The 280,805-nt window shown below is 39.8% G+C and overlaps 3 protein-coding genes, 4 non-coding genes and 1 pseudogene across 10 annotated transcripts; 2 read left to right on the top strand and 6 right to left on the bottom strand.

The window, feature by feature from the left end:
• Positions 1-22,920: 22,920 nt before the first annotated feature.
• LOC124507529 (ubiquitin-associated protein 1-like) lies at positions 22,921-45,771 on the bottom strand (annotated as a pseudogene).
• A 41,031-nt stretch (positions 45,772-86,802) lies between these two features.
• CRH (corticotropin releasing hormone) lies at positions 86,803-215,337 on the top strand. 2 transcript variants are annotated; one of them, XM_047073989.1, is made up of 4 exons: positions 86,803-86,983; positions 102,109-102,253; positions 213,076-213,376; positions 214,155-215,337. In XM_047073989.1, the coding sequence occupies exon 4, from the start codon at positions 214,169-214,171 to the stop codon at positions 214,763-214,765; it is 597 nt and encodes a 198-aa protein (XP_046929945.1). In that variant the 5' UTR covers positions 86,803-86,983; positions 102,109-102,253; positions 213,076-213,376; positions 214,155-214,168; the 3' UTR covers positions 214,766-215,337. The 2 variants fall into 2 exon arrangements, with proteins under 2 accessions (XP_046929945.1, XP_046929944.1); XM_047073988.1 differs by having other exon boundaries at positions 86,803-87,038.
• Positions 178,548-179,265, bottom strand: LOC124507691 (proteasome maturation protein). The gene has a single exon (XM_047073990.1). The coding sequence runs from the start codon at positions 179,217-179,219 to the stop codon at positions 178,794-178,796; it is 426 nt and encodes a 141-aa protein (XP_046929946.1). The 5' UTR covers positions 179,220-179,265; the 3' UTR covers positions 178,548-178,793.
• A 1,731-nt stretch (positions 215,338-217,068) lies between the features above and the next one.
• On the bottom strand, positions 217,069-259,867 carry TRIM55 (tripartite motif containing 55). 3 transcript variants are annotated; one of them, XM_047073736.1, is made up of 10 exons: positions 259,700-259,867; positions 258,958-259,130; positions 252,659-252,824; positions 250,363-250,458; positions 238,595-238,828; positions 238,227-238,249; positions 237,999-238,123; positions 236,451-236,719; positions 234,814-235,101; positions 217,069-217,191 (listed from the first exon to the last, which is right to left on the bottom strand). In XM_047073736.1, the coding sequence occupies exons 1-10, from the start codon at positions 259,865-259,867 to the stop codon at positions 217,069-217,071; spliced, it is 1,665 nt and encodes a 554-aa protein (XP_046929692.1). The 3 variants fall into 3 exon arrangements, with proteins under 3 accessions (XP_046929692.1, XP_046929693.1, XP_046929694.1); XM_047073737.1 differs by lacking the exon at positions 234,814-235,101; XM_047073738.1 differs by lacking the exons at positions 234,814-235,101; positions 236,451-236,719; positions 237,999-238,123; positions 238,227-238,249; positions 238,595-238,828.
• A 9,742-nt stretch (positions 259,868-269,609) lies between these two features.
• On the bottom strand, positions 269,610-269,682 carry TRNAA-AGC (transfer RNA alanine (anticodon AGC)). The gene has a single exon. It is a non-coding gene; the product is annotated as a tRNA-Ala (tRNA).
• Positions 269,683-269,819: 137 nt separating this feature from the next.
• Positions 269,820-269,910, bottom strand: TRNAY-GUA (transfer RNA tyrosine (anticodon GUA)). Its single transcript is given in 2 exon segments — positions 269,820-269,855; positions 269,874-269,910. It is a non-coding gene; the product is annotated as a tRNA-Tyr (tRNA).
• Positions 269,911-270,438: 528 nt separating this feature from the next.
• TRNAY-GUA (transfer RNA tyrosine (anticodon GUA)) lies at positions 270,439-270,531 on the bottom strand. Its single transcript has 2 exons — positions 270,495-270,531; positions 270,439-270,474 (listed from the first exon to the last, which is right to left on the bottom strand). It is a non-coding gene; the product is annotated as a tRNA-Tyr (tRNA).
• A 358-nt stretch (positions 270,532-270,889) lies between these two features.
• TRNAR-ACG (transfer RNA arginine (anticodon ACG)) lies at positions 270,890-270,962 on the top strand. The gene has a single exon. It is a non-coding gene; the product is annotated as a tRNA-Arg (tRNA).
• The last annotated feature ends 9,843 nt before the right edge of the window (positions 270,963-280,805 follow it).

Genomic DNA, 280,805 nt, shown 5'->3' with positions numbered 1-280,805 from the left:
CACTGTCTGCTTCTGGAGAACCCAACCTGCATAACTTCCCTCTTCTCTATGGCTTCATTTAAGGTCTTCTCATTGTCTTTGGGTTCTGCAGTTTCCCCATGATGTCTCTAAGTTTCAGATTTTGTATTTATTTATCACATTTAGGATTTTTTTCCTGAATCAAAGGGTTCATGTCTTTTATTAGCTGTGAAATATTCCTAATCATTATAATTTTGAATATTACATTTGCCATTTTCTGTTTTTCCTTTCTGGAACTACAGATAAATAAATTGGAACTTGTTCTGTCCTCCAAGTTTTAATCCTTCTTTCTTATTGTCTATTGCTTTGTTTCTGTGTGTTGCCTTTAGGGTAATTCCTGAGATTTATTTTCAGTTCACTGCTTCTCCTTTCAGCTGTATCTAAACTAACTTTTAAAAATTATCTATTGACTTTTAATGAACACGTTATACTTTTGATTTTGGTTAGAAAGCCTAATTGTTTTGTTTTCAAGTCTTTTCACATAGTATCTTGTTCTTTTCATACTTCAAGTTTGTTTTTTGCTTCTTTAATAATTTAGGATATTTATTTTATAGTCCTTTATCTGTTCTAATATTTGAAGTTGTTGAGAGTGTAATAGTGCTTTGGTTGTGTCTGCTGATTGGTTTTTCACATGTTTGTTAGTTTTGAATTGTGTGTTTGTTTTCAGCAGGGCTTTCTTTATCTGTGTAGGCATCCTATGTGGTTTGGATGCAGGGTATGTCCTCCCAGTGAAGTTTTGAGTTTGCTTCATTATCAGCCTGGAACCCTTTTTATATTAATAACTTGGTTTGTGGGCTTCTAATCATTTGGGTTGTATAAATCCAAATCCCAAGCCTACATGAGGAGTTCATAGCAAAGTTCTAGGTAACACTTTTTTTCCCCCACAGCTGATCCAGGCCAGGTCAGATAAGATTCTTTATTATAGGGGTGCCTGGGTGGCTCAGTCGATTAAGTGTCCGACTTTGGCTCAGGTCATGGTCTCATGGTTCGTGAGTTCAAGCCCTGCATCCGGCTCTGTGCTGACAACTCAGGGCCTGGAGCCTGCTTCAATTCTGTGTCTCCTTCTCTCTCTCCTCACACTATATGTCTCTCATAAGTGAATAAATGTTAAAAAAAAAAAGATTCTTTTTTTTTTTTTTTTTTTTTTAAATTTTTTTTTTTTTTTCAATGTTTATTTATTTTTGGGACAGAGAGAGACAGAGCATGAACGGGGGAGGGGCAGAGAGAGAGGGAGACATAGAATCGGAAACAGGCTCCAGGCTCCGAGCCATCAGCCCGGAGCCTGACGCGGGGCTCGAACTCACGGACCGCGAGATCGTGACCTGGCTGAAGTCGGACGCTTAACCGACTGCGCCACCCAGGCGCCCAAAAAAAAAAAGATTCTTTATTGTAATTTACTTGTACTAGTAGTTAGATTTGTTTTCTAGTTTACTCTTTCATCTAAGTTCCTCATAAATCCTGGCTTCTTTGGGCATCTTGGTTTTAACTTCCCACCTCATGTTGCTCGAGACTTTATTCCTTGTGAGCGGTAAAACCAAATCCTTAGTAGGTTATGGAGAAGAGTGCTACATCATTTTCACCTCCCAGGGCTGCTATCACATCTGCTTTTTAAACTACTCTGGTTCCAGTTCTTTATTTGCTTTTGACCCCTGAGATGATCTTTTCCTTTCCATATCCTTTCCACTATGAATTTAAGATTATGTTTTCCTATTTTAGCCAATCATTTTGAATGTTTTGTAGCAGGAAGATTTCAAGCTATCTAGTCTATAGTATTGTTGGAAATGGAAGTGTGGTGTTTGCCACTTGAAATTCGCAGTGGCATAATGTGTGGTATTTGTAAGAATTTTGAAGTATGAAATGTGATGGGCCAAATATCAACTCAGCAACTTTGGATATCAGCAGTATTTTTATTTTTTGCTAGTATTGTGATAAAAAATGGTATTACTTTTTAATTTGCATTTTTCTGATTAGTAGTGAAGTTAACATCTCATGATATATTTATTATCTGTATTTCTGTATCTTTTGACTATTTTTCCATGGATTTTTTTCTTTTCCCTGTTTTGAAGAAGTTTCTATTAATGTATATGTGTGTCTGTGTGTTTAGGTGTGTGTATATGTGTATGTGTGTGTGTGTAGTCTAGCTTGTGGATTATGTTTTAACTTTCTTTTTTTGTAATTCTTTTTAACATTTATTTATTTTTGAGAGACAGAGAGAGACACAGCATGAGTGGGGAAGAGGCACACAGAGAGAGAGACACATACACACACACACATACACACACATACACACACACATACACACACACACACACACAGAATCCGAAGCAGGCTCCAGGCTCTGAGTTGTCAGCACAGAGCCCGATGTGGGGCTTGAACCTGCAAACGGTGAGATCATGACCTGAGCCGAAGTCAGATGCTCAACCAACTGAGTCACGGCGCCCCTGTTTTAACTTTCTTTATAGTGAACTTTATGGGCCATTCTTCATTACTGTATAGTCATATTTATCATTCTTTATGTTTTATTAGTGATTTTTGTGTCTGGTATAATAAATCTCTACTCTGAGGTCATAGATTTACTATATTTTCTTTGAAATGTTTAAAGTTTTGCCTTTTATACGTGAATATGTCTAGAAGTGATTTTTGTGTTTGGTGTGAAATAGGAATCCAATTTTATTGTTTCCTTATAATCAGTTGTTCTAGCACTATTTAATTAAAAGTCCATTCTTTCCCCTTATAACCAACAGTGCCATCTCTGTCTTTATCATTGTAATGTATACAGAGTTGTGTTTCTTAGTTTTCTACTGTTTCGTTGTTTATTTTATCTCTCCCTGTGTCAATAGCAATACTATCTTAATTAGTATAACTTCCAAAAAAAAAAAAAAATCTAACCACTAGGAAAAATCCCATTTCATTCTTGTTAGCAATGCCTTGTCTAATTTTGGGTTTTGCTCTCTGATATATATTTTAGAATTGGTTTTTATAAAAAAGCATTGTTGAAATTTTTATTGTAATATCTGCATCAGTTTGGGAAGAAGTCATGATATTTCAACATTTTTGAATCTTTCTGTGTAGTAACATGACACATCTCTCCATTTACTTAGGCTTTCTTTAATGTGTCAATAATTCTTCATAAATGTCTTATTCAGCTTTTTTCAGATCTGTTTTTAGGTACCGTATCTATTTGTTTCTATTATAAATGATATTAATAAGCTATGTTTGAAAGTTGCTGTTGTGTAGAAGTACAGTTGATTTTTGAATATTTTATATCCAGCAACCTTGCTAAATTCTTTATTAATTCTAATAATTTATTTTTATTTATTATGTATAAAGTAATATCTTCTGTGAAAATGATTATTTTTATTTCTTCCTTTACAAACTTAAACTTTTTATTGTTTCTTATTTTACTGCTGTTGTTAGGACCTTCAGTAAAATGTTTAGTAGATGGATAATTGTAGGTCTGCTTGTCTTCTTCCTGATTTTCAGAGGAATTCTTCCATAATGTTTTACCATAAATAATCATGCCCTGTACAGGGTGAGGAAATTCTACTCCTAGCTTACAGTACCTTTCTTGATGAGTTAGTGTTGAATTTTATCAAAACTTTTCTGTATTAATTAAAACTTTCATATAGTTTTTCTTCTTTTAATCTGTTAATGTGGTGAATTATATATATATATATATATATATATATATTTGATAGATTTTGCATTCTGATAGATATATATAGAAATATATATATATATATTTGATAGATTTTGCATTCTGGGATAAACCCAGCTTTCTCATGATATACTATCTTTTTATACTGCTAGTTTGGGTTTGCTTACATTTTGTTTACATTTCTACATCTATGTTCATGGGTGAGGTGGGCCTGTAATTTTTCTTCTTTGTATATCCTTGTTTTCTTTGGATATGACTATTATATAGTAACTTCACTGGCTAAATTGGGGAGTAGTCCTCTTTTTCTGATCTCTGGTGGAGTTTGTGTAAGATTGGAACATCTGATTATTTGGAAGTTTGGTAGAATTCACCTATGAACTTAGCCACCAAGGTGCCTCTTAAAACAGTTTTAGTAGGATATATATTTCTAGAAATTTGGATATTCTTACATCTCAAATTTATTGGCATAAAATTTTTATAATAGTCCCTTTAAAAAAATTCTTCTCTTTATCTGAAGTTACAGCCATCATCTCACTCCTAATATTATTTTATTTATTCTCTTTTTTTCTTGATCAATCTTACTAGAGGATTTTCTATTTTATAAGTTTTTACAAAGATCTACTTTTCAGCTTAATTGATACTCTCCACTGTATCTTCATTTTCCATTTTATTAATCTTCATTCAACTTAGATTTTATTTTGTTATTTTTTTAATTTAATTTTTTTTTTTTTAATTTTGAGAGAGACAGAGACAGCATGAGGGGAGGAAGGGCAGAGAGAGAGGGAGAGAGAGGATCTTAAGCAGGCTCCACGCTGCCAGCACAGAGCCCAGTATGGGGCTCAAACCCACAAACTGTGAGATCATGACCAGAGCTGGAACCAGGAGTTGGACATGTAACCAACTGAGCCACCCAGGCGCCCCTTGTTAATCCTTTTTTTTTTAAACTTCTAAAGTTCAACTTAAGTTCTTTAGTTTTCACACTTTATTTTTTAATATGTAAGTATTTGAAAGCTGTATCTTTCCCTTCAAGTAATGCTTTCACTGCTTCTTATAGCATTTTGATTTATGATACTTTGAATTTCATTTATTGCTCTGTATTTTCCTGGAATATATTTTTGTTCCTTTTATATTCAGTTTTTCTATGTCTTTATGATTTAGGTATGTTTCTGGTGAGTAGTATATAGCTGGAATTTTAAAATCCACCTGACAGTCTTCATCTTTTAACTGGGAAATTTAAGCCATTAACATTCAATGGAATTTAGTATATATTTGCATTTGTCTTAATCTGCCTTTTAAAAATTTGTCCTATTTTTCTCCTTTCTTATCTCCTCTTGCTCTTCATTTTGAATGATATTGTATTTGTTTTCATTTTTCCATTTTTTCTCTAATTATTTAGAAGTTAGGCATTGTTTTTCTTTTCAAGGTTTTATTTGGATTTTTTCCATTTATATGTATTAATGAAGTGTGAGGTTAATCAATGTCTTAACACTCCTGACTGAATAGTAGAAGGTTCTGAACTTTGATCACCCTCCATCAAATTATTTACTATTCTTGGCCAGTATTTTTGCTTGCTTGCTTGATTTATTTATTTATATGTTTATTTATTTTGAGAGACAGAGAGAGAACACATGTGAGCGGGGGAGGGGAAGAGAGAGAAGGAGGGAGAGAGGATCCCAAGTAGGCTCTGCGCTGTCAGTATGGAGCCCAACATGGAGCTCAAACCCATGAACTATGAGATCATGACCTGAGCTGTAACCAAGAGTAAGACGCTCAACCAATTGATCCACCCAGGCACCCCTTAGTTTTATTTTTTTTAAACTCCTAAATTAGAGATTATTGTATTAAAGATGATATGTTTAAATTTATCAGTTTGTTTAGATGTTTACCAATATCTTTGCTCATTTTTTTTCCTTTTGTCTCTTAGAACTTCTTTTGGGTCCATTTTCTTTCTTCCTGAGTACATTTTTAAAAATTCCTTCATTAAGTTTTTCTAATGGCAAACTCTTATATTTTTTTAATCTGAGAATGTCTTTAGTTTACCCTAGCTAGTAAAAGATAGTTTAGTTGAATATGCAAGTCTCAATTGACAGTTACTTTCAGCTCTTTGAAGATATTGTTCACTTTGACTTTTGGTTTCATTCTTGTTCTTGAGAAGTGTGCTTTCTTATACAAACATAATACCACCATGTATTTTGACATAACTATATATTTTGCTAGGTTCATGGACCCCATTATTTCTTCTACTTTAGACCCCTACAATGAATTTATTATTTAGTTTTAATTGTCTTTAAATTGAGGTATTCTGTCATTAATGATTTCCTCAAAAAGTATACTTATGTGGTATAAATTCTGAATCCTTTTATGTTTGAAAATGCCTTTCTTCAACTTCTTATGGTTTGGCACTGCCCACTGCTAGGCCCTCTCTTCCCTCATTTAAAGGGATTCATGTCAAGACATACCCCACCAGAGCCACAACAGCAAGTAATTCAAAGGTTTATTACTCACTCAGGCATAGGCAGGTTGAGGGAGGCCCCAGGGAGAGGGGACCCACCAGTGAGAACTCTCTCCAACTTCCATATAAATGATATTCTGGGGGCGCCTGGGTGGCGCAGTCGGTTAAGCGTCCGACTTCAGCCAGGTCATGATCTCGCGGTCCGTGAGTTCGAGCCCCGCGTCGGGCTCTGGGCTGATGGCTCAGAGCCTGGAGCCTGTTTCCGATTCTGTGTCTCCCTCTCTCTCTGCCCCTCCCCCGTTCATGCTCTGTCTCTCTCTGTCCCAAAAATAAATAAACGTTGAAAAAAAAAAATTTAAATGATATTCTGGCCAGGCATAGAATTCTTGGATTACATTCACTTCTTTCAAAAGTCTCTAAACAGTATTCCTTTTCTTTTTATTCTCCTGGACTCTAGTACTATCAATGAGGATTGTGATAGCAGTTCTGATTCTCTTTCCTTTTTAAGTAACCTGATCTCTCTTTGAAAGTTTATATAATTTTTTAAAAAAATCTTTAAAGTTAGGAAATGTCACCAGAATGTGCCTACATGTGTCATTTTTCATCAATCCTGTCTGGTACTTGGTGTGCTCCTGCTATTTGAAAAGTCGTTTTTTTTTCAGCTCAGGAAAACTCTCATTTTTCCTTTTTATTTGATTGTAGTTTCTTTTCTATTCCTTTTCTTCCTTCTGGAATGCCTTTATTTTCTTAAAAAACTTTTTTTAATGTTTACTTTTGAGAGAAAGAGAGTGTGAGTGGGGGAGGGGCAGAGAGAGAGGGAGACACAGAATGTGAAGCAGGCTCCAGGCTCTGAGCTGCCAGCACAGGCTTGAACTCAAGAGCTGTGAGATCACGACCTGAGCCGAAGTCGGATGCTTAACCAACTAGGACACCCAGGAGCCCTGGAACGCATATCAGGCTTCTTGAAACTGTCTTCCATGTTTGTTTTCATGCATGATTTCCTTTTATTTGTATTTTTCTTTTTGTCATATTTTTTCCATTTGATCTCATAGATCTTCTGGCTTACTACTCATGATGACTACTTTGTATTTCAGCAGTACTAGTTTTTGGATTATTTTTGTAGGTGTTAAATTCAAAAGTGATGTTTATTTTTTAACTTGCGCAGACATGTTTCTTTCCTTGGAATAAATCTACTCAGGAGTTGTCTTCATCAAAATAAAAATCTTCTGTACAGTGAAGGAAACAGTCACCAAAACTAAAAGACATGGAATGGGAGAAGATATTTGCAAATGACATATCTGATAAAGGGTTAGTATCCAAATTATATAAAGAACTTACAAAACTCAACACCCAAAAAACAAATAATCCAGTTAAAAAATGGGCAGACATTTTTCCAAAGAAGGCATCCAGATCGCCAACAGACACACAAAAAGATGCTCAACATCACTCATCATCAGGGAAATACAAATCAAAACTACAATGAGATATCACCTCACATGAGTCAGAATGGCTAAAATTAACAATACAGGAAACAACAGTTGTTGGCGAGGGTGTGGAGAAAAGGGAACTCTCTTACACTGTTGGTGGGAATGCAAACTGGTGCAGCCACTCTGGAGAACAGTACGGAAGAGTTGTCATTATGTTTTTATTAAAATTCTTCTTAGGTTTCTTCTGCCATTAAATCTGCCTCAATAGGAGCCACCTATTCAGGTATGGTCCACAAACTCTGCTCATATCAGCTGTGGAGGGAGATGGAGTTGAATCCAGTGTGGGTCAGGATTTGAAGTCTCTTTAAGCAGTGTGGTTCTCAATGGTGGAGAGGTTCAGTGGGTTCCAGCTCTGGTTCTTCCTTAGGCATCCTAGCATTGCCCCATGCTTGGTCAGAAAAGCCAATTTCCTCTGCAGTAGCTGGGTCCTCCTGGAGTTATAAACAAGATGTGTCCTACACTGGCTGCTCTGCTCAGTTTCCTTGGGAGCTAAATATCTCAGATGAAGGTAGGATTGCCTCTGTCTTTAGCACATAATCACATACACACACCCTCTTCCCCCATTGGCTGTTTTGCTTATTAAATGATACTGAATGAAGCATGACACTTGGATGTATTTATAAGCCACCCCAAACCTACCTTTCTGGTCTCTTTTTCTGCTTCTCTTTTTATGATACAAAGTGTTTCGTAAGTACTGATTTATCCTTCTGTTTCCTGAACACATGGTATAGTTTATCAAAAGTGGGAGAGATAACCATGAGAGTGTTAGAAACATACACCCAGGCTGAAATTATCCCAGAATCTATTTTTCCAAGCACATTTTTACAAAACATAAGGAAACATAGTCTTGTTCAGGATCACATCGCTAATTTTAGTTAATATTAAGTGGTGGAATGTGAATCTTGACAGGAAGGAGACTGGGGGAACAGTGTTCATAGAATATTCCTGCCAGTGAGATGCAGAAATAAAGGCAAGGTATTTTGTGAGGGTTGTTTGTTACGCATTCATTTAATATGTATCAGTCAGAAGAACTTCACACATGAATTAGGAGGTGACAGTAGAAATGGGTGAGAAATATTTTAAACAGGGTAGCTCCATTAAAGACCAGAAATGTGAAACGCATTGTGTGTTTGAGAAAACAACAGTTTTGCTGAAACACTTGAGGGGATAGCAGAAAGTGAGGCTGCGAAGGTTAGATGGAGCTAGATTGTAAAGGGGTTTTCATGTTAAACGTTGTGCTACATTTATTCGGTCATTTACTGAAAACTTGTGTGCCAGGGGCCATGACAGCAATGGGGATACAGGAGTGAGAGAGACAGTGTTTCTGTTCTCTGGGAGCTGTAGGCATTAGGGAGTTGATGCAGTGAGGTGATTTAAGGTCTTGCTGCATCTCAGGTCTTGTTTCTGCTTCTGATGGGCTTTTGGAGAAAGAGAGACAGAGAGAGAGAGAGAGAGAGGGAGAGAGAGAGAGTCTGTGTGTGTGTCTAACTACCTATCTTGCCTCCCATTGCTTGAAGCATTGCATCAGTATTTCCAGTAAACACAGGATGTTGTTAGCTAGGTTAGAGTTCACATTCAACTAGTTAATCATAATTGACTTATTGGAAATGGTCCTGTGGAGAAATTAAATTATTTTCAAAGTTTCTACTAGAGCAGTTGGAGATTCCTTTGAGGTAGTTCTGTGAATTATTTCACATAGCTGTTGTAAAAAGAATTGCTAAGTAAGGCAATATTGTGTAATTGTATGTATAAATATATATAGTCTGAAATTTTTAATGACTACTAGTTTTTGTTGTCTCTGTTGTCTTTTAACAGCTATAAAAATAAAGGGGAAATGGCAACTGCCATTTTAACAAAGTATATTTTACCAAATATCCTTTCTTCTTTCCTTCCTCTCGGAATCTTGTATAAATCTGTTTTCTTATAATATGCAACAAACGGATATATTTCTTGACAATATATTTAATAACAAGATGATTTAGCAGACACTATGGATACCTTCTAAATCGTAATTTTTCAATTTCTTGTAAGCAAGTAAGTGTTGAGAACATTTTGTTACATTCTATTTTTCTTCCTGTTTATAGCTCCCAGATTAGCCGTGTATGTAAACTGCGCACCACAGCTTTTCCATTTAACATTCATGATAGCATCCCATGCTACTTGCAGCTTTGAAAATGGACACATGATAGGTGGGATATCTTTATTTTTTACACTTTCTAGTTTGCATCAGTCATGAATCAACAAATACTTGGTGAATGTCCAATGCAACAGAATACCAAGTGCCATAGAAAGATAATAAGATGCCTATATTGCAGGGATTGTTAATCCAATAGAAAAAACAAAATGCCATTATGGGAAGGCATATAAAAAGTGTGGCAGTAACTCCCAAATAATGTAGTGTACCGTGGTGCATGTATTTGCTCCGTTCCTTACATACCCCCTTACTGGTCCCAGTACTCTTCATGGCCACGTGCTTCCTACTTATCATTTGTGGAAAGAAGGGAAGTCACGTACCTCACTATTTTGGAAATAAGACCCAGTACCTACCAGGAGGAAACAAGATCTGAATGAAGTACCATCTAAATAAAGTGGAGGATAGAAGTTTGAAAGGCTATCTCAATATTTATGAAGTCCTTTCTGATCTGTTCAGTAGTAGCCAGTGCAAAATAAAAAATGATATAACTTATAAATTTACTGCCTGCTAAGAGTGATAAACTTGTAAGTTTAAGTAGAAAAAGTCAGTGTTTCCTTATTTGATGCTGCTGCCCCTTCTGGTTACGTTCAGAGAAGAGGAATGACTTCCCCAGGGAACCTTGTCCTCTAACTATTGTCTTTGGCCTGGAGCCTCCACTGTGCTCTCCTCTCACCTGCATCAGGGCCCAGGCAAGAGCAGGTGCTTAGGATGCTGCCAGAGAGTCATCAGCACTTTCTGACTCTGCAACATTTGCCCCCCCCCTTCCTGGGTCCTGTTCTCTTTGGGTACAAAGGTCAAGTCTGAGCCCATTTGGGAGATGCTCTGGGCCTGCAGTCTGGGACTCATATACCACATGGTCATACATTCTTAGGAACTCTAATTTCTGTTTTGGACTTTCAGTCTTTGTATACTCTTGCTGCATTTAGGTGCAACCTATCAAACTTACTAATGTTTTCTGTAATGAAATTATAAAAATTTAATGTGATATCATTTTAGAATTGAGATAAATGAAAGTGACAACTGTAATTTAAAATGTAAACTGTACTCGGGGCGCCTGGGTGGCGCAGTCGGTTAAGCGTCCGACTTCAGCCAGGTCACGATCTCGCGGTCCGTGAGTTCGAGCCCCGCGTCGGGCTCTGGGCTGATGGCTCAGAGCCTGGACCCTGTTTCCGATTCTGTGTCTCCCTCTCTCTCTGCCCCTCCCCCGTTCATGCTCTGTCTCTCTCTGTCCCAAAAATAAATAAACATTGAAAAAAAAAATTAAAATGTAAACTGTCCAGTAGAACTGAAATCAGAGATACACAGAATTTTAGAAAATAAAACCTTGAGATACCACAAATACGGGTTTTATAATTTAAAAATGGTCTAAGACCTTTTGTAGCAACGTGGATGGAACTGGAGAGTGTTATGCTACGTGAAATAAGTCCTACAGAGAAAGACAGATACCATATGTTTATGTGGATCCTGAGAAATTTAACAGAAGACCATGGGGGAGGGGAAGGAAAAAAAAAGTTAGGGAGAGAGCCAAACCATAAGAGACTCTTAAAAACTGAGAATAAACTGAGGGTTGATGGGGGGGTGGGAGGGAGGGGAGGGTGGGTGATTGGCACTGAGGAGGGCACCTGTTGGGATGAGCACTAGGTGTTTTATGGAAACCAATTTGACAATAAATTTCATATTAAAAAAAATAAAAATAAAAATAAAAATGGCCTAAGAACTTTCTAAAGATTCTCTGATACCAGATTCTCCATAGCATAGCATACTTAGTGTTTTTTTGTTTTTATTTTTGTTTTTTGATACAGTGTATTGAAAATATAGCTCCAAAATCTTGAACCTATGAGAACAATTGATGTAGGTTAGGAATGGTAACTCTAGTAACCACAGGGCCATTCAGCAATGGACCTGAATGAAGCCCATAGCTCACACATTATTACAATCTATTTGAAGTGATCTTTGGTTTATGGCTTTCTTGGTCTAGAAATTTTGAAAATATTACTTAGTTACTATAGGTTAATCTGGGCCTGGAAATGATTACTCAAGAAACCTCTTAAGTGTGTTAGCACAATCTCCTAGAACTAGCATTTCTGTGAAAGGGTACCTGGGTAGGCCTTCCAAGTGTCTCGTGTGTTTTTTTCTCTGAGTAACCAATCACTTTGAAAGGACCTTTCCAGTTTCTGAGACTATAATATAGTCTCATGTACTCTTAAACTTTATCAGCAAGTAAAAAATAATTAAAAAAAAATCAAGATTACAAAGAACTGAAAAACTGTCATGGGAATACAGGTTGTTGAATGTTGACACCAGAAAATCAGATATGGTGAGAAACAGCAGCATCTTTCCTGAAACAATGCTCATATGAACCAAAGTTGTTAGAACTTAGAGCAAGAGAGATCTTTTTTTTTTTTTTTGATGTTTATTTTTGAGAGAGAGAGAGAGAGAGAGACAACCCACGAGCAGAGGAGGGGCAGAGAGAGAGGGAGACACAGAGTGCAAAGCAGGATCCAGGCTCTGAGCTGTCAGCACAGAGCCCAACGTGGGGCTTGAACTCAGACAGAGAGATCATGTTCTGAGCCAAAGTTGAATGCTTAACCAATAGAGCCACCCAGGTGCCCCTCAAGAGAGGTCTTTTTTTTTTTTTGTAAATGTACAAATGTATCACTATTTTTATTTGCATTTAAGCCAAATTTCTGTGAGCTAGAAAGTTAGACAATGTATAATCCATATTTTATACATTAACACAAATTTCAAAACATAAAGTATAGCAATATTCTCTATTATTCAAATCCACATTTTTTAAAATCTAGAATACAATATTTATAAAACTTAACACCTCCTGCAACAAAGCCAACATTATTAGGAGAGTTGTTTGAGGAGGTTTTAGTGGTTGCAGCGGAGACAATTTTCCTCATTAAGTAACTGTATAGGGATTTAACACATTCTTTTTTTTTTTTTTTTTTGGATTTAACACATTCTTTAAGTTGCTTGAATGCAACCTAGAATGTGGTAATGGTAACAAAATACATATCAATTCAAACATTCAAGACAAAAAGACTTATTTTTTACTTAAGCCAATAATGAATTTTGAAAATACGTTAAAAAACACCCTCCCAACCACTGTTAACACACTCCTTTATGCTTTCACAGCATGTTCCAGGAGTTACCATTTTCTGTGCCTCCACAGGTCTTTCTATTGGGACAGTTATCAATCACCTTTCTCATCTTTGCATTAACCTGTCCGTCTGCCTAGCTCGGTACCTATCTCTAGCCAACATTACAGTTTCTTCATTATTTTGCCTTGCAGACTTGTTCCTCACCTCGTGTGGTCCCTCTTGTTCTTTGCCCATCTCTTGGCATTCCTCTGTGAATCTATGTTTTGCTGCCAGTGATGTTTCAGAACTGGAGGGTTTCTCTGACTTTCTTTCTTTGTCTCTGTTTCTCATTTTATTGGATCTTTCCCAGTCAAGAAACCCAACCTTTGCCCTAGAATTCGGGCTGCTTTCTTTTTTGTCTCGGTTTCTTTCTGGACTGAACACTTATTTCTTGTTGTTCTCTATGTCTGTACTTATCACTGTTTTCGTATCTTTCTTTCCTTGCTTTCGCATGCTCTTCTTTGCTTTTCTCAAGAGAGATCTTAAAGGCAAACAATCAAGGTTTCAGGAAATGATTCAGAATATTACCCATGAATATATTTCCTTGAATATTGATAAATTCCATGCAACATGAATCAGTCTATGGCTATTACAAAATGAATTGGATATCAGGGATTCCTGGTGCCTCTGTCTTTAGGTTCTTTCCATCATGTGTAGCCTACACTTATTGCCATTAAAGTGGAAACTACCAGATAACACTATGCCACACACACAAAGTGTTTGAGTTACATACACAATGTGGGTGTTTTTCAGACTTGCATATGTGTGAGAATCACTAAGAGTGTTTGTTACAAAGGTTGGTTTTATTCTGATTCAGGGGATCTGCAGACCACGTTTTGAGACACATTGCTTTAAAATGAAAGAATGAGAAACAGCATAGAGGTTTTGGTTTGTTTTTTTGGTTAAAGGTCTTGTTCACACTCTTTGGAAGTCATTCTTGTAGTTGCAAAATGTTAGTATTCGTTCAGGAAGGGAATATAGGTTTTATCATTGTTCAGAGCCCATTTTTCATATATACATGATGAAGTTTATACTCCTAATCGAGAACTTTTCTTTGAACTCTAGGTGTGTATATCTAGCTGTCTGCTGGAACACCTCTACCCAAATGTCTAATAGACTCCCACCTCACTCAGCCACACTAAAATCCTCCTTTCAGGCCTGGTTCACATGCAGTTTTCCCAATTTTGTTTAATGGCAAAATCAGTCTTCCAACTGTCGAGGCCAAAATACTTGGAATTATTCAAAGAATTATTTTTTTAAATTTTATTTATTTTGAGAAAGAGAGAGAGCAAGTGAGGGAGGTGTAGAGAGAGAGGAAGAGAGAATCCCAAGCACACAGCCAGCACAGAGCCCAGCGTGGGGCTCAGTCTCACAAACCATGAGATTATGACTTGAGCCGAAATCAAGAGTTGGACGCTTAACTGACTGAGCCACTCAGGCACCCCCCCCCCCTTTTTTTTTATACTCCACATCCAGTTGACTGACAAATGCTTTTGCTTCTACCTTCAGAATATATCTAGAGTATGGTCATTTTATCCCTACCTCTTGCTACATCCTGGCTCAAGCTTTTAACTATCTTTTATCTGAATTATTGCAAGTCTCCTTACTATTGTTGCTTCCATTCTGATTCCTTTATAATCTGTTCTCAACCCAGCAGCCAGAGTGTTCTAAAATTAAAACCACATCATGAACTCTGCAGTGGCTTCCTGCGTAACAGCCAAAAAACTGAGACCAACCTACAAAGTTTGAGATCTCTCTGATCTTTTCTTACATCTCTCTCTTTCCTGCTTACTTTCTTGTAGGTCCACTCTGTTCCACATTATTTCTTGAAGCCACAGGGCCTTTGTACTAGCTGTTCCCTCATTGTACTAGTTGCCTGGAATGATCTTCCCCTGGGATATCTGAATGGCTCCCTTCCTCACCTCCTTCAAGTCTTTGCTTTAATGTTGCCTTCTCCAAGGACCAACTCTTACTCCTTTATTTATTTAAAACTGTGATCCCTTTTTCCTCCTGCCCATCTTTTCTACCATGAGTCCCCTAATCCCCTTTGTCCTGCTCTGGTTTTCCAAAGCACCTCTCCCCTGGTAAAATTCTAGATTAGCTTTTTTTTTTTTTTTTTAATTGATTGATTGATTATTTTTCTTTCTCCCACACTGGAATGTAAGAGCCACAAGGAAGCAATTTTTAGCTATTTTGTTCACTGAGGTGTCCCAGTTCTTAGAAAGGTACTCAATAAATATTTGCTGAGTAAACTCAATGAAATGTTTATGGAATAGTTACTGAAAGTCAAGTGCTGCTCTGAGTTCGAGGAGCACCACTGTGAATAGACAGGACAGTTCTGCCTTCTTGGAGCTTACATTCCTAGTGGGAACTAACTGCACAATAGCAGAACTGCAGAATGTGCAGCATTTTGTGTGGAGACCAGCACAGTGGGGCTGATAAAGTAGCCACAGCAGTCAGAGATGGAGGAGAATACCTAGTAGCGCCCTCTGCAAAATACAGAGTGGACCGCAAAAGCTGTGGTATGCAGGGTAGTGAAAACTTCCAAAAAACAGAGAGTGAATTACAGTATGCGAAAGCATAAGAATTACAGGAAAAAAAAAAAAAGTGAACACAAACAAGAAAGCATTTGTGGGGGAAAAAGAAAGAAAGCTATGTAAACAGCATATAATAGAAACTCCAATAATAGTGGCTTAACCACACAATGGTTTATTTTATCACATAAAAGAAATCCACATGAGGGAGCCAGGTGCCGGGTGGAAGCTTCAGGATTCCACCAGTGACTGAGTGTCCCATCTCTTCCACTACCCTCAGCACATGCCTCTGTCCTCAAAATCACTTCCTGGAAGGAGGCAAAAGGAAAGGCCAAAGGAACCTTCCAGAAAATGACATAGTTCTTATGGGCTAGAACTTGATCACCTGGCCACACCTAGCTGCAAAGGAGTCTAAGGAAACTAGTCTTTTATTTTTTTATTTTTTATTTTTAATTTTTTTTCTCTTTTTATTTATTTTTTTAATTTTTTTCCAATATATGAAATTTATTGTCAAATTGGTTTCCATACAACACCCAGTGCTCATCCCAAAAGGTGCCCTCCTGAATACCCATCACCCACCCTCCTCCCCCCACCCCCCACCAACCCTCAGTTTGTTCTCAGTTTTTAACAGTCTCTTATGCTTTTTTTTATTTTTATTTTTTATATGAAGTTTATTGACAAATTGGTTTCCATACAACACCCAGTGCTCATCCCAAAAGGTGCCCTCCTCAATACCCATCACCCACCCGCCCCTCCCTCCCACCCCCCATCAACCCTCAGTTTGTTCTCAGTTTTTAACAGTCTCTTATGCTTTGGCTCTCTCCCACTCTAACGTCCTTTTTTTTTTTTTTTTTTTTTTTTTTCCTTCCCCTCCCCCATGGGTTCCTGTTAAGTTTCTCAGGATCCACATAAGAGTGAAACCATATGGTATCTGTCTTTCTCTGTATGGCTTATTTCACTTAGCATCACACTCTCCAGTTCCATCCACGTTGCTACAGAAGGCCATATTTCGTTCTTTCTCATTGCCACGTAGTACTCCATTGTGTATATAAACCACAATTTCTTTATCCATTCATCAGTTGATGGACATTTAGGCTCTTTCCATAATTTGGCTATTGTTGAGAGTGCTGCTATAAACATTGGGGTACAAGTGCCCCTATGCATCAGTACTCCTGTATCCCTTGGGTAAATTCCTAGCAGTGCTATTGCTGGGTCATAGGGTAGGTCTATTTTTAATTTTCTGAGGAACCTCCACACTGTTTTCCAGAGTGGCTGCACCAATTTGCATTCCCACCAACAGTGCAAGAGGAAAACTATTCTTTTAATCCAGAGCATCGTCACCACAACTATCTTTGCCATAGTAATAAATGGGTAAATTGCAATTTATTTGAAGAGAATTCAAGATTAAAATACAGCACATACAAGAGCTGGAACCAAGACCTTGATTAAATCATATCTGGTAGGAAGGGTTGGTAGTTAGAATTGTACTGTGTGCATAACTTGATATGCATAACTTGATATATCACTAGTTCTTTGTATTTGAGTGTTGAGGGTGATTAACAAGGAGGGAGATTTAAAAGTTACGAAACTGATGTCCCTTGAACAGATGGTGAGAATTTCAAATTGAAATGGTGCTTTTGTAGTTATAGGCTTTATGCCACTGACATGCAACATTGACTGTTTTTATGTCCTTTGAATAAAGGAGTATAGAAACCTAAGAATTGGTGTATCTTTTGGATCACATTTAGGGAATGTTTGTAAAGAGTATCAGAAGTCCTTTGTTTTAAAATTTAATATTAGTATTTTTTAAAAAAGGAATGAATGTACAGTGAAAAGTACATCATTTCCTACCCCAGATCATTATATCCCTAACCCTCCAGACTTTCAGTGTCTCTCCCCAGAAGCAACTACTCTCACCAGTTTCTTGTATAAGAAGTCACATAAAACTCATGAACCTTGAGAAAATGAATGCTTGGTTCTTACTGGTAACAGTGATGACTCTGATATGTAGGCATTAAGAGGAAGAGCAACCTGAAATGATACCAGCTCTAAGAAACCCATCCTTGGTTAGGCCAGGCAGATGTTATCACTGCCTCTGAAACTCCTTCGTGTCTTTTTATAATTATCATAATTTTTTGCTGTGGTAAAATATAACAAAGTTTGCCATTTTAACTGTTCTTAAGCATACAGGTCAGTGGCATTGAGTGAATTCACGTTGTTGTGCAACCATCACTGCTATCCATTGCCAGAACTTTATCCTCTCCCTCCCTCCCAAGCCCCCACCCCCACCTGCTGAGCCCCTGGTAACTACCACTCTATTTCATTTCCTGTCTCTATCAAGTTTCCTATTCTGGGTATTCATATAATTGGAATTGTACAGTATTTGTCCTTTTGTGTCTGGCTTATCTTAGTTGGCCTAATGCTTCAAGGCTCATCTGTGTTGTAGCATGTGTCAGCATTATCTTCTTTTTAATTCCATTGTATTGATATTCCGTGTTTTGTTTATCTGTTCATCTGTTGATGAACATGTGGGTTGTTTTCACCTTTATACTGTTGTGAAAATTGTTGCTATGAACATTGCTGTACTAGATTTGTTTTGAGTTCCTGCTTTTAATTCGTTTGTATCCTTTATGTCTTTTTATAACGTACTGTGGTTTATTGTAGTTGATACACAGATGCTTTAAGTTACCCATTAGATTCCAATCCCTTGAGAGCGGGGCCCATAATTTTTTTCCACTCGCAAATGTACTCATTTGGTCATTCAGCAGTTATATATTGGGTACCTGCTGAGTACCAGGCATTGGGGTAGACTCTGGGGACACAGAGTGCTATGACAAATATGACCTCTATCTTTTTGCAGCAAAAATCTAACGAGGGACATTTTTTTTTCTCATTGCATAGAAAAATGACATTGTAAATATTCAACAAATATTTGTTGACTTGGTTAACTTACTGACTTCACATGTCCTCAGTGATTCTTGAGGGTATCATATCAGTGACTGGATAGCAGTAAACATTTGGAACAAATGTAAGCTCTGTGAGATTAGGAATCATGCCTTTCTTGTTCACTGTTGTATTTCTAGCAAATAGGATGGTGTCTAATACACAGTATGGTCTCAATAATTTTTAAACAAATACTGATGACATAATTTGTTCTAATGAACTCTGCCAAGTTCTAATGAACTCTGCCCATGTATTATGGTTGGAAAAAAGTGAGGCATTTAAGAAAGCCATAAGAGTAGTGACCAAGTCAGGAATAGAACCTGGGTGTCCTGACCTTCAATTGATGCTTTATGCCCTTGATCACACTAGTATATAAAATTAGAACTGATGTTCCACCTTTCTGCGAAAGATGTGAACTTTAATTAGCTATACTCACAGTATGGAGGTTTAAGGTCTTTACATTTCCTAAAAATGATAATGAATCAGATTCCAAAATAGGCTTGTTAAATGCTATTCTTAAATAAAAAAGATAGTAGCATATGACGATGAATTGCTATTTCTGCTATGAAGGATGAGGTGTTACTGTGCCGTCTGCTTGGGAAGGCCTCACCAAGCCATGTCTAACTTGATATGTCATTTCTTTGCTCATCCAGCTCAACCCCATTTTGGGGGTTTGGAAATGATACCCAATTCCTGGCTGTCAATTAATTATTTAGGCCTTTTGGATCTTTTGAGCAACCTGGTTTGGAAATATTTAATCCTATGTTATAATGAGTTAAAGTTTATCTCGTTAGGAATTCTTGTTACATTTTTCATGAATGAGAAGGCTGAGTCCTTTGATTATTTTTAAGTTTTTGGATTTTTGGTGGATCATAAAGCCAAGCTATTTTTAAAATTTCAGATATTTCCATTTCCAAGAAGCCTCCATTATTTGAAATGTGCAAATTCATTTCATAATAAAATCTAAGAAGAGTATAGACTAAATTTACACCCAGCGTTAGCTGATCGAGCTGTGAGACCCTCAGAATCTGCTGATAGTACAAGAAATAGAGGACCTTAATTCATAAGGTAAACAATTTTGTGTAAATATGTAAAGAGTTTGACAATTTAATAAGAATGAATTGAGTAGAAATTCTCCAGAAGAACTTGAAGAGAGTAGGAATTTGTCCATTTCTTCCAGGTTGTCCAGTTTGTTGGCATATCATTTTTTCATAGTATTCCCTGATAATTGCTTGTATTTCTTAGGGGTTGGTTGTAATAATTCCATTTTTGTTTGTGATTTTATCTATTTGGGCCCTCTCCCTTTTCTTTTTGAGAAGCCTGGCTAAAGGTTTATCAATTTTGTTTATTTTTTCAAAAAAACAGCTCTTGGTTTCATTGATTGGCTCTACTGTTTTTTTAGATTCTATATTGTTTATTTCTGCTCTGATATTTATTATTTCTCTTCTTCTGCTGGGTTTGGGGTGTCTTTGCTGTTCTGTTTCTAGTTTCTTTAGGTGTGCTGTTAGATTTTGTATTTGGGATTTTTCTTGTTTCTTGAGATAGGCCTGGATCGCAATGTATTTTCCCCTCAAGACTGCCTCTAGTCTTGAGGGGACCCTTTGCTGCATCCCACAGGGTTTGGATTGTTGTATTTTCATTTTCATTTGTTTCCATATATCTTTTAACTTCTTCTCTGATTGCCTGGTTGCCCCATTCATTCTTTAGTAGGATGTTCTTTAACCTCCATGCTTTTAGAGGTTTTCCAGACTTTTTCCTGTGGTTGATTTAAAGTTTCATAGCATTGTGATCTGGAAGAGTGCATGGTATGATCTCAATTCTTGTATACTTATGAAGGGCTGTTTTGTGACCCAGTATGTGATCTATCTTGGAAAATGTTCCATGTGCACTCGAGAAGAAAGTATATTCTGTTGCTTTGGGATGCAGAGTTCTAAACATATCTGTCAAGTCCATCTGATCCAATGTATCATTCAGGGCCCTTGTTTCTTTATTGATTCTCTGCCTAGATGATTTGTCCATTGCTGTAAGTCGAGTATTAAAGTCTCCTGCAATTACCACATTCTTATCAACAAGGTTGCTTATGTTTGTGATTAATTGTTTTATATATTTGGGGGCTCCTGAGTTCGGCGCATAGACATTTATAATTGTTAGCTCTTCCTGATGGATAGACCCTGTGATTATTATATAATGCCCTTCTTCATCTCTTGTTACAGCCTTTAATTTAAAGTCTAGTTTGTCTGATATAAGTATGACTACTCCAGCTTTCTTTTGACTTCCAGTAGCATGATAGTTCTTCATCCCCTCACTTTCAATCTGAAGGTGTCCTCAGGTCCAAAATGAGTCTCTTGTAGACAGCAAATAGATGGGTCTTGTGTTTTTATCCATTCTGATACCCTATGTATTTTGGTTGGAGCATTTAGTTCCTTTACATTCAGTGTTATTATTGAAAGATATGGGTTTAGTGTCATTGTGATGTCTGTAGGTTTCATGCTTGTAGTGATGTCTCTGGTTCTTTGTGGTCCTTGCAACATTTCACTCACAGAGTCCCCCTTAGGATCTCTTGTAGGGCTGGTTTAGTGGTGATGAATTCCTTCAGTTTTTGTTTGTTTGGGAACGCCTTTATCTCTCCTTCTATTCTGAATGACAGACTTGCTAGGTAAAGGATTCTTGGCTGCATATTTTTCCACTCATCATATTGAAGATTTCCTGCCATTCCTTTCTGGCCTGCCAAGTTTCAGTAGATAGGTCTGCTACTATCCTTATGTGTCTGCCTTTGTATTTTAAGGCCCGTTTATCCCTAGCTGCTTTCAGAATTCTCTCTTTATCCTTGTATTTTTTTCCAGTTTCACTATGATATGTCGTACAGAAGATCAATTCAAGTTACGTCTGAAGGGAGTTCTCTGTGCTCTTGGATTTCAGTGCCTATTTCCTTCACCAGATCAGGGAAGTTCTCAGCTCTTATTTGTTCAAGTACACCTTCAGCCCCTTTCTTTCTCTCTTCTTCTTCTGGAATTCCTATGTTACGGATATTGTTCCCTTTGATTGAATCACTTAGTTCTCTAATTCTCCCCTCAGCCTCCTGGGTTTTTTTATCTCTCTTTTTCTCAGTTTCCTCTTTTTCCAAAATTTTATCTTCTAATTCAGCTATTCTCCCCACAGCCTCTTCAATCTGTGCTGTGGCTGTCTCCATTTTATTTTGCACCTCATTTATAGCATTTTTTAGCTCCTCATGACTATTTCTTGGTCCCTCAATCTCTGTAGCAATAGATTCTCTGCTGTTGTCTATGCTTTTTTCAAGCCCAGCAATTAATTTTATGACTATTATTCTAAATTATTGTTCAGTTATGTTGCTTAAATCGGTTTTGATCAATTCGTTAGCTGTTGCTACTTCCTGGAGTTTCTTTTGAGGAGAATTCTTCCATTTCATCATTTTGGCTAGTTCTCTGTCCCTTATGCATTTTAAAAACTTGTTGTGTGCTCTACACCTGGGAGCATTGCTCTATTAAAGGACGGTCATACACCATCCAGGGCCTGGCCCTTCAGGAGGTGTTTTTTCAGAGATTGTTACTTGCTCTCTGTTGTTGTGACTTTGGTTTTTTTATTACCCTACTCGTAGTGATATTTTGGACCCTCCAACAGGTGTGCTTTGATTTGTTCCTTGGAGTAGCCCTGTAAAGGAAAACAGACAAACAGGAGACAAAAACACGCAAACACACAAACAAATAACACAATAAACAATAGACAAAAACAAAAAACTAAAGACTAAAAACAAAGAACCCAAAACACCAACTACAAGTAAAGAGGAGGGTGGAGGTGGTGCTGATGGAAGAGCACATACAGGGAAATGAGGGTGCGGGGGAGAGAAAAAATAAACATCGATTAGGCTGAGAGACTGAAAGGCTTAATCCAGAGAGAGAGAAAGGATAATAAGAAAGGGGGCAGGGAAAACGAAAGGAAGATAAAGTTACCCAGACAGAGAAACTCTATGGCTTGATTATTCTAGAGAGAGAGAAAGGAGGGTAAAGAAGGAGGTGTAGAACACTATCAAGACAATGGATTAAATATGTCTGTTTAGACAGACCAATAACCAGAGTAACCAGCCTAGGGATGGGAAGAGATAAGGAGGAGAAGTGGGGGCGGGGGGAGGATATATGTATACATCCAGAATTGATCCAGAGTCAGTCCAGGCCATGCTGCAGAGTTTGTCGGGAGTAGCTGTCTGCAGGGTCTGTGCCGCTCTGGTGGATGCGCAGTTACCCAGTGTGAAGGGGCATGGTGTGGTGTAATCTGGACCCACCTCCACTGTGGGCCCTGGGAGTGATCCCTGAGGCCTCGCCTTCGTTGGGGGGGGGGGGAATGGTGACCCCCCAGTCTCTTCTCCATGGAGCCGACCCGGAGGACTCCGTTTGAGTCATCCTCCCTGTGCCAGGGGCGCAGACAGGGCAGTCCTTCTCGCTCCGCCAACTGCCCTGACCCTAGGCTTGGCTAGGATTCAAAGTCCCGCTCCGTGTGTTCTGGCACTGGGGAAGCGCCTCTCAGTGTGGCCGATGTGTGGTCCCGGCTGGCTTTGTCTGTGCCACCGCACTTCAGGGAGGACCGCCTTCTCCTGCGGAGTGAGAGCTGCCACCCTTGCCGTGAGCCCCTGGGGTTGGTGGTTGTGTTTTCCCACAGCACTCCAGGGAGACGGCTGCCTTTTCCTACTGCAGGCTGTGCCCTTGGCCCAGCCACTGAGGACGCAGGCAGGCTTTGTACTATCACGCAGCCCTCCAGGGAGGGAACTGCTTTTTCCAACTGTGGTCTGAGCCCCTGACCTACAACTACACCCAGGCCCCTGGCTCCCCTCCTCCCCAGGTGCGCGAAAAAGGAGCCGGCCCCAGTCGGAAGAAAGCCCCGCAGTTAGAGATCGGATCCCTCTCAGTCTCAGTCCGAGGTCTCTCTCCTGTCCAGATATGGTCCTACACTGCCCTAGCCGCTCTTTCTCTTCCCCTTGTCTCTCCCCAGAAGGGGGTCCCTCCCCTCCGTGCCCATGCGGCCTTTTTTTTTTTTTATCTCCCCCGGTTTGGAGTTACCCACCCATCTTTTTTCCAGCTTTCCCATTTTCTTCCTAGTAGATTCAGTCTCTTTTACTCCCAGGCTCTGGTGTTCAAAGTCCTTTGGCTTCTGCACTTCTTTGAGAGACGAGGCAAGTATGGATCCCCCAACTTCTCTGCCATGTTGGCCCCTGCTTTCATCTCCGGGCCCTGCTCGAAGCTCTTGGGGCATCCTCCTCTGACACCCACACCTGCACCTAGGGCAGTGCAGGATCCAAGTGGTACTTGAAGATGATAGAGTACTACCAGTGCTCACCCCAAAGTTAAAAAGGACTGGGATGATGTTGGAAAGAGAATAAGCCTAAATATCAGACTTGTTGTCCTTGCTTGTAATATTTTTTTTGCTTAAAAAAATTGAGATATAATTGACATATAACATTGTGTAAATTTAAGATTACAGTATGTTGATTGGTACATTTATATATTGCAGTATTATTACCACTGTAGCATTAATGAACACCTTCATCATGTCACATAATAATCATTTCCTTTTTGTGGTGAGAACAATTAAGATGTAGTCTTTTAGCAACTTTAAGTTTATAAAAAGTCAACAATATTGTTGGCTAGAATCACTATATTGTGCTTTAGATCTCCACGACTTGGTTATTAGTTGCAAGTTCATATCCTTAAACAGTATCTCCCCAATCCTGCCCTTCCCCTCCCCCCACCAAGCCCTCACCCGTGTGGTCTCTGTTTTTATGAGTTCAGCTTTTTTAGATTACAGGTCTAAGTGGTATCATGGACTATTTGTCTTTCTCTGTATGTCTTATCTCACTTAGCATAGTGCCTTAAAGGTCTATCCATATTGTTGCAAGTGTCAGGATCTCCCTCTTTTTCATGATTGAATAATGTTCTGTTTTGTATACATATCACATCTTCTTTATCCATTCATCTGTTGATGGACACTTAGGTTGTTTCCATGTCTTGGCTGTTGTGAATAATGCTGTAATAAACATGGGAGTGCAGATATTTCCTTAATTTCCTGTTTTATAACTCCTAGAAGAAAACATAGGGAAGAAGCTCCTCGACATTGGTCTTTGCAATGATTTTTTGACCATAATACCGAAAGCATAAGTAACAAAAGAAAAAAATGAACAAATAGGACTACATCAAACTAAAAAGCTTTTGCACAACAAAGGAAACCATAAAAAAAAAATGAAAAGGTAGCCTATGAAATGGGACAAAATATTTGTAGCTGTATATTGGATAAGGGGTTGTTGTCCATGTTGATGTTCAGACTTTTCAGATAATGAAATTTGTTTTTGCCTTTATGACAACAGGAAATGCCTAAAACCTTCAGACTTGCTATCATTGTCATAAGAATGCAGGTATTCCATCAGTTTTGTTTTTGTTCTTATTGTTGCTTAAGAATTTCCATTCATACACTTTTTTAGAGTCAAGAGTAGAAAGATAAAATGACCAAATGGTAGCTCATGATGTTTGGTCCTTTACTACCAACCTTACATGATTTGGAAGAAATATGTACAAGTATTGTTATAGGGAGGGCCAGAGCAATAACTAGAAGCCATAAGGTAAAATCAAGGAACTGAAAATGGATTTTGATCAAGTTGTCTTTGTAACTTACTCAGTATTGGTGTATTGGTTTTCTTGGTACTGTCCCTGTTTGTGTTCCAAGAAGGATGGGGGATCTTCCTCTAGTAGGCCACCTTTCTCCCTGCCCAACTATGTGTAATGAAAGCAGGAGTTGAAGTGGAGAGCCTTCTTGCCAATAAGCTCCTCTCCTGATCCTGCCAGACAACTATCAGAGTCCTTGAGAAGAGATATCAGTAGTTCCCTTTCTTTCTTTTCAGTAGTTCCCATTATTTTGGTCACTTACATATATCCTTCAGAAGAAGGTTTGACTTTTTTTAATACAGGTGGAGAGAAGCTGTCAGGATAGGGTGAATTGCAGCTGGAGGTGGGAGGAACATATGGGATTACAAATCTAGGGTGGAGTATTTTCACCAACATCTAAGACAGTGAACAGAGTCTAGACTAGTAAACAGAAAATTAATGCTTTGGCAGTCCTAGCCTCTACTAACACGAATAACTTATTGAGGGCTTGTATACTATGCTAAGTGCTTTGCAGCTAGCACCTCACCTCATTAAATTCTTATAGTACCCCACAAAGTAGGCATTATCCTGTATCTTTACTTTATAGATAAGAAAATTAAGATCTGCAGAGACTTACTCTGCTAAGATTATGCAGCAAGAAAGAGTAGGAACCCAGAATTCATACTCAGTTATGGTCTGTCTATAAAACCACTCTGTCATTTTGCATCTTCCAGAATAAAATCTGTCCTTTCCTCAACCTGTACAGCTTCACAAAAAAAGGCCACTTATGGTCTGAAGACTGCCTCCCTAAGATTAGTCAACTGGCCAGCTGGAGCCCCAGGCCAATCTTGTGCCTCCAAAGGAGTTTGGTAAGTATGGATGACTAGGTTTGGATTCTGAATATATGAATTTTCTTCACATTGTGAGAATTGATTTTTAGAAGATCTAGGCTCCTACTGTCCAGCAGAGATTGTGCTCCTGTTAGAAGAGAGAAGTTTGCCAGACCTCTATTTCACAGTTTCACATATTCTTGTGCAGTTGTCATCAAGTTGTTATTTTAATACCACAGTCAGTCATACATAATGTTACAGCAAAACACACCTGACATGCTCATTAAAACAAATATCACATTTGCATAATCGCTGTTGATGGAAAGATACACACACAGAGGCAGCTGGAAAACTAATGAGGTTTGTTTAAGCAGCAGCCGCCCTCCTCATGCACACACATTCTAGGAACTTTCATGGGACTTCCTAGTCTCCTCCTACCTTCCTACCCTCAATTCTCTTAGAAGAGTCTGAACTAGTATCATTACTTGGAAAATTGTAGCAGAGAATGGAGGGGAGTAATCTGATAGAAACTGAAGCTAGTAGTGAGAGGAAGTGACATTGGAAAAAAGGGGTAATTCAGAGCCGACACTAAATAGGAGTGAGGCCAAAGGAGGGTTTTCAGATAGGGCAGTCTTCTGATATGATGATACGATGGTTTCATATATTTGAAGAAGGGGGTGATTTATTTATTGTAGCTCCCAAGAGCAGAAATGAGCCTGTCATACCAGGGCTCATCCACGGTGGAATGGGCTGGAAGGTCTAGGGCCTGCCATATGATTACTAGAAATGGAGAATGCAAGGAGGCCTAGGATATGCAGAATGATTTCCAAAGTGCTTTTAATAGGTCATCTCATTTGATCATCCTGACCACACTGTGAGATAGTTATTACCCTACTTTTTGGATGAAGACTCTAAGGCTGCAAGCAGTAAGCAAACCGCCCAAGCTCACATAACCAGGAAGTATCAAAATGAGGACTGGAACTTAAGACTTCTGGCTTCAAGACCAAACTGATGGACATTCTAACAGTGTGCAAGCCTTACCTGACTTTGGGAGGAGGGCGGAGCTCTATCAGCAGGAAATAAAGGGTGAGTTATGGAAGTAGGATTTGGTGGTAGGTTTTGAGTCTCTAGAAGGGTCCCAGGTGGCAAGTAAGTATTCCAAAATCCCATAACCATATCCTGGGACCAAGGTGGGAAGAATGGAGAACGTGACAGCTGTCAGTTTGATAAAGCGCTGTGCTGGCTTTTTAACAATCTTGTGAAGGCAGGATTATGATCTCTGTCTAAAAGAGTAGTTCAGCATTGAGGCAGGGCTAGATTTATTTGGGTAGTAGTAAAGTGGACTCTGCCACAGTGGCAGGAACATAAGCAGATCATCCCAAGTCTACTGAAGTAGTTTCTTGACTGGGCTCCATGTCTCTGATTTGATCTCTAGTCCAGTCTCCACAGTGAGCTTTCCAAAATACATCTCTGATCACATCACCCCCTTGCTTAAATCTTCAGTGGATTATATCCTACTGCTCTGAGGGTAAATATCAGAATCTTTGAGGAGACCCACAAGCCATGGTCTGGCCCTTTCCTACAGGGCCAAACCTCATATTTTACTTCTTCCTCTGTGTTCCAGCTATGCTGATAGGAGCCACGTGCTCTCCTATTCAGTTCAGTCTCCAGATATTATAGATGAGACAACAGAATGAGGGATATTAAATGGTTTGCTTAAGGTCAAAGCAGACTCTTGTTTTCCAGGTCAGTGCTCTTTCTACCACACAGCCTTCACTGCTTTAGTTCATGAGTGTTATCCTATTCTAATGTGACCAACAGAGCCCCACAGAAAAGAAGGAAACAAATAGTGTGTGACTGCTTATTCAACTCTAGTGGAACCATTAATTTTACTTAATTAAGTTCTTTTTAAAAATTCAGGGTAGAGTCAGAGTCTGGTAAAGCTAATAATAGTGTCTTTCTTTGGATGAAAAGTCTTTAGAACACCTTCAGTCCATCAAATCATATTTGAAAAATGCTCGTGTATTATCCTTGGCTAATGATAGGATGATAATGTGAAGTAAAGATTAAAGGTCAGTTGTCAAATGTAGCTATTAGCCAGAAAAAAAGTCTTCCAGACAGTGTTTCCTGAAACCTTTTGAGCCCTGACATGGTTGATGAACAGAGCGGGTCAGAGCTGTGAATCATCAGAGCCTCCTGTCCGACAGTGTTTCCTTGGGTAGCAGCCTGGATCTGTTCAAGTCCTGAGTTATCTGACGTTCCTTTGTTAAACTGCTTCAGAGTGTACTTTGTCACCCTATTATTGATGGAAGACCAAAAATGACACTGCTCAATTGTGAAAAGCTTTGGAGACTATTATAGGAAGTGCTTATTTCATGATTTAATTCCCTTTGCTGCCACGGAGAACTGAGTTAATACTTTCACTCAGTTGGGAAGATATGGATAGTCTATAAGAATGATCTTGAGGTAGGAAATGATGAAGTGATCATTGTCAGAAGTGTAATGCATGTCATATTGTGAATAGCTGTGCTCTATTCGATTGAGTCCACGGTAAGGCATTGAACAGAAAAGCATTTTCAGCTCCTTTATCCTCTACAACTTGTAAAAGTTCTAGAATTTTAAAAATAAGCTTTGGAAATGACCCCTCCAAAGTACATTTCAAGTTTACTAAAGATTACCATGGCAACTAAATTACTGAATGACTAAAGGAAGTGTGTTTAATGATGTTTTCTCAGCTCATGTACGAGTTCCCTGTTTATTAAAGAGGAAATGCCAGGTATTGATACCACCATGCTCTTTGTAAAGGCAGAGAATGAACATTCTCTGGGGGAGGTATATTGCTTAGCAATATGAAGGAAGTGTGTCAAAAGCCTCCGTATTCATTTTTACAAAAGTACCTGATGAAGTTGTTCAGTGGGACACCATTGCTTCTTACATGAGAGTCACAAAGGCAGAGTTTTTACTTTTTAATTGAATTAATTATTATTATTATTATTTTTTTTTTTGAGAGAGAGGCAGAGAGAGAGGAAGAGAGATCATCTGAAGCAGGCTCCATACTCAGTACAGAGCTCAACACAGACTCTGTGGCACCTGAGATTGTGACCTGAGCCAAAGTCAAGAGTCAGATGCTCAACCAACTGAGCCACCTAGGTGCCCCAGATAGGCAGTTTTAACTATAGGAATAGCTTTGAGATGATCTGGTGGTAGCTTCTTTCTTACATGCATTTTTGTGTTCACCTATGCTCACTGCATTGAATTTCATACGTTACTGGGTGATTTCTTTCATGGTCTGAAGGTGAAAGGAGGAACCAAAATCAAGCCCCCCCCCTTTTTTTTAATTTAAACTTCCAGTATAGTTAACATACAGTGTTATATTACTTTCAGGTGTACAACGCAGTTATTCACACAAAGTCAAGCCTTGTTACACGTTTTCAGAGGACATTATATAATTGCTGTTCTGGGATTTCACTTAAGCTTTTATAGACCCAGTCTTTTGTTTGTTATTTATGTATATATTCTTAGAAAACTTGTTTCTTTGTAATATACTGTAAGCATTTATCATTAAAATATTCTGCTCTATTACTTAAAAAAATGAAATCTTTAAAAGATTTCATAAAATCTTCATAAAAGAGCATGCAACTCTTGATGTCAGGGTCATGAATTCAAGCCCCACGTTGGGTGTAGAGATTACTTAAAAAGAATCTTTAGGGGTGCCAGGGTGTCTGGGATTTATTAAGTGTCTGACTTCTGCTCAGGTCATGGTCTCACAGTTCATGAGTTCAAGTCCTGCATCGGGCTCTGGGTTGACAGCTCAGAGCCTGGAGCCTTCTTCAGATTCTGTGTCTCCCTCTCTCTTTGCCCATCCCCTGCTCGTGCTCTGTCTCTCTCTTAAAAATATATAAACATTAAAAATTTTTAAAATAATCTTCAAAATACAATACCTTGGTGAAGAAAATAGCAACAAAACCATTTGAAATGGATGTTTTCATTTTACTTTCTAAATTAAAGTGTTTATAGTAAGTACACATGTGTATCATTTCAACCTGGGTTCATTTATTTATATACTCAAGTGATGTTTCTTCCTTGACTCCATTTGAAATTACCATACCATCGTATAGATAGAAGTATAGATTCTTGTGGTTGGCAGGGACTTTAAAAATAATCTAGTTTAACTGCCCACACCCACCTAACTTCAGTTCTGATACTTCCACTGACAGGGCCATTGCTATCCCCGAAGACACCCCACCCCATTACTAAACAGCAATAATGGCTAAAAAATTCTTTCTCTTATTAAACTAAAAATGGATACCATAAAACTTCACTCTGCTGAACTTGCTTCATTCTCTGGACAAATGAAAATACAATATGTCCCAAACAGCAAAAATGAGAAGACTCCCTTTGGGTTATTTAGCTGCCAGTGGGACAGAACTTTTTAAAGCCTTATGTAAAAAGAAGTGAGATTCCCCTAGAAGAAAATTGGGCTGCCTTTGGGCTAGACATTGAAGGAGGTGATAACCTTGTTTTGTGCTCATAGCTTCCTCTTACTCTTTCCCCAAATGAGAAACATCTTTGGCTGTTTCCGTTTTATGAGAGGAGAGAAGGGCAGTTGGCATAGGGAATATAGGGCAAAAGTTGAAAGCTCCGATGATCCTGGAATTTGGAGATACAGGATTTTGGTCTTTAGATTTTTGCAGCCTTGAAGTAAACTTAACTAGTGAGACATTCAGAGAGAGACTCCACAGAGTGGAGGGGGCATTAGAGGATTTTCAGTGATTCACAAGAGTGTCAGAGTAGTTATGGAACTTCCCACCACTAAAAGATTCACCACTTTCCGTGGCAACAGCATAACTTTTGAACTGCTTATTGAGCATTCTACCTATGTTGAGTTAAAACCATTTATCCTCTTGTAACTTAGAGTTATTGGTCCTCGGTCCTTCATCTTTGTGACAACCTTCAAATGTTTGAACATAGCAACCCCATGTTCTTTTCAAGATGACTCTTCTCCCAGCTAAATCTTCCTGGTTTTATTAATAATTTTTATATGAAATGAAATCAGGGAAAATTCACTGTCTTATATCCTTCATTGCATTTAAAAGTGTTTAAACTATTTTTTGGGAATCTCACCTTGGCTAAACATTGTGTTCAACGTTTTACCTTTAGATTACAGTAAATATTACTGGGTATTTTCTGATTTAATTTTCACAACACTCTCATGAGATACACATTACTAGTATCAGCACTTAGCCAGTAAGGAAACTGAAGCCCAGAGTGGTGAACCAACATGCCTGAGGTGCTGGAGCTGACATTCTAATCCCTATCTTTTGAACTTAGGATTCCATGTTATTAGTCACCACAATAGATCGGTTCTGATTTACCAATGAACCTATTAAAGGGCCATATCTGGTCCCAAATACATGACTTTTGGTATGATCTCACTTGCATGGAGCAGAGCAGAACTCACTTTATTTTGGAGACTTTGCTTCTGATATTGTAGTCAAGATCTTATGAGTTCTTTGGCAAACACATATCATGCTATTGACAAACAATTCTTTGGTTCTTAAAATATGTGCTCTTATCAGGGTATGTCTTCCTAGTTATACTTGTGTGGTTTATCTTTTGGACATAAGTGTAGGAATTTGCATTTATATTAACTTTAATTTTATTTAAATTCTGACATCTAGCACCATTGGTTTTTTTCTTGGCTTCCCACAATAGGTCAGGGTGCCCCTGTAAGTTTCGGTGGTATGTTCTTTATTATATTTTTATTTTGATGATAATTTAACAAACAGGAATACACATTTTCTGGCTAATGCCATTGACCATCTTTTTGCCAAAAACAGATAAGTAATCTCAGAGCCCGCCTTTGTGTAATACTTTGTTATAAACTGATGGGCATAGAATAGAGGAAGACAATGGACAAATGATGCATTTCACCTCAGGAAAAGGTCATAGCCGTCCTGGTGGACTGGGCAAATGCAGTTTTCCCCGTAGTCAGAATATGATGGGTAATCTGAGTCATCATACAGATAGTAGTATAGGTATGTGAGACTCAGCCTGTCATGGCTCAGTACCATATTCATGTTGGTTATTTGGTTTCAGCAAAATATCATGTGTCACATTATATTCATTCAATTTGCATTTTATCTGATTTCATAATAAAAGTTATTGATTTTGTAATAACATGAATCATTAATACTTTACATGGATTATTTAATTTAATCCGGAAGCAACCTATATAATAGGAATTATTGCTCCTATTTTACAGTTGAGGAGACTAAAGCCTGAAGAATTTAAATAACACTCAAAAGATATAATTTATAACAGGTAGAATTAGAGTTTGAACTTAGACATTCTGATTTTAAGTGCCCAGTCTCTTAGCTGTTCTGTTTTATTTCATGAATTTATTTTGTTTTTATAGTTGTACAGGAGATAGAATATAATATACTTATAACTAGTTTTGTATTTGTATATATTTAAGTAATGTATAATCAAAATAGTTTAATTCAGCTTTAAGTATTTACAAGCACTTTTTTTTCCCCACACAGGAGAAGTCATTATATATATTTGATAAACTCTGTCAAGTGCATGTTTCACCAGAATTCTCTCTATGACAAGCAGAGCTCAGAGTATGAGACTTGGGTGGGGATTGGAAGTCAGGGCCATGCATTGGAGAGACAAGGGACTGGCCATGGCCACAGACTGTGCTTTCCAGGGAGATGGTTCATTAGGCCATACTAGGCCATACTAGGTCCTGAGCCTCCTGAAGTCAGGACCATAAGGACAAAAAAGGACTGGAATGAAGGTGGGAATTCTTTGCTGATTAAATGATCAATCAGAATCAACAAGGAGAGGTTTACTCTATATAATTTGTGAAGGCATAAAATATATTTTAGAGGGATTTAATAGGGACTAAAACATTAAACATTTTATTAATAAAATAAAATTCACATACATAAAACAACTTGATCCACCTTTGGTCCACCAAAATTTGTGTCCTACACAAGTTGTAGCATTCTTTCTTTGGAAGGAACCTTGTAGCTATTCTAGTGGTGTGAATCTCAGGTACACAGTTTTGGATAGGTTTCAGGCTGCCTGCAAGGGGTGTTCTGTATTCCCAGCCTCCACTGTGGACATTACTATTTTGTAGATATGGGGTGGGATCTGGGAATTTGTACTAAAAACCAAAACTCCTCAGGTAATCAAGATGTGTAGCCAACCTTGGGAGCCCTTGACCTTGCCTATCCTTCACTAGCTATGACTGAGATTCGTACAATTCATCAAATATTTTCATTTCTTCCTCCTTCCTGATTACATGGTGGGATTGCCATTTCTGGCCTTTTTGTGATTCTGGTGAGTAAACTATGAGTAGAAATGATCTGTGCCACTTTAAAATGGGAACGTTTAATATGTGGTACTAGACCTTCAAGGGTCTCTCTTTGCCTTTGGATTGAGAATCATAAGCATTCAAGAGGATGACTGTCTCATCAGTCTGGGTTCCTGAGAGACCACAGTGAACAAAGCCACCCTAACACCTGCAGAGAACATGTATCATGGGCAAGAAATTCATCTTTGCAGTGTTTAGCTGCAAAGCATAAAATAAATCCATTCTGATGATATCATAGTATTTATTTGAATAATGTTAGAATTTTTTATTAAAGCAATCCATACATAATTAAAACATCAAATGGTGCTAAAAAACATATTTTTTAAAAAAAAAAACCTTTCTTTTGGGGTGGCTGGGTGACTGTCGGTTGAGTGTCTGACTTCAGCTCAGGCCATGATCTCACGGTTCGTGAGTTTGAGCCCATGCATCAGACTCATTTGCTGTCAGCGCAGAGCTTCAGATCCTCTGTCCCCTTTTCTCTCTGTCCCTCCTCCGCTCTTTTTCTCTCTCTCAAAAATAAACATTAAAAAAAAACACAAACAACTCCTTTTTTCTTCCCTTCTCAATCTCCTAGTCTGCTTCTGAGAAACAGCCATTTTAATCTTTCACCTTGTTATATCTGTTTTTTTCTTTGCTTTCATCTATCTAAACAATGTTTATCATGTCGTTTCTTGATTTGCCCTGTGTAGATGTTAATCTTTTGTTTCAGTTGTTGAATACTTAGCTCTCTTATATCATGATCACCTCATTTTTTTTTGTGCCCCTAAGCTCCTATATTATAGATTTTGATTAAAGAATCAGTTTTTCATTATAAGATTAGGAGCTAAGAAGTGTTGAGCTAAGAAGTGTTCTTCAATTGTATTTCCTTTCTTAAACAATGGTATCTTTTTCTCTCTGGAGTTGATAACTACCTAAGTTTTTTTGTTTTTCATTTGCTTAGTTTTCTATATATCAATGTCTATTCCTGCCTTCTCCCTTTTTACAATACTCCATGTATCTGGCTTAGCAGTAGTTTTTCCAAAATCTCTAGCATATTAAACAATATTTTAGTTTCATCCCTGCTCAAGGTCCCTCTCCCACAGTCATTTGGCCTCTTGCTCTGATTAGGACTGATGTTCTCTAGACCTCATCTACCACAGTCAGCCTGGGACTTCCTTTGCCATTTTCTTGTGTTGGATATGGTATCTTCATTTTTCTTGGAGCTCTCTTAAATTGCAGAAGACCCTACTTGAGTTGCTTCCCAAGAAGAGGTGCATGAGAAGTAATTTTTTGAGTGCTTCTTTGAAAATGTCTTTATTCTGCCCTTACATTTGTATAATAATTTGGCTGGGTATATAAGTTTAGGTTAGATTTGGTTTTCTTTCAGAACTCTAAAGGTACTTTACCTTCTAGAATACAATGTTGCTGTTGAGACTTTAATGAGTTTTGATGATTCCATTCCTTTGAATATGATTTTATAAGGAACTTTACCCATGATATTCTGAAATTTCATGATGATGAGCTGTAGATTGGATTTTTTTGAAAAATGCATTGTGCTGTGTACTCTCTGGTAGACTTCTGCCTAATTCTGGAAATTTTTCTTGTATTCTTTCTTTGATAATCTCCTCCTCATTGTTTTCTTTTTGGGGAACTTCTATTGGTTGCAGAGTTTCTGAACTGATCCTCTGAGTTTTATTTTTTCACTTTTTATTTCCAATGACTTCTCTTTTGGCCCCAGTTTTAATTTTCTGAGTGATTTTCTTCCTTCAACACTTCAATTAAAATTTTCACCTGGTTATAATTTTTAATTTCTAGCGGTGCTTTCTTATTTTCTGATGCTTCCTTTTCACAGCCCAGTTTTACTTTATAAATATGATGGATTCTCTTATTCTTTGAAGATATAGATTTTTAAGGTTTGTTTCATTTTCCTCTATTGCTGTGTGGTTTTTTTTTCCAGTCTTCTTTTCCCTTTTGTTTGTTTTGAGTTTTCTTTCCTTAAGTGTTTTAAATCTTTGGCTGTTCATTTTTACTTAAAAGGGAAGCAATGAAACGATGATTAAATGCTCTGGGTGCTTGTTGGGGGCTTGTCAACTGGTGAGTTTCATTTCAAGAGTGAGTTCCAAATGGCAGCATATTAAAGTATTTCAGGAGGAGACCTTCAGTTCCCTCACAGAATGTTACAATATCTTCCTTTCTTGATTGTGTGTGTATGTGCATGTGTTGTGCATGCATGCGTGTGTATGTATACCTGTCTAAAGATATTCTGGGAATGGGGCGGGGGAAGGGGACTTTCATTATTTTCCTTCCCTCTCACGGTGTTTCTTCTGTCATAGCAGTGTGGCAGGTATACCCAAGATTAGAGCTTCTCAGGTTGTTTCTCTGGAGAATAATCTTCCTGTTTTCTTTGGGGGAAGGATTGTCACTGATAGGGCTGTTAGTGAAGGAAGCTAGAGATCAGCTAATTAGCACAGGTTTTTAAGGTATATACTTGTTTTTAACCATACCTCCAACTCTTACTTAAAAAAATTTTTTTTCTAATCTTTTTTTATTTTTGAGAGAGAGAGAGAGACACAGAGTGTGAGTGGGGAAGGGTCAGAGAGAGAGGGAGACACAAAATCTGAAGTGGGCTCCAGACTGTTAGCATACAGCCTGGTGCAGGACTCAAACTCACAGTGAGATCAGACCTGAGCTGAAGTCAGACACTTAACTGACTGAGCCACCCGGGCATCTTCTTCCCCCAACTCTTACTTTTAAGTGCTGAACTTTGCAGGGGCTATGCAAGGCACATGGCTCATTTCTGGCCATATTCCCTTTCTGTGGGTTCTAAGGTTGGAATAGCATCCACTCTTTAACATAGTTTTAGACAGTTGCTTTCCTCCTGATTTCCATCTTCCAAAAATATGTTGAAATCTCTCATCTGCTGTTGTTTTCTCTCATTCTCTTTTTTTTTTTTTTTTTATGATCGGATATCATTTTATTTTTTTTTAAAGAATTACTTTATGGGCTTTGGAAGGAGCAAAGATCAATGCCAGTCCTCCAGGTTTAATGGGAAGTCTACCACTCCCTCACTTTTCAGAGGAAAAGGAAGCCCCGGGAGGTTGAGGGACTTTCACAAGGTTATGCACTCACTGTAGCAGAGAGGAGAGCACAGACTTGAATCAGAAAGCCTGATTTTGAATCCTGTATCTGTGGAATACTACTTATTTGATTACTCAAAAATTTAGTTTCTCATCTATAAAATAAGGATAATAATAGTGCCTGCCTTTTAGGGTTGTTGTGAGAATTAAATGAACTATGTCATATAAAGAGTTCAAAACAGTGCCTGACTGAGTAATTTGTGCCTAATATATGTTAGCTATTGTTATTATTACTATATCTTTGTAATTATTATTTACCCCTGCCTTCCCAAAGCTCGAAAACTACCGACAGGAATGTAAAATTCATTGGACATCGTTAGTCCTTTTTCTACTGATAGTGTGGGCCATCTTTTTTATTTTAGTGCATTTTCTTTTTTACTCATTTTAACAGAGCCAGAGTCATTCCCTTTTGTTGAGCCAGTCATAATTAGTTTTAGACTGCTGTTTTGTGAATGTATATGGGTACTAATGGATAAAATTACCTTCAGAGTGCAACTAAAATTAAGTGTGATAGAAGAACACACAAGGCATGTAAGGATTTGGGCTTAAACTGTCCCTGGCTAATAGGTGACTGTAAGCAAACTGGGCTGGTCTGCTTGATGTGCTGATCTGGCCTGCCCTCCTTACAAGGTGCTGAGGGAAAGAAGGTGTTTCCTGTGCAAGCTGTCTGCAGAGGTGGAGGGACTTCTTTTCTTACCGAAAGGTCTGAGGGTGCTGTCGTACTTCTTGGAAGGCATGCTCTGGCACTGAGTGCTTGGTCTCTATGGTGAGTCTAGCTGAGGCCAGAGGAGATCCTGGATGCCTGACTGGGAGAATTAATCCAGTATTGGTCAAAAATGTTTGCCCTTAGTAGTGAAGTCCTGAGGTATTCAATGAAATACTAAAAAAAACCCTAGCCTGCTAGGGAATGGAAGTTCCTGGGAAAGGCAGTAAAGGAGAGATAGGATTAGAAAAATCAGAGAATCCCCCAGGGAAAAAAACGGAGCAGGAGTGGGATGCTTTTTGCTTCTTGTTCTTTTTACATTTGCTCCCACAGCCTGGGCTTCATTCCCCTCCCCTGGTAAGGAAACATAGGAAGAAAAAGCTGAAGACTCATGATGAGTTTGGAAGAGCCAGGAAATGGTCCTTGTGTCATCTGCTACTTGAAGAGATTATTGCTTTCACTTCGTTTGTTGGTTTTAACCTCATGGTTTTGGCATGACTGACCATCTTAATGTAGGAATGATTCCGTACTCTAATATCTAATTCCCCTTTCCTTTACCAGCACATTTCCTAAAAACCAATGATAATATTCTGACAAAATCAGAACCCATATGTTATTCATATTCTGTATCGTGGTATATTATCTGTAGTGCTAATATTTGATTCTTGACCCTTGAGGTCATGGCATGAAGTATTGGTCTGTTTCTCATCAAAGAACCTCTCTGGATGTAGAATTATTCTTCCCTGACAGCAAAGCCACATGTGGGCTCCTTGTCAGTGAGGAAACAGAAATCATAAGTGCCTTATTTGTGCTCTCCTGGTGAACCATCAAGAATAGATACCAGGACCACTAGCATTTATTTTCCTATTTGAATTATTAGTATAAATATTAGAAATATGGAATCCAAAAAAATTCATGTGTATTGAAGAATAAGTTTTTTTTTAAGATTCTCATCAATATGCTACACTTTATTTATTTATTATTTTTCTATGTAAATATGGTACACTTTAAACATGTATCAGTGCTGAACTGACAGTTCCATTAGAAGTTGGGGGAGGTCGTGTTTGTGTGCCACCTAGGAGCTTGTGTACTGAGAAAACTCTCTCAGAACTTCTGGGTCTGCACTGTTCTTACTAGCTTTTGTTTCTAATTTGCCCCACTGATACATTGTAAGAAAGCCAAGAGAAGGAGAAGGACAAGTGAGAGGGAGAAATGGAGGGAAGGAAAGAGAGATACTGATTCATTGTTATTTTCCTTTGTGTGCTGTAATTTTCCCATAGAAAAGTTAAAAGTTCTGAGTTACTTGAATAAGGACATTGAGTGTACAGTCAGCCATTTAGAGTGAATGGAAACCTTCAAATTTGTCAGCATGCCTACATTCAGCCCACACTTAAGCAGTGAGTGATGGAAGATGAACAGGAGAGAAAAGCATATGGATTGGTGAGTTAGTTATGGAATTATGAATAATGAATAGGTATATCTCAGGGTATTCAAAGTACAGAAAGCTGTATTTTGGGGCCTAATGTTAGTGTATCTACAGATATTAGCCAAAGTTTTAATTTTTTTTTCTCCTTCCAAAATTTGGGCAAAAGCATGGCACAATGTTACTTATGCTTAACAACAGTTCTTCTTCTTCTTCTTCTTCTTCTTCTTCTTCTTCTTCTTCTTCTTTTAAGTTTATTTATTTATTTTGAGAGAGAGTGCAAGCTGAGGAGGGGCAGAGAGAGAGTCCCAAGCAGGCTCCATGCTTCATCATGGAGCCTGACACAGGGCTCAATCCCATGAACTGTGAGATCATCCCATGAACTGTGAGAACAGGGCTTGATCCCATGAACTGTGAGATCCTGTGAACTGTGAGATCCCATGAACTGTGAGCTGAATTCAAGAGCTGGATGCTTAACTGACTGGGAAACCCAGGCGCTTCTATGCTTAACAGTTCTAACAAATGTTTGGTGTAAGTGGAAGCAGAAATAAGTAGCTAAGATGAGACTATAGAGTGATTTGCAGCTTTCTTTCTGTCTGTTGTTCTTCCTGGGAAGACAGTAGAGAGTCCAGAGTAAGAGCTTGGAGTCAGACAACTTGGTCCAATCCTGGTGTTGTGGGTGGAGGGGTCTCTGGATACTGTTTGGTGTGCAGAGTATTTATTGCTACCAACTCTTGTGGACAGGAGAGGGAGGAAGCAGGATTGGGTAGAGGGAGGAGTGGAACTATAGCGTAGGTCCAGCATAGCATCAGTACCCGCTGGCCCGTTGGGGAGTCCTTGAGTGTGTATGAGCCATTACACCTGTCCCTCAGAGATCCCAAAAGGTCAGACCTTTATACCTCAGTGGTACTCAGCCATCGGGCTTGGGCTGCCCTGGGAAGGGTGTGGTTTTGAGTGAGGTACTGTCTGCAGCTGAGGAGTATCCTGAAGGAACTGACAGCTTGAGGCTGTCACTGATAGCACTCTCAGGAGCTGGGAGAAGTCCTTCCTTGAAGGGAAGGGGTGGGGGGTGTCTGGGTGGCACAGCTCCATGTCTGCTACACATCTCCCTTTTTTTTTTTTTTTTAAATCTTTTTTTTTTCAACGTTTATTTATTTTTGGGACAGAGAGAGACAGAGCATGAACGGGGGAGGGGCAGAGAGAGAGGGAGACACAGAATCGGAAACAGGCTCCAGGCTCCGAGCCATCAGCCCAGAGCCCGACGCGGGGCTCGAACTCCCGGACCGCGAGATCGTGACCTGGCTGAAGTCGGACGCTTAACCGACTGCGCCACCCAGGCGCCCCCACATCTCCCTTTTTAAAAGGTATACAATCTTGGACATGTTACTTAAAACCTCACTGGGGACTTAGTTTCCTTATCTGTTAAATAGGGATAATAACTACCTCTCAAAGTTTTTGTGAGGATTTAGTGAATTATTGAAAAGCCCTTAGAACTGTGACTGGCACATAATAAATGTTAGCTATTATTCTATTTAAGTAATCTTCCCCTCCCCTAATGGTGTCCCATTTAATGGAGAAAGGTTGTAGCATTTTTCAGACTTTGTAAGATATAGTTCACACTCTGGGGAGAAGGTCACAGCAGCCCTTTTTAAAAGAAATCATAATTGGGATACTTCATGTTCTCTCCTTGTCACTTGATGTTATGTGATCTATACTGCTAGCAGAATGTGCTAATGACCTCTGAGTAATAGAATATTAACAATTCCTAATAAGCTGAACATCATAGAGAGCTATTTAAAAATGATTTGTAAATTACATGATTCTGTTCTTAATACTTGTGCATTCCCCTCATAAAATAATATTTTAGGATTGATAATTAAAGGATTTGGTCTTTAACCCTCTAATGATTCATAAATGCTCATTTTTACTGTTTTGTTAAAGTCTAAATGGAAATTTAAGGCCTATTGGAGTTTTTTAAGGTCCTATAGTTTTGAATTTTTCAAATTTTCTTTGAAAAGCACTGAATATGAAAAAAAAGAAAAGCACTGAATATATCAAATAAAGCCCTTTAAATTCCATTCATGACTGAATTTGAAAGGATTATGCTCTCATCTGAGAAGTGGCAAATTACCAATGATGATGATGCTATTGAATTATCAACTAGGGAGAACTACTGAAGAAAATGGGTGGGGGATAAGGCGATGGGGAAAGGAGAATCTGCTAGAAATAAAGACCAGTTACTTCTTTCCATCTATTTGTTCACTGAAAAGATATTAATCTAGCACCCAGTGTACCCTAGGTAGGATGCTGGGTGCTGAGGTAAATAGAAAACAAATCCTTCTTTCGAGGAGTTTATGGCCTATTAGGGATTACAGTTGGTGGGGGTGCAGCAGGGAGATGTGCACAGTGTTATAAATGTCGTAATAAAGATACAAGGTGACATTGAGGTGGGAGACCTGCATTTAGGGTCTCACCTGGGGAATGGCAAAGAAGGAAGTGATGTCAGAGATACCATGGATGAAAAACAAGAGGTACTTGACCATCAATCTGCTGATGGAATAAGACAAGGAACTGACTAGTTAATAAGAGTTAGACTTTCAAGCCCAGGTGGTAGGAAGAATGGGAATATCCTTGGAAAAATAGGATATTTGGGGAAGATGACAGATTTGGTTTTAGACATGTTAGTTTTAAGCACATTGGAACATCCAGGTAGAAATACCTATCAGGCAGGTATATCGGCTTGTGAGGGAATTCATGGATCAGAAAAGAAAAGAAAACAAAGTTTGCATTGATGAGTCAAAAACAAAGTATATATTCAGTCGAACAGTTTGAGATCAAATGTGTATTGTGCATCCCAAAGTAAAATTTTCATAATTCTATTTTTTATTACATTGAATTTTATTCAGTTGAAATGCCTGAAATGAAGCACAATGATTATATGCTTAATGCTTCATTTGCTAGTATGTCTGTATCTGATTTGCTTCATTATTCTGTGAGTGGCTAAGCTGAAAAGTATGAGGCCTGCTAATCTTTCAAAAAATATAAAATATTACTTGCTTGTCAAATTCAACTAATGGAGAACTATATAAAGAGTGAAAGTCTGCTTTCTTCAGGCCCCAGCCCATCTTGCTCCCCAGAGCTACTGACTGCTAGTGTTTGGTTTATATCATTATGGTCTTTTAAATGCAAATATAAATATGTGTCTGAATATTTTATATAAGTGGGTTCATACAGTATATGCTTCCTTGCATCCTTTTTTTTTTTTTCACAGAATAGTATATCGTGGATCTGTTACCTTTTTGAAACATATGTATCTTATTCTTCTTACTGCATAATATGTACCTGTGTACAGATGAATTCTAACTCATTTGACCATTCCTCTATGGATGTATGTTTACTTTGCTGTTTTTCCAGTTACATAGTATATCTGCAAACATCTTTGTGTATACATCTGTATACTTGTTCCAGTGTCTTAGAAATGGAATCACTAGTTCAAAGGGAATCCACATTTTTTTAAAGTAAGCTCTATGCCCAACGTGGGGTTCAAACTTACAATCCCAAGATCAGGAGTTGCAAGTTCTATCATTTAAGTCAGCCAGGTGCCCCAGAAATCTACCTTTTAAATTTTGATATATTCAGCAAATTGAATCTAAAGAGGTTATACCAATTTATATTCCCTTAAAAGTTTCTTTTTTTTCCTCTCAGTAATTACAGCTGATTTTCATTGTGTACAAAGGAATTTGTATACATTATTTCATTTAATCCTTGAAAGAGTCCTTTGAGGTAGGTGCTATTATAATCTTCATTTTGAGGCATAGGGAACTGAGGCTCAGAGAAATTAAATATGATGCCCAAAATCACATAGCTTGTAAGCAGTAGAGCCAGTATTTGAAACCAGTTTGATATGGGAACTCATGCCCTTAACTACTTCCTGCCCTGCTTCTCCAAAGGAAAAAAAGACCACAAATTGCAGACAATAGGGACCTCTAGAATACTGTGCTTGAGCCTCAAATTCGGTTGATTTTCTTGGGTGCCAAAAAGAAAGGAAAACAGTTCTTTAGAACTAATGTTAAAGACTTCTTTTGAGTCAGATTGTCATTTCCCTGTACCTGTACCTTTCCAGTCATCTTGTCTTGCATCCTGCTCTAGAAAAGCTCAAAGATTCTTTATCTAATCTCATCCCCAAAGATTTAAGTTACTGAGGGACTAGAGGGCTCAGGCCAATGTTGGCTGTATTCACTGCAACTGTCTTCAGCATCTGCTGACAGTGGCATAGTTTGTGTTCATTATTCTGATGCAGTGGGGTATCTGAGCAAGGGGCACAGAGGAGAGGAACATGGCCAAGACCCAGTGGCTCTCCTTGTGAATATTTAAAAGCCATTTAAATAGATTTCTTTTTATCTCCTAATTTCCTATTGATGACAGCACTGAAACTACTTGTCTCATTTTTCAAATTAAAGCTTCCTAGAGCAAAATGGCCTGGAGACTGAGCAGCTCTTGAGGCTCTATTAATCACACGGGTGAGGGTGGGGAGCCCAATAAATTGTTCAGGGAGTGGAAAAGTACTTGAGACTTATTAAGACCACCTTTCCCTTCAGCCAACCTCTTCACACTTGCTTCTTTGAGGCTGGTTTCTTGTGAAGGGTCTTTTCGTTTTTTTCTTCAGACATGATTTCATAAGTACCTTTTTTTCAACATACACCTACTGATTTCTCTCAAAGACCTTTGCTGGAGTCAGGCAGCTGGCCCTGGGCCCTTCTGATGCATCTGCTCTCAGAAGACATGACTCTGAGAAGGCATCATGAAGTCCTAAGCTGTAGTCTGCTCTGGGCCATTGTCTCCCTTGGGTTTAGGAACCAGAGTGATGTGGGATGGAATCCTGACTCAACCACTGTTAGTTATATGACACTGGACAAGCAACTTAACTTATATTTGCTCATCTGTAAAGCCTTGGTGTGTCCCTATTGGGATAATATCTGTCTCCCAGGGTTATTTTTAGGATGAGTTATAAGTTGTCTCTCTTTTGTCTGTAACTGGAAAATCAAGTACCAGCTTTGTCCTTCATCTATTGTGTAGCTATAGAATTTCCAGAGCAGTTGAGCTAGGTTGGTAAGTGTTGGGGCTTTGAGGCTACTTTTCAGAGCTCTATACATAAGATCCCGAGAAAGCACCATTTACTCATTTCAAATCTAGGATTGGGGTGCCGGTAGAGATATCAGTGGGTAACAGTGGTTATCCACTGTTTATCAATGTTAGCTCCATAAAATTTGTGCAAGTTACTTAACCTCTCTCAACCTCTTTCCTTTGTATTTAGATTTTTTCCTTTGTATTTAGATATTTAATGATGTACAACATAATACCAAAAAAAAAAAAAAAAAGAAGGAGACTAATTTCTATGACTTGATGTTGCTTATTGCATCATCCTAGAGCAGGGAGCTGGAGGGAGAGGCTGTTCTTCAAGTAGAACTGAGGTGGAGTTAGTGCTGGACTACTGAAATCACAGCCTGTTTCTCCCCCACTCAATGTACTGGGAAAGGGCCAATGATTTCTTAAACTGATGACTGTTTCCTAAATCAGAGGGCTCCAGAATCTTAGTAGCAGAGGATTGTGGTCCAAACCAAGCCAAAAGAAAGACTGAGGCGTGGAAGCATAGTAACTGACTGGCAGAGAGGCAAACTCAATACCCCATGGGCAAAAGGACATTCTTTGCATCACAGAGACGTTGCAGGACCAGTGTAGCACTAAGAGACTTTGTTAAAAGGAGAAAAAAACAAAAACAAAAAAATGCTGGGAGAACCTTTCACTAGCACTAAACTTAGGTTAGAGCTCAGTCCATCAGTGCAGGGGAGGGAAACATCTAGCCCTAAAGCAGCACTGAGTCTGGCCCTCCCACCCCTTCTCCCTGACTCCTTTTAACAGCTGGGCCAGGTTTCTGTTCAGGATGTACAGACCCCAGAAGGACCAGGAAATCTCTCTGAAGGGCCGAGGTGGCGAGGACACTTCTCAAAATACAAATACCTTTAATATGGAAGGAGCCAGAGCAGTTCTGGAGGCTTTCATATATCCAAATCTTTCCTACTTTCTCCCCAGCTCAGAGACAGGCAAGCACAGTCTCCATACCTTACCCTCCACCCTCAAAAGAAAATGGTAAGTGTGCTCCTTCCTCCTTGTACATTCTGTGCACCTAGACAAGACAGAGAGGGAAGGCATCCGGGAGATCAGGTCTGAGGGAGTCAGGGTTGGCACCTCTGTGCCACTGTCTGTGTTGAAAGCTGAAAGCCTAAGAGTATAATGCCAACTGAACTCACTGGCACTACTTTGGGTGCAAGGCTTTAGGGAATTCCAGAAGGTGCCATTATGGAGATTGGATGTGTTATGGAAAGTGCTTGTCAGCTTGGCTGTCTTCTGTGTGCTATCATCAGAGTCAAGTTTGGGGAAGAACAGGGATTTGATATTGCTTACTGCAGGAATTGGGGGGAGGGATACTTTGAAAGATAGTGACATCTCATAGTTGCCCAACTGTGTTAAGGTTATAAAGCCACTGGATGTGTGAAGAGGCTTGATATCTAGGGTTGCCTGCTCCAGGGATGCCAGGACTTCCTCATCCTCTAACACCGACCCAGAGCCTCCTCTGGGCAAGTTATTGTCCAATAACTGAGCCATAACGGGTTCAGTGGTTCCTACTAGAATGTTTCTCAGCTCTTCCCTTCTCAGTAGTTTTAAACTCCAGATTGTCCAAAGGGTCTTCTTCACACTTAAAGTCAGCAGGATTGAAATCTGTCTTTATGTGAGGTGGGCTGACAACTTTTTGTTTCGTGATATTGCTGCTGACCCAAGGCAGGGTGAGGATGCTATGTTGTAAGCTGTCAAGGAAGGGGGTAGATAGGAGACGGCAGTGTGGCTGTACTGTATGTCTCGGAGAAGCTCGTTTTGCTGTCACCCGCTGGGCCACTCTTAGAATTCACTTTAGCTACTATTTCCTCAGTCTTGTATACTCTGCTTCCTGCTGGTCTTCTTGGATTTTCTTAATATCTTCAGCCCATTCAATAGTTTTCTTTTACGAGGAGAAGTCATATACTGTACTTCTCCAACAATGTGTAAACAATCAGGCAAGGAGGAGCCAATAGGTAGACCAACTTTAGCTGGTGTTTTGAATTTGTCTCCTGTCTTAAATGGGACATCATCGAGGTAACTGAAAATCTCATGAAAATCTGTGCCCAACTTCTTAGAAGCCATTTAGAACCTGAACGCCGCTGCCATCCCACAAGCTGAAAGGTGCTGGCACTGGCTGGCCTCCCAGGCTCAGTCCCCACTGAGCTCCTGATGGAGGTGGGAGAATGACCACCACCACCTCCAACTCTGTCCACCCTGGGCTAGGCCATCACCATTGCCAGTTCTGCAGCCACCATGTCGAAGTCCTCTCAATTTTTTCTTTTTTCTTTTTTCTTGGAAAAAAGGATATAGTACAAGTCTCTATTGGATATAGTTGCTGTGAGGTTTAATGAGAACTTCATATCCCAATTGCCTGCTTTATTTTTCCATTTAGGTACCTTTCATGATTTTACGTCACAGTTTCCTTGTTTATCTTCCTTGTTTATCTTCACGACTGTCTCTCTTTTCCAGTGTAAGTTCCATAAAGCCAGAGATTTTGTCTGTTCTTCTTTACTCCTCATTTTGCCTTACAAAGTGCCTGGCACATAACAGATACTAAAATATTTTGTTGAATGAATGAGTATGTAATGCATGGAATAGTGCCTGAAACATAGTAGGCACTCCATTAATGTGAACTTTAAAAAAAATCAGTAGCTACTATCTATAAATTGAGGGTAATAAAATACCTATCTCATAGAATAAAATAGAATAGAAGAGCAGAGCACACAGTAAGCCTTCAATTAGTGGCAACTGGATTATGTATGAATAAGTTTTAGTCATTTTCAGCTAAAATATTTTGTGAAGAAAGCACTCCTACTACTCTGTGTTTCAGCTTACAGCTTTTTAAAAGCTTGACTTCATCCTTGTGTGAGGGATGAAGAAGGGTTCAGGAAGAGGCTTGTACAGGCAGTGGGTGTTAGGCAATTTTATTTTATTTTTTTAAGTTTTTATCGAAATTCCAGTTAGTTAACATACAGTGTAGTATTAGTTTCAGGTGTAGAATTTAGTGATTCTTCACTTACATACAACACCTGGTGCTCATCACAACAATCTTTAATCCCCACCACCTATTTAACCCATGGCCCCCACCTACCTCCCCTCCAGTAACCTTCAGTTTGTTCTCTATAGATAAGAGTCTGTTTCTTGGTTTGCCTCTCTTTTTTTCCCCCCATGTTCATTTGTTTTGTTTCTTGAATTCCACATATGAGTGAAATCAAATGGTATCTGTCTTTCTCTGATCAACTTATTTTGCTTGGCATAATACTCTCTGGCTCCATCTATGTCATTGCAAATGGCAAGATTTCATTCTTTTTGATGGCTGAGTAATATTCCATTATATATATGTACACCACATCTTCTTTATCCATTCCCCAGTCAATGGACATTTGGGCTCTTTCCATAATTTGGCTATTGTTGATAATGCTGCATGAACATTGGGGTGCGTGTAATCCTTCAAATCAGTATTTTGTATTATTTGGGTAAATACCTAGTAGTGCAAATGCTGGATCATCAGGTAGTTCTATTTTTAACTTTTTGAGGAACCTCCATACTGAGTGGCTGCACCAGTTTGCATTCCCACCAACACTGTAAGAGGGTTCCCCTTTCTCCACATCTTTATGTTAGGCTATTTTATTTTATTTTTTTTCAACTTTTTTATTTATTTTTGGGACAGAGAGAGACAGAGCATGAACGGGGGAGGGGCAGAGAGAGAGGGAGACACAGAATCGGAAACAGGCTCCAGGCTCTGAGCCATCAGCCCAGAGCCCGACGCGGGGCTTGAACTCACGGACCGCAAGATCGTGACCTGGCTGAAGTCGGACGCTTAACCGACTGCGCCACCCAGGCGCCCCTATGTTAGGCTATTTTAAAGTGAATTCATTCATCCAAAAAATATTTAGTGAGTTTTTAATTATATTCTTAACACTGTACTGGGTATGGAGATTGTGACAAAGAAAGATGACAATGGCTTTCTTTCACAGCTAATCAGGAATCAGCAGCTTTTCAGAGCTGCAGTGCCGGTTCTCAAGGGCAGCTGTTGGAGGTATTGTTTCTGGAAGGCTTAAAGTAACCTAGCAGTTCTTACATAGGAATTTATACTCTAGATATCATCAGTGATACATACAAAGGTACATACTCACCTACCTACTCATGAATATTCATCACAAGATTAAAAAAATTTAAACCAATCTAAATATCCTGCAAGAGGGGGTTGTATAAATAATGTGTTCAAATGATGGGATATTATTTGGCCATTAAGATAATATGTGGGGGGCACCTGGATGGCTCAGTCTGGTTGAGTGTCTAACTTTTGATTTCAGCTTAGGTGTGATTCTAGGGATGTGGGATCAAGCCCTATGTTGGGCTCTGCACTGAGTGCAGAGCCTGCTTAAGATTCTCTCTCTCTCTCTCTCTCTCTCTCTCTCTCTCTCTGTCTCTCTCTCTCTCCCCCCGCCCCCTGCTTCTCTCCCTTGTTTGTGTGCTCTCTCTGAAAAAGGGGGATAATATGTGGAAGTATCTATTACTATGGAAATATGTTCACAATATATTTATTTAAAAAGGTTATAGTATGATCTGAATTTTGAAAGAGTGTTTGCAGAAATAATTGATTTTTATAGATACTAAAATTTTTATCATTTTATTTATCTTATTCTAATATTTAAGGTATACATAACTATTAATGTAGGCACATAGAAATCTGGTATGACACACCTCATGCCAGTCAGAGTGGCTAAAATGAACAAATCAGGAGACTATAGATGCTGGCGAGGATGTGGGGAAACGGGAACCCTCTTGCACTGTTGGTGGGAAGGCAAACTGATGCAGCCACTCTGGAAAACAGTGTGGAAGTTCCTCAAAAAATTAAAAATAGAACTACCCTATGACCCAGCAATAGCACTACTAGGAATTTACCCAAGGGATACAGGAGTGCTGATGCATAGGGGCACTTGCACCCCAATGTTTATAGCAGGACTTTCAATGATCGCCAAATTATGGAAAGCGCCTAAATGTCCATCAACTGAAGAATGGATAAAGAAGATGTGGTTCATATATACAATGGAATACTACTTGGCAATGAGAAAGAATGAAATCTGGCCATTTGCAGCAACATGGATGAAACTGGAGGGTATTATGCTAAGTGAAATAAGTCAGGCAGAGAAAGACAGATACTGTATGTTTTCACTCATGTGTGGATCTTGAGAAACTTAACAGAAGACCATGGGGGAGGGGAAGGGGAAAAAATAGTTACAGAGAGGGAGGGAGGCAAACCATAAAAGACTCTTGGATACTGAGAACAAACTGAGGGTTGATGAGGGGGTGGAGGAGAGGGGAAAGTGGGCGATGGGCATTGAGGAGGGCACCTGTTGGGATGAGCACTGGGTGTTGTATGGAAACCAATTTGACAATAAATTATATTAAAAAAAATAAGGAAATGTGGTATGACATACATCCAAAAGTCAGTAGTGTCAGAGGGATGATTCTATTGTCTTCTTATTTGTTGCTCTTGGTTATTTGTATTTTCTAAACTAAATTTTTCTTCATTATGTATTACGTTTTAAAAATTATTGCTCCATCCATAATTGATCTCTAGGTGGTTACGTAAGAAATTGTTAACATTTGTTTCCCCCAGGGGAGGGGGCTGGGTGTGGGGACAGGGGTTTGAGGAGTTTTCATTATATACTGTCTGTACTTCGGAATTTTAAAATACATGAATTCAGTACTTATTGAAAAAAAGAACAAAATAAAAAAGATTATAAATAGTGGCCTGAGAAATTGTGGTGGGTCCCTTGGCTGGACTTTCTGTATGGGTAAAGGAACTCTCTTAGGCAAGTGGCAGCTCCCACAGGTGGGAATGGTGGTTGGGACCATAGAGACTGGCTTGGGAAAGACGTATATGCTCCTTGTGGCAGGAGAGACAAGGCAAACAGGCAAACCAAATGTCTTGAATAAAACTATGCTGCTGACTCTGCTAGTCTCTTCTTCCCTTTGAAGAATCATCCAGAACTTTGGGTATGTCTGAGAGCCCAAGATATGTATCTAATAAATTTATTAGTTTTTTTCTTAATACAAAAATAGTACACGTTCGTTGAAGAAGTTTTATAAAGTAAAGACAATGAAAAAATACTTGTAATCCAGTTATAAATATACTATTATGTTTTAATGACAGCCCTTGATTATCAGTATGTATAAAATATGTGTGTATACACACATGTGCATATAGGAGGTTATACAATGAATACTGCTTTGTAACCTTCCTTTTTCCAGTGAAGATTTCTTTTTTGAGGGGCTGGATAGAGAACAATGACAAAAAGTATTCTAGGATTTCTTCTTTTAATGTTGCTTCTGAAAGATATAAATATTAGGATAGAGAATTTTAGTCATTGAACAGATTCATTCATTCATTCACACATGTATAACCTAGTCTTCCTCCATCTTGATTAGCCAGCGTCCATGGTCTCAGTTCTCATTTACTTAATAAAACGGAGCCCTCCAACACCAGAGTTTGTGACCCTTGGGCCCCTGAAGACTGATTCTTTTTTTGCCTTGTATCTTCTATCACTTCCTCTCCACTGAATCATTTCCATCAATATTCAAATATGTTCAAACTTCTCTCATCTACCAGTCATCCTCCTAAACCTGCTCTGCCTCAAACATTTTCCATATCAGTCAATGCAATATGCCCAGTTGCTCAGGTCAGAAAGCTAGGAGTCATCCTTAATGCCTCTTTTTCTTTCTCCTTACATGTAATCCCTTGACAGGTCCTATGGACTTTATCTCCAGAATGTACCCCAGATTCATCTACTTTTCTCTATCTTCACTCTCATTGTTTGACTAGATATGGGAACAGCCTCCTTATCTGGTCTTCCTGTAATACATTCTCTACACAGTAGCCAGTGAAAACCTTTGGAGACAAATCCGAATCCAACTATCCCTTTCCTCTGCATAAAGCCCATTGATGGCTTCTTCACATTTAAAAGAATATCCCCTTTCTTATGATGGCCTACAAGGCCCCTGGCCCTGTCTGCCTCATCTACTTTCCCCCTTTAGCCACTCTGGCTTTTTCCTGTTTCTTGAACACTCTTGTATCTCTTGCTGCAGAGGAAGCTTCATGAAGGCAGAGACTATGACTATCTTGTTTATTGCTGACTTTTCAGTCTGTCTTGGTTCCTTGAACATAGTAGTAGGTATTGCATACTTATATTGAGCAAGTAGGTGAATTTATGAGCTAATGAGGATGATGAAGACAAATACGCTTTAAATGAAAGCCAACTGTGGTAAGAGAGGCTTGAACTAGGTGCCTGGAGTTCATGGAGGGGATACTTACTATAGTCAAGGAGGTCACGGAGGTCATATAGATGAGGAAATGTTCAAGATGGACATCAAGCTTAGACGTAAAGATTTTCTAGGTTTAAGAAAAGGAGTAGGGTCTGAAGAGAATGATGAGTAGTAATTCTGTTGAATTGGGACATAAGGTATATGTAATAGACCTACACAAGTTAGGGATGCAAAAGTAATTCTGGATCTGATCATGGGGAATCTAGAATGCCAGGTTAAAGTGTTTAGATAGTTTATCTGACAGGAGACCTACCCCTACATTCCAGGGAACAAAATAATCAGAGTCTTCGGAAGGTAAATTGGTCCATGGTCTTAGGTGGTCAACAGTGGAGATGAATGAAAAAAAGAGGGAACAGATGTGAGGAATACCCTAAATAAACTGTTGATACAAATTGATAACTGATAACTGAATATGAGATGAGGAAATCAATGCAGATTTGAACTTGAGTGATTCAAAGAATAGTGGGACCAATAATAGAAATAGAAAATCATAAAAAGAAGATATTTTTTGAGGGGATAGATAATGAGTTTGGTTTGTAACCTGTTGAATTTAAGGTACTAATGGAACAGGAACATGCAGTTTGTGATGGAATTTGGGACTAAAGACAGGATTAGAGATGTAGTTTTCACTTATTCATTTGTCCAGTAAATATTTATTGAGTACCTAGCATATGCCAGACACTGTTTCAGACATTGGGAATACAAAGATGAAAAGCATAAACCGTGACTCTGCGATTTCCTTTTTCCCATACCCAGCTTTTTAACCCAAGACCAAGAGAAGACACTCCTCTATTGATAATTATAAATTATCAAGATTGACAGTATAACTGTTGTAATATGCATGATTGTTTATATGTTTAACCTCTTTTATGATTATAAGCTTGTATTAGAAGGGGTTTCATCATGCAAACACAATTGCTTATAATTTATAACCTAGGGTTCAAGGAAATGCTGACATGATGATTAGAGGAAACAGTTTAAGGATGTATAGGTGTCTTTGATTTTGACCAATGATTAGGTCATTTCATCTGCATATCTAACACAGTAAACTGGCACTGGGAGAAGAGCTAAAAATACCAACTCCAATATGCTGGAATTTGGAAGAATTCTGTGTCTCAAAGGGGTAAATTCTGTGGATAGTTTTAGGAGGAGTGTCAGTCTGAAGCCATCTTCAAAGGGGAAACAGTAGTACCTACATTCAACCTTGGATGAAGCAGGGACGACTATTTAATGAGGTTCTTGTTACTATTTTTCTGTTGGGTGAGGATGGGGTATTGAAAGCAAGGTGAGGAAAACTGTAGGGAGAAATGCAGAGCAAACAGGGAGAAAAGTCTTAAGAAAAGGGGATACAAGTTATTTACAATCATGCACTTTAACTGCTTTATTATCCTATTTTATTTCCACAACGGCATGCAAGTTTGAAAAAGAATTATCTTTTCCACTTTATAGAAGGGTTAAAAGGACAGGACTAAAAGCCAGCAAAGCTGGGGCTTGACCCAATGGTTTTGAGTCCAAATCTACGATTCTTTGCACTGTACTGAACTGTTGGGAGATGCTGTATGCTCTGGTGTTCTGTCCCACTGCTGTATTTGCTCAGGCTAGTGGTTGAGCTTAAATGTCCTTCACTCCTTCTCTGAGGTCTAAACCCTACTTATCCGCATATGTCAGCACATGTCACCTTCTCTGTGAAGCTTTGTCAGATTCTGTCAGCCTTCCAACAGCTCTTTGTCTTTACCTCTCTTATGGAGTCTTTCTTTCTCTATGGATTGCCTCACATTCTTTCTTGGCATTATAATGTTTATTTATATGCATGTTTTATCTCTGCTTGTAGACCTTAAACGCCTTCAGGATAAGCCCTGGATCTGAATCATCTTTATTTTCTAACAGTACTTAGCACAATGCCTCACAGGCATTTAGTAAATATACATTGAATGAGTGGATGAGTGAGCGAAAGAGTCTTCAGGTCTCCTGAAGCAAGTGTGAATCAGCTGGATAACTGCCAGGAGTCTCTTTGCCTCTCCAGCTGGAGGCAGGACTGATGTCTCCTGCGTATTTTGGAGGGGGATAGCCAGATGAAAAAAAGAAGGTAAAGTTTGATTTGCTTTATGCAGGTGAAAATAGGAAGATGTAAAAGTAGTGAATGGATAAGTTGAGAACTGAGATGTAATCTGTATGATTGTCTGAAGGTTTTAGGAAGAAACTTCCAGTCCCTTAGTTCATGTAAATTGGAATAATTGGTACTCTCGGCTGTGTAGATGTGCTACTTGGCACAAAGAGAATAAACATGTATTAAGTGTGTTATAGGGAGATGAAAAAAGACTGAGAATAAATCAGGATTGTAGTCTTTTCCAGTCATTTTCACTTTGGGCTGAGGTCTGAATTATCCATTTTGGAGTCACATGTTTCTGTCCGCTGCTAGACTGCCCGGTATGCTTGGAGCAAAGTCAATTAATTCAGCGGCTCCATGGCTCACTTCTAACAGACTGTAGTGGAGAAGTTTAGCATTATCAGTGAGAGAGAACTGAAGATTAAGGATGAGGAAACAAATGGAACTATTGCCACATCCCTGGATGAAATCATCCTTGTGCCAAAAAGGTATTACTCTCTCAGCTGTCAAGGGGAGATGCCCAGGGGAGCAACTCAACTTTAGCCTCTGCTATAACAGTTTTGAAGAAGAATGAAAGACTACTACTTAACTTTAAAGCATGGGACCAAGTAATGTGGGCTTGAAGTATGAGAACATGGTAGCCATGCTTTTAAGGAATCCATAAATGTGTTGTGAGATACTTTGTAAGACTTAAAATATTACATAAATTCTATTATTAAACATGGAAATAAGGGTATATTAATTTGAGTGTTCTATAAAGCCTATACAAAATAGAAGTTTGTTATGTTAAAAATTTGAATTATAGTTAATATGCTACTTAGAATAAACAATATTAAATATCTAATTAGTGATCATTTTTCTTGAAATTCTAAGCTTGCTTTGTTATATTTTCTTTTCTTTGAAAAAGGGGATAATTTGGGGCACCTGGGTGGCTCAGTTGGTTAAGTGTCTGACTTTGGCTGAGGTCATGATCTCTTAGTTTGTGGGTTGGAACCCCGCACTGGGCCTTGTGCCGACAGCTCAGAGCCTGGAGTCTGCTCAGATTCTGTATCTCCCTCTGTCCCTGCTCTTCCCCACTTGTGCACTCTCTCTCAAAAATAATAAACATTAAAAAAAATTTTTTAAGGGGGGATAATTTGAATGATTTATTTCATTTTTTAAGTAATTGTTTTTATTTTAATGTTTATTTATTTTTGAGAGAGAGAGATATCACAAGCTGACTGAGCCCTCCAGGCGTTCCTAGGTCATTTCTAAAAACTAGAATTACTGTTTCCTTTTTTTCTTAATTTCTGATGGTAAAGTTGATAACTTAAAATAATTTGGTTAGGACTATAGTTTAAGTAGCATATGTTCAGTTTATATGGCTACTTTTAATGGTCCCCCCCCCCCCATTTTCTGAAGTAGAAGGACTTTCACTCCTTACTACCTGCAGTCTTTTCAAATGTACAGGTGTTATCTAGGCTAGTGTATTGAGAGGACATTCATTCATTCAGCAAGTGTTTTATTGAACATCTACTATATGCCAGACACTGTAGCTAATGGCATGTAAGAGTGAACAAGATAGACAAGGTGCCTACTTTATTAAAGTTTATGTGTCAAGAAGGAAAAAATGTCAATGAGATAGAGTGACTGGGTTAGGGAAAGATGTGTGTGTTGGGAGCCATGCAGATTAGGAGACCAGAGAATGATTCCTGAGGAGGTGGTATTTACTCTGTTATTTGAAAGACAAAGAAAGGTCAGTCATATGACAATGATCTGGTAGTAAGGGACTCCAGGAAAGGGAACAACAGCGAGTACAAAGGCATTAGGACAAGGATGAGCCTTGCCAGATAAAATACAGGATGCCTAGTTAAATTTGAATTTCAGATAAATAATGAGTATATACTATCTTAGTATAAGTATGTCCCAAATATTGTATGGGTCACACTTATACAAAAAATAATTCATTTTTACCTGAAATTCAAATTTAACTAGGCATCCTGTATTTTTATTTGCTAAATTTGACAACTGTAGCTTGAGGTATTTAAGCAACAGAAAGAAGTCCAGTTTTGTTGAAAAAGAGTAAGTGGGTGGTAAGTTTGGAGATTTTGGTAGCAGCTGGATTGTTCAGAGCTTTATCAGCTAAAGTAAAGAGTCTGGATTTATCCTAAGTGGAAAGAGAAGCCACTGGAGTATTTTAAGCAGGGGAGTAACAGTCTATTAAATACATGGATAGATAAGAAAAGGATGGCCACATATTAATTATATCTTAAGTTTTTCTCTTCTTGGTATATGTAGGGGGATACCTTTACAAATGAATTTCTTTTATGAAAGGGAAATTTATGCCCTGCTTTTAGTCAAATAGGAGTGCAGAGAACTCCTCCCGTGTCTACTGCTTCTCAGTTACCTTCAGCTCAAAATAATCCTTACGCCAAAGTGGCATATTTTGAGGTGGCATATTCTGATCCCCTTCAGTACATGTACATTTTATAATCAGTAAGTCCCTGTGCATCTTAAGGTGTTTTCTTGGTAAGAACTCTTTCAGGTTTGAGATCCTGGCCCTTTTTAAATTCAAGGCAATCTGTTGTTTGAGGCTAGCTAGTCCCTCTGTGCCCTCCCCACCCATACCAGTTCTCCTAAAGAGTCCTTATTAAAAGCAAAAGAATTAAGTTATCAGAAAAGGATTTTAGTAGTCTGGGGAACCTAATTATATAGAGTCAGTCTGTCTTTTTGGAGAGTTACTGAGTTATCTTAAATGACATAAAAATAAGTTTCTAAATCAAAGTCACATTCACTGCCCATTGTCATCACTCTCTCCCCTCTCCAATGCTTCCTCTTCTGATTAGATTGTATCATAGGCACTGAGTCAGGACACTGTCCCTGTAATCTTAATTCCTGTTGAATACTTGCACTTGATTCACTGCAAGGGGGAAAAGCCATGGTTCTCTTTGACACTTTGAGTCCCTGAGCTCTTTCATCAACTAATTATCAGCAAAGGACCTGAGGAAGGAAACGCAGTTCATTGGTTCATTAACTCGCACCCTGTAGATCTGTGGGGCAGATGGGGAAAGCTCCAATTAAAGCCTGGGGATTTAGGAAGGCTTTCCTGTCAGTCATGAGCTGGAGCAGCAATTGTGATGGGGAGTGGGACTGCTCAGTGTGCCTGGGCTGAGGCTTTCTCCTTAATGAGGGTGAGGTTCCCCGGCCTCCCACAGTGCAGGAAGGAGGCAGAGCCCAGCAGCTCTACACACCCACTTCCTTTCTGTCCTTAAAACTTGGTTCAGTGTTTCTTTGTGATATATACATCACTTCTCCTACCAGCTGTGAGGGCAGGAGCAAGAGCAATTAAGGGCATTATTAATCACCAAGTTCTCAGTGAAAGGGGTCAAACTGCAGCAGGATTTGACAAAGCAACAATTCTATCAGCAGCGGAGTTATAAAAGTAGATAGCTCAACATTTTAGAGCTATATTTGGGCTTGTTCTTTCTTGGCCCTAAAAAATCTTATTGAAAGTGAACATCCCAGAGGTGATTAAAAACTTGCCTTCCTTTGAGTTTTGGAATTGTTTGAGTTCTAACAATATTTGAGTTTGGCAAGCTTTGAGTCTCCTTTGGGAGGTTGCAGCAAAGTGAATTGGAAAATGTATCTGTGCTTTTACAGAAGAGAAAGGGTCTCTGCCTTTTATTGTAACATGTGTACTAGAATTTCTTCTTCACTAAAAATCCGTGGAAAATGAGAAAAACATTTTATGGAATTTGTTTTGTAAATGCATTTAAAATATCTATTGAAATTTTGTTGATTTTATAGGATTAATACTATTCAACATTTTTGAAGCAGGCAGTGTTTTTCTTGGTGACAACCCTTCACCCAAAAACAACACTCACAGAGGGGTCCGCTGATGACTGCCTCTGGGTGATCAGACTGTTCTTTGTGCTGCACTTTGTGTGGTTCTTTCATATTAATTTTCTCATTTAATCAGTCAAGAAATGTTTATTGAGCATCTATTATGGGCCAGGGATACAGTAGAGAATAAAGTAGACATATTCTCCTTCCTAGTAAAGTTTATAATCCAGCAGGGAAGACAAATACTAAATGATTAGACTTATTTAAACATAAATTATAGCTATCACATTATTTTATCTTTAAAACTGTGAGTATGTACATCTAAAAAATAATCTCACATTTTCTTACCTGGGCTTCTAATTATATATTATCTGTGATACAGGCAACAAATAGGTGGTTGGCTTATATGCAAAAGACCAGTCACTTCTCAATTATATCAGTGGCTCTGATATGCTTGCCTCAACTGGGGTGAAAGCCTTGGCAATATATGTTTTGCCATGTGAGAACACTGGTTAAGGTTTTTTAAAGAGTATTTTTGGGAATTGTTTCTTTTTTTTTAAATTTTTTTTAACGTTTATTTATTTTTGAGACAGAGAGAGACAGAGCATGAACAGGGGAGGGGCAGAGAGAGAGGGAGACACAGAATCTGAAACAGGCTCCAGGCTCTGAGCTGTCAGCACAGAGCCCGACGCGGGGCTCGAACTCACGGACTGTGAGATCATGACCTGAGCCGAAGTCGGATGCTTAACCGACCGAGCCACCCAGGCGCCCCGGGAATTGTTTCTGTTGAGATGGTGGAATGGGGAGTGGGGAAGAAGGAAGAAAACTAAGTATGAAGAACTTTAATTTTATAGCCTCAACCCAAATACCCTAAAAGCAGATGGACTTGAGGAAACATGAGAAGGGAAATCCCAGGGAGAGTCAAACAAGTGTTCACTGGAGCAGCAATTACAGCCCTAGGCAGGAGGAGGCTCAAATTTCCCCATTACTAGGGCTTTTTCTTTAATTTATACCCTAAATGACTCTTTTCTGGTCTCAGAGGGGACTTCACAGGGGACTATGAGAAGTAATTAAGTGTTTCAGTAGCCCCTTGAGATCTACCTAGGGAATGTACAAGGTAAAATATAATAGTTTAAGGTTGAGATCAGCCAACAATTTAGCTGGGGCAACCTTTGAAAAGCAACTTACCCAATAAGGAAAAAGTGTTAGCAGAATGCCTAGAGAGAAGCTCAAAAGACAAAGGGTTGAATGGACATTGTTAAGTCCTAGGCTACATCTGGATTAATACTTCCTTTCCATGGTGCCCCAAACCACCTCCTTTGCACAGTGTGCAAAAAGAAAACCACAGGCTCAAAATGGAGTCACTTATGCTAGGCAAAATCACCAAACCAGGGCTTAATACCTAACCTAATTGCAGTTTCAGTCTGCAGAAATAGATCTGGTCAGCAGCAATGAGTAATCTATTGCATGAACCTTTCCATCCTTCAAAGGAAGATGAGGTCGTCTACCTAATAAGACCCCTGTTTTTCCCCCTAAGGGAAAGTGACCTTGCCTGGAACAATCCTTTATTTTCTTTTACTAATAACTTCCTTATACCATCCTCCTTCCCATAAAAATCTTCCATTTTATACAACTCCTTGGTGTATCTCTCCATTTGCTAGATAGTATGCTGTTGGATTCATGAATCATTGAATAGAGCCAATTAGATCTTCAAATTTACTCAGTTGAATTTTTGTTCTTTAACAAGGGCCAAACAGACTAACTCAGCCAAAAAGTACTTCTCTTGTTTCTCCTAAAATAATAGTAATTTTGCTCAAATCTTAACCATTGCACAACGTTTAACCAGAAGTGTTAAGATCAGTTAAGCCTGTCCCAAACCCTGGTATTGAAAAAGTTACCAAGAAACCTTTAACTCTTTGGTAACATTGGCTCCTTTAGATCATTAGTGACCAATCAATACTTGCTTATTTCTTTGTGAGGAGGATCAGTACTTTTGACATGGGATTTGTCAGTTTATATTTCATATTATGGCTTGATTCAAAGACATTATGTTATGATGTAGTGGTTAAAGGCATGGTCCTCAGAGCAGACTGATTGGGCTCACTATTTCTCAGCTGTGTAACTTTGGGAAAATTGCAAGATGGGATTAGCTATAGTACTATGGTATAGGGTTATTTTGGAGACTGCATGTGCGTGTGTGTGCGTGTGTGTGCACGCGCATGCCTGCGCTTAGAACAGCACTTGGCGCGTGGCCAGTCCCCAAAAGGGTTAATTAAATATTATCATTTGAATTGTTTAGAGTAACTTTTCTGCTCTTTGGAACAGACATGGTCCAACTTTAATTTGGCTGGTAGTTGTGACTTCTGTCAGTTGCACTGATGGGAGAGGTGTGGTCGTGTGGATGAATCTTTCCTTAAGGACCATTTGTTTGGTTTGTAATAGAGTAAATGTATCCTTTGGGTTTCTTGAAGGACCCACCCAGGCTACATGATAATAAAAACACTTACGTGTCAGGCACTTTATTTGCATCATTTTATTAAATCTTTACAGTGGGCTCCAAGAGGAAGTACTATAATTATTCCCCAGTTTACAGTTAAGGGAACTGAGACATAGAGAGGTTAATGAAGAAAGTGCACAAGATCAAACAGCTGGTAAGTGGTAAATGAATTTTCACGCCAAAGCCATCTGATTCCAAAGATTGCTCTTAACAGTGATGCCATGCTGCCTTGACCTCTTCTGAGCAAGCCCTTGCCCAGAAATATGAGAGAACACCTTCTCTGGGACTCTTGGAAGCCAACAGCAAGGCCTCCACTTGCAAATAAAATGCACATAATGTCACAAAAAGAACTTGTGCCATTTAATGGAGGAGAATCATAAGTTGAGGACATGCAAGGACTAGAGATAGTTCCTCAGGTAACTTTAAAAATTAAGTCCTTGGGGCACCTGGGTGGCTTCGTTGGGTAAGCATCCAGTGTAGCCGACTTCAGCTCAGGTCATGATCTCATGGTTTGTGAGTTCGAGCCCCACCCACATTGGGCTGTCTGCTGTCAGCGCAGAACTTGCTTCAGATCCTTTGTCTCCCTCTCTCTCTGCCCCTCCTTTGCTGTCTCTCTCTCTCTCTCAAAAATAAATAAACATTAAAAAAATTAAATCCTGAGATGGTATGCAACAGATTTCAGTAATCCCAGTCTTTCAAGTAGTCATCAAGGTCACTTGCTGCTGGGCCTGGGGGTGACCTACCACAGGACTGTCCAGGTCTCCTGCTGCTTGGGATTCCCTTCTGAGCTTCTCTAGCAGTGTTCATTCACTCTGTGCTCAGCTGGTCCCTTCCAGCTCTTGCCATACAATTCTGAAGCTAGTGTCTTATGAGAGTTTAGGAATTCTCTTTGAGCAAGGCCCTTATTAGTAATTGTTTCCAGTGCTGCTGTGATAAATTTTCACAAACTCGATAGCTTAAACCACATAAATGGATTATCTATAGTTCTGGAGGTTATAATTTCCAACATGGGCCTGCCCTAGGCTAAAATCAGGGTGGTGGCTAAAAACAAAAAAAAAACAAAAAAAAAGAAGAAAAAAAAAAAAAAGAAGAATAAAATCAGGGTGGTGGTAGAACTACATTCAGTTCTGAAGGCCCTAGGGGCAAAATCTGTTTCCATACCTTTTTCAGTGTCCTTGGCACGTAGCCTCCTTCCTCTGTCTTCAAAGCCAGCAATGGCCTGTGGAGCCTTCCTCATATAGCCTCTCTCTGCAACTGTTGTACCATCCGTCTCTGACCATAGGAGGAATGATGCTCTGCTTTGAGGATTTGTGCAATTAGATTGGGCCTGCCTGGATAATCCAGGACAATTTCCTGAGTTTAAGGTCCTTAACTTTAATCACATCTGCAAGTGACCTTTGCTATGCAAGGTACCACATTCACAGGTGCTAGGGACTAGGACATGGACATCTTTGGGAGGTCATTATTATGCCTACCACAGGAATGAAATTGAAACTGGGGTGTATAATGCCATCAGTTTAGAATACGAAAAATGTCACCCTGTACTGGTTCCCCAACTGCTGCCCTTGAACCCCCACCAGCCTTTTTAGCCAGAGATCCTGGGTGAGGTGAGGCTGGGAGTGGGCCCTCCTGTGATCAGTCCATGAACACCAGGAATTTAATCCAGGGGGTCAGCCTCAGTTAATATACATGTATTTTATTCAGAGAGAGTGTGCATATGCGTGCAAGCAGGGAAGGGGCAGAGAGAGAGAGAGAATCTTAAGCAGGCTCCATGCTCAGTGCGGAGCCTGCAGTGGGGCTCTATCTCAATACCCTGAGATCATGACCTGAGAGGAAATCAAGAGTCTGATGTTTAACTGACTGAGCAACCCAAGCACCCCAGTCTTAGTTAGTATTGCCTTGCAGGGAGGAGGGTGGTCAGTACTATAAGAGTACTGTTCTAGCCTGCTGCTACTCCTACCCACTGGTGGTGTCACTGCCCTGTCCTGGGCATCCGTTCTGCTTATTCAGGGGCTCTGCCACAGAATGCGTGGCAGTATTGAAGTTGCCAAATACAGAGCTTGCTGCCATGGCCATTGCTGCACTGGCCAGAACTGACTAGCACAGGATGGGGAAGGAATTCTTCCCTCACCCATGGGTGCCCCATGCCCAGGCAGCCCAGGTTCTCAATAATTTCCTTTAATGAAATGGTCTTTTCCATCTGTACTTGTATCAATAGGATTAGTTGGGGTTAGCTGCCTTCAATACCTGGTGAGATCCCTTTACCTGAGCCCTGACCTCAGGGCGATCTTGAGGAGTATTGTTGAGCTGGTGACAATTAAGGTTCTCATTTCCTTCCTAATGACTCCCACCTGAAGCCTTCAGGCTTCTTACACAAATTCACTACCCCTCATCTTGGGCAGTGTTTAAGCTTAGTCTCTCAATGGGGTGACGGTGAGGGAGTTGGACCATGTTGCCAGCACAATGTCTATTAGTAATTCAAGGGCATTTTGGTGACTTGGCCAGGAATGTGAAGGCTTCAAGGCAACTCCTTGTGGCTACCATCAGAAACCAAAGAACAACTAGCAATTTCCAAATGGCAATTTTTTTAATAAAAAAATATTTAAAATTCCATTTCACTGGGCATAATGCCAGGGTTATCAGTCTTCAAACATTTTTGTTTCAGGACCCCATTACACTCTTAAAAATGATTGAGTCTCCCAGTTTTGGTTGATGTGTGTTGGATCTATTGATAGTTTCCACAGTAGAAATTAAAACAATTATATATCAATTCATTAAAAAAAAACCCATTAGGTTAATATAATTAACACATTTTTATGAAAACTAGCTATGTTGTCCAAGACAAAAACATTTTTTTTATTAAAAAAAATTTTTTTAAGGTTTATTCATTTTTAGAGACAGAGAGCATGAGTGGGGAGGGGTAGTGGGAGAGGGACACATAGAATCCGAAGCAGGCTCCAGGCTCTGAGCTGTCAGCACGGTGCCCAATGTGGGGCTTGAACCCATGAACTGTGAGATCATGACCTGAGCTGAAGTTGGACGCTCAACCAACTGAGCCACCCAGGTGCCCCAAGACAAAAAAAAATTTGAGAGAAGAATCGCCTTGTTTTACTTTTTTTTGCCAATTCCTTTTGTTTGACTTAATAGAAAACAGTTGAGTTTTTTATATCTGCTTCTGCCTTCAGTCTGTTCTGATATCACAGTTTGGACCAGCTATCCTGGGGTGATTTCAAATCCTATGTGCAAAAACGCTTTGGAGATGGTAAAGCACCATAAAAAATGCTAGGTGTTTGCTGTTTCTATACAGGGCTGCTAAAAGAGGGAGTAACAGGAAATTCCTTCTCTGAGGCTCATCACACCTCTTTGATTAAACACAGGAGAACTCAGCCCACCCAGAGATGAGGTGTTTCTTTTTACAGAGTTTCAGAAATAACATTCTCACAGAAACTTACATGGAAAAAGTCCATCAGTTTACCAGATACTAAAGTAAATCTGACTCCATACTAGACAAACTGTAGTTCCAAGAACTCCAAGAGATACAGTTGGGAAAATTGACATGACTCTATACTACATTTAAAAAAGAGTTTTTACATACTTTCTTTTTCCCTCCCAAATATGTATACCTTTGAGAAGTAGGCATTCTGAGGCCAGAGAGATTAATGGCAAAATGACTTACCAAAATGTCACACAGTTCTGATAAACGGTAAAACTGGGAATCCAGTCTAGGTTTTCTGATTCCAAAATCAGTAACTTTATTCCATTGCATTACAATGCCTCTGGGTAGTTTATCTCATGCTTATGGGGCCCTAAAGAAGAGGAAAGTAGGAAAGACATGTCTACTTTGGAGGGAAGAACATAGGGAACATTTTTAACCATGGCTGCAGCACACACAGCTATGGGAACTATTGCTTTCAGGGATAATAGTGTCTTGGGAGATGGAATGGGAAATTGTAGGACACTAGATCATTGGTAGCGGGTAGGATAAGGATACCTGAGTCAGATTTTCTCCTTCACAATTATATCAAACTCTGTCTCTGATTGTAATGTGGTTTCTTCAGCAATCTCTGACAAAAAAATAACCTGAAGATAGAAAATTAGCTCAGCATTAGGTATTATTATCTGAATGCCCCCAAATAGAGTTGAAGATGCTGTTCTTTTGCTGCAAGTGGCCCCCAAAGATCTTGAGTGGTTTATCCATCCAGCTACCAGCCAGGCCTACAATAGTGAAGGACAAGAAATGATTGTTTGTTGAGTTTTTTATTTCTCTTCAGATGGCTCTCTTTTGTCTTCCTCAACAACCCTTAGAAACAAGTATTTTACTTTTCCAGTATGGCATAATCAGATGGATACTTCCTAGTCATTGTCTTAACTGACTTATCTACAGCAGAAAATCATGTGAAAAGACTGTCTTTAGTTTCCTTTGAGTTCTCTGATGCCTGTGTGCCTTAGCTCCTTCTTACCTCTTTAATGAATCATTTCAGCTTTTTCTGCAGGCTTCTCTTCTAGGCTAGCACTTAAATGATGATGTCACATGAGACCCTCTGCTGTTTTCTTTGATTCACTGTTCCTAGTCAATGCGTTTAGTCTTTTGGCTTCTGTATCCATCTATTTACTGGTAATTTACAAAGCTCTATCTCGGGGTGCCTGGTTGGCTCAGTTGGTTAAGCATCTGATTTTTGGTTTCAGTATGGGTCATGATGTCACAGTTTGTGAGTTTGAGCTCTGCATCGGGCTCTGTGCTGACAGAATGGAGCCTGCCTGAGATTCTCTCTCTCTCCCTCTCTCTCTGTCTGTCCTCCTCTGCTTGTACTCTTGCTGTCTCTTTCAAAATAGAATAGAATAGAATAGAATAGAATAGAATAGAATAGAATAGAATAGAATAGAAACTCTATGTCATGTCCAGATTTCTTTCTAGCTTCAGATCTATTTATTCATTTGCGTTTAGGAAGACCTACATTCTCTTAAAACCAAACATGTCCAAAATGGAACTTATTACTGCTGTCCTTCAACTTGTTTCTACTCTGGTGTTCTCTACCCAGCAAATGGCACTACCATTTATCTAATTGTGTAAATCAGTGGCTTAGAGTTACGTTGGACACTCCTCTCTCTTTCACCCTGTAAGGGTAAACTATTTTTCTCCTCTGTTCTCAATACTTCTGATACTAGATGTGTGAGAGTTTCACACCATGCAGTTCTCTAATTCTCAATGATACTGACAGGGTGTCCTACAAATTTAATTCTGACACTATTATCTGAAGATAGATTTTGGACTCTGTTTCACAAGATTTTCCACACTTGCCATGGAAAGTATTTTTCCATACTTTCCATACATGCCAACCTCAAGTCTAGGTTGCTACCTGTACCTCTGGCTGATTGGCTATAAATTAGGGTTCCTAGTGGAGCCTGGGTGGCTCAGTTGGTTAAGCATCTGACATTTATTTATTTATTTATTTAATTTAATTTAATTTAATTTAATTTTATTTTATTTCATTTCATTTCATTTTATTTTGAAAGGATGGAGGGGCAGAGACAGAATCCCAAGCAGGCTGTGCCCTGAAGCATGGAGCCCAATGCAGAGCTGACAGCACAGAGCCTGCTTGGGATTCTCTCTGTCCTCCCCTCCGCCCACCTTCTCTGTTTGTCTCTCTTGCGTGTGCGTGCTCTCCCTCTCATAAATAATAAAAAAATCAGGGTTCCTATGGGTGCCACCCCCCAGCACCTCCATATGTTCACTAACCCAGAAGCTCACCAAATCTTGTTCAAGAATAATCTACAGCTCCTCCTTCCCAGCATTGGTGGGTGGAGCTGAAAGTTTTAAACCTCTTATCACTTGGTCTTTCTGGTGACCAGTCCCATCCTCAGACTATCTAAATAGGTCCTAGCCTAAATCACTCATAAGCATAAATCTGGTGTGAATAACAAAAAGACACTCCTGTCACTAAGGAGGTTCCAAGGGTTCTATGAGTTCTGCCAGAAACTGGACACAAAGACTAAATATATTTTTTATTATACCACACACCCTATATACACAATTAATCACTAAGCTTAATTCTGACATAATATTAAGCTGGGATTATTGCAGTGATTCCTAGAGTGGAGAGAGAGAACTCTGAGACTCTGGTCTTCTTCCCACCAATCCGTGCTCTATGGCCTTGTGTTCTGAATGTAGACCTGATCATGCTACTTTACCTTCTAAAACTCAGTGGGTCCTCTTTCTTAGGGCATAAGAATGAGGACATAATGTTATTTTCCCATTTCTTTTCTTGCCACTCTATTTCCTTGCATTCTTCACACCAAACCATACTAAATTTCCTTTAACTCCTAGAATGAACTGTGCCCTTTGTCTTGCTTCCTGATTTTACAAGTGCGGTTTACTCTCTCTTGGAACAGTTTCCCCTTTTCTCTACCTCTGTGCGTGTCTAACTTGATCTTCAGGTTAAGCCAAAATATCAGTCCTTCAGGAAATCTTTTCAGCATCCCAAGGGAAAGCTAATTACTCCCTCTATGTGCTTGCATAGCACACACAACTTTACCTTGGCTCTTATGACAGTGTGTTGCAATTGCCTATTTCCTTGTTTGTGTCCCTATCTGTGGTATAAGTTCAGTTAAGGCAGGAACCATGGTTACGTCATTCAAGGTTATATCTCCAGCATTTGGCATTATTTTTGAGATACATTATAAGTGATTTTAGGCAAATTTTTCAACCTTTTTTTGTCTTTCAGCTTATCAGACTGTAAAATGGGAATAGAAATAGTACCTGTTTTACAAGGTTGCTCTGAGCAATGTCCATATATTTAGAGCTTAGAGTGAAATAATACTCAGGGGCTGTCTCAGTATTCAAGTTTGAACAAATTCTGTCATCTAACTTTGGAAACCTCCCACCTTGGCTCACAAAATCAATGTAGAGACAGCAGAGCCTAATAGTTAAAATATGGATTCTGAAGCCAGGTTGCCTGGTTCAAATGCGGGTTCTTCTGTTTACTAGCTTTGTGACCTTGGGTGAGTTATGCCTTCAGTGCCTTCTGATTTACTCATCTGTAAAATGGGAATAGAAATTGTATCTACCTCATAGGGTTGTTGTGTCCCTGGCACAGAGTAAGGACATTGTAAATTTTTAAGTGAAGTAAAAAATAGTAGTAAAAGTACACAGACATTTGGCATCATGTGATTATCAGTGACAGTTGATATGGAATGACTTCTCCCTGGGTCATTGAGCTCCTGCTCGAACACCAAAGCAGGCCAACATCAGTGGCTCATTTATTGGCTATCCACACCTGCCATTGAATAGGTTCCAAGACCCAAACTTTGTCATGGAATGCAGCCAGTTCTCTAGGGGAGTACAATGTCTGTGAAGCGGGTGGATGAGTACTGATGACTCTCAGGTCAGGATTCACATAATTGCAACAATTTGCAATGCCATTTAATGGCAGCAGGTGTAGGGGATAGAATAGGTTTGAAGGGGCCACCACAGGTGGGCTCTCCACAGATGTGAACTTTGTGTCTGGGGCTTGACAGACTTCAGGATTATTTCTGACAGTGGGAAGAACAACTGCCCTTTGCCTAAACTCTTGTCACACTAAGTCTGAAGACAAATGCTGACATATTTGTGATAGCTCAGTTCATTTACCTTGGAAAGCACAAATGTTCATAATTAGCTCCCAGTTATTCAACATGTGGCCTCTCTTCTGTTCTCCCTCCTACTGTCTAGCTTTTGACAGTTTCTGTATGAAGCAACTCATGCATAAGAAGGCCTTAAATTAAATATGTCCCTCTTACTGTTCACTGATAGCTTTGGTGAGAGGATTTTAGGCCAGAAAACTAAAACCATTGGCCAGAACAGAGTTTGAACTAGCCTTGTGTTTTAGGTTGAATTGTATGCACCTCAAAAAGATATGTTGGAGTCCTAACCCCCGTTACTTCAGAATGTGATCTTATTTGGAGATAGGATCTTTACAGAGGTAATGAAATTAAAATGAGGTTATTAAGGGCATCTGGGTGGCTTGGTTGGTTAAGTATCCGACTTCAGCTCAGGTCATGATCTCACGGTCCATGAGTTTGAGCCCCACATCAGTCTCTGTGCTGACAGCTCAGAGCCTGGAACCTACTTTGGATTCTGTGTCTCCCTCTCTCTCTGCCCCTCCCCCACTCACACTCTGTCTCTGTCTCTGTCTCTCTCTCTCCCTCAAAAATAAACATCAAAAAATTTTTTAAAAAATAAAATAAGTTTAAAGTAAATAATAAATGAATTAATGAATTAATAAATTAATTAAAAATTAGGTTATTAGAGTGGACCCTCATCCAATGACTGGTGTTATTTAGGAAAAAAAGGGGAAATTTGGGCACAGAGATAGACATACATAGAGGGAATACAATGTAAGGAGATACAGGGAGAAAACAGCTGTATGTAAGCCAAGTAGAGGAGCCCAGATCAGATCCTTCCCTCTCAGCCCTCAGAAAGAATCAACCTTGGCAAAACCTGACCTTGAAAAATGTAGTTTCCAGAACTGTGAGACAGTACATTTCTGTTTGGTACTTTGTAATGGTAGCCCTAGGAAACTAATACTGGATTTAAATTGTTACTTAGGTAAGTTCTGTATAAAAGGAACCTATATATCTGTTGGGCCAAACATTTATGAAAGGTGTTTCACCACAGAACAATTTTGTCATATAACACATGGAACATCCTTTGGGAATTACTACCCATAGTGTTTTTGATGTTCTAGGAAAAGATCAAGGAGACTGTTCAAGTGGAAATCAGGATTAAGACAGTGGGGTGGGAGACAGAGTCCTTAGAATTTCCTTAGGATGGACATTATAGTCATTAATCTAAGGCAGGTGATGTCAGACTAGATAATTCTTTGCTGTGGGGGGCTATCTTATCCATTATAGGATATGTAGCAGCATCCTTAGCCTGTACCTGGTAGATGCTAGTAGTGGCTACCTCCCACTCATGACAATATAAGTGTGCCTAGGCATTGCCAAGTGTTCCATTGGGGAGCAAAATTTCTCCTGGTTGAGAACAGGTGATCTAAGGTTACTTAAAAAGTTGGCAAATTAACACTTATTTTCCATATTAAAAGCACCAAGATTTAGAAGTGAGTCAGGAGGTTGAATTGAGTGTGTGTGTGTGTTTGCATGTGTCTTGGGGAGGGATAAGGTAGAAAGATGGGAACCTTCATGGAGTCATTTGCAAAGAGATGCAGAAAAGAGGTACAAGACAAATCTAGGCCCCTTTTACTTTGAGATCTCTGTGAGTTTACTGGTATCTTAGTGACTTTCTCATTTTTGTTGATTTTGTTATTGATTGGGTATGCCTCATTATAGCAAGTGTTAGTAAAACTCTTATGACAAAAAGAATATGTGTGTTTTAAGGAACAAAAACGATGAACAAAGGTACACACATAAATAATCTAGACTTGGTAAAAGACTTGAACCAAACCAAGCTCCTTTTTGCCTCAGAATCTTTGCATGGGCTACTCACCTACCTGGAATGCATTTATCTTAGGATCTTCTCAAACATTGCTTTCAAGGAAAGACTTTTCCTGACCCTTCTCTCTAAAGTAATGCTCCCTGAGGCATAAATTTATTTTCTTAACCTCAGTGGTTAATTTTATTCCAATCAAGGGACAAAGATTTTTTTTTGAATTTTATTTTATGTACTTTCCTGAAAATATTTTCTTGTCTGTTGTGTGTATGTTAATTTCACCCATGTTACTAAAAAAATTGGTATCATAAAGTTATGTATGAAATAAAGAAAATCCTCTTAAACACATCTCGGGGGAAAATATCAAGTGGGCCATTTAGTAATTTATATATTTTTAATAGACTATAATACAATTTCTGGTTTGAATCAAACATACACACATTTTGCCATTAGTGTGTTTTTCATAAATTAACAATCAGTTATTAGGTATAAAACATTGTGTTTTTTAGAACCAGGCTCAGTGATTTGTTAAAATTATAACCATGTCAGTTTATATTTTTTTTGTGTATCATTTTATATAATTTTCATAGTAGTTGCACTGAGTGTGTCAGTATGCAAATGTGACTTACCACCATCTAATGGTATCAGCATTTACCACTTCCCAGTGAAGTGTCGAACCCTCACTTCTGTTTAGGTCCCTTTCCCTTTTCCCCTTTTAAATATCATCGTCTTGAGTATCAGATAGTGTTATCATTTTTGTCTTAATTACCAAATATAACTTAGAAAACTTGTAAGAAGGGTAATCTATTCTGTTTGCCCATATTTCTGTTCTTTATGTTGTTTCTTCTTCCTTCCTGATGCCACAAGTTTCCTTCTTCTGTCATTTCCTTTCTGTTTGAAGAACCTGCTTTAGCTGTTCTTTAAGGGTAGGTCTTCCAGCAACAATTTTTTGTTGTTGTTTTCTTTCATCTGAGGTCTTTATTTCCCTTTTTATTCCTGAAGGATAGTTTTTCCAGATATAAAATTCATGGTTGACAGTTCTTTTTCTTTCTCAGCTCTTGAAATATGTTCTCCTTCCTTCTTGCCTCCATGGTTTTAGATGAGAAATCTGAGAGATATTCTGCCATTTAAGTTGGTGTCCTCTATAGGTAATATAAATTCCCTCTGCTTTTGGTTTTTCTTTGGCTTTCAGTTTTCAGAAATTTGGCTTCAGTTTGCATTTATTTTATTTAGGATTCACTCACCTTTTTGACTATGTGGCTTTATTTATTTACTTTAATTACCAAATTTGGGATTTTTTAGCCATTATTTCTTGGAATACCCTTTTTAAAATTTTTTTTTAATGTTTATTATTTTTGAGAGAGAGACAGAGCATGAGTTGGGGAGGAGCAAAGAGAGAGAGGGAGACACAAAAACAGAAGCACACTCCAGGCTCTGAGCTGTCAGCACAGAGCCTGACGTGGGGCTTGAACCCACAAACTGTGAGATCATGACCTGATCTGAAGTCGGACACTTAACCGACTGAGCCACCCAGGTGCCCCTTGGAATACTCTTTTAGCTATTCTCTTTATTGTCTCCTAGGACTCCATATATTGGATCTTTTGTTGTTGACCCACAAGTTCTTGAGACTATTTTTTGTTTGTTTTTGTTTTGCTTTATTTTTATTCTATTTTCTGTTCATATCGGGTAATTTCTATTAATCTAGTCTCAAGTTCACTGATTCTGTCCTGTTGTCTCCACTTTGCTACTAAATCTATCCAGTCAGATTTTAAACATTTGGTTATTGTATTTATTAGTTCTATAATTGCCATTTGGTTCTTTCCTTTAACTTCTAGTTTTTTGCTGAGATTTAAAATTTTTTTATTTGTTTAAAGAGCATTTTTAATTGCTTACCGAGGCATATTTAAGGATGGCTGCTTTAAAATCCTTGTCGGATATTTCCAACATCTGATTCATCTAGGTGTTGGTGTCAGTTGATTGTCTTTTCTCAAGTTGTGATTTTCTTATTTCTTGGTATGATGGTTTGTATCCTGGATATCTTGGTTATTACATTAGGAGACTTTGAATCTTATTTAGTATTTTATTTTAGTGAGTAGTCACCCTTTTTAGGTTTAGCATGAAAGTCCTGGCCTACTTTTGTAGGCTGTGATTTCAATGAAAATCTAATTTTCAGAGCCTTTGTTGTACTATTTTTGGTCTGATTGGTGCACTTGTAGTTTTAACAGAGCCCTGCTGGTGCTGCCTGAGTGGGTTGAAGAAGCTTCCCCAGGCTGCAAGGATTCCTGGTAAAGACAAAAAGCACTTCCTGGGTTGACCACTTGTGTCAGAATCCTGTCTCCTTCAGAGAAGGTTGTCTTAGGCCCAAGGAGGAAGAAAAGCCCTTGCCATTAATGCCAGTATAGCTCCAGATAGATTCTTCTTGCTGGTTCTGTAGGTTTGCTCAACCCAGAAATTTTGTATCATAACACCCTATTTCCTTCATTGCACTTGCTGTCTGAAATTGTATTTATCTATTATTTTGCTTTTAGTGTCTGTTTCCCATACTAGAAATAGCTCAGTGAAAGCAGAGTTTTTATTTTTATTTTTTAAAAATTTATTGCTGTTTCTCAGAACCCAGACAAAATAAGTTCTCAATAAATATTTATTGAAGGAAAGAAGAAATCCTAAGAGGTAGAGAAGATAATGACAGCTATAAGGAGGAGGGAGAGCATACTGAAATCTTAAAATATATTGTCCATTTGGACAAGAGGGCTGAGATTTTTTTTTAAAATTGTTTTTATTTTATTTTGTTTTTTTTTTTTGAGTAGGGATTTAAATTTTTATTCTATTTATTTCTTGATTAGCTCAATAAATACTTATTGAGTACCTATTAGGTACCAAGCACTGTGCTGGGGATTTAAAGGTGAGAAAAGAATTCTGTGCTCTGTTGGGCACCACAGACTATGGAGGAAAGACAGGAACTGAAAAATAAATGACAATGCAGTGTAGGTTATGAAGGAGAAATGCAAGTTGTGGGGCAGCAGGTCTTATCAGGCTCCTGTGGGTGGGGAGGGGTCTCCAGTCTTTGACATCCGCATAGTGGATGGAACACTGGGAACTCCATAATCTTAGAATCCTCACCATCACTAACGCTGTTTGAATACTTTTTAGGTGCCAGGCACCCAGCCATTGTTTTCCAAGTCCTGGCATCTTCTCTCTCTCTCTCCCTCTTTTTTTTTTTTTTTTTTTTCCTTTTTTTAAGTAGGTTTCACACCTGGCATGGAGGTGAACATGGGGCTTGAACTCATGACCCTGAGATCAAGACCTGAGCTGAGATCAAGAGTCACATGCTTAACCGATGTAGCCACCCAGGTGTCCCTTTAAGCCCTGGGTTCTTTAACCCCCACACCAATCTTTTATCAAGGGTTCTCTTATTGTTACTCCCCTATTTTATAAACAAGGAAACTTGTCCCTTGCTCCCTTGTTCAGGGAGGTCACCTAACTGGTAAGGAGTGGAGCCCAGTGGCTGCTTCCAGGGCCCATGCTCTTAAACCCCACCACTCCCCCCCACCCATGGGGGAGAGCTCATCTCTACCTCTCCTCAGCCTTGTGCCCTTAGGTCAGATTCCCCCTGCCTCCTTGGTGTGCTGGTTGCCTGAATTGCCTTTCTGTAGCTTCATTTGTACAGAAAGAGTGACATGAACAGGTTCTCCTGACCCAGGATGGTTTTGATGGAAAACAAAATGCTGTTCATAGTCAATGCTGGGATCAAGAGGATCCTCTTCTCTAGGAACTGAGCCCTGGATAATGGTCCATCTGAATTGCCTGAGGTTCTTTACCCCTCTAATGTCCATAGGTGTGGAGTTAGTACTGGGTGTTCCCAACCTAATGGGCTATTCATTTCACTGATGGCTACTCCCTTCCTTCCTCGGGTTCTTAGATTCATCTTTGAGACAACCATTCCAAAAGAGGGATTTGATGATGTAGAGATTAAGAGGGCAGACTCTGGAGCCACATAGATGGGCTCAAAACCTGGCTCTGTCACTTATTGGTGATGTGACCTTCTGTGGCCATGTGATTACACAGCTCACCTGCAGGTGATACTCTATGTGGTTCCTGTGGCACAGGTGGAAAGTGAAAGGACCATTTCAATACTAATACAAAAATACCTATAGCTGTTGTTTATTGAGCACTTACCATGTGCCAGGCACTGGGCTAAGTAAGTACTTTCTATCACTGTTTCATTTTATATGCATAGTCATCCTAGGTAGGTGGCAATTTTCAAAGATAACTACCCAGTGTTTTCCATCCCACATGCTGTTCTCACAGGGTGGTAGTATCCCTTCTCCCTGAAATTGGGTGGACCTTTGTGATTTGCCTTGACCAATAGAGTACAGCAGAAATGATACTATGTGACATCCAAAACTAGATCATAAAAATGCCATGTACTTACTTTGCTCTCTTGGGTCACTTATTCTTGAAACCTGACCACTTCATTGTGAGGAAGCCCAGGTCACATGCAAAGGCCCCGTGTAGGGTATTCCAGCTGATAGCCCAGATTATATCCCACTAAAATGCCAGCATTAATTGCCAGATTTGTGAATGAGGATGCCTTCAAGGTGTTTCCAGCCCAGTCACTATCTGATTGCAATTGCATAAAAGACTTTGAGTGAGAACTACCTAGCTGAGGAAACTGAGGGGGTCAGCAAGGTGAAGAAGCTATGGTCACGTGGCCAGTAAGTGGCAGAGCTGGGATAAGAACCCAGGATCCTTAAAGTCTTGACTGGAGAAATGATGCAAGGGGATGATTTATGCACAGACGCAGACTTCACCTGTTGTTCCAGAGTGATCCAGCTGGGACCCCAACCTCAGGGGCTATTGACAGATTTATTTCTACACATTTATTGAGTTTCTCTTCTAAACCAGACACTCTGTTATGACCTGTGAATTCAAATTCAAAGTGAATAAACAACGGCTTTTGTCCTCAAGGGGCCTATGATCTAGGTGAAGAGACAGACTGTTGATTTCTTCATTCTTGTGTATTTTCCAACATTGGCAAAGACCAACGGGTGGCTATATAAAACATCGAAAAGATTACCTGGCCCAAGACAGTCTGTTCTACCTCCTCAACTTTGAATTTCTACAAAGATATCAAAATGAAATAGGAGTAGCTGGTTATTTCCATATTTAAACAAAGGTTCTTCTTGCATGACTGCTCTGAAAAGGAGTTCTAAAGACCTTAAGCCTTTTTACTTGAGTGGAAGAAATGGTGTCTAGTATACCAGTAGCCATCAGAAGAAGGAGGTAGGTGGATTCCTTCCTCTCTGCTGTATTTTCACATATATTTGTTGGGTAGCAATCATATGTACTAGGCTAGAGATACAAAAATAAGACAAGATCCTTGCTCTGAGTCTAATGTGGAGGGAGATGTGAAAAGTGTTATAAGACCGTAAGATGGTCACTTCAGTGGAGGTAAGGATAGGTGTTGGGGAAAGACAGAGGAAGAAGCTCCTCCATCTGCAGTGGAGTCAGGAAAGGCTTTCCAGGGAAGTTAGGCTTTGAGCTGGCCATAAAGAATGACAACTTGCCAGATATCCAACCAGGAGAAGGGCAGCCTCCTGGAGGCTGGAGGAAGGAGGAGCCTGTGTAAATAGTCAGGGAGGCATGACATGTTTGAATATCTATAAGAAATTTAGTATTGTTGGTTTAAAAAAATGTAAGAGGGCCAAGAGGTGGAAAAATAAGTGGAAAGTGAAGTCTGGGACCAGAATACAAGGTCCACTGTGTAGGTACAAGTATTTGTCTTTTATGGTTTGGTGTGCTGGTTCTCTAGCTGCAATTAATCTGGGAGCCTTTTAGAAAAGACGAGTGCCTGGTCTCAGTTACAAAGATTTTTATTTAGTAGGTGTAGGGTGAGGCCTGAACATTAGTATTATTTTCAAACATTTTATTGGAATGAATTATACATGTTTGTCTCCATTGTGCTGTTCTTGTTTCTCCCCATGTATCTTTTCTTTTGTGCATTATTTTTGACCCTGTTTCCCTAACTCTTGATTGGCCATCATGACTCCAATCTAGCATCACTTACTTCAGGAAGCCTTTCCTGATCTTTCCTGGCTGAGTTATGAATCCTTTTTTGTTGTTCCATAGCACCTTGTACATAATTTTCAGTGAGATTGGTGTCCAGTTGACTTAGTTTGGTTTTGGACATAATACCATGACTGAATTATTACATCCAGACTGGCTCCAGTGGAGGAGGCAAAATTGGATGCTAATATCAGAAGGGTGGTGGCTACTAGGCATCAAAATAGCAAATATATTTTTCAGTCTTATATAAACCTGCATTGTTCCTGAAAATACTTAAAATGGTTGTCTTTCTACTGGAGTAGGAGTTCCCTAAGCACAAATACTATGTAGTACTGACCTTTGTAATTTTTTAAATGTTTATTTATTTTTGAAAGAGAGAGAGAGAGAGAGAGAGAGAGAGAGAAAGCATGCAAGCAGGGGAGGGGCAGAGAGAGGGAGACACAGAATCCCAAGCAGGCTCCAGGCTCTGAGCTGTCAGCATAGAGTCCAACGTGAGGCTCAAACTCGTAGAACCATGAGATCATGACCTGAGCTGAAGTCGGACACTTAACCAACTGAGCCACCCGGGCAGTCCTGTGGTATCGACCTTTGAATACTTAGCTCCAAGTCAGGTTCCTGGCCCAATAAATGTTGAATAAATGGTTCCTGCTCTCAGATTCAAAAATGTAGTTTATTCTGAAGTCTGCTCTGAATACCATTCATCCTTTCTAAAAGTTAGTTTCCACTTTATTCTTTCATGCCCCCAGGACTTCAAGGATGGGGGAAAAATTTGCACAATGGCTTTTGAAATTATCATCAACCAGAAAACATCTCTGAGAATTTTATTAGCTCCTTTCCGTTTGGCCTCCTGAGAAATGCGAGGATCAATGATAGGAGAGAGGCAGACAGGCCCAACAGTTGGCATCCAAACCCAATAATTCCATGGACAAGTACCCTTTGTCCTGGCCAGAATTCATGTGATGATAAGCAGGAAAGTAGAAGTTCCTGGACTCAGGTTGAGAGGTGCCCAGCACAAATTAAATTGATTGGGTCAGCTGGCACTGTGGAGGTAGAAAATGTTGTTTTACTTCTGCCTTATCTGCTGAACTTTCTCTAAGGGTCTCTTTTAACTTATATTTTAAAATTGGAGGGAGAAAAAAGCTGGCAGGCAAGGAAGTTTACATTTAATTGCTAGTTTGTAAGCAATTTTCCTAAGTCCTAGGTCATTTCAAAGTTGCCATTTAATGGGTATCGTAGTGTTTCCCTGGAAAAAGCAATGTATTCCATCAAACTCACTCTCCTTCAGGGGCTGATTGGATTTGGTTTTATGAATATAATGAGTTTTCCATAAGGTTTACTTTGCTTTCCACATAGGGTAGTATGATTCATAAAATAAACTTTTTATGCTTTCATTATTCTTTCCAGAATAAACCCTATTTCCTACAGCTATAATTCCCATTGTAAATCAGCTAGGTCCTTGTGCATAATACTGTGCATTGGATTGTTATCTTGTGTAGCCACATTAAATGTCACAACATGCATTGGAATAAGATGAAAGGGAAGAAGGGAGAGGAGTAGGAGGAGAGAATAGATGGCAGAGTAGCACCTGGGGGACTGAATCTCCCCCTGCTCCACAAAGACAATGTCTCCAACACCCAGATATCCACTGGAGCTCTGGCAAGGAAGATGGAACAGATGGTTGAACTTTTTTATTGAACTGACCATCTCCAGAGACGTTTCCTCCGAGTGATCAAATCACTCTTTCCAGTGCTGAAGAATGAAGGGTTTACCTCAGAGCTACTGTCTCCTTTCCTCCTCTGTCCCTCATTGGCCAAAATTTATCTGGGCAGATTGGATTGCTGGACTGCTTATTTAATTTGATAGAAATTATGAGTGCTTTAGTGGCCTACCTATCATTCATTCTTCATGTGCCCTCTCACCCCCATGGTAGCAGCACCTTTATTTTCCCTTGGAGTAAGGGAGGGAGGCAGGTAACCAAGAAAACTGCTTACCTGCATTTCTCCCATCTGAGACCTCACAGCTGGCTTACAGGAAAGAGTCCAAATTCTTTGGCATGGGTTACAAATAGGCAGCATAATAAAAGGATATTTTGGGAATAATAATTTGGCAGCCAAAACCAGAGACAGGGAGTAAATTAGTACTCAATTAGAACAGTTTGGCAGGATATGGGCCTCAACCAGGAAAATGTTGTGCCAGAACTATTATTTATTATTTAGAGAGAATTTGGCCAAAGAATATACATACACTGAGAGCCCGTTAGGAACCAGGCCCTATGCTAAGTGCTTTACGTATATTATCTCATTTATGACAAAAGTAATTCCCTCTTTAAGAGCACCCACACTTTTTTGCTGTGGCACCTTTTACAACTGGTAACTATATATTTATTTGTGTGCTTAGTTTTAATGTCTCGCTCACTCACTAAGTTTCTTTTTTCTTTTTTTTAATATAATTCATTGTCAAATTGGCTTATCTACAGCACCCGGTGCTCATCCCAACAAGTGCCCTCCTCGATGCCCATCACGCACTTTCCCCTCTCCTCCATCCCCCATTAATCCTCAGTTTGTTCTCTGTATTTAAGAGTCTCTTATGGTTTGATCCCTCCCTCTCTGTAACTATTTTTTTTCCCCTTCCCTTCCCCTATGGTCTTCTGTTAAGTTTCTCAGGATCCACATATGAGTGAAAACATACGGTATCTGTCTTTCTCTGACTGACGTATTTCACTTAGCATAATACCCTCCAGTTCCATCCACGTTGCTGCAAATGGAATGATTTTATTTTTTCTCATTGCCAAGTAGTATTCCATTGTATATATAAACCACATGTCCTTTATCCATTCATCAGTTGATGGACATTTAGGCTCTTTCCATAAAAGCACTGCTATAAACATTGGGGTACATGTGCCTCTATGTGTCAGCACTCCTGTATCCCTTGGATAAATTCCTAGCAGTGCTATTGCTGGGTCGTAGGGTAGTTCTATTTTTAATTTTTTGAGGAACTTCCACACTGTTTTCCAGAGCAGCTGCACCAGTTTGCCTTCCCACCAACAGTGCAAGAGGGTTCCCATTTCTCCATATCCTCTCCAGCATCTATAGTTTCCTGATTTGTTCATTTTAGCCTCTCTGACTGGTGTGATGTCGTATCTCAGTGTGGCTTTGGTTTGTGTTTCCCTGATGATGAGTAATGTTGAGCATCGTTTCATGTGTCTGTTGGTCATCTGGAAGTCTTCTTTAGAAGACTGTCTATTCATGTCTTCTGCCCATTTCTTCACTGGATTATTTGTTTTTTGGGTGTGGAATTTGGTGAGTTCTTTATAGATTTTGGATACTAACCCTTTATCCGATATGTCATTTGCAAATATCTTTTCCTGTTCTGTCGGTTGACTTTTAGTTTTGTTGATTGTTTCCTTTGCCGTGCCAATGCTTTTTATGTTGATGAGGTCCCAATAGTTCATTTTTGCTTTTATTTCCCTTGCCTTCAGACAAATGTCGAGTAAGAAGTTTCTGCGGCTGAGGTCAAAGAGGTTGTTGTTGTTTTCTCTCCTAGGGATTTGATGGTTTCCTGTCTCACATTTAGGTCTTTCATCCATTTTGAGTTTATTTTTGTGTATGAAAGTGGTCCAATTTTATTCTTCTGTGTGTTGCTGTCCAGTTCTCCACCATTTGCCAAAGAGACTGTCTTTTTTCCATTTGTCCTGCTTTGTCAAAGAGTAGTTGGCCATACATTTGTGGGTCCAATCCCGGGTTCCCTATTCTATTACATTGATCAATGTGTCTATTTTTGTGCCAATACTATACTATCTTGATTATTACAGCTTTGTAGTAGAGGCTAAGTCTGGGATTGTGATGCCTCCCGCTTTGGTTTTCTTCTTCAGTATTACTTTGGTTATTTGGGGTCTTTTATGGTTCCATACAACCTTTAAGATAATTTGTTCTAGCTTTGAGAAGAATGCTGGTGAAATTTTGATTGGGATTGCATTGAATGTTTTAGATTGCTTTGGGTAGTACTGACATTTTAACAATATTTAGTCTTCCAATCCATGAGCGTGGAATATTTTTCTATTTCTTTGTGTTCTTCTTCAATTCCTTCATATTCCTTCTTCAATTTCCTTCATAAGCTTTCTATAGTTTTCAGCATACAGATCTTTTACATCTTTGGTTAGGTTTATTCCTAGGTATTTTATGGCTCTTGGTGCAATTGTAAATGGGATCAGTTTATTTCTCTTTCTGTTGCTTGATTATTTCCACCCACTAAGTTTCTATCTATGTGCCTGTCACATAGTAGATGCTTGAAAATGACTATGTCTTAGTTACCACTCTTGTGCAACCTAGATTCATGAGAAGAAACTTCATGGAATTCTAGGAAAACTGAATAAGGACACAGAAAGGGGCTAAGCCAGGCAGCTCTGGGAACCTCACCAACTTGATCACTAGAGAATTTGGCCATTAACTTGACAGCTCCTAATGCTTCCACACTAGCGCTTTCAGTTTGAATTCTTGAGAGAAAGATTCTGACTGGCCCAACCTAGGTCAGGTGTCCACTCATGATTCAATCAGCTCTGATAAAAAAGGTGAAGTAACATAGTAGGTGCGTGTTGGCAAGATTCTGCCTGTGTGTGTGTGTGTGTGTGTGTGTGTAGGCAGTTCTCAGAAGAAGAGGGTTACTGGGGCTGTGAAGGTAACCTAAATGGTGTTTACTATGATACAGTACTGGAAGGAAGAATGTGACAACAATGTATAGAGATGTTTTTGAAAAGAAATGCATTGCAGCACTGTGTCTGGATTCCAGGGTTCCATTCCTAGACCCGGTACTTCCTATGTGATCCTGGGCAAATTACTTATCTCTCAGTCCTTCATGTCCTTATCCACAAAGTGAGGATCATGACAGTATTAGCTACTTGGACTTGTTACAAGTTTTAAAAGAAATAATGCATGTAAACCATTTAACAGTGCCTAGCGCTGTGAGCACTCAGCAGATGTTAGTGAGCATCATTCTTGCAACGGAAGATTAGGAATATCTTTTTTCCTCTTAATGAAATAAAGAATCCCATCAGGACTCTTCTAGGGTAGTTGACTTCTGGGACAGAGTAGGGCTTAGTGTGCTGAAGAATTTCAAATTTGGAGAGAGAGGATTTCAACAAGTCCCAAATGTTCATAAGATCATTTGCTCTTCAATTTTAACTGTTTATTAAAACTGCAGAGCAGATTTAACATCAGTCTCCACAAAAGCCCTTAAAAAAATCGGTTTTCTTACTTGCTGGATGCACTGGCAGCAGAGGACAGAGATTGCAGTTCAAAAGCATAAGCTCTTCACCCAGACGCAAAATTGAAGGCCAGGACCCATAGACCTGTGCTAATAGGGAAGTGATTGAGTTAACCATTTTGGCTGTTCGAGGCTCCTGACCTAATCACCTACTAATGCTTTTTTTTTTGTTTAATGTTTATTCATTTTTGAGAGACACAGGGGGCGGGGAGGGGCAGAGAGACAGGGAGACACTAAACCCGAAGCAGCCTCCAGACTCTGAGCCGCCAGCACAGAGCCCCCAGCACAGAGCCCTACGCAGGGCTCAGTCTCACAAACTGTGAAATCATGACCTGAGCCACCCAGGCGCCCCTCACCTACTAATGCTTTATGTACAAGGTGAAAAATCTCGTAATCTTGTAGCTGTTATAGCAGGCAAAACAGGCAATTGGATATGCTTATGGATCTATTTGAATTAAAGATCATTGCTTTTATTTTTTCACATTTAGCAACATATTATAACCTGAAACACATATTACAAATGTCAACCTGCACTTCTCAAAGCCTAATGAATTACTTTATGAAGGTCACAAGGGGCAGTGAGAAACAGCTTGGATAAGGGCCCTTCAGAAACTTTGTGGAGTGACTGTACTATCAAATGTGTGGTTTTCTTTCAATTTAATCATGTCCTGCTTTTTGTTCCCTAAGGTCTGAGTTCTTGTTTTACATGCTGAGGGATTTATTGATAACAACCTGCATTTTAGGTCAATTTACATAAGGGAGATTAAAATTATGATAATTCCTTTGCAATTCTGATTGTTGGTTTTTTTTTTTTTTTTTTTTTAAAGTAGGCTTCATGCCTAGTGCAGAGCCCAGTGCAGGGCTTGAACTGACAACCTGAGATCAAGACCTGATCTGAAATCAAGAGTCACAAGCTTAACCCACTGACACCCAGGTGCCCCCGATTGCCTTTTGATTATATTATTTTCTTTGGTTGTCAGGTCATTTATCATTTAAATGCAGGTCAACGCAGGTTGAGCATTAAGGTGAAGGATTCTCCTTTAAAAACATTTCACTCGAGGGGCGCCTGGGTGGCTCAGTCAGTTACGCATTCCACTTCAGCTCACATCATGATCTCTTAGTTCCTGGGTTCAAGCCCTGTGTCGGGCTGTGTGCTGACAGCTCAGAGCCTGGAGCCTGCGTCTGGCTCTGTGTCTCCCTGTATCTCTGCCAGTCCCCTGCTCATGCTCTGTCTCTCTCTAAAAAATAAACATTAAAAAAAACCCTAAAAAAAAAACCAAAATAAAAACATTTCATTCCAAGTTTCAGTGTTAGTACTGGAAAGCAATTTAGAGATTGCTGGCCCACACCCTATGTACTGAAGATGAGAAAACTAGACACCTGAGAAGTTACATGATTAATTCAAGGTCACTCATCTGTGTAGGGCAAGTGATGGACTCTGGATTAATAGATGAAAGGTGAATCCGCTGAATGTCATGATCAAAAAAGAAGTTATACATCCTATAGAAAAGTTGGTTACTGTGACGATTATTTTGTTTTACACTTTGTGGCTTTGATGTTGTGTAGACAATTCAACTTTTTGTATTTGTTCTCCAAGGTGCTTAGAGATCTCACGAGTACACTTCTATGTAGAAGGTTCTAGATACTTCTACCAGATACAATTTTATGCATTAACTTTTGTGGCTCAGATATGGTTTTGTCTAACTTCATGATTCCCATCTGCTAGTTTAAACCAAAAAACTCAGTATTAGTTACTGGATTGACCAATATAATCTCATTTGGTTACTTCCATTTCATGGATGGGTGTAAATACATTGTATTCATTACAGCTTTTGCTTATTTAATTGTGAGATAAATAAAGCCCTCCAACTCAAATATAATATTAAGAAAAAGCAAATGAATTGATGTATGCTCTTATTAAAGTGGTAATCATTGGGAAAAGCTAAAAAGCCTCTTTGCAGATAGGTCTTGCTTGCCTTCCTTTGCCCATTTCATATAGAAATCTTACTTGGGGAGCATTCTGACCCTTCTAAAAAACATTAAAATTTTCTTTTTATTATAAAGTATACCATATACGCAGAACAATGTATATAAACCTATGTGCATAGTTCAAATAATTGTAGTAGTTTTGCCTTTTTAAAAATGTGTTTAAAAGATTTTTTTAATGTTATGGGGTGCCTGGGTGGCTCAGTCGGTTAAGCGTCTGCCTTTGGCTCAGGTCATGATCTTGTGGCTCATGAGTTCAAGCCCCATGTCAGGCTCTGTACTGACAGCTCAGAGCCTGGAGCCTGCTTCGGATTCTGTGTGTGTGTCTCTCTCTACCCCTCCCTGGCCCTCACTTTCTTTCTCTCTCTCAAAAATAAATAAACATTAAAAAAATTAAAAAAAAATTTTAATGTTTATTTATTTTTGAGAGAATTTTTTTTAATGTTTATTTATTTTTGAGAGACAGCGCCGTGTGTGCGTGTAAGTGGGGTAGGGGCAGAGAGAGAGACACAGAATCTGACACAGGCTCCAGGCTCCAAGCTGTCAGCACAGAGCCTGACACCAGGCTCCAACTCAGAACTGTGAGATCATGACCTGAGCTGAAGTCAGACACTTAACTGACTGAACCACGCAGGCACCCCCAAAAATGTTTTTCTTTTTAATTTATTTTGAGAGAGAAAGAGAGTGCACACATGCAAGCGAACACACATGGGGAGAGGGAGAGAGAAAGAAACCCAAGGAGGCTCCATGCTCTCAGCGAAAAGCTCAGTGTGGGGCTCCTTCTCGCTAACCATGAGATCATGAGCTGAGCTGAATGAAGAGGTGGACACTTAACCGACTGAAGCCACCCAGGTGCCCCATTTGGCTTTTCTTTATAGAATCACACCTGTTTGTATTCTTCAACAAAAAATGAAGTATTAAAAACTCTGTGTTTTATAAAATGGGATCATGCAGTGAGTATTCTTTCATTCTACACTACATTTGCATGTTATCTTTCATTCTACACTAGTGACAGTCATTTGTATTGTTGCATGCAATTGTAGTTTAAAAAAAATTGCTGTATGGTATTGCAGTTATGTAACTGTTCTACAATATATTTACCCATTCTACTACGGATGGGTATTTAGGTTGCTTTCAGTTTGTGTCTATTATGAATGATGTATTACAAATAAATCTGTATATATCTTCTGCTGAACACTTACAAGGATTTCTTTTATTTTTTAATTTTAATTTATGAAAAAAAATTTAATGTTTATTTATCTTTAAGAGGAGAGAGAGAGTGAGCAGGGGAGGGACAGAGAGAGAGGGAGACACAGAATCCAAAGCAGGTTCCAGCTTCTGAGCTGTCGGCACAGACAGAGCCCAATGTGGGGCTCGAACCCACGAACTATGAGATCATGACCTGAGTCAAACTCAGATGCCCAACTGACTGAGCCACCCAGGTGCCTTTACACGATTTCTATAATGTTTACATCTAGGAGGGAATTGCTGGGTTACAGTGCATGCTCATAATTAAATTGATTTATAATAATTATTATAAATGCTCTTTTCCAAAGTACAGTTTATCTTATTTGCAAAGTCTGCATTTATGATTTCTCCTACTTGACAGAATTCATCTGTAACTCCAAAGTCTATACTCATGCTGTTTTCATGGTGAATTACAGACAGGTGCAGGGTGGTAAAATATTTTGAGTTGCCAGTGTGCACACTCCCAGCTGAGGCTAAATAAGGTGACACTGCCTTCTTGTTTCAGCCCTCTTACTATAAACAAATATCCTTTATATGTCTGTTAGTGCCAAGTTTTTCATATTTTTGTGCTTTTCATTGATTTCACCATTTAAAATGGCCCCCAAGTGTATGCAGTGCTGAAGTACTGTCTAGTATTCCTAAGCACAAGAAAGCTATAATATGCCTTACAGAGAAAATATGTGTTTTAGATGTTTCCTTTAGGCATTAGTTATAGTGCTATTAGCCATGAATTCAATGTTGGTGAATCAACAATATATATTAAATAAGGTGTCTTTGAACAGAAACACACATAAAACAAGTTTATGTATTGATTGGTTGACAAAAACATTGTGACTAGAGACTTGCAGGGAACTATTCCTTTCCTTCCCCCAGGAGCAGTGGGTTCACCATTTGCTAATTCAGTGTTTGTGGCAACTTTATAGAACATAACTACTCCCGATAATGAGAATCAACTGTAGCTGGATATATTTGCACTTCTACCAGCAATGGATGAGAGTTCCCAGTGAGCCACATTCTTTTATTTTTTCCAATGGGCCACATTCTTGAAAACATTTCTTAATGTCAGATTTTTAAAAATTTTTCCCATCTTGTACATGTGCAATAATATTCCATATATATGTCCTTTTAAGCCTTTTAAGTTTATTTATTAATTTTGAGAGAGAGCATGAACAGGGGAGAGGGGCAGAGGGAGGGAGGGAGGGAGGGAGAGAGAGAGAGAGAGAGAGAGAGAGAGAGAATCCCAAGTAGGGATTCTCTCAGCAGGAATGTCAGTGGGAGCCTGACATGTGGCTCAATTTCAAAAACTGTGAGCTATGTCCTGAGCTGATATCAAGAGTCAGACCCTCAACCAACTGAGGCACCCAGGGGCCCCTCCATATATATATGTTTTGTGATAATTTCTCCCAATCTGTGACATGCCTGTTCATTCTTACTAATTATGTGTGTGATTCTCTTCCTTTTCCTTCCTCTTCTAATGGTAGCAGTTATTCCCTTATGAGGCTGCCATAAAACAGAAAATAGAGGGTATAGAAATCAGAGACTATGCATGATTCACTTCCTGTAGGTTTCTGTACTCCTTCAAAATAAAGATTCTTATATGTCACAAATTCACTTTATAGACAGTAAATTCAGATTACATATTAGAGTTATACTGATCCACAGCCTCAGTGTTTTTTGTTGTTTTTTAATGAGCTAGTCAGGGGCCAGGCACAGATCTCTAGTGAAATTAACAGTGAGCATTATCCATTTTTGGATTCGTGGGTTTGATCTCTTTATTCATGGATCTTGTCAGTAGCACCTGTGCTTTAATTTATTTCTATGACCAACCAGGTAGTAACTGAAATCCTGCTGTTCTACCTATGCTAGGTGACATGGGGTAGGCAAAAGACGTATAGGATTTGGCTTTTGCCTGCTGTAATCTGATAGCACACTTGAACAGACAGGACCTGTGTGACTGCAACATACTATAGAATATCAAAGTGCATAGTACAGACATTTAGAAGAGAATTTAGATTTAAACATGTGTCAACCATTGATACACAACAAGTGCACAATAAGTAAAAAGGGAGATTCTTATTCCTTATTTGGAGATTGCATTATCCACCTTTTTTCAGCTTTTATCTGAAAGTACTATTTATGTATTTATTTGCTTTCTTACATTTTTTTCTGTCTACCCATATGAATGTAAATTTCATGAGCTGCTCAGGTTTGCTATGAGGAGAACACGTTGTAAACAAATAGTTACACGTTTGTGGGATAAACGATATATGAAAGGGGTATTCTTTGTGCTATTGAAACATGGGCGAGCCTGTGGCCTGGCCTCAGCGTACAGAAAGAACTCTCTAGATGAGCTAACGTTTGCCCTGTGCAGGAAAACCTCAAGCATACATTTACTGAAGTGGGTAGATGGATCAAAAGGAGTGCATATTTAACATTTTGTTAGATATTGCTAACTTGCTACATTGTGTTTTGAAGAAAGAGTAGGAGTTTATCTGGCAGAGAAAGGTACAAGAAGGATGCTATTCTAGGTGAAGGGAACAGCAGGGGCGAAGACATGGCGTGTACAAACAATTGTGCAGTTTGGTGGGATGTGTGGTGGGGAATGGCCAGACACAGGACTGTAAAAGAATTTAGGGCCAAGTTAAGACTTGGGTGCGCTAAAGGCAGTAGGGGCAGATCTCTCAGTGGAAGTAATTTACATCAAACTTTAAAATGTGAATAGGATGTGAGGTAAAGATGAGCAGGGACATGGATTCATTTCTGTGGATTGTATCTTACCTCCCCCCCTCCTTATTTCCTGGATGCCTGCCTTACCTTCCCACCATTTATTGAGTACCTGTTACATGCCAGTCACTATTCTAGGCACTGAAGAGAACGAGGCAAAGTTCTGCTTTCATGGAACTTGCATTCTAGCGGAGGAGATACAGAATGAACAGGTGAAAGAAGGAGAGGAAGGAAAGAAGGAAATCCAGATGATGCCATGGAGGAAATTGTAAAGTGAAGTTTGAGTGCAGGGTGAGAGGAGGGGAGGGTGGCTCAGACGGCCTGGAGGGCAGATGTGGCACTTACCTCCTGCCACAGCCCTGCCCTGCCCCAGATGGTTGCAACCTCACTGATCGGCCAGGATATGATTTCTCTCCTCTCTGAACTCACCTTCTGATCTCATGATACCATCTCTTGCTGCCTTCTACTTTTCATTTTTCATCTCCTGTTCCTTGTAAACTCCTTGAGGACAGGCTGAGCTTTTCCATGTTTGATCCCACACTAGAGCACAGTGCCTTGAAGCACAGAACTCTAATTTTAAAACCATTGCCGAGAAACTTAGCAAATTACATTTGTGGTTTTTTTCTCTTCTCTTGATTTTCAGGTCATTGCATGAAACATGGTCACTGTTGCATCCTTTTGCTCCAGCTGAGTCGTGCCCACCTGCGTCTTCAATCTTTGCGTTGACAGCTACATTGTTCCACTCTCCAAAAGACGAAGGACCTCTCAGATTGTGCTCCTTACCTCATAATGAGAATTAGCAGCAGGCCTGGATGGATTCGTAAGCAATGTGAGCCTGCTCTCCTGCAAATGTCTTTAATAATAGATGATGAGAAAGGCAGAAGGTGCGATATGTTCATTTCTTTATTATAGAATGTCCCTGTGGGTTTTCAGTGCCTAAATTTAAACTAAAAAAGAAAGAAAGCTACAATTTTGGGCACTTTGTTTGCAAGGAAACACTTTCAGTGTGGAGTGCAATAATGGCTCTTTTGGTTTCAGATGGATTTCCAGAGTTTATGGAGGCAACTTGTTTCTTGGTTTAATTGGAGATATTTTTAATAAGGGTGATGTGAGATTATTTGTGACCAGCTGATTTAAGCAGGAAATGGATTATTATTAGAAATACGGGTTAGATCCATCTTGAAACCTTCAGAAAATTATAACTCTAGGCCTTTGTAGGAGAAGTTATTTTTTTCTAATATGGCGGTAAAGATGTGGTGGTACCAGCTTTTAGAAACGTGGGGTGTTAGAACTGGAGAAAGCATTACTGATCCAGCCTCTTCATCCAGTAGATGTGAAAATGAGATCCAGAGCCATAAAAGGACTTACTGAGGATCGCTTGTCCCAGGCAGTGATTGAGGCATGCTGACAACTTAGGTCTTTTAACTTGTGCACATTTCCCTCCATCTTTGATATGTGATAAGTAAAAGAGCTTGGTGGACTGTAAGATGTTATACATATGTGAACTGCTATCATCCCATCATCTCAGGGTGCTGCCTCTTATCCTCATTTGACCACTGTGGGCCTTAGCTTACTTGTGTATAAAATAGGTGACCTTAGTTGATATCCCACTTCTCTTCTATGCCTAGAATTCCATTCTTTCATGAGTCTTTTTTAAGAAAATAGAGATTGTGATTGGGAGAACCTTGGAATTCACCAAGAACCTCTAGACTTTTGCCTCCATCGACTCTTCTTCTGCAGTCTCACCTCTTGCCACATCATGCCTATCTCATTCCCTGACCTACTGGCTGAACTAAAAGTACAGCTCCCCAAGTGTCCCAGGTTTTCTCATTATCTCAGACCATCTGCACATGATGTGCCCTCTGCTGTCTCTGCCCTGCTGACTCCTGTTTGTTCTTTAAGGCTCGGTTTGAGCATCAGCTTCTCAGGAAGCCTTTTCCGATGTCCTCTTATAAGCTTCTCCAGAACCCAGTGCTTCCTGTAGTAACTGTCTACTTAGATGTCTCATTCTCTCTCCTTCCAACCTGTGAACTCTTTGGTCTGAATACCAGTGTCTGCACTGTGTCTGGAATATAGGAGAGGCTCAATAATTGTTTGTTTTTAATAATACGTAGATAGATTGCTGATTGGTTTTCTCCAGGACATGACGAGCAGTTCCACACTAATGCCCATGTCTTGTTTTTCAGCAGAGTTTGATTTCTGGGTACTGGATGGTGGGCATAGCCCATCTATGTCTTGGATGGAATAATGAGGGTATTACGATTCTTTTTCATGAGCCACCTCTGAACATTGCCCCTGTGAAGTCCTTTGGTGCGATTTATTGGTGGAAGAAGCTCAAGGTGAATGAATTCTGAACCTTCATCACTGAGGATAGCATGAAGCTAGTCACTTGCCATCTGGCATGGCCTAAGCCCATGTTTCATGGAGGGGGCTCCGGAAAGATATGTTGCAGACCCAAAAAATGAATGGCTCCTTGTGAGTTTACAAGATCTAGTGTACATTAGCAGTCTCTTTAGAATGCTGAGGAGATAGGTGTAAGGCTTCTCTCTGCAGCTGGAGGATGGGGAAAGGTCAGCCATTCTCCAAAATTCTGAGATTTCTCCGTCTGAGTTTGCTGAGTTGCTTCTAAAGTATGTTAACTCAGGCTGCTGCTAATTGCTGCTAGTTACTGGTAAATTGCTGGCAGTAGCAAATGGCTGTCCTGGAAGAAGCAAAGGCATATCTTAAGACAGCAGGAGTGGGGATAGAACACTGTAAATGGCACTAAGGTGCTAGAAGACCCAGAAGCCTAGTCCTAGGCAGCCCAACAGGCCCATTAGCAGGGAAGCCTAGAAGGAAAAGCCCAAGGCCACTGAGATTATGGGAATGGTGTGATTCTGGGAGGAACGGGGATTCTGGTGTGTTAATTTTCACACAATGAATGAAAGCTGGCCACTAAGCTTGAGGAAAGTTGTTTCTCAACACCTTAGTGTGTCTGAATTCTGAAGGAATCTAGAATAAAATAAGATAAATAATACCAGATGGAAATAAGGAAATTCAAGATTGTGAAAATTAATGGAGGATATGTACACAACATGCAATATAAAAGTAATTCCAGACTGTTGAAATTACTTAATTGTTGGCTTTCTCCTCCTCTCTCCAGCATAGTTGTGAGGGAAGCTTTTCCCCTTCATCTCTTCTTTTCTAGGCTGGGGTGGGAATGTGGATGTGGGCATTCCTTTCTATTAACAGAGGGAGAGAGAGGGAGAGAGAGAGAGAGAAGACAAATGAACATTGCTAACCCAGAATTCAAGCAGTGAGGCTCTTCTACCCTATCTGTACCCTATCTAAATGTGTTAAATTACCCTGATCACTTTTCTCTTCTTTCTCTCTGTGTGTTATAAATGGATTTTTAACAAACCATTCCACGACCTCCTCATAGTATTTTTGGCATTTTTGGTAGCCTGAAATGGCATCAAGATAATTTTCTATAGGACACTGGTAGATATTGGCTATCAGAACCTCAGTGGGACCCTTGACAATTGTGCATGAGATCCTTGTGGGCAGAGATAAGCTGGGAGGTACTATAAACAAAGAGACTTCTGTTTGCTGTTGGAGCAGTAATCTGTGACTGGTGCTCCAGGTAGGAGGTTTCTGGTCATGCTCCATCTCTATGGTCTATTCTGGTGATTAGGTGAAGACACACAAGATAAGCTAATCAAATTTAAAGATGTGGTAAATATTGAAAGGTTTTCATGTTGGAGAGAGATTTCATCTGTTCTGATTCTGAGTTGAGTTGTGGGAAATCAATTCCATTTTGGGCCCAATGATGGGATGTAATGGGGAGGGGCAGTGTGGGGACTGGTCATGGAATAGAACAAGGTGCTGTCGAGTCCACAGAACTCTGAGTGAGGTGAGGTGGGGAAGAATGAGAACAAGGCTCAGTCCTAAAAGGTGTGTATGGCAGAAGGGAGGTAAGAAAACAAGTCCCAGATGAGGAGTTCCACAGAGCAGGTGAACAAAACCCAAGGTACCCTAGTAGAGAGGATCAGTGATTTCCCTGGAGAATATGAAGGAAACTGCTAACCCCCAGCATACTGGGAACCAGATCTTTCTAGTATTTAGGGTCTTCTATGCCTGTGATAAGTCAGCCTGGCTCACTACATACTATTCATAGATATAGGGAGTATGGATACCCTAAACCTGTTCCAGCAATCACTAGAGATTCTGCCCTCATACTGTTCCTAATCAGTTCCCATCCTGATTCCTTCAAACGCTGAATCACTGTGATGTGAACCTTTGGGCTGAGATTTTGAAACTTCGCTTTTTTAAAGAAGTGTTTTTCAAAGTTGTTTGACCTTGACCCTCAGTAATATATATTTTCACATCACAATCCAACATACATACATTAACATATACATATATATGAAACCAAACCAAGAGTTTAATGAAACTAACCCTTATCACATTAGATGAACTCTAATGTAGTCGATTCCATTTCACTTAAAAAACTGCTAATCACAGCACAGTAAATTGATGTGCATCCCACTAATAGGTTGTGACCCATAGTTGGGAAAAAAATAGTGTTAAAAGATTCAGGCTTGACTTTTGCTCTTTTTGCTGTGAGGCTACTGTGCGGGCTTGGGTAGCAACCTCTGACCTTTATCTCATGGAACCCAATCCCTGACACCAACCAAATGCCTAAATTTCTTCCTCACAGATGACCACAGATGAATGGGAACTTGCTAGGGAACCCAAACACTTATGACCCAAATAATTTGCATGTATTTCTTCATGTGATTCTCTTAATCATCTATCCATTTGAATATTTTTTATTTTTCAAATTGTTTTCATTTATTTATTTATTTTTAATATTAAATTTATTGTCACATTGGTTTCCATACACCACCCAGTGCTCATCCCAACAGGCGCCCTCCTCAATGCCCATCACCCACCCTTCCCTACCTCCCACCCCCCATCAACCCTCAGTTTATTCTCAGTTTTTAAGAGTCTCTTATGGTTTGGCTCTCTCCCTCTCTAACTTTTTTTTTTACCTTCCCCTCCCCCATGGTCTTCTGTTAAGTTTCTCAGGATCCACGTAAGAGTGAAAACATATGGTATCTGTCTTTCTCTGTATGACTTATTTCATTTAGCATAACACTCCAGTTCTATCCATGTTGCTACAAAAGACCATATTTCATTCTTTCTCATTGCCAAGTGGTATTCCATTGTGTATATAAACCACAACTTCTTTATCCATTCGTCAATTGATGGACATTTAGTAAGTGTAGGGAACCCAAACACTTACGACCCAAATAATTTGCATATATTTCTTCCTGTGATTCTCTTAATCATCTTATCCATTTGAATATTTTAATTCTTCTTTCACAAATGAGGAAAATGAGGAGCAAAGATGTTGTGTGATTCATCAGTGGTTACAAAGGTAGTAAGTGGGATAATTGGGACCCATAATTGTTCAACTATAGTTTCATAATGTGCCTCTCCTTGTACCAATGAGACTCGTACCCACTAATCTCTCTTATAGAGCAACTCTGGAGCTTGAATTCCTTTTCTCTTTTCCCTCTTGAATCTCAAACCCTCTCTTTGCTATATATGCCACTGGAGTAACTCAAGAATGAAGATATTATGTAGCAAATTTTTTTTGTCTTGTACACATATGTTTGGTGACTGTCCTCAGTCCTGTGGGTAACAGTATATACAACCTTGTCTTATCCTGACAAGTATTTCCTAAGCAATATTTTGACTAATGCAAAAGGTGGCATCACAGAAGCAGCTGTCTGTTATGTTGTCTCCAATGACATATGCCAATCTTCTTCCTTATATTAGGAACAGGAGGTATATATGATTTATATCCTCAAGCCATGCCTGTCCAACAGGTGAAGTCTCTGTTGTTAGTATTTGACATATCCTTTATAAAGCCTAATGTAAGTACAGCAGAATGTGAATGGTAAAATGGCAGACAAACCAGGATCTGGTAAAATTACTTATTATCCTATATCTTCTTTTTTGTTTTAATGTTTTTATTGATTTTTGAGAGAGAGAGACAGACAGACAGACAGACACAGTGTGAACTGGGGCGGAACAGAGAGAGAGGGAGACACAGAATCTGAAGTAGGCTCCAGGCTCTGATTTGTCAGCACAGAGCCGCATGTGGGGCCCAAACTCATGAACTGTGAGATCATGAACTGAGCCGAAGTTGGAAGCTTAACTGACTGAGCCACCCAGGTGCCCCCCTATATCTTCTTTATGGATGAAATAAATGTGCCAATACGTGGAATATGGAGAGATCTAGAATTTTAGAGCTTCAATGATTTGTGTTCAAATTTGGGGTCAATGTCTTTGTGCTTTAAGGATATGTGGTGGTTGGGAATGGTTTTATTGCTAAAAAGGACATGAATAAGTAGACAAGATTGTAGAATTATTTCAAGAGAATGGAAGCTTGGTCACTTAGAAAAAGACAACCTTTTTTTCTAATAGAATGAATAGACATTTATTATAGACAATTTTGAAACAAAAAAATATAAAGTAGAAAATAATATACCCTTAACACCCAAAGTTGAAATAAATGTATTGGCACATTTATTTCATCCATGAGTCTTTTTTTCAGTTAGCAGAGAAAGACATGTATCATATGACTTCACTCATATGTGGAATTTAAGATACAGAATAGATGAACATAAGAGAAGGGAAGCAAAAATAATATAAAAACAGGGAAGGGGCAAAACATAAGGGACTGTTTTTTTAGAGAGAGAGGGAGCAACTGAGGGTTGATGGAGGGGTTTTGGGTTGGGGGGATGGGCTAAATGGACAAGGGACATTGAGGATGGCACTTGTTGGGATGAACACAGGGCGTTATATGTAGAGAATGAATCATTGGATTCTACTCCTGAAATTACCATTGCACTATATGCTAACTAACTTGGATATAAATTTCAAAAAATAAAAAAATAAAAAATAAAAATAAAAAATATATACACATATGTTTGCAAAATTGGATCAAACTCATCATTATACTGAAATATAGTTCTGTACCTCTGCTTTTTAAAAAAAATTAACATCCTATAAAGAACTTTCCCCTATGCCACTATATATTCTTTGGAAATAAATATTTTAAAATTTATTCCTTCTTGGACATTCTGGCTTCTTTTTAGGACACTGAAAGTATAGTCAATATTGCTATGCTTTTACACACAAAATTGTGAAATCCCTACCTATAGGAAAAGCAATATGAGAAGCTGGAAAACGTTAAAAGCATAAACAGTTCATGTAAAAGCAGTGTTAACATTAACATTGCCTGCTTCCCGTGGTTTGACTTACGAGGGCTCTATAGGTACACTGTTTTGTTTTGCTTTTTGACAGCATAGGTGTTTGTTTACTGTACATATATTTGACTTTGTGCAGCACACTTCCTCCAAAACCTTTCCTTCTGTTCTCTGATTGGAATGCTACCCAGTACCCTCAGTGATTGATGCTAGCTGATGATGCTGGTCAATTAAACTATTGGTGTCAACTTTAGAAAGTGCACCTTTCATTAATTAGCATTTGTTGACTAATAGATTTCTCTTTAAATGTCATGTTTCCATAGTAAGATGTTTAAGTAAGATATAAAATGTTTCAATAAATTACTCTTTTTAAGAAAGTTTATTTCATAAAAAAGGGAATTTCCCCTACCTTTTCCTATACTGTATTACCATTCGCCTTATGACTCAGTGAAGCAGACACAATAGAAATCACCCTGGGCCTGGGCTTAGTCTTTGGCATCCTAAAGACTGACACTCATGCTCTGGATCCCAGGACCGCCTGTGGTGGCTGCCCTTTAATTGTTTACTATGCCTGGAGACTTTTGTGCTTCTGTTTCCACCTAGTATTCCCCATAGAGATCTGATTTTCTCTCTGTGTTATGCTGTTAATCTAACCATAGCACAGTGATTTTCAAACTATGTTCCACAAAGTACGAAGGCAGAGATCTCCCAAGCTACTACAAGTTTGTTAAATATGCTAGTCCTGGACCTTAATTCTAGAGATTCTGATGTAGTAAGTCTGGTATGGGGTCCACATTTTGAGAACCACATTTTGAGGGGACTAGGTCATGGTAGGCAGATGAGTGGGCTTTAACAATCCTTCCCTATTTTCTACCAGGATATAAGTTTTTTAAAAAGCCTGAAAACAGCCTTTGTAAAGAATGCTGTGTTTATCCCACCCTAATATGACTTTCAGAAACTCAAAGAGACTTGAAGAAGTGACTCTATACTATAACACACGGTAGTTACCAGCTGCTCCACTTCTGGAAAAACTGTAAAATGCTTTGTCCACTACTTCTTTCTTCCCCCTGTCCTTTATTTCTCAATGGTTGAATTCTCTGTGATGTGTAGGGGGATGCTAATGGGTATTTTCATGAAATGATTGATTAAAAAATTTTGGAGACACTCTCCCACTCTTGCATGAAAGGGGTATCAGAAGCCTTCCCCCTCACATATGGGGTTGGTACCTGAGACTTAAATACAATAATTGTGTTCCTACAATTTAGAAGATTCTGGTCACTTGAGGCTGATTGAGAGATTAACTGAATTTTGCCTCTAGAATTCATATGTTACTGGAAAAAAAATACAAGGTATGGTTAGAGCATTGAGGAAGACAGAGGCTGGGGCTTCATCCAGCTAGAAAACAGGTTGCTTTCTTGCTATCTGCTATTAGATGCTTGTATTTTTATCAGAAGGTAATCTGAAAACTTTATCTATAACCTGCCACAAATTAAAGGATTTATTAACAAGCTGATACAAAAGTACTTTCATATAAGAACATTTATATTATCAAGATTACAATTGATCAATCTTTTGAATTATTAAAATGAATCATTTCACATTACAAGAAAACTCCTTTTTGTCTTAAAGATAAACCAAATTTTCTGATAATAATCAGAATAAATAAAGGCTCAATTTAAACTTTATGATAACTAATATATATTTATCTAACAATAAATATATTTATTTGATAATGAATATATTTATATGACAGTGTAATGGCTAGCTGGTGCTTTGTCTTTTCAAAACATCCATGCCAATAGTCCTTCAGTTCTTTTAAGTGTTCTTTATTAAACAGCTAAGGAAGAAGCACTTAGCACTTCTGGGAAGATGGAATAGACATACTTTCCCCTATTTCTTTGATTAAATATAATACAAACCCTGGACAGTATATAGAAAATGCACATAAGGAGATTATGAAAGGTAGAAGGAAGAAGGCAGAACAGTTAGGAACCTTAGTACTCAAGGACAGTGTAATGGTAAATTCCCTGGCTCTTCTTTTTGTCTCGTAAGTCTCATACTTGGAGCTTGATAAGCCAGTAACCTAGAAACACCAAATGCAGACAAAGAAATCTCCAGTAGAAGCTTGCTGTCTGTAGCCAGAAGACTAGGAGAGGGACAGTTTAGGAAGACAGAAAATTCTTAATTATTTATTTAAGAAGAAAAGTTTTAGATAATAATTGCTCTACTCTAGTCAAACATCACAGAAAAACTATGGCCCTACCTTAACCCATACTGGAAAAGACTCTGACCTTCTTCACATTTTAACAAGGAAACCCCTTTGCTGGAGTGCTGTCAGAGGAGACCTAGTGGAGAGTTAGGATTTTCATCACTCCTCAGTGGTAAGGAGACCACCTCCCTGCCCCCATGGTATCAGTAGAGGTATAAATTATCTATATATAATGTAATACCTTGAGCAACCACTAAAAAACTCTATAACACTAAAAAATGTTTAAGACAGTCAAGAAAACAAATGGAAAAAGAAGAACAAAGAGAAACAAAAGATATAATGGCAGCTTTAAGCCACAACATATCAATAATTACATTAAATGTCAATGGTTTAAATATACCAACTATAAGTCAGAGATTGACAGAGTATATTAAAAAACAGCCCAACTATATGATGTCTGTAAGAAACTCATTTCAAATATAATAAAATAGAAACATTGAAATTAAAAAGATGTATTATGCAGACATTAACCAAAATAAATCAGGAGTGGCTATACTCATGTCACAAAGTAGAAAGAAAAGAAAATATGGATCAGAAAGGAACATTATATAATTACAAAAGGTCAGTCTCCCAAGAAAAGATAGTAATCCTAAAAGGGTATGCACTATGTGACAATAGAGCTGTAAAATATGTGATGTAAAAATTGATAGAACTATAAGGAGAAATTGTCAAATCCACAATTATAGTTGGAGATTTCAGGACTCCTCTATCGATGTTGATAGAATAACTAAATAGAAAAATTAGCAAGAATATAGAAGAATTCAACATCATCATCCAAGAAAATCTAATTGACATTTATAGAAAGCTTTGCCCAACCACTGCAGTATATACATTCTTTCCAAGTGTCCATGGAACATATACCAAAATAGAACATATTTTAGGCCATAAAACAAACCTCAACAAATTTAAGAGAATAGAAGTCATAAGTATGTGCTCTGTACACACAATGGAATTATCTAGAAATCATTAGCAGAGGAATGACAGCAAAATTTTCAAGCATTTGGAAATTAAGCAGTGCAATTCTAAGTAATCCATGGGTCAAAGATTATATTGAAGTAAAAAGAAATTGAATTGATGAAAATGAAGATAGAACATAATAAAAATTTGTGGGGCATAGCTAAAACAGTACTTAAAGGGAAATTTATAGTACTTAATGCTTTCTTTCATTAGAAAAGAGGAAAAGCATCTCAAAAAATTAAAAATAGAGCTACCTTATCACCCAGCAATTGTACTACTGGGTATTTATCCAAAGGACACAAAAATGCTAATTTGAAGGGGCAAATGCACCCCAATGTTTATAGCAGCACTGTCAACAATAGCCAAATTATGGAAAGAGCCCAAACGTCCATTGACTGATGAAAGGATAAAGAAGAAGAAGATGTGTGTGTGTGTGTGTATCTATATGTATATAAGTATACATATATATGTATGCATACCACATCTTCATATATATATGTATACATATATATGTATATATACACACACACATGAAAGAATATTACTTGGTGATAAAAAAGAATGAAATCTTGCCATTTGCAACAACATGGATGGAACTAGAGTGTATTATGCTAAGGGAAATAAGTCAGAGAAAGATACCAAATGATTTCACTCATGTGGAATTTAAGAAACAAAAGAGATGAACATAGGGGAAGGGAAGGAAAAATAAGACACAAACAGAGAGGGAGGCAAACCTTAAGAGATTCTTGAATACAGAGAACAAACTAAGGGTTGCTGGAGGGGTGTTGGATGGGGGGATGTTGGCTAAATGGATGATAGGCATTAAGGAAGGCACTTGTTGGGATGAGCACTGGGTGCTATATGTAAGGGATGAATCACTAAATTCTGCTCCTGAAACCATTATTACACTATATGTTAACTAACTTGGATTTAAATAAAATGAAAAACAAACAAAATTAAAATAAAATACTAACAATGATTCTAAGAAAAAAAAAAAGAGGAAAAGTCTCAAATCAACAATATAAGTTCTCAACCTCATGAACCCAGAAAAAAAGCAAAATAAGTCCAAAGCAAGCATAGGGAGTGGATAACAAAGATAAGAATAGAGAAATCAATGAGATTAAAAACAAAAGAAGAGAAAACTAATGGAACAAAAAGTTAAAATTGACAAATGTCCAGCAAGATTAATAAAGAAAAAACAGAAGATGCAAATTACCAAGAGCAGGAATGAAACCAAAAATATTTTTTTAAGTTTTTACATTTTACTTATTGTATTTATTTATTTTGAGAGATATAGACAGAGGGAGAGAGTGAGCAGGGGAGAGGCAGAGAGAGGGAAAGAGAGAATCCCAAGCAGGCTCCATGCTGTCAGCGCAGAGCCAGATGTGGGGCTCGATCTCACGAATTGTGAGATCATGACCTGAGCCAAAATCAAGAGTTGGTATGCTTAACTGACTGAGCCACCCAGGTGCCCTGAAACAAGAAATATTACTAAAGGTCCTGCAAAAATTAAAAGGATAATAAAGGACTAATAACAAGTCTACATACATACATTTGACAATTTAGGTGAAATAGACCAATTCCTTGAAAAATACAAACTACCACAACTCACCCAATATGAAATAGACAAGGCCCAATATGAAGGTCCCTATAACTATTCAGGAATTTTAATTCATAATTAATAACCTCCTAAAATAAATCTCCAGATCCAGAAGTTTTCACTAGAGAATACTAACAAGTGTTTAAAGAATTAATGCCAATTCTACAAATCTTTTCAAAAATAGAAGAGAAGGGAACACTTGCAATTTATTTTGTGAAGCCAATATACCTGATACTAAAATCAGACAAAGATTGTGCAAAAAAGAAAAAGAAAACTATGGACCTATTTGCACTATGAATATAGACATAAAAGTCTTTAATAGAATGTTGGAAGGAGAATTTGGCATTCCATAAAAACAGTTATGCACCACAACCAAATGGGGCTTATTCTAGTTATTCAAGACTGGTTTAACATTTGAAAATCATATAATGTAATCCACCATATTAACAAGCTAATGAAGAAAAATCACATGATCATATCAGTAGATGCAAATAAAAAAAAACTCAACATAAATTTTTTTTTTTTTTAATTTTAGAGTGTGCAAGCAGGGGAGAGGGGCAGAGGGAGAGAGAGAATCCCAAGCAGGATCAGCATGGAGCCTGATGTGGGGCTTGATCCCACAATCCTGGGACCACGACCTGAACCCAAATCAAGACTCAGACGCTTAACAGACTGAGCCACCCAGATGCCCCCCAAATCAACATTTTTTTAAATTAACAAAAGCCCTCTCAGAAAAAACAGTACTAGTGGGGAATTCCTCAGCTTGATAAAATGAATCTACAAAATCCTAAAGCCAACATCAAAGTTAATAGTGAAAGACTGTATGCTTTCCCCCTAAACGTGGGAAAAAGGCAAGGATATGAGCTCTCACCACTCTTATTTAGCATAGTGTTGTAAATTCTAGCTAGTGCAAACAGCAAGAAAAGGAAATAAAAGGCATACATATTGGAAATGAAGAAATGATATATCTCTATATGTAGATGACCTAATTGTCTATATGAAAAATCCTGAAATCTGCCAAAAAAAGACTCCTTCAAAAGACATGCTTAGATAAATGGGCTGTGGCACAGAGAGAACTAAAATTCCTAGGGGATGTATTAGAGTGTCTGGGTCCTTTGGGTCCTTCGGGTTCTGCCTGGTTGCCTGACCTCCAAATCCAATAGCGGTTCCAGGGGTTTCTTTAAGTGTGAAGTGACTACCTGGAGTGATCCCTCCTCCATGGAACCCACACCTTCATGGGCTCTTGAATCCTTCCTTGGGATTTAACCAGACATTGGTCCAAATCAAACCGGTAGCATCCATAGCCCCAAATGATGCTGCCCTCTCAGTAACAGTGCATTTCTAACAGGAGATGAATGGTGGTTTTGAGGCAAGGGAAGGTATTTAATGTGTGCTCTCTGCCTGATTGCTTTTGAACCCTGGGGGTCTGGGCTCTTGCTATTTGTCTGGCTGCCCTGATGTCTTAAGCTTCAGGAGTGACGAGTACAATGTACTGGATTGGAAAGGTCAGCCTTGCCAGAAAGAGATTCTGTCCTTGTTAACATCTTGGCTTGATTAATCTCTGCTGTTTCTGTTTTTCCCTGCATTTTTTGTTCACTGAATCTTTGGTTCACCAATTATTTTATTTACTGAAATTTGCAGGGTGGAGACAGAAGAAGAAAAGATTTTTAAACCTCGAATTCTCTCTGTTTGGGGTTCAGCACATGATTTTTTGATTCAGATTGGAAGTATTTGGATAAGGCCAAATTTTAATTTTCTCTTTAGTAGATATCCTTTTTAATTTATCATTGCTAAAATTCACTGTAAGTTTGTGTGTATAAGGATTGCTTTGTATTGCAGAATTCTTCAGGCATGAGTATGCTTATTTAGTCAATTGTCTTCAGTATCCATAATACACATATAGATATTAAGTCTTTCTTTTTAAGTTTATTTATTTTAAGAAAGACAGAGACAGCACGAGTAGGGGAGGGACAGAGAGAGAGAGAATCCCGATGCAGGGCTCAAACTCATAAAGTCATGAGATCATGACCTGAGTGGAAACCAAGGGTCAGACACTTAACTGACTGAGCCACCCAGGCGCTCCAGTATTCATTTTTGATGGTAAAGCTTCCTAGGATGAAGAGTGGCATAGCTGTTCATTGTGGGAAGTTCTGGTTGGTGGAAAATAAACTTCATTTCTGTAACAATAAAACACCAAAGAAAATAACCACCTGTCATACTTATTTATAAACTACAATCCCTTATAGGATCTTAAACAATAATGAAAAGAAAAACAGAAATGAGAACTTGCCCCTCCAGAGAGTTAACTTTTTTCACTCTACATTCCCTAGCCGGAAGCCTCAATTTTTTAATCGTGAGTTTTTAAGAAGAGCATCATTTTGCATTTCCTGGACAATATATCATGCAGTGACTCACAGAACTGGGGTGTACAGGGCAGGCACATCAGGTTGCTCTACTGAGAACAAGACGGCATGATGTCACAGAGTCATCTCCGTGTAATGCGTCATCCACACAATATTACCAAGCAGTTCTTGGCTTAAGTCTGAATCTCAGAAGATGCTGCAAAATGCTGGAGGGAAAAAAATCTGTCTAATGGGATTGTCTACTTCACGCATAAAATAAAAATCATTTTGATCCTTTGGAGGTACCTTTATTCCCAAAGGATCCCAATGTACTCGGCTCCTGCCCCAGGAGTATTAGTCATACATCTCTGAAACATCATCTCCTCTGTGCTAGAAAAGACAGGCCCCCTCTGAGGCAGCCTTCTCTGCAACAGGTTTTATTTTGAATGGGATATTAAATAGTATTTCCAAATAAATGATGGGTAATTGTATGGTGGCAAAATACAGTTTCCCCTGTTGGAATTTGAACAAGACCTTTTGGTTAATAATCCTCCTTTTCTTAGAGGACTGTATGGTTTAAGAGGAAAGTCCCTTCTTTATTGCAGAGAACATAGTGTGAGTTCACAGGGACTTGGATGGGATGAAAAGGTCAGAGGAAACAGGTGAGAACAGTTGAAGGAAAAGTAGACAGTAGTCAGTAACTCGGAGAGGAAATCAACCAGTAGGTTTAAGTGGATGAGAAAGCTATTAGGTCATTGCCTATAGGAAAATAATGTGTCAAGTGTTTCAGAAATGTTTGTTAGAATTGAATTGGCCATCAAATGACAAAGTACAATTTCCTTTTGAAGCTCTTAAATGTCCAGCTTCTTGAATATGGAGAGTCTTTAAAAGACCATCTGCTACATCTTTTGCATTCAGGTTAAATTTAAAAGCATCTCAGCAAGATGAGTGTCTACCCTACCTAAAAAACAGTTCCTGGGAAAGAATACCAGAGAACAAAAGTTAACCTATTATCTAACCTAAATTCCTCAGGTTTCAACTAAAACCAGGCTCTCCTTGTTCTTTGTTAAATGAAAAGTAGCTTCTCGCTGTGTGAAAGCCATTCCTACATTTAAAAGATATTATTGTGTGGCTCTTTGCTAAACTCTAATTCCATTTCCTTAAAGGTTTTTCTAAGTTTGTTTCTTAATTCTGACTGTGAAAATTAATAAGAGGTTCTGATACTGAATGGGAAAGCACTTGAAACCTGCCAGAACTTCACTTATTTAAAGCACTATTATCATTATTATTATTATTACTATTATTATTATTTTATTATTTTGTATTCATTCTAAAGAATCCACAGAGCCCTTCATAGAGAATATGACTGAGAGCTGAAGAACTTGACCGCATATGAAGGAGCCAGTGTAATCTTTGAATTTTCTTGTCTGTGTAGCATAAGAATCAGAGACATGTTGTAAACTAACTATAGGAAATGTAGCACAAAACCAACTTTGATTGAATTGGGCTTTCAATTTTTGATAGGTGGCACCTGCAAAGTGCATCAGACACAGCATCATTGGAGACTCTTGCCAACACCAGTTCTCCTGGTCCAGTCACCAGTTGTGACGTTTCAACATGGCTGCTCCTGTTTTCCTCCCAGCGCTGGTACCAAATGGCTGTCCCACAGGTACTCTTTCCGGCAGTGGTTAGGATCAACTCCTCATGGAACAAGCGCCATCACTCCATGGGTTCAGGTTTGCCAGGGTAACGTTCCAGAGGCTGTTGATTTCCTCCTTTGTAATTTGTCTGTGATCCACATAAGTTGCACTAGGTGGCTGGTAGTGTCTGGCTTTGGCTTCTTTCTCTTGTGTGTAAATAACTGTGTTAAAGGTGACACCACATGTTAATTTGGCCAATTTTAAAACCAATTAAAAGAGTACAGTTATTTGTCCAAATAACATATAGTCATAAATTAAAAAGCCCGGTGCCTAAATATGATAAAATATAATTTTTACTAATTTAAACTCACTTCAGTTTCTACTAGGGCTAATCCTGATTATAAGAAAATATTTAAAAACCATTCAACAAATTGCTTGAAGCATCCTTTGGTACCATGTACTATGCTAGGCATTGGGGTTGCAGTAATGAATAAGATAAAGTTGAAATTTGTCCCCAGAGAGATGATAGTATGCAGGAATGTGGTCTTTTTTAGGGATTGGAAAACTTCTCTGGAATTGCAGCTCTTTAAGGATGTGTATGGTGCCTGGGGTCTGACTGTAGTTCCCAAGAGTTTCAGAGCAGAAAGTGTGCTAAAACCCTTGTAAGTAGGAGAGGAGTCAAAAATTAAAAATGGACCAGGTGAAGGCAGGCTTCCAATGGTCTGCTTCTAGTTCTCAGAAGATAAGTGTTGTGTGATCCTTTGTTTCCCTGTAATAAAGCAAAGAAGAGAAAGGAAAAATGTGGGGTCATATCCACAGCATAAAGTCTCATGATTTCTTTTTTTTCCAGAGGGCACTTGCCCTAGTAGCTTCTAAGTCACTTCAGCTTTCCCTCAGCTTTCATTGGATGACCGGCTTAGTTTCATATAGTGATTTTCTTACCTACTTTTTTCTGATTCCATGTAATTTTTATAGTGTATCCTCTGAGGCCACTTACTTATATTTTAAAATAAGTATCTATTATAAAATATGTTCATTAAAAATTTTACATGTTCATTAGATTTGGAAAACACAGGTATATAGAAAAAAGGAAAGAAGTGTATACTCCCACTACCTAAACATACCCACCATATGTGTTGCGGTGAACTGTCTGCCAGACTATATTTTAAAATGTGAAATCATAACATATATTATGCATTCTTTGGTTCCCTTTGTCATTTGACTTAGCATTTCATCTTAAGCCTTTTCCATAGTATAACATTCTTTTCAGAATCCTTGTTTTAATTATGTCAGTATTCCATTGAGTGAAGTCACCTTATTTTAACTATGTTCTCTCATATATAGACTTCCAGTTTTTCATTACAAACAGTGCTAAAGTGAATATTGCTGTGCACATTATTTTAATCTAAAGCTAAGAAGGTATCAGTTTATATAAAAACTAATTCATCAAGGGGCACCTGGGTGGCTCAGTTGATTAAGTGTCCGACTTCAGCTCAGGTCATGATCTCGTGGTTTGTGAGTTTGAGCCCCAGGTCGGACTCTGTGCAGACACCTCAGAGCCTGGAGCCTGCTTCAGATTCTGTGTCTCCCCTCTCTCTGCCCCTCCCATGCTCCTGCTCTGCCTCTCTCTGTCTCTCAATAATAAATAAACATTAAAAAAATTTTTAAAAAACCTAATTCAGCAAATGGTTTTGAATAAGACATAAGGCTTTAAAATAGAACTCTAGGGGCGCCTGGGTGGCGCAGTCGGTTAAGCGTCCGACTTCAGCCAGGTCACGATCTCGCGGTCCGTGAGTTCGAGCCCCGCGTCAGGCTCTGGGCTGATGGCTCAGAGCCTGGAGCCTGTTTCCGATTCTGTGTCTCCCTCTCTCTCTGCCCCTCCCCCGTTCATGCTCTGTCTCTCTCTGTCCCAAGATAAATAAACGTTGAAAAAAAAAATAAAATAAAATAGAACTCTAAACTTTCCAAATACCTACTGTAAGCTTCTCTCTGGTCCCCCTCTCTTTTCTATGAGGGGGGAAGTCTTGCTGCTCCTATAGGTTTCTCCTTTCTCCCATCAACTATGTCATTTCCCCAATCCAGTCTTGCCTGAATTCAGCCCTTGACAGTCAGGTTTTTGAATGACCAGACCATCTTTCTGGAATGGTTCAATCAGACTGTGTGTTGCTGCCTCTAAGTGAAGCATAAACTTTGGCAACTGTCTGATAAATTTGCCTCAAGCTTCCTAGAAAAAATTTAGGTCTGAAATATCTAGTTTGGTTGGTGTCAGAGACGTCGTAATTTAGTGATAATTGATGTTTTGTCAGAGGAGGGGGCCAGGACCTCTCTTTGGCACAGTGTGGAGGAATGGAGTGAGATGACTGGCAGGAATAGTGGGCACGGAAGCGCCAAGAGATGTGGCTTGGAAGTGGGGGGACATCCTGGGAGAAGGTCGATGAAGGAAGGCTCGGTAATTAGTCATCTGAAGTCAGCTTGCAGCATGGCCATGAATGACAAGTTTAGACATGCTCACATGCTTTGTTGAATGTCTTGTTGAGGATCTGAATTGGAAAAAGAATCTCATGCAGCATATTATCTGTTTTGGTTGATATTTCCTAAGATGCTCAATTGGAACCTTAAAGATTTGGGGGGCCAATCTCATGCTTTAGAGCTATACAATGGCATATAATTAATATGATACGTTGAAATGGAAAGTAAGATACACATGATTTAGATAATTTTGTCATTTGATTATAAGTTTTGAGCTTGACGGTTTAGGCAACAACCAAGACCAATGAGTAAGAGGATGTGAAACATCACTGCCATCTCATCTACCCGTGACTATCCAGGACTTCTTCCTATGTACCATAGCACCACACACAGGAGCTGCTTCAGGTTCAGGAGGCAAGAACAGGGTGTGTGTGTGTGTGTGTGTGTGTGTGTGGTGCATGTTACTCTGCTCTGAGTACCTAGAGGCCAGACCCTCCTGGGAAGAATCTTAGAATGGGTCATTACTACTGTTCTATGTGCCCACATGCTGATTGATGGGTGTGACTCTGTAGACCTGTGTACCCAACTATCATTGGAGCTTCCTTGGAGGTATCTGGATTTGGTCAAGGGTATTGCTTGGCCCCATGTAAATTGTCACTTTTACCAGTCAGGGCCTCCTATGTCTTCTCTTACCCATCTGCATGATCTCCTTGCTTAGAAAGAAGTGGGCAGTAGTTGGACACCAAAGAGACTGATTTTCAAGTACCAAACAATTTCAACTCCTTACTTTCTTGAGGTTATGCTAGGGCCCTGGAAAACATGTGAAATTGTATCTTACCTGCCATGTTGGGTATACAGCTTTTCCTCCCACAGCTTCTGCTTCAAGCAGGGAATCACACTACTGACCTGCTCTGTGACTGTGTGGGAGGAAACTCTATTGCTTTCTACATACACAGCTCTTATGTTACACAGAGACCAAGAAATAAAAGGGGGTTGAAGTGAGGTGCAGGCTCAGTTATACACATGTGTATAATTGCAGTTTTCTTTGCAGTACTTCTTCCCATTAGGATTTAATTGCTCAGAGATAATTGAGTCATATACAGGTTATGAGGGCCTTATAAAGGGAGACTGGATCACCCCACCAACAGCTGTTGTCATTCCTGAGGCATCTTCTTTATCCTGACTCTGTACAGTGGGGAATAAATGAACGATGTTATGTTTTGGTGCTGATAGAATATAAAGAATCTGGGATATTATTCATGGTGCCTAATAAATTGTTTTAGAGAAGTGCCAAAAGCTGTAATGTCCGCTCAGTTCAATTTTAGTGAGGAATTAAGGCACTCTACTAGGGTACATTCTAGTTTAGCTGCTTTCATGAGCCAAACTGACCAGAATTGACTCAATTCTCCTCTTTACTTAGCATATGAAAACTCAGCCATGTAGCTACCCTGAACCAGATATCACTTCTCACCAAGCCATTCCCAAATGTTACCCCAAAATGGATTCTGTGTAACTCTGAGGAAGAATTACTGATGATTGGAATTATACCATGGGCCGATGAAGGTCCAATGTAAGATGGGGAGAACTCATTTGAGAAATGCAGCTGAGATGGGTGGATGACTGTGATGTCACACACCTTGGAGAGGAATAGCTGCTGCTGGCTTTTTGTTTGGGTTTGTGTTTTTATAAGGGAGGAGGAGTGGTGTCGGAAGCAGCAGTAGGAAGTAGGAAAGGAAGAATGTCCACCTGTCTTCATGGTGTGTGGGAAGCAAGTGAATGAGCAGCCTCCACTGAGAGGCCTTCAAGTAAGATGATATCATTACTCATTCAGTAAATAGGTGTTGAGCATATCCAAGTGCTGGGGAAGCAATGTGTCTGTGCACTCGTGATCTGGGGAGGTAAATGTGGTATAGTACTGAAATTGATGCTCTTCTGATCCAGCTTTCATTCAAGTCAAGGAGGATCAGTCAGGCAGAAGCCCATCTCCATGGAGTCTGAAGGTGTCCAGTAATTCATTTACAATGGACAGGAATCTAGACCAGGAGGGAAAGTGTTAGAGAAAGGGAGCAGTGTGGGTCTAGGTGAGGGAACCCAGCAGGTCCCTCTCTTGTCACTGTTACTTACACAGCTGCTTCCAGCTTCTTTTTTCCACACACTGGCTTGCTCTGCTCCTCAGAAATTGGCTGAAAATGGCTGTCCTCAAGGCCCTTGGACGTTGTCTGCTCAAGGGACCAGCCCAGATTAAAACTGGACACTCTTAGCCCCAATTCCAAATATCCAGCTCTGGCCCAACACAGGTCACCTGTAGCCAGGAGGGTAGGGCACAGAGTATAAATATGCCTGAATGCCTAGCTTGGCAGAGGATGTTTTCTGGGGAAGGGAGACTGTTGAGAACTTGGTGAAGAGCCTAAAGGGTATCTTCTCTGGACCACTTTTCAAGGTTGGGGAGGATGCTGGGTGTGAGTCCTCTGGTGTAGAGTTTGTGCAAAGGTGGCTGCCACAGTTGGGTTCACTGGCACATTGTCAAACAACTCCAAAGGCGGAAAAATGCCAAAATATTCTCCAGTCTAATTAGATTAACCTTAATAAAGAGACAGCTTACTCCACCGCTCTAGTATTATAAGGAATCTACATCGGGTTTCCATTTCCTGAGCAGTCGTTGTTAATTGGCAGCATGGTTTTGTTTGTAAAGAAAATGTAGTGTATCTTTAATCCAGATGAAAAATGCATATACATCTAAATGACAAAGTAGCAGTTTACAAATTTCTCTCAACCTGTGAGAAGCTAAGCTTCATATCCGTGCAGTTCTCATCTTGCTGAACAGGAGACCTCTTTGCTTCTTAGGCATGCTCTTTGTGCATCCAAGGCAATCCATCAGAGCTGGTGCAGCTGCTGGTGTCCCTGAGCTACTGGGCCTGCATCACTCTTCATTTCCTGGTGCTGACGGCACGATCAGCCCTGTTATTGATGATGTCAGGCTTGGCCTTTGGTGTCTGATGGATGGAACCTTGGCCTGGGTTTATGGATTATATTTTTAGTGGGAGAAAGTCAAAACTCAAAGAATTTGAGTGGATCCTTGTCTTGGCACTCCCTGCTTGGACAGACCTGCCAACAAGATAAGAGGGATCCATTTTTAGAGCAGATGGAAGAGACCTCTCAGAGGCAGAGAGAATAAACCAAGCTTTATCCCTAAATTCATTTACTCCATTCATTTATTAATTTGTGTTTTCAGTATGATATTGCTCACTTGATGCACAGTAATGACACAGTGATCTGGCTCCTACCCTCAGGGAGCTTTCTGTCTGGTAACAAGCAATTTCCATCAGCATGAGTGCTTCAGTAGGGAGCAGAGGTGTTAGGAGAGAACTTAGAAGTGTCTGACCTGCACATGGAGGGAGCTCAGAGGGCTCCAGGAGGAGGTGGTAAGTAGAGATGTGAATGACGAGCAGCTGTCAGCTGGTAAGGCGGGCATGGAGGTAATGTTCTGGGTACAGGCACAGCTACTTTGCAGACAGGAGAGCAAGATGTGTTAGGCATATATGGAAGCTCAGGAGCATGGGCATGGGGTGGCTTGAGGTTAGGGTAGGAGCCACATTGTGCGGGCCAAGATGCTGTGACTTCCACCCAAAGAGAATGTAAGCCATTGAAAGGCTTTAAGCAAAGGAGATGCAGGCTCTTCTCCTCCTTTAGTGCCTCCAGCTTCTCCTGCAGGGTCAACAATGCTTTAATTAAGTGTTATGATTCCAGTGTGGTAAATGTTCCCAGGCCCATAACTATCTTATCCACATGCATGAATTAGAAGTGAATTAAAAAAAAATATCTGTTTGGTCCTGTCCGCTGGGGTCAGCTGAGGCCATGTCTCAGCTTCCTCTCTTTATGTACCCAGTTCCTGCAGACCTTTGGGACTCAAACCCTGGACTGCTGTCCAGACTGGCATCTTGCCTTGGTGGGAGGATTGACTTCTGTAGGATCCCATGACATATGTTTGCCTTTACTCGCCTGGTGGGAGCTGGGTTACTTTCCTTGTGAGGCATATAGGAACCTGTGTCATTTCTGCATAGTCTGTAGAAAGTGTGGGGACAGGAGCCCGTGGGGACAGCTGTTCCATTGCGGCAGTGCAAGTATCCCCACAGGGTCCAATATGCTGGAGGTTTACTTTGGTACAGGGAAGTTATTTTCATCTCTTTGGAGCTGCTTCATTCTCTGCTTCCACACAATCTCCTTGCCTCATCCCACCATGTGCGTCAACAACTGGGGGTGGCAGGGGATGGAGGAGACAATTGAGGGAGATTCCAGTTATGTCAGTAAGATCAGTTTATGTGCTCTGTGCTGGAAGTCCAAGAGGACAGAGTTAAGTTTTGTTCCATTCAAAGTTTTATTTTTGACTGTGTTCTGAAGACCTGAAGGTGTAAAAGGTGAGTTAGCAAGAATATGGGCCCAGGAATTGAACACATCCAGGCTGGCCTGCTGGCTCTGCCACCTACTGACCATATGTGCATTTGGCAAATAAGCCATCAGTTTCTTTTCTAATAGAGTGAGGACAAAGGTTCAGAGAGTTGCTGTGAGGGCTTTTCTTTTCCAGTTGTACTGAGATATAGTTGACATACAATATTGTGTAAGTTGAAAGTGTACCATGTGATGATCAGATCAGTAAAAGAAAGGACAAGAACCATATGATCCTCTCAATAGATGCAGAGAAAGCATTTGTCAAAATACAGCATCCTTTCTTGATAAAAACCCTCAAGAAAGTAGAGATAGAAGGAGCATTCCTCAATATCATAAAAGCCATGTATGAACGACCCAACGCTAATATCATCCTCAATGGGGAAAAACTGAGAGCTTTCCTCCTAAGGTCAGGGACAAGACAGGGATGTCCACTCTCACCACTGTTATTCAGCATAGTATTGGAAGTCCTAGCCTCAGCAATCAGACAACACAAAGAAATAAAAGGCATCCAAATCAGCCAGGAGGAGGTCAAACTTTCACTCTTCGCAGATGACATGATACTCTATATGGAAAACCCTAAAGATTCCACCAACAAACTGCTGGAACTGATTCATTAATTCAGCAAAGTTGCAGAATATAAAAATCAATGCACAGTAATTGGTTGTATTCCTATACACCAACAATGAAGCGACAGAAAGAGAAATCAAGGAGTCGATCCCATTTACAGTTGCACAAAAAAACCATAAAATACCTAGGAATAAATCTAACCAAAGAGGTGAAAAATCTATACACTGAAACTATAGAAAGCTTATGAAAGAAATTGAAGAAGACACAAAAAATGGAAAAAGATTCCATGCTCCTGGATAGGAAGAAAAAATACTGTTAAAATGTCGATACTAACCGGAGAAATCTACATATTCAATGTAATCCCTATCAAAATAACACCAGCTTTCTTCACAGAACTTGAAAATTTGTGTGGAACCAGAAAAGACCCCGAATAGACAAAGCGATCTTGAAAAAGAAAACCAAAGCAGGAGGCATCACAATCCCAGACTTCAAGCTATACTATAAAGCTGTAATCATGAAGACAGTATGGTCCTGGCACAAGAACAGACACTCAGATCAATGGAACAGAATAGAGAACCCAGAAATGGACCCACAAATGTATGGCCAACTAATCTCTGACAAAGCAGGAAAGAATATCCAATGGAATAAAGACAGTCTCTTCAGCAAGTGGTGCCAGGACATGCATAGCGACATGCAGAATGAACCTGGACCACTTTCTTACACCAAACACAAAAATAAACTCAAAATGGATGAAAGACCTAAATGTAAGACAGGAAGCCATCAAAATCCTCGAGGAGAAAGCAGGCAAAAACCTCTTTGATCTTGGCCGCAGCAACTTCTTACTCAACACGTCTCTGGAAGCAAGGGAAACAAAAGCAAAAATGAACTATTGGGACCTGGTCAAAATAAAAATCTTCTGCACAGCAAAACTAAAAGGCAACCGACAGAATGGGAGAAGATATTTGCAAATGACATATCAGATAAAGGGTTAGTATCCAAAATCTATAAAGAACTTCTCAAAGTCAACACCCAAAAAACAAATAATCCAGTGTAGAAATGGGCAAAAAACATGAATAGACGCTTCTCCAAAGAAGACATTCAGATGGCCAACCGACACATGAGCATGAAAAAATGCTCAACGTCACTCATCATCTGGGAAATACAAATCAAAACTACAATGAGATACCACCTCACATCTGTCAAAATGTCTAACATTAACAACTTAGCCAACAACAGATATTGGTAAGGATGCAGAGAAGAGGATCTCTTTTGCATTGTTGGTGGGAATGCAAGCTGGTGGAGCCACACTGGAAAACAATATGGAGGTTCCTCAAAAAACTAAAAATAGAACTACCCTATGACCCAGCAATTGCAGTACTAGGTATTTATCTAAGGGATCCAGGTGTGCTGTTTCAAAGGGACACATGCACCCCCATGTTTATAGTAGCACTATCAACAATAGCCAAAGTATGGAAAGAGCCCAAATGTCCATCAAGGGATGAATGGATAAAGAAGATGTGGTATGTACACACGCACACACACACACACACACACACACACACACACACAGACACACACACACAATGGAGTATTACTTGGCAATCAGAATGAAATCTTGCTATTTGCAACTACGTGGATGGAACTAGAGGGTATTATGCTAAGTGAAATTAGTCAGAGAAAGACAAATATCATATGACTTCACTCATATGAGGACTTTAAGAGACAAAACAGATGAACATAAGGGAAGGGAAACAAAAATAATATAAAAACGGAGGGGGACAAAACAGAAGAGACTCATAAATATGGAGAACAAACTGAGGGTTACTGGAGGGGTTGTGGGAGGGGGGATGGGCTAAATGGGTAAGGGGCATTAAGGAATCTACTCCTGAAATCATTGTTGCACTATCTGCTAACTAATTTGGATGTAAATCTTAAAAAATAAAAAATAAAATTAAAAATAATAAATTTTAAATATAAAGTAAACTAAAGTATGATGGCTGGACAAGATGATTTTTAAGATTCTTTTAACATCTAAAATCCAAGGGATTTTATTTGCATTTCTCTGATGATTAATGATATTGAGTACATTTCCATGTACTATTGGCTACTTTGTATGTCTTTTTTGGAAAAATGTCTACTCAGATTCTGCCCATTTCTTAATCAGATTATTACTATTATCATCATCATTATTATTATTTTGCTATTGAGTTGTATGAGTTCTTCATATATTTTGGATATTAACCCCTTATCTAGTATATGATTTGCGTATATTTTCTCCCATTCCATAGATTGTCTCTTCATTCTGTTGATTGTTTCTTTTGCTGTACTGAAGATTTTTAGTTTGATATAGTACTACTTATTTTAGTTTTGTTTTTGTTGCTTGTGCTTTTGGTGTTGTATCCCAAAAATTGTTACCAATACCAATGTCAAGGAGCTTTCTCCCTGTGTTTTCTTATAGGAGTTTTACAGTTTCTCATATATAAGACTTTGATCCATTTCAAGTTAATTTTTGTGAGCAGTATAAGATAGAGGTCTAGTGTCATGTTTTTGCGTGTGAATATCCAATTTTGCCAGTACTATTTATTGAAATGACTGTTTTTTCCTCATTGAATACTCTTGGCTCTTTTGTGAAGTATTAGTTGACCCTATATGCATAGGGTCTTGATTCTGTTGTATTGATCTATGTCTGTTTTTATGTTAGTACTATACTGTTTTGATTACTGTAGCTTTGTAATACAGTTTTTTTTCAATATATGAAGTTTGTTGTCAAATTGGTTTCTATACAACACCCAGTGCTCATCCCAAAAGGTGCCCTCCTCAATACCCATCACCCACCCTCCCCCCCTCCCACTTCCATTAACCCTCAGTTTGTTCTCAGTTTTTAGGAGTCTCTTATGCTTTGGCTCTCTTCCACTCTAACCTCTTTTTTTTTTCCTTCCCCTCCCCCATGGGTTTCTGTTAAGTTTCTCAGGATCCACGTAAGAGTGAAACCATATGGTATCTGTCTTTCTCTGTATGGCTTATTTCACTTAGCATCACACTCTCCAGTTCCATCCACGTTGCTACAAAGGGCCATATTTCATTTTTTCTCATTGCCACGTAGTACTCCATTGTGTATATAAACCACAATTTCTTTATCCATTCATCAGTTGATGGACATTTAGGCTCTTTCCATAATTTGGCTATTGTTGAGAGTGCTGCTATAAACATTGGGGTACAAGTGCCCCTATGCATCAGTACTCCTGTATCCCTTGGGTAAATTCCTAGCAGTGCTATTGCTGGGTCATAGGGTAGGTCTATTTTTAATTTTCTGAGGAACCTCCACACTGTTTTCCAGAGTGGCTGCACCAATTTGCATTCCCACCAACAGTGCAAGAGGGTTCCCGTTTCTCCGCATCCTCTCCAGCATCTATAGTCTCCTGATTTGTTCATTTTGGCCACGCTGACTGGCGTGAGGCGATATCTGAGTGTGGTTTTGATTTGTATTTCCCTGATGAGGAGCGACGTTGAGCATCTTTTCATGTGCCTGTTGGTCATCTGGATGTCTTCTTTAGAGAAGTGTCTATTCATGTTTTCTGCCCATTTCTTCACTGGGTTATTTGTTTTTCGGGTGTGGAGTTTGGTGAGCTCTTTATAGATTTTGGATACTAGCCCTTTGTCCGATATGTCATTTGCAAATATCTTTTCCCATTCCGTTGGTTGCCTTTTAGTTTTGTTGGTTGTTTCCTTTGCTGTGCAGAAGCTTTTTATCTTCATAAGATCCCAGTAGTTCATTTTTGCTTTTAATTCCCTTGCCTTTGGGGATGTGTCAAGTAAGAAATTGCTGTGGCTGAGGTCAGAGAGGTCTTTTCCTGCTTTCTCCTTTAGGGTTTTGATGGTTTCCTGTCTCACATTCAGGTCCTTTATCCATTTTTTTTGTGAATGGTGTGAGAAAGTGGTCTAGTTTCAATCTTCTGCATGTTGCTGTCCAGTTCTCCCAGCACCATTTGTTAAAGAGGCTGTCTTTTTTCCATTGGATATTCTTTCCTGCTTTGTCAAAGATGAGTTGGCCATACGTTTGTGGGTCTAGTTCTGGGGTTTCTATTCTATTCCATTGGTCTATGTGTCTGTTTTTGTGCCAATACCATGCTGTCTTGATGATTACAGCTTTGTAGTAGAGGCTAAAGTCTGGGATTGTGATGCCTCCTGCTTTGGTCTTCTTCAAAATTCCTTTGGCTATTCGGGGCCTTTTGTGGTTCCATATGAATTTTAGGATTGCTTGTTCTAGCTTCAAGAAGAATGCTGGTGCAATTTTGATTGGGATTGCATTGAATGTGTAGATAGCTTTGGGTAGTATTGACATTTTGACAATATTTATTCTTCCAATCCATGAGCACGGAATGTTTTTCCATTTCTTTGTATCGTCTTCAATTTCCTTCATAAGCTTTCTATAGTTTTCAGCATACAGATCTTTGACATCTTTGGTTAGATTTATTTCTAGGTATTTTATGCTTCTTGGTGCAATTGTGAATGGGATCCGTTTCTTTTTTTGTCTTTCTGTTGCTTTGTTATTAGTGTATAAGAATGCAACTGATTTCTGTACATTGATTTTGTATCCTGCAACTTTGCTGAATTCATGTATCAGTTCTAGCAGACTTCTGGTGGAGTCTGTCGGATTTTCCATGTATAATATCATGTCATCTGCAAAAAGTGAAAGCTTAACTTCATCTTTGCCAATTTTGATGCCTTTGATTTCCTTTTGTTGTCTGATTGCTGATGCTAGAACTTCCGACACTATGTTAAACAACAATGGTGAGAGTGGACATCCCTGTCATGTTCCTGATCTCTCAGTTTTTCCCCATTGAGGATGATGTTAGCTGTGGGCTTTTCATAAATGGCTTTTATGATCTTTAAGTGTGTTCTTTCTATCCCGACTTTTCGAGGGTTTTTATTAAGAAAGTTTGCTGAATTTTGTCAAAGGCCTTTTCTGCATCGATTGACAGGATCATATGGTTCTTATCTTTTCTTTTATTAACGTGATGTATCACATTGATTGATTTGTGAATGTTGAACCAGCCCTGCATCCCAGGAATGAATCCCACTTGATCATGGTGAATAATTCTTTTTACATGCTGTTGAATTCGATTTGCTAGTATCTTATTGAGAATTTTTGCATCCATATTCATCAGGGATATTAGCCTATAGTTCTCTTTTTTTACTGGGTCTCTGTCTGGTTTAGGAATCAAAGTAATACTGGCTTCATAGAATGAGTCTGGAAGTTTTCCTTCCCTTTCTATTTTTTGGAATAGCTTGAGAAGGATAGGTATTATCTCTGCTTTAAACGTCTGGTAGAACTCCCCTGGGAAGCCATCTGGTCCTGGACTCTTATTTGTTGGGAGATTTTTAATGACTGATTCAATTTCTTTGCTGGTTATGGGTCTGTTCAAGCTTTCTATTTCCTCCTGATTCAGTTTTGGAAACGTGTGGGGTTCAGGAATTTGTCCATTTCTTCCAGGTTGTCCAGTTTGTTGGCATATAATTTTTCATAGTATTCCCTGATAATTGCTTGTATCTCTGAGGGATTGGTTGTAATAATTCTATTTTCATTCATGATTTTATCTATTTGGGTCATCTCCCTTTTCTTTTTGAGAAGCCTGGCTAAAGGTTTATCAATTTTGTTTATTTTTTCAAAAAACCAACGCTTGGTTTCGTTGATCTGCTCTACAGTTTTTTTAGATTCTATATTGTTTATTTCTGCTCTGATCTTTATTATTTCTCTTCTTCTGCTGGATTTAGGCTGCCTTTGCTGTTCTGCTTCTATTTCCTTTAGGTGTGCTGTTAGATTTTGTATTTGGGATTTTTCTTGTTTCTTGAGATAGGCCTGGATTGCAATGTATTTTCCTCTCGGGACTGCCTTCGCTGCATCCCAAAGCGTTTCGATTGTTGTATTTTCATTTTCATTTGTTTCCATATATTTTTTAATTTCTTCTCTAATTGCCTGGTTGACCCATTCATTCTTTAGTAGGGTGTTCTTTAACCTCCATGCTTTTGGAGGTTTTCCAGACTTTTTCCTGTGGTTGATTTCAAGCTTCATAGCATTGTGGTCTGAAAGTATGCATGGTATGATTTCAATGCTTGTATACTTATGAAGGGCTGTTTGTGACCCAGTGTATGGTCTATCTTGGAGAATGTTCCATGTGCACTCGAGAAGAAAGTATATTCTGTTGCTTTGGGATGTAGAGTTCTAAATATATCTGTCAAGTCCATCTGATCCAATGTATCTTTCAGGGCCCTTGTTTCTTTATTGACCGTGTGTCTAGATGATCTATCCATTTCTGTAAGTGGAGTGTTAAAGTCCCCTGCAATTACCACATTCTTATCAGTAAGGTTGCTTATGTTTGTGAGTAATTGTTTTATATATTTGGGGCTCCTGTATTTGGCGCATAGACATTTATAATTGTTAGCTCTTCCTGATGGATAGACCCTGTGATTATTATATAATGCCCTTCTTCATCTCTTGTTACAGCCTTTAATTTAAATTCTAGTTTGTCTGATATAAGTATGGCTACTCCAGCTTTCTTTTGACTTCCAGTGGCATGATAAATAGTTCTCCATCCCCTCACTCTCAATCTGAAGGTGTCCTCAGGTCTAAAAGGAGTCTCTTGTAGACAGCAAATAGATGGGTCTTGTTTTTTTTATCCATTCTGATACCCTATGTCTTTTGGTTGGCACATTTAGTCTATTTTCATTCAGTGTTATTATGGAAAGATATGGGTTTAGAGTCATTGTGATGTCCGTAGCTTTCATGCTTGTAGCGATGTCTCTGGTACTTTGTCTCACAGGATCCCCCTTAGGATCTTTTGTAGGGCTGGTTTAGTGGTAACAAATTCCTTCAGTTTTTGTTTGTTTGGGAAGACCTTTATCTTTCCTTCTATTCTAAATGACAGACTTGCTGGATAAAGGATTCTCAGCTGCATATTTTTTTCTGTTCATCACATTGAAGATCTCCTGCCATTCCTTTCTGGCCATTCCTTTCTGGCCTGCCATTCCTTTCAGTAGAGAGATCCATCACGAGTCTTATAGGTCTCCCTTTGTATGTTAGAGCACGTTTATCTCTAGCTGCTTTGAGAATTTTCTCTTTCCTTGTATTTTGCCAGTTTCACTATGATATGTCGTGCAGAAGATCGATTCAAGTTACGTCTGAAGGGAGTTCTCTGTGCCTCTTGGATTTCAATGCCTTTTTCCTTCCCCAGATCCGGGAAGTTCTCAGCTATTATTTCTTCAAGTACACCTTCAGCACCTTTCCCTCTCTCTTCCTCCTCTGGGATATCAATTATGCGTATGTTATTTCTCTTTAGTGCATCACTTAGTTCTCTAATTTTCCCCTCATACTCCTGGATTTTCTTATCTCTCTTTTTCTCAGCTTCTTCTTTTTCCATAATTTTATCTTCTAGTTCACCTATTCTCTCCTCTGCCTCTTCAATCCTAGCCGTAGTTGTCTCCATTTTATTTTGCAGTTCATTGATAGCATTTTTTAGCTCCTCCTGGCTGTTCCTTAGTCCCTTGATCTCTGTAGCAAGAGATTCTCTGCTGTCCTTTATACTGTTTTCTTGCCCAGCGATTAATTTTATGACTATTATTCTAAATTCGCTTTCTGTTATATTGTTTAAATCATTTTTGATCAGTTCGTTAGCTGTTGTTATTTCCTGGACGTTTTTCTGAGGGGAATTCTTCCGTTTCGTCACTTTGGATAGTCCCTGGAGTGGTGTGGGACTGCGGGGCACTTCCCCTGTGCTGTCTTGAATAACTGCGTTGGTGGGCGGGGCTGCAGCCAGCCCTGATGTCTACCCCCAGCCCACCTCCAGGGCCACAGTCAGACTGGTGTGTGCCTTCTCTTCCCCTCTCCTAGGGGCGGGATTCACTGTGGGGTGGCGTGGCCCGTCTGGGCTACTTGCACACTGCCAGGCTTGTGGTGTTGGCGATCTGGCATATTAGCTGGGGTGGATCGGCAAGGTGCACAGGGGTGGGAGGGGCAGGCTCAGCGCACTTTTCCTTCGGAGATCCGTTTCGGGAGGGGCCCTGTGGCACTGGGAGGGAGTCAGACCCGCCCGAGGGATGGATCCACAGAAGCACAGCTTTGGGTGTTTGCGCGGTGCAAGCAAATTCCCTGGCAGGAACTGGTTCCCTTTGGGATTTTGGCTGGGGGATGGGCGAGGGAGATGGCGCTGGCAAGCGCCTTTCTTCCCCGCCAAGACCCCGTCTGTTTTCCGGGTCTCAACAAGTCTCCCTCCCATTGTCCTCTAGCCCTCCCATTCTCAGAGCAGAGCTGTTAGCTTATAACCTTCCAGATGTCAAGTCCCACTTGCTGTCGGAACACACTCCGTCTGGCCCCTCCGCTTTTGCCAGACAAACTCGGGGGCTCTGCTTGGCCGGCGGGCCGCCCCTCCGCCCCAGCTCCCTCCCGCCAGTCCCTGGAGTGCGCACCGCCTCTCCGCCCTTCCTACCCTCTTCCATGGGCCTCTCGTCTGTGCTTGGCTCCGGAGACTCCATTCTACTAGTCTTCTGGCGGTTTTCTGGGTTATTTAGGCAGGTGTAGGTGGAATCTTAGTGATCAGCAGGACACGCCGTGAGCCCAGCGTCCTCCTGCGCCTCCATCTTCCCAGGATCCTCCTGTAATATAGTTTAAAATCAACAAGTGAAATACTTCAAAATTGTTCTTCTTTCTCAAAATTGCTTGGAATATTCAGGGTCTTTTGTGTATCCATATGAAATTTAGAATTTTTTTCTCTGTATCTATGAAAAGTGCCATTGGAATTTTGATAGACAGTGCATTGAATCTATAGATAGTTTTTGGGTAGTATGGACATTTTAACAGTATTAGTTCTGATCCACAGACATTGGATATGTTTCCATTTATTTGTGTCTTCTTCAGCTTCTTTCATCAGTAAGTTAAAGTTTTCAGTGTAACAGATCTTTTACCTTCTTGGTTAAATGTATTCCTAAGTATTTTATTGTTTTTGATGCTGTTGTAAATGGGATTATTTCTTTTTCTTTCAGATATTTTCATGTTGATACATAGAAATGCAATTGATTTTTATGTTAATTTTGTATCCTGCAATGATACTGAATTTGTGTATTAGTTTTAACAATTTTTTGGTGGATCTTTGAGTTTTCTATATATAACATCATGAATTCTGCAAACAGAGACAGTTTTAGTTCTTTCTTTCCAATTTGGATGCATTTTATTTCATTTTCTTGCCTAATTGCTTCATTTAGGACTGCTGCGAAGGCTTAATGGTACTTAACAGATACTTAATAAATGACCACAATTATTATTAATGAGATGATACACAATATAAAGCTAGCCATTATTAGTATCACAATAAGTGGTGGGAAGCAAAGGCTCTAAGGATGGGGAATCCCTATTCTGGAGAACATTAAAGAATCTGCAGCATGGAAGTGGCAGGATTCTTCCTGAATGACTGTGTTTCCACCTTTGTTGCATTGGTCCTCTCAACCTGATCACATCCTTTGCCATCACCATAGGGGATCTTAGCACATCAAAAGGATGTATATAAGAAAAATTGGAATTACGCTGCCACAAACCCACCAGAGGACATTGGGAACAAAGGAGTGCATTTAAACAAATGTTCATTAACTAGACTCACTTGGGTGAGAAGCCCTGCACAGAGGCAACAGCCCTGTTTCACAGTCCATTTAGTTGGAGATGAGAGAGTCAACACAGGCACAATCTTAGGCATGGCAGTTGTTGAAGGACAGCTGTGACCCATGCTTCCAAATGAATCTTCACTACTATTACTGTAACCGAGGTGGAAGATAGTGGTTTTTAATTTCAAAACTTGCTTTGAGGAAGCCAAGTGCAACATACAGAAGCAAAGGAGCTGGCACCAAGCACTGCTCTTGGCTGCTCTAGCCAGAGCAGGGACTGAGGCCAGCTCCAGGTAGCCTTTGGCGTACAGGGGGTGTGGATGTGAAGAAGCAATGACTTCTCCATATGCTGGAGGGGAAGTGAGCTGCACATTGTAGTCCTGAGCCTACAGTTGCTGTTCTACCTGAAGGATCTTCGTCTAGAAGAATGTGTCCACAAGGCTCAAAGAAAGGTCAGTAAGAAAAACAACCAGAAAAATAAATCTTTCTTTGTTTTTGGCAACCATTCATGAATAGAGCTTGAAAGATGGCGTTCAAGGCAAAGGTTTGGAGATCCTGAAGTTTCACCCCATGGGTCCCTGTGTTCGCTGAAGTTTCCAGCTGTCAGGACCATGCTGGTATGAGACAAATGGACTGAATTTTCCAGTTCACCTAGTTGCCCTTGAGGCTGGAGTCTGGACAGAGGCCACTCAAGCCTGCTGACCATGTGTTCCCTTGCACTCCTGTGGTGAAGGAAGGTAATGGGGCCAGCGGCACAGCTTGCAAAATCCATCACCATCTGTGTTCATTCGTCAACGAATGTTTGATGCCCATGATGTACCCAGCAATGGGCTGAGGAGGACCTGGAACTACAGAGGGGAGGCTCTTGGTTCCTTTTCTCAGAGTCGTGGTAGGGTGGAGGACACAGACAAGTAGACTTTACAGTATGATATGACAGGGACTAGAGAAGCATAGGGGCAGGGGCACCGAGCCCGGCTCAGCCAGGAAATGACGCCTAAGTTGTGGCTTTAAGGACTGGTATGAGTTGAATAGTGTCCCTTCTGCAGAAGATATGTGGGAGTCCTAACCCCCAGTACCTTAGAATGTGACCTTATTTGGAGTTAGGGTCTTTATGAGGTAATCAAGTTAAATTGAGGTCATTAGCATGTGCCCTAATCCAGTATATATCCTGATAAAAGGGGGAAGATTTAGACACAAAGACACACACACACATACACACAGGGGTAATGCCACAGGAAGATTGAATTATGCCGCCACAAGCCAAGGAGCTACCAGAAGCTAGGAAAGAGTCCTGGAACTGTTCCTTCCCCTAGCGCCTCCAGAGAGAATACAGCCCTGCTGACACCTTGATTTCAGACTTCTGGTCTCCAGAACCCTGAGATAATAAATTTCTGTCCTAAGCCAACCAATTTGCAGTATGTTGTTATGGCAGTAACAGGCAACTAATACCTGGACTTGGGGTTATCCAGGTGGAGAAAAAGGGGGAGGGAGGCCCCAGCCCAGGCAAGGAGACAGGGACATGATATATTGCTTGTTGGTACAACTGGGGCATAGGAACAGGGTAAGGCCATGGTAGGAGTGGAGGTGTAAGAAGACTGAAGGGGCCCTTCCCTGCCTTCTCCACCTGGATAATCTCTGATTCCTTGAATTAGTTTCCCACTTCCTACTATAAAAAGGCTGGAGAAGAGGGTGTATTGCTTAAATCATGAAGATCTTGGCCTATGCCATACTAGGGAGTTTGGGTTAATTCCAAAAGTGATGGGGAGCTATGAAGGAACTCTGTCACAGCCAGCATGGCAGCATTGCAGAGATGTATTGTGGCCTGTGGGGCTTAAGGAGGGAGGTTGCTGTGGCAACCTTGGCAGGGAGCGATGAAATCCAGAATCAAGGCAGTGGGTAAGAGAAAAGGGACCAGGAGGAGGTGCTTCTGAGGAGATGGTGACTGGCTGTCTGTGGCACAGAATGGAGGGGTCAGGGAATACCAAGCATGGTAGATGCTGCTGGTCTTCACTGAAATAGGGAAGACAGAAGAGGAGCACTTGCCTGCTGGGGAAGATTGGTGCTGTTCTAGGCCTTGCTAAGTTTGAGGAGCCAGTGAAACATCTCAGTAGAGAAATCCGGGAGGCGCCTGAATGGCTCAGTCGGTTAAATGTCCGACTCTTGATTTCAGCTCAGGTCATGATCTCACAGTTGGTGAGTTCCAGCCCTGTGTCGGGCTCCTCACTGGCAGTGCAGAGCCTACTTGGGATTCTCTCTTTCTGTGTCTCTCTGCCCCTCCCCTGCTTGCTCGCTCGCTCTCTCTTTCTCTCTCAAAATAAAGAAATAAACTTAAAAAAAATTGTGCAGAGCGCACTTGTGGTTGTGTGGTTGTGTGATAGGTGTGGTCCCTTAGGGGACCCTGTCCAGACTCTTGCCTGGTGTAGAGTCATCTGTGAAAAGTGTGGAGAGGAAGACAAGGCTGAGCGTGGCCTAGAGGATTCTCCCCACCCTTTGCTGTCGTCAGAGGGGCTGTGTTGCAACCTGAGGGGCCCCCACTCTGGGATCCCTGGTTCACAGCAGACAGACCTCATCTGGCCACTCAGTCTTGCTGACCCAGGGCTGGGCTAAGAGGTGGATGTGTTTGGTCATAGGGCGGTCTTTGGGGAATGCATCTTAGAGATCTGAGCTAGTCTGGCAGTCTGAGCCTAACACCTCCTAATCCAGATACCTCATTCTTCTGATCTTACTGATCTATACTATCCTTCATCACTCTAATTTTGAGACACGGGCTAATGTCAGTGTACAGAATCCTGAGCTGTAAATCTGGAGACCCCCTCGTGTAGGGTTTGACTTTTACCAGGTGGATTGTGCAGGCAGCTTCATTTTGCTTAGTCTCCCTATGCCTCAGTTTCCTTACCTCAGTCACAGCCGTAGTCATCCAAACAGATTGTGGAGGGCAGATGTGAGACAATATAGAAAAATACTTTGACCTCTCTGAAGGAAAACTACCTCACAACTGTACATTTTTTTTTTTTAATTTTTTTTTTTTCAACGTTTATTTATTTTTGGGACAGAGAGAGACAGAGCATGAACGGGGGAGGGGCAGAGAGAGAGGGAGATGCAGAATCAGAAACAGGCTCCAGGCTCTGAGCAGTCAGCACAGAGCCCGACGCGGGGCTCGAACTCACGGACCGCGAGATCGTGACCTGGCTGTAGTCGGACGCTTAACCGACTGCGCCACCCAGGCGCCCCTATAACTGTACATTTTTAATCTTATCAGTGGTATTAGGTATATCTTGCCTGCTAGAAGGACCACTGTATTGTTTTGGGCTCTCTGCTGGGAGGTCAATGCTTGGTATTTAATACCTTACATTTTCTCAAACTGGCCCTCTTTTGAAACTTACTTTCAGATTACCTTAAAACAGGTTTTCCATTGGTGTTTTTCTGTCACCTTTTCAAGTGACTCTTGCAGCACTTGATATGCTTTTTTTGAAGAACTCACTTTCTCCCAGCCTGAGCTGAGGGCCTGGCCTCTCTCCCAGCAGCTGCTGGCTACATTCAGGAAGGTTATACTCATTTTCCTGCCTCATAATTAGGTGAATTATATTATATTCAGCTCAAGACCTGTAAGCCAACCATTCACAGTGAGATGGCAGAACTAGATTCCTCAGTAGAAGATACTCAGAAGGTTTAAGGGAAAGGCTTTATTACTGTTAATATCAGCTAACATCTACCAGATGATCATAGGGCACAAGGTTCCGTACAGCACAGAGAATGGCACAGCTTTGTCATTATCCAGAAATTCTGGGCCATTGACCAAATAAAGGAGAAAATCCTCATATGGATTCCAATAATCAAGAAATCCTTAATATTGGATACTGTGATTCCCCAGCCTGGCTGTACATCAGCTCCCTAGCCTGGATGTACAGAATCTTGGAGGCTGAGATCCAGAAAATCAATATTTTTAAGAAGTCCTCCAGGGTGATTCAGGTGCATGTTTAAGTTTGAGCCCTGCTGTAGTACTCTCCAAGTACTCCGAAGTCCACACTTTGATGGACTGTGCCATAAGGGACTTCAAGCAACTTGATTGCCCTCACCCTCACCTTCCGCTGTGCTCACTCTTATTTACTTAGTCAACACGTATTTATTTTATTGAGGGCTGGCTCAGGTCGGATGCTGTGCCTCATGCTCAGTGCTCCAGACAATACTCCAATGAGTAGAAAGGACATATAGTCCAGGCTCCCAGGAATCCAAAATCTTCTGTTACCTCACTGAGGCTTGGCTAGATGAGAGAAGGCCTGGAGTTTTACAGATGGGAGGCAGAGTCTTTGTGGCTTGAAGCATGAGGAACTGTACAAATAGGGGAGATCCAGGCAACTCCTCTATTCTGCCTTTCTTGCTTTTGCCTTTCTGCCACAAATATTAACAGAGGCAACACTTTATGATATGGAGGTTCTGGGTCGAAATGTCATCCACAGGCACTGTGGTGCCAGGCCAGTCCCTTCTGTGACATGGGGCCTCCTAGTGTAGGGAGGATAGCATGAAGGTGTGGTTGTGTGGTATGAAATCAATACTGGGACACAGTAAGAGCTTGATGAGGTAACGGGACAAGGTCCCCCTCTCATGGAGCTCACATTCTGGCAGGAAGAAGCAACATAAACAAGAAAACAATGAGGAAAAAATAAGTTCAGATGGTAATGCTTCCATGAAAGAAATAAAACCAGGTGGTGAGATGGACAATGTATCTTTGGGGTTTGGGGTGTTAAGGGTGACACTACTGAGGAGGTACTGGCCTAGCTGAGATCTAATAGCCAGCCTTGCAAAGAACTCAGATAGGGGACATCTCAGGCTAAGGAAGAGCAGGGTGAGCTCAGCCCTTTAGGTCATGAGGGGGCTCTGGTAGCTGAAGCACAGTGATGAGGGGAGAGGGTTGGGAGGTCACTCAGACAGAAAAGGGCCATACCCTTGTAAGGTCTGGTAAACAGGGGATTTTATTTCAAGTGAAATGGTAAGTGATATATTTTTTTAAGCCACCTAGGCACCCTGGTTTATTCACTTATTTATTTATTTTTTATATAATTTATTGTCAAATTGGTTTCCATACAACACCCAGTGCTCATTCCAACAGGTGCCCTCAATGCCCATTACCCACTTTCCCCTCTCCCCCATCCCCCACCAACCCTCAGTTTGTTCTCAGTATTTAAGAGTCTCTCATGGTTTGCCTCCTTCCCTCTAACTTTTTCCCCCCCTTCCCCTCCCCCCTGGTCTTCTGTTAAGTTTCTCAGGATCCACATATGAGTGAAAACATATGGTATCTGTCTTTCTCTGCCTGAACTTTTTTCACTTAGCATAATACCCTCCAGTTTCATCCATGTTGCTGCAAATGTCCAGATTTCATTCTTTCTCATTGCCAAGTAGTATTCCATTGTATATATGAACCACATCTTCATTATTCATTTGTCAGATGATGGACATTTAAGCTTCTTCCATAATTTGGCTATTGTTGAAAGTGCTGCTGTAAACATTGGGGTACAAGTGCCCCTCTGCATCAGCACTCCTGTATTCCTTGGGTAAATTCCTAGTAGTGCTATTGCTGGGTCATAGGGTAGATCTATTTTTAATTTTTTGAGGAACCTCCACACTGTTTTCCAGAACAGCTGCACCAGTTTGCCTTACCACCAACAGTGTAAGAGGGTCCCCATTTCTCCACATCCTCTCCAGCATCTGTTGTTTCCTGAGTTGTTCATTTTAGCCACTCTGACCGGTGTGAGGTGGTATCTGAGTGTGGTTTTGATTTGTACTTCCCTGATGGGGAGTGATATTGAGCATCTTTACATGTGTCTGTTGGCCATCTGGTTGTCTTCTTTAGAGCAGTGTCTATTCATGTCTTCTGCCCATTTCTTCACTGGATTATTTGTTTTTCGGGTGTGGAGTTTGGTGAGTTCTTTATAGATTTTGGATACTAACCCTTTACCCAATATGTCACTTGCAACTATCTTTTCCCATTCCGTTGGTTACCTTTTAGTTTTGTTGATTGTTTCCTTTGCTGTGCAGAAGCTTTTTATGTTGATGAGGTCCCAATAGTTCATTTTTGCTTTTGTTTCCCTTGCCTTTGGAGATGTGTCAAGTAAGAAATTGCTGTGGCTGAGGTCAGAGAAGTTTTTTCCTGCTTTCTCCTCTAGGGTTTTGATTCTATTCTATTTCATTGGTCCGTGTGTCTGTTTTTGTGCCAATACCATACTGTCTTGATGATTACAGCTTTGTAGTAGAGGCTAAAGTGTGGGATTGTGAGGCTTCCTGCTTTGGTTTTCTCCTTCAATATTACTTTGGCTATTTGGGGTCTTTTGTGGTTCCATACAAATTTTAGGATTGCTTGTTCTAGCTTCGAGAAGAATGCTGGTGCAGTTTTGATTGGGATTGCATTGAATGTGTAGATTGCTTTGGGTAGTATTGACATTTTAACAATATTCTTTCAATCCATGAGCATGGAATGTTTTTCCATTTCTTTGTATCTTCTTCAATTTCCTTCATAAGCTTTCTATAGTTTTAAGCGTACAGCTCTTTTGCATTTTTGGTTAGGTTTATTCCTAGGTATTTTATGATCCTTGCTGAGATTGTGAATGGGATCAGTTTCTTTGTCTTTCTGTTGCTTCATTATTGGTGTTATGAAAATGCAACTGATTCTGTATATTAATTTTGTATCCTGCGACTTTGCTGAATTCATGTATCAGTTCTAGCAGACTTTTGGTGGAGTCTGTCGGGTTTTCCATGTGTAGTATCATGTCATCTGCAAAAAGTGAAAGCTTGATTTGATCTTTGCCAATTTTGATGCCTTTGATTTCCTTTTGTTGTCTGATTGCTGATGCTAGCACTTTCAACACTATGTTAAACAACAGCGGTGAGAGTGGACATCCCTGTCGTGTTCCTGATCTCAGGGGAAAAGCTTTCAGTTTTTCCCTACTGAGGATGCTATCTATTAGCTGTGGGCTTTTCATAAATGGCTTTTAGGATGTTTAAGTATGTTCCTTCTATCCCGACTTCCTCGAGGGTTTTTATTAAGACAGGTTGCTGAATTTTGTCAAACGCTTTTTCTGCATCGATTGACAGGATCATATGGTTCTTATCTTTTCTTTTATTAATGTGATGTATCACGTTGATTGATTTGCGAACATTGAATCGACCCTGCAGCCCAGGAATGAATCCCACTTGATTATGGTGAATAATTCTTTTTACATGCTGTTGAATTCGATTTGCTAGTATCTTATTGAGAATTTTTGCATCCATATTCATAAGGGATATTGGCCTGTAGTTCTCCTTTTTTGCTGGGTCTCTGTCTGGTTTGGGAATCAAGGTAATGCTGGTTTCATAGACTGAGTCTGGAAGTATTCCTTCCCTTTTTATTTTTTGGAACCGTTTGAGAGGGATAGGTATGAACTCTGCTTTAAATGTCTGGGAAGCCAGACCCCTGGGAAGCCGTCTGTCCCAGTACTCTTATTTGTTGGGAGATTTTTGATAAGTGATTCAATTTATCTACTAGTTATGGGTCTGTTCAAATTTTCTATTTCTTCTTGTTTGAGTTTTGGTAGTGTGTAGGTGTCTAGGAATTTGTCTATTTCTTCCATGTTGTCCAGTTTGTTGGCATATAATTTTTCATAGTATTCCCTGATAACTGCTTGTATTTCTGAGGGATTGGTTGTAATAATTCCATTTTCACTTGTGATTTTATCTACTTGGGGCCTCTCCCTTTTCTTTTTGAGAAGCCTGGCTAAGGTTTAACAATTTTGTTTATTTTTTCAAAAAAACAGCTTTTGGTTTCATTGATCTGCTCTACAGTTTTTTTTAGATTCTATATTGTTTATTTCTGCTCTGATCTTTATTATTTCTCTTCTTTTGCTGGTTTGGGCTGTCTTTGCTGTTCTGCTTCTATTTCCTTTAGGTGTGCTATTAGATTTTGTATTTGGGATTTTTCTTGTTTCTTGAGATAGGCCTGGATTGCAATGTATTTTCTTCTCAGGACTGCCTTTGCTGCATCCCACAGGGTTTGGATTGTTGTATTTTCATTTTCATTTGTTTCCATATATCTTTTAATTTTTTCTCTAATTGCCTGGTTGACCCATTCATTCTTTAATAGGATATTCTTTAACCTCCATGCTTTTGGAGGTTTTCCAGACTTTTTCCTGTGGTTGATTTCAAGTATTGTAGCATTGTGATCTGAAAGTGTGCATGGTATGATCCCAATTCTTTTATACCTGTGAAGGGCTGTTTTGTGACCCAGTAAGTGATCTATCTTGGCGAATGTTCCATGTGCATTCGAGAAGAAAGTATATTTTGTTGTTTTAGGATGAAAAGTTCTAACTGTATCTCTCAAGTCCATCTGATCCAATGTATCATTCAGGGCCCTTGTTTCTTTATTGATTCCCTGTCTAGATGATCTGTCCATTGCTGTACGTCAAGTATTAAAGTTTCCTGCAGTTACCACATTCTTATCAATAAGGTTGCTTGTGTTTGTGATTAATTGTTTTATGTATTTGGAGGCTCCTGAAATCGGTGCATGGACATTTATAATTGTTAGCTCTTCCTGATGGATAGACCCTGTAATTATTATATAATGCCCTTCTTCATCTCTTGTTACAGCCTTTAATTCAAAGTCTAGGAGCGCCTGGGCGGCTCAGTCGGTTAAGTGTCCGACTTTGGCTCAGGTCATGATCTCACGGTCCGTGGGTTCGAGCCCTGCGTCGGGCTCTGGGCTGACAGCTCAGAGCCTGGAGCCTGTTTCAGATTCTGTTGTCTACCTCTTTCTCTGACCCTCCCCTGTTCATGCTCTCTCTCTCTCTCTCTCTCTCTCTCTCTCTGTCTCAAAAGTAAATACACATTAAAAAAAAAAAATCAAAGTCTAGTTTGTCTGATATAAGTATGACTACTCCAGCTTTCTTTTGACTTCCAGTAGCATGATAGATAGTTCTTCATCCCCTCACTTTCAATCTGAAGGTGTCCTCAGGTCCAAAATGAGTCTCTTGTAGACAGCAAATAGATGGGTCTTGTTTCTTTATCCATTCTGATACCCTATGTCTTTTGGTTGGAGCATTTAGTCCCTTTACATTCAGTGTTATTATTAAAAGATATGGGTTTAGGGTCATTGTGATGTCTGTAGGTTTCATGCTTGTAGTGATGTCTCTGGGTCTTTGTGGTCCTTGCAACATTTCACTCACAGTGTCCCCCTTAGGATCTCTTGTAGGGCTGGTTTAGTGGTGATGAATTCCTTCAGTTTTTGTTTGTTTGGGAACGCCTTTATCTCTCCTTCTATTCTGAATGACAGACTTGCTAGGTAAAGGATTCTTGGCTGCATATTTTTTCCATTCATCATATTGAAGATTTCCTGCCATTCCTTTCTGGCCTGCCAAGTTTCAGTAGATAGGTCTGCTACTCCCCTTATGTGTCTACCTTTGTATGTTAAAGCCTGTTTATCCCTAGCTGCTTTCAGAATTCTCTCTTTATCCTTGTATTTTGCCAGTTTCACTATGATATGTTGTGCAGAAGATCAATTCAAGTTACATCTGAAGGGAGTTCTCTGTGCCTCTTGGATTTCAATGCCTGTTTCCTTCCCCAGATCAGGGAAGTTCTCAGCTATGATTTGTCCAAGTACCCTTCTGCCCCTTTCTCTCTCTTCTTCTGGAATTCCTATGATACAGATATTGTTCCATTTGATTGCATCGCTTAGTTCTCTAATTTTCCCCTCGTACTCCTAGATTTCTTTATATCTCTTTTTCTCAGCTTCCTCTTTTTCCAAAATTTTTTCTTCTAATTCAGCTATTCTCCCCTCTGCCTCTTCAATCTATGCTGTGGCCACCTCCATTTTATTTTGCACCTCATTTATAGCATTTTTTAATTCATCATGACTATTTTTTAGTCCCTTGATCTCTGTAGGAATAGATTCTCTGCTGTTGTCTATGCTTTTTTCAAGCCCAGCAATTAATTTTATGACTATTATTCTAAATTATTGTTCCGTCATATTGCTTAAATCAGTTTTGATCCATTCATTAGCTCTTGCGACTTCCTGGAGTTTCTTTTGAGGAGAAATCTTCCGTTTTGTCGTTTTGGCTAGTTCTCTGCGTTTTATTTTTATTTTTTATTTTTTATTTTATTTATTTATTTATTTATTATTTTTTTTTTATGAACTTTATTGTCAAATTGGTTTCCATACAACACCCAGTGCTCATCCCAAAAGGTGCCCTCCTCAATCCTTATGCATTTTAAAAGCTTGTTGTGTTCTCTGCACCTGGGAGCACTGCTCTATTAAAGGACGGTCATACACCATCCAGGGCCTGGCCCTTCAGGAGGTGTTTTTTCAGAGATTGTTACTTGCTCTCTGTTGTTGTGACTTTGTTTTTTTTATTACCCTACTCATAGTGATATTTTGGACCCTCCAACAGGTGTGCTTTGATTTGTTCCTTGGAGTAGCCCTGTAAAGGAAAACAGACAATCAGGAGACAAAAACACGCAAACACACAAACAAATAACACAATAAACAATAAATAAAAACAAAAAACTAAAGACTAAAAACAAAGAACCCAAAACACCAACTACAAGTAAAGAGAAGTGTGGAGGTGGTGCTGATGGAAGAGCACATACAGGGAAATGAGGGTGCAGGGGAGAGAAAAAATAAACATCGATTAGGCCGAGAGACTGAAAGGCTTAATCCAGAGAGAGAGAAAGGATAATAAGAAAGGGGGCAGGGAAAACGAAAGGAAGATAAAGTTACCCAGACAGAGAAACTCTATGGCTTGATTATTCTAGAGAGAGAGAAAGGAGGGTAAAGAAGGAGGTGTAGAACACTATCAAGACAATGGATTAAATATGTCTGTTTAGACAGACCAATAACCAGAGTAACCAGCCTAGGGATGGGAAGAGATAAGGAGGAGAAGTGGGGGCGGGGGGAGGATATATGTATACATCCAGAATTGATCCAGAGTCAGTCCAGGCCATGCTGCAGAGTTTGTCGGGAGTAGCTGTCTGCAGGGTCTGTGCCGCTCTGGTGGATGCGCAGTTACCCAGTGTGAAGGGGCATGGTGTGGTGTAATCTGGACCCACCTCCACTGTGGGCCCTGGGAGTGATCCCTGAGGCCTCGCCTTCGTTGGGGGGGGGGTGGGGTGGGGAATGGTGACCCCCCAGTCTCTTCTCCATGGAGCCGACCCGGAGGACTCCGTTTGAGTCATCCTCCCTGTGCCAGGGGCGCAGACAGGGCAGTCCTTCTCGCTCTGCCAACTGCCCTGACCCTAGGCTTGGCTAGGATTCAAAGTCCCGCTCCGTGTGTTCTGGCACTGGGGAAGCGCCTCTCAGTGTGGCCGATGTGTGGTCCCAGCTGGCTTTGTCTGTGCCACCGCACTTCAGGGAGGACCGCCTTCTCCTGCGGAGTGAGAGCTGCCACCCTTGCCGTGAGCCCCTGGGGTTGGTGGTTGTGTTTTCCCACAGCACTCCAGGGAGACGGCTGCCTTTTCCTACTGCAGGCTGTGCCCTTGGCCCAGCCACTGAGGACGCAGGCAGGCTTTGTACTATCACGCAGCCCTCCAGGGAGGGAACTGCTTTTTCCAACTGTGGTCTGAGCCCCTGACCTACAACTACACCCAGGCCCCTGGCTCCCCTCCTCCCCAGGTGCGCGAAAAAGGAGCCAGCCCCAGTCGGAAGAAAGCCCCGCAGTTAGAGATCGGATCCCTCTCAGTCTCAGTCCGAGGTCTCTCTCCTGTCCAGATATGGTCCTACACTGCCCTAGCCGCTCTTTCTCTTCCCTTTGTCTCTCCCCAGAAGGGGGTCCCTCCCCTCCGTGCCCATGCGGCCTTTTTTTTTTTTTTTTTATCTCCCCCGGTTTGGAGTTACCCACCCATCTTTTTTCCAGCTTTCCCATTTTCTTCCTAGTAGATTCAGTCTCTTTTCCTCCCAGGCTCTGGTGTTTAAAGTCCTTTGGGTTCTGTACCTCTTTGTTTGAGAGACAAGGCAAGTACGTATGCCCCTATTTCTCCACCATGTTGGCCCCCGATAAATGATATTTTAAGTGAAATCACTGTAGGGTTTTAAGCTAAGGGGATACATATATGATTTAATTTATGTTTTAAAAATACCCACCTTCCCTTGTGCAATGAAAATGTCACCAGCACCTGCCTAGACCTGAAGTTAGGTTTGTTTCTGGCAAAATTTAGGTTTCACCATGCACTGGTGACAGTTGCCTTGAAAAGGCAGCAAGATTTAAGGTAGACTCTGTGTCTCTGAAACAATGCCTAAATCTTGCTCCCTGTTGTTTCTTGTGATGGGGCACCTCTCTTCTGCCTTGGGAGGTGCTGGTGGCTCTTGGGTAGGCACTGGCCTTCTGAGAAGCCTCTGGACCTTCTTTCAAGCCTGTATCCACCTGTGGTCACTGGTTCTATTTTCCTGCCCCAGTTGTACTGTTGTACAAAGTTAGGTGGCGGCTGCTTCTTCTTCTTCTTCTTCTTCTTCTTCTTCTTCTTCTTCTTCTTCTTTTAAGTTTATTTGTAATGGGATAGAGAGAGAGTAAGAGAGAGAGAGAACACATGAGAGCTGGGGAGGGGTAGAGAGGGAGGGAGGGACAGGGAGAGAGAGAGAGAGAGAGAGAGAGAGAGAGAGAGAGAGAGAGAGAATCCCAAGCAGGCTCCATGCTGTCAGGAGAGGGCCAGATGTGGGGCCTTAACTCAAAATCTCACTCCATGAGATCATGAGCTGAGCTGAAATCAAGAGTTGGATGCTTAACCAACCGAGCCACCCATGTGCTCCATAAGGTTAGGCTTCTAAACCTCTGTTTCTTCTCTGTCTCTGGTTTGCCTGGAGACCTGTGTCCAGGACAGTCACAAGCTCATTCACAACTTCTTGAGGCTCAGTGAGGCAGTTTGGTGTAGCTTTGTTGTGAAGGTGTGCAGTTTTCCTGTGTAACTCACCTGGCAGTCAGCAGGGACTTGGGCTAGGATACAGGGCTTCTGTTTCCTATTACAGTGCTTTTGTTGTGAAGTGTTCTCTCTAGATTTTCCTGGGGCATTCAAGTGAATCCTCTGTGGAATATGTTTGTTGGCTTATATATCATACTCCTACCTTACTCCAAACATGCTTTAAGATTTCTAACAAACATACATAAAGTACAGACCAGAAAAAGTTGAGAAAAAAGAAAAAGGGTAGAAATAACATGGTACAAAAATGAGGCCAATTTAAAATGCAGACTGGAAATTCTTTACACTTGCTTATGAGTGGGTGACAAATTTGCTTCTATTACAAGCCACATGAAGGACAGCCCTGCCCCTGCCTACCATGGGCAGTCTCCGTGGCTGACAGATTCATGAGGGGTGGAGGTGTGCTGGGTCTCAGCCCTGACATGCAGGGTAAAGTTCTTTCCAATACATGTCCCTCCAGGGGACAATGCAGACAGGGTAGGCAGGTGTTCGTGGGTCAGGGCTTGCAAAAGTAGCAGGACTGAAACAGAAAAGATTGTGTGCTGTGGGGCAAGGTACATGTCAGTTTTAATCCTACTGCTCTGCTTATTAGCTGTGTGATGTCAAGCAGGTTTCTTATCCTTTATAAGTATCAGTTTCTACATCATAAAATAGGGCTAATAAAGCTTACCTTATGAGGACTGAATGATCTATGTAGACTCATAGAATGTGTACCACAAGCGCAGCCATTAACATTGTCATCACCAATAAGAGCATGTTGATTGACAGTTGGCTGATCTTTATTGAAAGTCACCTATATGAATATCTATGCTACCTTACTTATCCCCACAACAACCCTGGAAGGAAGGCATGACTATAGACTCAGCGAAGTTAAGGAATTTGCCTGGAATAACCAGCTTTCATCTACCTTGCCTCTAAGGGCTTGAAAAAAAAGTACTTCTATGAGAAACTTCCTGCCCAGGGAGTACTAACAGTAAAATTAATTATAAAAATGGGGGCTCCTGGGTGGCTCATTCAGTTAAGTGTCCAACTCTTGATTTTGGCTCAGGTCATGATCTTGTGGTACATGGGTTTGAGCCCTGCATTTCATGACAGCATGAAACCTGCTTGGGATTCTCTCGCCCCCTTTCTCTGCCCCTCCCTCAACTCGTGTACTGTCTCTCTCAAAATAAACTTTAAAAAATTATTAAAAAGTCCTTACTGGACGCTTTTTTGTGTTAGGGATTATGTTAATGTATTTTACATGAACTATCTTACTTACGCTTTAAAACAACTCTCTGGTATATGTATTGTTGTTATTATCTTTAAAGTACTGTGGCTTAGAAAAGTTACTGTAGCAAGTTGAGAATCCAGAATTCTTTAGACAAACACAGGAGACTTTGTTCATTTCTTTGTTCAACAGCTAGTCATCAAATAGCTACTATGTTCCAGTCTGAGAATTCCATGATATACAAAGCAGAAAGGGTCAGTGCTCTCAAGCAGCCTGGGAATCTTACGGGGGAGACAGTCACATCCAGTAGAGCAGGGCTCAGATATTAGTCTCTTGTCTCTAATTTTGGGTTTGTTTCTCCTATACTACATTGGGAGCTATAGGTCACCTTCCAGCCTGCTGGTCTGATTTTAGGCCATTCATATTTTTGTAAAACTAGATGGAATTTCATCAAAGCAAATGGCCTCATTTTATGGATTGGTGTTTTGTTTGTTTTTATTTGTTTGTTTTAGCTATAGACCTCTTCCTTCAAGTCGAATCTTTCATAGAAGCCCTCTGTAGGCACAAGCAGTTGTCCATGTGACTATGTGTATATAGACATATATATACACATGCCTGTATGTATATGCATACACTATATATGTGTATAAATACAGTATACACACGTATAGATTAATGTGTGTATAGGGGAGGAAAAAGTTTGCCTCTACCCTCTTAGGTTCAGTGTTTGGAGACCTTCAAAATTGAACTGGCAAGACAGATTAGTGACAGATTACTCATGTAAGTATATGCATGGGAGTTCACAGAACAATGTGACTCAAAGTGGTCATTAGAATTTGGGGCTTATTTACTATCTTAATAGGGAAAAGTAAGAGGAAGAAGCGCACTTATGGAAAACAAATGACTTCTTAATAGGGGAAAGGGTGGGGATTAAAGGGCATTTAAGGCAAAACAAATGACTTTTTGGAAAGATAAATGGGCTTTTGGGAAAATAGATAGGAGATACAGTTTTTTGACAATGTCTGTTTGGGTGGAAGAGTGAATCTTCCATGGCTGCTTCTGGGGAGAGGATTTATGACAACTGAGTTCTTTTGAGCCTTTTTTAGTAGTTCTGCTTTTAGCCAGAAAAAGCATTTCAGGAATTCAAATGCTTTCAGCTCAAAATAGTTTTTATGCCATAGTGGTGTATTCTAGATCCCTTCATGGTATATATGCTTCCATGATTCATGCCCATATCCCATCAGCCGCAGAGATAAGGATTGGTGAGAGGGCATCGAGAAATGGTATCATTTCTAGGTTTCTTTTCTTGGGCAGGGGTTTAGGCCTACTTTGAGCAGAGGTCATCCATTTCCATAGTGTGGGATTCACAACCTTCCAGGTGTGTGGGAGAGCTGGAAAATCCATACTTACCACATTTGTATCCCCTTCTGTTCATTCCATAAAGACTTCTTGATTACTTGCCAATTGCCAGCCATGGTGCTAGCAGCTGGGAATATAAGAATGAAAAACATCCTCACTTTAAAGGAGCTCACAGACTAGTGGGGAGACAGTAATGAAATTAATAAGTAACTGTTATGTGATAAATATTAGGATAGAGAAGGGCCCCATGGTGCTATGAGAACTAGCAGACAATTCTCCCCTCTGCTCAGGATGGGGGAGAGAAGTGAGAGACTTCACAGAGGAGATGGCTGAGGAGATGAACTGAGTTTGGAAGGATGGGTGGGAGAGCACCAGGGGTACAAAGAAGTTGCAGGCAGAGGGAATGTGTGCAAAGGCCTGGGAACAAACACCCCACAGTGTGTTTGGGAATTGCTAGTGATTAGAGCATAGATATGTTACTGGGGTTGGGTGTTACGGGGATGCAGATGATGAACCTAGAGGGCTGTCCGAGGCAGGCCAGGAGAAACCTTAGAACACCCTAGCAAGAGAGTAGGTTGAAGGGAGAAGGTGCTGTAGACAAGAGGGTCAACAGCAGAAGTGAGAACGCATTAGGATTAATCCTATGAACAGGCAGCATTTTCATGCAGGCACTTTCACTATCACTGGGCCAAGGGGAAGGCTGAAAGTTAAATAGCCTCCTGCAGCATGTTGGAAAAATGCTCTGGAATATCTTCTTTGGCATCTAGCTTTGATTATTTTTATGGCACATGTATAACCAGGAAGAAATTACACATATGCATTTCCCAGTGGCTACTGCTAAGCCAAAGGGAAAAGAACATTTGCATTTCTTAAAGAATTGATTGAGATTCTAAAGCTACACTGGAAAGTTAATAGTAAAATGCACAGCTTGAAAGACTGCTTTTTGGCACGAGAGTGCAGACCAGATTGACGCTAACTGTGACACAGTTTTTAATTAAGTGTTTATAAAGAGACATTTATAGCCACTCAAGAGGCCTTTTTGGTCCTTTGGAAAGGAGACATTAAGGAGGAGATGTTTATGGTTCTAACAGAAATTAATATATAAACAGACTTCAATGGGGGTGCCTGGGTGGCTCAGTTGGTTAAGTGTCTGACTTTGGCTCAGGCCATGATCTTACAGTTTGTGAGTTCGAGCCCCGTGTCAGGCTCTGTGCTGACAGCTCAGAGCCTGGAGCCTGCTTCGCATTCTGTGTCTCCCTCTCTCTCTGTACTTCCCCTGCTCGCTCTCTCTCTCAAAAATAAATAAACATTAAAAAAATTTAAAACTAATAAACAGACTTCAATGTATATTTAGGAAGAATCAAATAGGAGGAAGCACTTTGTGAGGTGAAACTTGTCACACAAATTAAAATTGAATACAATGGGGAGAAAACGTGGGAAACATACTGGTTAAATGTTTTGCTCCAAAGTGTTTGGTACTGGAAACCAGCGTTATTACCGTTAAGAAAATTAGATAACATTTCATGTTCATTAATTCACATTATTTTTGATTTGATAAGCATTGTTAAGTAAACACCAAATGTTTTGTTAAAGCAGTAGAACTAGAAATTAATTGCCACGAAGTAGGTGCATCTCTATTTCTGTGAATTCATTAAGCTCTGGCCGTGGCTTGCATCCACAGTGACAGGACAGGCCAGTTAAACAGGGATTTGACTAAGGAAACTAGTCAAATTAGTTTCAAATCTAAACTAGTCTAGATTAGGAAGTTAGACTAAGTTACGTTATTAGTAGCAGGAGTGAGCTATAAAATAGTAACTAAATTTCCTCCTCCTTGCTTCATACCTCTAAGCAAATGGTTTCAAGCTCTGCTTACTGCTCTTATTTCTAGGTATGTCTCTCTTAAGCTGGGCTGTGTCAATGAGAGGAAGGATCGGTGTCCAAAATTTGTGCTTTCTTTTGTATTTGGCATTTATGCCTATTTAGGAATCATAGTGTTGGCTCAGTTCTTTCCAACTAATACTTGGCTGCCTTTATGAAGACCTGAGGTTAAAAAACAAACAGAAAGATATTATTAAGGAAAGCTGCTTGAACTGGCTAGACCAACTGATGTTTGTAATTATTACACTAGTTCCCATTTCAGACACAGCAAGAAAAATAGACTATCTTCTAGAAAACAACAGCACAGTGAATTCCCATTTGTGTGGCCACACAGTGCTAATATTCTGGGAAATAAGTAAATATCCACTTCCTTCAAAACTGTACACCCTGGCTATGGTCCTTCCTACTCTTTTCTTTCCAGAAGAAACCTGCCTACTCCTGGAGGGCTCTCAAGGGCTTAGAGCATTCTTATTTGTCCTAAGTTGCACTTTCTCTGCCCTAGTGCAGGGGATGATTAGGACCTGAGAGCCATTGGGAAGTGAACACTGTTTTTATTTGTTTGTTTTGTTCTGTTCTGTTTTTTGTTTTTAACCTCTCAGAAACACAATTTTTGAGAGTGCACCAGTGTCTTTCCCTGCCAGATTACTGACCAGAGCTCAGCAATGAGATTGTTTACCTCCCGCCTCAACATTGAAGTATACACAGAATGAGATAACCGGTATAAAAAAGCCACAATTCTCTCTCCTCTTTCCCCTGCTCCCTGGGTTAACATAGCCATTAGACAGCAGGTTCTGCACTGAGCTCAGGTAGAACAGCTCAGGGAGTTTTCACTAGATCTTTGGAGAAAGTTCTGTTCAATTGGAATTGCACTAAGAAAGCTACCCTGTGGTACCCTGCACTTCCTAGTACTGAGGGCCTGGAACACTCTTTCCTCTAAGAAGTTGGAATATGCTTTCAAGTCTTTGCTCTGCTGAGATCTTATCACTCAGTATAAAATTGCATCCTCCCAGCACAGCTCCTTCAGCCTACTGGACTTTTCTCTTTCCCACAATACTGTCATTTTGTAACATATCATATAATTTCTTTATTATACTTTTTCCTCATTATCTGTCTCTTTCTCCTGACTCCTATCATGAAAACAGGCATTTTTCCTTCTTCTCGTCTTTCTCTTCCTCTTCTTTCTCCTTCTTCATTTCCTCTGCTTATGCTGCTGCTTTTTTTGTCTGTTGATGTATCTCAAGTACCGAGAATGGACAGGCCAGTATGCAAATATTTATCTTGAAAAATTGTATGCCTGTGAAATTATAACCTCAGTGAAGACATAGAACTTTTACTTTGCCCCCAAAAGTTCCCTTATGTCCCTTTGCAGTCAACCCAGAGGCAACCAATACCACATGTCTTGATTATTGTAGCTTTATAAGAAATTAAAGTCAACTAGTGTGAATTCCCTAATGTTTTCTTCTTTTTCAGTGTTGGATTGACCACTCTACATTATTTATATTTTCATAGCATCAAGTTATTGAATCTTACAGAAAAGCTGGTGCAGATTTTGATGGGGATTGCATTAAATCTATAGACTAGTTTGGGGAGAATTGAGATTTTAACAATATCAAGTCTTCTAATCCATGTACCTGGCATCTATTTCTATTGATTTAGGACTTCTTTAATATCTCTCAGCAATATTTTATAGTTCCAATATGAGGTCTCACCCAACCTTTGTTAAATTTATTCCTAATTATTTTATGTTTCTGATGCTATTGTAAATAACTTTTTTGCTTTATTTTCTAATTATTTGTGACTGCTATATAAAAATATAAATTTTATATTTTGACCTTCAAACTTTACTTATTCTAGTAATTTTTGTAGTTTCCTTAGGATTCTCTATTTACACAATCATGTCTTCTGTGAACTAAAATAGTTTTCTTCCTTTCCAGTATTTGCCTTTTTATTTTCTTGCCTTTTTGTTTTACAGTACTTACTGGAGTGTGTTTTTTTCCCCTTAGATTTACTGAGATATGATTGACATATAACATTGTATAAGTTTAATATGTACAAATGTGATGATTTGATACATGTGTATATTGTGAAATGATTACCACAAATACGGTTAAATAACACATCTATGACCTCATATAATTACAAATTTTTCATATGGTGAGAACATTTAAGATATATTTTCTTCCTTCCTTCCTTCCTTCCTTCCTTCCTTCCTTCCTCCTTTCCTTTCCTTTCCTTTCCTTTCCTTTCCTTTCCTTTCCTTTCCTTTCCTTTCCTTTCTTGTTTATTGTTTGTTTTTGAGAGAGAATCCAATGGAGGCTCCACAATGTCATTGCAGAGCCTGATGTAGGGCTCGAACTCATGAACGATGAGATCATGTGCTGACCCAAAGCTGGACACTTGACTGACTGAATCATCCAGGTATCCCTAAGATACATTTTCATAGCAACTTTCAAGTATATAATACAGTATTATTAACTACAGTTACTGTGCTGAATGCTAGATCCCCAGAATGTATTCATCTCATAACTGGAAGTTTGTACCCTTTGACTGCATCTCCCCAATTCTCCTACACTGCAGTCCTTGGCAACCACCATTCTACTCTCTGTTTCTATGAGTTTGGCTTTTTTGTTTCTATATATATTTTTAATATATTTTATTGTCAAATTGTCTAACATACAGTGTGTACAGCGTGCTTTTGGTTTTGGGGGTAGATTCCTGTGGTTCATGGCTTACATACAACACCCAGTGCTCATCTCAACAAGTGCCCTACTCAATACCCATTGCCCCTTTCCCCCTTCCCCCCATCTACCCTCAGTTTGTTCTCTGTGTTTGAGAGTCTCTTATGGTTTGCCTCTCTCCCTCCCTCCCTCTCTGATTATAACTATTTTCTTCTCTTTCCCTTCCCCCATGGTCTTCTGTTAGTTTCTTAAGTTCCACATATGAGTGAAAACATGATATCTGTTTCTCTGAATGACTTATTTCACTTAGCATAATACCTAGCAGTTCTATCCACGTTGCTGCAAATGGCATGATCTCATTCCTTCTCATTGCCAAGTAGTATTCTATTGTATATATGAACCACATCTTCTTTATCCACTCGTCAGTTGATGGACATTTAGGCTCTTTCCATAATTTGGCTATTGTTGAAAGCACTGCTATAAACATTGGGGCACATGTGCCCCTATGAATCAGCACACCTGTATCCTTTGGATAAATTCCTAGTAGTGCTATTGCTGGGTCATAGGGTAGATCTATTTTTAATTTTTTGAGGAACCTCCACACTGTTTTCCAGAACAGCTGCACCAGTTTGCCTTCTCACCAATAGTGCAAGAGGGTCCCCGTTTCTCCACATCCTCTCCAGCATCTGTTGTTTCCTGAGTTGTTCATTTTAGCCACTCTGACCAGTGTGAGGTAGTATCTGAGTGTGGTTTTGATTTGTACTTCCCTGATGGGGAGTGATGTTGAGCATCTTTTCATGTGTCTGTTGGCCATCTGGTTGTCTTCTTTAGAGCAGTGTCTATTCATGTCTTCTGCCCATTTCTTCACTGGATTATTTGTTTTTCGGGTGTGGAGTTTGGTGAGTTCTTTATAGATTTTGGATACTAACCCTTTACCCAATATGTCACTTGCAACTATCTTTTCCCATTCTGTTGGTTGCCTTTTAGTTTTGTTGATTGTTTCCTTTGCCATGCAGAAGCTTCTTATCTTAACGAGGTCCCAATAGTTCATTTTTGCTTTTGTTTCCCTTGCCTTTGGAGATGTGTCAAGTAAGAAATTGCTGTGGCTGAGGTCAGAGAGGTTTTTTCCTACTTTCTCCTCTAGGGTTTTGATGGTTTCCTGCCTCGCATTCAGGTCCTTCATCCATTTTGAGTTTATTTTTGTGAATGGTGTAAGAAAGTGGTCTAGCTTCATTCTTCTGCATGTTGCTATCCAGTTCTCCCAGCACCATTTGTTGAAGAGACTGTCTTTTTTCCACTGGATATTCTTTCCTGCTTTGTCAAAGATTAATTGGCCATATTTCTGTGGGTCCAATTCTGGAGTCTCTATTCTATTCCATTGGTCTATGTGTCTGTTTTTGTGCCAATACCATACTGTCTTGATGATTACAGCTTTGTAGTAGAGGCTAAAGACTGGGATTGTGAGGTCTCCTGCTTTGGTTTTCTCCTTCAATATTACTTTGGCTATTCAGGGTCTTTTGTGGTTCCATACAAATTTTAGGATTGCTTGTTCTAGCTTCGAGAAGAATGCTGGTGCAGTTTTGATTGGGATTGCATTGAATGTGTAGATTGCTTTGGGTAGTATTGACATTTTAACAATATTCTTTCAATCCATGAGCATGGAATGTTTTTCCATTTCTTTGTATCTTCTTCAATTTCCTTCATAAGCTTTCTATAGTTTTCAGCGTACAGCTCTTTTGCATTTTTGGTTAGGTTTATTCCTAGGTATTTTATGATCCTTGCTGAGATTGTGAATGGGATCGGTTTCTTTATGTGTCTTTCTGTTGCTTCATTATTGGTGTTATGAAAATGCAACTGATTCTGTATATTAATTTTGTATCCTGCGACTTTGCTGAATTCATGTATCAGTTCTAGCAGACTTTTGGTGGAGTCTGTCGGGTTTTCCATGTGTGGTATCATGTCATCTGCAAAAAGTGAAAGCTTGATTTGATCTTTGCCAATTTTGATGCCTTTGATTTCCTTTTGTTGTCTGATTGCTGATGCTAGCACTTTCAACACTATGTTAAACAACAGTGGCGAGAGTGGACATCCCTGTCGTGTTCCTGATCTCAGGGAAAAAGCTCTCAGTTTTTCCCCGTTGAGGATGATATTAGCTGTGGGCTTTTTATAAATGGCTTTTATGATGTCTAAGTATGTTCCTTCTATCCTGACTTTCTCGAGGGTTTTTATTAAGACAGGTTGCTGAATTTTGTCAAACGCTTTTTCTGCATCGATTGACAGGATCATATGGTTCTTATCTTTTCTTTTATTAATGTGATGTATCACATTGATTGATTTGCGAACATTGAATCGACCCTGCAGCCCAGGAATGAATCCCACTTGATTATGGTGAATAATTCTTTTTACATGCTGTTGAATTCGATTTGCTAGTAGCTTGTTGAGAATTTTTGCATCCATATTCATAAGGGATATTGGCCTGTAGTTCTCCTTTTTTGCTGGGTCTCTGGTTTGGGAATCAAGGTAATGCTGGTTTCATAGACTGAGTCTGGAAGTTTTACTTCCCCTTTTATTTTTTGGAACAGTTTGAGAGGGATAGGTATGAACTCTGCTTTAAATGTCTGGTAGACTTCCCCTGGGAAGCCGTCTGTCCCAGGACTCTTATTTGTTGGGAGATTTTTGATAAGTGATTCAATTTATCTACTAGTTATGGGTCTGTTCAAATTTTCTATTTCTTCTTGTTTGAGTTTTGGTAGTGTGTATGTGTCTAGGAATTTGTCTATTCCATGTTGTCCAGTTTGTTGGCATATAATTTTTCATAGTATTCCCTGATAACTGCTTGTATTTCTGAGGGATTGGTTGTAATAATTCCATTTTCACTTGTGATTTTATCTGTTTGGGTCCTCTCCCTTTTCTTTTTGAGAAGCCCGGCTAGAGGTTTAACAATTTTGTTTATTTTTTCAAAAAACCAGCTCTTAGTTTCATTGATTGGCTCTACTGTTTTTTTAGATTCTATATTATTTATTTCTGCTCTGATCTTTATTATTTCTCTTCTTTTGCTGGTTTGGGCTGTCTTTGCTGTTCTGATTCTAGTTCCTTTAGGAGATTTTGCCATTTGTATTTTTCTTGTTTCTTGATGTGAGCCTGGATTGCAATGTATTTTCCTCTTACGATAGCCCTTGCTGCATCCCAAGGGTTTGAACTGTCATGTTTTCATTTTCATTTGTTTCCATATATTTTTAGATTTCTTTTTTAATTGCATGGTTGACTCATTCATTCTTTAGTAAGATGTTCTTTAACCTCCATGCATTTGGAGGTTTTTCCAAACTTTTTCCTGTGGTTGATTTCAAGTTTCATAGTATTGTGATCTGAAAGTGTGCAAGGTATGATCTCAATTCTTTTATACTTATGAAGGGCTGTTTTGTGACCCAGTATGTGATCTATGTCTGTTGAGTCCATATGGTCCAGTGTGTCATTCAGGGCCATTGTTTTTTTATTGATTTTCTGCCTAGATGATCTATCCACTGTTGTAAGTGGAGTATTGAAGTCCCTGTAATTACCACCTTCTTTCCAATAAGATTATTTATGTTTGTGATTCATTGTTTTATATATTTGGGCGCTATGAATTGGGTGCATGAACATTTACAATTCTTAGCTCTTCTTCATGGATAGACCCCACAAGTTATAGACCCCACTTGTTATTGCCTTTAGTTTAAAATCTAGTTTGTCTGATATAAGTATGGCTATTCCAGCTTTCTTTTTACTTCCAGTAACATTATAGATGGTTCTCCATCCCCTCACTTTCAATCTGAAGGTGTCCTCAGGCCTAAAATGAGTCTCTTGCAGACAGCAAATAGATGGGTCTTGTTTTTTTGTTTTTGTTTTTTTAATTCATTCTGATACCCTAGGTCTTTTGATTGGAACATTAATCCATTTACATTCAGTGTTATTTTTGAAAGATACAGATTTAGAGTCATTGTGTTATCTGCAGGTTTCATGCTTGTAGTGATGTCTCTGTTACTTTGTGGTCTTTGCAACATTCCACTCACAGAGTCCCCCTTAGGATCTTTTGTAGGGCTGGTTTGGTGGTGATGAACTGCTTCAGTTTTTGTTTGTCTGAGAAAACCTTTATCTCCCTTCCTATTCTGAATGACAGCCTTGCTGGATAAAGGATCCTTGGCTGCATATTTTCCTGTGCAGCACATTGAATATTTCCTGCCACTCCCTTCTGGCCTGGCCTTGATCTACTGAAATCAAGTTTCAGTAGATAGGTCTTCTGATCCTGTTATGTCTATCCTTGTAGGTTAAGGCCCATTTGTCCCTAGCTGCTTTCAGATTTCTCTCTTTATCTTTGTATTTTACCAGTTTCATTATGATATGTTGTGCAGAAGATCTATTCAAGTTACATCTGAAGGGAGTTCTCTATGCCTCTTGGATTTCAATGTCTGTTTCCTTCCCCAGATTGGGGAAGTGCTCAGCTGTGATTTGTTCAAGTACACCTTCTGCCCCTTTTTCTCTCTCTTCTTCTTCTGGAACTCCTATGATACAGATACTATGTTTCATTGAATCACTTAGTTCTCTCATTCTCCCTTCGTGGTCTAGAAGGTGGTCTCTTTTTCTCAGTTTCATCTTTTTTTATCTTCTATTACACTTATTCTCCCCTCTGCCTCTTCAATCCTCGCTGTCACCACCTCTAGTTTATTTTGAACCTCATTTACAGCATTTTTTAATTCATCATGACTATTTTTTAGTTCCCTGATCTCTGCAGCAATAGATTCTCTGCTGTCTTCTATGCCTTTTTTCAAGCTCGGCAATTAGTCTTATGACTGTTATTCTAAATTCTTGTTCAGTTATATTGTTTGTGTGTTTTGATCAATTCTTTAGCTGTCATTTTTTCCTGGAATTTCTTTTGAGGAGAATTCTTCTGTTTCATCATTTTGGCTAGTTTTCTGTCTCTTATGTGTTTTAAAGGCTTGTTATGTGCCCTGCACCTGCAAGCACTACAAGGCATGGCCCTTCAAGAGGTGTTTTTTTGGCATGTGTTACTTGCTTCTCTGTTGTTGTGACTTTGGTTGCTTTAGAGCCCTACTGGTAGTGATATTTTGGACCCTCCACCACGTGTGCTTTGATTTGTTCCTTGAAGTAGCCCTGGAAAGGAAAACACACAAACAAACATACATACAAACAAACCAAAAACAAGAAACCAGAAACACCAGCTATAAGTAAACAACAGGGTGCAGGTGGTGCTGATGGAAGAAGCCTTATCCCATACAAGAAGAGAAATGACAGGGTTGGGGGAAAAGAAAAAGAAAATTGACCAGAGAACCTCTAACGGTTAATCGAGAGAGAGAGAGAGAGAGAGAAGAGGAAAATAAAGAAGGAGGTGTAGAACCGGTATAAAGAGAATAGATTAAATATGTCTGCTTAAACAAACCAACAACCAGAATAAGCAGACTAGAAGAGGGAAGAAATAAGAAAGAGAAAAAGGAAGGAAAAAAAATATATATAATAAGAATTGTCCGAGAATTAAATAAGAAATGCAAAACCACTGGGTGCCTTGGAACCGGTGGCAGTGCTGGTCTGGAGGTCAGCGTCAATCAGGCTCCAGTAGATATGCACTGAGGGGCGTGGTTTCATGTAGGTGGGTCTCGCCTCCACTTTGGACCTGCTGACCGTTCCCTGAAGTCCGACCTTGTTGGTGATGGGGAGAAAAATGGTGACACCCCAGTCTCTCCTCCACAGATCGGGTATCCCAAACCACTCTGTTCAGGCTGTCCTAGCAGTGCTGCAGGCAAAGATGAGGCGGTTTGTCCTGCTCCACTGACTCTCATGCCTCCCTGGCGCTCAGCTGAGATTTAAACCTCAGTATCTTAAAGGGTCCTGCTCCGTGCAGCCTGGTTCTGGGGAAGAGCCTCCCTGAACTGCCTCACAGTGCCACAAGTGTGGTTTGTCTCACTCCACTGACTCCCACGCCTCCCTGGCGCTCGGCTGGGACTTAAGCCCCCATGTCTTAAACGGTTCCGCTCTGTGCACCCTAGTTCCAGAGAAGTGCCGCTCTGAGCCACGGATATACGGCCTCTGGCTGGTGGGCGCAGGCAGTCTTTTTCCTTTGAATGGTTATATACCTTCTTCCCATAGCACTCCAGGGAGGGGATTGCTTTCTCCCACTGTGGACTGTGCCTCGAACTAGTAACTGAGACTGGGACTGGCTCCCTTCCTTCCCAGGTGCACAAACAGGGCAGCTGGCCCCAGTCTGGAGAAAGCCCCACAGTTAGAGATTGTATTTTTCTCCTTCCCAGTCTGTGGTTTTTCTCTCGTCTGGATAGAGTCCTACCCTTCCCCAGCCTCTCTTTCTCTTCCCTTTGTCTCTCTGCAGAAGGGAATCCCTCCCATCTGTACCTATGTGGCCCATTTTATCTTTCCCAGTTCCCATTTATGCACCTATGGCCCGTCAGGTTGTCCCCGTGGGTCCTTGGAGGTGTTTCTGTCACTTTGCAGTCTGGATTCTTGGAGTTAAAAGTCCTTTGGCCTTAACACTGCTGTGTTTGAGGGACAAGGGAACTTTGGGTTCCCCTACTTCTCTGCTATGTTGGATCCTGAGTTTGGCTTTTATAAAAAAAGAGTCCACACACAAGTGAGATCATATAGCATTTGTCTTTGTCTGACCTGTTTCACTTAGCATAATGATTTCAAGGTCTATCCATGTTGTCACAAATGGCAGGATTTCTTTCTCTTTTATGGCTGAATAGTATGCCATTTTATATATATATATATATATATATATATATATATATATATATACATACATATACATATGTATATATATATATGAAATAAATGTTTTATTACTTATATAATAATAAATATATACAATAAAACATTTATTATATCATATTTTTGTATATATATCTTATATATGTGTGTGTGTGTGTGTGTGTGTGTGTGTGTGTGTGTGTATCACATTTTCTTTATCCATTCACCATTCACACATTTCTATGTCCTGGCTGTTGTAAATAATACTGCAATGAACATGGTATGAGGATGCAGATTCCTCTTTGAGATAGTGATATCATTTGCTTCGGATATGTGCCCAGAAGTAGGATCATATGGTAGCTGTATCTAAAAATTTTGAGGAACCTCTGTACTGTTTTACATAGCAGCTGCATAGGATCCTTTCAGGATCTCTGGGTGCATGGATGGGAGTGTCTCTTGCTGGGACTTTGGACCTTCAGAACTTCTGGCAAACTGGCAGACTATGGCTGTAAGGAAAGTGCAGCCATATAGAGGGCCGTCTCTGGATCTCCGGAAATGCAGATAGGAGCATCTCGTATGAGGTCCCTGTACCAGCAAGACTGTTAATGGACCTGTGGCTGGGTTGAGCTAGAGTCAGTGACAGGTACTTTTCAGAATTTACAGTCTGTGATGAATGTATAAAGAAGATGTGGTGTACACACACACACACACACACACACAGACACACACACACAATGGAATATTACTTGGCAATCAAAAAGAATGAAATCTTGTCATTTGCAATGACATATATGGAACTAGAGTGTATTGTGCTAAGCAAAATTAGTCAGAGAAAGACAAATGTATGACTTCACTCATATGTGGAATTTAAGATACAAAACAAATGAACATAAGGGAAGGGAAGCAAAAATAATATAAAAACAGGGACGAGGCAAAACATAAGAGACTGTTAATACAGAGAACAGGGGCGCCTGGGTGGCGCAGTCGGTTAAGCGTCCGACTTCAGCCAGGTCACGATCTCGCGGTCTGTGAGTTCGAGCCCCGCGTCGGGCTCTGGGCTGATGGCTCAGAGCCTGGAGCCTGTTTCCGATTCTGTGTCTCCCTCTCTCTCTGCCCCTCCCCCGTTCATGCTCTGTCTCTCTCTGTCGCAAAAATAAATAAACGTTGAAAAAAAAAATACAGAGAACAAATTGAAGGTTGCTGAAGGGGTGTTGGGTGGGGTGATGGGCTAAATGGGTAAGAGGCATTAAGGAGGACATTTGCTGGGATGAGCACTGGGTGTTACATGTAGGGGATGAACCAGTGGATTCTACTCGAAATCATTATTACACTATATGCTAACTAACTTGGATGTGAATTTAAATACATACATACATACATACATACATACATACATACATACATACATAAGAATCTGCAGTCTGACTGAGTTTGACAGGCTCCAGGGGTTCCTGGGTCATGGTCTAGATGGAGTAGGGCTGGTTCATGGACCACTTCAGGGTCCACAGCCAGGACCAAGACCTGTATGTCTATTATGATACACATGGGTTGGCACGACTCCTCCCAGATCCCTTGGCATAGGGTACTGGTGACAGAACCAAGTCTAAATGGGACTATATTTGTGTTCTTGGGGGTACAGAGCAGTGTCTGAATCTGTAGCCAGGACCCTGGTAGGTGTGAGGAGAGCTCACTGTACTTAGTATTGGACTGCATTGGGGTTTTACAGTCTCCTACCTGGATCTCAAAGCTCCACCAAAGGCCCTTGTGTGTATGAATGGATGCCAAATTTTTTTTGTTGAGGAGGGTATATGTAGGAGGGACTGTCATAGACTCTGGGTCTGGAGGTCTCTCTTGTCCAGCAAGACAGCAGGCACAGGATTAAAATGCGAGAGAGGCTAATGTCTGGGAGGAGACAAGAGACCCAGGTAAGGGTCCTTGCTCTGTTTTTATTAGGATCCAAAGGCTTACAAGCGTGATGCACGTGTACAAAGAGACAATGAAATAGTGAACATTAACTCATGGGTGTGAGGGAAAGGGGGTTTTGAAGATATGCAGTGTTAGGGGTTTGGGTTAATGCAAAACAAAATCCTGGCACCTGATGGATGGTTGTTTACAGCAGACATGAGACACCACCTCTGCTTACCTAACCTTGCCTAGGGGACAAGAAAGAGCATACTATGTCAGGGTCAACAAGACACCTTTCTTTTGCTAATTAGCTCTGCTCTGGGCAACTTTGCCCTGTTGCTGTCTAAAGTCATGTTTTCCTGTTTTTGTCCTTCCTTCCTGTGAAAGCAGCATTCTGCTATTGTACTAAATTGGGGGGTGTTTCTGCCCTGAATACCTAATCTTGTTTACCTAATCTTGGATACTTTCATCCTGATATTTCCTGTTCCTATACCTTTTTCCTATACTGGGAGCCTCTGCGCGGTTTACCTAATCTTGTTTGCCTAATCTTGTTTACCTAATCTTGGATGCATTCATCCTGTGGCTATTTCTTTATGCCTTGTGAACCCATCAGGGCAAGCTCAGGGAATTCCTAAGTTTATTCCCCACAAGGGTCATCTTTTTTTTTTTTTTTCTTTAGTCTATATTTTAAAATACTGAGGTACAAATGATGTATAATATTATATTAGTTTAGATGTATAACATAATGATTTGGTATTTGTATGTACGGTAAAACTTTGGTTTCTGAACATATCCATTTAGGAAACACGCTTGAAATCCAAAACACTTGCATATCAAAGTGAATTTCCCCACTGGAAACTCAGATGATTCGTTCCACAACCCAAAAATAGTCACATAAAAATGCTTCCAATACTGTAATATAATACAAAATAATAAAGAAAATACAAAACATAAAAAAATATAAACAATTAGCCTGCATTTAACCTTTGAAATTCTTTGGGGCTGGTGTGAGGGAGACGGGAGACGAGAGAGGAGGGTTATAGTGTAGGACTACTTTCACTATCACTAATAGAATCACTGTTGTCTATTCGCTCAATGGAATCTTTTTCTTTTCATGCAACTTTAACAAGGAACCTATCCAATGACACTTGCTTTTGCATCTTTTTGAGGATTTGGGGGAAATGTGACATTGCATTGTCTTTAAACAGATTCACTACTTGAACTGCTACAGGCTTTTTTGGGTGGTGCTCTTCTACAAAATTTTCACGGTTTCCCACATTTTACACATCTCCCTAATCTCATTTGAAGGGAGAGATTCCTCTGCCTTTTTCTACTCTTCCCCTACAGAGGAGATGCAGACATAGACTTATAAAATCTTGTACTTTTGGCCACTTGCATACCTCGTTTGTATTTCTTGATGATTTCCTTCTTCCATCGTAATCATCTCCTTCTTCTTACCTCCTTTCTTTTCAACCTTTGTCCTCATGGGGGACATTGTATACACTCACATGGATGTTGATTACAGTACAGTATTAACAAACTCTTGTCATATACTACATTTAATGTGACTGGCAGTAAGGCAGCAGAGGAAAGGCTCTGTATCTGCAGGCAGCCTGACCTAGAATGAAGCAAAGCATTCCTAAACTTACTCTTGTATGGAAAAGCAAAGGACTGTTCATAGGCGCTGTGAAGTCACAAAAAATACACTAATGCCCATTGTGGGCACCTTCCAATGTTCTGAAGAATCACTGATTTCTGCCAAACACCACGGACTGAGACTGAGCATCCAAGTATGGGAGATGATCTCCCACAATCCTGCAGTGACAGAGAGAGAGAGAGAGAGAGAGAGAGAGAGAAGAACCATTGGCTTAGTTGTGATTATGTGATGTTCAGCATCACATACTGCTCTTATTGCAAGACATTGCTCATTTATCAAGTTAAAACTTATTAAAACTTTGCTCATCTTGTGGAACACTCATAGAACAAGTTACTTGTAATCCAAGGTTTTACCATATTGTGAAATGGTCATCACAATGAGTCTAGTTAACATCTATCACCATACATAGTTAAAATTTTTTTTCCTGTGATAAGGACTTTTAAGATTTACTTTCTTAGCAACTTTCAAATATCCAAAATTAGGCACTATACTATTAACTATATAACTATGCTGTAAATTACATCCCTATGACATATTTATTTTATAGCTGGAGTTTGTACTTTTGACCACTATCACATATTTGTGCCCTCCCATCCCCACCCAAGCCTGGTTCTGGCAACCTCCAATTTGTTCTCTGTTTCTGAGTTCAGTTTGTTTAGATTCTACATATAAGTGAGATAATGCAGTATTTGTCTGTCTGATTTACCTCATTTAGCATAATGCCCTCAAGATCCCTCCATGTTGTCACAAAAGGCAAGATTTCATTCTTTTTTATGGCAAGATAATATTCTTTTGTGTATGTATATATCTGTTCATTTGTGTGTATTTATTTATTCATTTATCAATGGACACTTTGGTTGTTTCCCTATCTTGGTTAGTGTAAATAATGCTGCAATCAATGAATATGAGGTGCATATATCTTTTTGAGTTAGTGTTTTCATTTTGTTTGGATAATATCTGGAAGTGGGATTGCTGGATCTTAGGGTAGTTCTGTTTTTAGTTTTTGGAGGAATCTCCATCCTGTTTTCCATAGCGGCTATACCAATTTACATTCCCATAAATAGTGTATGAGAATTCCTTTTTCTCCACATATCTGCCAACACTTGTTAACTCTTACCTTTTTGATAATAGCCATTCTGTTATCATGTGTGAAGTGATATCTCATTGTGGTTTTGCATTGCATTTCCCTGATGATTAAGTGATGTTGAGCACCTTTATGTGTACCTATTGGCCATCTGTATGTCTTCTTCAGAAAATGTCTTTTCAGATACAATGCCCACTTTTTTAATTGGATTTTTTTTTTTTTTTTTTTTTGCTATTGGGTTGTATGAGTTCTTTATATATTTTTGGATAACTTCTTATCAGCTATATGATTTGCAAATATTTTGTTCTCATTTGGTAGTTTGCCTTTTCATTTTGTGGACAGTTTCCTTTGCTTTGCAGAAACTTTTTAGCTTGACGTAGTCCCAACTGTTTATTTTTGCCTTTGTTGCCTTGGATTTTGGTATCAAGCGAGGAATATCTTATTTGGCCATTTTGCTCTGTAATGTTGAACGGAATTAGGAAGAGTGGATATTCCTGCTTTGTTCTTGAGCTTATGCACTCTTTCCATTTCCCCAACTGTGTGTACCTCAGAAGACATTTCTTCCTTTCTCTTCCTATCTTTGGGTTGGTGCTTTTAGCTATTGGTGTCGATGGCTAACATTCCTGCTTTAGAAGTAATGGAAATTCTGCTTAATCCTGGAATTTCTGCCAGTAATACAAAACTGAGCTCAAATATTCATGGAGCCTTCCCTGATTTCTCAAAACATAGTTTAGAGACTCTCTTTTGTATGTTTCCTCATAGTTCTTTACATATCTGTGCTTTGTCAGTAATCATATTGCATTGTAATTATTTGTCTCTCTGTCTCTCTCACTAGACTGTGTCCTTGAGGCACTGTGCCTTACTCACCTTTGCATTCCCAGAATTGTGCTTAGTGCCCCCCAAATGCCCACGGATGAATATATGAAGAGATGGAAGTCAAAGTTTTATAGGTGAATATATTTTCTCTTTTCTATTTGCAGTGAAAATGGTTCCTTCTCTTTCTGATGATATGTGTGTGTGTGTGTGTGTGTGTGTGTGTGTGTGTGTGTGTGTGTATGCACGCCTGTACACCTCTACCCTGGAGATATTTCCTTCCAAATCTTCTCCTCTTACCTTTACATTGGTAACTATGTTGCAAATTTCTGAATTTATTGAAAAGAAAAGATTCTGTGTAGAACAGAGTGTAGATTTCTTTTAGATGGTGACAAGGTAAAGGGGCCAAATTTGCTGTTTAACTGAAATAAAAGAAGAGGTATTTGTTCAAGATTTAATTTGCTTCCTTTATTTCTTTGTTATGGGATGTCATGTGATATTGATGTTTACTTTAAAATGAAATGGACTGAAGAATGTCTTGCTGAAATAGGATACAAATTGTATTTGGATTCTAAGTGACAAGGTAGTTTATTTATGAAGGTAGAACTCTTCACTGATGAACCTACAAGTTCTTTTTTTCTTTCCTTTAGTATTCACTACCACGGTAGCGATGATCTGGAGAAAGTTCTAGGTGAATTATTGAGGCAATTTTGCATGAAAATACTTTTTTCTCTCTAAGAAAAAAGTTCTTTTACTTTTGTCTCAATACCTTGAAGAATTGAGAACATATTTTCTTAAAGATTTCAAATTAAGGGCATTTTTTTTCTAGCTTAAACTGTCTCTTTACTTCTTCTAGAGAAGGGCCTGTCTTCTCTTATGGAAATTTTACATTATGTCATTTTCTTTTCTCAGACTTAAAGAATAGAACTGAGAGAAAGAGCTTAAGAAAGTCAAATTAGCCATATATCTTCCCAACAAGAACCATTGTCTGATTTGCATCTTTTGTTTCATTATAATATTCATTGGGCATGTAGCAATTTTGATATGATAAAGAACTTATCATTTAAAAAAATTTTTTTTAAGTTTATTTATTTTTGACAGAGAGAGAGATTGTGGGAGTGTGAGCTAGGGAGGGGCAGAGAGAGAGGGAGACACAGAATCTGAAGAGGCTCCAGGCTCTGAGCTGTCAGCACAGAGCCCGATGTGGGGCTTGAACTCACAAACCGCAAGATCATGACCTGGGCTGAAGTCGGACACTCAACTGACTGAGCCACCCAGGCTCCCCTAAACTATCATTTTTAAATATAGAAATTAGTTACTCATATTCATGGCAGACAAAATTTACTTAGACAAAAATTTAATTATTTATTACATTGGTAATGTATCTGTAAAATTGATGTATTAATTGTTAAATACAAATTAAAAATAAAGTATAAAACATAAAGTGAAAAATACTTAATTATATTTTATAGGCTCATAGAAATGTAAAGTTTATTAGGGAAATCAGATAATCTAGTCAAAATCCTCATTTTATAGATAAGGAAATGATAATCCAGAGACTTTAAGAGGCAGAACTAATATGTTCCAGGGCTTTTTATGCTATTGTATTTCTCCCAAAAGGAGATAAAATTTTGATTGTTTGAATGTTGTTGTTTATGAAATTATAGAATATTGTGTAAGTGGTACATAATTACATTCTTGTAAAAGATTAAAACAATAAATAAGGATGTAGAATAAAATATGGCAATCTTCCTTTAAAACCTCTTCTCACCCGAACATACACATACACACATACATTCCCCTATTCACAGTTGAGAACATAATTCTCTAGTCATTTCACTGTTCTTTAATATATGTATATGTACATACATACATATGTCAGTATAGTGATTGTTTTGTTTTTGTAAGGAAGCATCTGACACTTGCTCATTTCCAGGTGATCTATTTTACAGATCTTTTATTCCTGTACAATTGGTCCACTTTGTTCTTTTTAATAAGTGTATAGTATTCCATAGCATAGATTACTGTAATTTGTTTAATCATCCTCATATTGATAGATACTTAGTTTCAGGGCTTCCCCTTTAAGTTCTTTCTATTACAGATGGTGTTGAAATATTCTTTTACATATGACAGGGTTTAGGATATGCTATCACAAAATATGGTAGGTTGACGTTTTGAAAATTTTAAGTCGAAAAAATATGAGAAATGGCAGGTGCGTGAAAAACTCTTTGATCAACCCTTTCTACCTCAAAGCAAGTCATAAGGTCCTCATGTGAGAGGTGCTCTCCTTATCCTTGGAGGAAAGACACTCTTATCTCTGAAGATGGACGGATGCCAAGAGGAATCCAAACAAACTGGCCTTGTTGAATTTCTCCTGGTTTACTACCCTTCTGTCATACCCTTTTGTCCTCTATTTTCTTACAACTTCTACCCTTCAAACCTAGTGTAAAAACATTCATATTTAACCACTTCTTCAGGTCTTCATTCCCTATGAAGGCTTCTGTGTCATACACGATTTATATTAAATACATTTGTGCTTTACTCTTATTAAGCTCTTTTGTCAGTCCAATTTACACGGCCCCAGCAGAGAACCTGAGATGGGTAGAAGAAAAGATCTTTCCTCCCCTACATCTCACATTCTCAACTATTTATTTATTGAATATTCTGTTTCAGTCCTCTGTCCCTGATATGAAATGTCACATCCAATAGTAGCCAAACTCAAGAGTGTGCTCATGCACACAGGTATGTGTGTGGCGAGGGATGGGAAGGAGTGACAGAGCCTACTATATCTGCATTTGTTATTATTCTCCATTTATTTCTTAACCCATGCTATACTATTTTAATATTAACAACCTTTTAGTGTTTTTTGAAATCTTATAGGAAAAGCTGTTGTTTTCTGTTTCAAAAACATGTTGGCTGTTTTTATATTTTTTTCTTTCATGGGAATTTTTCCAACCATTTTGTCAAGTTCCCTTAAAAATATTCTGTTGGGATTTGTATTGAGATCACATTGAATTTACAGATTGATTTGGGGGGAAACTGACAATTTTAAAATAATGGTTTTTCTCCTTATTTATTCCAATCTTCTGTTATGTTGTTCAGTTAATTTTTATAGATCCTATGTTAGTTTATTACTAGGTTTGTTTGTTTATTGGTTGCTAGTTTGAATAGAATCATTTTTTAATGACCTTTTAAAATTGATCATTGTTAATATGTAGGGTTGGGGGATTGTTTATATCCTGCAATTTTAGTGGTTTCATTAATTCTAATAGTTTTCAGTTGATTCTGTTGCATTATATAACATTATTTTGTACAAATAATGATAATTTTCTCTCATTCTTTCTGCCATCTTAATGCATTGGGTAAAAGCTGCAGTATGATATTGCCTAACTGTCTGCCTTTTTGTCTTCGGATTTTAGTAAGAATTATTTTAATATCAACTCTAAGTGTAATACTTGCTCTATATTTCTAGAAGATACATTTTACCTTAAGAAAGTCCCCCCCCATTGCTAGTGTATTTTTTTTAATTCAGAAGAGGTTTTTGCTTTTATCAAAAACTTTTAGAGTAATTTGAAATTATTAAATTTTTCCATATAATTTCTTAATCTTGTTAATTTCATCAGTAGACTTCCTAATAAGGAATTTTTGCAATCCTGGGATAAAGTCTGCCTGAATATGATGCATATTCAATAATTATCTTGCTGATTATGTTTTCCAGTATTTCACACAGGAATGTTTATTGTCACATTCATCAGTGAGAATGGCTTGTAGGGTGTGTGTGTGTGTGTGTGTGTGTGTGTGTGTGTGTATGTGTACGCGTGCGTGCATTTGTTTTTGCTATTTTTACCCAATTATGGTATTAGGGTTAGGATAGACTAGCAGAATGAGTTGAGAAGTTACTTATTTATGCTCTGAAATAGTGTAAATAACATGATATTGTCATAGACTCTATGTCTAAAGTTCCCTTTTGTCTAGCAAAAGAGCGGACACAGGATTAAAACGAGAGACGGCTAATGTCCTGGAAAAAGAAAGGAGCCCCGAATAAGGGTCCTTGCCCGTATTTATTCAGATCAGAAGGCTTGCAAACGTGATGGGCATGTACAAAGAGACAAACTAGGATGTGAGGGGGAAAGGGGGATTTTGAAGATATACAGTATTTGGGGTTTGGGTCAATATAAAACAAAATCCAGGCACGGGGCAGATGGGTAGATGGTTTTTAACAGCAGACAGGAGGCGCCGCCATGCCTGTTTATCTTTGCTAGCCTAGGGATGAGACAGATAGGGGGAATAACCTCAGGGTTAACAAAACACCTTTTATTTTGTTAACCATCTCCACTCCGGGCTGCTTTGCCTGCAGTGCAGCAGTCCATAGTCCAATTCACCAATTTACCTAACCTGGCCCTGTTCTCTTATGAAAGCAGCTTTCTGCTATAGTACTAAATTTGGGATGCTTTCACCCTGAATATCTAATCTTGTTATTCCTATGTATTGGGCACCTTTGCGTCATTTCTATTTCAGGCCTTTGCCTCTCCCTCTCTATTCTGGGGGCTCTGCACCCCCTCTCTATTTTGGGGTGCCTTTGTACCTCCCTATTCTCAGGGTGTCTTTGCACCCCCCTATTCTTGGGGTGCCAATCTGGTTTACCCAAACTCGGGTATGAGCATTTTATTGACTTTGTATTTCTTTGTCCTTGTTAACCCATTGGTGTAAGCCCGGGGGATTCCTAAGCTTATCCCCCACATGACATTAATGTGTTCCTTAAGCATTTTGTAGAACTCAAACCTTGTCGCTTTAGTACCTTTTTATTAGGGTCAGATCTGTGACTGCTTTTTCATTTTGCCCCAAAGTTACCTATCTATGCAGGTTTCTGCTTCCTGAGTTAATTTTGATAATTTGCTTTCCTTAAAAATGACCCATTTCATCTAGGTTTTTACATTTATTTCCACAAAATTTTTTATAGTATTTTCTTATAAATTTAATATTGTTCTATATATCTCTGTTTATAATTATTTTCTCTTTCTAATTTTTAATATTTTTATTTATGTCCTTTTTTGTCATCATACTGCTAAAGGTTTATTTCATTTGTTTGTTGAAAGAACTAATTCTTGATTTAAAAAAATTTTTTTTTTAAACATTTATTCATTTTTGAGAGACAGGGAGAGACAGAGTGCAAGGAGGAGTGTGGCAGAGAGAGAGGGAGACACAGAATCTGAAATAGGCTCCAGGCTCTGAGCTGTCAGCACAGAGCCTGATGTGGGGCTTGAACTCATGAACCATGAGATCATGACCTGAGCCAAAGTCAGACACTTAACTAATTGAGCCACCCAGGCAACTCTAGTTCTTGATTTTGTTGATCATTACCACTCTTTTGTATTTTCCATTCTATTAATTTACCTGCATTGTACTATTTCTTAATCCTTTCTACTTCTATTGATATAATTTTTATGCAAAATTTTTTGTGTGTTTATTTATTTTTGAGAGAGAGAGAGAGACAGACAGACAGACCATGAGCTGGAGAGGGACAGAGAGAGAGAGAGGGAGACACAGAATCCAAAGCAGGCTGATATGGGTCTTGAACTCTTGAACCCTGAGATCATGACCTGAGCCTAAGTCGGAGGCTTAACTGACTGAGCCACCAAAGAGCCCCTATTGATACATTTTTTAAAATGTTTAATTTATTTTGAAAGAGAGAAAGAGAGAGCAAGCAAGCACAAGTGGGGGAGGGACAGAGAGAGAGAGAGAGAGAGAGAGAGAGAGAGAGAGAGAGAGAGAATTCCAGGCAGGCTCCTCTCTGTCAGCACAGAGCCCGACACAGGACTCAGACTCACAAACCTTGAGATCATAAACTGAGCCAAAATCAAGAGTCGGTCAGTTAATCAACTGAGCCCCCCAGGTGCCCCCGGTATTTATTTTGTTCTATTTATAGTTTGTGAATTTGATGCTTAGTTGATTTTTTCCCCAATATATAGGAGTTTTAAAAGAATATATATTCCCCTTTGTGGTATATGAAGTGATATTTTATTAGATTTAGCTTGTTATTCCATGATTTCCAGGCTTATTTTTGTCTGTATGACTTGTCAACCTTTTAGAGATAAACTCCTCCCACTATGATTATAATTTTGCTATATGTTTTTATTTTCTCAAGTATATATATGTAGATATTTTAATGAAGAGTTGGCAGAAATTGTGATAGGACCTTTTAGCCAGGTGCTATTAAAAACTCTGTTTGGCAAGTTATTTCTTAGTGACTCCACAAATATTGTTGTTTTACCTAGAAGTAGTTTCTACTAAATCATACCAATTCTTTAGATTTAAATAAATCACAATAGTGTCTTTTTGCTTAATAACCTTGTCTCTACCTTGGCATTCCACCCTATCACTATGGATAATTTGTGATTTTTGTTTTTTGCCCTGCCTAGATTGTATGTCCTTAGAGCAGCTTTTAAATGCTTTTAAAAATTAGTTGGGTCTAAAGACCCAGAACACATATATATAAATTATAATTATAAATATAAACATAAATATATATATATATAGTCTTTTAATTGTTCTCTTTGCTCTCTCTTATAACCAGTTCTTAAAGAGCTGATGAAAAGATGATGTCCTCCATCCTCTCTCCCTTGCTTCTTTCCTTCCTATTATTATTATTATTATTATTATTATTATTATTTTGGGAAAAAAACCCAGTTTATAGAGGATAATAAAAGATACAGATCAACAGCCAGATGAAGAGACACATAGGTGGGGTCTGGGAAGGTCCCAAGCACAAAAGCTTCTGTCCCCACAGAGTTTTGAGTGTTTCCCTCTTGGTATGTGGATGTGTTCACCATTCCAGAAGCTCTCCAAACCCCATTCTATTGCGATTTTATGGAAGCTTCTTTACATAACTACAATCAGTTATTAACTCCATTTGTAGCCTCTTTCCCTTCTCTGAAGCCTGTTTAATTGGGCTGAGAAATCTAAGTTTCTCATCTTGGCTTAGTCTTTCTGGTGGTCAGCCCCATCTAGGAGACATCCAGGAGCTCACCCAGAGTCACCTCATGAGAACAGAAGATGCTCCTAGTATTCTTATCACTTAGGAATTTACAAGAGTTTCAGGAGCCCTGTGTCAGGAACTGGGGTCAAAGACCAAATATAAGAACAAAAGATGCTCTTAGTGCTCTTATCACTTCTGAATTTTGAGGGTTTAAGAACTCTGCCAGGAATAGGGAAAAGACAAAATATATTTATTTCTTATTATAAATCATGCATCACAGGTGTATAATATCATGATAGTTTTATTCAACTTATCATTGGCTTGGGTGCTTTATTTTCAGGCTTTGTTTTCATTTTGCTACTTGTTACATTCTATCATCTTCTACATAAGAATTCATAATGCAATCATATTAGCTCAAATAAAATATATGTTCTCATTATTATTTATATAAGACAGGGAGCTGGAATGTGCCATTGCATTTATTATAAACATTTCCCCAATTAATATTAATGACTATTTTATTGAATTTACTGTATGACAGACACCCATTTTATAGCAATTCTCACAAAGATTTCCTTGTGTTTCTCAAATTAAGGTAAACTTATATTCTTATGGGCATAAAAAGAATAATCACTATGAGAAAGAAATTTGGATAGGACTTAAACCTGAATTCTTCTCTTGCCTTCCCAAATCACGGTTTTTATCACATTCTCTCTTACTGGAGAATCAGCAATCAGGATAGAACTCAGTTTTTGTTTTGTTTTAAGTTTATTTATTTATTTTGAGAGAGAGAGAGAGAGAGAGAGAGAGAGAGAGAGAGAGGGAGAGAGAGAGAGAGAATAAGTGGGGGAGGAGCAGAGAGAGAGCAGAAGAGAGAATCCTAAGCAGGCTCTGCATTGTCAGTGCAGAGCCTGATGCTGGCTCAAACTTACTAAGGATGAGATCATGACCTGAGCCAAAACCAACAGTTGGAAGCTTGATGGACTGAGCCACCCAGGTGCCCCTAGAATTCAGCTTTGAAAGGCCAAAAGCTTATATAATTTTGTTATTTCTTATTAAGAAAAAGAATACAAAACTAGAAATTCAAAATTAGATACAGAATTATGTATACCAAGAAATCATAGCAAAGTACAGATTTTAAAAGAGCTGATAAAAACAAATGTCACAAAATTAAATGCCTAACACATTGCTATGGAACTTTTCGCCTACATTTTTGGCTGTAAATTCTTTACCATTTCTTCCTATGACAACAATTTTGTAATGTTTTCTATAGCAAGAATGGAAAGACAATTCAGTCTTTTTATCATGGTTGTTAAAATGTGTTGTTATTATTATTATTACTGAAAAGTTTCTCTCAGCTTCACAACTTGTTGTCATTATCATGTAAATTTTTAGAACTGTTGACAAATATGAGAAGCCTCTGTCAATTTTCTTTCTATGAACTGTCACAGATGTGCTTGCTCTGTGTAGTATGCTCTGCACCATAGATCAGGGACTTTGTGTATTGTTTTAAGGAAGCTGGGTATACGTGAGCTAGGGGAGCTGTTCCGAGCACAGGGATTGATGCTGACCCTTGAATGCAGTGCCAGCATTCACTGGATGTTCTCAACTTTGGGTTATTAAACTGTTCAGATAAAGATTAGACTACAAAGGGCTTTGAAGCCAGTTTCTTTTTTATTTAAATAAGCTTTTTATTTTGGAATAGTTTGATTTACAGTTTTAAACCACTTTCACTGTGTTATCTCATGTAATCCTCTTAAAATTGTGAGATGAGTATTTTGAAGTTTAAAGGGATATAAGGATCTTACCTAAAGTGACAACACATGTCAGTTAAGGGCTCCCTGCTAAAGAGACAACGTCTGTGTTAACAGCTTTTATACAACAAACATGATTAAGGGGCAGTAGCAATAGGTAAAAGATCATTATGTGACTGATAAAAGCAATATCTTTTTTTATTTAAAAAAAAAAAAAGACCCTCTTTCTTTTGGTCAATCCATTTTAGTTGGGTCAAGTTCTCTTCATGAATTTCATGAGTTTCCTTGACAATTTATTTCTCTGTCCAGACTTTAAAGTGCTTAATAAAGTCCTCAGAGGATCACACACCCCACTTCTCTTAGAATGACTGTCTTTGGGCCCAAGAGAGCACTGAGAAGCTGATCTGACCTCTTGCAGATTGGCATTATTTAGTGACCACCCAGGAAAAGAAGGTACCTTTGCAGCTGACATTGTGCATCTATGTTTTAATGCAATAACTTTCTCTCAATAGACCTACTATAATTGGTGAAGGAAAATCAGTTCGAAAGGAGGAAAATATATTATTAGAACAAATCGACATGTACAGGGAATGGTAATTGTCTGTTCTCTGTCACCTAAAATGATATTAATACTAATGGAGTGAAGAGTGAGAGGGAAGAAAAGGATAGAAAAGTTGGCAGAGCTGTTTGTTCCAGCTTTTGAAAAATTTTAGATCATTAAAAAAAACAAAACGTACTCACTGTGCTAAGATGTCTTTGTCTTCAGCAGCATGACAGGAGAATGAGCAAAGGCTTTGGAGTAAGACAGAACTTGATTCAAATTCTGGTTCTGTTGCAACTGACTATATGATACTGGGTAAGGTATTACAACTATTAGAAACCTTAATGTTTTTAGTAGTAGAAGAGAGACAGTTGCAAGCTGGCAGGATTGGTGGGTGTTATCATGGTGAATGTATGCAAAATACCTAGTATACTATCTGGTATATTGCATTCATGTAACAGTATTAACTATATTATCATTCACACGAAGTTGGAGTCTTTTTTTCCTTTAAAAAAAAATAAATGAAAGGGATCTACCAATTCCTTATTGTGATTGCAGTAGACAAGCAGAACAAAGCAATCATTGTTTTTTCTGGTGGAATAAGCTGTACATGGAGCTAAGAAGACAAGATATAATAAAAATTGTATTGAGGTGGTATTTACCTGTAACATAGTGTGATATTTAATTTTGTCTATCAACTTGGCCAGGCCATAGTAGCCAGGTATTTGACCAAACACCCATTGGACTGTGTCTGTGAAAGTATTTTTTAGATGAGATTAACATTCAAATAGACATTTAAGTAGACTTTGAGTAAAGCAGATTGCCTCTATAAGGTGGGTGGGCTTCATCCCGTCAGTTTGAGGAGAAAAAGACTGAGTTATTCCCAGAGGAAGAGGGATTTCTGCCTCCAGACTGTCTTTGGACTCAGGCTGTAGTATCAGCTCTGCTCTGAGTCTCTGGTCTGCCAGCATTCCCTGCAGATTTTGGACTTGCCAGCCTCCACAATTGTGTGAGCCACTTCCTTAAATCAATCTCCTGCCCTTCCCCCGTCATTCCCATTGGTTCGGTTTGCCTATAGAATGCTGACTTATACACATAGATTAAATATTGATCTGTGGTGACATTGCAATAAATTTGGTTGGGGCCCTGCCTCTCTGGCTTATTTTTCTTTTCCTTTTTTACCCTTATTTTGATTTTCAGGTTTTTAGAGGATAGAAACCTATACACCTTTGTTTGGTATTTGTTCTCTGTTAGGCATCTATGTTGTGGATGATCAAGAAAAGTCAGAAAAAGCAAATGTTGGGTAATTTGTAACCATTTAGAAGGTATGTTCATACACATTATTTAATATTTACACCAATGCTGTGGGATAATTAAAATTATCCCTGTTTTAGATACAGAAGGATAACAATAAAAACAATATTGAGCATTTATTGAGTTCTTCTGCGCTAAGCATGTCCCAGGAATAATCTCATGTAAGAATCACAGTTTACTACTCCTAATTTACAGATGAGCACACTGGTTAGAACTTGAACTCTGATTTACTGATTCCAAAGGAGCCTATGCTTTTTTTCTTATGTGGAGAGGTGCCTTTTTAGATCCCCTCCCCCAAAGTGGATAGGACACATCTCAGAGCCCTTTTGTGGCATGGGTCTCTGAACTACTATCATTTCTGGAACTCAGCTAAAACTCTGGTATTCAATTAGGACAGAGATCGAATGACTCTAGGCTGCAAATGCAGAGCCTTGCCACTCCTGAGTTAAAGATTCTCATTAATGGCTATTAATATTGAAAGGGATGAGGTACATCTTTGTATCAGTCATCAATTTTCCTCTGCCTTTACAGTGGAACTGTAGGACAATTCTGGAGACAATTCAAGGCAACTGAGGAAGTAAGAGGAAATAGAATTAGAGGACTTAGGGGCTATAGGGCTTTTAGCTTCTTATCCTTCTCCCTCCTTTGAGAGACAAGGACACTGAGTCAGAGGAGCTGAGGCACCTGCTCAGGTACATTAGACTGGTACATTTAAGGTGCACATGAAATCACCTGGAATCTTCTTAAAGTGTAGATTCTGGGGCCTGGGAGTCTGCATTTTCTAACAAGCTCCCAGGTGAAGCTGATACTTCTGGTCAAGGGGCTATGCTATTGTGAGTAGGAAGGAAGACTGGGCATTATGTTAGGATAGAAGTGGAAGGAGGGAATGAGGTCTTAATAGGTACCGTAATAGGTGATAATTGGATAGGCTGGTCTCTACAGTGTTTGTTAACTCAAAACACTAATACTCTTTCAAAAACACTAATTTATAAGTGATCACATGATTTCAAATGCTACCATGAGGTTAAGAACTTTAACAGGCTGGAGCAATAGACTGATTTTTAATATGTTTAAAGTTAAACAGAATGAATATGATTTAAAAAAAAAGCCACAACTCTTACCAATACAGAATGTGTGAAATACAATTTAATAATGTGATAAAGACCTAGGGATTTAAGTTCTTATAAGTTTATTGAGTCAGTAGCATGATGTGGTTGCATTAACGGAAGTATATAGTGTGTGGGGAGTAGGAGGTGATGGTTTTCTTCCACATTGTACAAGTCATAAGATGCCTGGAAGATGTGTTTACTTTAGGGTGTGCCACATTAAGAGGGATATTAGAAGTGTGTCTGGGTGAGCATGTTTGGGGACATCTGGGGATTGTGCATTGAGGAATTGCTGAAGAAAGTGGATGTTTAATCTGGATGTTAAAATGTCATAGAATAATGTAAGACCTTATGCAAATATTTGAAGAGACATCATGTGTGTAGTAATATTAGGATTATTCTGTGTTAACTAGAATCTGTAAAAGTGGACACTAGAGACTGATTCCAACATAATCTAAGGCATTTGGGAGAAGACTAAGGAATAGAACTGGGCTTGGAGTTGAATTCCAGCTGTATGGCAGTGAGCACATCAATGGCCACTCTATCTCAGACTCCCCATTTTTAAAATGGGAAAAAAATCTTCCTCCCTGGTCATTATAAGGAGTCAATGAAATCATTTGTGAAAAACATGGCCAAGTATGGCAAAGAGTACTGACTCAATCACTTTTTAAAACATCGTAGTGTTAGAGTAGTCTAGCCATAAAATGACTACCTCAGGAAGCAGTGAGTTCCTTGTCACTGGAGGTGTGCAAGCCAAGGATGATTAATCTCTTGGGAATTTGGGGTGAGAACCTTGCACAGAGGTTTGCTACCAGGCAGGAGGTTGATGTACAATGGATATGATTTATAGGGTTCCTTCCAGTTTTAAGAGTCTGCGCAGGCTGGCCCACCAGTCTCTTTCCTTAGCTATTAAAAATGCGGGTGGAAAAATGGCTTCATTCAATTGTAATACTACTCACTTTTCAGCCTAAGATAGGCAGAAATGGGCTTTATTTTGAGCAGTTCTTTCCCTTTCCCAAACCATTTTTTGAATTATAAAATAGTACTATTTCCATTTTATGGGAATATCAAGGGCATATGTGTCATATAGAATAGCTTCCTATATAGTATGATTTGAGGAGAGTAAAGAAGACTCAATTGCACCAAATTATTTTTTCCATTGGTTCTGTTATACATCTTAAAATTACTGTTATTGTCACATCTTTGTATAGAACTATCAAAATGTGAATGTTATTTAGAGTGACTAATGCCTCAAGCCATTATCAGTCATTAACATCTTGGCCAGACTTAGTTTGGTCATTAGTGCATTATTTGGTGCTCATGAAAATGCACTGCTCAGATCTCCTGCTGTCGGGAGCATTGTTAACTGGCAGACCCAGCTGCTAGCTTGCTGGAACTTCTGCCATGTTTATACATGTCATGTTTCCTGTGGGCCACTTGCAACGAATGACTGACCACAGCAAGGGTAGTAATGCAAGACTGTTCCTGAGAGATGTGGGTCTCTAGCAACTTTTACTGGAAGACTCCCTTCAGCCCAACTGAACCCTTCTAAGAACTGTGCTATAGTCCTAGGCTCTTCCTACCCAGACCCCTCCCATTCCCTTTCCTTCACAGGTGTCAGACCCGCATTGTGGTTTAAGGCCTTCCCTGCCTTCTCGTGCTCCCTCACCTTTATCCTTCATAGGCACTTCCCTTAACAAACCTCTTGCACATATAACCCTTGAAGGATTCAAACTAACACAAGTGGTGCCAAGAGTGGTCTGAGGAAGCAGGTGGTAAGATGGATTTGCGAAACAGGCTTCCTCATAGCTCAGCAGGCAAAGAGGGTACCATCCTGAGTGATATAGTGCATGGTAATCCTTGGCACAGGGTGGAGGCCCAGACGCTCAACTTTTAACCTGTGGTGACCTGAGAAAATGCTCTTTTAGTAAGGCGAACTGAAAATCGTGGGGAGAGAGGGAGATGTCTGCAAAAGTTGGTTACTACTTAGTTGCACTGATGCCCTGGAGAGAATGAGATGGGGGCCTTTCTATGAGAAAGTGAGGGCCTTTGACAAGAAGTTAAAGGCTAACTGTGGGAGCCAGAAGCTGTCTTTGATAGCTCACAAAGAGACCCAGCTGAGCAGTATCTTTAGACAGAATCGCAGCGCTCAGAGACATTCAGAAGTTCAGCTGAGGCAGATCTGTCATATTAAGATCAGGGCCCTGGTTGAGAAAACCTGGGATCTGGATGGATGTTTCTTCAGACTTCCCCAAATCCTCAGAGTTCTCCATTATACATGGTAGCACTTGCCCTGCACTATGAGATGCTGTGGAGGCCTCACCTCCACAACACAAGAGGAGCTGTTTTCACTTCCTCACCTGGCTGCCTGGTGGATAACAGGTTAAATCCCAGCATAACCTGACTGAGGACATGCTGAGCCTGAGGAAGAAGGAAAGAGACTGAGCACAAAAGGAGCTTCAAGAATTAGCTAGAATGTACCTGCCATCAAGGAAATACCTCTTGAACTAGATTTGAGGACACTTGATCAAGGGGGCTGGAATGTCTGGCTAGATTAACAAGAATTCATTTTCTTGGGATGTGGGATTTAACACCTGGGAAGGACCAGGTGGTATAGACTGAATATTACCCCCCCCCAAATTCATATGTTGAAACTTGAATCCCCAATGCGATGATATTTGGAGAAGAGGGCTTTGGGAGGTAATTAAGGTTAGAAAAAGTCATGAAGGTGTGTTCCTTAGGATGAGATTAATGCCCTTATAAGAAGGAGAGACATGCACATACCCAGGAAGACCGTGCACAGGAAGGCCAGAACTGGAAGAAGGCCTTCACCAAGAACTCGATGCTGGCCCCTGACCTTGGAATTCCAGCCTCCATTACTTTGAGAAACAAATGTTTTTTGTTTTAGCCACTCAGTCTATGGTATTCTGTTATAGCAGCCCAAGCTAAGACACCGGAGAATGAGGCAAACTCATTGCTAAGGTGGCTCATAGCAATCTGGAAAAAGCTATGGCAAGTGAAAATGCATGTGTTTCTTTAGCAGACAGTAGAGGAAGTAATAAAAAGGCATAGACAGGTGGGCATGTTGGAGTGGATATATTATGTGATACAACCAGAGGATTATATTCCATGGGAGTTCCTGAGGACACAGCATTCATCAAGGCCATCAGGGAAGAGAGAGAGAGGCAGCAGCATCAGTAAGATGTTCACTGGTGGCCCTCCTCTACAAGCCAAGGTCATAGTAGAAGAGATAATCCCCAAACTAGCTTTGGTAACATCATGAAGACGAGGCCCCAAAGTAACGGAGGGTAGGTGGCAGTGCTTCCTGTAATGATTGGCCAAGTCAGGGGGGCAGCCAAGGGCTGGTTCCCCAGGGAGTATGGGATGGTTAATAGAACATGGCCATCCTCAAAGTGCAGCAGCTGGGTAGCCTACAAGGGTGCTAATTAATCTACAAACAGGGAAAGGCAAGAATTGAGGAACAGGAGGCTGAAGGCAGTATCCTAATAAAAAGTCAGAGTCCCTTGCTCAGTTTTCAGACCTAAGCTCATTACAGATCTAGAACCCTATTGACTGAAGTTTGAAATTGTCAGTGATGGTAAAAGATCCAGTATGGAGCTTATGGCAAGTCCCAGTGGGAGAATCACAATGCAGGTTCCTAAGAATCTAAGATTTGGCTGTAGACAATTGAAATGCCTTTTTTAAAAGGCTATATTGAGGTATAATTTCTATTTGAAAACTATTTTGATAGGTTTTTTTTTTGATAGGTTTGGACATATGCATATACCCATAAAACTGTCACCACAATTAAATTAATAAACATATCTTATCACCTCTAAAAGTTACCTCTTATTTTACCCCCCCCCCTTTTTATGGTGCTAGGAACAGTTACTATGAGGTCTACCTTCTTAATTTTTTAAGTGTGCTACACAGTATTGTTAATATCTTTTGAGAAGCAGTTCCTGGTTTGTTACTGGGCCCTGGTAAAGATGGATTGCTTGGCCATATGGCACCAAATGATTATGCATCTGGAGCTACTCATTAGGAGCTGGGGCCTGTGCCCTCCCAAGTCATAAAGTAGATGGGCCCACTAGCATTTCTTTGAGAGATGCAAATCGTGCATCTGGAGTCAAGAGCAAGCAGCACTTGAGGGCCCAAGTGAGCTCCATAAGTAGGTCGCCCAGATCTCTGTGTAGCCCAGCACTATTGCCCTGGCACCTTTTTCCCTGCTTGAATCAGTGACCCTGTAGGGTGTCCTGTAGGAGGACCAGCTGAAGGAGGAGGAAAAGGGCCTATCTTGGTTTAGAATGGGTCAACTTGGTATGTTGGTACAGCTGAAATTGACAGTGGCTGCGTTACAGCTACATTCAAGGATGGCTCTAAAGGACATGAAGAGAAAAAGGTCTTCTTGATGGTGAAGCTGCAGGCAGTGTCCCTGGTCATCTGTTCTCTGTAGAAGAAGTGGCTCAAGTTGAGAATATATATAGATTTCTGAGCAATGGCCAATGACCAAGACATTTGGCCAGGGATTTGAAGAAAAAGGATGGGATGGTTGGAGACAAGATCTGGACTAAGAGGCCTGTGAATGGAAGTATAGAAGTGGGCTGAAGTGGGAAGGCTTTTATATCACACATTAACACTCACCAGAAGACATCCGCCACAGAAGAGGCACTAAATAACCAAGGAGACGAAATGGTTTGGCCAGTTAAGATTAGCAGCCTTCTCATCAGTCACCAGACTGGCACAATAGGCATATGAATGTAAGGGCCAAGGTGGCAGGGATGCAAACTTAGTTTGGGCCTAATAGCATGGACTCCCACTTACCATGCATGAGAGTTATTGCTGCCTCCCAGTGTCCAACCTTTCAGCAACAGAGATCAACCTGAGCCCTCATACATGGGTCTAGAAACCAGAGGTAGAAGCAGGAATGGTTCCACTTTCCATCACTCCAAATGATCCACTAGGGGATTTTGTGCTTCCTGTTCTCAAGATTCAAAGTGTTGGTCCCCAGTGGGTATATGCTCTTGCCAGAGTGCACAACAAAATTTCCATTGAACTATAAGCTAAGATTGCCACCAAGGCTCTTTGGACTCATCTCCAAGGACAGCAGCAAGCAAGGGTCATTGTCCTGGTAGGGGTAATTGCCACTGATTGGCAGGAGGGGGTAGGGCTGCTGTTACACACAGGGGCAGGTAGGACCACAGGCAGAGCCCAGGCAATCCACTTGGATATCTACTGATAACACTTCTGCCCCGTTTTGGCTGTGAATGATCACATGCCAGAATCCTATCCTAAGGAGGATGTTGTTGCCAAGGCCTCAAACCCCTTGGGAATGAAGATTTGCATGAAACTTCCAGGCAAGCCACCAAGCCCTTTGAATGCATAGTGGGGGGAGATTGCGTAGGAGAACCACACATGATCCCAAGACCAGCTGCAGAAATGGGTACTGTTGTTCATACACCTACCTCTTTTGTCCACATTTCCCCTCAGGAAGAGAGGCCTCTGGGATGCATGGAGGAGCTGCTTCGACTTCCCATGTAGAGAAGTAGATCAGGCCATGAAGTGGGGTGACTGTGGTAGCCATGAAAATTCATAACTCAAATCTCCTCCCGTGGGAATGTGATGATCTGACAGCACCAGCTGCTTCTTCTCTAGATTCGCCCTCACATTCACACTGAGGCCAACTTCCCCAGGCTGCTCCCAGCCAGTGGCTGAACATGATGCAGCACTGGCACAGGTCCTCTCCTGAGGGATGCAGGACTCCTCCAGCTGGTGACTTTGACGCCAGACTCCCCATCAGAGCTGCAGTCCGAGGCTCTTCCTACCCAGTTCCCTCCCTCCCCCTCTTCCTCACGGGAGTCAGACCTGTCTCTCCATCGGAAGGCCCTCTTGTCTGCTCCTTTCCTTAAGAAGGTTCCTCCAACACACTCTTACATGTTTAATCTTGTCACCATGTCTGCTTCTCAGAGGATCCAGACTAGCACATATACACTAGAAAATGATGGCTTTTGACTCAGACCTGGATTAGAATCTTATTTTGCTACCTATTAACAATATGACTGTCCTTCAGTCTTTCCTTATTTTCCTCACCAATAAAAGTATCTTATGCCTAAAGTTCTAGTGAGCATTAAATGGCTTATCATTTGAGGAGTACTTGTGATGTGCCTCCTCTGTTGAGTACATGATTGATTCCTTTCTCATCTCTGTGATTTAGCAAGACAGTGAGGAAGTGGGATGTTGCGCTCCCAGCCTATCCAGCTTTTGAGTTCTCAGGAGCATGAAGATACTGGGTGCCTAGGGAGGGAGGAGGGGGGGAGGGAGGAGGGGACACAGATTAGAGACTGAAATTGATCGCTTTATTTTAAAGCCTGTCCCCAGTTCTATGTAAATTCTCATATAAAGTTTTTCAGAAGAACATTAAAAGCAACCATGAAGAAAAGTGACTCTTCCTGGCTGTGCAGTGCTCTCTATGCCTGACCCCCTCCCCACCCCCCCTGCTGGGAACACATGCCTTCCTCTTAGGACCCTTCAGAGCCTCACACAAAGGGCCATACATAGGATTTATGCTCTGATGAGAGCAAGTTCATGGAGCAGAACAATGTGACTGTTGTGTGACTGATGGCAGTGGAACTTTCTGAAAAGCCCTGAAAATTTAATTATCATCAACAATTTAGCCCATTTCAAATGAGGTTTTCGCAAGCCCACATACTTCAGAATTTGTTTGATAACATGAAATAAAGTTTTCTATGGCGTTTGTAATGTGTCAGGGACCCCACTTAAGCTGGGCCTCCCTGTGAGCACTGTCTGGGCTCACTTACAGAGGATACCCTCTGTGAATTTTGTCCCTGAGGTGTGGTTGGGAACAAGGGGGAGGGAAGGAATTGAAATAGGGAGAAGATGTCAGGACTTTAATTATTCTCTATTATAGGTGGCCTTTAACGCTAAGTCAAAATGAGATTTTAAGCCCCTGCTCTCACTGGCCTGATGTGAGGATTAGATTGAATGTGAGAACACCTTTAAAGCACATAGAAAGTGTTTGACATCTAAGTGTTCAGTAAATACCCATTGATAATAACAGCACCATCATCTTTTTCGTGTTGCCCTTCCTCCTCCCCATAGTACACTCCCTTCTTCTTCTCACCTGCCTAATCTTACCTGTCCTCCCGCTGCCTCCTTGAAGTCTTCCTGCTATGGTCCAGATGACATTAATAAGTTTTTTGCTTAATGCCATTATAACTTCTATCTCTACCCTCATTGGGCACAGACAACATTTGCTTGTATTCTGCTCTAGGGATGTATCTTCTCTTGCTTGAGGAGAAAAGTAAGGCAGTGTAGGTAGTGATTAGACCATGGGATGAGGAGCCGGAATAACTGAGATTCCATGATTTATTACTTATATGAGCAAGTGACTTAGCCTTTCTGAGCCCTGGCTTCCTTATTTTTAAAATGGAATCTATAACTTACCTTATGCATTTGTCATGAGGATTTGGAGATAAATATGCAAAACTCATGATACAGAGAAAGGAAATTATTTGTTTGTTTGTTTGTTTGTTTATTATTTTGCCCTTTTATCTGCCAGAGAATCTAGCAGGAAGGACTCAGCATTCACTTCATAAATATTAGAAATAAAATTGAACCCTTTTTGCAATCACTTTTTTAGATAAAGATTTTTATGAAACTGGTGCTTCTCATACCTTCCTGAGCCTATGAATCCCTTGGAAAATCTGATTTGATAGATCTAGAAGAGGGTATTTTAACATGCATCTCAGGACATTCTGATGTTCACGCCACTTGGGAAAACTGCTGTAAAGTAAACTCAGAGCATGCTTTAAACCCTCAATGATTATGTAAGGTTATCTGTTTCATTAAAAGAATGGAGTTATACCAGCCTCTTAATAATTGACTCACATTGCTGCCCAACTGATTTGGGCAAAGTGACCACCATGAAGAGGTGGGTATGTGTGGATAAGTAGCATTGCCATTGAGCTACCATTAGGTCAGAGCCATTAGCTGCTATGGTGTATGCTGTGTCTCTAAGTGGGATCTAAATGTATTTTCTTAATTGAATGAAATCCAAAATTTCATTTCATTTCAAAGCTGCATAATGTGTAATTAGAAACCTAGTTACATCTAATGCCCTGAATGGAGATCCCAGGGTTGTCTCACAACAGTCAAGAGGCTTGAGCAGATAATTACAAGCACTTCACTGTGATAATTGCCAACCTCAGAGAGCTCTAAGAAGAGAATGCCTGTGAAAGCAATGGCTTTGAAAAGGTGAAGCACTGTTCCAGTGTCAGGTATTGTTATCAATAAAGAGATTTTGTCTTTTATGAAGCTGGGATTGTTAGGAAAGAGGTTCTTTTACATGTCATTGGTTTCCTTACCATTCATCAGTCCACAGTGAAATGGTTTTAATGAGGCATGGATTGGGCTGAGACCAAGATGAAAGCAGAACCAGGGCCAACAGGGAAGAAAAAAAGAATATTCAGCCCAGGAGCATCTTCCTTTGTGCAAGGAGATTTCCTAGTGGAAGCATTTGAGATTTAAATAGCAGACTTGAAAGTTAAGCTCTTTCTATTTCCAGGCATCAGAGGAAATATCTTTAGAGTTACCCAACTTATCTTAATATTCAGATAGATTTAAAATGAATTTCATAGGGTATAACTCAAGCACCCTCAAGCAAGTAGTACTCAATCTGCTCAAACCTCAAAGGCCAGAAGTACAGAGGCTGGGTTGAATTCTTGGACTAGAAACTGAAAGACCAGCCCACAAAGCAAAGATATATACATACTTGAGTTACATGTACTACCTCATAGCATACAGTACTTGACATCACTTCTTATCAAAAATATCCCTTCCTTTCTAAGTCTTAAAGTGAATGGTGTTATCTTCAATAAAAACTATATTGAATTAACTGAAAAAATTGAAGTTCTCCTCCAACCCATTAAACAAATGCTGAAGACCAGAAAACCCCATATTTGATCCCTGTCTTACTTTATAGAAAGTATTTAGGAATATTGATGATATCAATGTCACATTCCTCAGCTGGTTGTACATATGAGATTTGGTTGTTACTGAGGGAGTCTTTTTTGATAAGAGAAGTCATATAGTGTGAGTGGAGGTAGCCTGGAAGTTGAGATATTACATCACAGGGACTCAAGTTGGGAGCAAATTCCGTGTGTCATATTTCTAGACTACTATGTGAGATCAAGACCTTCAGGTAGTGAGTTCACCTAGCTGACTGCCCAGACTACTGCATCTTTTGTGGCGTTCATAAAATAAAAGAATTAGAATTTTTTGTGGTTTTTAGAAAAAGATTTGAAAGAAAGGTAGCCCAGTGTTGCTTATAGAAGTAAAGAGAAAGTTGTGGTCGAAGACAGTTATAGTTTAAGAAAACAGAAGTTTTGGGTAAATCAGGCAGTGGAATGTGAAATTTAACAGTGACCCTGTTCTATGAATATAAGTAATTCACCATATATTCTCCACAGAAAGAAGAAAAAAGTACTTTGTGAAACTATTTCAGCTGGTGTCTCAGCTAGTATAAAAATTGCTCATCAAGTGAGAGATAAAATTTTAGTGGAAATTGAAAAGACAATTTGTGGTATAATGATATGCACGGAAAGCCTATGTCTGTACAGAAAACTGATTTGGGTGAAATCCAGAATTTACATAATTAAGATCTTGGGGATTTGTGAAAAACTAGATACTTGTCTTTCAAATGCATTAGGTATACAAAGAAATTTATATCTGTCTATCTATCCATCCATCCATCCAGTCATTCTTGTTTGAAAAGCCGAGTATTCTGTGTGCCAGGCATTGTGTTAGGAGGAAGGATACTGAGTTTAAGGGACAGTGACTCCTAAAGAGGTCTAAGGCATATTGTCATGGAATACCACTTATTATGGAAAAAGGACCAATCTTGATATAGGATTGGAGAGAAGGTAGCCCTTATGGTTTACTTATTATCCATTTACTACTCACTCTACTTTTCTGCATTAAGCAATTTCACAGCTAGGAAAATCCACTCAACCTTATCTACCCTTGATTTTTTTTCCCCCCGAATGTTTTTCAAATAATCCTTGATTATTTGGCCCTACAAATTATACATCACAGGGAAGCTTGTCAACAGGTTATAACAAAACATATACAGTAATAAAAGCAGGAGATCTCACTTTGGTTTTATGTGACTTCCTTTGGGTTTCTGGTGACTTGAGAGCAAGCATTAAGGGCTCTTTCTTCTTGCTGAATGTACTTTCCACACAGATGGGAGGACCAGCATGGATGCTGAAGTTTAAAGTGGTTTCAGAAGGAGGATCCAGAATCTGGGACTAGCTTTCTATCTTTCAGGGTCTTGGTTGTCCCATCTTATTCCGCTCTTTTGCTCCCTTTCCCACACTAATAACAAACAATAAAAACACATTATGGCACAGTTATTATACGGCCTTTTTAAAATATTAGCTCATTTATTGACTTCAACTATATTAGAAGATAGATGTTCTTATTGTCCCCATTTTACAGATGAGGGAAAGGGGCACAGAGAGATTGTTTGAAATTGCATGGCTAGTAAACTGCAGAGCATGGATTCAAACCTACCAGGTTTGGTCCAGACTATAAATATACTGCCTCTCACACTAAAGTTAACCTGATGACAGAAATGTCTCTCATTCATCATATGTTCAGTCACTATTGTGTGTGACAGGAGACTCAAAGAGGCCTTCCTCCCATTGGACCTTCTATTGACCGTTCATGTCCATCTTATTTGATTAACTCATATGGAGAAAGGGCAAACATTAAGAGCTATAGAGCATATTTCAGTTGGCTGGGAGAATTTTGAGACCATTTCCAAATATGCTCTGGTTGTGATGCTGTCTCCACATCCATTGGACATAATAAAGACAGTTGAGTTAATAAAAGGTTTGCAATAGCAGACACTGTGTTCTATTGGTTGCAGAGCTGGTTGAGTTGCTGTCTGATGAGCAGAAACAAGGAATACTGTTTGGCTTTTAGGGGTTTCAGTCTCTCCCATTCCTCACAGATGACTAGTAGGTGCTGCATATGATAGACAGTCTGTGGAAGTCCCAGACCAAACTCCTTCCCTAACTGAACATTCCCAAATGCCTTTCACTCTCTCCTTTTATTTTTTTTTTAAGTTTATTTATTTATTTTTGAGAGAGAGAGACAGAGCAAACGGGAGGGGAAGAGAGAGAGAGAGGGAGAGAGAGAGAATCCCAAGCAGGGTCTGTGCCTTTAGGGTGGAGCCTGATGTGGGGCTTGAACCCATGAACCATAACATCATGACCTGAGTTGAAACCAAGAGTTGGCTGCTTAACTGACTGAGCCACCCAGGTACCCCTCACTCTCTCCTATTAAAGCAATAATAAAATTTATCAGAAATAAAAATCAAAGTATTCATCTTAGCTCACAAAATGGTTAAACCAGATCCATGTAACTTTCACCTTTTCTCTTTCCTGTGAGACATTTTTGGAAACTATTTTAAGTTGTTGAAGGAACATTCCACTTGAAGAAAAGGTTAAAGTAGTCGTGACTGGGCTGAAGGGACAAAAAGCCAGGAGAATGAGCTAAAGTTCCAGGAGCTTCGTTGACCTATTTCTGCCAGTTTTGCAAAACAGTACAACACCCTCACCCTTCACGTGGTTGGATGACAGTCAGGGCCGTCCATCACAGACACAAACAGAATTGTTTCTCTGCTCATCTGCCCAGGTGACCACTCTGAGGGACCATTGTGGCCAGGCTGTTCTGAACATTGGACAGCAGGAAAATGCCTTCCTCCACTAAACATATTCTCTCTGCCTTTTACTCTTTTTCCTTTCCTTTGAGTCCTGGAAGGGTATATTTTAACTGAAGGGAAAATGAGTCCAGAAAGTGAACTCATCTAGATGTGATCATGGGTGTTTTTGTCCCAGCTGTGCTAGATTTGATCTCATGGGATGCCTTGGGCCACTGAGAGAATGTGGAGCAATTGCTTGGATTCATAGGACCCAATCACAGCTAAATTTCACATTTCACTGCTTGATTTACCGTAAACTTGTTTCCTAGGTTAGAACTTTAACTATCATTGACCTCAACTTTCTCTCTGCTTCTACCAGCAAGGAAACCCTATTGTCCCTTTTTCCTTGTTTTCTTTATTTTCTCTCATTTTCCTAATCAAGACACTTTCTTTTGAATAATTCAACTTTGGACTGAACTAAAAAGATGTTTGTTTACATGTCTGAATCTTTAAGGCCATAAGACTGAGCCTTCCCAAAGTGACACAGTAACACAGAGTAGAATTCAAGAAATGTCCATTTAGTAAGCAAATAAACATTTTGGTCACTGGTGCACTGGACCAGTGCACCAGCAAATAAACATTTGGTGCACTGGAAACCAGCTGCAATACATCCATTCTTCCCAATGACTGTAGTAAACTCCTTGATTCTTGGTGCCATTTCCTTAAGTGTGAAGCCTATGCTTTACTACTATGAACTGTGTGATTCAGGTTTCTTAACCTCTTAGTTTATATTTATAAAAGTGACCCCAAAATAGGACCTACTTCCTTGGGCTAAGGATTCCATGAGATAGTCTACATGAAATCCTTTACGGCATTGCCTGACTTACCGTACCAGTTATTCCAGGTTCCATGCCCATGCTTCCTGCAAAATACCCAATTGAGTTACTCTTTTCTGTGGATGGACACTCTGCTGCTGAGCACATTTTCAGAGCAGAGATGACTGGTCTGTCTTTTGTGTAGTATAGACTGAGGTCCCTGGTCTCAAGCTGCTGTGCCTGAAACTCGGATGGCTCCTGCTCCACTTACTATCAGGATGCGACAAAATACTGCAAACTTAGAAGCATAAAATAACTCCAGCTTCACACATTCTGTGGGGCAGGAATTCAGAAATGGTGCAGTGGGGATGGCTTGTTTGTTCTACAGCGTCTGGGTCCTCAGCTGAGAAGACTCGATTGGCGAGGGGCCGGCATCACTGAGGGCTTTGTCACATGGGTGTTTGGCACCTGGGCTGGTGTGTTAGTTTCCTAGGGATGCTGCAAGACAATACTACAAACTGGGTTGCTTAAAACAACAAAAATGTATTCTCTGACAGTTCTGGAGTCTAGCAGTCTAAAATCAAGGTGTTGTCAGGGCCATGTTCACTCCAAAAGCTCTAAGGGAGGATCCTTCCTTGTGTATCCCAGCTTCTGGCAGCCCCAGGTGTTCTTTGGCATGAGGCAGCATAATTTCACTCTTTACCTCCATCTTCACATGGCCATCTTTCCTGTGTGTCTATCTTCACATGGTGTTCTCCTCTCTCTGATAAGGACGTGTTAAGGGCCTTCACTACTCCAGATGCTCTCATCTTAACTAATTACATTTCCAATGGCTATATTTCCACATGAAGTCACATTCTGAGGTACTTAGAGTTAGACTTCAGCATATCTTTTGGGGCAGGGGGACACAATTCAATCCCATAACAGCTGGGATTCAAAGGCTCGGGCTGAGCTGGCATTATTGACCAAAACACCTACATGTGGCCTCTCCAGGTGGCTGAGGTACCTCACAACACGTATCTAGATTCTGAGAGGGAACATCCTGAAAATGATCATTCCAAGAGAATCAGATGGGAGCCACATGGCCATTTATGACCCAGCCATGAAGTCACACGTATCACTTCTGCTGTAGTCAGTTGGTCAAACCAGTAACAGTCTACCCAGATTCTACCTGTTTAGGGGAGGGGACATCAAAGAATTTGGGGACCATGTTTTAATTTTTTTTTAACATTTATTTATTTTTGAGACAGAGATAGAGCATGAATGGGGGAGGGTCAGAGAGAGAGGGAGACACAGAACCCGAAACAGGCTCCAGGCTCTGAGCTGTCAGCACAGAGCCCGATGCAGGGCTTGAACCCACAGACCTTGAGATCATGATCTGAGCTGAAGTTGGATGCTTAACCAACTGAGCCACCCAGGCGCCCCTGGGGACCATGTTTTAATCACCCACTTTCTGCCCCTACCACACACACAGCCTGGGAATAGTTTTTCTGAATTTTCTCATTTAGTTTCCATATTAAAATACAGAACACAGGATCTTCTCTAAGACAATAGAAAGGTTATTCTCTTGCACATTCCTATAAAATATTTTTCATTGTCATTTTGAAGATAGGATACTAGACTGAACTGGTTTATCTTTATATTTTAATTTAAAAATCAAAGAATTTTAAGGAAGAAAATTTAGACTTGAAACAAAGTATTTTTGAAAAAAAAATTTTATATGAGCTGAAAATAGACGACATAACTGGGGTGATTACGAGCCGTTGCCAGGAGGTGGGAAGGGTCTGTCAAGTGAGAATGCTGTGATCCTACAGCAGTAGGAATTAAGGCTGCAGCTTAGTGGTTGTTGCTTGATTTTAGAGAATAAACTGCCAAAATATTGTGGAGAGCTGATGTGAATGTCTAATCACCTTATTTTTTTCTAATAGATTTCTTTTTTTTTTTTTTTTTTTTTAACCATAGCAAAGGTTTATTTTTAAATAAATTATTATGGGATTTGTTCATGGATACATAGTATGTGTGTACATGAATATTCTGATTATTTTTCAATTTAAGCATCTTGTGATATATAAATCTATGTGGTACAACAGTTTAATCAGCATATCCTGGTTGCTTTATTTAATTTTTCATGTTAAAGACAAGACCGAAATCAAAACCTCTGAACTTATACTTTTCAACCTCAAAGAATAGCTATAATCCTAAAATAGCATCAATACAGCCAATATTATTCTTCTGAATATTAATGAGCTATACTGAAACAAGGTAAAATATAAATACCTTGCTTTGTACTTAATTTGAAGTGTTGCCACTAAAATCAATTACAGATGTTTATTCTGAAAGACATTACTATGAAGGTTGCAGACTCAAATGCTGATAATGGTTTCAGAACTAAATTTATAGAATACCCAAACAACAGGTTGCACTGTAGACCTGTAGACAGTTTTAAAATACTCATTAGCAACAATTTTTTTTTTTAATTTTTTTTTCAACGTTTATTTATTTTTGGGACAGAGAGAGACAGAGCATGAACGGGGGAGGGGCAGAGAGAGAGGGAGACACAGAATCGGAAACAGGCTCCAGGCTCTGAGCCATCAGCCCAGAGCCCGACGCGGGGCTCGAACTCCCGGACCGCGAGATCGTGACCTGGCTGAAGTCGGACGCTTAACCGACTGCGCCACCCAGGCGCCCCAGCAACAATTTTTTAAAGATATAGAAGGCTACTGTTTTCATATAAATTGGGAGTTTTAAAAGCATCTCCCTTTAGTGCTTTCAACTGTCACATGGCAATAAACCAAAGACCCAAATGATTTCAAATGATCACAGATGCTATTTAGGCAAGAATTCTCAGATGTCAGTACTTTTAATGTTGTGTACATCAAATTATAGTAAAAAGAGGACTATAAACAAGACGCAGCCCCTCTATTTTCATGAACAGCACAAGAGATTACAGTAAACCCAGTTTATATTCCACCATCAAGTGTGGCTCTCCCATTAGTTCACTTTGTGACGGGTCATTAAGAATATCTTCAAATCCAATAGTCTCATCATTACCCCTCAAAATATCCAGTGAAAGGTTTGAGCTTGGAAGAAATGGAAGACGCTGAGCCTGCTGCACTGCCTTGAATTCCATTTGTAATTTGAGTGGAGCAAACAGACCCTGGATGTTTCTCAGTGTGGAAAAATTCATTTTATCTTGGTTGAGCTGGAAATTTTTTTCTGATAATTCAAGAGGATGACTAGGCAAAAGTTCATTTTTCACACAAGGAAGGCCTTTTCGAAGAAGATCGTGACTTTCAAAAGGTCCACTTGCTGAAAGTTCAGTAACTGGAATGCTGTCCTTTAGCTGAGATCCAAGGCCTCTGGCATTCATCTTCAACTTGCTCAGTGAACAGCCTCTCAGCCCCGTTACCGTCAGCCGGCTCTAATAGATTTCTAAATACACCCAGCATGTACTCTCTTACCGAGCTTTTTTAAATGTGGTCTGGAAGAATAGATAAATACATGATCATCTACTGCAGGGCCACACATTATAGGAAAATATGGCTCACTATGTATGTTTATCAAAAACAGGTATCAAGATGTTCATAGCAGCACTATTTGATAGGCCTCAACCGGAAGTACCAAAGTACCCATCACAGCAGAGTGGATACGGTGTGGTATGTTTATAGTGGGATACCATAGTCCACAGCGATGAGAATAATCTACAGCTACACCCAACAGTAGGGATTAATCTCACTAATAATGGTGAGAGAAATAACACAGATACAAAAGAGAATATGGTGTATGATTTCAGTTTTCTAAAGTACAAACCCAGCAAAAACTCATTTATCCTGTTGTAAGGCTGGATAATAGTTGCTCTTCAGGGGAAGAGTAGCTGAAAGTGGTGAGGGAAGGAGCTTCTGGTGGTTTTTGGTTTCTTGATCTGGGTGCTGTTTGCAGGGTTGTGTTCAGTTTGTAAAGCTATGCACTTCTAATATGTGCACTTTTCTGGATGTATATTTTGCCAGAATAAAAAAAAAAAAAGTACTTACACTCAGATAACTACCAAGCTATGACAGAGGAATGAACATTATTAAAGAACACAGAAGAACGCATGTTGAGACTTTCAGTGCTCATGTCCAAATGACTGACTTTCTTGGCTTTTCTGGTGATACATTTTAATTCTGCAAGATATTTTCATTTTAATTACAGTGAAATGGGTAATTTCACCTAAATCTCCAAAAAGTTAATTTCTGGCCCTTGCTTAAAGGGAGAATCAAGGAATATAGAGGCCTTTGGAAACAGAAAATTACTCACTTGTCCCTTTGAAAGTATCCAGGACTGCAGAACAGAATCATTGGCTCCATCAGCTGAAGAGGAGAGGGACTAAGGAAGATAACAAAAATGCCCACAGAAAATATGGGCTTTGCTAGATTTCCAGTATACTTCCATTGCCTTCAGATCCAGGGCTCTCTGTTACCAGGATCTTGCAGAATGCCAGTTTTCACTCCACCATCCCTCCCTCACTTCCGTTACCCATGTCTTACTTCCCAGGATATTCACATGGAGTTCCATGAAAACTTTTTCTTCTTTGAGTATCCTCCTTGTTTTATTTCCTCCACTGGGACTAACGGCCACCTGTCTTAGAGGTCTTGTTGTTTTGTGACAAACCACCCTCAGCAGGTTTCCTTGAGGCTCATTTGCTCAAGGGCCATAGAGTCTTTTGGGGGTGCAGACCAAGCTTCCAGACTCCCTTGCTCTGCAATAAACTAGTCACAGGCTAGGATGCAGATGGTACACAACGTGTTTCCTGTGCTTGGCAGGAAGAGAATGGGGTTCATTGGTTATTTTGTCAAGCTGGCAGCAGTTCCTGTAGAGAAGACTGTGTCACTTGTGCTGATTCAAAAGAGTACCTTGATGTAGGGAAAAAGCAGTCATGGGCCAAGGCATGAGCTGAGCAATTCCTTGAACGCAGCCATAGAGAATGTTTTCCCTGGCACCACATATACATCACTAGTTTGAACAGCACTCTGCTTTCCCTGTCTTGGTGAGGTGAACAGCACATTTAATTTCAACTCCTGTGGCCTTCTGCAAACCATCCCAGCTCTACTTGATTCCTCAGCTGTGTTTGCTCCTCTGTTCTTGGAGAACAGCATTTTCACTTGGTATAAACTGTGAGGCACCGTCTGAACAAGCAGATTGGTTACTAATAAGGAAACTGGCACTGACAGCTTTTTAGGCTCTGATGAGAGAAAAGAGATATCTTTACCTCAGAATGGTTTAACTCTCAATGTAGCATACCCACTAGTTGAAATTTAGAGAAAGAGAGAGAAATTTAATTGTCAGGCTGTGGTGCATAGTGTCAAAGTTACTTAGATTATGAGAAATAGGACTTTTCAGTAGCTTTAAGGCCACAGCTCATCTTTTTTTCTGGTGTGGGCAGCTCAGACAGGGTCCAGAGGCCCCACCCTATAACTCATAGTTCTGTCAGGCACTCAACAGAAAAAAACAAGAAGTATTTGACTGTAGTGTTAGCTATGGAATGTTCACTGATAGTCATACAATTCTATTATCTCAGTTCATACCTGTAGATTAATAGATATATCAGAAATATTTAGAATTAGAAGGGTCCAGAGAGATAATCTGGTCCCATATTCTATTAAAATTTTTTTATTAAAAAAAAAAACAACAAACCTAAGTTCAGAGAGTTTAAGTAGCTTGAAATATTCTATAAGTGACAGAGCTGGGACTAGAGTTCAGTCTTTTGCAGCTCCTGGCCTACTAAGGACCCTATTCACTGTACCATAGTGATGAACCAGTTTTTATAGAAGTTTTGAAAGTCAGAATGATTTCTTGCTTGAGAGGTACATGTCTCTAGGATAGGACCATTTGAGGGATAACCAGGAAAGTTATTAAGATGAGTTACCCCATGCCCTCCTTTCTTCATGAATCCAAAATGTCAAGGCATTTGCAGCATCCATTGTGGGGCTGGGACTGAATACCAAGGATTTCTAGGAAGACTGATCTAATCTGAAATGACTCCACAGGAGTTGGCTGTACCCTTTATATCTTCCTGGTATATAGGGCCCTACTGGACATTCTGTAGAAACATCTGCAGAGGGGGGGCTGCTCTTATTTAAGCCCAGGCATTCAGTTCTTTGTGGGGTCCCCAATGCCATCTCAAGTCTGAGCCATGATTCTCAAATACCCAAGAGAGTAAAAATGTCCACCTTTCTCTCTGAAGTCTTTCTGATGTTGGAAGACCTAGGACAAAGGCAAACTTTTCAAAGGCTTTTCTGCTGGGGTTTAACTTTATGTTTAGCAAACTTTGGACATCAGAGGATGGTAGTATTTACCCAGATAAATTTTCTTTCCCACGGCATTGTTTATCCTTGGAAGACATCCCTGGTGAGTTCAAGAGAAGATTCTGCTATCTTCTGCACTCAGATAAAACCTAATGCTGAGATTTTCTGGGCATGGTTTACAGCCAATAATGGCAGAGGCAAAGCAAGTCACAGGTAGTACTGTACCACACACATTGCAGATCTCAGCACAGCTATATAGGCTGACAATTAATTCCAAGTTTCTGGCCTATCTCCATGACTAGTACAGCTGTTGGAATTAGAAGGACCATCCCTGGGAATCTTGGGGATGCTTTCAAAAGATAAAAGATTTCAGGCACCCAACCTCTTCTGTTTGCTTAAACATATCCTCCAATGTACCTCCTATTCCCTAATTTATTCAACAAGCATTTATTCAACCCTTGCTAGAGTCTCTTGGAACAAACTGGTAAACGAGCTTTTATTAAGCTCCTACTCTGTGCCGAGCACTTACACATACATTGTCTCAGTTGTGCTCAAAATACTGTTGTGCACTAGGTTCTCTTTCTTACAGATCATGAAACTGTGGTTCAGAGAAATTAGATGAATTGTTCAAAATACAGAAATGCAGAGCTGTGGTCTTCAGGATCTTCTGGTGTGGGGTTCTGGGTAGTTTCTACTACATCTACCTCTTGTAATATTGTACCATTGAAATTGTTGACAGGAAAACTGTGTGGTTATTTTTAACAAAAATCACGCACCAAATCCAGTATCTTTGGCTTGGTTAACATGCTAATTTAACTATACTCAATATGTAAGCAATGGTGATTTGGGTGATAAATGGATCCATCTACCTAGAAATTATTAGCATGTCTTCTTGACAACAGATTTGCCTTCACTCTTTGACCCAAACTAATTTTAAAATTATTTTTGTTTCCTGGGCTCATATTAATTTAGAAGAAAAGTAATCTGAATAGCCAGCAGAAGTCAGCCCGGGACCACTGGTGTGGTCTAACCCTAAAGACCCAAATGGAGGCAACAGCAAACAAGTACAACAGTATTAATGATTAAAAACTACAAGTGAATATTGTTGAAAGTACTGGTATAAACATTGGGGTAGATATGTTTTCACTCTTATGTGGATCCTGAGAAACTTAACAGAAGACCATGGGGGAGGGGAATGGGAAAAAAAAGTTACAGAGAGGGAAGGAGGCAAACCATAAGAGACTCTTAAAAACTGAGAATAAACTGAGGATTGATGGGGGTGGGGGAGGGGAAAGCAGGTGATGGGCATTGAGGAGGGCACCTGTTGGGATGAGCACTGGGTGTTGTATGGAAACCAATTTGAAAATAAATTTCATATTTAAAAAAAAACTACAAGTGAAAAAAAGCAGAAAGCACACACCAGACATCCTGCAAAACAATTAAGTTCTTTAAGGGTCTTACAGTCCTAAATCTGGAACCATCACAGCTAAGAGGATAAGCTTTGGATTCTGAGAAAGCTGATTCAAAACTAGGCTCTGCCAGTCATGTACAAGCTACAAGCAGTCAGGAAGAGAGTTTAACCTTCACTAAACCTCAATTTCTTCTCTGCAAAATGTTGGGGATGGTAGGAGAAGTGGACTCTGATAATACTTCCCTCATAGGATTGTGGGGCATCATAAATGCCCCATAGCACAGGGTGGGGCACATGAAAAGTGTATCCTAAGTAGCAGATATTGTTAGTATTATTAAATAGGATATATAAGGATATGCAAAATAATAACTAGCATTATGCATTTTTACTCAATAAATTAAATTTATATCAGGCAAGCTAAGGAGTTTCCTAGATTAAACATCTGATGAAAGCTCAGACTCAGAAAGGATTGACCTTTACATTCATTTCAACCCTGAGAGTCTTGATTTTATAAGCCCTTGTAGGGATTGAGTGCTAATTCTAAACAAGGTCCTGGTGTCATGTTATTTTCAAGTAAATAAAATGTTAATGAATACGTAAATAAAAAATACTGAGAAAAAAAATCACAGATTGAACACATGCATTTATCTCCACTCCTGTGCAAAATCTCACAGTAAAGGAATTTAATATGCATGAACCTGTAAGAACAAGAGAAAGGAGAGATGGTGAGAGGGAAACACTCAATTTTGAAAGTGAGAAAGCAAACAGAAAGGCAGTAACATGCTTAGTAGACTAGGGACAATTGAAAACTGCATGTCTGCAGGGGAAAGAAGCCAACAAGAAGGAATCAGACCAAGCCAATTCTGAGGTAGAACCTTGGAAAGGCTTAGAGTAGGAAACATATGGAATCGTTGAAGGCAAGGATGTTGAGCAGGGCTGAAAGCAGGAGGCTTTGTTGAGTTTGTAAAAGGAATACTTAGGACCCCAGATCTCTCCCTTGCTACTCAGCCAGGTGGCTACCCTCGCCCCACCCCTCTTCCAGCATTTCCACCATCACCTCTGGCCATCTCGTAAGAATTTTTCTGATGTTGTCACAGCCTTCTTTAGTTCACTCTGCTTCAAAGCATGGATATAGAAGCTTCTTTTTATTCACCAGTACTTAGTAAAAGACAACAATATGAGGTAATGATGTTCAACAAACCTTACTACTGAGAAAAGGAGAACCTAAATCAGATACCATATATCACTATTCTCAGATTCCATTGTCATGTCCCTATGAAGACAGTCTTCTACTGGTTCTTTCTCTCCTCTGTAGGCCTTAGCCTCCTGCCACTGAAACAAGGGCCTATTCTTGTCCATGCTTAGAAGTCTCCTTTATCTTATCCTCTCCAGACATACAAAGTATGGGAAAGCTTGTTGACAATGTAACAGGCAGTATATTAGTTGACAGCATATTGATGTATCTTGCCCAGTCTGAAGATAGAATTTATCATTGGTTAGACTAATGAGCCCTCTCCATGTGAAGCCTTTACAGTTGGACCCTCCTTCATTCAGGGTTCTGCAGGGTCAATGAGTAGGTACTTCAATCTATGCATAACTAAAAAAGACACCAAAATGAACTCCCAAGAATAAATGGGGGAGGACTTACCCTCATAGATATATTCCAAATTCGATCCATAAAGCAGATGCTTCTGACAACTCTCTAGAACCAGTTTTTTGTTTTTGTTTTTGTTTTCAAATTCAGATATATCAAGATTGGGACAGAATCTCTGAGCAATAAGAGATTGTTGGGATCTATCTCTAATATATCATTTGGTTTCCCACTTCCTTTCTGATTTCCCTCGACAGTATTTGTTGCTCCCTTACTGGTGTTTTCATTCTTGTATGTTTATGCAAACAATAATAAAATTATAGCTCTTATCATAGCATATTATTGTTCTTTGTTAGTGGGACGCCTACGCTGATAAGTTGTGAGCTATTTGAGGAGTATTTTATTCATCTTTATATCCCTGGCACATAGTAGGCACTCGGTAATGCTTGTGCTGAATTGAATTGGCTGTGGGAAAAGAACAAAATGCTTCTCCTCAGTCAGCATTTGTTTTCCAGGATCCATTCCAACATACTTCCAACTCAAAAATGTGATTTAAGAGATAGGCAGAGAGGGAATTGAGCTGAATGTTTTGCAAAAACACCTTGTCTTTAAAGGTGGGGGAAAAAAATCAGCTACTTTCCCAAGATAGCTATTCTGTCCTGCATCTTGAAGCAATGAAATGATGAGTGTTGTGATCAGAGAGGACCCTCAGAAAATAAATAAAACCCAACCCTAGTAATGCAACCATTAGCTAGGAGGGAAATGACGAAAGATATCATTATCATCCTGATATTTTTAGAAGTTCTTTGGTGACAGGTCAGATTTTGAGAATCAGAAAATGATAAAAATAATCTTGTTATTCCACAAAGGAGGCTCTATATATATCAGGACGATTTTGAGCACTGCTTGAGAAATGTGGAGAAAATATTTTTAAGTGTTAGTGAAATGATAGGCTTTGGGGGCAGACCCAGCCTTGTTTTATAAGAGATTTCTCTTGTGGGGGGAGGAGGTGTTGAGAGGTTCTGAGATGTTGGTGTCATAAAAAATCAGCAGTTGATGCAGGTTTTTATTTCTGAAATTTGCGAGAGAAGGGTCCATGTGGTAGAATTTCATGCAGTATATAGAAAATTGAAAATTGCTTTTGAAGTTATTAGAGGTGCCTGGGGAGTCCTCTGGTCCCCACCAGATGACCATGCTATCCAGATCCTAAGCCTCTTTGTTTTTCTTTATTTTCAAACTACAGGATTCTATAGGATTCCTTTTGCAGCCTCGTTTTGTAGCTATTGGTGAGTGGCCCTATAGCCATATATCTAAAGGGGCTTGGGGCTCCGGGATTAATAGAAATGGCCCTCTATTTATTTGGGATGCTTGCTTCTTTAAATACTCAGCCATCTGACTCTCTAATGGTTTAGGATTAGTCATAAGTTAAGTAGAACAGAGAAAATGTTATAAATAGTTTATTGCATATCCATTCACGAAATTTAGGCTAAATTTGTATATCCTAGCCATTAAAAGAGAGCCTATATGTTTATTTAAAACGTTGTGTGGCTCCTGTTTCATTTAGAATATGAAACATGATTCTATAAGATTTATATGTAAGTTGCTCTTTTCCTCATATTTATTTCACTACCTTTTTATGTCTTCTTTTTCTTAGGTCTGAATTTGAGCCTTTGAATGTATTCCTTTTATGTCTTTTTGTATTTTTAAAAACATGAATTAAAAATATAAGTCCCTATATCAAGGAAACTGTCGACTTATTTCTTTGGAATGTGAAAATAATCACTATCAATACTCTGAGTTTATTTTACTAAATAGTGTAATTTTGGTAAATTGGGTCTTACTGTGGCCAGAGACCTGACTATGAAACTGAAATAATATTAAATGTAATATTAAGAAATACGTAGAGGCCAAGGAACAATATCTGTAAAATACCATTGACAATGGGACTTTTAAATGGCCCATGTCATTCATAGTGTGCCCCAGGATGGCTCTGGCACACTGCATCAGTGACATCAGGTGTTGGCTCTTTGAGGTGATTTGAGGAGTTCTGAGTTTTGCTTCAAATAGCCTTCAAAATAGCCACTACAAAATAGCCACTACATCAGTAGACCTGCCAGAGCCCACATGTTCCTCTATCTGTCAAGCACTTAGACTTAGGCACTGAAGGCCTCTTGTGAATGCAAACGTGTTACTGGGAGGGACAGTACATCAATGTATAGCATACAGTGTCATTAGTTATCAAGTTAACTGGCCTGTCTCCTAAATGTGGCCCAGAGACAAGAGGGAAGGAAGAGGAAATCTGGAGAGGCAGTGTTGTTCTGGCCCAAATGGTGGGTGCACTGTGGAGTTCCATCTCTGGAAAGCCAGTGTTGGGGGAGGGGAAAGGAGAACACTTAGAAAAGGAAGGAGAAGGAATCAGGTGGGAACCAGGGGACCACAATGACTTCACAAAATTGCTGCGAGGCTGCAGTTTGCAATTTGGCAGAGCCACTGGAATAAAGAATATTTTCAGGGGAAATTTATATAAGCTCTCTCCTGCAGGTCAGGGACTCTATTATTATAGTAACATGAAACACATCCTCTTCAGAAACTCCGTAGCCCTGTGGCACCAAGCAGGAGTCTGATGCAGATAATTTGAGTGGTCTAGTGCTCCCTGGGAAGACAGGTTTGGGGAAGTTCTCTCTGGCAGGCATGAGCTGCATCTCACCCAGAATCTTCCTGGAGTGCCCCCACTCCTGACCACTTGTCCTGGAAGCATCCTCCAGATTGCAGCATGACAAAGAAATGTAGGAGTATATCACCATGACTTGGGATTTGCAAAAGTCAAAGTGGGTCAAACATAAGGAAAAGTGCTGCAGTTGGGGAGCCCAAGTGGTCATAGCTAGTGCCCTCTGGATTTTCTACACTACAATGGTGCCAATCACTTAGGTGGGCTTTTCCAGGTCGGTCTTTTGGTAAGTTCTTGAAGCTTTGGTGAAGTGTGCTGACAGATTGCCAATGTTCATGAGCCCAAGTAGAGAAGGAGGCTCTAGTTTACCAGACTTCTCCATTGGATTCCCAAAGGAGCTAACCTGTAATCACAGGGCAGTGCATTTATGTAAACATCTTGCTGAGCTACTGGCTCTTGGGCAGAAAATTATTCTTATTTTTCTCTTTCTGCCCAACAAGAGGCATAATATCATGGGAAAGAAAAGGACTTAGAGTGATGAGGAAACCATGCATTCAACTGCATTCTAGCAATTTAAAGCTCACATCACTCAGGAAAATTAATTTAGTCTCATTGAATCACATCTCTAAAACCCAGATGATTATAATAATTGCTTCATAGAACTACTGAGAAGATAAAAGAAGGTCACGAGTGGAAATTTGACATATATCAAAATAATGTTTGTGAGATTTCCAATGGCATGGACTAGCTTCTCTTCAGAAGATAGATAGACTTTCTGAAGAGAAAAATTCCAGGGTTCTTTCTGAGAGGACTAAGATTTGGAAGCACTTCCCTTGGATTTTAGATGTTAAAGAATCTTAAAAATCATCTTGTCCAGCCATCATACTTTAGTTTATTTTATATTTAAAATTTATTATTTTTAATTTTATTTTTTATTTTTTAAGATTTACATCCAAATTAGTTAGCATATAGTGCAACAATGATTTCAGGAGTAGATTCCTTAATGCCCCTTACCCATTTAGCCCATCCCCCCTCCCACAACCCCTCCAGTAACCCTCAGTTTGTTCTCCATATTTATGAGTCTCTTCTGTTTTGTCCCCCTCCGTTTTTATATTATTTTTGTTTCCCTTCCCTTATGTTCATCTGTTTTGTCTCTTAAAGTCCTCATATGAGTGAAATCATATGATTTTTGTCTTTCTCTAATTTCACTTAGCATAATACCCTCTAGTTCCATCCACGTAGTTGCAAATGGCAAGATTTCATTCTTTTTGATTGCCAAGTAATACTCCATTGTGTGTGTGTGTGTGTGTGTGTGTGTGTGTGTGTGTGTGTGTATATATATATATATATATATATATACACACACCACTTTTTCTTTATCCATTCATCTACCGATGGACATTTGGGCTCTTTCAGTACTTTGGCTATTGTTGATAGTGCTGCTATAAACATGGGGGTGCACGTGTCCCCTTTGAAACAGCATACCTGTATCCCTTGGATAAATGCCTAGTACTGCAATTGCTGGGTCATAGGGTTGTTCTATTTTTAGTTTTTTGAGGAACCTCCATACTGTTTTCCAGAGGGGCTGCACCAGTTTGCATTCCCACTAACAATGCAAAAGAGATCCTCTTTCTCCACATCCTCGCCAACATCTGTTGTTGCCTGAGTTGTTAATGTTAGCCATTCTGACAGGTGTAAGATGGTATCTCATTGTGGTTTTGATTTGTATTTCCCTGAGGATAAGTGATGTTGAGCATTTTTTCATGTGTCAGTAGGCCATCTGGATGTCTTCCTTGGAGAAGTGTCTATTCATGTCTTTTGCCCATTTCTTCACTGGATTATTTGTTTTTTGGGTGTTGAGTTTGATAAATTCTTTATAGATTTTGGATACCAACCCTTTATCTGATATGTCATTTGCAAATATCTTTTCCCATTCTGTCGGTTGCCTTTTAGTTTTGCTGATTGTTTCCTTCACTGTGCATAAAATTTATTTTTTATCAAAGAAATGCTTCATATAGTTTTAAAATAAAATATTTGTAGTGAAAAATAAGTTTTTTACCTCCACTCCATCTCAGATCCCACTCTGTAGAAGATAGTATCTTGCTGAATTCAATTTTAGACATTATCTTGTATCTAGTGCTCTAATATATGAAAATTTAGTTAATTATACCTACCACATTCCTATCCAGCCCCCCAATATAGTCTTATCACTTTTGTTAGTTTCTTCATGGGGTAACTTTGTGACTGCAGAAAGTATACCATTTTATTTCTAAATTTATCATGGGGCTGTAATCTGTAATCTTTGACTTCACACTTTAAAAGATGAAGCCAGGGGCACCTGGGTGACTCAGTTGGTTGGGCAACTGACTCTTGATTTCAGTTCAGGTAATGATCTCATGGGTTCATGGGATTGAGCCCTGTGTCAGGCTCTGTGCTTGCAGCATGGAGTCTGCTTGGGATTCTCTCTCTCCCTCTCTCTCTGCTCTTCCCATGCTGTCTCTCTCTCTCTCAAAATAAATAAATAAACTTCAAAAAAGTAAACAAATAAAAATAAAAGATGAAGTCATTGGCACACCACCTTTTCCTTTACCCCTCTTCCCACTTCTCAGTTTCTATCATTTGAAATTTTATGTCTGTGTTGCTAAAGTTGATGACATTTACATTCTGTTTTATGATCATAATTAAGTGTCTCATGTCTTGTTTATAAGATATTTATAAAAGGTTACAAGCAAGTGTGGTTAACTAAATGTGGTTTACTGTAGAGCCCAGTAGAAGACAATGATTAGATTGCCTCTCACCAGCATTTTGTTCTTCCACAAGTTTCTAATTGACTTTTTTTTTAATCAAAATTTTGCTTTTGTTATTTTCTCATTTCAAAATTTTAGAATTGAATTAGCTATTTTTCAAGTGCTCTTTTTTCCTCCCAGAAACACTCCATTCTCTTCAGATCTATACTGATTTCCAAATTTGTGTTCATATTTGTTATTTTGAGATTTCTCTTTTCTTTTCTGGGTTAAATCTCCTATGTCCTGGATCCAAGACTTCAGGTTTTTTGTTTACATTTTTCAAATTTACTTGATGGTCTAATGCAGATCCTAAAAAGAATTTCCTAAATATAGGGCTGCGCCTAGGTATATGAGGCCGCAGACAAATAATTTTTGAGGCCTCTTTCTGCATAAATAATTGTATTAAAAAGTATTATAAAATCCATAGGCACATGTCAAATGTAGTGTTTTATTGGATCTAATTTAGAATACTGGATAAAGCCTTATATATTTAATATTCAATCAGTATATGTGAAGATTCTTCTTTATTCTCCATGTTCTTTATTGTCAAGTGCATTATTTCTATCTCCTACCATGAGAAAAAAATAGCAATACTCTTATTACTCATGATACTCACAATACTATACATTGAAGCAATATAGATCTGTATTTCTGCAATTCTGTAATACCATTATTGAATGCTGGTTGTTGTTACTTATGATGCTGTGTCATCCATCAAGGCACTTGTGAATATTGGCTTCTAATGACTCCCTCAGAGGCTTTTGCTGCATTTCATTGATGATGACCACAAATGCATTTCTTATCCAGAGTATGCAGGAAAATGTGAACAATAATTGTGTTCTGGTTGTGTTGAATTTACCACTTGGAATTTTATAACATAAATATAGAACAATATATCTTTCAACTCTGTCTTCTCTTGAATTCTTTATGCAGCAACCACTATATTCCTAGAAAGTGATTATGTTAATGTTAAGTGCACCCTACCTTCCATTCATTGCCACAGGCAGAGAGGACTGGAGAAGGAATGACAAAAGAGGTCTTATTTGCACAAGGAATGTCTGTCTCTCAGCAGGCATGGCTTTAGCGACCTGGAAAAGCATGATGTCCTCACACCAATGGAAGCAGGAGAGGACATCAACCAGGGTCACTTAGAATAAAGGATACCTGCTGCCACCCTGGGTTGCCCTTGGGTGCTAATGATCAGACATAGCACCATAAAACAAAGCCAGACAAGAACTGACACATGGGTTCACACATGCAGCTTAAGTCAAGGGTCTGTTGGTGATGAACAAACGTTGTCCTATGTCCAGTGTTTGAAAGTCACTAAAAATCATCACATCACTGCCATTCTGACAACCCAATCTACATGATTCTATGAAAGGATTTTTGAACCTTGTAGCATGAGCATTCCACTTGTTAGGATGTCCTCCTGGAACCAGGGTAAATCAGGACCTCAGGAAACCTTTTGGCATATGGGGAGGGTAAGATGTTGGAAGAGCACCAGGAATGGGATGAAAGAGGACTAGGGCCCATGTGGATCCTGGTCTGGGCTAGGGTGCCTCCCAGGAGGGTTCTGCTGAACCTGGCTGGTCCCAGGCACTGGAGGAGGCCTTAGGAAGTTTCAAAGAAGACACTTCTGGAGACCAGATCCCATGCAAAACCAGATCTGAGCTCGGTTCTCTCCATCTGGCACGATTAACTCCCAGACACCAGGAGGGGACTTAGAACTTCAAGGAACTGCATTCCTGTAGGGCAGGGATCTCAGGGTCGTATTGCTGACAAGTGTGAAATGTGGTATTTTTCAGTTTATGCATTTGTGGAAATGGCTCTTTTCACCCTAATCCTTGATTGTTGGGTTGAGTATGGAATTCAAGTTTGACAGTCATTTTAACTCAGAACTTTGAAGGCCTTTGGTCCATTCTCTTCGCAGATCTAGTGTAGCTGATAAGATGTCTGATGCTGGTCAGAGTTTTAATTTTTTATAAGTATATTTTAAATTTCTCTTTTTCCTACTGAAGCTTCTTAGTATCTTCTCTTTATTACTGAAATGCCTGGCACTGGGTGTTGCTGAGATGTCCAGGGCGGGCAACAGACTGCCTAGGAACCACTGAAGTATCACCTGCATGGAATGATTTATTGTGCCTTTTTATAAGAGCTATTTTTTAAAAAAGAAACTTAGTACAAAAGGCCAGGAGGGACTACACCATTAAGCATGATGCTGTGTATAGCACAACCACTACTTGTAACCAGGTGTGGGAGGGATGTTACTTCCAAGAGCTGGGCTTTCCAGCCTAAGAGAAATGAGCTGCCACTGTCGCACAGAGCAAGCAGGAGAGAGAAGAAAGAGAAACCAAACCACAGAACATCTGTCCAATTCTGCACAGTGTATTATAATAATAACCCTCAAAAATATAGGCAATTTTTTTCAGATATAATTCAAATACCCACTTTGCTGCAAAAGATTTTGAGAAGACTTCTTTTGATGGACAGCTTCAACACTGGAATTTAGAATTAGTATTTCATCAATTAATAAATGTCAAATCTCAAAAAAAACTTCTATAATACTGAGTCTAGAGTGTATGTATGCACGTGTACATGCATTATGCGACTTAGGTAGCTTATTGCCTTGGGCACTTGATTGGCATCTGAATTTATACACTCATGTCCTTTGACTTTTGGAAAACCATTGTGATGTTTCCTTGATGATTACTTCCTCTTTGTTTTCTCTCTCTGTCACTCCATTGATTTGGCATGAGGCTTCTTAGACTGATTCTCTATATATCTTAGATTTTCTCTTAGTTTTTCACATCTCTTTGTTCTACTTCGTGGTGATTTTATTAGATTGTATCCATAATTTATTTGAATTTCAGAGTCATATTTTCATTTTACAATAGTTCCTCCTCATTAGCTATTTATATTTTGCTGATGCAATAATTTTTTTTTACTCCTTTTTAAAAATATTTTTTTAATGTTTATTTTTGAGAGAGAGAGAGAGAGAGTGTGTGTGCGTGCATGTGTGCATGAGTGGGGAGGGGCAGGGAGAGAGGGAGACACAGAATCCGAAGCAGGCTCCAGTCTCTGAGCTCCGAGGTTGGAGCTGTCAGGACAGAGCCTGACACAGGACTTGAACTCATGGACTGTGAGATCATGACCTGAGTTGAAGTTGGACGCCTAACTGAGCCATTCGGGCGCCCCTATTTCTAAAAATATTAATTAGAAAAATTTTTAAAGTTTAAATTGTGTTTTTCCAAAGTATACCTGTTCCTTTCAGAATGACATATTCTGCTTGTTTATTTTGGCCTCTCTCTTATGTTATGGAATTTCCCGAAAAGTCCCGTGATATTTGGCTATTGCATCATATTTAAGAACCAGACAATAAACTGATCTTGAGGGGTGTGTGTGTGTGTGTGTGTGTGTGTGTAAGGGGAAGGGGAGTGGTCAATGCTTTCAGGTTGGCAGTTGCCTTTAATGTGATGTGCAGAAGTGGACAATAATCCTGGGGACCCATAATTCTCAGGTTTGAGGTCTTTTCTCTGTGGGCATTCCATTGCTTTGGAAAAGAATCCTCTTGTTACTTACATAATGGGTATATTAGTTTGCTAGGGCTGTCATAACAAAGTACCATGGACCACGTGGCTTAAACAGCAGAAATGTATTTATTTACAGTTTTAGAGCCTGCAAGTCCAAGATAATGGTGTTGGCAGGTTTTGGTTTCTCCTGAAGCCTTACTCTTTGGCCAGCATAAGGTCATCTTCTCACTGTGTCCTCTCATAGCCTTTCTTCTGAGTGCGTGTATCTCTGGTGTTCCTTCCTCTTCTTATAAATACTGGCATATTGGATTAGGACACACCCTAATGGTCTCATTTTAAATTAATTACCTCTTTTTTAGGGCCCCATCTCCAAATACATTCACATTCTGAGGTACTGGGAGTTAGGACTTCAACATATGAATTTGGGGGAGGATACTTTTCAGTCCGTAACAGTGGGTAGATAGATATCTGTCAGTCTGCCAATAAGAAGAGGGTTTTAAAGTGTGAGATCAACTGTTGGGTCAAGAGCAAGGTTTCTTAAATTTGGCACTTCTAACATTTTGGGTTACATAATTCTTTGTTGTAGGACCTGTCCTGTGCATGGAAGGATGGTTAGTAGCATCCCTGACTTCTACTCACTAGATGCCAGTCATGACAACCAAGTATCTTTAGACATTGACAAATGTCCCTGGGGAGTAGGGCAAAATTCCTACCCAGTTGAGAATCAATCTGTGGCTTTCTCTATTTTAGGAAGTCTAAGGGCAGAATATAGATGAGTATGGATGGTCAGTGCACTATATGTAAATTAAAGGCTCTCCTACCTCACCTTTATTATAAATTATAAATGATAAAACTGAGACTTTGAGAGAAGAAGTAATTTGCACACAGTTGCATCTAACAGTAGTAGAAAAGACAGGATTGGAATCCAGTTCAGTTGACTCCTAGTCTCGTGCCCTTTCCACGAACTCAACTTTTCTGCTTCAGCATGATTTGTTCTCTTCAGAGAGATTTCTCCTCTTTAAAGGAAAAAGTCCCCAACAGATTATCTGGATTCCTTGAATTAATAAACTCTAGTAACAGCAAAAGCTTTTGGGAGGAACCCTTTACCTCAAACTTTTGCATGTTTTAAAAAAGAAATTAAACTCTGATCTCAGTAAGAAACTGCTTTAAACTGGGAGGTTGAGAGTAGATGGCTACTGTGTTCTATCCTCTATTAAATGATTACAGATAAAATACCGACTTCATTCATTCATTCGTGTATTTTTTATTTCTTCCAACTCTCTGGCTGAGGACAAGCATTGCAGTGTGTGTGTGTGTGTGTGTGTGTGTGTGTGTGTGTGTGTGTCTGCACACACACTGAGTGCCTGCCTGTATTTGTGTATTGTGGGTGTGCGTGATGTCTGTGCATTTCTATGTGGCATGTGTATGTATGCATACACATTGGGTGCACTAAATTTGGGTTTGCTCAAAAAGGAATAAACAGAATTTTATCAGAATAGTCCAGAGTATAGCAGTATTACCCAGTGCTTCCTCTAAGAACAGCACACACTCATTTGGTGTTGCTGATTTTTCATCCTTAGCATCCACAAAGCACTCTGAGATCTCTTCTAACACCTTGACAGATGGTGATTTGACCCCCAACCCCCCATCACCCAATTTGGGCTGACAGTATTGGCAGCCTGCTGCCTGGAGGACTTCTGCTGCCCATCAAAGTCAGCTCTGATGAGGCTTTGAAGACACACACGTGTCAGGTGTGAAAGAGCTTCACAAGTGGGCCCAGACCTTCTAATCTTACTCCCAGGAGGGGCCAAGAACTCTGCCCACTGGAGCCCATGACCTTGACCTTGACCAGCTGAAGACACTGAATCCTGGGCTTGGGAGCAGAAAGAATGCTGTGGACTGTGAGTCTCCAGGGATCCAAGAGAGAGAGAGATGATTGGAGACCAATCTGAAGGGGAAAGTGAAGTCTGGGATGAAGGAGGGCAGGGTTCAGTCACTCTTTTGTTACCATATGGGAAAATTTGTTTCATTTCTTCAAATATTATAAATTCTATGATAGAAGAGACTCCTCCATATTCTTTTCCCATGTCCGCCATAGGGCCCAGCAGAAAGTGTCTGAATACTAGTTGAGTGATACGTGTATTCCATTCTCTGTTTCCGTAGTACTTACACATGGGGGTTTCATTCATTCATGTATTCAGCAAATACTTAGTGAGTGCCTACTTTGTGCCAAGGATTGTCTTAATTCTGGATTACAACAATGAGCAAAACAGACAAAAATCCTTGCCTTTTGGAGAGACAACAAATAAATCTGATAATTAAGATAGAATGTGAACACTAAAGAGGACAAATGGGGGGGTTCCATGTATGTGGGAAGGATGGGTTAAAATTTTAGATAGAGTGGTCAAAGAAGGCCTCAGTGATGATCTGTGTGAAGACCTGAAAGACCTTGGGGAAGAGAGGAGAGGTGCTTTCTGTTTAGATCATTTTGTAGGACTCAGCACATCACTTACAAAGTGGGTGTTTTGTTTGTTTTCTTATGAAACATCTTCACCTCTCACAGGAATCAGTGTTCTCTTGCTTCTGCCTTCGGCCAATCCTTGCACCTACGCACTGGGTTCTATCTTTCCTATCTCCTAGAAATGCTTTTACTCATCAGTATGGAACTCACCTTCCTATGGGCTCAGGTTGAAACTTGCTTTAGGGTCTTCCTTCTTAGTACACAAACAAACAAACAAACAATGAAATTCCCTTCCTGAACATTGTATTTACCTCTGCCTACCACTTTATTCTCTTCTCTCTTTTATGGCAAAACTTACTGAGAAAATGGTCCTGATTTACTGTCTTGACTTTGGCTTCTCAACCCATTGTTAGATGGCTTTCCTCCAAACCATTAAAATTCTACTTGTGAGGGTCACTATGCAGATTCAAAAGCCAGTTGCTCAGCCTCAGACCACCTTTCTAGACTCTCTTTTGGGATCCTGGGACCAGGAGTCTGCAAACTCCATTTGTCCTTTGTCATCTGGTTTCCACTGGGTGTTGCTGAGAGGGGACACTAGAGGGAGACTGTCAGGCAGGAGGAGGTGGAAAGGGTTTGTTCTTCCCCATTTGTGTGCTGTTTTGGTCAGCATCTCCCCAGAAACAGCCCCACACCCCAGATGGAGTTGTTGGCTCCAGTCCCCTGCTTCTGCCAGCACCCTCATGCCCTTCTCCTCAGAGGTCGCAGCCTCTGCTCTGCTGGGCCCATCCTTCAAGTTTCTAAGGCATCAGCTCTAGCTGAGTAGGCTCCCTCCCCTGAGTCCAAGCTCCCCAAGGCCCTTAAATGAGCTCCAGAGGTATCAGAAGCAGCTGGGCAGCACTCCCTCCTTTGAGGCCAGAGCCCAGCTCCATGGGGCCTCTGCTCCAAGGGCCTGGATTCGAATGGCTCCCACCTCTGCCTTTGTTTCCCTGGCCCTAGAGGAGGTGATTGCTTCCTGCAGTTAAAATCTCTGTGCTTTCTCAGTCTTCCCTTTTGCATTTTCAGCTCTTTAACCCCTGGATTTGGCTGCCAAAGCAAATGGATCTCTCTCCATCTTTTATATCATGTAGCATTTTACCTTTCTGACGGCTCTCTCCTTCAAGAGCTCTCTTCCCTTCTGCCTCTTGAGACCATTCTTTCCTGGTTCTCCTTCTCACTCTTGAACTGCCCCTTCTCAGTCTCCCCCATGATCTCTGGCTACCCTTTAAATCTTGACTGTCCTGAGCTCCCTCCCTGGCTTCTCTTCTTACCCTGCTCCATTCCAAGCCCTGGCTTCAACCTCTTGTTAAGGATTCCAGTTCTCCAGGCTTGTTCAGACTTCTCTCTAGAGCTCACACTCCTATTTACAATTGCTGGTTAGATCTTTCTTCTGAATATTTCACAGCCTCTTTAGTCTCAGTATTTTTCAAATAAATCTTGTCATCTTCTTATCCCAAACTGCTCTCCTGCTATGTTCACCATCTGCCCCATTGCCTAAGACAAAATGATAAGATCTGTTTGGGTTTCTCCCTCTGCCCTACATCCTGCCTTTACTTGCACTTAACGTTTCTTTAGGCTTTGACTTCCCTCTCCAGCTCCTGCCCTAGTTCAGATAATGAGAGCTAACACACAGCACTTAATGTGTTCCATAAGCCATACTAAGGACTTTGTATAGAACTCATTTAATCCTCACAGCAGTAATTCTATGGGGTAAGTCCATTTTTATCCCCATTTTACAGACGAAGAAACTGAGGTATAGAAAATTTATGTGACCGACCCAGTCACTCAGCTAGTAAGTTACAGAGCTTAGATTTGAGTTCAAGAAGGTGGGCTCTTAACCATGCTGCACAACAGCCTCTCAAGCACCTTGGATGAATCCCCAGCTTGCCTGAATCAGTTTCCTTCTGTGGAGCTCTTCCCAAACCTTCCTCCTCCCCACTGTCAGAGTAGACTCCCTTCTTTGTACTTACAGACCCCACTTACCATAATTGTTGTTAACACGTCTTCCTTGATGAGCAGTGACTACTTCAAGGGCAGTGGGGATTTTACTTGTTCATTTTTCTCTCCAGCATGTAGTATGGGGGCTAAGACATAGTAGAAGCTCAGTAAATATTTTGGGGACTAGAAAGAATTATTTTCAGTACTCTTTGGCCAGTTGAGTTCAGTGGTTAGAACCTGAATTGGGGTCTTCCTCTGGGCATATGTTTGTCAGCTGAGGGACACACCCCCAGGGACAGTCACTTATGTCAGAGTGAATTTGGCAAGGTGATCTTGGTTGCCTGACAGTCCCTGCCTGACAGAATAATATAAGAAAACTTTCACAAAACAGTGTGATCTGCTCTTGGCTTTAAAAATTCTACCAAATGGTGGGGAAATAAGAAGCAAGACTCACGGCAAAGGCAGCATGCTAATCAGCTCCGTGTGTCTTATCTCATGTTGTAAGAAAAAAGAATCATGCAAATGTTGTATAATTGTTTGTCTTCATTATGTGAGCTTGTTCCTCACTTCATTATGCACAGAATTTGCAAGTTGCTTTCTGCCTTCCTCCCATTTCAAATAGCTGATTTGAAATTTCAGGAGAGGTACATATTAATTAGCAAGCCTCCATATAGCAAATATTAATTTAGAAACTGGTGTGAAGCATAAACATCAACATAACAGCCATTATAGAATGAGAAATGATATAAATGTTTTCAAGGTCCAGACAGATGGGAGGTTGTAATCTATTTTGAAGATCTGGATAAACACATTTTTTTTTTTAGTAGATTGTCCCCCTTGCTCCTGGGGATGACAGCAAAGGGTGGATGGAATGGGATGTTCAGCATGGTTTATATAGAAGAGGTGTGAGGATTAAAATTAAGGAAGCAAAAACAAGAGCAAACAGCAAATAACTATGGATAATACCTAGGTAAGTTTCCAAGGATGTTCCCATTGAGCCCAGATGTTTTAGTTACTGTTCTTTTGAGTGTAATGAACACAGGCAGTGATATTCCTCATAATCACACCTTGTGGTTAGTGCCAAAGAAAGAGACAAACCAGGAGCATGGGGTAAATATGGGGCCTGTTCCTTCAAAACCATGTGTCCTACCTCAACCCTCCCTAGAGCTCCTGGGAGGCCTGAATAAGAAAGGGGAGGAAAGAACAGAGAAACTCTTTGGGGATCCCAGCATGCCTTCATATATTAGGTGGGAGACACCAGCCAACTTACTTGCCCATTCTGAGCCTCTGTTTCTTCATCTACGGACTCTGTATAATAACATCTACTTTTTAACAAGGTTCCAATGAAGATTAGAGATAAGGAAGGTAGAGACTTCTAGAAGAAGCATAAAAAGGAGACACTTTCCTTGACCAAAAGGGAAGGAGCTGCAGTGTCTCAAAGGTCCAGATGAGAAGTCTCAGTGGCTAGTTTCTGAGAACCTGCTCAGCTCCTTTCATAGTACCCATCCACCCACAGAAGATTTCTGATAAAATCCCAACAGATACAAACATGGGTTGACATTTTTATATTTCATTAAAATCTCAAAGCCCCAGTTTTCAGCCACTGTTTATGTTTATTCTTATGTTTATTCATGACCCACTGAAGGTGCTCAGTGTTGAAGAGAACTGACATGGCTTCAGGGGCCCTGCCATTATTTTGGGGATGTGATTGAGACTAGGATAGACACAAGGGCCCTTCTTTGAGCCATCCCCTTCTTGGTGCTCCCAACCCCATCCAACCAGTCTCACCACCCTGGCCCTATATCAAGGAGGCCACCTGTGTATATGGGAATGGACATCTCAGTGGCACTCTGCTTCAAGATCAAGAGCCTCCCCCACGATTAGACACAGAAATAGGAGCAGGAGGAAAATGACAGCTCTTTTACGGAAATCTAAATGACGTAGCTTCAGGAGGTTTGGTGAAAAGCCTACTCTTTGCCATCTTCCCCCACAAAAAGCCCTACGGAAAGTTCAAGCACCCAGGAAGGTGGCTTTTAAGAAAGCCACTGAAGGAGCCAAATAAATATATTTATGCATTTTCTAAATTTAGACCAGTGGGGAGAGACATACTGTTTATAAGTGCTTGAAAGGTGTAAACATTGTGGAGGTAAGAGGAAGCTGAAGGGGTGCACAAGAAACTGTATCTCAGAATATTTGATGGAACAGGATGAACATGCAATTATTAAAGAAATGATATTTGGAAGAGGCCTGCTAGTCTAGGGCTGGCCTCCTGGGAAGATGTGAAGGCAGCTGCACCTCTGCTGTCCCCACTGCCTCCCTCTGGCTGAAGAAGGGGGTGGAGGGGTCATCTGGGGATTGAGGCAGGAAAACAGATGAATAAAAGAAGATTTTTAAAAATTGTGATGAATGATTATTTTTTATTGCCTAACCTTAGAGCAGAAACTAAGAATGAACAATAGTAAGGTCATCCAAGAACATTTAGGGTGTGGAGAAAAAAATGGACTCTCAGCTACCTTGATGGAAGTGGCCATCCAGGTCAAATTTGGAGAACCTGGCAGGTCTGTAGCAGCCTGTGGGGCAATGGAGCTCCCACTGGGAAGTGAAGGACTCACTGATCTTAGTATAGAAAAGGGATGTTTATATTCTTGTATTTTATTTTTTATTAGGAATTTTATTGTTGTCTTTAACCCCTCCTTATAATGTAAAATTCCCCCTTGAGTACACCTAGTTTCAGTTAAATGGATAAATGATTAAGTTAAGAATAGAAGTTTCAACACAGAAATAATCCTTAAGTGAGCAGACATTTACCAAATAGAGTGACATCAGCCAAACAGATATTTCCCAGCTCAAAATTATGCTATTCTGAAGTAAAAGTGTATCTTTGAGAAGACAAGGAGGAACCTGAAATGCATAGTGAAAGAAGTCAGTTTGAAAAGGCTGCAGACTGTGTGATTGCAACTATATGTCATTCTGGAACAGGCAAAGCATAAGGGCAGTAAAGCGATCAGGGGTTGGAGGTAGAGGGGGAGGGAGGAAGGCATGAATAGGTGGTGCATAAGGGATGTTTAGGGCTGTGAAATGACTCTGTGTGACGCTGTCATGGTGGATACATGACATTATACATTTGTCAAAACTCACAGAATATACAACACAAAGAGTGAACCTTAACGTAAACTGTAGCTTTACATTAGTAATAATGTAATAGTAATGTAATTAGTAATAATGTAATTAGTAATAATGTATCAACATTATTGGCACATCAGTTGTAACAAATGTAGCATCCCAGTGCAAGATATTAGTAGTAATGGGGGAAAACTTAGGTGGAGGGAGAGAGTACATGGGAGTTCCTTGTACTTCCTGCTCACTTCTTTCTGTAAACCTAAAACTGCTCTTAAAAAACAAAAATTGTTGATTAAAATTTTTTTTCTTTTTAAAAGAATTTTTTCAAGTTTATTTATTTTTGAGAGACAGGGAGAGACAGAGGGTGAGCAGGGGAGGGGCAGAAAGGGAGGGAGACACAGAATCTGAAGCAGGCTCCAGGCTTTGTCAGCACTCGAACCCACGAACCGAAACGTGAGATCATGATCTGAGCCAAAGTGGGACGCTTAACCGACTGAGCCACCCAGGCGCACCCACCCCCCCCCAAATTTTCTTTTTCTAAATCATCTGGGTGGCTGAAAAACCTCCAGTATTAGAAAAAGAACATCTCAGTGATTACATTTATTTTATTTCATTAATAAACATAAGCCTAGTAAATACTGAGCTAATGCTAGGCTCTGAGGAGCTGAGATTAAATAGAATCACTGCCTTCAGCAGTAACAGTAACCACATCATTAGCCCACAACAGCAATAACTAATGTTTATTGACTGCTTCTTCTGTTTTAGGCCCTGAATTCACTCTCATTTAATTCCATAACCCTAAGAGGGGCAAATAAAGAAAGTTACGTTTTATATTGGCTTGACAAATAAGGAAATAAGTTTTGGAAATTTAAATAACTTGCCCAAGGTCACCCCCCTAGGAAATAATAGAGTCAAAACTGTATTGAGGTAATCTGACAACTGCCGTACAGAACTCTAGGGTATATCCCCACAGGAGCACGGAGCCAGGTGTTCTATTTGCAAGGCTGCTTTGAAGAGTTTTGTTGTTCTTAGGGAAATCTCCAAGTAAAGAGAACAGATTCCATTATAAACAGGAATCTGATATGGTTCTGCCTCAAAAAGCTGAGTAACTCTTTTTACAGAAGAAATCTATCAGATTATATAATTGTATTTCCCCATTCAAATTTGAAAAATCCCTTTATTGCAATTATTGTTGTTGCTGCGAAGAGTACATTAGCACAAGACAGAACTTTACAGCTATTGAGACTTAAACTACAAGGAAAACAAATTGGAAAATGAGGTGAGGCTCAAGTATGTATCTATATTTAACTTTATATGAATAAGAGGAGCATTAAACTTCACCGCCGCTTGAGGCCATTAAAATCTTTTTCATTATCCTGGGAACACTATTGCTCAGATCACTTCTAAAATTCATGGAAAAGAGAACAGTGACTGTGGCAAATGAGACAGATCCTTTCTTTCCCATACACAGGTTTCATATAGCCATCCTTTCAAGAGTTTGTTGACTCACAGTTGTGAGACCACCTTGAATTAATGTCCTCTTAAGTAGGACATAGTCAATCTAACAACCAAGCAAACACCACATGTAAGTAGTGTACTAGGAGTTACGGGCTATAAGGTGGGAAGTAATTTCAAAAAGAACTAGAACACAGATGAACAAGCACATACACATAAGAAAAATAACTGTAGCTCTCATAATGAAAGCTAGCATCACATTTCCCACAAATGGATGATGGAAGCCTTGGAGATGAAAAGAGCTTGCAGCAAAGTTCAAAAAAGGTCTACACCCACAATGAGAAACAGCATCTTTGAAATCCACAGCTGCTAAAGGTTGGCTACTTGTCATCTCTGTCCATCCTTATGGTCCTCACTGCCTACTACTTCTTGAGTGACTGAATTTTTTTTTGTGAAAAACCCAGTATCACCCATTACAATCAGTTTTGTCTAGGACACTAATGCCTTTTCACACTCAAAGAAGTTCCTCCTTTGCAAGGTAGGCCCACAGATTTTGACTGGGCTAAATTACTGTAGAGACCAAGTCCTTCTTCTCACCAGGAAGTGTACTTGACCATTTATGGGTGGTGAGAGAGAGCTCTACAGCTCTTTCCCAGGTGACCCTTCCCAGGGCAGGTAATCCTGAGAAGCATTGGAAATGGCATTTCCCCATACCCTGAAACCCTCTCTTCAAGGGTAAAAAAAAAAAAAAAAAAGTTATCTTTAAAGTTTCTTCCAGGAGTGGTAGAAAATAATGACTCAGTAGCTCTAATCATGGACTTTAATATGGATGCCAAAGAAAGTGTAGCTGGACTCCACATAAAATGCCTTGAGTTATTGTATCTCCCAACTAGTGCCACAATAAACTTGCTTTGTGGTCAAATAAGTCTGGGAAACACTGAAGACTTGATTTACACTGCAGAAAAATTTTTAAATACTAGAAAATCCTGCATTAAAAAATGTGTTTAACCTTTCTTTACATCCCCCTCCTCCGTCTTTCCCTATGGAACACCAGTAAATTCCTAGGAGAGTTCTTTGAGAAATCTTTCGTTAGAGTCAAGAGATGTTCATGAATATAAATACCTATGCAGGATGCTTGGTTGATGGATTTCTTTCTTATGACCAACCATTGTAAGATGATTAGTTCCTGCAAATTGCCCTTCGTGACAGAAAGTTCACACGCATCTTCTCACTGCCCTCCATCCATTATCTGGAGCCTAAAACAGAAAATTCGATGTATTATGATGTAAATAGAAAGGTCAGTCCTGTCTGTCAACACAAGGCCTTGTTAGAGAAGCAGAAACGTGCCCCTTTTCTGTTGCTCTGAGTCATCTCTCCAGGGTAACTTCCTAACTTTCGGAAAAATAAAGGGACGTGTAACAAAATCCTTGCCATCTTCTGAGGAAAGGAGATGAAGCACACCATGATTCCTGGATGCTGAGAGAATTATTGACTGATGGGGAACTGAAAGGAAGCCCTGCCCCTATAAACCCCCAAACAGGAGTGTAGCTGCCCACAGGTAGTGTCCCAGGCTCCTGGAGCACTCACGGGAGACCCTGCCGTTGTCTTGTACAGCTCCTGTCATCACTGGCATGTGATGTTCATGCTACAGAGACCCAGTGTTAATGACCTGAAGACCATAACTCATTTGTCTGCCTCCATGCCCCTCCAATCTACTCTCCAACACTGTGTTCAGAGAAGTCTTTCCAAAACACATGTGTGTTTACCTCCCCTCCCTCTGAGATTCCATCAAAGTGATAGTATAAACCCAAAATGATAGACTAGGATGAGGACTATATGCAGGTAAGAGGGCTTAACAAACTTCTGAGATAAGTGGAGCAGAGAGGATGAAGGGTCTGCAAAGGGGGTAGCTGAGGAAGGAGAACACAGAAGATGGGAGTGATGTCTGAGGAAGAAGGTAAGGAAGCTACTGCAGAGGCACACAAAGGAACAGGCAGCTGAGGAAGGATCCCACCTACAGAACCAAGGAGGGGCTCAGGACTTAGAAATTCCAAGTATCACCAAAGGCAAGAAAGAGAAAAGGGGTCAAAATAGGGAGGATACTTGAAGGTCTATATTTGGAAGAATCAAGCCCTCTAGCAACCTTTCTCATCCCTTGTGGAGAATGTTGAACATTCAAACATCTACCTGTTAGGCAAAAAGAAAAGAAACATTTGCAAAGTATGTTATTATTGGCCAAATTGCATCCCCCCAACATTCCTATCTTAAAGTCAGTACCTCAGAACATGACTGTATTTGGAGATAGGGCCTTTAAAGAGGTACTTAAGGTAAAATGAGGTTGTATGGGGTCCAGTATGACCCCAGTCCTTATAAGAAGATGAGATTAAGAGAGATGTGCACAGAGGAAAGACCATGCGAAGGCACAGGGAGAAGATTGCCATCTGCAAGACAAGGAAATGAACCTCAGAAGAAATTGACCCTGCTGACACCTTAATCTTGGACTTATAGCCTCCAGAGACACGAGAAAATAACATTTTTTGTTTGTTTCAACCACCCAGTCTGTGGCACTTCGTGTTGGCAACTCTAACAGACTAATACATGTATTTTCCTTAACTGAAATTGAATAGCTCCAGATAAAAGTTCTCTGTAATTTGACACTGATGGGTGACTATTTCACTATCTGATCACCCTAAGAGGTAGGCTGCTTGGTGACAAGATCCTTGTTCTTCACAGAGAGTTCCCAGTAAGCTTTGTATCACCTAATTATTTAAAAATTTTTTTTTAATTTAATGTTTATTTTTGAGAGAAAGAGAGAGACAGAGCATGAGTAGGGAAGGGGCAGAGAAAGAGGGAGACACAAAACCCGAAGCAGGCTCCAGGCTGTCAACACAGAGCCCATTGGGGGGCTTGAACTCACAAGCTGTGAGATCACGATCTGAGCCAATATCGGTGCTCAACTGACTGAGCCATCCAGACACCCCTTAAAAATCTTTTTTAATGTTTATTTATTATTTTTGAGAGAGAGAGACAGAGCATGAGCAGGGGAGGGGCAGAGAGAGAGGGAAACACAGAATCCGAAGCAGATTTCAGGCTCTGAGTTGTCAGCACAGAGCCCAATGGGGGGCTTGAACTCAGAAGCTATGAGATCATGACCTGAGCCGAAGTTGGTCGCTCAACTGACTGAGCCATCCAGGCGCCCCTGTATCACCAAATTCTTAAATATGAGAGCACCACCATTTATACATAGTTTACCTTAAGAGATTTAAGGATAGTCTCCAACATAAAATAGAGAAACCAAGAAAATACATTTTTAAAAATGACCGTGGATGGAACAGATAATTCAGGGAAAGAAGGTTAATGTTTCTTACTTAATACTCTTAAAGAAATTTGAGAAACAGTTAAATTACACAGCAAAAATAAGAGCTATGAACAAAGGATGGAGAAAGAATAAAAAGCCTGGAAGTTGAATATATGTTGTAAAATAAATTTAATTGAAGAACCGTAGGATATTTAAGGCCCTCCCAGAAAGTAGAACACAAAAGAAAGAGCCCTAAAAGGAGAGAATATAATAAACATAGAGGGCCAGCAGAGGGGGAACATCTTATAATAGAAGTCCCAGAAAGAGGGGTGCCTGGGTGGCTCAGTCGGTTGAGCGTCTGACTTAGGCTCAGGTCATGATATTGCAGTTGGTGGGTTTGAGCCCCAAGTCAGGCTCTGTGCTGGCAGCTCAGAGCCTGGAGCCTGCTTCAGATTCTGTCTCCATCTCTCTGCCTCTCCCCTGCTTGTGTTCTCTCTGTCTCTCTGTCTCTGTCTCTCTGCCTCTGTCTCTCTGTCTCTCTCTCTCCCTCAAAAAAAAAAAAAAAAAAAAATGAAGTCCCAGAAAGAAAGAGCAGAAAGTGGAGGAAATTATCATAGAAGTTAGTAATGCAAGAAATTTTCCTACACTTGAAGAGCAAGAATCTCCAAATTAAAATGGATAAGTAAAGAAAGACCCAATAGCATTGTGAAATTTCAGAACATCAACGACAAAGACAAAATACTAAAGTCTTCAAGTAAGAATGAGAGAGGGAAAAGGGTCCTATAAAGAAATGAGAATCAGAATGACATTGGATTTCTCATCAGCAACATTGGATGATAAAACACAGGGAACAGATTTGTCATGATTGAGAATCTAAAAGAAAAATGGGAACAAAATTAAGTCAGTAATTCTAGGAAATTCTAGTAATTCTAGGAAAAATCAGACTGAATATAAAAAAAAGGTGATTTGGTATTATAAAACAAAGGCAAGGAAATGTAATCAAAGTCTATGACTTTTTTTTTAAATTTTTTTTTCAACGTTTTTATTTATTTTTGGGACAGAGAGAGACAGAGCATGAACGGGGGAGGGGCAGAGAGAGAGGGAGACACAGAATCGGAAACAGGCTCCAGGCTCCGAGCCATCCGCCCAGAGCCTGACGCGGGGCTCCAACTCCCGGACCGCGAGATCATGACCTGGCTGAAGTCGGACGCTTAACCGACTGCGCCACCCAGGCGCCCCTATGACTTTTTTATTCAGTGCACAATTTTTACACAGTCAATAATTACAAACTGTATTGCTTTTTAACTTTTAGATCAATCTATAGTAAAAATACGGAAGACTTAATGATTATAAAAGTATTAACATGGACAATCTACAGATGAGAAAGCCTGGTAGATCAAGGTGCAGAAAGCTATGTGAAAAGCTGAAGTGATACTAATATTCTCATTTACAGTCTGGAGGGTTAAGAGATGTTGTTTATATTTGAAGTATCAGGAAGTGATTCTGTGGATGTACTTAAAGGTACAAGGGTCAGATGTAGATGAAAAATTAAAAAGCAGGTCATTAGGATGGTGATCTACAATGAGGAATGAATAGAAATTGTGGTACATCTCCTTGTAGTCAATAAAATGGGTATCATTTAGATACAGAAACATGTCTGAGATATTTTAAATGAAAAAAATAAATATAAAATTTTAGTTATAAAATGTTCATCTAGTTATTTCTTGATGATAGGCTTATAGGTCATTTTCTGTACATTCATTCAACAAGTTTTCTATATAGTTCATCCATTTAGAAGGTTTATTGATTATCAGCTATACGTTTCAGCACTATGCTAGGGGCTGGGAGTAATGAATATGGAAGTTTATAATACTCAAGTCTCTGCCACACAGCTTATAGTCCAGCAAGAAAGATACATATTGTACAAGTAACGATTTGAAAATGTGAGCTTTATGGTGCACCTGGGTGCCTCAGTTGGTTAAGCGACTGAATTAAGCTGAGGTCATGATCTCATGTTTCATGAGTTCGAGTCCCACGTCGGGGTCTGTGCTGACAGCTCAGAGCCTGGAGCCTGCTTCATATTCTGTGTCTCCCTCTCTCTCTCTGCCCCTCCCCCTCTTGTGCTCTGTCTCTCTCTCAAAAATAAATAAAAAAATAAAATAAAATGTGAGCTTTATGGATGGAAGACAATCATGATGTTAGGAGAGCATTGAGCACAAGTCCTAAACCTAATCTAGGAACATGGAAAAGATTGCTTCAGCCAACTTCTTTTAAGTTTTAAGTGAGAGAGATTTGTTTTGTTTTTGTTTTTTTAAAAGCAGAGATTCAAAGATAGGAACATATTGTTATCTCAGTTACATAAATGCATGTGCTCAGGAAAAATTCTCAAGGGAAACAGTAAAACATTAACTGAGATTATATTTAGATTCTGGAATCTGAGGAATTTTGTATTCTTCTTTATACGTTTATGATTTTTTCCAAGTTTTCTGCTAAGTGGATGAATGGCTTTGATAATAAAAGTTATTGTTACCGGTGAGGCAGTTACATATTTGTGCTTGGAGATCCGTTCCCTAGTACTGCCTATGGAAGCCGAAGGCAGTTACTAATCTATCTGAAGCACAATTACAGGTGCCAAAACATCTGTCTACCTTAGGCATTTCTTTCTTTTTTTTTTTTTTTTTCCAACGTTTATTTATTTTTGGGACAGAGAGAGACAGAGCATGAACGGGGGAGGGGCAGAGAGAGAGGGAGACACAGAATCGGAAACAGGCTCCAGGCTCCGAGCCATCAGCTCAGAGCCGGACGCGGGGCTCCAACTCACGGACCGCGAGATTGTGACCTGGCTGAAGTCGGACGCTCAACCGACTGCGCCACCCAGGCGCCCCACCTTAGGCATTTCTAAAGGCTGTCACTGGAGATGGTAGATTCGTTTCAACAAATATTCCAGTTAGCAAACTTAGAGACTTTGTTTGCATTTTGCTAACAGAAGCACATATTGGGATACTCAAAAGTGCAAGGAGATGCAGATGACAGGAATAAGCCAAGCAGTGACCTATTATTTCTGATACTTCTTTGTTTACTGGGCTACTGTGTCATGCCTCTAAAAATTTAACTATACCCTATAGTATGTTTTTATTGAAAAAATGTGGTTTAAAATGTAAAGTAATCCTTGTTTTTATGCCCATGTTCCTTGGGTTGTGTTTCTGGGTTCTAAAAGCATTTAGATTAGTTTTCCGTGACTACTTTCAAGAAGTTATTCCTACATGTAAAATCAAATCTGTCAGTGGTAATTTTTATGGACTTGGACATTAAGTGTACTGCACATATACGTCCTTTGCCTTACATTATGTCTTCAGTCGCACGTGTATATCATTACTTTGAGAACCACATAACGATATTTTATCCAAAGATCTTTTTTCTCCAACATGAACTAAGGTGGAAAATCAAATTAATGTATCTTAAGTTGGCAATATATATAAAAACCTCATGTTATAACTACAAGATTCAGCTGAAAGGTAAATTGCAGTGTGTGCACCCAGAGATTTAAAATCAGGTTCCAGGGGCGCCTGGGTGGCTCAGTCGGTTAAGTAGCCAACTTCGGCTCGGGTGGTGATATCGCGGTCCGTGAGTTCGAGCCCCGCGTCGGGCTCTGTGCTGATAGCTCGGAGCCTAGAGCCTGCTTCTGTTTCTGTGTCTCCCTCTCTCTCTGCCCCTCCCCCATTCGCGCTCTGTCTCTCTCTGCCTTTCAGGGATGAATAAATGTTAAAAAAAATTTTTTTTAAAAATAAAAAAATAAAATCATGTTCCAGGTTAGGGCGCCTGGGTGGCTCAGTCAGTTGAGTGACTAACTTCGGCTCAGGTCATGATCTCACGGTTTGTGAGTTTGAGCCCCGAGTCGGGCTCTGTGCTGACAGCTCAGAGCCTGGAGCCTGTTTCGGATTCTGTGTCTCCCTCTCTCTCTGCCCCTCCCCCACTCATGCTCTGTCTCTCTCTGTCTCAGAAATAAATAAACATTAAAAAAATTTTAATATAAAATCACATTCCAGGGGCATCAGCACTTACAGAAAATCTCCTGTGTTCTCATTCCTTAGGAGATTTATTAATATAAGGAAAGGGTAGGAATGGTGTATAAATGCGTCACTTTATCTAACTTCATCTTCTTACTTCTGTTTGTTTCTGTGTCTCTGCTAGAAAGGGGGGCGGGTTTCCAAAGGGTATTGTTATATTATGGAAATAGTACAGTCTGCTAGTCCAAAGAACTGGGTTCTGATTCTGACTGTACCATTAACCAGTTAAGTCACTTAACTTCTCTCGTTCTCATTTAAACAAATGATCTCTCTTAAAAACTGAGAATAAACTGAGGGTTGATGGGGGGGTGGGAGGGAGGGGAAAGTGGGTGATGGGCATTGAGGAGGGCACCTGTTGGGATGAGCACTGGGTGTTGTATGGAAACCAATTTGACAATAGATTTCATATTAAAAAAATAAAAGATTTAAAAAGGAAAAAAAATAAACCAAATGATCTCTTCAAGTCATTTCTAATGTAAATGTTCAGTGATTTGATGAGATCTAACTTTTGGATAAATTGTGGAGAGTAAAGGCTACTGTGCACAGTTCCTACTCCTCTGGGATCCAGACCTTTTGTCGTCACCCCTATTCAGAGCCACTTTGTCCTCTACCAACTACCTACTTCAGGAAAATCTCACAGCAAGGATTCAACAGTGATGAGGGAGCTATAATAAAACAACATCCTCCATATGGCCCAAAGGAGAGAGGTCTTAAGGGGTATGGGTTTAGAGTCCAAAACATGTGTCTTCTCTGGAGGGAGCTCTCAGGCCTCCCCAGCTAAATTCATGCTCTTATCCTTTTCCTAGTTCTTCTTCTGAATCCATTTACCTGAACAATTTCTTCCAAATCTACTTTCAACTCCAGATTGATATCTAAGCTGATTCTGCCAATGGGGACAGTGAAGGGGTCATAAAGGAAAGTAAGCAAAAAAGTCAATATCCATTCAAAGGGGCGGGGGAAGCCCACAATAACAAAAACCAAGGTTCTGTATGCCCCCTACCAACATAAAACACTGCTTTCCTATAGAAGCTCACCCATTTTCTATAATTCTGATTTTCTTTTAACAATCTGCATCTTTCCTAGAAGACACATTTTTTTGTTCTCTTATGTACATTCCGTATAAAAGTACATTCCATAGCACAATGAGCAACTATGGGCTGAATTCTCTGGAAACTGCCATCATTTCTCTTTCTACCTTCCTTTTGTTTCTAAGAGCAGTTGTGAATTAGTATAGACCCAAAATAGGAGTTGAAATATGTATTGCATCATTTGTCATGTAGCTACGAAGGAAGCAGCAGAGCTAACCAGAAATGAGCAATGGGAGATTTCTGATAAACAACTCTGATGGTTATCTATAAGCTGAATTAAATCATAGACACCAGAGTTTGGAATTGCATTTTGAATGGCAAAATTAGAGGTAATTGCCTCCCACTTATATGATAGTGTCAATTTAATGTGGAATTTGAGTATGGTTTTACAGACTTATCATTCCATTTTGTGTTAGTGCAGGGAACATTTATTTACTTATCAGGCTTCCACGGAGCACGTTTAAATTTGGAAAAAGAAATGATTAAAAAAAACCAAACACACACCTGGGTGTCCTGATATGGATACCATAATGGATGTTGATAGTATTTAGAAGTAAAATGAATGAGATTACCTTTTTACAGACTCAGTATTCATCAGTGAAAATATGCAAATGATGAATTCAGCCTTGTTATCAGGCAGTTTACGCCTCTCCCAATATAGAACAGGAAGTTAGAATGGATTCTTCTCTCATTGGGTTTTCATCAAGTAGACCAAATGAAGATTGTGTAACTCATGCACCTTTGGCTTGTCCTTTCTCTCTCTAATTTGGGAACAGAAAAATCAACAATTAATTTTGGATTCTGACAGAGACAAAGGAGGAGCAGTGAGGTTCTGGGGGAATTTAAAATCTTGCTGCATCCCCAACTGACCCTGTTTTGGGCCCCTTCATCATGGAAGCAGCTCCTGCCAATCATTTAAAAGACTTGAGTCTTGTTTCAAGAGACTTTTTGGTCTTGCTTCTGCAAACTCACAATTCCTTTATTTACTCTTGGGAAGAAAACGCAGGTAGAAGCTTAAAAGCTGGATGTCCTTGCACTTCCATCTCCTTGTTCATCATCCTTAACCAGGCAGAAAGGTGATGGGACAGTTTGTCTCTAGCAAAAGGATATGTTTAGATGCTGAGGTGTTTCCAGAGACAACTGGTCAGAGAAGTCGGGGAGAGAAAAAAGCGGGATCCAGATCCCCTGTAACTGCTTGCTGCTTTCCCCACAGGACTCTGCATTGATAGACCTCCTGTCCCATACTCTTCCCTTCCCCTCTCATTCGATGTCTCTTTTCTGACCCTAAATTTCACCTTTCATAGTAAGAGGTCAGTATATTTTCATACTTGGGAAATCTCATTCAAGAATTTTTGTCAATGGACAAGTCATAAGAAGCCCTTCCATTTTAGGGCTCGTTGACGTCACCAAGGAGGCGATAAATATCTGTTGATATAATTGGATGTGAGATTCAGTGTTGAGATAGCAAAACTCTGCCCCTCGTTCTCTGGCAGGGCCCTATGATTTATGCAGGAGCAGAGGCAGCACGCAATCGAGCTGTCAAGAGAGCGTCAGCTTATTAGGCAAATGCTGCGTGGTTTCTGAAGAGGGTCGACGCTATAAAATCCCACTCCAGGCTCTGGTGTGGAGAAACTCAGAGCCCAAATCGGTTGAGAGACTGGAGAGAAGGAGAAGAGAAGAAAAAGAGAGTGAAGACAGAAAGGAGAAGAGAAGAAAACCCTTGAAAAAGCCCCGGAGACTTTCCTCTGCAGAGAGGCGGCAGCGCCCCACTAACCTGCAGAAGCACCTCAGAAGGTAGGGAGCGCCTAGACGGAAATGTGCCTCCAACTTTGCATTGCCTGGGCTGCCACGGTGTGCGAGGCCGAGCCAGGTGTCCCGGTGGGGCCGAATGTTGAGTGTGTGCGTGTATTTGCTGACTGTGCCTCAAGATTCTGATAGTAACTGGGATGTGTCAAAAGCAAAGTTAGACGGTTGCTAATCGTTTTTCAAACTGCCAGTTACTCGTCACTGGCGGTGTAGACGAGCCCCCACCTCCCCCGCCATCGATCCCGACCCCTGAGAGAAGGACTTCAGGGCTAGGATAGAGAAAGAGGAGAAGGAGGAGGAGGAGGAGGAGGAGGAGGAGGAGGAGGAGGAGGCAGTTCTCATTTGGGAGGACAACGCTAAACATCCGGAAGGCGGGCGGGTATTTACAGCGGGTGAGATACGAAATTTGTAGATCTTCTCGAGAGCTCGGGGAATCAGTTTTGGGGATCGTTAGAAAGGGGACTCAGAGACCCTTCGAGGGTCTCAGAAGGAGAAGGGTCACTCCAGCCTGGCGTGGGGCTGAGTTTTGGTGCTGAGCCTTGTAGGCGTCCCCTTTCCTGCCCCGCCCCGCCCCCCAACTCTAGAAGTCCCAGTTCGGGCGCTTCAGCACCGCGGACAGTGACTGCCCGAACGCCTAAGGCAGGTCCACGGGTGTAAGTGTAGGAAGACCCCCAAGCGCACCTTCCGTTTGAGCTCAACTCTGACCAACTCTTTCTTTCTCTCTTCCCTTCTCTCATTCCGCTCTCCGCCCACCTCTGTGCCGCAGCGAGCGCCCCTAACATGCGGCTGCCGCTTCTCTTGTCCGCGGGCGTCCTGCTGGTGGCTTTCCTGCCCTGCCCGCCATGCAGGGCCCTCCTCAGCCGGGGACCCATCCCGCGCGCCCGGCAGGCCCCTCAGCAGCCCCAGCCCCTGGATTTCTCCCAGCTGCCGCCGCAGCCCCAGCAGCCCCAACAGCCACAGGCTCGGCCCATCCTGCTCCGCATGGGAGAGGAATATTTCCTCCGCCTGGGTAACCTCAACAAGAGCCCCGCTGCTCCCCTCTTGCCCGCCTCTTCACCTGTCTCTGGCGGCAGCGGCAGCCACCTTTCACCGGACGAAGCGGCCGCCAACTTTTTCCGAGCGTTGCTGCAGCAGCTGCCGCTGCCCCGGCGCCCGCTCCCGCTCGACAGCCCCGCAGGTCCGGCTGAGCACGGAGCCGAGAACGCCCTCGGCAGCCGCCAGGAGACACTCGAGAGGCAGAGGCGATCCGAGGAACCTCCCATCTCGCTGGATCTCACCTTCCACCTCCTCCGAGAAGTCTTGGAAATGGCCAGGGCTGAGCAGTTAGCGCAGCAAGCTCACAGCAACAGGAAACTGATGGAGATTATTGGGAAATAAAACTGTGCGTTTGGCCGAAAGGATGCAGTATTTAGCACGCAAAAAAATAATAAAAAAATCAAATACAGTATTCTGTACCATAGCGTTGCTCTGATACCATTTGTTTATTTTTTTTTTTATAGCTTGAAGCCTAGACGATGTATAGCAAGAGAGCCTATACTCCTTAATTAGCATGCACAAAGTGTATTCACACACAGTAACAGCAGCAAAATGTTATTTGTATTGTCTACTTTTAGTTTCCATTTCCAGGTGTCTTTAATGGTGTTTAGAAAGTATGGACCCAGAATGAAATGTTTTGAAGCAGGCAGAAGTCACTCAATTTATTTTGTTGTGGTCTGAGCCAAAGAGAGTGTCATTCTCTTGGATAGGTGAAACAAAATCTGTAAGCTCTTTGAATCAACCTTCCCTTGTAAACGTTTCAGTAATAAAAACATCTTACCAATCATTGGTCAATTTGGTTGTGTAAGAGAATGTCGAACATTTATATTTTTAATAAAAGCTGCAAAGGTAATCATGACTTTATTTTTCCTTTTCAGTATTCATAGGAGTAAAACTTCCAGCCCCTGGCTTCCTTCGACCTGACAGCAGCACAAGAAGTGCTGAAAACTCTTTGCATTAATTTCCTACTAAAAATACAAACATATGTCAAGTGGCTTACACAGATACTGCAGTCGCCTTGGACTCATCTGTGTACCTCAGGTTACTCCTCTGAGGTTAAGTTAAATAATTTGGGAAGTTGCTTCCAGCTCTAAGACTTGGTAGTTCTATGAATGGTAGATCAATTCATAATAGAAATAACATTTAACCCTGATTAACTATAAGATGTTAAATAATTGGAAAGGGCAGGGAAGGAGGAAAGGAAAAGAGAAATGTTGAGGCAGGGCATTCCTCCAAACTCTAGGGCCAACATGCTGCCTTTTTTTTTTTTTTTTTGGTATGAGAAAGTCTCACTTTATGAAGCTACTACATTAGCACCATAAAATATACTTCTTCTATGCTATTTGCCAGTGCCTACTTCTAATAGGAGAAACTCAATAGTTTCTACATTTAAATATAATGCTGTGAAATGGCACTTGGGAAACTTTTTATATAAAAAGTATTTTGACTTGAATAACTTCACAAGTGCGCTTCTCATTTATGTCTATACCAATCTTAGTTTAATTCTTAAGGATACAAATTATCTCTAGCATTTCTAAAATGGAACAGGTGCAGCCAATTAGTTTTATAATGCACTTATCTTTGGTAGTTGAGTTACAACTTACAGAAATTCAATTGAATGTTTAATACTTCAAAATTAATTTGGATGTCTGTAGATGCTTCTTCCCGTGGGACCCCTTAAATACACTTGACTGATGTATTAATAAGATAACATGAAACACTGAATAAGTCATTATAAGACTAAGTTGTTAAAAACAGCATTTATTTAAGAGTTCATACAGAATAAAGTTATACTTATGTTTTGAAAGAGGCATCATGGTGGGACAAATAAAGCATGGTTTAAATATACATGTATTTTATATGTGTATTGTATGTGTACATATATTTAAATACATGCAGTTATTCTATAGTTCACCAGGTTGGTGCCTCAGTAGATACATAAGGAAAGTAGACAATTGCTGATGGAAATTCTTTTTCAATTTAATTGCTTGATATCTGCACATCTAACTAAGATTAGAAAAATGTCACAAGAAATGTCCCAGGCCTTCAGCCTTCTGGACTATGGAAATATCACCAGAGTTAAAGAACATTTCTGGATATATGAGTGACATCTGTTATGGAAATGAGGAAACCTTTGTAAAATGTTTCATATCTTTGGTCAATGATTTACCTTTTGTCCATATATTGATAAATCAGTCACTTCTGAATTAACACTGAATTTCACTGACCAACTGCACGGTTAAAGAAGAAAGAATATGAGCTACTATGATATAATAACAAAAGCCAATGCCTATTAGAGACAAGAGTGTAGTGTATACTTTTTCAACACTTGCCACTTGTTACAGACACACGCACACATATCACACCTACATACTCTTTATAATGTTTCCCACACAATAAAAGATTTTCATAAGATCAAGTTTCTTTTTTCCAATGCTTTCAGCAACTATGTTTTTCAAAATTGTTTTCCCTCTGGAAAGTCATCTGGAATTAAAGAGGTTTTTGTTTTGTTTTGGTTTGGTTTTTTGCAGAAATCCTGTTCAGAGGTCCCTTTCATCACCTGCATTGTATTAATTTCATCTAGGTTCCCTGCTGCTGGTGTGCATCTCAGCCAGGCAGACAGAGGGCAACAGTTGGAATGAACATCATTCATTCAGGGAGTTCAACCAGGAAAAGGAGAAGACGTGGCGAGCTGGCTCAGAATCAGCTCCATTCCCACTCCCCGAAGCTGCAGCCTGTACCTGGAGGGGAGGGTCCTCAAATCCAGTCTGCAATAGAAGAAAATCTGAATCAGAGGAAGAAGAGCCTAGTCCTTTTGGGTTCGTCCAGTCACTTTTCTACTTAGGAGAAAGGATAATAATAATAATTATTATACAGGGCATAATTATTATTAGGGATAGAAAGCAAGCTCAGGCCCTCTTGGCTATGGCCAAGAGTCCTGAAAGTAATTCACGCTCATGATCCAAAAAGGGGCAGCAATAATGCATGCAGTGGAGGGAAGTTCTTGGGAAAGAGTCCAGGCTATTCTTTTTTTTTTTTTGAAGTTCACTTATACATAATTTACTGAGGTACAAGTGGCATTGAACTAATAGGAATTTGGATTTAGAAATGTCTGCAGCATACAACATGATGGCTATAGTTAATACTGCTGTATGACATATTTGAAAGTTGTTAAGAGAGTAGATCCTAAGAGTTCTCCTCACAAGGGAAAAAAAACCACAAAGGAAAAAAACATTTTTTTTCTTTTTGGCACCTCTATGAGATGATGGATGTTAACTAAACTTTTGGTGGTAATCATTTCATAATATATGTAAGTCAAATTATTTATACCTTAAATTTATACAGTGCTGTATATTACATATGTAAATAGTATAATTTTTGCAATGCTGCAGACTTAGTTTTGAGCAAATCATGAATGAAAGGACTTTTTTTCTCTAGGTAATAAAATCTAATAACATAAAATTTTATTTTTTATATAGCCATCTCTTTAAAAGGTACCTATCTTTTATAGATACCAGACAGATACAGCTGTGATTTTTGAAGTAACTGATCAATCTAACCGTGTAAGTGAAATTTATTTCTGTTGTTTTAAGCTTAAAAAATAACAATGAAATGGGGGACAATTATAAAGCAGTCTTGCTGAAATGCAATGTGATGTATAAACTCAAACTCCATACATTTAAAAGTACTCTGACAAACACAGTTCTTCCGAGAACTACTGAAGATGGGCTAATATATTCTGATGACTTCACTGGTAAAATTATCCCACTGGGTTAGAATGCCACTGATTTCAAAGCAATGAGGTAGGCACATGCATTCAACTCTGAAGCCCTGAGTGATTTTGTGAAGCTGCTACATGAATGGACACTAGCTGGCATGACAAAGCAGAACTTTGGTAAGTATAGTGTTTTGTTGCCACTTAAAATGGTTTTGAGTGAAAAATGAGTATTTTTCCTACACCTTCCCAGATTTTACCCTAAATATAAGTTTGGGGGTAGGGTTTCAAGTTTAATAAATTTGTCCCAGGTCCTTGAGATTATCCTTCCCACTGCCATGTTGTTCGTCAATAGAAAGTTTCAAAGGGCCGGGGTGCCTGGGTGGCTCAGTCAGTTAAGTGTCCAACTTTGGCTCAGGTCAGGATCTCAAGGTTCCTGAGTTCAAGCTCCACATGGGACTCTGTGCTATTAGTACAGAGCCTGCTTCAGATCCTCTGTCCTCCCCTCCCCCCACTCTCTGTCCCTTCCCTGCTCTCTCTCTCTCAAAAATAAATAAACATTTTTTTTTAAAAAAGAAAGTTTAAAAGGGCCATGAAATCATATTAGATACAGTAGAATAAAACTTATGCATGTAGTTTTCCATGAAGGAATAGTTGACACGTCAAACGAAATTGGACTATTGAACAAAGGCTGCTATTATGTTATTAGATTCTGTTGGTAATAGGTTAGATACCTCAGTGTCCTTCAAGTTGATGTGGAAAAAACAACATCCAGACAGAATTCTGTGCCTATTTATGTACCTCAAACTCTTCTCTTCCCTACCGTAGTCACCTTACTCTAATCCTAAAAACAAAAAGCCCATACCAAACTAAAACAAAACCAATAAACAACAACAACAACAACAACAAAAACCCAAACCAAATGATCTGGGCGTATCAATTGTTCTGTAAAAGATCAGATGATTTCTAAGCATCCTTTAGGTGTGAATACTGAATTTTGCCTAAACAGACCATCAGTGTTCATGTTGTAGCCTCTTTTCCTTGAAAGCAATCCTGAATCTAGAGGAATCTTCCATGACAGCTGTTCTGAAATATCTAAAGGGCAAAACTAGTTGGGTAAGGTATTTTCTGTAGAGGGATATAATCTTCGCAAAACTTCTGGTAGCTAACAAACCATTTGGTACTGCTTTGGGATTTGTATGTATTTTTATACTTTTCTGTACTTGAGATTAAAATCTATCTTCCATTTAAACCGTTCTAGCTGTTACTACCTAACAACCTTCAAAACTTGGTATCACGTAGTTTGGTTTGTTGCTTTTACATCCCCATGTTTTCATGCAGTTAGTAGATTTTCCTCTAAACAATATGGACAGATGATGCCTATCAGAGAAGAAAGGCCAGTGTCAGAGTGGGTGCCAAAAGCAGAGATTTATCCTGAGTATTTTTAGATGATTACACCATCCCCTTGGTCTTGTTTATGTAAACTTAAGGACCCACCAACCATCTCAGCAAAGTTCTGTGCCAAGAGGTTTAGCCTGGTTTTGATTCCCAGACTAACCACTTCCTATCTGTATGACTTGGACAAGTCAGTCAACCTCTCTAAGCCCTTAGTGTTTTCTTTTGTAAAACAGAGATGAGACCCTATCTCACAAGGCTGTCGTAAGTACTGAATAAATAAATACACCCAAAGCACTTTGTACATACCTCACTTATATTAAGGGCTTTAAAAATGTGTTTCCTTCCTTCCTTCCTTCCTTCCCCCCCCCTTCTTTCTTCCTTCCTCTCATCCTCCCTCCCTCCCTCCTTTCTTCCTTTTTTCTTACATTAGTAAAGAGCCTCCTCTACCATGCGGAATTGCCTGGGACTTCTTATGAGGAACTATACACAGCAGCAGTGACCCTCAGTAAGGAAAGACAATTATATTTGCAATGCTCATCTTTTCAGAATTGGATATTATTTATAGGATTTAATTCCTGTGGCATATTGTAATCATGATTACCTATGACCCTGTTGTGTATCTCCAAGTGGCCTAACACTATATATGGCTCTTTCCTAAAGGAAGAATGAATTAAAGATTTAGAAACCTTCTTTCTGTAAGTACAGCCCATTAAATCATAAGCAGACGTTTTTCCTATAGCCTTCTTCAAATGTAATTGTATATGTGTATTCCTTTAAATAGTTTTCCAAATGCTGGTTCTCCTCCATACAGGAAATGCTATTTCTTAGGAATATAGATGTTCTTTGAAGCCAAACAAAGGACAGAAAATGACAAGCACTGAACTTCCCTCTGCTTTTGATCTTGTCCTGCACTTCAGTTTACTTTGAGATGTATAAAAAGATGAAGAAATGATTATTAGTCTTATATTATTTCTAAATATTACACATTTTCCTGAGGTGACCCAACTTACAAGCATCATTTAACACTGGGCCATATCACTATGGGGCTTCAGATAATTTGAGAGATGAGTTTTAGTCATAAAAGCAGGAAGTGGAATAGGGAGGCAGCATTTTCCCCTGTCTCAACCATGAAATGCAATTTAGTCAAGATCCACAAAAGACTATAGAAGGAGAAGTCTTTGCTCAGGGAAAGACTATTTTTCTTAGATGAATTTGATTAAGAATGCTGGATATTCATGAACCCAACCTACTCAGAAACAGAATCTTGAATTTTTTCCCTGTTACTACCAAATGTTTTGTGAGAGAAAAAAAATTAATGTCAGATTATAGTATGAGGGTTTTACTCCATAGATGAGTAGGGTCATAGATGAGAGGTTCTTCCACCAAGAACTGCATAATGTGCTGGCATCATCCTTGACAAGTTAGGTCATCTAGAATCATTTCTTGTTGATGGGGATTAAGGAATATGCATTCTGTCAGAGGTTTGCAGACATCTGTCTTTGTGCACAGGACAGTTCCAGATTATGGACAGTGTTTACTTGGTCTGAACTGTGTGGCTGAGTGGTATTCTGACAAAAACTTCAATTAGTTGCAAACATTAAAAAATCAGGACCAAGGGTGCTTGGGTGGCTCAGCCGATTAAGCATCTGACTCTTGGTTTCAGCTCAGGTCATGATCTCACAGTTTGTGAGTTCAAGTCCCATATCGGGCCATGCACTGACAGCACAGAGCCTGCTTGGGATTCTCTCTCTTATCTCTCTCTGTCCCTCCCCTGCTTGTTCGTTCTCTCTCTCTCTCTCTCTCAAAATAAATAAATAAACATTTAAAAAATCAGGAGCAAGGATGTAGAGAAATAGAAGCTCTTGTGCACTGTTGGTAGGAATGTAAAATGGTACAGCTGCTGTGGAAAACAGTGTGACAGTCCCTCAAAAAATTAAACATAGGATTACCATATGATCCAGCAATTCTTCCACTTTGGGGTGCACACCCAAAAGAGTTGAAAGCAGAGACACACAGATATTTGCACACCTATGTTCATAGAAGCAATATTCACAATGGCCAAGAGGTGGAAGGAAGCAACCCATGTGTTCATCAGTGGGTGAATGGATAAACAAAATGTGGCATTTGCATATAACAGAATATTATTCAGCTGAAAGGAAGGAAATTCTGACACATGGTACAACATGGATGAACCTTGAGGCCATTATGCTAAGTGAAATAAGCCAGTCACAAAACAACAAATTCTTTGTGATTCCACTTACAGAATATAAGAAGTATCTAGAGTAGTCAAATTCGTGAGAACAGAAAGTAGAATGGAGGTTGCCAGGGGCTGGGGGAAGGGGGGCAATGGGGAGTTGTTTTTTAATGGGTACAAGAGTTTAAGTTTTGCAAGATGAAAAAATTCTGGAGATTGGTTGCATAGCAATGTGAATATACTGAACACTTGAATTGTATGCTTACAAATGGTTAGGATGGTAATTTTCATGTTATGTGAGTTTTAAATTAAAAATTAAAAAAAATAGGAGACTTCACATTAAAATCTGGATTTGCACGTTCTCTTGATGAAGAAATGTAGCAATCCAGAACCTACATGGAGAGCTGAGCAGCCCTGTCCCTATAAATTGGGTATGCTCCCTCTATCTCCTGATTTCCATCATGCCCACCACTCCATTTTCCCTCCTCTGCTGCAAGGCTGGTTTCGGTGGCCATTTTTCATTTATTGTTGCTATGCTCAGAATTAAGAGGAAAGCAAACTATAGCTTGTATTTATGCTTTTATTAACATTTTTCTTTTACCTGGCTTGCTTTTTCATTAATGTTACCTTTTTGGTCTCTATGGGCACACAAGCTTGTTGCTGTTAACCAAAGGGTAGGCTAGTTTTTAGTAGGAAAGTGTCAAAGAAAAGAGAGAAATGATCAATGGGGTCTTTGGCTTGATTTTTATGCTAAATGTAATGATTTGTTTTTTAAGCCAACATGCTTCTTTTGGCAAGATTCTTGACAATTAAAGCATGAAACTGCCTTTAGTGCTCAGTTGAAGCCAGATGTGTCCTTGGGCACATATAACTGGGTGCAGTTTCGTGAGCATGCTCTTATTTTGGTGTGGGGGCAATACTAGCAGCCCCCTCTACTAAATGCATCCTGCACCACATGATTCACTGACTGAACAAAACTAAACAGATGCTTTCCTGATATTCACTCTGGCACAAGTCTGGGTAGCCACGTTTAGGAGGGAAAATATTTTTTTAGCTGACCTAAAGTAAAAGAGTGAGCTCTTTGACCAGTAACCAATGCCCTCAGGCCTCCTCTAAGCTTCCCAGGGGTTCCATGAGGTGCCAGCATCTGCCTTTCCCCAAATGATCATTCTCTACTCCACCCATGATCCTGATCCGTTATCATTTACCTGCCTGTGTTCCAGTTCCTCAGCTTATCCAGGTGATAGTAATTTATCTGATAAACTGAATTACAGCTAAGACATTAATGGATGATGATGGCTTAATGTACACCCCTGCCACACATAGCATGGAAATGTCCATGTCTTATCCTGAGGGATAACTGTGGTGGACATGGGAGCCACTATGCCAGGCCATTGAAATGATATTGGGGGCAGTGAGGACATTTGTGTCCAGGCCTCCACACTGGGCTCCATTTGCTCTCTGCCACTATGAATGCCAATCACAAATTCCACCTGACGGAAGGATCTGGTTATTACTACCTGTTAAATGCCAGTCTTTCTTGGCCAATTCAAGAAGACCCTTGCACATTTATAATTAAACTCATTTGCCTTAAAGGAATGTGGATAGAAGGGGTAAAACTAGACCTGAGGCTGCTGAATGGGCAACCACCCTGTCTCTACCCTGAACCTGCTAGGCTAGGTTAGAGGCTCAAAGCCAGATGCTAGAAACAGGTGTGAATAGGATTGCTGAGGTCATGCTTAGAGTGCTTATTCAGAAAGACTAAACTCAAGCACTGGCCTGCCCCCTACAAAGCATTCCTGAACCACAGGCCCTTGGATAGCTTAAACATTATGGATTCCAGCCTGGAAAAGAGAATGCAACCAAAAGCCTGAGCCAGGCAGCAGTGTCTGAAGAATAAGTGAGGCATGGTCTGTAATTCCCAGCTGAGGGTCTAAGCCCTGGAAGTTCTGCTGGGCAGGTTTTCCATTGTGGGCATTTCTTTCACAGGAATACAGACATTTCTGCTTTGTGATGGAGCAACTGGGATACATGAGGAAGCACAGAGCTGTGTAAATATAGCACACTCTCCATGAGTGCTAGAGGAAGAAGAAAAGAGGTTAGAAAGAAAACACCCACTGAAAAGCGTTTTTTTGTTGCTGTTGGGAGTCTGCCACTGTATACACTAAGTAAAGAAATGGGGGGAGGGAATTGATTTGGGGGCTTCATTGTCACTAACTGCTTCCTTTTTGCTGAGGTAAGACCAGAAACCAGAGTAATTTCCTCAGGCCTATGAAACAAGAAGAAATTAACCTCACTCGCTTTTTCATAACCCAGAGTCAGATTCATGGTGTATACTGTTTGGTGTGTTTTGAAACATGGTTTAGGCATTGATGAGGTCAATGGATGGGGTGGGGAGCAGGAAGAAGCTAAAACATTGGTATCACAGCCTGGCACAAACTTAAAGCCAGCATTCTTCTCAGATATGGACCTGCCAATTATGTGTTCAATATAGAGTGTATGTTCTCACTCTTTCTGACAGAACTGAATTACAGAGAGCTGCTGGTTAGATCATTAATTCCTGCCTTGTGTTAGATAAATAGGCCAAACAGGCTGTCTTCAAGAGCAATGGGAGGTTGATAGTATTATTATGCCCAATTTATGGATGAGAAATCTCAGGCTCAGGAAGGTTGAGGAACTTGCTCAAAGTAACTCTAACGAGAGAGCTGAGGGTTATTAATATAAATGACTACAAATCCAAAGAACAAAGCTAGAGCTGTTGAGCATGTGAGACTCAAGGGAGGGGCCAGCTCCACCCTTGGAAGTCAGACTGAGAGCCAGCAGTAGCACGGGTGCAACTAAGGGACTGGAGTGCTGTCACTGCAAGGGTCAGCCACAGTCCTGCAAGCAGTGGAGGCCTAGACACGTCCTCTCTCCGCCCCGTGAGGCTGTGCCCATGCGCCAAGAGTGGTCAGTCAAAGCAGGGGAGCCCTTCGTCGCACTATTTTTGCCTCAGTCATCAATCACCCCGGGGAAAGTGGGGATTCACTCACGTTTCCTAGATGCGGGCTTGGCGAACAGTATACTGCACATGCGCACTCTGTGCCATGGCGGAGGGCAGCGGATCACTGGGCCCTAAGCTCCAGCTGCTCTGTGACCTTGAGCAAGTCACTCCTCCTCTGTGGTCCTCCACTGTAAAATGTGCAAGTTTAACAATTCCTACTTTACAAGACTGTCCTGAGTTATTACTGAGAACCTCTGTGAAAGACTAAATGATAGAGTCATGTACACACATTGGTTACAGTCTTGCCACGCGGCATTGGTTTTTCAGATGCATTAACGATGGTGGATGGATTCCCTGCTTTGTGGGTTGCACTGGTGAAAAAGGCATTTTTCATGGAATCCACTGAGATATGTAAATAAAGACAGAAAAAATCCACAGGATGTACAACACTAACAAGGGTCTTAAGGTTAAATCCGAATAATAAACAGTTTTCAAACACAGGAAGCAAAACTCAACTAGCTGTGTCATAACAACTCCCCCAGAGAGCTCTCCCTGGTGCCTGCGTTACTGTTTTCATGGAATTGTGGAGCTGCAGGTACAGGTTGCCAGGGGGGATGAATTCATTACACTCCTCACAAACAATTTATATTACATTTTCCTCTTTAAAATGGATACATCCATTTTAGCTTCCTATTAAAGTAACCTTTACTAAGGATGCTATTTGATCCTGAGAAATACAGCCTACAGTTTTAGTGTAGGGTTTGTTTGGGGTTTTTTTGCCCTTCTAGAAAAGCCCCCAAATTGACAGTGATTAGAATGTCACTTTCCCAACAGGAAAAAAAAAGCCAGAGAAAGAATTGCGGTTGTAGGATACAAATGAAAAAGCATTAATAATGTTTATGTAATGGTCTCTCCTATAGCTTGCTCTCTCCTATAGTTTTTTATGTAAAATGACTGCATTTTATTATCATAACTTCTTATAATTGCCAGGTTTATTAAGTCCTGGATAGTGTTATGCAGTAAATGTAGGCCAGTCCTGAGCACTGATTAATTTTCTATTTTTACCAAGCTTAAATTCCAGCACAGTCAGGGCGCTAGTATATCAGCGATTTGTAAACTCGAATCTCCTAATTTGTAAAACACAAGCAGTCACTCTCAGCAGGGATTTCTGTTTGAAAATAATTTGACACCTTGAATCCCTCAATTAAATTGAGAGAACATAGTTAAATTTTCATTCATTTCAGTTTGTTTTGGAAAATTAAATAGATCATTTCAAAGAATACAGGACCTATAGTCACACTCATGGGAAATCATGTTCTTAGTCTCCTGCTTTATTTTTAAAAATGTTCTATAATACTTTGTGAGATTAATCTCACTCAGAAAAGCAGCTTTTCAGCCCTCTAGCCTCCAACATCTCTCACCTCTCAGTCTCAAGTGGCAAGTAGAGCTTGCCCCTGAAATCAGGATGAATGGTTTGATCTCAGAGGTCATTTGTGTGAAAATGATTTTATCTTTTGGCCTGTGATACCTATGGAGACCCAGGGCTCCACCTGGCTGCTTTTCTTTGGAACTCTAGCCTAGTGTTCATCCTGGTTTAGGAAAATATGAATATTTTCAAGGAGAGTGAATTTTGGGATGATGAGAAATTTGATAAGGTCTCAAATCGGGGGACACATGTATTGGTTTCTGAGAACCTAGGAAATAAACCCTTCAAGAAGGGAAAAGACTCTTTGCTAGCCACTGCCTGTCTTTTTAACCATTTAAACCATCGATTTTTTTTCTTCACTCTTCTCTCTCTCTTTCTTCCTTCCTTCTCTCCTTTCCTATTTTTCTCCTTTCTCTCCATTTCTTTTCCTTTCCTTTCCTTTCCTTTCCTTTCCTTTCCTTTCCTTTCCTTTCCTTTCCTTTTTTTCTCTCCTCTCCTTTCCTCTCCTCTTCTTTCTCTTTCCTTTCTTCCTTCCTTTCCCCTCCCCCATTCTCTCTCTCTCTCATGAAATGTTTTTTTTTTATTTTCCTCTGGGAGCACCTTTGTAACCTCATAGGACAACATTTATAGTGCCTGGGTTGGGAACTAAGATAGTATGGGCTGGTGTTCCTTGGTGACACTTTCCCACTGGCCTTGACTTCCACACATCCCTTTTGCTATTTTAGAGTAAAGAGCTCAAATGTGTAGGGGGCCAATGTGGTTCTGATGTTCTGTGAGCTCATGATACTCTAGATAGGAAGAATCTGGAAACACTTGTACCATGTACACCTGCTTGTTAACACTTGGCTTGGGAATCTTGGACTTCTTAGCAAGAAGACAGCTTGGTGCTGGAAGTCCTTGGCCCATGACAGGGTGGCCTCTGCAGTTCTGTAAAATCTGGTTTAGGTAAGATAAGGAGTAACTTAGGGCATAAGTGTGTCATGAAAATATACAGAGACATTAGCTTATAGAGCAATTTATATCAGAACTAAAAATAGGGAACCACAGACCAGTGACGACTAGTCATTGAATCATTAAGCTCAGCTTAGTCACTTAAAATCATTAGGTACCTCAGCTATCTCAGCTCTTGCTATGCTTGGCCCCGGGCATGGCTAGGTGAGGAAGGGGAGACAGGATTGTTGGTTTTGGGCTATGAGGCCTTCCCCATTGCCAGACACTTGGAACATCTTAAAGATTATCAGCACCTTTCTCCTCCAGGCTCTCCCCACTTGCCTTCTAACTTTGCTAAGCTACTTTAAATGATAGTACATGTGTATAAGGACCTTCTTTATACCCATTAAAGCAGGTACACACACACACACACACACACACACACACACACACACACACGAGATAGAAAAAGATTTTGTTTAATACTTATCTTGGGATATATTCTTTAAGAAAATGTAACAATGCTAAATGTGAATGCACCTAAACAAAACTTCAAAATGCATGAGGCAAAAGTGATAGAATTGCAAAGGTAAATAGACAAACCCACAGTTATAATCAGAGACCTCAAACTTCCTCTCTCAGTAATTGATGAAACAAGTCAACAGAAAATCAATAAGGATATCAGAGACTTGATCAACTGACCTAATTGACCTTTACAGAACATTTATCTAAACAAATACTATGTTTTCAAAAGTGCACTTGGAACATTCACCAAGATAGATCATATTCTGGGCCATAAAACCTTAAGCTTCTTAAATTTAAATCTTAAATTTAAAAGGACTGAGATCATATAAAGAGTATTGTCTCTACACAACAGTATCAATCCAGAAATCAAACAGAAGGATGTCTGGAAAAATCTCCAAATATCTAGAAAATAAACACTACTCATCTAAATAACTCATGGGTCAAAGAACAAATCCCAAGGTAAATTAGAAAACATTTTGAATTAAATGAAAATACAACATATCAATCTTGTGAGATGCAGCTAAAACAGTGATTAGAAGAAAATTTATAGCATTAAATGCTTGTATTAGAAAATAAGAAAGATTTCAAATCAATAACTTTTCACCCTAAGAAACTAGGAAGAGAAAATCAAATCGAAAGTAAGTATAAAGATGAAAATAATAAAGAGCAGAAATGAATGAAATAGAAAATAGATTTTAAAAAAAGTAGGGAAAACCAATAAAGCCAAATAAAACCAATAAAGCAGGGAACTTAAATTACCTGATTTAATTTTGTTTGTTTATTTATTTTTGAGAGAGAGTATGCAAGGAGGGGAGGAGCAGAGAGAGGGAGACACAGAATTGAAGCAGTCTCCAGGCTCTGAGCTGTCAGCATAGAGCTCAAACTCACAAACTGCGAGATCATGACCTGAGCTGAAGTTGGACACTTAACAGACTGAGCCACCCAGGCACCCCTTACATTACCCGATTTAGAGACTTCTATAAAGCTATAATAATCAAGACAGTGTGGTATTGGTAGAGAGACAAAGATACAGATTAATGGTTCAAAACAGATGGTCTACAAGTAGACCTGAGCATATATGGTCATTTGAATTTCTATGAATCATCAAGGTAGTTCACTGGGGAGAAAAGATAGCCTTTTTAATAAATAGTGCTGGAATAAACAAATATCTATATAGAAAATAAGCAAACAAGATCCAAAACCTTGATCCTTATCTCACAATACAAAAATTAACTTAAAATGATCTTAGACCTAAGAGCTGAAACTATAAAAATTCTAGAAGAAAATGTGAGAGAAAATCCTTGTGGTTTTTGAGTTAAACAAACATTTCTCAAAACACAAAGCATAAAGGGGAAAATGAAAAATTGAACTTTATCAAAACTAAAAATGCTTGTTCTTCAAAATACACTTAAGAACATGAAAAGGCAAGCCATAGACTGGGAGAAAATATTTGCAAAACATGTCTGATAAGGGAGTTTTATGCAAAATAACATAAAGAACTTCTACAACTCTCTAATAAGATAAGCAACCCAAAGAAAGTGGGCAAATACTTCATCAAAGAAAATATTAAACTGACTTAGAAGCACATGAAAAGATGCTAAGCATCATTAGTCATTGGGAAAATGGCAAATTAAAACTATGTACCATATATATCCATTAGAATGGCTACCAAGTAAAAGATTGACACAGTACCAACTGGGATGCAGGGAGGGGATTAACTGCAAAGGCATATGAGGGCACTTTGGGGAGAGATGGAAATATTCTACGTCTTAATGTGGTAGTGGCTATCTAAGGCTACATATTTGTCAAAAGCGATTGTACTGTGTAACACTTAAAATCAGTAAATTTTTAAACCACATATCTTCCATCTCTTCATACATGTAGTGTTCTGTTACTTCCTGTATATCCTAATAATTTGCTATACTGGGCAGTGAGGGCTGTAAGTGCCTTTAGATGGACTTCAGAGTTGAACCATCATAGATTTTATGGAGTTTACAGCATCGAAGGGGATAAGTGCAGCTGTGGAAACACTCAGCCAAAGGGGTGCCTAGGAAGAGATTTAGAAAACAGTTTGGGAAATGGACATTTATATAAGAGCTTCAAGGCAAGACATATTTTGAGAAATGCACTGGGCTATTTCACTGAGAACTTGTTATTATTGTCACTCAGCATGGTTTGTGTCAGGCCTGACTCCATAATCCTCCCAATGAAAACATCCTGAAACAATTTATAAAGTTCTCAGTACTAAATTTCTCACTCTCTAATGTGTAAATAGATGAATCTTTTCATTGAGTAGTTGCTTCCTTTTCTCAGTGGGAAGATGAAAGTAAATAAAAGTAAATGCCCAGAGTCAGTGCAGAGAAGCGGCAGGATGGGAACCTAAGTCCTTTTTACTAACTTTAACTTCATTGATCTTTCCAGTGCCCGAGACTTAGCAGAATTTCTACCCAACTTGTTTGTCTGTTTTCAGGCTTGAGAAACGGAATGTGAAAAGTAGATATTCTATTCTTAAAAAAACAAATAGTTATAATATAGTAAAACTTTTAGGTTCTCTTATAATTGTAACTTCAGAGTCTGGTGAAATATATGAGTTGTGGTTCTCTATAGAGACAGAAATCATAGAGATTTTAATGTGAAAGTCCCTATCTCCAAAGCAAGTGACTCTCACTGGGATGTGGTGGGGGGGGGGGGAAATGGGAGGTCCTGTGACCTTGATTGAGGCAGCTGCCAGGTTAATCCACCAAATAGGAAGACATTTCTCTGGAAAGTCTTGTGCCCTGAATAGCTCCCATTAAACAGCTTGGACAAATTCTTCCACACAAGGCTGCTAACCCTCATTAGGAAGGGAGGAAGGGGAACAGGGGTATCTTTCACTGTTGCTGCTCCCACTTCTAGAAAAATCACACTGCCACATGTATTCCCGATAAAATACTTGATTGTCCTCGGGTATCGATGATGGGAGTGGTCCCTGTGTTAACACCTGGGTGTAATTTGCATGAAAGTTGTGTAGGAAGAGGAAGGGCAATGGAGGGAAGCAGGTTGGACCCAGAAATGGCCACAACAAGGCATGCCTGGGAGATGAGGCTCACAGAGACTGCTTTCCAAGGACAGCTGACCTGCTTTCTTCCCACCTTATTATTGCCCTGCTGTCTAAGATTGACTAGGGTGGGATGTCACTTTTGCAAAATAAATTTAAAAATTAACACATGAAGTAGATCAAATGTTATTTCCCCCAAACTCTTTTTGCATTGAGGAGCATACAGCCTAGAAAGGTGGAGACTTAGAGGGCAATTTTGTAGTTCATGCACAGGGGCTTTGCACAATGTGACCTGTGACCTCTTTCACAGGGGTTCCTGGGAGAAATCTGATGTTAACAGGGCTCAAAGTGCATCCTGCAGAAGAATCTCTCTTCTGTGAGATTCAGTTTTTCCACAAGGCTGAACCCAAACCTTGTTGAGAAAAAAAAAATTTTTTTTTTTTCCAAGAATGAAGGCAGGGAAGACAACAGTGCTCCTCTGATCCAACAAAAAGCAAAATCCCAGTTCGCCACTGGTGGAGACTGCTGATGTCTAGTTTTTGCCATGACCAGTTTCTAACACATAATCTGCCTATATGATTAGGTGAAGAGAGAAGGTAAACAGGTTAAAGTAGTGGGTGCCTGGGTGGTTCGGTGAGTTGAGCATCCGACTTCAGCTCAGGTCATGATCTCGCGGTTCGTGGGTTTGCGCCCTGCATCGGGCTCTGTGCTGACAGCTCAGAGCTCAGAGCCTGCTTCAGGTTCTGTGTCTCCCTCTCTCTTTGCCCCTTCCCCTCTAATGCTCTGTCTCTCTGTCTCTCAAAAATAAATAAACATTAAAATAAACAGGATAAAGTAGAGATTATATGGTATCAGAAATCACAGGCAGCAAAAGCAAGGGCAGGTTTCACTATGTGGATGGCTATGAAGAAAGCATGTGGGAACAGAACATTTGCCTTCTTAAAAGTTTGAAGGTGACTGAAGTGAGTTTACAAATCAGCAAGTGGGCCTGAGATGCTTCTGAGATTCTAAGGCAACATTATTCCCTGACATAATAAAGAAAGTTGAGACCATCAGTGAAATCAAGAACTTTTGTATCGCATCCTAAGTGTCCAGGGAACGACTAATGATAAAGTGTGAAATTCCAATAAGCTAACTTTGCATTGAACAAATACTAGTCTAGTGGGTTGGATTCTGAGGTGTTGAAAGTAAATCAGGCCGGCAAAAAATTCACAGAGGCCAGCAATATCTGATACTATGGTGAGATCTCTATCAACCTGTCCATATTCTTTGCAGTACTGAATGTCAATCACCCTACTCCACTGCTCTCCCATCTGCCTCACCCTTATCTTGCAGGCATGTGAATGTGAAGGTGCACAACATGGGCTCAGTGGATGGCAGACGAGAAGCATGACTCTCCCCCTGCAGCCTCTGAGACACATTACAAAATGTATGGCAACAAAGCCCCAAACCTGAATTCTCAGAATGTAAACTGAACTCTTCAGACAATTATTCAGATCCACAATTATTCAGGATATTCCAATAAAATATGGAGTTTTCTTTCTCTCCATTTGCCCCACTGAGTCCATGGCCAATACTTCTACCCACTGCTCTTCACTGCAAATAATGAGCAGACTATAAAGACACTAGGAACATTCTAGGGTACAAGGTGTCTGGCTATTAGACATTGGGGGCAGATCCTACTCACATATAGTTGCAGACATGACAGGGACCCATGGAGATCCTACTGTCATTGCTGAACAGACAGCTAATGAGGCAGAAAGGAGCTATGATGGGAGCTTCCAGAAGAGTCAATGTCAACGCAGGAAAAAGTCAATGAGCCAGAAATAGCTGAGGGCTTTCAGTACCAGTCACCCTGAATTGCTTTTGAGCTACAGGCACAGGGAGCTGGGCATCAGGTCCAGCAGGGTCATTTACTCAAAAGCATGTGAGGTTTGAATCTTTAAATATTGTTAAGCTGATAATATTCAAAAGGCTATTAAAAGAGTAAGATGTTCATCCCTAAGCAAATCTTATAACAGTAATTAAGAAAATGCTTGACTTTGAGAAAGGTGTCTCAAAAATAAAGGGTGTTGGCTTTATGACTCTTCTTTGGTTCTCATTCCTTGTGTCTGGTAGATGAACATTGCTCCTTCTGCTTTTTATTCATTCAGAACTGACCTGGCTGAAATCCCCTTGATGTTGCTGCACCCAGGATATCTTTCAGAGATCTCTCTCAGGAAAGACTGTAGAGGTTTCAAAGAGACTGAGAAGTTACCTGGCCCACATTCCCACCAGTGCCAAGAATTTCCTATGTATCTTTGACAGGAGTCATCCGGCTGCCTCCTGAGTGCCTCTGATGTAAGCAAATGAAATGCGGTTTCTTAATCTGTGGAAACCCTGAATATTCCTGAACAAGTCCTTTGCTGGTCCTCCCTCTACTTTAAAAGCCGTGGATCCTCATGGCATTATTGACAACTTTTGAAACTGGCCTGTCCTAATGGCCATTTTGGAGGGTCCACTTATACTGGATTACTGAATAATTGCCCACTGAGTCTCTATTCTGAGTCAGGATTTGCCCCTCCATGCAGGTTTAGATAATGGAGCAATTACCCCTCCGGAAGTCACCTTGAGATGATTACATTGTAGAGAGTTTGAAGCCATTACTATTATCTAGAACTTGGTTCAAATTTTTAGATGGCTGAACCTCAAAGTTGGGGAGAAATTTATCTCTGAGCCTATAGAGTAGGGACATTATGGAAGAAACTATATGAGATGTTAGTTAAGGGAAAAGAAAATATTTCCTACCCATTAAAGTAAAAATCAAGCACTGAATCTGACGCCAGATGTAGTGAAGTATAAGAAAAGCCAAAAGTGCTAGGCAGATTGCTAACTCCTGTGAGAAAACAAGAAGAAAGCTTCACTGATATTATCACAAATAATATTTTTCAACATCATTTAGATGGATTTTGCATATTGGTTTGGAGCCCTATTATATGCTCCTATTATGGGGTATTTCACACGGTTTTCAGAAAACAGCTCTTCCTGACTCAACTTCCACTAAATAGATAAGAAAGTTAATTAACTTTCTAGAAATAAAATTCCCATAAATTTTCTAGAAAACATTATACTCCGTTTTTTAACCTAAAAACTACCTCAAGATGTTTCCTCATACCAATCATTTTTTGTCATTTTTCATTTGTGAAAATAAATATATGACACAAAAGCATGTTACTTTTAGTTTTCCAAACATAATTTCCTTTTATTATCTCATGAAATTAAGGTTTACTTGAGCAGATAGTCAAGACAATGAGTACTTTTCTGATTTTTGAAAATTGCTGTTTGTTGTTCATAATCACCTGATGACCCAGGAGCATGGAAACAGAGTATTTCTTTCACATCCCTTGTCTGAGCAACACTCACATCCACACATCATTTAAGAATGTTCATGGGTATGGAGCAACCATGAGCATCCTTCCTTGTAAAGAAATTGTAGAATATTTCTTCTGTGGAATCTTTGAGCCATGCAAACATTAGGAGTTTCTTAACTCCTTATAAGAAAAAGACATGGCCTTCAAAGTATATTATATTAAAAAAAAAAGTATTAAGTGACCCTTAAAACCCCAAAAGTAGGAAAACCTGTGCTTTTCTGCTCCCAGCAGCACATGTTTAGGAAGCACTGGTTTAATCAAGCAAGACTATCTTTGTCTAGCCATAGCCAACACACTCCCAGAATCCATGAATTAACCAGAGGTTATTTTCCAGAGCAGACTTAGAACTCCGTTCAAACGTGCTCCTTCAGGGTTGCTGGGAATGACACAAAAGCAGGTGATTAGTGTTTAGAAGCCCAAGGAGGACACAAAAGGCTGAGCAAGGGCAAGTGGCCTTTGCGAAGGGAAACCAGTCACTGCAGACAAAGCAGCTTTAAACTGCATGCTTAAGGGCCAGGCTTGCGTGGACCACCTCCCTGGGGAACCAGGTGTGAGGTCACCACATATGGGTAGAGTGAAGTCAATTTTTTTTTCTGTTTTGTTTTATAAGGCTTAAAAAACAAGCCAGAATTGGGGAATGAGTTGTTTCTGTGTTTTTCCCAAGGCCATGGTTTCTTTCTGCCCCTTTGGAAGCCCTTCTTTCTTGCTGTGATTCCAGCAGGACGCTAGATGGCAGGGGGAAGCATTCAGACACAAGAGCATCAACACTAACCTGAGAAGTAGCTGCTGGTGAACTAGTTTCCTTACCACTCACTGCTGCCCTCTCACTGGCTGCAGCTTCTGCCACTTCTGCCTTCTGCACATTCGAATCCTCAGAACCAGGAGGCCCTATGTGTCCCAGACTTTCGCTCCCTGGGGTGGAAGGTGGGTTGGTGGTGGCTTTCCGGGTTTGGCCTTTATACCAACTAGGGTAAAACAAGGGATCCGCAGTGTCCGTTGCTGCAGGGACTGGAGTTTCAGACTCTGTGGTCTGCTGAGAGCCAGTGGGCACAACCTCCCCCTTAATCAGGACAGATAAATTCAAAAGTAAAAAAAAAAAAAAGAAGAAGAAGAAGAAAATGCAGTTGATTTTAGTTCCCTTTGGGTTTGAAAACTGTGAGCTCTCTGTGCAGTGTCTGATTTAGCGCATGTTTTAGTTCATCCCACCCTCTGCAAGTGCTAAGGGAAGGAAAGATGATAGCACTCCTCTCTCTGGGCACCTGCATGTGCCTTCTCTTTTCTGGGCTTGTCCTTCCCTAGATGGCAGCCTGGGCAGAAAGACAGTGGATGACTAAAATGAAGGTTGCTTATAAAATATCAGATATAGGAGAAAGGTCAAATTATTGGCCACGATTAATTTTTTGACATTCTTGGTGGGCTCCCCAAACCTCTTTCCTAAAATCCCAGATTGGTTTTATTGATCAAATCCAAGTCTTGTTAAGTTACCACACCTCTTTCAAATTCAGTGCAATTTGATTTCAAGATTCTAGGAACCATTAACAGTATTTCAGCCTGGTTTCCTATGGAGACAGAGCATAGAATATAATTCTGTAATTCAGAGTTTCCCCTCTGAGGTTTTGTTTCTATAGATAATCTCAATCCATTTTGAAAGCAGGTGCAAAACCAGGATTCCTTTTTGATGAATCTACATTGTCCACAAACTCCATAGGTTGAGACCTCTCTGCTGAAGGTGCCATGAAGTCAGCACAAAGACTTGAAAACTGGACAGTGACATCTTAGAAGCTAAGAGTCAGCCAATCAGATACAGAATTTGGGATGAGTTATCTCCAAAAAAATTTTTAAAACAATTCTATTAACACATAATCTCATCAAATGACAGATACATAGAAAACTAGATGGCATTTGTTTGCCCACTTAATGAAAGATATGGTTATATTTCAGGGTAGGTGATAGGGACATAAACTAACATGGCTTCTCTGTTTACTTCCTTTTTTATCTACAAAAAATTCAAAGTTCTGAAGGGACGTTCATTTTTATTTCTCATCTTATTTATTACTCTGTACTCCATCTCTGTATCCAGAGCAGACCCAATCTGCGTGACATGGCTGTGAACTAACATGTTATACACATACCCCTGCCCCATGCACACACAATTTCCAAAGATTGCCTCAGATTCTAGTGGGAAAATCATGTTAAACTAGGTCTTGCCAACCAGTTATAATAACACCAAACCTGTTGAATCATCTAGAGGACTTTTCTCCCTGACACTGCCTGTGCTGAATTCTTTGGTCTTCCAGATACAAATGTCTGGCCTTGTATGACCTTTCTTTTAAGGCAGAATAAATTGTTTAGCCTATTCAGCAAGGACACACCTGTGAATCCTGTAGGAAGGCATTTGTGAACAATTACCTGTGTCCCTGGGGCATCTGTGGCAGGTGGGAGGGCCGGAGGTGGCTCTGGGGAGGAAACTGGAAGCGCCCCTGGGGCAGCCTGGAGCTCTGAGGCTAGCTGAGAGGGCTCCGAGGCTTTCTCTGGACTTTCATCCTCTCCTGATGACTCTGTTCGAACATTTTCTACCTCTTCCACTTCTACTTGCTCTCTTTCTTCTTCTCCTCCTTCTTCTCCTTCTCCTCCTCCTTCTTCTTCTCCTTCTTCTTCTTCTTCTTCATCTTCATCTTCTGGTAAGGTAACGTGTTTTTAAAATCATTATAACTACCACTGCAGCTATGATATTAATTAATGGCCAGTACTTCCAGCCCAGATTAAGGTCAGGGCTAAGGAAATCTTCTCCATCAGATACTGGACTGTGGCCCAAGTATGTCATGCTGGGGCTTGTGCTTCTAGTTAAATGTGGGCAGGAGAAAATGATGATGGGCCCAATCATCACCATCCTCCTTGTTTCCCTCTCCAGTACAAAGTGCGTCTTCAGTACCACTGTGCAGAGCCTGGTCACATTTATATCATGCTCTGTCACATCTGCAAGCTCCTGGAGGACTGGGATTGTCACTAACGTATCTCTGCCAAATTAAATGGAAATGCAACTCTCTTCCCTATCTCAGAACGCATACATTACCCATGTCTTCTTTTACTTTCTTACCTCCTCTGTTCAGTGAATGCTGACTTTTGCCACAGTTTATGCCATGAGTCTTTTCCTAACACATTGATCTTAATATTCCCTCAGGCAATATTAAGGAGAGACAATATTAAGTAATTAAGTAATTATTTTAGGAAGATTCATCTTGAAGATTTGCTTCTGAAGTTACATCTGTACACACTAATACAGCTTCATGGCATTATTAGAGGTCTAGCCAAGGAGTCTTGTGACCTAGATGGGCTAGGATGAATCAAGACAATCAAAGTTTTGATCAGCTCCAAGGTAATTGTCCTCTTTTTAATTACTTATGAGGACAAATTTCCAGGAGGGTCTCTGGACCACATGGTAGGGGTGCATTCATAACTCATGAAATATAGCTGGTCACGTAGAGCCAGTTTTATTTCCAGATTTTTTTTATTCTATGACTCATTACTATTCTTGCCCTCTGATGTTTGATTAAGTGGATGTGCTACAATATCTATCCAAATGTCATCTACATTTTATTTTTATCTCATCCTTAACCTTGCACTTCATGACACTTCACATCATTGTAGTCAATACCTTGTGTAGGGTTGATGTTGAGACATCATCATCACCATCAATTATTAAGTATTTGACTACCCAGAGTCAAATGCCCAGTAATGGCATTATAATAGGCACTGTGATGTTCAAAGCCAAATAAACACTGTCAACCAACTCTATGAATCTGTAATGAAATGGAGTTTCACATTGGATTATGATCCTTGTATAATTGTCGACATCCATTCTGGAGGTGATTCTGAATCCCCCTTCTCTCCTGCTGAATCCATCTGCAGCTTTCACACACCTGCAACTTTGGCCAAATGGTCACAAGAATAACAAACCTCTGTAAAAATCAATTTCGCGTATTATTTTTTCTTCTCTATTGAGGTTGACTGTGAAGTGGTTCATGTTCTCATAACCATGTTCTATTTTCTCCATCTGAAATGCCTTCGATGCCTCAGAAATTCTGCAACAAAGACAAGTTGCCACTTTTTGTCACCGTTTAACATTTGATAGCCTTGGGTAAAAATGAAAAGTATGCATTTTTCCATAAAATGAAAATTACTTACTTTTGTAACAGGGTTTTGGCATTCTGTGAAAGCAAACAAAAGACAGACCTACTTAAATTCTTTTCATCAAAGACTTTATTCTTTCCTCCGCTGACTCTGAAAATCTCAGAGCTTAGTTTCTAAATGCCATGAATAACTGCTGTTTTATACCGGAACCCTCTTATATTTAAGCGATATCATGGTCCCTTAAATATATGCTTATGAAATTGTTTAAACAGATGGAGACATGAACACATAATGAGCTTATAGTTTAGTTGGTAAAATAAATCAAAATGCTGTGTGCATAAAATAACAAAAATATGATGACAACTACTTCTCCAGCACCCACCTTCTTGGTTAGTTCCATCAGGTACTGAAAGAATACTTACCTGCAGAAACACTGCCATTTCTGGCTCATCCATGAACTGGATTCCTGATTCAACCAACTTTGACACATTTTCCAAGTGATCAGAATACTTTTTGATCAGAGCACGGACACGTTCCAGTTTCTCCTCTTGGGTTCGGGTAATGACTTGGGTCATTTCATTCTTCCTTTCCTCCAGGATGCCATACAGGTAATCAAACTTCTCACAAAGTTCCTGTTTCTGTTTTTTACAGCATTCCTGTTAGTTGAAGTTAGCTCATGTTAGAAAGTGTTTAAAAGAGTGTGTATTTGGAGAAATCGCCTTGGGGTGCCTTGGTGGCTCAGTCGGTTAAGCAACTGCCTCTTGATTTTGGCTCAGGTCATGATCTCATGGTTCATGAGTTCGAGCCCTTTTGTTGGGCTCTGTGCTGATAGCACAGAGCCTGCTTGGGATTCTCTCTCTCCCTTTTTCTCTGCCCACCCTTCTCTCTCTCAAAAATAAATAAATATTTTTAAAAAATCACCTGGATACTTTGGGAGATAAATTTACTTATACAGTATATTTTTTCTTTTCCTTGAAGTTGTCCTTTGGGTATAGATTCCCATTGTGCTGATGTTTTGAAAATCTCACTTTGATACTCAGACAATCTAAAATCAACCAAATTGACTAAATGGACCAATGAATTTTCAATATGTTCTATGTAAATGGGGAATTTCATAGAAATTAAAACAGTTTTTTAAAAAAATACATATATATTGGTTATATATATATATATATAAGGTTACATATATATATAAGGTTATATATATATATATATAAGGTTATATATATATATAAGGTTATATATATATATATATATAAGGTTATATATATATAAAATATAAGGCTTATATTTTGCTTTAGAGTGAGTGTGTGTATATGTGTGTGTATAAGGAAAAACTATGGTACTTCCTGATTTGTACCCTTCAGTCTCTCTCTGCTCCACTTATACTGCTGCTGTTCTAGTTTCAATCTTCCCTTGGAGATTCGGAAGCTGCCCACCAGCCTCTGCATCTGGAATTCCCTCCTTCAAGCAAACTCATACACTACAAACAAATTCATTTTCCTGGAGTACATTTATCTGGGGAATAGTGTTTTTCTCTGACTAATCGTTGTCCAGAGAATAATATTTAAACTTCATAACTGGCTTTCCAGCTTCTCCATGACCTGGTTCCAACTTTCCTTCATAACATTGCACTGTTCTTCATCACATACCCTGTGTCCAGCAAAAACGAACCACTCACTTTCTTTGCTCATCATCATCCCTCTGTATAGAATGTTCTTTCCCAATTCATAGTTGCAAACTCTAAGTAATCTTAAAGACATGGTTGAAATACCACTTCTTCCATAAAACTGTCTTTGATCTCAATGACTGAATGCCGTCTTTTAATTCTTCTGAAATCCCATAATAGTTACCACTTATGTCATACACCTGTATTCACCTGGTCCTCTATTTATCCAATACTGTCTAAGACAGAGAAATATGGGATCTGGTCTTTGATTCCTGGAGAGAAAGGCTGTATGGGAATTCAAACTTGTGCATTTGCATTGTGTGCTGGAAGCACCTCCAGTACCATCTAGCTCCCTTCTCTCTGAGTCCATGTTTAAAACATCATTAACTTTCCAGATGGCCTGGTCATTGTCCTTTTGCTTTTTCAAGTTCCAGTAAGCTTGTTATGTATACATGCCAGTATCATTGGACCTGACCATCTGTGTGTCCAGGAACTTAATAGCTAACAGCAAGTTTTGAGACCTGATGATCCAACATAGCTTTCCTGTCTGGTGGGGGCTTCTTGGGAATGCAGCCAATTGATTTGACATCTCTGAACTTTGTGTAACCCTTATTACATGTTCTTTCATTTTAGCAAACATTGGTCTCTTAGATGTCAAGTATCACTTTCTTCTTTCACATGAATTTCTTAAATATCTAAAGTATAGTCTCTTTAAGGATAGAATCTGAGTCTCTCTGGGACACACACCACTTCGGACAATAGATGTTCAGTATATATTGTTGAACAGGTTTTTTAAAACTGTGTTTTTAAAAATGTGTTTCATTTCTCCACAATTTTTCTACTATTCTCAGAGTAAGGGAAAAAATGGGTAACCTAAAGCAAATTGTTGATTATGAAGATATTCCACAAATTAACAAGAAATAACACCCCTCACTCCACTGCCTCCTTTGGAACACAATTCTCATCACATTTTCTGACCAATAATAAAGCATGATGGAGATCCAATGATTCTAACCACTTTAATAGTAATTACTGGTTAATGCTATCATCCCGCATCCATTCATTCATTTAGCAATCGGTTCTTAAGCATGTCATTTGTGTCAAGCACTATGCAAGGTTCTGGGGACCCAACAATGAACTAAAGCATAATTCCTGTTCTTAAGGAGCTCAGGTTCACTGAATGAGAAAGACTATGGGCCAATAATACAATAATAACCTAGTAGGCTGAATAATTTAAATATCTTAGAGCTTTATACCAGGTTTTATAGAAGTATGTGGATGGGGGCCATTCAAAGGGAGCTGGGGTGGGTGGGTGGCTCAGGAAAAGCTTCCTAGTGGAAGTAATGCCTGACTAAAGGAAGAGCAGGAACAGAGGAGGTTGGAGGAGGGGATGAAAATCCATGGAGCGCCTTGGCAGTTGTCAAAGTAATAGTACTAGGGTCCATACAGCATGTCCAGACATGGAAATTGCTGGGCTTGCCAAATTTGCGTCTATTTCCAGCCCTTTAGCATGAGATCTGGACTATTACGAGGCCTCAGAACTGAAGCCAATTAGTAGCTTCCCAATCAAACTTTCTTTCACTGGACTGCTTTCTGTTCTAAGCTTACAGGCAAACTTGAGCCCACTGCATTCCTGAAATATGTCTCTTTGACATTCAGAAGCTCTACTGTTTACTGCAAACATATGATGGTTTCTAGCTTATGAATTGTGCACTTGAAACATATATACTGAGTATTAAGATGTGATACTGGTACAATGTCTTTGTTTCTCAAACGTTTTCTTCTAAGCCAAATTATTTATGAGACTGATGTCATGTGTCATGGCTAGTGTTTGATTTAGTGGTTTAAGTGAAATAGCCACTTTATTTATACATTATTTTCAATTCCAAGTATTATTTTATTTACATTCTGGTTTTCTATTGATTTGTACTATATTGAATCTATCATTTTAATAGCATCTATTATTTACTTATTTACAGTATAGGAAATTCTATCCTATGCATGGCATATGCTTGATTATCATTGTTATTATTATTATTATTATTCTATGACTACATACTGTATAAAGCACTTATAATATTACATGACATATTATAGGTACTATATCAGTGCTTATTAAATTTAGATCCAATTTTCCTTGATTTGAGGGAGGGGTCAACTTGGCAGAGAAGTAGGGGGATGCATACTTCCCAGGTCTCTCAAACAAAGAAGTGCTGAAGCCAATTTTCCTTGATTTGAATTATTTAATTGTGGAACTTTGAAGCTGCATGGAATATCAGAAGTAACCTGCTCCAAACCAATCATTTCACTCATGTGGAAACTGAAACCCAGCAGAGTTAAATCACTTTCTCAAGGCATTCTGCCATTTATTGTTAGTTCCTGGCCTATAGCCAAAGACTTTGAACTCCTGGGTCATTGTTACTCCTACCACACCTTGCTGTGAAATACTTGAAAGTAACTTGAAAAAAATTTTATGTGAAGTACTATGAACTGAATATATGTCTTTTAACAAATCTACTCTGTAGTAAGTAGGTTTTTAAAGATGAGAAAACTCCAATTGTTTCAGAATTATATTCATTAGTTCATTCTTTCAGCAAAATTCACTAATTACTATGTACCAGGCATTAGAAGATCTGAAAACCTGCCGTAGTTTCCCAGTGTTCATAAGAAGGGTAGAAAAATTATTATATTTTCTAATCTCTAGTTTAAAAAAAACCTTAACTTCTTTTTTTTCTTCATTAGTGTGCCTTTAGTATAATTCTGTGCAAAATATGCTAAGAGTCAGACAAATTGGTTTCTGAAATAGAGAAAGTATGCTTCTTTCTTGGAATTATGAAACTAGTACTTACAGACTTTTAGAAATGAACTTGAGATGTTCAGGTTAACCTAATGTCAGATTAAAATGAGAAATAATTCCCTGAAATTAAAATTCTTCTATTTTTTTTATTCTCTCTGAGGTAGAAGCAATACATGAAGACTAAGGTGGGCACCCTTCCATCTTTCTGGACTACAAGACCTTCAAAATGCTGTGAAGGTCAGTTAACAACAAACGCCTCAGCTTATCAACTCCCCCCTCCGAGGTAATTAGGGAACAAGTATATGCTATGAAAGAAAAATATGCTCTTAGAGGCCAGCTCACTAGTGAGTGATTACTCTGAATTTCAGTACCTACTGTGCCTTTGTAAATGTGGACCTGAAATGCTTTCAACAGTGACTTTCCAGTAACCTGAAAAATGGAATGGGAAAAACGTGGACTTCTGCATTATCAAAATGTCTGCAGGTAGCACACTTTAAAGGATGACTGTTACCTGCAAAAGCGTGATAGCAACCGTCTTTATCTCTTCTCCACAAAAACTTCCTCACCTCAAAGATTTCTTTTTCTTTTAATGTTCTATTTTACTTATTTCAGTAAAAAGGCTGGGTTAAAAAAAAGTCTTCAGTAAAAATTCTTGGCTCTGTACCTTCTCCCTCCCCCAACGTCTCTGGATAGTAATTGAATCAAGATACATACTTTTTAAACTTTCAAGTTTATGTTTTCAAATATTCTCCATTTTCTTCCTTTTGATATCTGTGGTTCCTATGTCCTGTGTGTGTGTGTGTGTGTGTGTGTGTATACACATGCACATGTGTATGCATGCATACTTGGGTGAGTGTGTTTAGCAACTGAAGTAACTTCCATCATGAATGCCCTAGGCATTGGCCTCCAAGCATATTCTGATGCATAGCCTCCAGCTGCAACATGACCTACCTCCTGGGTCTGCCAGGACAGTTATATGTATTGGCTTCGTAGAAGAACAAAATAAAAGTTGTCCGTGATCCTTGAATGAAAATAAAATCCATCCCATCTCTAAGGTGAACCCAGTATGGATGCAATATACCAAAAAGGGGTGATTTTATAAAGGGAAAACTGTGCTGCCCATATTAAAAAGGCAAAATGATGACAGGTAGAATATCTGTTTCTAACCAATGTCATAATATTTGGCTAAAAAGAAAAAAATCAAGTAATCATTTGGTCATTTCCTTCGAAGTGAGTAGGTAATCTTTAATATTCATCTAAAGCCCATTGTTTAGCTGTTGCTTTCATAGAAATGTTAAAACTGACAAGTTCTAATTTTTAGCCTGCTTTATATTTTAATGGTAATAAGATATAAGATATGCAGTTGCAAAAAGGAGCTTTCCATGGAAAAAAATCAACAATAGACAATCTTATACTAAAGAGTAGATAGTTAGACAAGCAAAGTACCATCATCCTGTTGTTTTTAATGGCTAGATTTTCAGTGGCTCACCTTCTCCCCAGGCACTTACTACTCTGTGAGATGATCTTGTTATTTATTTGTTTTATTGTCTAACTCCTGTACTAGAATAAAACCTTCCTGAGAGCAGGAACCTTTTCTGTTTAGTTCATCACTATTTTCTAGTATTATGTGTGCAGAATATGGTGTATAATGCACACCTGAGAAATATGATCTGAATGATTGAGTGAATGAATGAAATATGATTTGTATCTAGGGATATTCAGTCCTCAAAAGTTTCTATGTTCCCAGAAAATAGATATTTAAGTAGATACTCCAAGACTCTGCTTCGTTTAGTGCTCAAAAGAAAACTGTGCAACCTTAGGGAAGCCATTTAATCTCAGGATGATTTTCTTATCTGTACAATAAGGGTTGGGATTGGATGATTGCCAAGGTCCCTTTTGACTACAGTTCCAAGACTCTATGACTTCAGATAAATGTGGGGATATTTCAGTGTCTTAAGGCTCTAAAATGCCTCTTCCTATTCCTGGCAAGTTTCAGAGTGGTTATCTACAGTATTAAGACATAAATTATATGTCCGGACCCTGCAATGTCAGTCCCAGCTTGGGAATGTGCCAGGGCTATGACAGGAAAACCTAAGACAATTGTAACCGCTGCTCTTACCATGTAAGGAACATGCCTCTGGGACCAAAATAGAGCTGAAGATAAGCTCTTAGCCCACCATTTGTCACTGAGCAACTGTGGCTCTACCCAGCCCATTCACATACGCACTGCATACCTCCAGCACTCATCCACACACTCTCGTTTGGGGCTGTGGCTCTGGGTCTGGAAGTGCTCAGTCAACTACATTTGAAATACAGTACTTTAGAATTCCCTTCATTAAGCCAAATAGGGTTTCCTTTCCCCACCACGCCCAAAAGAAGGGGGGGAAGCAGATTAATATTACTAAAGAGAGAACTGTATTAAAGTAGAAAGATTCTCCTGAGGAAATCAGTCAACATTTACTGGTAAAGCCCCAATTTCTAGCACCTGGGAGAAGTTCCACGAGTGCAGACTAGGATGAAAAGGTGGGTCTCCACCGGGCTATACAAGAAAAGAGGCAGACAAATGAGGATAACGTGTTCCTTCCAGGCACATGAACTGGAGTTCAGCTCCTCTCCCATCAGCGGGGTCCCCTTGTGCAGTGCTCAGCAGAGCAACTCTACCCAGCAGCCATGGGTCTCCAGACTCCCAAACTCATGCTGTTTTCTACCATATCACATTGCCACCCACTTCATGTTAGAAGAACAATTATGTTCTAATCAATGGATCTCTAAAACTTACTCCTGGGGTTCTTCTCCAGATCATTTAAAAGCTCCTTGAGCAAACTCTCTAAAGCAGAGAGCCCAGTGAGCCATACTGACTTGGGTCCTCTGGTTCAGTGAAAGCCACAAGCCCATGGCAAGCTGAGAAGTTGTTTAATTTGCTCCCATACGTAGTAGAGAGTCAACTCGTCTCCCAGAAGAGCCTCAGCCTCCCTTGATTGCCAGTATTTTGCCTCTTAGATAAATAATAGGGCTAATATCTCCTGCCATTCATGTTCAGTTTTTCCATCTGAAGGGGGTTGCTTAGCTCTGCATCATAATTACTCAGGACCCTGAAGGTCTTACTCTGATACTGCTTAAAAGATGCTCCAGATGCTCCAGTGGTTCAAATGATTATTAGCATTGTTACAATAAGTGTGGTCTTTCCAAGCTGACTATGAGAATAATATGAGGTAACACTTATCAAGCCCCTGGCATGTGCCTCTTACCCCAATTTAGTCATCTCAATAACACTGTGAAGAATGTAGTATTAACCCCAGTGTACCAGTGAGGAAGTTGAGGGACAAAGGGCTTAAGTAACTTCCCAAGGTCATATAGTTAAATGACAGCTAAAAGTCTAACTCTGAAACCTGTTCTTTTAAGCCTATGTTCTATTGCCTTTGAAATGTTGCCTTAAAAATTCTGGAATGCTTATTAAAGTGATTCTTACAATATTTATACGTTATATTTGTAACTTCATGGACAGTGTCCTAAAAGCTATTTGGGTAAAATTATTGTTTTGGAAATACAATAGGTTTGTTGTCATTGAAGAATCATTGGCGGATCTTATTAAAGTCCTCATTTTTCAGATAATGGAAATTCTCAAGATCAAATAGTTATTATTCAACTTGTAGCTGTTTCCTTTAGACATGCATCCATACAAAACAGGATTATTTCTAGGCCTGCTTGTCTGTCAGCCTCAGGAGGACCGGAATTAATAGCCTACTCTCTTGGGTATCTAGTGACATAGGATAAATGCCCTTTGTAAAGACTATAAGACAGAGACAGAGGTTATGATTTTTAGCAATGAGGAAGGAAAGCCAAGCACAGTATTCTGGAAACAGAGAGCTCCCAAGGCAGTGCACTTGTCCACTCCAACCAGCAGCCCTCTTTCTGAGTCCTAGCCTATCCCAGAACATTTCCTGGGCTGGAAAGGCAAGTATAGCTCCAGACCATGCTGGGCTTATATAGAACAGCCTAGAAGGCCCTCCAACCTGCAGTCGGGAGCTCTGGGAACATCTCAGCCTGTGCGACATTCAGCTAGGAGTACTAAAAAGGCTGAATGAAGGCTCCTTCACCCACTGTCAGATCCACAGCAAAGAGAAAAAAAAATGCCACTCCTCCTTTTGACACAGTTCAGATTGCCCTTTCATGACTACAGCCCTTTTCAAAGACACTCTCATAATCATTGTAAACTCATATCAATTGCATACATAATTTAAAAAAAAATTTTAATGTTTATTTATTTGTTTTGAGAGAGAGAGAGAGAGAGAGCAGGGGAGGGGCAGAGAGTGAGAATCCCAAGCAGGCTCTGCAAAGTCAGCACTGAGCCAGATGCGGGGCTCCTTCCCACAAACTGGGAGATCATGACCTGAGACAAAATCAAGAGTTGGACACTTAACTGACTGAACCACCCGGGTGCCCCTTTTAATTTTAATTTTTAAAATGTTACTTATTTTGAGAGAGTGAGCGAGCACACATGCATGAACTGGGGAGTGGCAGAGACAGAGGGAGAAAGGGAAAGCATACGTATTTTTAAAGGATAACAAGGAGTCCACAGTGTGATTTAGCCTAAGCTTGGCAGCTCTCCAGGGCTGATCCTGGGCCAGGTGCCTGACCAGACCAGCCCTGCAAGACATTACATGATCAAGGACAAAATTAGACACGTACAAGGGATGGGCACTCCTACCAAAGGGCAGGTGTCTGGGCCCCATGTGGGAAGAGGCAAGGTAATTGGGGAAGGATCGTGCCCACCCAGGGACTACTCCATTTCCCATCCCTAAGGGGTTCTTCACCAATCAGAAGAGCGACTTCTTTAAACAACAGCTCCCCACCCCCTGGCCAGGAGCCACCAATGGCTTCCCAGAAAATGTTTCCAGGCAGGTGGTGAGCAAAGTCAGGAAGGAAAACAACTACCCCAGCGAGAATGGGAGACACAGGAGCTCTGCTCTGTGACCCTGAACTCTGGTACAGAATTCACCTGCTCTGCAAGGTAGGATCATTTCACTCTAAGCCAAGAACCTCGTGTGCTTCACTACATGCAGCTTTGCAGGCTAGTGCTCACAAAGTGAGCCTCTGGTGTTTTGCCCAGGCTCTGTGGGAGAGCACTTTAGTGATTACAGGTGCACCATGTGGCCATTTGTGGCAGTGTCTCTGTCCTCTATCCTCTTCAAATGGAGGATATTTGCATCAAATAGGGATCATAAAATCAGAGACCTCCATGAGGCTCTGAGCCAATACCTACATCTGCAGATGAGCCACCTAAACTGATCGGAAAGAACTGTGCTTTTCTGAGCAACATTCATTCTATATTTATTTTACTGATTATTAAAAAAATGTCCAGGTCTCTTCACAAAAATGCGAAATATAGGAATATATAAGGAAGACAGTAGTCCCACTGTTCATTACTCCTAACCTTTTGGTTTCTGGAGTTTTTCCCCATATAAATATATATAGGGGTTATTTATGAATATATACATTCTATACTGTTTTATTTCCTTAAAGTAAAATCTCACAAGTGAAATAAATAGGTAAAAGGGATGGACACTTTTAAGACTCCTGCCAATTTACAGCTTCATCTGAAAGCCCTGCAGGGAACAATTACATTTGTCTAGTAGCCTGTGAAAGTACTTATAAAAGTGTGTCATGTTTGATGAATACTTTTATCAGTAATAATAGGAGTAATAATCCTAAACCTCACTGCCTGGAAGTTCCTCATGATATCTGCACTAAATCCCTTCTCCTGACTTAATTTCAAACCTGTTCCTGCTTGTCTTGTTCACAGTGAAAGAAAAAACAGCTGCTCCCTATTGTGCCCCTGACCGGCCTCCAGGAAGAAAACCAGTTGTCAAATCTCTCCCCGCCCTCTCAGTGTCCGCCCCCCCCCCCCATGCTGGCTACAGGGAGCCCGGTTTGTTTGCATTTCTTTGCTCAAGGCCAAATGTGACCCCCAGAGCTTTTCTCCTGTATGTGTTCTGCAGCCTTGATGTCCCAGACAGAGATCTCTGATGAAGGCTTGACCAGAGATGAGTATAGAGATTACCTCACTTACCCACAAGCAACCCACTCCTATTTATACACCCAAGACTCAACATGGCACCACACTGGAGTGCTGATTCATGGTTTACTGATTAAGTTGTATTTGGCCTTTACTGTAAATAAGTAAAAAGATGAGTTTATATTGTCCATTTTGTAATCTCTTTGGGCTCTTCACCAAAAGAAAACCTCCCTTCTGTAAATGGATCCCAGATTTATCATGATCTTTACAGGAATATAGGTATGGAGAAGAAAGGACATTGATTTTAATGGTGTAGAAATCTAAAACGAGATGGTTATGGCCAATGTCTTGAAGTGATTATCCAGGAACCAGCCTTTGGCTTCTGATAGAATTTGCCTTTCTAATGATAAAATAAAACAGGGTATTTATCAGGCACTCACCATATACTAGGCACTGTGCTAAGCATTTTGCTTATGCTTAATTTTTCACAGTAACTCTGTAAGGTGGGTACTATGCCCCATTTTTACAGAGGAGAAAAATGAAGGATTGAATGTACATGAGAAGGGATTTTTAAAACATAATACATAATTAAAAAAAGCAGAATGAGAAATATAGTACATTACCATTTATAAAAGTAAAAGATGTGCATATAAAATAATCAACATTTTATAAGAGTATAAGTGAACGGAACACCAAACATGTTAGAGTGGTTATGTACAGAGAACAGGACTGGGATATGGAGATAAAAAGAAATAAGCAGATAAGAGGGGCCTTGCCTACAGCAATACAGACAATATGCTACAGACTGAGCAGTACAATGCCTCAACACTGCATCTGAGGTCCAACTACAAGAACCAACAACCCCAAAACTTAAAGCAGGGAGTAATAAATGGCTCCAGATTACAGATCCAGAGACCTGCACTCAACCCAGCTGTCTTGCACCTGTCCTCTGTGCAGCCTGGCTTAACTAGTCTGTGAATCTTCAGTTCTTGAAAAGGTATCTGCCACATAGCTAAATCTCTTTAGGTTTCAGCTTTTTGCCTTCAGCAATTACACAGTTTATACTTGATCTTGAGGAAGGGTGGATTTACAGTATTTCTTATATGCCAAGCTTCAGTGTGAGCTAAACAGCCAGTCATTTATGCATTTGTTCACCAAGTTTGTATCAAGTGTTTATTATGTTCCAGGCACTGGGCCAGGCAGAGGGCAGATATGAATGAGCCAGAGCTCTGGTCTCAATGAAATCCATGACTAAATCATTCTGTAACCACAGACACATCTTCCTCCTTCTGCTATCCCCTTTGTGGCCCCGCTGTCAGAGTGTAGATATGCAGCTCAAACCTGCACATGATTTTCCAAAGCACTAACTAGTACTCCTTAAGAAATTTGGATTTCCACAAAGAAATAGTACTATAATGGTGGATAACACTTATTTTCATTACTGGGAATTGATTTTTCTTCTAACTAATCTTTTAAAATGGATTGACCAACAAAAAACAGCAAATGTAACAACCACCCCAGTAGATGTGGTAAAATCTGCCTTGTTGACTCACATGGTAACTTCACTTCCTGAGCCAGGAGGAGAATGTTTTAGAGACATATGAGGAAGGCGGTCATTCTATAAGGAAAGATTGTGTGGCACTGAGGCAGCCACAACCCCCCAGGAGTCCAGGCTTGGTGTATATTCAGCTGGAGTTGTTTGACTTACCTCAATAGTTTTACAGGTGTCCTCCAGCTGGCTGATTACTCCCTGGACTCGATCATTGCTTCCCACAAGGACAGCAATGCCATCACTGAGCTCAGACTAATGAAGAGAAAGGAGGGGTGCAAAGTTTTAGGAGTTTTCTAGTCAGCCCTGATTGTAGATAAATTGTAGTATTATCCTCATGGATTCCTAATCCAGCGTCCACTGAACCCCATAGGAGTAACAGGCTTATAAGGCCTGTGAACCTCCTGGTCTTGTAATAAAATTCTGTCTAGATGTGTATATAAGTGTATTTGTCTGGGAAGAAGTTTCATAGTTTTCACCAAATTCTTTTTTTTTTTCAATATATGAAATTTATTGTCAAATTGGTTTCCATACAACACCCAGTGCTCATCCCAAAAGGTGCCCTCCTCAATACCCATCACCCACCCTCCCCTCCCTCCCACCCCCCATCAACCCTCAGTTTGTTCTCAGTTTTTAACAGTCTCTTATGCTTTGGCTCTCTTCCACTCTAACCTCTTTTTTTTTTTTTCCTTCCCCTCCCCCATGGGTTTCTGTTAAGTTTCTCAAGATCCACATAAGAAGTTTTCACCAAATTCTTAACGGAGACTGAGATCTGACCTTGCTAATAACATCATAAACACTAAATTATAGATTATAGAGAATAACATATTCAAGCTAAGTAATTATAAATATTGTTTATAAATTCAGTGGAGTCCAATATGTGACTTCAGAGACCCGAAATGAATTATTTTCCTAGTGTAGCTCAGGATCCATTTTACTAGGGAAATGAGAATAGTAAATATTCATTTATTCACTGACTCAATAGTAAATATTCATTTATTCACTGACTCAACTAATACGCACCTTCTATGTGCTAGGTGTGCAAATACATACATACTAGACTAAGTTATTACAAACTTGAAACTCTAGCATTTGACTGGTTCTAAGGGGAGGGTTTTCAACTTGAAATTCCTCTCTGCTTTCCAAGACTAGCTATCAGGGAGCACTGAATGGGGACTTTGGAGACCTACCTGCTTGATCCAACTCTGCCTTTAACTTGTTTATGATGTTGGCCAAACATGTAATCAATGTGGACCCTAAATTTCTTGGATATAAAGTGGAAAGTTTGGACCAGAACAGTGGTTGTAAAACATTGTAAAGCTTCAGAACCCTTTCTTCAGAAAAAGGAAGCTAATGTGGAATCCCAGTAGATAAGAGTGAAGCTGCTCTGTCCAAACAGGAGTGGGGTAGAAGTCCTGCCAGTCTGTCCTGTCCATCCCACTCGAGTTCCTAGGGCTCTGAGGGAAATCATGTGAAACAAGTACCATTCAGTTCTAACATGCCATGACTTGAGGGGGATGGGTGGGTGTGGAAGGTTAAGGGGAAATAAACCACAAATGGATTGAAAAATAAATAAATGTTACAGATGTCTTGCTAAATTCTGCTTTTTTGGCAGTTAGCACTCACTGGTCATGACTGGTATTGCCCAAAAGTTTGGCTTTCACATTTGATTCCAACTCTGACCCTCACAGTAAAATATCTACCAAATGTGGGACGTGTGATTCTTCATAGAAAGGAGCTAGATATGGAGCTCCTCAAATTCTAGGTGTGGGGAGTGGCTGCATCTATTTGAGCACACAACTGCACGTTTATTTGCATCAAATGGGCAAGTTGCTACTTGCCATTGGATGAAACTGGGTTGGCAGGTTAGTGATAAGCTGGGGACATGCTGTGGTTGGTCAGGGTGAGGAGGCTGACGCCCTGGCGGGGGGTTGGGACATGTGCCAAACTGAGAGGAGTCCTTTTAGCAAGCGGCCTAGGTTGAAAGCCTAGGAAGCCAGTTTAACCAGGACTTGAAGGCTAATACAGTAGGAGTTGGGGGAGTAAAGGCCTGGGAAGGGTACAGGAAACAGTAGCTTTTTTAGTGAATGAAGAAAAATTCCTGTGACTGGCGTGAAAAGTTAATCCTTTTCTTATCTATAGTCTAAACTTCAAACAGCTCTGACCAGGTCCCAACACATTGCTTGTCTTCAGCAACCTCCCAGATGCACAAATAACAAGCGACCCTTGCCCTCTGCACACCTTCCTGAGCCTCGGCACCCCTTCCCTCGCTAGCAGTCCCCTTACTCTCTTGGGGATCTAGTGTGTGGCCATGTTTGCACCAGCACTACACCACTCCACGCTCTGAGCCGCCAGGCCTCAGGGCTACGTGGCTTGGGCAGTCCCCTTCAGCAAAGAGAGCCAATCACACGGAAATTCGGAAGGGGCTGGAGAAGAGGAAGAGAGGCTCTGTTACCTTCTGCCTCTGGAACACGTGAGTTAGGGGAGCCACCTGGCAATCCTTGTGTGCCCCAAAGACCTTGCACAGAGAGCAGGTGGGCACTTCACAGTTCAGACAGTAGATGTTGATGCGTTCCTCTTCGTGCTCCTCACACATGGGCTGGTCAGACTTCTTTTCTGGTCTGGGAGGAGGTGGGCAGATAAATGTGTCAGCTCCCATTGCAGCAAAGCAGAGTTGGTGGGGGGTGGGGGGGTGGGATTAGTATTGCTATTCCAGAAAACTTCCAAGGTCCTGTTCTTGTCCTCGGAAACCTCCAAATTCAGTTGCCCTTTGGGGTTAGCAGTGGTGTGCTGATAGGTATCTAATGACCAGCCTGGAGTAGGGGATAGGACATGGACACTCTGATCTGTAGTGTTTGACAATTTCTGTGGTGAGGGTTCCCATCATGGCTGATTTAAACTTATTGACGGTTTAAAACACAGCTAGTAAAATTCCTGAAAATTGTGAGGAGTGTGCTCCAGCACTGTCTGCACACACTTACAAGTCTCTTGAGATACTTTCCAATTATGGGTAAAGAAGGAGTATTTGCTGATAAGCTAAATCTCAAGTTTATGCTGGCTTTGCAGAAACACTAGGTCCCAACTCTACAACCTCCAGCAAACACTTCTCCCACCAAAAGGAAGATAGAGGTGGGCTGGAGGAGTCCAAATCTCTGATTATTAGTCTAGGCACTGATGGAAATAGCTCTGTGTAAGAAGGAACATGTCCGTGTGTGCTTCATTAATTTGTTTGGGTCTCTTCCTGCCATTAAGAAAATTAAATGTAAATAATTTCCCGATTGAGGACTTGGCAGGGACTAAGAGTGGGTACTGTGTGCTCAGTGACTGTGAACAGTACTTTAAGCAATAAGAAAAATGCAAAATGCTGTTCTGGGACATGGTGGTAACCTTGGAAGTAAGGACCTCACAGATAATCCCCAGGTTTTAGTTTTCCCAGTAGTTCAGCACCAGCCAAAACTTTTCGGAACTGCAACAGGTAATAATGGAGCATTGGGTTTGTATGTGTTAGTGAGACGATGACCAAGCGATGAGGAATTGCAAGCATGAAAGGGGAGTGACAAGTCATTACTATTTAAGAATAACTTGCTGTGGAATCACCTGGAACAGCCCAAGTTCACAGCGTGTGGTGGGGCCCTGTATATTCTCCTAATGATCAGTGTGATTTATGTGTGATGATCAAGATCAAAATTATGTCAAATTGTAGTGCTCTAGGCCCCCTCTGGAGAACATGGTGAGAGATGTGGGTGTAGCCTGCCTCGCAAAAACCTGGAATTCTTATACATCCTATCTAAAGACCAAGGTTGTTAATAGTTTTCAGAGGTACCTGAAAAATGTAAATACAAATCCAAAACCTTTCTTCATATTCCCAAACACATATTTATAAGCATCGTTATTTAAAAGATTGGGACTGAATTTTTCTGTTGTTACCAAGATCCACTTTTTAAAAAACCGCAGGTATTTATGGGCTGTGAAATTGATTATTATGGGCCATGAAATCAATTTAGAGGTCATGACCAGCATTGTTAAAATCAAACTAAAATAGACAGTAAATACATGGGCTACACCTAGTAAGAATAAGTAATGATACCTGAAACTTTTGTTTCTGGTGTACATAGACGCATGTGTATGTTTTACATGCATATGTATGTACATGTATCTAAGTGCACTGGAAACAAAAAGTATATATTTCATGTCTATATATCTATATCCATCCATGTATGTAATGGTCATTGGATCACAATGTAAAATGTACTTCTAGTGTGAGACATGAATAAAATGGTTTGTAAACCATTGATTCTGATGTGTGGTACCACATACCTACAGCCCCAGAACTCAGAGAAAGGCAGAAAATATACTGATTTATATCTATAAATCACTAGGTAGGAGTCAAGTCAAGGAGACTGGGCTGTGGGGGTAAGACCTGGGTCTGGTGAGGAAATTATATGGGCTTCCAGCTTTGAGATTTTTGTGAAAAGAATTTTCACCTGGTCTCGTAACAATATGGTTTCCATGAAATCTGTGGCTTCCTAACTTGAAATTCTGCCATATCCTTGGAAGTCAATTGAGAAAAGTAAACTCTGCAACCAAGAAATGTATCTTCCTTCCCAGGTCTATCTGTTTCCTCCACAAATATGTGAGTTCCATGAGGGCAGGTTTGTCTTGTTTTTTTTGCTGGATCCCTGGTGCCCAGAACAATGTCTTGCATAGAGTGGTACTCAGTAAATATTTGTTGAATGAATGAGAAATGAAAGAGACTTTGCCAGATGAATGGACAGTATTCCTTGTACTCTAATTCATCTGGGGAAAGCATGTGAAATATGGGGGAAAACCAGGGTCATTTGGCACTCATGAGTGGCAAAGAAACCAGACAACATTCTGAAGACTCCATTTATAAATGACAAAGCCCTTTAAGGTTCTCTAGAGACTAGAAGTGGTTTGCTCTTCGCTTGTTCAAAGGCTTCTCCACCTCCTATACCTTCTGTCCCATATATCTCCACCTCATAATAATAAATGTCAAGCATGTATCTGGAGTATATGTACTGGAAAATGGCACAGGTGATGCCTCTGTGGCTCACTTCCCTGAAGCATTTCCTGAGGGCAGCTTGCATCCGTGCGCTGTTCTGATGTCAGCAGCTGGACCAGAGCTCAGGTCTGTGAGTACATATATGTATGTATACAATATGTATATATATATACAGTACGCACACCGCACACTTTGGAAATGTGGCAACAGCCATAAGGCTGTATGCTTAGTTTTTGGTTGTGATTATTTTTCCATAATGCAATACAGACTGAGAACTATGTCCCATATTCCTTATTAGGTTTTTCTTGTTTAGGTGGTTACACAGGCCCAGAGTCGTCCCCACTTAAAAGCGGGTGTATAATAGAGACCTTTAGACGACTTAAAACATATAACAGACTTGGGTCAAACAGGCATGTAGAATAAAGATGTAAATGCACTTTCATGAGGTGAGGGTAGCTGAGCTCACAGTTGTGGCTCAGGACTCAGCTTCAGATGCTGGCAGTGGCCCCTAGCCACTCAGTGCTGCCTAGTCTCCAGGAGTCTGTAGCCTGCTGTCTCTGGTCTCAGGTTCCTGGAACCATCCTGGTGAATCCTGAAGGGTTGGCATCTGGTCTTGGTGAGGCATTACAGGTGGTACCTTTGAAGTCAAACTTATCTCAAAGCTTAATTCCAGCTGAGCTTCTCCGTGTGGTGGTTGTGTGACCTCAGGCAAGTTACTTAACCTCTTTGAGGCTCAGCTTTTATTCATATCTGAAAATTGGCCTGAGGGTCTTCTAATTAAATACAGCAGAATGAACATGTGCCTTTTTTATTTGTGTTTCCTGTGGAAATCCCACTAAAATGAGAGTAGGGAAATTTGAAAAATCGCATTCTAATATAAGTCAAGAAGGACAAAAAATGAGCAACATGACAGCAGATAAGGGATGTCAACCACATGTGGGAAATTGAGAACTTCTGGATGAAAGGAAGTGACTCTTCTTTCTGCTAAGCGCCTGCGGGGGAGAAGGCTGAGAGGAGCAAGCTGAGGGACCTTGAGCTGAGGGACCCCAGAAAGGCTCTGCAACTGCGGCAGCCAGGTATTTCGAAGGCAGGAGTGTGGGGGGAGGCTAAAAAGCGGGGCACTTTTTTGCATATTTCGGAAGATTGCTTGAGGATGTGGTCCATATAAAACAGAATAAACCAACAAAGAGAAAGACGTAGGCTCTAGGAAATAAGGATTCAACCCAGGGAAGAGGAAAAGTAGGTGAAGCCCAACGACGTGAGGGCACTGTCCTGACTTTCTGCAGTGAAAAGTCCATAGAGAATGTCTAAATTGAAAAATCAGAAATAGGAGTACACAGATCTGTAATATACAGATGTCACCGGGGGATAAAGAACAGAAAAACAGCTAAAACAATTAAAAGTGGTTGACTCTGGGGAGTGAGACTTGGGGGTGGAGAGTGGGGTGGGAGCGTGGGCCTCATTAGAGGTGTCCTAGTACTATTTGAATGTTTAAATTATGCATATGAGTTAGTTTGAGTAGAATATTCAAAGTTTTTAATAAGGTAATGATAATAATCACAATCTCACAGGATTGTTGTGCAGATTAAAGAATTACATGTGATTCATGTGTAAAGCACCCTGAACAGTGGTTGGCACATATTAGTTTTACTTATTATAAAGTTAATTATGATTTTTGTGATTACTGTTAATGAAATAAATTCCTTCTCGTGTCCACCTCTCCAAACTGTGGCTAGTTCAGCACCAGGCAGTTATTCTAGATAAGGCCAGGTTTTGTTGAGACCTACAATGTCTGGTCTTTCTGTGGGAGGTCAGAGTTGACCAGCCCCTCTCCTTTCTGCCCCCACACCAATGACTGTGAGCCAGAGATGGGTGCCTCTCACTCTGAATATCGAAGGTTATTCTAAGGTTGCCTAATGTTCTCTGAGGCGCAGGGTTCTGGGCTGGCAAGGCTGACAGCCTCCAGGGAACACCTGGGTGTACGCCCAAACATGTACCTGGGCCCTCTGTGCAACTTGTGATTTTACTACCAAGTAAAAATGTCCCAAGGCGAGTCTCAAGTTCAAGAAATAACAGTGTAAGAAGAACTTGATAATCAGAAAAACACCACTGGTCCACCCAGCTATAAGCTTCATTGTTGGAAATTTGGTTCATTACCTTTATACCGTTTGTGCACCTGGGCCCTTTTTTGGCAGATGCACATGTAGACTTTATAGTTAAAGTAAGGACATGTCTTTTGGTTTTGCTAATGCTACAAGTTTTAACATCTTTCTTCTCTGGATTTCATAACATTGTTATTATTTCCCATGTTTCAAGCTCTCACTGTAGCAAGTAGCAAAAGGAAATTATTGCAATAAATAGAACATGTAAGAAGCTTTTTGGTGTTGCTTAATTAGCTGGCACTTATGAAGCAACTATTTTATGCAAGACACTGTACTAGGCACTAAATCAGTTCTTATATCAACACCCTTAATAATTGGTTGGTTATTAGTTGACTTTTTTTTAAGAGACAGTGTGTGTATTCGCATTTTAAAGTAATGTAAAACAATGAAATCAGATCTGTGAAGCAACAGCAGCAACAACAGTATTTTCCTTCTTCTGCAGACACTTTGGAAGCAAAGGAAATAGCTGACTCTGTATCTCTGTAATATGTCATCGGTAATTACTCTTCTTCCCCCACTTCCATCTAGATCCTGGCACTATCTAATTTAGTTTGAATCTTAAGCAGAAACTAATAGCCATAATGATTATAATAATTATATGTTAGATTTATGGAACAGCTTTCCTTCTAAGAGTGCTAGGCTCTTAAAGCCCTGCAGATGTTCCATAAATACATGTCTCCTAATAAGAATCACAATGAGTTCATTTCCAGATGGTCTCAATATTGCTATCAAGCTTTGTGGACTGGACTGACCTGTGTACAATTGAAAAAGGGCTCTTCACACCATACCTTCTAGGAATGAACTACTACGGTGTTGTCTCTAGGAAAGGAACTCTATAGCCAATGTGATTAGATGAGGAAGAAGCCTTTTTTTTTTTTTAATGAATGGATGCATATACTGAGTATCAATCCAACAGGTGAATGCTGAGAGTATGCAGCAAATACAATCTAGAGAGTAGAGAAACATAACCCAAATGCCATCTTCTTCCCCCCACCCACCCATGTCACTAAACTTTAAGTTGCTGAAGGGCAGGACTATGCATTGTTTTGTAACTTCCCAGAGTCCATACAATGATTAATTATGTTAGAGAAATTTGTTTTTTATTATGATCATCTAGACAATTTTAAGGTGAGACTGTTGTCTAAACTAGGAACCGGACTATTTTGGGAAATGCCATTTCTGTTAGTTCTCCTTAAAGTTTTGTACTGTGAATTTTCTGCTATGTAGAATTGGGAGCTATGAAGGACCTGTGAAGTGCAGAAATGTCTAAAATATGCGTAATACAGGGCTGAGAGGGGTAGGCCGCATTATGCCTCTCTCAGTATTACTGAACAGATTAGTGTTAATGAATTACTTCATTCTTAAATTGATGCAAAGTCTTGGGCACCAGCTCCCTTCTCTTTCCATGAGTGATTCTCACACCGGTAAGGACTCACTTGGAAAAACATTTTCCTATAAGACAATGTCTGTGATTGGCAAACGAGCATTGGATAGATTGATCTGTTAGAACAAACAAACAAATACACAAAACCAAGTTTCAGATGGGTGTGACACATGAAGGGACAGTACCTGGTGGACTCCTGCTTATAGATGTCAATGATATTTTCCACCAGCAGGTTCCTCTGAAGGCCATATATCCCATGTCTGTCCAGAACCACTTCGTGTCTACAGGATGGGCAGCGAAACCGGCCCCCTGATGCCACAGTGGTGCCTCCTCTTGTGGGCAAATACGGGTTAGAGGCCTGTTCTTGCCAAGCAAGAAAAGAGGAATTAAGTAATGCCACAGGTAGCTTTTCTGAGACTTCTTTTCACTCTCTGTTACTACAAACAAGATCAACTTCTACTTTAAGCTGGCTATAAGATAATCCCTTAGGGCTTTAGCAGCAAGTGGTCCTAAAATACAGGCCCAGCACTTTATCCACAGTCAACCGCCATGTACCATTTTCAGCATGAGGCACTTTTCCATCCAACATTTTTATTACCAAAAGCTCTAGCCAGAAACTCTAACATTAATGTCTTAGGAAGCAATTCATTTACAATTTTGAAGCAGATTCAATGTTTTGAAGGTTTTGTTTTTTTTTGTTTTTAAACAAATAGGATTCTTAGTATTTAAGTTAAAACTAGATTTGGGAGTAAGGAGGAGTAAGGAGGAGGCAGACAGCAAAGCACAAAGCAAATCATTTAAAAAAATGGTTTTCTTAAAAATGAATGTAGCCTTATAAAGTTTTCTGAAAGAATTCACCTACAAGGTAAAGACTTGATTCCAAGAAGAGAGAATCTTTTTTACCCCCTAAATTCCAAACAAACCTACCTGGAAAATATCACTGGCACATTTCCTACACAGGTTATGCTGACAGGGGAGAATGACCACGGGTTTCGTGAACATCTCTAAGCAGATAGGACAGATGAGTTGCTTCTCCAAGTTATCCATGGTCTGCTGCTCTTTGGAAAAAGACTTATAATTCAAAGATGCGCTCATCTCCTGGCCGTCCCCGTGTGCACTGCCAGGGAAAGGGTGCTCCGAATGGTTTCTGCAAGTGTTTCCTGGAAATAATTCCAAGGATTGGGTGATCAAGTGTCCTTTACGGTTTTTTCGATGGAAGACATTGTTTCAGGCCCAGGTTCAGAGGGGGTGCCTGAGCTGTTTTTAGCAGCAGGGGGGGTCACGTGACAGTGGGCTGACTTGTCCATATAAGCCAGTGACAGGAGGATGGATTCTGACAGGTGACAGAGAACAGGAGCCAACATTCCTGCCCCAGGGAGTGAAGAGAGTGAGTGGGAAGAAGGATTACAAACCCCATTTAGACAGAGTTGTGAGGAGAGGGATGTTGAAGCTGACAGTTGTCAACAACAAATGCAAATATGCATGCCTAGTCACTGAGCCATGCCCTCTGTGAGCACTCAATAAGAACGTGGTGACGGGTTTCTCCAGGACTGGGGAGAATGCAGCCCAAGAGTCTAACTGTATAACGAATGCATTTCTGTCTGGAGAATTGAGGAAGCAGGTCACCAAAAGTAGTGTGATCATACCATCTTACATGAAAACAAACAAAACATGTCTCAAAAATCATTTTCCTGACTTCACAAGGGCAATCAACTAAAACGATTTGCTTCACTTTAAATTTTTCATCTTTGCAAGAATGGCGGTCTGGGAAAAATTCAAATTTAAAAACTGATTTCAATCCTTTTCACCATAAAAGTATCTACGAAAAAAAAAAATCCAAACACCAGTTGATGATCCCATGTTTTTATAAGTTGTGAATAAAATTCTAGTAAATTCTTTTTTCTTCCACACTGCTCTTCCTCCTCCCTAACTCCCTCCTTCATCCTGTATCCCTACAGTCACCTTCCCCCTCACACACACCAAAAACACAAAGAAAATTTGGCAATCTTTTAAAATATAAATTTAGTTTGCAACAATAATCAGTAATGAGGTAGTAATGGCATGTAGGATAACAGACCCATTGTTTCATTTTTCCATTAAGCAGGGAACAGATATCAGTGCTGTTGCCAACAGAAGTGAAAATGGAGTCCTGCTTCCATACCTGGGTTTCATCTGGTCTGAAATACCTATTACACCTCTTTGCATTTGCCCCCTCCTCTTCCAAGTTGATTTTTTAAAATGATAGTTTCCCTAGTCATTTCTGATATTCTTGGTCTGCTCTTGAGTCACAAATAACAATTTTGATATTTGCCAGAATTTTGTGAAACTGTTTCATCAATATAGAGTTATTTAAAAATTAAAAAAATCAGATCAAAAATGAAATAGTATCTGTTTATATGTGATTTACTTGCAGGTTTATTTCTCCTTGATTTAAAAATATTCAAACATTGAGCACATCTTGTCAACATATCCCCAGTGTGCACTTAATTACCAGTAAACAGTAGGCCAGTGTGACTGGTTATGTATGGTCTTATTGCTGTGTGCACTGAAAGCTTATTGAGAATCTAATAAACTCTATTAGTTAGTAATAAGTTACATGTGTTCGTAAACATTTCAAGGATCTTAGGAGAATTTTGTTATTCCTTTCAATATCTATTGAGTAAAGAAGGGAATTGGGTGACATTTTTTTATTGAGTTAATTCAGTTCACCTAGCCCAGGCAGTTAACAGTATTTATCATCACATGGGCTATGGAGGTTATTTTCTAGGAAAGATAAAGTTTCTACTGTAAAAGACTCATCAGTTAAGAAAAAAACAAATAATGTACAATGAGCCAAGCCCATCCTTATTAGAGGAATTCATTCTTTCAAAAAATATTCATTGAGTGTCTATTGTGTATCCCCATTGTGTTCAGCTCTGTGGATTGAAAGACAAACAAGACACAGGTTACTGTCCTCAAGGAGCTCAGTCTAACAGCAGAAGTAAGACATGCATGTACAGAACCACAGTACAAAACAAAATGTGATAAAGAGCCACAAAATTTCAGAGTTGGATTCATCAGGAGGGCTTCATAGGTGGATGGTATCTGAATGATCCACTAAGAACTTGGACAAATGGATGTGTAGTTATGTGGGGCATAGTTGGGGCTTTCTAATAAAAGGCACAGAAGCAAAGACAGTGAGGCACAGGAGTGTGGGGAATGCTTAGAGCGTATGGTGCTTTGGGCTGGAGTGCAGAGCATGCTGCTGGCACATGAGCAGGTCACAAATACTGGGCTAAAGAGTTTTTAACACTTAATAAATTAGTCAACAGGAAGTTGTTGAAAGTTTCTCACAGAAACATTTCTGTGAGAGCTGTGCATTGGTTAGATTAGTATCACAGTGGTGGCTAGAATACTGAAGGTGACCTAGATAAAGACCAGATGGGAGATTGTTGCCAATGCCTAGGTGAGAGGTCATGATGCCCTGGCACTGGGCGATAGCTGTGGGGAAGAAAAAGAGGAAAGGGACTCTGAGGGTATGAAATTAGAATCCACAGAGGTGAGGTGACTCAGATGGTCTGAGTATGAGCAACCACCAGTGATGCAGTGAGAGGTGCACAGTGAGTCAGGAGACAGGCCTTCTATCCAGTTTCCATGTCTACCTTGCTTTGTCATCTTGGGAAACTGACCTCACCTAGCTGGATTTCTGTTTAATCTGTGAGTGGTGTTCATAACCTAGGCTTAACAGTATTTTTAGGGGAAAAGAAAGAAAAACCCTTGAAATATTAATTTTGACATTGAGAATCCCCAATTCAATTATGTGATGCTAAGTCGATCCTATCCTCTCCTCTGTTTTTCTGTTTCCTACTTTCTGCCTTGTACTTTTTCTTAGAACTGCCACTAGGAGACTACCCAGGAAACTATCAAGAATCTCATAGGAATAAGAGTCAAATCAAGTCAACTATATGCCCAAATTATCACCTTTCCCTCTTTATCTTCTTTTTTCAATTCTTTGTTCCTCCCCAATCTCAGAGACCAGGAGTCCATGAGGTGGGCATGTGAATTAAGAGCGGGACATAGGAGTAGCATTCTGTTCTAAAGAAGAACCAGAAAATTTTAGTCTGCTCCCAAATCATTCACAAATTTCCCTGAATGATTCTGAAAATTCTGAAGCTGAATGAGATTTGAAGCTAACTTCAAGGCTCTGGGATTTCCACAGACGTGAAAGCCGGCTTAATTTCCCGAAGTTGTCTTTACTGTGTAGGAGTGATGTACAACTTTCCCTGCTTCTCGTACCCCAACCTGCTACAATTAGGACAGGGGGTTAAAACCAGTTGGGGCAATTTTACATGGGGGATTGGTTTAGTTGGAAGTCCCAATCACTCCTCATTCCTGAGTCCCACCAAACTAGGGCAGGGGTATGTTTACACACATTGAGGAGATGAAGCAAAACCACCATTGCTGTCACCTCCTGGAGGACCAGCAGTTTCCCAATCCCCCCGATAAGTCAGAGGAAGTGAGATGGATCCCTAAGAACCTGAACCTGACTATATGCCCAACAGCAGACTTGGCATTAAGGCATGATAACAAAAAGAGAAGACTTTTGACTTTTTTCAACCTCTAGCTACCAGGCTAAATGGACCCAGACTTCAGAGGACAGAGCATAGGAGTGAAATGTGGATTTCAGTGTGTTGCTCATCTCAGGAAGGAAGAAAAGGGAGTTCTAAAGCCTATTACTTTTAGTACTATGGTTGACCCTTGAACAATAACTTAGGTGTTTTTTTTTATGGTACAGTACTATAAATATACTTTCTCTTCCTTACGATTTTCTTAATAACATTTTCTTTTCTCTAGCTTACTTTATTGTATATAATACATATAACATACAAAATATATGTTAACTGACTTATCAGTAAGGCTTCTGGTCAACAGTAGGCTATTAGGAGTTAAATTTTGGGGGAGTAAAAATTGTATGTGGATTTTCAACTGCACGGGGGGTCAGCACCCCTAACCTCCACATTGTTCAAAGGTCAACTGTATACTGCCACAACAAACATAATAAATCTGTACAGAGTACCAATCACTACTTATAATAGCTCTTTATAATAGGTATTATTTCCACTGAACCAACTGTAACTCAACAAAGTAGTTGCCTAGTCATATGGCTGCTAGCTGTGAAGCAGATTTAGAGACACATCTTTTGACTACAGAGACCATGACCTCACCGGCTAAGCTATACCACACTGCTCTATAGCACACTATCCATTAGAATTTTCTGCAGTGATGTTAATGTTCTTTATCTGTACTGTCTAACCTCTATCCAAAGGTGGCTATTGAGTACTTGAAATGCGTATAATGCAATTCAAGATCTGAGTTTTAAATTTTATCAATTTAAACTTGTGTTTAAACAACCATATGTGGCTAGTGGTTACCATATTGAACAACCAGCTCTAAAATATGTGATATGAAAAAATCTTGGGGAAAATTGGAGTGTATTTGAAGGATTCTCCCATAGGAACAAGGTCCCCTTCTTTTGATGAATTTTATACCTTCTGGTCAGAGTGATATGAAAGTTTTCTAAGCCTAGAATAGTTACAAGATCAACATCAACTCTTCGTCCCAACTTACAAGACAAGAGAAACCATCCTGGGAATAGGAGGCATTAGAAGAGTCCCAGGAAATCAGTGTCAGGAGTGCTAACTTTCCTGAGGATTCCAGAATTTTCTCAGCATTTCATTTACCCATGTTCTCTTTGTCTCTTTAGCCCAGGTAACTGAAAATCCAGGTACTTGAAAATCATCAAGGTTTAACTCAAGGAGCTAGTCATTCATCAAACAGAGCAGCAGACTTATGGTCAGATGGAAGGTGAGCTAAGAGGAAGTAAAAAATTGATTTGAAGCAAAGCAGTGAAGCAGAGACACTGTAGCCCTGCTGGAAGGAAGAGAAAACGAAAGGCACTAGAATGCTGACCTTGCTTCTGGCTCAATGTTTAAGGTAGAGAGGGAGGAGAATTCTTACTTCTTCTACCCACCAGAGGTGAGAAAGTTGGTGGCTGACTAAATCATTAAAACAGGGAAAGAACACTGGATGATGTGGATGTGGAAGCAGAGAATTAGGGACTGCTTAAGAAGGAGGTTTATTTAGCCTGGAACGCTAGGGCATGAGTGGACCAGAACCTTCAGGTCAACTCCAGCACCAGTCACACATCTCTTGAAAGTCAATTTAATTCCATCCCAAAACAAGACCCATTCTTAATATTGTGCAGACCAGGTCCTCTTAAAACCAAGACAATGAGGTTATTAATTGTTCCCTGCAATATCCATCCATCCATCCATATCTCCCTCTCACCATTCTTCCCTCTATTAGTGAGAGCACTAATATATGACCAGTGGAGATAAGGCAGCACTTCATTTGGGATTTAGATGAGCTGGTGTTCCAAGAGCCAGGCTCTGTTGATCGGTCCTGTTAAATATAACTCATCTGACCACAGGAGGCATATGTAGAGTATAATGTTATTTCTTTTGGTATTCTGGGGTTCAGGGTGTGATCTGGAAAAGCACCTTTGAACCATTATTTAACCATATAGCAACTTTACAAGTTACTTGAAAAAAATATAACCCAGAACTCTATTTCCAGTAAAAGGATTCTTGCAATCTTTTTACACCAAGGACTCAACTCATGACATCTACAAAATACTTAACATTTTTCCTCTGTCTACATTGTCAGTCTCTTCAATTTAGCTATCTGGCAATAGGTAGGTTGGATATCTGATTTAAAATTTTTTAATGAAAAGAAACATTTTACAAAATATAAAATCAAATGAGTTAACTTGAAAAGTACTTTACAGAAGCTAATAACATGGCATTTCTTTCATTAGTTTGCAAACTTCTGGCTGTAAGCTTTTCTTCTTGATAATTACTCCTCCAAATCCATTGTTTATACATTTCAATTTATCATAAATATATCTCAGGATATATTTGAAAATTAACATATTTTACTTTCCTCTGAACATTTCTTGGCATAATTCAAATGCCAGAAATAAATAGTGACAGCCCCAACAAATAAATTCTTTAGCCTAAGTCCTTCCCAATGTCCATGTCTGAACTTATATAGGCTCCAGGCCCTTCTTGACTCCACCTTCAGCACACACAACCCTCTCACCTTCCCTCCACCTCAGCCCCCTGATTGATTTTTCTGAATTCACTCTTGTTTTCTGCAATGTTTCTCATATGTCAGTCCTTATTTAAATTGCACTAATGGTCATATTACCCATAGGATAAAAATGTTAATCCTCATTGTGGTCTCTAAGGCCTGACATGATCTGCCCCTACCTACCTCTCTGACCTAATATCCAATAGAAATAAGATGTGACATACATATATATATATATGTATATATATATGTATATATATGTGTATATATATGTATATATATAGTGTATATATATACATATATATAATTATAAATTTCTAATAGCCACATTAAAAGACAGAAACAAATGATATTAATGTTATTAATATATTTTATTTAACCCCCAAAATATAAACTATTATTTTAACATGTAATCAATATTTTAAAAAATGAGACATCTGTGAATAGAGATAGTTTTACTTCTCCTTTCCAATCTAGAGGCCTTTTACTTCATTTTTCTTGCCTTATTGTACTGGCTAGACACCTCAGAATGGATAACCTTGCTTTGTTCCTGAACTTGGGAGGAAAGCATTCATACTATTAAGTATAATGTTAAGTGTGTGTTTTTCATTGAGGCCCTTTATCAAGTTGAAGGAGTTCGGTTCCCTTCCACGTTTGCTGATAGTTTTATTTATTTTTTAACGTTTATTTATTTTTGAGACAGAGAGAGACAGAGCATGAACAGGGGAGGGTCAGAGAAAGGGAGACACAGAATACAAAAAAGGCTCCAGGCTCTGAGCTGTCAGCACAGAGCCCAACGCAGGGCTCAAACTCACAGAGTGCAAGATCATGACCTGAGTTGAAGTCAGCCGCTTAACCAACTGAGCCACCCAGGCACCCCATGCTAATGGTTTTAAAAATCAGGAATGGATGTTGAATTTTGTCAAATGCTTTTTCTGCATCAAACTAAGATGATCATGTGGTTATTCTTTTTTAGTCTGTTTATTATGATGAATTGTTGATTTCTGAATGTTCAACCAGTCTTGTATTCTTGAAATAAATCCCATGTGGTCAATGCTGTATTTTCCTTTTTTGTATTGTTGGATTTAATTGACTAAAATTTTTACGTTTATGTTCATGAAGGATATTGGTCTGTTGGTTTCTTTCTTTCTTTTTTTTATAATGTCTTTGCCTGGTTTTGGATCAGGACAATGTTGGCTTCATAGCAAGTTGGACAGCATTTCTTCTTATTCAATTTTCTGAAAGTCTGTGTAGAATTGGTATTATTTCTTCCTTAATTGTTTGGTAGAATCCACCATGCAAGCCATCTGGGCCTAGTGCTTTTTTTATGAGAAAAATATATGGGTTAATACAAGTAAAGTAACTAGAACTGTGCTTGGCTTACAGGAAGTGCTGTTAGCTGTTAATTTTTTAAATGTGTCTATATTTTCCATTAAAGCTTATAATGTGTACTGCAGAAATTAGAAAATATTTTAAACTTTTAAGGAAGAAAAAAATCACAGTGATGCTACTATCCAAAGATCACTACTATTAACATTTCAATTCATTCTTCAGTCTTTTCTACAAATTAATGCTTGTTTATATTGTTATTATTTATATTGCCCTGTATGCAATTTATTAACTTAGCATTTGATTAACATTTCCCATGTAAATAGTTCTTAATAAGTATAATTTAAATGGCTACATATACTCCATTATATGGTCACAACATAATTTAACTATCATTTTGTATTTTTAGAATTGTCCTACTTTCCCTCCACAGTAGATCCAAGCATCTCTTTCCTGTACTCCCATATATATTTATATAAACACACATGCAAACCCTCAGAATATTCCCTCCAGGCCTTCCCTTTATGGTAGTGTTAACATACTCTGACAACAGTTCATATTTACATTGTGTTCACTATGTACTAGGCACTGTAATAAGGGTATCATTATTATCATCCCTATTTAACAAACGAGGAAACTGAAGTACCATGATGCCAAGAAACTTGCCCAATGTAACTAGGTAGGGAATGTGAAAGCCAAGAAAGGCCATCAGGTTCCACAGTCCATGTGACTAACCACTATGCAATAGTGCCTCTCAGCTTATACCTTTAGACTTAAAAAAATTTTTTTTAAACATTTGTTTATTTTTGCGAGACAGAGACAGACAGATCATGACCCAGGGAGGGGCAGAAAGAGAAGGAGACACAGAATCCAAAGCAGGCTCCAGGCTCTGAGCTGTCAGCACAGAGCCCAACGTGGGGCTCCAAGCCATGAATGGTGAGATCATGACCTGAGCCAAAGTCAGATGCTTAACCAACTGTGCCACCCAGGTGCCCCCCTTTAGACTTTTTAATAAGAATTCCATTCCATACCTAAGTTGCTGATCCTGAGATGTTTGAGTTCTTACCCAGCTCACATGCCCTAACCAGGTGCTCCCACCTGGATTTGGAGAGCATTCCTTCCACTTATTACCCATTCCTTGATCTTTTAGTCATTTATAATTTCACTGTCAGCTCCTCCAGTCAGCCAGTTAGAGTACTCATAATCTCAACTGGAAATTGAGACCTAACATCTGATAAAAGGATTCCTTTTCCTACTTTATAAATTTGTTTTTATGAAAATAATGATATATTTTAAACGAATCACTATACATTCAATTTAAAGACTTTATTGAAAAGAGTAAAGTGAGATAAAAATGGAGACTGCCCTAGAAAATGAAAGATATACCAATAAAATGCAGCAGGTTGTATACATTAGTACAAAAAAATACAGGTTGCCTAGAACCCTAAAATGAACATGAGATAAAAGAATTATCATTTACTAATTGTAATCCTCAAAAAAGATAGTATTTCTGCCTTTGTCTTTGTAAATTTATGTTTTGTGTTGAGAACCACAGTATAGTTTCAACAGCTTTTTAAAGGCTATATTCTAGTAAATTAGGATAGGGAGCATATATTTCCAGAAAAGCCTTTGTGTGTGTTCTGCTCAACTTCTGAATCTTTCAGCGAGTGTGTGTGTATTTATTTTGTTTTTGTTTTGTCTTTAACAAACTAGACTATGCTCAAAACCAGCCCTAAGTAAAACTTTTTTCCATTTAATTCCTTTTCAGTGCTGGTCTCCAGTTCTCCACAGTTACTCCCCAGGAGGAAAAGGGCATTAGAACCCCTCCTTCAGTAGCCAGCTTCTAGGTTTAAAAACCCTTCCGCTTCCTCGCCTCTCTTCAGGTATCTTTATCCTACCTTAGTAGATCGGCCCAGAGTTGGTCACCCCACTGAAAGTTGATGTGGAGCGGAATACTTCTCGCTTCGGCTTAACGCTAAGTTTAAAGTAGCCAGCGTCCTTTTCCAAGTTCAATGTTTTTTGCGTTGTTTTTCTGTCAGTCCCCCCTTAAATCCGGGCAGTTTAGTATCAAATGGGTCCTTGGAAGTGCAGCGATCGAGTACAAATCACAAAGTGGGAACAGATGGGACTGCAATCTGTAACCATTTTTGGACAGAAAAAGAACCAATTTCGTGAACCTCCCAAAGTAAATGGGTCTAAAATTTTTAAGTTGTAAGAATAAACTCCGTCAGCACCCATTATCCCTCGTCTGGGGAGTTTTAGGAAACGGTAACCTCAAGTTCGCCTTGTCTCTCACTTGCCTGAGAGCTGATTTCAAGTTCTACTTGAGTTGAATGAGAATCGAAAGAAAAACTATTACACGGAATGAGAAAAGGGTTGGAGGATGCGGGCATCGATCCCGCTACCTCTCGCATGCTAAGCGAGCGCTCTACCATTTGAGCTAATCCCCCACCGCTGGGCACGGCCGGTTATCTCTTCCCCTAGAGAGAGGTCAGAGCATTTAGAAATGGAAAAAATGTTTTTCTTAATCACGTTCTTGATCTGGCGTCACAGCTGAGGCCAAAGTAACAAAAATCAATAAACACTCTCCTTCGAGCCGGAATCGAACCAGCGACCTAAGGATGGCTAGGGACATCAGGGCCTACAGTCCTCCGCTCTACCAGCTGAGCTATCGAAGGGAGCGGGGAGACAGAGTGCCGACTTTTCTTTATAATGTTTACTCATTTTCTAAGCTTCGTGTGCTTTCTACCGCGTTTCTTTCCCGACTCCCAGGTTTGCCCATCACAAGGTATCCTTCTGGTGACCCCACCCCCCCACCCCAACTTCTCATGGCCGCTGGAAAGAGCGTTCGAGTTGCCCCCTCTCCCCGGAGCTCTGAGGAAAAGAGCAGGCGGCTGGCTGGCTCGGGACCTTTCTCTGTATGCTCAGGGGACTCGGGAAACGCCAAAGACGATTTAGAAAGGAGCAGAAGGCCGGGAACTGGCAGCCGCCCCGCAGAGCGCAGACTCACTTCGGCGCTTGTTACTAGGACAGCACGTCCCCGCTTGGGTAATTCACAAAATATTTCATACGAGGGTTGCTGCCATAGGCCAAAACTGGAGCGAAAGTACCAGAATCTCCAAGTGTTCGTTGGAATATTATATTAGGAAAGGAGACCCGTGGAAAGGGCCGTAAATCGTAGAAAGTTGACAAAAAGCGTACTTGTCTCCTTCGAGCCGGAATCGAACCAGCGACCTAAGGATGTCTCCTGCCAGGAAGTCAGCTACAGTCCTCCGCTCTACCAGCTGAGCTATCGAAGGGACGGGCAAACTGTCCGTGCCCCTTGAGACTCAATGTTCAAGAACCCGAGCGAGCACAGCTGCGGGCTAGAGACTGAATAGAGCATGCGTATTCCGGGACGGGGAGGGGAAGGGAGTAAATGCCTGTGTATTGTTTCACGCGTGCGCAGAAACACAACCTGGCTCCCCTTCGTGGGATCCTGACAGACCCCGGAAAGGACCCCTAATGCGTGTGTCCTAGAGCTAGTGGTACCAAGACTCAGCAACTCCGACACCACTTTCCTTTACTTTTCCTTTACCACCCTATATTGGGAGCGACTGCCCGAGTGTGGCCTTACCACTCTAATCTGTATGTCCCCTCAGTTTCTCCTTGTGTGGAGGGCCAGTGGCGCAATGGATAACGCGTCTGACTACGGATCAGAAGATTGTAGGTTCGACTCCTGCCTGGCTCGGCATTTTTGTCACAATGATTTTTTTATAAAGCAAAGATTATTACTTCTTCAGGGTTCCTCAAGTCACAAATGCCGAGAGTATTTTACTGCACTTCGAGTCCAGAAATCTGTTGTGCGTCGCTTCCAGTGCCGCCCCGTCGAATTCTCTCGAGCACTAAGGAGAGGCAGCCGCGGCCGCGCGGCTAACTGCCCGCGAGAGCGTTTCCGACACGGGCGGGGGGAGGCTCTGGGGAAAGCTGGGGAGATCAGCCGCTCAGGAACTCCAGGTAGGAAGCTGGGTTAGGGAAAGTGAAGCCCGCAGTCCCCGTGAGGAAGCTGGTTGAAATGCCAGGGCTGCTTCTGCAGCAGCTTCATTCGTCGGGTCTTGTAAAATAGTTGGACTTTAGTCACCAAAGTCACGAGAAAAACTGCCCACGCACACGCCCTGACAGTGCTGACGAAAGAAAGTTAAGGTATTTTTGATTCGGTTCCTGTTTTACATTTCATCTTAATTAGTGTATCGAGCCTCTCCTAGGTTGTAAGCATAGCATAAAAAACATCGAATAACTTGGATTCTGTTCTCAAGGGTCTTTTAACCGAGAGGGCATAATGTTGGTTTGAATACATTGGATTTTTATTTTGAAGTTATTGATCTTATTTGTGGAGGGTAGTTTAGAATTCTCTTAAATTTCCTCAAGGAAAATAGCAATTTCCAAAAGTAAAAGCTTTAAAAAAAAATGTGAAATTCGGGAAGATATAAGTTAGGGAGGAGAAAATGTGGGGTTAGGAGAAAGGACTAGTTTTTAACTGGGAAAGCAGTCTCCTTAAGGTCACATAAACAGTTAAAGGAAGCTAAAAATTGGGGGGGGGGGGACAAGTACAATTTGAACAAAATGATGGTGGGTTTTATTTTTGTTTCCTAGTGAACATTTTGCCATTTTTGCAGGTAACAAGCTAATATTTGTTTCAAGTTACATAGTATTCCTGAGAGTTTAAAAAAATTACCTCTGTGGGAAGTTGCGGCCATATGTTGCAGGCCTTCTCCCAAGTTTGTTGACAGAACTTTCAAAATGAGTCTCCAAGGAAAGAGCCTCCAACTTATTCTTACTTTCTTCTCATTTTACAAGGGTGACAAGTAAGGGGTTGATTATTTGCAGAGGTCACGGTCATGGCCATCATTACACTGTGGGAGAAACTCTAGCTTCTTGGTGTATCCCCTTCTTGCACTCTTTCCCCAGCAGTCAGCCAGACCAGAGTAACACCCTCCAAGAGGGCCAAGATGGTGGATGATTTCTGGCTCTCTTACTTGTGACAGAAAACAACCATGCCTGGACAGCCTAGTGAAATGTAAAAATCATTGAGGATAAAGATGAAAGCCTAGGCTTTCAGAGATGGGGACAGAAAGAAATAAAACAAAACAAACAAAAAACAGGCTAGCTACAAAAGAATGAAAATCAGATTTTGATCAGATTTCTTATCAGCAATACTGGGTGCTAGAACACAGTAGAGCAAGATTCTTGAAGTTCTCTGGGGAAATAATTTGAACCCAGAACTGTATAAACAATCAAAGTAGCAATCACATATGAGAATAAATAGTTCACACTTGCAAGGTGTCATAAAATTTAAATCCTATGACTCCTTTCTGAAACAAAAAAATAAACATTACTTGAAGATGTTATACTGATTGGGTTCTCTAGGAAGCAGGAGTTGACACAGAACTAGAGTATAAAATTATAGTGGGGAGTAACATCTGTGAATGGAAAAGGAGAGGACACGGTATTAGGTAGGGGTAGTTAGACAGCAATGTGGACCTGATAGGCTTGGTACCTGCAGAGCGAAGATTTCCCTTCAGAGGAGTCCTGAATTGGGTAGGAATGACTAGGTTTTCAGACCATCACTTTGCTCAGTCATAGGCCAAAGACTGAATACCTCCTCTGGAAAGCTGAGGTAGACCCTAAAGGAGGTAACACCTGGAGGCTCTCAGTTAACTATCCTCTCTGCAGCTGGGCAGTTCTTTCTTGAAAGGCAATCAATCTAGCAGCAAATCTCTGTGTCTGCCATAGATGTACTTCAGTAAAAAAAAAAAAAAAAAAAAAAAAAAAAAAAAAAAAAAAATCCAAGAAGAGGAGTACATAGAATTTAAGTAAAAAGGGAACCAGCCAAGAAAGCAATCAGGACAAATTAGGAAAAAACAAAAGGTGTGTCAGAGGGCTCTAAGAAGAAAGGGGAGTCTTTCATAACAGTGTGATTAAGGACCAGGAAGACTTTAGAGATATGATAACGGCTTGTCACTTTTCTCAAAAAGCAAGCCAAAGATAATTAGAAATTTCTGGAAAAAAATACAAAGAGCTTTATAAAGAATTCATGGTCCATGGCACAAAAACAGACATATAGACCAATGGAATAGAATAGAGACTCCAGAATTGGACCCACAAAAGTATGGCCAACTAATCTTTGACAAAGCAGGAAAGAATATCCAGTGAAAAAAAGATAGTCTCTTTAACAAATGGTGCTGGGAGAACTGGACAGCAACATGCAGAAGAATGAAACTAGACCACTTTCTTACACCATTCACAAAAATAAACTCAAAATGGATAAAGGACCTGAATGTGAGGCAGGAAACCATCAAAACCCTAGAGGAGAAAGCAGGAAAAAATCTCTCTGACTTCAGCCGCAGCAATTTCTTACTTGACACATCTCCAACAGCAAGGGAATTAAAAGCAAAAATGAACTATTGGGACCTCTTGAAGATAAAGAGAAAGGAAACAATCAACAAAACTTATAGGCAACCAAAGGATTGGGAAAAGATATTTGTCAATGACATATCTGACAAAGGGCTAGTATCCAAAACCTATAAAGAACTCACCAAACTCCACACCCAAAAATTAAATAATCCAGTGAAGAAATGGGCAGAAAACATGAATAGACACTTCTCTAAAGAAGACATCCGGATGGCCAACAGGCACATGAAAAGATGCTCAACATCACTCTTCATCAGGGAAATAGAAATCAAAACCACACTGAGATACCACCTCACACCAGTCAGAGTGGCTAAAATGAACAAATCAGGAGACTATAGATGCTGGCGAGCATGTGGAGAAACGGGAACCCTCTTGCACTGTTGGTGGGAAGGCAAACTGGTGCAGCCACTCTGGAAAGCAGTGTGGAGTTTCCTCAAAAAATTAAAAATAGATCTACCCTATGACCCAGCAATAGCACTGCTAGGAATTTACCCGAGGGATCCAGGAGTGCTAATGCATAGGGGCACTTGCACCCCAGTGTTTATAGCAGCACTTTCAACAATAGCCAAATTATGGAAAGAGCCTGATGAATGGATAAAGAAATTGTGGTTTATATATACAATGGAATACTACATGGCAATGAGAAAGAATGAAATATGGCCTTTTGTAGCAACGTGGATGGAACTGGAGAGTGTGATGCTAAGTGAAATAAGTCATACAGAGAAAGACAGATACCATATGTTCTCACTCTGATGTGGATCCTGAGAAACTTAACAGAAGACCATGAGGGAGGGGAAGGGAGAAAAAAAAGTTACAGAGAGGCAGGGAGCCAAACCATAAGAGACTCTTAAAAACTGAGAATAAACTGAGGGTTGATGGGGGGTGGGAGGGAGGGGAAAGTGGGTGATGGGCATTGAGGAGGGCACCTGTTGGGATGAGTACTGGGTGTTGTATGGAAACCAATTTGACAATAAATTTCATAAAAAAAGAAGATATTTTTGGAAATTAAAATAATATCCTATAGCAGCTAGTACAATGACAGACACTTAAGTGTTTGATCTAAAGTTGGCACTAATATAATGTCCTTATTTCATGAGTTATTTTTGAAATTAGTACCTATGTTTATTAATATCTATATTCTTGACATGGTTTCTAGCATGCATCCAGCATTAAAAAATATTCATTAGAGATCTGCAAAGTTTTGCCAAAATAAAATGCTTGAAGGGAAAAAAAAAAAGAATTCATGGTGCAAATATAAAGCAAACCAAAATCTGGCACAATTTTGAGAGACTAATGGTGTATATTATGGGCTAATTTTCTCCTACCCCTCTCCAAATTCTAATACTAACCCCCAGTGCCTCAGAATGTTACTGTATTTGGAGATGGGGACCTTTAAAAAGATAATTAGATTAAAATGAGGTCATTAGGGTGGGCCCTCATCCAATATGACTACTGTCCTTATTAGATTAGGACACAGGGAGAGAGAACACCAGACATGTGCATGCATGGAGAGACAACCACGTGAATACACAGCAAGAAAGTGGCCATCTGCAAACCAAGGAGACAGGCCTCAGAAGAAATCAAACCTGCTGAAATATGCATATGAAAGAACTTTCAAGTTCTTCCTTTCAGTTGAAACTGTTCTGCAGAGCAGGAGGCTCTACCAAGAAATGTTAAATAATTTCTTCAGGATAACTCTTCAGGTTGGGGGAGCAGGGCTGAACTCAGGTTTACTGATTCCTCATCCATGGCTTTCTGTAAATGTGTACTGTTTCCAAGAAGGATTCCAAAAGATTGGAATGAGAACATTTGCTTGTTATGAGAAACCACAGAGATAGCATTTTCAAGGTTAGAAAGGGAACTGTTCCGGATAACTCCAGGAGATACAGTTCATTTGTGTTATTTGCAGTAGTTAGGTTCTATATAGTCACCACAAACAGTGGTTTAGTGAATACTGAACCTTTGCTTTTAGGAAAAATACAAGGTTAAGTTCCTGTGAGCCTCTGTTCACAACATTATCTTAAGTGATCAATATGTGTTTTGTGTGTTACTGTTTATATACCTTATTTAATATATATTATTGTGAATGACCATGAAATAAATTTTAGCAAGTAGGAAAATTTGCAAATATGGAATCAGGATGATTAAGCCAAGCTAAATCCTGAATTATAAGCCAAATCACTATATCAGAAGATTTTAATGAGAGCAACCCTTGGCCCCCTACTTCTCTTAAGGAGGTTAAAAGGAACCATTTACACTACAGGGAGATTGCAAGACTGACCCATCCAATTCCCAGGGCTCCATAAGACTGCAAGTTCATTTGCAGTCTTTCACACTCAGGAAAAGTAGAGCTATCATCTTGTTCATACAGTGTCTTTCCCAAAGGTAAGATTTGGAGGACTAGGGCTGGGAAAAGATGTTGCAGGGAGATTTTCTTCAGAGATTCATATTTATTCCTTTAATAAACATTTATTCAGTCTCTACTATGTTCCAGGCACTATTATAGTGCTGAGGATGCAGCAGTAAGCAAAACAGCCACAAATTTCTGCTCTCGGAGCATATATTTTGAAGGGACAGACAGACAACAGGTTGACGATAAATAATATCTATAGTAGGCTTAACAGTGGGGAGTGCCAAAGGAAAAAATAAAGACTGGTAGGTCCAGAGTGTGGAGGGTACTGTGCTTTTCACAGTGGCAATTTGACATACACAGACTACCAGAAACAAAATAAATTGCTGTGGAACACACACGTTTATTTTAAATGATGTGAGATAAAATTCCAGGTCCTTTAGGAAAAATTAGTTTGCCATGTTGTATTTCCTATGAAGAAATAATAAAGGGTTATTAATTTAGTCATCTGACATAATAATGGTATATTTTTACTAATAGAAACTTCAAAAATTGTACCTTATTTTGCACAATGGAGAAATTGAGTATAATTTCTTTTATTATGAATAGATAATTAAAGTCATGGAAAACTATACATCCTATTGTATAAATGATATTGAAATGCCTTGTTTTTACATATAATAGCAAATGTTCTCATCCCAATCTTGTGGAATCAGAATAATGGAATAGAATGTATTAACTTGGATTTATAGACCTATGGTATTCACTTTTAATAGGGGAGGAACAAATTTGAGTATACTGAGTATAAATGCTGTTTTGATATTAAATAAGTAGTTATATCTGACTTTACAGAATTCAAATGTCTTATGGTGCTATGGTGGTGTCATAATTAGGCAGACAGACCCTAGAGCTAGACTACCTGAGTCCAAATGCTGGTTCTCTTGTTATTAAAGTCACAGGTTAATTAACAGCTCCAGTTTTCCCATCTATGAAATGAGAAATAATAGTACCAACTTCAGAGTCTTGCTGTGAGGATTAAATGAATTAATCTATATTAAACACTTAGAATAGTGTCTGGCACATAGTACTATATATATATATATATATATATATATATATACACACACACACACACAATAAATACATATATGTACTAAATATATATAATATACTATATATATATATTTAGTACTTACTGTGTACTAAATACTATTTAAAAATATATTAAAAGTTTTCTTAGCACTGTCTATTATCCTGTAAAATTATGGCAGGAACTTTACCAAAATTTTTAGTCAGGATTGTTTAGTAATATCCACAGCTCTAGAATCACTTTTAAAATTAAAAAAAAAAAATCCAACTTTTCACTCACTTGATTAATGCTGCAGTTATTCATTGGTCAGACAAGAGAAAGTGGCAGACAGCTACCAAGGCTACACAGGCTTCCCAGGTAAACAAATGCTACAGGGAGCTGGGAGTGGAGGGAGGGGGGGGGAGGAGGAATAGGAGCAGGAGGAGGAGGAGGAGGAGGAGGAGGAGGAAGCAGCAACAGAGGAAGTGTTTGGGAATTTGCTCTTGCAGAATTTGAGGATTTCGAGTCTTTGAGGATTTGCTTTTGAAGCAGGCCCTGAGAATTAAGTGAGGATGATTACTCCAAAGGGCAGTTAAAGAGAAAGATACATAATAGAGTGACAGAAATGAATATTCTTTTGAAAATGAGAGCTCTGGGACGGAGTTGGGCAGGACATGGAGAGGGTTAGTTTTCAGGAAGGACAAATGTAGTTGGAAATCTAAGATCACCATGGAGAGGCAATATAGCGCAGCTGTTAAAACCATGGATTTGAGGACAAGCCTGTTCCACGTCTTACTAACTGGATGATGTTGGCCAAGTTTATTTAAACTTTGTGTGGTTTAGTTTCTTAGTGTGGAAATGGGGGAGTGATAATGCTGATAGTACTTGTCCCTTAGATGGTGTATTAAGTGAATATATAAATATAAAATATATCAAGCTAATAAGAAGCTCTTAGGGCAGCTTCAGGTAGTAAGCACTATGACTGTTGGTTATTATTGTTCATTCGACAGATTTATTTTTAATTCATGAAAGAATGAATCATCTTTTAAAAATACAAATGCTCCTGTGATCCTAAAAGCCATCACTTCCCACCTCCTTTCAAATCCTTTAGTTTGAGGGATCGCATGTGCTGAGAAAAGACTTAAGAGAGAACAAAGAAAAGTAGAAAGAAGGGAAGTGAATCACTTTTATTCTTTTTACCCTCTTACTCAGAATAACCTGCATCTTTCAGGTTTCGGTAGCTAAAATTTTATTTTCTGAGTATACTATGTATTGTTTAAAAAACAAATTCCATGCTAAATACAATGAAGCAACTTTTGAAATGAAGGCATTTTATATAAAACTGTTATGCTATAAGTTAATCAATAAGTAGACTTAATATTTTTCTGTTCCTGATGGCTATCATTTGTTACTTTTAAACCTAGGTTAGCTTTAAAATACTGCTTTCTGAGCAGTGTGGAGGTTCCTCAGAAAATTAAAAATAGACCTACCCTATGACCCAGCAATAGCACTGCTAGGAATCTACCCAAGGGATACAGGAGTACTGATGCATAGGGGCACTTGTACCCCAATGTTCATAGCAGCACTCTCAACAATAGCCAAATTATGGAAAGAGCCTAAATGTCCATCAACTGATGAATGGATAAAGAAATTGTGGTTTATATACACAATGGAATACTACGTGGCAATGAGAAAAAATGAAATATGGCCTTTTGTAGCAACGTGGATGGAACTGGAGAGTGTGATGCTAAGTGAAATAAGCCATACAGAGAAATACAGATACCATATGGTTTCACTCTTATGTGGATCCTGAGAAACTTAACAGGAACCCATGGGGGAGGGGAAGGAAAAAAAAAAAAGAGGTTAGAGTGGGAGAGAGCCAAAGCATAAGAGACTGTTAAAAACTGAGAACAAACTGAGGGTTGATGGGGGGTGGGAGGGAGGGAAGGGTGGGTGATGGGTATTGAGGAGGGCACCTTTTGGGATGAGCACTGGGTGTTGTATGGAAACCAATTTGTCAATAAACTTCATATAAAAAAAAATAATAAAATACTGCTTTCTGCAATTATAATAAATAATCCTGAAAAATGTCAGTTTAATAATTAACATGCCCAAATAGATCATTCTAAAAATATTTAAGAAAATGTTGGAATTTCATTCCCAAAGTGAAAATTTTCACTAAAAATTTTCTCCCCAATTATTCTTCACCAGAAAATAAAGTGCATTATAGATGACTCTGGACAATGTTTCGGGAGTAGAGATATTTGGGTACCAGGACAGATTACTCAGAAGGAAAAAACCTTCACGAGGTAAGATTCCCTCTTTCTGGGCCTGGGAACAAGGACCTGCCTGGGGTGGGGGGGCTCTCAGGAGCTGAAGAAGTTGATACAGTAATAGGATTTTTCCACTATTACAAAGCTGAGTTGGCAGCCCCAGTAGCGAGCAGAAAGTGTTAACAGCTGTCCTATTACTGCTGATTGGATTCTGGGAATTTAGTTTTGCTTCTTGGGGACAGCCCGGGAACAGCATGAAAGTTCCCGAAAGCTGTATCCCACCCATTTAATACTGAGCATGTTTAGGCCTCTTTTTGGAGAAAGGCTTTTCTCAGAAATGACATGTGTTGTAAGAATTAACCAGTTAATCAAAAGATATTTGTTAGTTCCTACTTCATTTTTAGCACTGGGAAAAATACAAATGTAGACTCTGACTCTAAGATGTCATTCTGGAAATCACTGCTAATTTGAGCCATCTGCAATTTGGAAATGGCTTTGTTTTACAGAAACTGGTTATACATAACTTAATCTAAGTTATACTTTGTACTCTAGAAGAGCTCAAGAATAATATACAGATAAATGTTACTTAGGTGCTTAGGAGGGGTGGCTGGAAAAAGAGGGGTTTGGAGAAGTGGACTTGTGTTTCTTGGATAAAGGTTTTTCTTTGTTGGGGAAGGACTGGTGCTCTGGGGATGGATTTGCCTTCACATCAGTGAGGAGTAAGGGAGGGCAAGCTGCTAAAATTTTTTAAGATAGCTCTGTAATTGGGGCGCCTGGGTGGCGCAGTACGATCTCGCGGTCCGTGAGTTTGAGCCCAGTGTCGGGCTCTGGGCTGATGGCTCAGAGCCTGGAGCCTGTTTCCGACTCTGTGTCTCCCTCTCTCTCTGCCCCTCCCCCGTTCATGCTCTGTCTCTCTCTGTCCCAAAAATAAATAAACGTTGAAAAAAAAAATTAAAAAAAAAAAAAAGATAGCTCTGTAATTGAGTCAGAGGCCTTATTGGGTGCCAAGCTACCATTAATTTTTATATTAATCAAATTGTTCATATTAATATGCAAAAAAATTAATATACTAAGTCTTCCTAAAGGCTAAAGATTCTAGCAGCTTTTGGATTTCTAGCAGGTAGGAATTTCTCTATTCTGTGATACAGGTTAAACATTTACTCATTTAACAAATATTTCCTTGCTGTCTACCATGTGTCAGGCATTATTTTAAGCACTGGGGATACAGCAGAACACAAAAATAGCCCAAAATCGTTGCCTTCACAGTGTGGGAGACAGACAATAAATCAAGACTAAAAAGTATGTTAGTGAAAGGTATGAAGGAAAAAAGTAGGGAATAGGAAGCATGAGGTGGGTTATAGTTCTAGGCATGGTAGTCTGGGAAAGCCTTTGAAGAAGTGACATTTGAAAAAAGATCTTAGGTAAGTTTCT

Source organism: Lynx rufus, unplaced genomic scaffold, assembly GCF_022079265.1.
Source record: "Lynx rufus isolate CCGP_SWC_20201006 ecotype Redwood Valley unplaced genomic scaffold, mLynRuf1.p SCAF_12, whole genome shotgun sequence".
In the NCBI taxonomy this organism is placed as follows: domain Eukaryota; kingdom Metazoa; phylum Chordata; class Mammalia; order Carnivora; family Felidae; genus Lynx; species Lynx rufus.
This window is presented reverse-complemented; position numbering and strand designations above follow the sequence as displayed.

Coding starts and splice junctions, on each gene's coding strand:
- LOC124507691 (XM_047073990.1), bottom strand. CDS start 179,219: ATGAATGCCAGAGGCCTTGGATCTCAGCTAAAGGACAGCATTCCAGTT.
- CRH (XM_047073989.1), top strand. CDS start 214,169: ATGCGGCTGCCGCTTCTCTTGTCCGCGGGCGTCCTGCTGGTGGCTTTC.
- TRIM55 (XM_047073736.1), bottom strand. CDS start 259,867: ATGAGCGCATCTTTGAATTATAAGTCTTTTTCCAAAGAGCAGCAGACC. Junction 250,459..252,658: donor ACGTGTTCCAGAGGCAGAAG/GTAACAGAGCCT, acceptor TCTCTTCATTAG/TCTGAGCTCAGTGATGGCAT. Junction 236,720..237,998: donor CGAAATTGATTTTTACAGAG/GTTTGTTATTCT, acceptor TTACCTTACCAG/AAGATGAAGATGAAGAAGAA.